The sequence below is a fragment of the Ziziphus jujuba genome, chromosome 11 (genome assembly GCF_031755915.1).
Source record: "Ziziphus jujuba cultivar Dongzao chromosome 11, ASM3175591v1".
Classification (NCBI taxonomy): Eukaryota; Viridiplantae; Streptophyta; class Magnoliopsida; order Rosales; family Rhamnaceae; genus Ziziphus; species Ziziphus jujuba.
In genome coordinates, this window is record NC_083389.1 from 8121025 (window position 1) to 8348728 (window position 227704).

General features: G+C 33.5%; 30 protein-coding genes, 1 long non-coding RNA gene, 2 other non-coding genes and 1 pseudogene across 52 annotated transcripts; 24 read left to right on the top strand and 10 right to left on the bottom strand.

The window, feature by feature from the left end:
• The first annotated feature begins 844 nt into the window (after positions 1 to 844).
• Positions 845 to 3051, top strand: LOC107432031 (iridoid oxidase). The gene is made up of 2 exons (XM_016043084.4): positions 845 to 2124; positions 2266 to 3051. Exons 1-2 carry the CDS (start codon positions 1201 to 1203, stop codon positions 2863 to 2865), a joined length of 1524 nt encoding a protein of 507 aa, XP_015898570.3. The 5' UTR covers positions 845 to 1200; the 3' UTR covers positions 2866 to 3051.
• Positions 3052 to 5647: 2596 nt separating this feature from the next.
• On the top strand, positions 5648 to 7620 carry LOC107432140 (iridoid oxidase). Its single transcript, XM_016043210.4, has 2 exons — positions 5648 to 6660; positions 6880 to 7620. The coding sequence occupies exons 1-2, from the start codon at positions 5686 to 5688 to the stop codon at positions 7477 to 7479; spliced, it is 1575 nt and encodes a 524-aa protein (XP_015898696.3). The 5' UTR covers positions 5648 to 5685; the 3' UTR covers positions 7480 to 7620.
• A 1299-nt stretch (positions 7621 to 8919) lies between these two features.
• On the top strand, positions 8920 to 10991 carry LOC107432143 (iridoid oxidase). The gene is made up of 2 exons (XM_016043212.4): positions 8920 to 9993; positions 10292 to 10991. Exons 1-2 carry the CDS (start codon positions 9067 to 9069, stop codon positions 10895 to 10897), a joined length of 1533 nt encoding a protein of 510 aa, XP_015898698.3. The 5' UTR covers positions 8920 to 9066; the 3' UTR covers positions 10898 to 10991.
• Positions 10992 to 13229: 2238 nt separating this feature from the next.
• On the top strand, positions 13230 to 15183 carry LOC107432020 (iridoid oxidase). The gene is made up of 2 exons (XM_016043073.3): positions 13230 to 14205; positions 14342 to 15183. Exons 1-2 carry the CDS (start codon positions 13261 to 13263, stop codon positions 14942 to 14944), a joined length of 1548 nt encoding a protein of 515 aa, XP_015898559.3. The 5' UTR covers positions 13230 to 13260; the 3' UTR covers positions 14945 to 15183.
• A 10766-nt stretch (positions 15184 to 25949) lies between these two features.
• Positions 25950 to 28000, top strand: LOC107432117 (iridoid oxidase). Its single transcript, XM_016043184.4, has 2 exons — positions 25950 to 27037; positions 27182 to 28000. Exons 1-2 carry the CDS (start codon positions 26099 to 26101, stop codon positions 27794 to 27796), a joined length of 1554 nt encoding a protein of 517 aa, XP_015898670.3. The 5' UTR covers positions 25950 to 26098; the 3' UTR covers positions 27797 to 28000.
• Positions 28001 to 35894: 7894 nt separating this feature from the next.
• On the top strand, positions 35895 to 38718 carry LOC107432118 (iridoid oxidase-like; the record flags this gene model as incomplete). The annotated part of the gene is given in 2 exon segments (XM_025066877.3): positions 35895 to 36722; positions 37201 to 38718. Coding segments are annotated over 2 exon segments (1425 nt in total), but the record flags the coding sequence as incomplete, so codon positions are not given.
• On the bottom strand, positions 38596 to 41433 carry LOC107432128 (protein PSK SIMULATOR 1). Of its 2 annotated transcripts, none has more exons than XM_016043196.4 (2): positions 41090 to 41433; positions 38596 to 40564 (listed from the first exon to the last, which is right to left on the bottom strand). In XM_016043196.4, exon 2 carries the CDS (start codon positions 40510 to 40512, stop codon positions 38809 to 38811), a length of 1704 nt encoding a protein of 567 aa, XP_015898682.3. In that variant the 5' UTR covers positions 40513 to 40564; positions 41090 to 41433; the 3' UTR covers positions 38596 to 38808. The 2 variants fall into 2 exon arrangements, with proteins under 2 accessions (XP_015898682.3, XP_015898681.3); XM_016043195.4 differs by having other exon boundaries at positions 38596 to 40572; positions 41090 to 41432.
• Positions 41434 to 49822: 8389 nt separating this feature from the next.
• Positions 49823 to 53487, top strand: LOC107432136 (AT-hook motif nuclear-localized protein 7). The gene is made up of 6 exons (XM_016043206.4): positions 49823 to 50579; positions 51186 to 51253; positions 51423 to 51554; positions 52035 to 52196; positions 52769 to 53112; positions 53253 to 53487. Exons 1-5 carry the CDS (start codon positions 50180 to 50182, stop codon positions 53102 to 53104), a joined length of 1098 nt encoding a protein of 365 aa, XP_015898692.2. The 5' UTR covers positions 49823 to 50179; the 3' UTR covers positions 53105 to 53112; positions 53253 to 53487.
• A 2926-nt stretch (positions 53488 to 56413) lies between these two features.
• Positions 56414 to 57879, bottom strand: LOC107432119 (uncharacterized; annotated as a pseudogene).
• Positions 57880 to 59294: 1415 nt separating this feature from the next.
• Positions 59295 to 61600, bottom strand: LOC107432129 (uncharacterized). The gene is made up of 7 exons (XM_048465365.2): positions 61323 to 61600; positions 60959 to 61218; positions 60589 to 60670; positions 60364 to 60427; positions 59960 to 60142; positions 59807 to 59867; positions 59295 to 59694 (listed from the first exon to the last, which is right to left on the bottom strand). The coding sequence occupies exons 2-7, from the start codon at positions 61191 to 61193 to the stop codon at positions 59510 to 59512; spliced, it is 810 nt and encodes a 269-aa protein (XP_048321322.1). The 5' UTR covers positions 61194 to 61218; positions 61323 to 61600; the 3' UTR covers positions 59295 to 59509.
• An 826-nt stretch (positions 61601 to 62426) lies between these two features.
• On the top strand, positions 62427 to 63216 carry LOC107432130 (uncharacterized). The gene has a single exon (XM_016043198.4). The coding sequence runs from the start codon at positions 62590 to 62592 to the stop codon at positions 63049 to 63051; it is 462 nt and encodes a 153-aa protein (XP_015898684.3). The 5' UTR covers positions 62427 to 62589; the 3' UTR covers positions 63052 to 63216.
• An 8058-nt stretch (positions 63217 to 71274) lies between these two features.
• Positions 71275 to 76697, top strand: LOC107432151 (glucomannan 4-beta-mannosyltransferase 9). 2 transcript variants are annotated; one of them, XM_025066738.3, is made up of 10 exons: positions 71276 to 71793; positions 71994 to 72277; positions 72392 to 72490; positions 72639 to 72891; positions 74324 to 74434; positions 74581 to 74717; positions 74894 to 75007; positions 75151 to 75350; positions 75789 to 75983; positions 76100 to 76697. In XM_025066738.3, the coding sequence occupies exons 2-10, from the start codon at positions 72014 to 72016 to the stop codon at positions 76260 to 76262; spliced, it is 1536 nt and encodes a 511-aa protein (XP_024922506.1). In that variant the 5' UTR covers positions 71276 to 71793; positions 71994 to 72013; the 3' UTR covers positions 76263 to 76697. The 2 variants fall into 2 exon arrangements, with proteins under 2 accessions (XP_015898711.1, XP_024922506.1); XM_016043225.4 differs by having other exon boundaries at positions 71275 to 72277.
• Positions 76698 to 77784: 1087 nt separating this feature from the next.
• On the top strand, positions 77785 to 80440 carry LOC107432127 (pentatricopeptide repeat-containing protein At5g12100, mitochondrial). Its single transcript, XM_016043194.4, has one exon. The coding sequence runs from the start codon at positions 77826 to 77828 to the stop codon at positions 80307 to 80309; it is 2484 nt and encodes an 827-aa protein (XP_015898680.1). The 5' UTR covers positions 77785 to 77825; the 3' UTR covers positions 80310 to 80440.
• A 623-nt stretch (positions 80441 to 81063) lies between these two features.
• Positions 81064 to 82121, bottom strand: LOC107432131 (peroxiredoxin-2E-2, chloroplastic). The gene has a single exon (XM_016043199.4). The coding sequence runs from the start codon at positions 81907 to 81909 to the stop codon at positions 81223 to 81225; it is 687 nt and encodes a 228-aa protein (XP_015898685.1). The 5' UTR covers positions 81910 to 82121; the 3' UTR covers positions 81064 to 81222.
• A 5175-nt stretch (positions 82122 to 87296) lies between these two features.
• On the top strand, positions 87297 to 91798 carry LOC107432150 (enolase). The gene is made up of 17 exons (XM_016043224.4): positions 87297 to 87477; positions 87915 to 87978; positions 88123 to 88187; positions 88308 to 88355; positions 88527 to 88613; positions 88712 to 88792; positions 89133 to 89234; positions 89314 to 89394; positions 89527 to 89601; positions 89715 to 89777; positions 89907 to 89987; positions 90454 to 90648; positions 90798 to 90848; positions 90944 to 91032; positions 91118 to 91169; positions 91269 to 91325; positions 91458 to 91798. The coding sequence occupies exons 1-17, from the start codon at positions 87412 to 87414 to the stop codon at positions 91536 to 91538; spliced, it is 1338 nt and encodes a 445-aa protein (XP_015898710.1). The 5' UTR covers positions 87297 to 87411; the 3' UTR covers positions 91539 to 91798.
• An 870-nt stretch (positions 91799 to 92668) lies between these two features.
• Positions 92669 to 92751, bottom strand: TRNAL-UAA (transfer RNA leucine (anticodon UAA)). The gene has a single exon. It is a non-coding gene; the product is annotated as a tRNA-Leu (tRNA).
• Positions 92752 to 92828: 77 nt separating this feature from the next.
• LOC107432153 (splicing factor U2af small subunit B) lies at positions 92829 to 95882 on the top strand. The gene is made up of 6 exons (XM_048465362.2): positions 92829 to 93192; positions 93333 to 93419; positions 93552 to 93633; positions 94490 to 94616; positions 94706 to 95154; positions 95554 to 95882. The coding sequence occupies exons 1-5, from the start codon at positions 92953 to 92955 to the stop codon at positions 95115 to 95117; spliced, it is 948 nt and encodes a 315-aa protein (XP_048321319.1). The 5' UTR covers positions 92829 to 92952; the 3' UTR covers positions 95118 to 95154; positions 95554 to 95882.
• Positions 95883 to 96750: 868 nt separating this feature from the next.
• On the bottom strand, positions 96751 to 99611 carry LOC107432134 (histone deacetylase HDT1). Of its 2 annotated transcripts, none has more exons than XM_016043202.4 (8): positions 99472 to 99611; positions 98732 to 98802; positions 98418 to 98637; positions 98158 to 98318; positions 97782 to 97862; positions 97474 to 97576; positions 97153 to 97288; positions 96751 to 97073 (listed from the first exon to the last, which is right to left on the bottom strand). In XM_016043202.4, the coding sequence occupies exons 1-8, from the start codon at positions 99482 to 99484 to the stop codon at positions 97019 to 97021; spliced, it is 840 nt and encodes a 279-aa protein (XP_015898688.1). In that variant the 5' UTR covers positions 99485 to 99611; the 3' UTR covers positions 96751 to 97018. The 2 variants fall into 2 exon arrangements, with proteins under 2 accessions (XP_015898688.1, XP_015898687.1); XM_016043201.4 differs by having other exon boundaries at positions 98158 to 98330.
• On the top strand, positions 99491 to 106022 carry LOC107432135 (delta(14)-sterol reductase). Of its 3 annotated transcripts, none has more exons than XM_016043203.4 (14): positions 99491 to 99679; positions 100493 to 100657; positions 100767 to 100884; positions 101070 to 101140; positions 101713 to 101769; positions 102436 to 102527; positions 102679 to 102726; positions 102966 to 103086; positions 103180 to 103226; positions 103493 to 103574; positions 104365 to 104441; positions 104535 to 104654; positions 105483 to 105557; positions 105657 to 106022. In XM_016043203.4, the coding sequence occupies exons 1-14, from the start codon at positions 99491 to 99493 to the stop codon at positions 105808 to 105810; spliced, it is 1416 nt and encodes a 471-aa protein (XP_015898689.4). In that variant the 3' UTR covers positions 105811 to 106022. The 3 variants fall into 3 exon arrangements, 2 of the variants coding, with proteins under 2 accessions (XP_015898689.4, XP_015898691.4); XM_016043205.4 differs by having other exon boundaries at positions 102981 to 103086; XR_007238392.2 differs by lacking the exon at positions 105657 to 106022 and having other exon boundaries at positions 103493 to 103578.
• A 14473-nt stretch (positions 106023 to 120495) lies between these two features.
• LOC107432145 (DNA glycosylase/AP lyase ROS1) lies at positions 120496 to 131619 on the top strand. Of its 3 annotated transcripts, none has more exons than XM_025079554.3 (21): positions 120496 to 120692; positions 121192 to 121296; positions 121409 to 121879; positions 122261 to 123886; positions 123993 to 124388; positions 125062 to 125152; positions 125254 to 126481; positions 126580 to 126659; positions 126846 to 126930; positions 127075 to 127166; positions 127251 to 127319; positions 127441 to 127477; positions 127563 to 127645; positions 128032 to 128496; positions 128753 to 128789; positions 128873 to 128936; positions 129056 to 129195; positions 129384 to 129449; positions 129737 to 129851; positions 129942 to 129980; positions 131212 to 131619. In XM_025079554.3, exons 3-21 carry the CDS (start codon positions 121432 to 121434, stop codon positions 131325 to 131327), a joined length of 5277 nt encoding a protein of 1758 aa, XP_024935322.3. In that variant the 5' UTR covers positions 120496 to 120692; positions 121192 to 121296; positions 121409 to 121431; the 3' UTR covers positions 131328 to 131619. The 3 variants fall into 3 exon arrangements, with proteins under 3 accessions (XP_024935322.3, XP_015898699.3, XP_024935323.3); XM_016043213.4 differs by having other exon boundaries at positions 120496 to 120681; XM_025079555.3 differs by lacking the exon at positions 121192 to 121296 and having other exon boundaries at positions 120496 to 120681.
• LOC125419440 (uncharacterized) lies at positions 131294 to 133403 on the bottom strand. The gene is made up of 2 exons (XR_007238395.2): positions 132623 to 133403; positions 131294 to 132505 (listed from the first exon to the last, which is right to left on the bottom strand). It is a non-coding gene; the product is annotated as an uncharacterized LOC125419440 (long non-coding RNA).
• A 4671-nt stretch (positions 133404 to 138074) lies between these two features.
• On the top strand, positions 138075 to 147006 carry LOC107432147 (serine/threonine-protein kinase CTR1). Of its 7 annotated transcripts, none has more exons than XM_048465344.2 (17): positions 138075 to 138851; positions 140191 to 140492; positions 140583 to 140727; positions 141088 to 141191; positions 141423 to 141631; positions 141703 to 141822; positions 141922 to 142092; positions 142234 to 142274; positions 143041 to 143109; positions 143229 to 143329; positions 144185 to 144269; positions 144397 to 144495; positions 144763 to 144831; positions 145061 to 145192; positions 145830 to 145924; positions 146027 to 146233; positions 146666 to 147006. In XM_048465344.2, the coding sequence occupies exons 1-16, from the start codon at positions 138234 to 138236 to the stop codon at positions 146121 to 146123; spliced, it is 2457 nt and encodes an 818-aa protein (XP_048321301.1). In that variant the 5' UTR covers positions 138075 to 138233; the 3' UTR covers positions 146124 to 146233; positions 146666 to 147006. The 7 variants fall into 7 exon arrangements, with proteins under 7 accessions (XP_048321301.1, XP_048321302.1, XP_048321304.1 ...); XM_048465345.2 differs by having other exon boundaries at positions 141928 to 142092; XM_048465347.2 differs by having other exon boundaries at positions 141796 to 141822.
• A 683-nt stretch (positions 147007 to 147689) lies between these two features.
• LOC107432152 (heat stress transcription factor A-3) lies at positions 147690 to 151898 on the top strand. Of its 4 annotated transcripts, none has more exons than XR_009634961.1 (3): positions 147690 to 149102; positions 150152 to 151690; positions 151818 to 151898. XR_009634961.1 is itself a non-coding variant. In XM_060812978.1 (3 exons), exons 1-3 carry the CDS (start codon positions 148554 to 148556, stop codon positions 151283 to 151285), a joined length of 1587 nt encoding a protein of 528 aa, XP_060668961.1. In that variant the 5' UTR covers positions 147690 to 148553; the 3' UTR covers positions 151286 to 151898. The 4 variants fall into 4 exon arrangements, 2 of the variants coding, with proteins under 2 accessions (XP_060668961.1, XP_060668960.1); XR_009634962.1 differs by having other exon boundaries at positions 151871 to 151898; XM_060812978.1 differs by having other exon boundaries at positions 150152 to 150722; positions 150819 to 151898.
• A 290-nt stretch (positions 151899 to 152188) lies between these two features.
• LOC107432132 (ribosome production factor 2 homolog) lies at positions 152189 to 154867 on the bottom strand. Its single transcript, XM_016043200.4, has 6 exons — positions 154696 to 154867; positions 154240 to 154443; positions 153447 to 153692; positions 153125 to 153364; positions 152973 to 153038; positions 152189 to 152745 (listed from the first exon to the last, which is right to left on the bottom strand). Exons 1-6 carry the CDS (start codon positions 154762 to 154764, stop codon positions 152629 to 152631), a joined length of 942 nt encoding a protein of 313 aa, XP_015898686.1. The 5' UTR covers positions 154765 to 154867; the 3' UTR covers positions 152189 to 152628.
• A 230-nt stretch (positions 154868 to 155097) lies between these two features.
• Positions 155098 to 163193, top strand: LOC107432146 (uncharacterized). 3 transcript variants are annotated; one of them, XM_060812976.1, is made up of 7 exons: positions 155098 to 155889; positions 158107 to 158208; positions 158506 to 158763; positions 159589 to 159711; positions 159803 to 160240; positions 160593 to 162632; positions 162787 to 162994. In XM_060812976.1, exons 1-7 carry the CDS (start codon positions 155515 to 155517, stop codon positions 162823 to 162825), a joined length of 3375 nt encoding a protein of 1124 aa, XP_060668959.1. In that variant the 5' UTR covers positions 155098 to 155514; the 3' UTR covers positions 162826 to 162994. The 3 variants fall into 3 exon arrangements, with proteins under 3 accessions (XP_060668959.1, XP_015898701.2, XP_060668958.1); XM_016043215.4 differs by lacking the exon at positions 162787 to 162994 and adding an exon at positions 163022 to 163193 and having other exon boundaries at positions 155099 to 155889; positions 159794 to 160240; XM_060812975.1 differs by having other exon boundaries at positions 155099 to 155889; positions 159794 to 160240; positions 162787 to 162993.
• A 1341-nt stretch (positions 163194 to 164534) lies between these two features.
• Positions 164535 to 165340, bottom strand: LOC107432154 (putative phytosulfokines 6). The gene is made up of 3 exons (XM_016043229.4): positions 165169 to 165340; positions 164981 to 165054; positions 164535 to 164895 (listed from the first exon to the last, which is right to left on the bottom strand). The coding sequence occupies exons 1-3, from the start codon at positions 165263 to 165265 to the stop codon at positions 164788 to 164790; spliced, it is 279 nt and encodes a 92-aa protein (XP_015898715.1). The 5' UTR covers positions 165266 to 165340; the 3' UTR covers positions 164535 to 164787.
• A 3431-nt stretch (positions 165341 to 168771) lies between these two features.
• TRNAL-AAG (transfer RNA leucine (anticodon AAG)) lies at positions 168772 to 168852 on the top strand. The gene has a single exon. It is a non-coding gene; the product is annotated as a tRNA-Leu (tRNA).
• A 2361-nt stretch (positions 168853 to 171213) lies between these two features.
• On the top strand, positions 171214 to 176097 carry LOC107432144 (PAN domain-containing protein At5g03700). The gene has a single exon (XM_060813006.1). The coding sequence runs from the start codon at positions 173781 to 173783 to the stop codon at positions 175302 to 175304; it is 1524 nt and encodes a 507-aa protein (XP_060668989.1). The 5' UTR covers positions 171214 to 173780; the 3' UTR covers positions 175305 to 176097.
• Positions 176098 to 176622: 525 nt separating this feature from the next.
• On the top strand, positions 176623 to 178504 carry LOC125419439 (probable ribosome biogenesis protein RLP24). Of its 2 annotated transcripts, XM_060813008.1 has the most exons (5): positions 176623 to 176663; positions 176883 to 176976; positions 177639 to 177752; positions 177856 to 177992; positions 178085 to 178504. In XM_060813008.1, the coding sequence occupies exons 2-5, from the start codon at positions 176896 to 176898 to the stop codon at positions 178251 to 178253; spliced, it is 501 nt and encodes a 166-aa protein (XP_060668991.1). In that variant the 5' UTR covers positions 176623 to 176663; positions 176883 to 176895; the 3' UTR covers positions 178254 to 178504. The 2 variants fall into 2 exon arrangements, with proteins under 2 accessions (XP_060668991.1, XP_060668990.1); XM_060813007.1 differs by lacking the exon at positions 176623 to 176663 and having other exon boundaries at positions 176821 to 176976.
• Positions 178505 to 181239: 2735 nt separating this feature from the next.
• LOC107432139 (uncharacterized) lies at positions 181240 to 183250 on the top strand. The gene has a single exon (XM_016043209.4). The coding sequence runs from the start codon at positions 181946 to 181948 to the stop codon at positions 182858 to 182860; it is 915 nt and encodes a 304-aa protein (XP_015898695.3). The 5' UTR covers positions 181240 to 181945; the 3' UTR covers positions 182861 to 183250.
• Positions 183251 to 189889: 6639 nt separating this feature from the next.
• On the top strand, positions 189890 to 192446 carry LOC107432148 (fructose-bisphosphate aldolase 6, cytosolic). Its single transcript, XM_016043223.4, has 3 exons — positions 189890 to 190081; positions 191032 to 191259; positions 191363 to 192446. The coding sequence occupies exons 1-3, from the start codon at positions 190054 to 190056 to the stop codon at positions 192181 to 192183; spliced, it is 1077 nt and encodes a 358-aa protein (XP_015898709.1). The 5' UTR covers positions 189890 to 190053; the 3' UTR covers positions 192184 to 192446.
• A 3010-nt stretch (positions 192447 to 195456) lies between these two features.
• LOC125419437 (fructose-bisphosphate aldolase 6, cytosolic) lies at positions 195457 to 198257 on the top strand. The gene is made up of 3 exons (XM_048465360.2): positions 195457 to 195780; positions 196829 to 197056; positions 197175 to 198257. The coding sequence occupies exons 1-3, from the start codon at positions 195753 to 195755 to the stop codon at positions 197993 to 197995; spliced, it is 1077 nt and encodes a 358-aa protein (XP_048321317.1). The 5' UTR covers positions 195457 to 195752; the 3' UTR covers positions 197996 to 198257.
• A 4552-nt stretch (positions 198258 to 202809) lies between these two features.
• LOC107434964 (trihelix transcription factor PTL) lies at positions 202810 to 206659 on the bottom strand. Its single transcript, XM_025067730.3, has 3 exons — positions 206432 to 206659; positions 205789 to 206305; positions 202810 to 204840 (listed from the first exon to the last, which is right to left on the bottom strand). Coding segments are annotated over exons 1-3 (1809 nt in total). The 5' UTR covers positions 206433 to 206659; the 3' UTR covers positions 202810 to 203549.
• Positions 206660 to 219720: 13061 nt separating this feature from the next.
• On the top strand, positions 219721 to 220670 carry LOC107434946 (ethylene-responsive transcription factor ERF024). Its single transcript, XM_016046467.4, has one exon. It carries the CDS (start codon positions 220020 to 220022, stop codon positions 220668 to 220670), a length of 651 nt encoding a protein of 216 aa, XP_015901953.2. The 5' UTR covers positions 219721 to 220019.
• The last annotated feature ends 7034 nt before the right edge of the window (positions 220671 to 227704 follow it).

Consider the following 227704-nt stretch of genomic DNA (forward strand, 5'->3'; position numbering starts at 1 on the left):
GGCTCAATACATATATACACGTATATATATATATATATATGTATATATATATGTATTTTTATTTTCTCTTTTTCTTTTTCCCTTAAGCCTCTTCACTCTACAATGATACCAATACGTGATGAATATTGTTTATACTCTTAAAGAGGTGTATTTAATTTATAATTTAAAAGATTTTAAAAGTATTTAGAAATTTAAAAGTATTCGATTTAAATTTTAAAAGAGTTCATACAAGTTTAATAATATTCAATTCATATTTTAATGGATTTTATAAAATTTTATTAAAATCTAGATATACTCAACTATGACTTTGTAGAATTCTTTAAAATATATATGTATTCAAAAAGTTATTGATTTTAAAAAATTTTAAAAAATAATATATTTAAAAAATAAAATTGTAAAAAAAATTATCAATATAAAATTTAATATTCATTTCAAAAATTTTGTTAGATTCTTATAAATTCTTTATAGAGTTTATTGAATTTCATAACAATTTATCAAATACATTAAAATCTATAAATTATTTTAAATTTATTAAATTTTATATTTAATACACCCAAGAAGGTGTATTATAGTTTGTCTTAAAAAATTTTAATTAATCGAATTAGTATTTTTGTTTGAGAATAATTATTTTTATAAACTCTTGAATTAATCATAATCATAAAAACTTTTTTTTAATTGAGAAAAAGTTAAAAATGCTGATTTATGGGAGGGAAGGGTTGGAAACAAATTGCATTAAGAAATATTGGAAGGCAGCTAAATTGAATTTAAAAAACGATTCGTCACGGTTAAATATTGAATTTAAACAATTGATTTATCTTGATGTATCCGTTATTCCTTTTAATACAACTTTTGATTACTGACCCAAAAAAAAAAATAATAATAGTAATTTGAATTTAAAAGTTGACCTTAAAATTATGACGAATCAAGACATCAGCGACTACTTAATTTCCTCAACCGCCGCCGCCGCCGCCGCCGCCACCATACGCAATCCGGCCCCAACACCGAAGTTTGTTTTAAATTTTATATTTGACTGAAAATAAATCTATTCGTCAACTTCTACTTCTCTGTACGTGTGCAATGAGATTTTGTGTTCTATATATTTGACTTCCCAAAAATCATAGCACAAATTATTGCCCAAGTTGGGAGACTTGCGTTTTAACCAAAGGGAGCCCAAAATCAAAACAAAAAGAAAAAGGAGAAATGGGATTAACTTTGAGTTCGCTATTTTCGTGTAGTGTTTTCTTATTAGCAGCTCTGTTCCTTTCGTTGAAATGGATAAAATCAGAGAAAGAAACCAAACAGAGTCAGAGCCCACCAGGCCCGCGAGGATTGCCAGTAATCGGCAACATGTTGGATCTTGGAACGATGCCACACCGGACCCTTTTCAACCTCCGAACCAAATATGGTCCTCTTCTTCGGTTAAAGCTTGGATCAATCAACACCGTTGTCGTTCAGTCAGCACAAGTAGCAGAACAGCTCTTCAAGAATCACGACCATTCTTTCTGTGACCGCAAGTGTCCTGCAGCATTAACAGCCCACGATTACAACCAGGGATCAATCATCGTTGGTCAATATGGCTCCTACTGGCGCTTGCTCCGCAGATTTTGCACCATGGAGCTTCTCGTCACCAAGAGGGTCAACGAAACGGCACCGCTTCGCCACAAATGCGTCGATACCATGTTAAGCAAGATCGAAGAGGAGTCTGCTGCTGGAGTCGCCAGTGGAGAAGCAGGTATGGTGAATTTGGCACACTGTCTCTTTCTCATGGGTTTCAATTTGGTTGGCAATCTTATGCTTTCCAGGGATCTATTGGACTCGGAGGAAGGGAAAGAATTCTTCGAAGCCACAAATGGGATATCAAAGTGGGTGGGAAAGCCGAATCTGGCTGATTTTCTACCTTTCTTGAACTGGTTGGATCCGCAGGGAGTGAAGAGAAACACAGCCAAGCACTTGGAAAAGGCATTAAAGATTGTGGGAAGGTTTGTGAAGGACAGGGCTGAAGAGCACAAGCTAGGGAAACAGAGGACGACAAAGGACTTCTTAGATGCGTTGTTAGAGTATGAAATCCATGGAAAAGAAGGACCTGATAAGATCTCAGAACATCATATCAACATAGTTTTACTGGTAATCTAACAACAACAACATGTAGTTCTAGAAATCATATAATATTGTTCTATATATATGCATATATTTTTTTTGGCTAAAAATAATACTGTTCTATATGTGTGTACGAATTTGGGAATTGAATATGCTAAATGAATACAGGAAATGTTTATGGCTGGATCGGAGACAACAAGCAGCACAATTGAATGGGCAATGGCAGAGCTTCTCCGGAATCCAAAATCAATGCAAAGGGCTAAAGAAGAGCTTAATCGAGTTGTTGGACCAAACAGGAAGGTTGAAGAAAGTGACATGGATAATCTTCCATACTTGGAAGCAGTGGTGAAGGAAACACTAAGGCTGCATCCTCCAATTCCTTTGCTAATTCCTCGGAATGCAATGGAAGATACAAAGTTCATTGGTTATATGATACCCAAAGATAGTCAAATTTTTGTGAATGTTTGGGGAATTGGCAGAGACCCAGAATCATGGGATGAACCTTTATCTTTCAAGCCCGAGAGGTTTATTGGGTCAAAAATTGAGTACAAGGGACAGAACTATGAGTTGCTTCCATTCGGATCTGGAAGAAGAATTTGTGTGGGACTTTCGCTTGCTCACCGTATGGTTCATCTTGCTCTGTCATCCCTCCTTCATACTTTTGAGTGGAATTCTGTTCCCGAAACTTTAGACATGAATGAGAGGCTGGGGATATCAGTAAGAAAGCTGGTGCCTCTTGAAGCAATACCCAAGAAGATTTCAATTTAAGATTGAATCTGTTTTTAGTGTTTAATTATGTTAATTGGATTCGTCTTAGTTTCCTGTTTTTGGACAAGACAGCTTTGCCCAATTAACCCATTTTATCTGGGGTTCATCTATGTATGAGTGGGGATGTTGTAGTCTATTATGGACGATTATAGCTGAGAAATATAATGTTTGAGACAATTTGATTTATAGCCATGAACGGTGAACCATTGTCCTTTATTGCTTTAAAAGACCAAACATATTAGTGACAGAGCTATAATAGATGACCTAATAACTGCAAACAAATCATCTGACTATATATTTTAGCCTTTAGCGGCGGAAGATATTATTTTAATTAGTGTAACAGCTCAATTGGATTTTATTTATTTATTTATTTATTTATTTTTTTGGGGGTGGAGAACTTTGAGATTGTAGAATTTGTAAATCCTAGAGAAAATTTATTTTCACAGTTATTCTAAAAAAAATGTCATTATGAAATTCTATATGAAACTTGTTTCATTTATGTTTTTAAATACGAATTTACTTTCATTTTTGAAATACAAATTTATGCAATGCATATTTGTAAATCCCAATCTATCATTATTAACCAAATACCAACAAGTAATTCTTAAAAACTGATTTCCAAAAAATTGATATCCGCATAATTTTGAAAACAGAGCCATAGGATCTATGGATTGGAAAGTGACTCCTGTAAAGTTCTGCAAACATGGACGGACCGAAGTGGGGTAACGTACCAACCTCAATTTATTTATTTTTTATTATTTTTTTACTTTTAATATTTTTAAATTTTTTAAATTTTTAAATTTTTATTTATTTTTTATGCTGTTGACAGATTTAATCCTCAGCGCTCCTCGTCAGCTCTACCATACGTTAACTTATTTGTCTTTTTATTTTCTATTATTTTCTTACCTTACCTTGAACATACTCTTTTACAATATTAAGTATTTAATATATGATGGAAATAGTTTTTGAAATAAATATAATTGAAATATATATAACTTTTTAGCAAAATAATTATTACTTAACCATTATACTATATATTTAATAACAAAAGAAATATATAATTAAAACAAAATTATGATTATCCAATGCTTATTTATCTATTAACTTTTGTTGATAAATACTTTTTGTTTTAATTTCACAAAAATTGAGTTGCCAAATTTATGAATTTAATTATATATTTCTTTCAGTCATCTTTTTCTTTATACAAATATTTAATTTACTTTAGTTAGTTAATTAGTGTCAAAATCAACTTTGTTCATCTTCAAAGAGTATAAATGATATTTTATTTTATAAATTTATAATAAATTTAGTGTGAAAGGCAAACCAATTTTGTCAAAATCATTGAAATTATATATATATATATATATTTTTTTTTTAAATATTGGATAAAATAAAAAGGAATTATAAATTTGAAAACAATGTTTTTTTTTTTTTAAAAAAAAATCCAACACTATTATATATTTTTAAAAATATATATCTTATCACATGCCCGTACAAAGATTTCCTGTCTGCAAAATTATTGTGGATGCCTAGAAATTTGTAGAAGATGAGAAAAAGGTGGTGATGTGAATAAGTATTTTCTTTTTTTTGGGAAGAGTGAAATAAAGCTGCCTGTGTGGGGGGGTCGTGATAGAAAATACTTAAATAAAATATTATGTACGGTTTATTCATAGAGAAGGAAATTGGCCAATTAAATTCCTATAGCCTTATTCACCACAAAAAAAAAAGAAAAAAAAGAAAAAAAAAGGGAATTGCCCATAGCCTTGCCTGATATTTAATGAATTTTGACGATCAGCAAGTATGATTGTGGCTCTCATGTCTTCTTGTAAAGGATGCTGTTCAGAGCTCTAAGTTCTTAATAAAATTTCTCTAATCTTTCATTAAAATAAAAACAATAACAATAATAATAAAGTTTCTTAAAATAATTTTCCCATAAAAAAAAAAAAAATCTAAATATGTGTAACCTATGAAGTGTATATCTTGGGGATGAGTGATTGAGAAAGACCACCAAAGTGTCAGGCCCAGCAGTTCAATTTCACGGAACCAACAGCAGCCTATGGAGCCATAGGTGTCATGTGAAGTCTGGACAGTTCTGTAGTAAGATTAGGATTCATTTTTGAAAGTCCAAAACAAAATAAAATCTTCTGTAAAAGCTAATTGGATGTAAACTTCAATTTATATGGTCCTTAGCGGACCCTTCAAGAATGTTTTACAGAAATCCTCCTTGATTTTTTCATCTTTTATTTTCATTCACTTTCTTCTACAGTAATTTATTTCTCAATTGGGAGACACAATAAAGAGAACAATGGGTTCCGATTAATTCGTAAAGAATATTGACCAACATTTGTTTAAAGGAAACAGAAAACACATGTCACATTTAAATTCCAAAATTTATACCATAATAATTTCACAGTTGTCGTTATTGTTTGTTTGCTTTTCATTTGTTTTGTTTTTTAACGTTGTTATTATTATTATTATTATTTTTGGTGAAATAATAATTCATTGCTAAAAGCATAAAAAATCTCCAAAAAGGGAAGAGATTACAGAGAAAGGCCACTATTAAGCATCTCAGCAGCCAAATTATTCAAAATATCTCCTTGAAGAGAGTCTAAATTACAATTATTTAAATCAAACAACAAGTATCCAAGGCTGTTAGCGTAATTTGACAATAGATCAATTCCCATAACCAATACTACCTGAAAAGATAGGATCTCGTGGATAGAAACCTTCAAAAATAATTGAATGTCCCACAACAAGAAAATAATTGAATAGAGACAGAACATAGTTATGTAATAGGTGGTTAGATTTTAGATATAAGATATGCTACATACTTCAAGCGCATTCAACCAAAAGAGCTCAAACTCGCAGAAAATGGAGTTCACTTTCAGTTTGCTATTTTGGTGTAGTGCTCTCTTATTAGCAACACTACTTCAGCTAAGCAAGAGACAGTCTCAAAAAACGAAGCAGCAGCAACCTCCAGGCCCGCGAGGATGGCCGATAATAGGCAACATATTGGACTTGGGAGCCATGCCTCACCAGACACTTTACAAGCTCCGACCCAAATACGGGCCCATTCTCTGGTTGAAGCTCGGCTCCATGAACACCATAGCCGTCCAATCTGCCAAAGCCGCCGAGCAGCTCTTCAAGAATCACGACCTCTCTTTCTGCGACCGCAAGTGTCTCATCGCATTGACATCTCAAAACTATAACCAGGGATCCGTCGCCGTGAACCAGTACGGACCTTATTGGCGCGTGATGCGACGCCTTTGCAACATGGAGCTTCTGGTCAACAAGCGAATCGTCGACACGGCTCCTATCAGGGGCAGATGTGTGGACGCCATGATTCAGTTCATCCAAGACGACTCGGCTGCTAAACGTTCGAGAGGAGAAGCGGGGGCGGTCAACTTGGCTCACTATCTTTTCCTCACCTCATTCAATGTGGTTGGGAACCTTGTGTTTTCGAGGGATCTATTGGATCCGCAGTGCAGAGAAGGGAACGAGTTTTTTCACGCCATGGATAATATCATGAACTTGGCCGGAAAGCCTAATGTAGCTGACTTTTTACCTCTCTTGAAATGGTTGGACCCTCAAGGAGTTAAGAGAAACATGACGAAACACATGAAAAAGGCCATGGAGATTGCAGGTAAGTTTGTGAAAGAGAGAGTTGAGGAGAAAAAGTCAGGGAGGCTGAAGAGCTCCACAAAGGAGTTCTTAGATGTGTTGTTGGAGTATGAAAGCGATGGTAAGGAGGGACCTGATAAGATTTCAAATCACAATATCAACATAATTGTACTCGTAAGTACAGTCACTTTCTTCCCTTTCTGTGTAACCTAGATTACTCTTAATGGTATGATCCTAAAAAAAAAAAAAAAAAAAAAAAAAAGTTATATATATATATATATATCATAGACTCCTTATGTCTATAGACTCCTTATATCTTGCTGCACGTGTTATTTTATTTTATTGATGAATTATATATATATATATATATATATATGATAATTAATGGCATAGGAAATGTTTCTGGCTGGATCGGAGACAACAAGCAGCACAATTGAATGGGCAATGGCAGAGCTTCTTCGTAGACCCGAGTTGATGCAGAAGGCTAAAGAAGAGCTTAATCGAGTAGTTGGACCTAAGAGGAAGGTTGAAGAAAGAGACATGGATAATCTGCCATATTTGCAAGCTGTGGTGAAGGAAACTCTTAGATTGCATCCTCCAATTCCTCTACTGCTTCCTCGGAATGCACTAGAAGATACCAAGTTTATGGGGTATTTGATACCCAAAGATACTCAAATTTTTGTGAACGTGTGGGGAATTGGAAGAGATCCAGAATCATGGGATGAGCCTTTGTGTTTCAAGCCTGAAAGGTTTATAGGGTCAAATATTGAGTACAAGGGGCAGAACTATGAACTTCTTCCATTTGGATCTGGCAGAAGAATTTGCGTGGGCATGTCACTGGGTCAACGTATGGTTCATCTTGCTCTGGCCTCTCTACTTCATAGTTTTGATTGGAAAATTGTTCCTGAAGCTTTAGACATGAGTGAGAGGATGGGAATAACTCTCAGAAAACTAGCACCCCTTGAAGCTATACCCTTGAATCCTTCCCTGTGACAATGACTATTACTATTTAGATTATTAATAAATCCACATTGTATGGACCTAGCTGTTTGTGTATTTTATTAGTATTATTTTAGATTATTAATAATTAATCTTAAGGATCAATAGCTCATTTGTTATCCCTCTGAATCTATTTTTCAATTCTTTTGGAAAAATAAATATTAAGTTCTATATATTTGGGAAAAAGAAAATTGATAATGCTGTAACCACCTTCTTTTTTCTCAAAATTTTTTTCAATATTAAAGATTAGGGAATTCAAACTTGCTCAAGGTTTTGATTGAATAAAATTTAACATTCAAAATAAATTGCCTTAAGAAAGAGGGGATATATGTGATTATCAATTGTCTGCCTTTAAATTTTTAACTTTATAAATCTAAAAACCTAGATGGAAAATATGATCCTTTAAATAAAGAGTTCATGCTTTTCTAGGCAGCTTTTTCGGTTCTCACAAATTACTTTCGGACGTCTAATCACCAGTTTGTCCTACAAGTTTTTTTTTTTTTTTCTTTTTTTCTTTTTTTCCACATCTGATTAGATTAAATTTGTAATAATTCAAGGAACAATTCGTCCAAGTTGATTGGGCCGGACATGGACAGGGTTGCAGCAAATAGAACCGCCTCCAAAAGATTCTCCATGCACGGGTGGACGGGTGTCTCCAGCCTGTCTAAACTCTCCACCATATTATCAACTGGTTTTTTTTCATAGTTGCTTTTAATTAGGCTAATTATTTGATTTTAAAAAAGTGTTAATTCAAATGTCTAAGACCCACCTCCTTCCCCAAAAAAAAAAAAAAAATATTTGTATCGATCCTCGACGTCTAAAAACATAAAGATATAATATGAAACTTTTTTTTTTTCCTTGCCGAAAATATAATATAAAACTAAGTAATTGCTCTTTTCTGTTTGTTTAATATTAATTATTAGCATATGGAAATGTGCCTCATGTGATAACAAATTAAAACCAAAAAAGGAAAAAAAATTAAAGTATGCGCCGTCCTTGTTCGATAAGAACAACAGACTTTATATTTTATAAGTATTTTTTTTTCAAATGATAGAGCTACAGGGAGATAGAGAATATAATCATTAGTTGAACGATTGGATCAGATTCATTAAGATATAATTCAGATTTGTTTAATAGAAGCAGGAGAAAAGCCAGTCAAATAATTCAAAAAATATATATATTATATATGTATCATACATTTCACAATTAGTTCTAACGTGATTCACGCTTTTGTAAATAAAATGATCGGATCAAAATTTGGACAGAAACCTTTTATTATTTGCAAATTTGGACAAAAAGGTTATTAGAATGAAAATTAATGGACTGTCGTATAATTTTAAATATATTTTTTTCGTCTGAATCTCTTTGCTTTTAAAATGGGGTTGAAATGGTAATCATATAATTTAATGATTACAAAAAAATAGACTTAACTGCTAATAAAGTATACTACATAATCTCAGCACGTCAACCAGGAGATATGTAATGATTAGAAAAAATAGACTTAACCGCTAATAAAGTATACTATATAATCTCATCATTTCAACCACAAGACCACTAACTCACAAAAAAAAAAAAGATCAAATGGAGTTGGCTTATGGTATGCTATGTTCATGTAGTGTTTTCTCAGTAACAGTTCTAATCATTTTGTTAAGCTGGAGAAAATTTGGGAAAGATACCAAACAGAAAGTACCCCCAGGGCCGCAAGGATGGCCAGTAATTGGCAACATATTGGATCTTGGAACCATGCCCCACCAGACCCTATACAAGCTTCGATCCAAATATGGAACACTTCTTTGGTTAAAATTGGGTTCGATGAACACCATGGTACTCCAGTCTTCCATGGCGGCAGAGCAACTCTTCAAGAACCACGACCTTTCTTTTTGTGACCCCAAGTGTCCCGATGCATTAATACCCCACAACTATTATCAGGGATCACTTGCCTTCGGTCGCTATGGCTCCTATTGGCGCATCCTTCGAAGACTTTGCACAATGGAGCTTCTAGTCAATAAACGGGTCAACGACACGGCTGCGCTCCGGCGAAAATGCGTCGACGCCATGTTACGGCACATAGAACGAGATTCGGCTGCTGGACTTGCAAGAGGAGAATCTGGCGAGGTGAACTTGGCTCACTCTCTTTTTCTCATGGCATTCAATCTGATTGGCAACCTTATGGTTTCGAAAGATCTGTTGGAGTCGGAATCCAGGGAAGGGAAAGAGTTCTTTGATGCCATGGACAAGATCATGGAGTTTGTAGGTAAGCCGAATCTGGCTGACTTTCTACCTTTCCTGAAATGGTTGGATCCTGAAGGGGTGAACAGGAACATGAAGGAACATATGGGAAAGGCCATGAATATTGCAGGAAGGTTTGTGAAAGAGAGAGTTGAGGAAAGGAAGATAGGTAAGCAAGGGATGGCAAAGGACTTTTTAGATGCATTATTGGAGTACGGAAGCGATGGAAAAGAAGGACCTGATAGGATTTCAGACCACAATATCAACGTTATTGTACTGGTAACCATCTTCATCGCCTTTTCACTATGCAATTATGTATATATCTTATTTAACAATATATTGTTTGATAGTATCACCATCCATTTAGTGTTTGATACGTAGCTTAGTTAATACTAAAATTCTATATTAAAAGGTTAGCCAGTCCCACATATTGATAACTAAATGGAAAAAAATGCCACCTGGTCATGTACATAAGAAGCATATGACATAAAATAGTTATTTTCCAACATATAACATGGTTCTTGGTTCACACTTAGAGGAAGTTGATTTTGGTAAACTGTATGTGTTAATGGCTCAGGAAATGTTTCTGGCTGGATCGGAGACAACAAGCAGCACGGTTGAATGGGCGATGACTGAGCTTCTTCGCAATCCCAAGTCAATGCAAAAGGCTAGAGAAGAGCTTAATCAAGCCGTTGGACCAAACAGGAAGGTTGAAGAAAGTGACATGGACAATCTGCCATATTTGCAAGCAGTAGTGAAGGAAACACTGAGGTTACATCCACCGCTTCCTTTGTTGGTTCCTCGGAATGCAATGGAAGATACCGAGTTCATGGGGTATCTAATACCCAAAGATACTCAAATTTTTGTGAATGTATGGGGAATTGGAAGAGATCCAGAAACATGGGATGAGCCTTTATGTTTCAAGCCTGAGAGATTTACAGGGTCAAATATTGAGTACAGGGGCCAGAACTTCGAGTTGATTCCATTCGGATCTGGTAGAAGAATATGCGTGGGTCTTTCACTAGCTCATCGTGTGGTTCATCTAGCTCTTGCCTCTCTCCTTCATACTTTTAACTGGAATTTGAATCCTAAATTTTTAGACACGAACGAGAGGGTGGGGATAACACTTCGAAAGCTCGTATCCCTTAAAGCAATACCCAGGAAACGTTCATTAGGTGAATGACTGTTAGAAAAAAGCATCAGTGAAAATAATATTACTCAATATTTAAGTGTATGTATTCGCAATTTTAATTATCTCAATTAAATTTGTTTTTCCAGCTGCCTTGTTGAAGTCTGTTTGTGAAAAATCTATATGCAACTATTGTACTGATGCTTTCGTTTAACAAATAATTTATATTATATTCGAATATTTATCAATTATTTATATTATTTAAAAAATTATTTTATAGGATCTATATATTTTGTAATTATTGTATTTTTTTGATAAATATATATTTTGTAATGTCGTAGCAACTAGATTATCACTTAAACAAGTAACCAGCAAGCACAAGAAAATCCAGATTCTCTGAAGAAAGTAAGATGAAACACTAAAAAGAAGAAATACAACTAGTTTATGTGATTCAACTGCCAAGGTAACATATTATTTTCAGAGGCAAACAAAGAGAAAATACAGATTCAAGCTTAAAACAGTTTATCAATGCCATTTCACTACAAAAGCTAAATGAAGGCTCAACTCTCACAAGAAAGAATCCTCAGCTTACCCTAGCTTTCACACACATACATACGTATATATGGGTATATAGTCTAGACACATGCCAAATCAATTATTACACATAAGCACCAAATTTGTCTTGGACTCAACAATTCTAATTAAAAAACTCCAGTACCGAATACAATGAAATAACTATCACATCGGCACACATTATATAGGTGATGTATGTAATTTTGATGTTGCTCTAAGCACAATTCATTAGATTTTGGTGGAAATAATATGGTATAATTTGTATAGACTAATATACATCTTTTTTTTATATTGACTGACAAAGCCCTCAAATAATATATCATTTTACATAAGTAATAATTGTTTTTTGTCAATAACAACTTCTTTTCTTGATTATAATTTAGAAAGAGGATTTTCACAAAGTTTAAATGAATAAGTGTATTGTTAATGGTTTTGTATACAATAACAACTCTTTCATTTCTCATTTAGAATTTGTTATTTATTTATGGTCTATGCCGAAGCAAGAGCCGTGTTATGTTACTAAGCCTTGGCAGAGTGGCAGCACAAGAAAAACATCTTTCTAATCAATCAGGTGCTGCTATATCAGCTGTGAATTTTCACAACACGTGAGGGCAATCATTTAAAAAAAAAAGCTATATATAATCCTTAAAAAACCGGAGTTCGAATTTCCCATATGTGAAAGAAAATTGAATAAAAAAAAAAAAAAAAAAAAAAAAAAAAAAACCCAATAAACTTAAATGAATACTATATTTGGTACAACTGCACACTAAACAGTAAAAAAATAAAAAAATGAAACGCGTGGAATTTGAGGCAATTTAAAGCATATCTTAGAAAGAATTAAAGCGTATCTTAAAAAAATAATAGTTTATAAAATTGAAATGTACTCGTGATCAGAGGTGCCATCCCTATCTTACTTTTTTTTTTTTTTTTAATAAAAAAAAAATCTTTTCTTCTTTTCCCTTTTTTTTTTAATTAGTACTTTAATAATTTTCAAAGAGAAAACGACAAAATATATAAAACATATATATTTATACAAATGACCATAAAATTTATCAAACTGCAATACTGTATATATTCACCATCCGCCATTGAATTTTAACAATATGTATATGCAGACAAGAATTAAGATCTTCTGTCCTCACATGTTTGTCCCGTTGCCTGTTCACAAATGAATGCTTGGTCCATATTATATTCAATTTTCTTTTCTATTTCTCTACCTTGTTAGCTGTTTCTACAGCAAAACAACTACAGTGGAAGACGATCACGACAAAACGTGCAACAGTCCAAAATACATTTCACCACTATATTTCATAAGCCTAAAGTAAGATATTGGCAAAAAAGGAAAAAAAAAAAAAAAAGAATTGGGGGAGGCACGCATGTGTAAGAGTAGAGAAACTCCAAAGCTTTTCTATTTCTTATATATTGTTTTTATTTCATTTATTTATTTATTTTCCCTAAAACGTCCAACACAACTTACGGAATGGGTTTTTGCACACCAGCAAAAGGGATTTTTCTAGATTTAAAATCAAGCTTTACGTGTGCCAATATCTTGGCCATACAATAATACATAATTAACTCTGGTTTTACTTTTACATAACCATGGTTCAATCATTTATCAAAAAAGAAAAGAACATGATTAAATTAAATAACACAATTAACACATGTGCACATTAACCTCCAACGTTCCTAAACCAATATATCACATATAGACTCCAAAACTTATTTCATATTTTATTTTTGGTAAAGTTAATTGAAGAAAATCATAAAAACGTGATAGATATTGCTACCGTAAGTGGCTACATATATGCATCAACCACGAGAGACCTGATCAATCTCAAAATATTATGGAGTTAAGTTTCAGTTTCCCATTTTCGTCTGTCCTTTTATTGTTACCAGTTCTTCTACTCCTTTCGTTGAGGTTGGTTATTATACAATCTTCACGAAAAGAAACCAAACAGCGACCCCCTGGTCCCAAAGGATGGCCAGTAATCGGAAACATGCTGGACCTTGGAGCCAAGCCTCACCAGACCCTCTTCAACCTCCGAGCCAGGTACGGTCCTGATCTTCTCTGGCTAAAGCTCGGCTCCATGAACACGATGGTGGTCCAGTCGGCTAAAGCAGCAGAGCAACTCTTGAAGAACCAGGACGCTTCTTTCTGTGACCGAAAGTGTCCCCATGCATTAACATCCCACAACTACAAAAACGGCACAATCGCCTTCGGTCGCTACGGCTCATATTGGCGCGTTCTTCGTCGCATTTGCACCATGGAGTTCCTCGTCAACAAGCGCGTCAACGACATGGCTCCAGTGAGGCGCAAATGCGTGGATGCTATGATTCAGTTCATGGAAGAGGATTCGGCCGCCGCTCGTGCAAGAGGAGAATCGGGCGCTGTCAACTTGACTCGCTATGTGTTCGTGATGGGATTCAACGTGGTTGGGAACTTTGTGTTTTCAAAGGATCTATTGGATCCCAACTGCAGAGAAGGGAAAGAATTCTTCGTTGCGGTGGACAAGATCATAGAGTTAATGGGAAAGCCAAATGTGGCTGATTTTCTACCTTTCTTGAAATGGCTGGACCCTCAGGGGGTTAAGAGAAACATGACCAAACACATGGCTAAGGCTCTGGAAATTGCTGGAAGGTTTTTGAAAGAAAGAGTTGAGGAGCGCAGGTTAGGGAAACGAAGAGACATAAAGGACTTCATGGAGGTGTTGTTGGAGTATGAAAGCGATGGAAAAGTAGGTGCGCCCGATAAGATCTCCATTGATAAAAATATCAGCATAATTTTACTGGTATGTACGTTCTCTATTATTATTATTTTTTTTCTTGGTATGTGACATGGCATATATATATATATATATATATATAGAGTATTAGTTATCTAATTAGTTCAAATTTGTGATTTGTACTTGTTGATGGCATATATAGGAAATGTTTATGGCTGGATCGGAAACAACAAGCAGCACAATTGAATGGGCAATGACAGAGCTTTTCCGCAGTCCGGAATCAATGCGAAAAGCTAAACAAGAGCTTGATCAGGTCGTTGGACCTAACAGGAAGGTGGAAGAAAGTGACATACACAATCTGCCATATCTACAAGCTGTGGTGAAGGAGTCCATGAGGTTACATCCTGCAGTTCCCTTACTGATTCCTCGAAATGCAATAGAAGATACCAACTTCATGGGGTATGTGATACCCAAAGATACTCAAATTTTTGTGAATGTATGGGGAATTGCAAGAGATCCAGAATCATGGGATGAGCCATTGTGTTTCAAGCCTGAAAGATTTATAGGGTCAAATATTGAATACAAGGGACAAAACTTTGAGTTTCTTCCATTCGGATCTGGGAGAAGAATTTGCATGGGAATTCCACTAGCTCAACGCGTGGTTCATTTTGCTCTGGCCTCCCTCCTCCATACTTTTGAATGGGATTTAGATTCTGATCAAGCTAATTTAAACAGGGGTGAGAGGGTTGGGATCAGTCTGAGAAAGCTAATACCCCTTCAAGCAATACCCAAGAAGCGAAATTAACAGAATGAATGACTAGTAGAGAAATTAAGTATGAATATGAATATCATAATAATAATAACGTGTATCCGTGTGGTGCATTATTTGTTAGTTAAATGTATGCATGCCTTAAGGAAATGCAACTTGGTCGGAAAATTCATTGGTTTTGAGAACAACTAATGAAGTAATTACTTGTCTATTTGGACTACTGTAATTTGGCTTAGAGCCTAAGATACATAAATATATAATTTTTAAATTAGTAACGATAATGACTCAAATGTTTTATTTATTATTATTTGCTTCACTTTATTTTGATTATTCCTTCTTTATGCAAATGCTGATTTTATAAACTTAAAGATGTTCAAATCTGATAAAAATCGATTATTTTTATTTTTATTTGATTTTTTTATACTGTATCATAATTTTATAAAATTAAAATATTATAATTGGATAATTATTTTACATATATATATTGGGTAGAATTCTTCATGTAAACATGTTCACTTTTATAAAAAATAAAAAGCGCATTCATGTTGTAGAAAGTATTGTATATATCCATAAGGTAATTATGAATATCCATTAATTATCAATTATTGTGAAAACAACCGCATTGGTCCGCATATGTTATATATAATATTATATGTATATATAAAATATCTGTATATGTTATGTTGGGAAACAAAAGCTCGACCGAATGAGCACTGCTGTCTGCACAAGAAAGAAGAACTTATAATTTTATTTATAACCAATCAGGTGGTGCCATATCAGTTGTGAATTTTCACATGTAAGATTTTTTTTTTTTTTTTTTTTTTTGGGAGCAAAAACATAAACCAAAAAAAAGTTTCGCCTGTGTGAATTGGTACATTAATGTAACGTTGGAAACTTTTTATTTTATTTTTGAATGATTTGAAAAAGTGGGCTTAACGGGCTTTAATGACATTAAATGAATATAATTCTTTTTCCGTTTTGGATTTTTGGAGAAGGAAAGGGAAAAAGAATAAGGAGATTTTTGTGAATTAAGATTTGATGATGCTCTCACCCTCACGTTAATTTTCTGGAAAATAGAAGAAAATTTGTTTTTTTTTTCATTTTGCATAGTAAAGTGATAAAGTAAATGCATACTAAGAGTTGGAGGAAAAACTTTGGTGGTACCGTGACTAAAAATTTAAAAATTCCATTGTATCCTGGGATATAATCATCGGAAAACGCCTGCACCAGTGAGACAATAATAGTTTTAAGAATACTGTGGTACCACACAGATTTCGGACCAAATTATTCAACCAGCATATCATCAAATCTAAGAAATTACAGGTTCTTATTTTATATTGTTAATTTCGTATATTTTATTTACAATTATTTTGGATCCACATATATATATATATATATATATATATATATATTATTCCCATAATATTTATCAACAATTAATTCACCAAAAAATAAAAAGAATACTATATTTGGTGGTACAAATAATGTCTTAGAAACAGCGAAAAATGGAGTGCATTAGTTAATGTCTTCTTGAGAAACAATTATTAAAAAAAAATAATAATATTTTATCAAAAAATTAAGGGAAATAAAATGCATCTTAATAATGTTATATTAACTAATATCTGTTCAAATTTTCAAATATATATATATATATATATATATATATGCCTGTTGAAAAGTCACCTATCTAGGAGATATATATTCAAGGAACGATTCGTCCAATTTGATTGGGCTGGACATTGACTGGGTTGCAGCAAAAAGAAAAGTCTCCAAAAGCTCCTCCACGGGTGTCTTTTGTATGTATTAATTCTCCATCATGTTATTAACTGGTTTTTTTAAGAACTCGTGCTTGCTTTTAATCTTGGCTAATTGTTTGATTTAAAAAGTGTCAATTCGAATGTCTAGATCATGGAAGAAAAAGTCGATGATATCATCGAAATTTCGGTAATATTATTGGATATTTGCGACCATCGACACCGACAGAGGAGGAAAAAATATCTGTCGGAGGTATTGTGAAAATGTCGGTAGAACAGCAAAATGTCGATGTTGTCGACTGAAATCGATAGAAATCTCGGATTTCCAATGAAAATATTTGTGGAGATCCAGTGGAAATTTTGGTTGCAAGTGGAAGTCTGATTAAAATCTCGGCTTTTTCTCTTTCTCATCTCTTATGGTCTTTCCCAAAATTTGGTAAAAGCTGGACATAAAAGTCCTTCCTTAGCCCAGCTGAAAACCATCCCATTTTCTTCATTCCTTAACAACAACAACCACCACGGCACCAACAACAACCACCACCATGGCACCACCATAATTTCATGATTGCTTTGAGTCTTTGATCTGTTAGAATTTGTGGATCTAGACATACATAATAAATTTCATAAATTATAAATTATTAACCTCCAAACGCAGCCATTGATAAATTGAATCTTTAATCCTGCAAAATAGAAAACAACGTAAAGTAGTGATTATGGACACACTACTTTCAAACCATTCTCAGATATCTAAAAATCCTAATCTCAAAATACCATATGGCATATGTTTTATTTGCTTGCCCTAAACCTTTTTATAGGCTCTGCAAGTCAGACTTACCCATTAATTTTTAACACACATAAAATAATAATAATTTTAATAATATAATAGTAATAGAAAAAATATGGGTAAGTCATTGGGCTTATAAAAAGAGTTGGTCCTCCAATCCAATGGGCCAACTGGAGTCTTATAGAGAGCGTGTGACCAAGGACTCTACTGCAAAATAATATAATAAGTCAGTGTCATTAATGGCATAAATAGGCTCTGTAAGTGAGTAATTGATTATGCTAGGTCCACAATTATTAATTTATTTAACATTCTCCTACTTAGACTACATAATCATCATCATATATAATCCAAACTCGCTTACTATAGAATATTCCGAACCATAATACCATTTCATCTAAATATATAGCACACCGACAGGGTATAACAATATACTAGACTAGGCAGTAGAGATTCCCCCACTAGATCTTCCAAAACATGATACCATTTCAACTGAGCACTTTACATGCCATAAACTCAATCTAGGTAGTAGAGATTTACCTAATCATGTGCAATCTCCCAACACATAATACCATTTCATTTGAGCACATTGTGTATTGACAGGATACAACAATATATCCAAACTAGGTAGTAGGGACTCACCATAGCACCTGTGGATCAACATACACATATAAATAGACTAATAGTCTCAACAGGCCTGTAAATGTAAGGAGCAATAATATGTGTAATAAAACATCTTATAAATATATAATGATCCACATACATGTATCAAAATAATAAATAATACTTAACATGGATATTACTGCCGAAAATATAACGAACTCCCACTGACCCACAGCAGTCTCAGCTGCCTAACAATCCCATACGGGATACATACTCCTCAAATATGCCTACAGGTAAGACCTTGGTCAGTGGATCTACCACCATGCTGTAAGTAGGCATGTGAACTATAGTAATGAGGTCTTCTTCAACTTTCTCCTTAACCACAAAATACTTGACATCAATGTACCTCACATCAGGGGTACCTTTTAAATTATTGGAAAAAGACACTGCTGCAGTATTATCACAATACATTATAATAGGCCTCTTAATGGAGTCAACCACTCGCAAATCATAAATAAAATTTGGAAATCAGACTACATGACGAGTAGCCTCATAACACGCCACATACTCTGCCTCCATAATCGAGGATGCTGTCACTGATTGCTTAGCACTCCACCAAAATACAGCACCTCCTGCCATGATAAATATATACCCAGTGGTAGATTTCTTATCATCTACACAACATTTATAATCTGCATCACTATAATCAACTACATCAAGAGAGTTGATGCGACGATATGTCAACATATGATCTTTAGTACCCTGAAGATACGTAAAGACCTTCTTAACTGCTTGGTAATGAATAGGACCAGGATTGCACATAATCTACCAAGCACACCCACAGCAAAAGCTATATCAGGTTGTGTACAAACTTGTGCATACATCAAACTACCCACTGCTGAAAAATAACGAACATTTTTCATCGCCATCCTCTCTTTATCATTCTTGGGACATTGATCCTTAGAAAATCTTTCACCCTTTGTGACCGGTACATTTGCAGGAAAACAATTATGCATATCAAATCTCTTAAAGATTCTATCAATATAGGCTCTCTAAGACAACTGCAACACACTATTAGTCTATTTCGAACAATCTTAATGCCCAAAAGAAAAGAAGCCTCACCAAGATCTTTCATGTCAAAATAGTTGCACAACATCTGCTTTGTTTCAGCCAATAGGTCAGTGTCATTAGTAGCTAAAAGTATGTTATCAACATACAACACCAGAAATATAAAAATGATCCCACTGACCTTCATATATATGCCCCTATCAACAACATTCTCCTTAAAGCTATTTTCTATGAAAACCTCATCAAACTTGAGGTACTATTGCTTTGAATCCTACTTAAGACCATAAATAGATTTCTTAAGCTTAGAAACCAAATAACCATTCCTTGTTTGCTGTAAGCCAACTGATTGATATACATCCTCATACAAATCACTATTCACAAATCAGTTCTGACATCCATCTAATACAACTCCAGGTCATAATGTGCCACAATGGCCATAATGATTCTAAAAGAATCCTTTGTGGATACAGAAGAGAATGTCTCTGTGTAATCAATTCCTTCCTTCTGGCTAAATCATTTGGCTACAAGTCTAGCCTTATATCTCTCCACTTGACCATTAGAGTCTCTCTTAATCTTAAATACCCATTCGCACCCAATAGGCTTGCTACTCTTTAGTAACTCAATCAAATCCCAAACTCCATTTGATGCCATGGATTTTATTTCATCTTCCATTGCATCTAATCACAAATTTGATTGCGAACTGCTTATAGCCTCCTCATAAATGATTGGATCAAATCATCACTTATGTTAAACCCATGCTTCTGCAAGTAAACCTTATAGTTATCAGGTATAGTTGACCTCCTAGTCCTTTGTAACCTTCTCAAAGGCACATTAGCATCTACAATGGCTGGGATATTCTGCTCCTTAATGATGGGTTCATCCTAATCAACTACTGGTTCATCAACTACTGAATTAATAATATCTCTATCAAGAACAACAACACTGGAAATGAATACATTTTCTTCTCTAAATTGAGGCTCTCTTGGACCATTATTATCATCAAACCCAAAATCAGTGGTTTTAGGATCCAACTTCTTAATTTGGGGATTATAAATCCTTACTTCAGCTTTGCAACCCCATACTCGAAAATGATGCAAATTACGCTTTCTTCTTGACTACAACTCAAAAGGAGTCTTAGAAACAGATTTACTTGGAACTTGATTTAAAATATAAGCCGTCGTCCTTAAAGCCTTTCCCCACAAGTAATCTGGTAAACTAGAATTTGCTAACATAGAACGCACCATATCCAACAAAGTGCGATTTCTCCTCTTAGCTATACCATTCTGTTGAGGCGTACCAGGCATTGTATATTGCGCATCAAAACAACACTCACATAAATAAATTGCGAATGGCCCTGGGTTCCGTCTAGTCTCATCATATCTGCCATAAAATTCACCACCTCTGTCAGACCTCACAGTCTTTATCTTCTTATTCTTTTGAAGCTCTATTTTTACCTTAAACTCCTTAAAAACAACTATAGAATCTAACTTCTCACGGATAAGCTTCACAGGTCCATAACAAGAAAAGTCATCAATGAAGATAATAAAATACCTATAACCATCCAAAGCAGTTAGAGTGAAAGATCCACATATATCAGTATGGATTAATTCCAAAACATCTCCACACCTTATTATCTTATCCTTTCTAACCTTGAAAGTTAGCTTCTCTTTTACACATTCTACACAAGTCGACAGATCGGAGAAATCAAGATTATGAAGTATTCCATCATTCACTAACCATTCTATCCTATGCCTAGAAATATGTCCCAAACGCTTATGTCACAATATTGAGGAACTATAATTAACTCTTGGACATTTAGAAGCGATAATAGGAGCAACAACAGAATTAATAGAAGAATTAAGACCATTACTAAATAAATAAAGTCTATATAAATTGCCATATAAAGTTCCCAAACCAATAACTTTGCCATCCTTATATACTTCAACTTTGTTATGTCCAAACTAAACCCTTGACTATCCAAAAATGAGACAGATAATAAGTTCCTTCCAATGGAGGGTACATAGGATATTTCTTGTAATTCTAAAACATATCTAGTGGCAAGTTTCAACTTGACTGTTTCCATGATATCCACTTTCACACTTGAGCTATCTCCCATATAAACATGCTGCTCAAGATTGGTTGGTCCCTTTTGTCTTATCATCCCCTGCAATAAATTAGTAACATGAATTGTTGCTCCAGTATCTAACCACCAAAAATTCATAGACACATCAATAATATTGGTCTAAATCATTAAAATATTATCTTTCTTCTCTTGCTTTTCCTTTAAATTCCAACACTTTATCTTCTTATATCCAACTTTATTACAATAGCCACACCTTCCATTGAAGTACCCTTTCCTTGCTCCTATCTGATAAGCATCATCATACTTAGTATTATTTAAAAGGTCCAAATAATAATATTTCTCATTCATATCAAACTTAATAAATTTCTTTTCTATATCCTCAAGAAGTTCCTTTGCAATATCAACTTTAGGAATACTAGTATATATAGCTTCATTCATGTTATTCTCCATCATCATGCAGCACTTATTAGAATGTTTTCAATCCTCATAAAGTTTCTTATCTGCTGTATTACTCTCATCAGTTGGTATCTCTGGTGGATCTATCTCCAAAACCAAATCCAATTTCATAAAGGTCAAATTCATAACCAAAGTCTTTTTCCACTTATGATAATTTGTCCCATCCAATTTCATCATAGCAATCATAGGTAGAACATTTGGGGTGCTACTAACTGTGAAAATAGTAAACACAACAAAGTATTTAATATATAAAACAATAACTATTTTCCAGCCCCTCAAAACAAAATATAAAATCAATATCGCAAGTGTCTTTGTAGCATTAAAGATTCCCTTTCATGGGCCAGCGACAGTTAATTAAATAACCACAATTAAATGCATTGAACTGAAACACCAACAGAATAACTCAAAACCTGTGATTCATGGCATTTAATCAACTTCCACTGCCATTCCAAGCGTCATACAAAGCAACTAAGACCACCGACAGGATAGCCTAGTTATCCGTATAGATCCTGGTTAATAAGTGGGAGATAACAACATATTGGCAATTTCATGAAATAGGTAAATATCAAACATCCCATCCACTATGACAATATATATTACATTGGTACACATAATGCAGATAAAATAAATCTCACGACAGGTGAATACCTAAAATTCCACACTACTATACCAACTAGGCACAAAGTCTCTTTAGAGCAAGCTAACACGATCCAAATTTTTATGCATAGATATTTAAATTTAATTTAAGAAATTTAGAATAGATTAATTAATCAAATAAATCAATAAATAACATTTTTTATCAATATTATTAGACAATATATAAATAAATAAACAAATAAATAATCAACATATAAATAAACCAAAAAAAAAAAAAGGTTTTTTTGTTTTTTTTTTTTAATATTTCGGCTGCTGACATCATCATAATACGTCAGCAACTGCACAACCAAACATCACACGACTTGTCATGTGATTCTTCTTCTCCACATAACCGGGTCGCGGTTCGACCCATTTTGCAGGGTAACGGGTCACGCGACCCGCTCCTCCAACCCGTCGATAATTGATTTTTCTGGCCGTTGTTTTCTTCAATTTTGGTTCTGTTCGATTCCTCTTTTCTTTGGAAACGATTCCAGAAGACAATTTGGTTCAAAATTAGCCCAAACCAAAAACCCAATCAAGAAAACATTCGGCCACGGCTTTCTCAAACAGCTCCTTTTTTTTTCACAAGGTTTTAGACCCAATTAAAGAGCCTAAATCACTCCCTTCAAATCGAGAAACACAATAAAACATAGCCCAGGTCTCAATATCATTAATAACAAAAAAAAAAAAAATTGCATTATTTGGATTTAAGGTTTTTTTTTTTTTTTTAAACGATTTTCAGATCCAAATAGAAATAATAAACAATATAAAGCACAATAAGGAAGAATTTTTCACCATATCCAGGTCGTAATTCGAACTAAAACAAAAATCACATAATTTGCGCAAACTCAATATGAACTCGTTATTGCACAAGAGAAGAGAAATTAATCAATGAAATTCAAAGTCAAAATTTGGATCTGCAGACAATCAATAGCCATAAACACAGATGAATATCACATATTGGATTCCAGGAAACAAGCATGTAAAAGCAGATTCACAAAGACGAAAGAATAATTATAAAATGAATATTATGCCATCAATATACACGATCAAAGTTCAATGGCCGAATATCAATATAACAATAAATTTCAAAATAATTTATTATGCATGTTAACCATAGATTTTGATATCAATTGTTAGAATTTGTTGATCTAAACATACATAATAAATTTCATAAATAATAAATTACTAACTTTTAAATGCAGCTATTGATAAATTGAATTTTTAATCCTGTAAAATAGAAAATAACATAAAATACTGCTTATGGACACATTATTCTCAAACTATTCTCATATCTCTGAAAATCTTAATTTCAAAATACTATATGGCATATGTTTTATTTGCTTGTCCTAGATCTTTTTATAGGCTCTGCAAGTTAGATTTATTTATTAATTTTTAACACATATAAAATAATAATAATTTAATAATATAATAGTAATAGTAAAAATATGAGTAAGTCATTGGATTTATAAAAAAAATTAATCTTCCAGTCTAATGGACCAACTGGAATCTGATAGAGAATGTATGATCAAAGATCCTACTATAAAATAATAAAATAAATTATTCTATTAATGGCAAAAATAAATTCTATAAATGAGTAATTGGTTATGCTAAGTTTACAATTATTAAGTTATTTAACATAATCAACAAAGAGAAAGAAAAGGATTTCATTACCTTTTTAAAGGATCTAAATTGCCTCCGAGACCTACCTTCTCTGATTATTTCCTAGAAGAGAGCAATCGGCCTCCTTTGATATCCTCCTCATTTTTTTAATTAATTTTTTTAACAAAATTCTTTATTATTTAAATTATTTTGTTTTGTCACATCTCATTCAGGTGAAATAAACTTTATTTTTTTCATTTTTCTAATTTTTTTCCTTGTTTTTGTCTTTCTAATTATTTTATTTCTTACAATAAAAACATTTTTTTTCGTTCTTAAACTTAACTTCCAGTTTCTTACCCTTGCCATCCTTCCAAACATACCAAATCTAATTTCGTCTGTCCTTAGGAATATTGTTTAATATTATTTCCTTTTTCGAACTATTTGAAGAGAGATTCAATTTGATTATCTCTTTCCAATTAAAATATTCTATTTTTCACATTGTCATTCATTCACGTGTCATTCCTTTAACGTTTCTTTCCCCACACTAAAATAATGTTTGCATATTTATTATTCTCTATCTACTCTAAAGCTTAAAAATAATATTTTATTCAAAATATGTCTACGGTTTCACAGCTGATTGGAAATGTGAAGCAAGATGAACCATCGGATAAAAATCATTAGGATCAGCAACATTGACCACAATAAGTTGGGCGGTAGGTGGCAGCAGGTGATAGAGGGGATGAGAAGGGACTTCAGATAGGGTTTGGGGAGAAAATCTTGTGTACCACCGTGGTACCATATCAGATTATGCCACTTCCATTCGTTTTTTGCCACATGTTAAGACTATTTGATATCTGTTTTTCTATTTGGCTCGTCATTTAAAATTTTTCAAACTCATCATTTTTTATTTTTTTAAAAAAGTAAAATAATTATATATATATATATATTTTTTTTTCGATTGGCTCTTTTTTCTTTCGAAGCGACACCATATGCAGTTTCACAAGTAACTACGATTGTAGTCGAAGAAAATAATAGCAAACATGTTAGCCAGATTTCACATGCATAAACCTCCCACGGAGAAACCAAAGTGTGGCTCTCCCATTTGCTTCTCATTTTCTTAAGCTTTTGGGTTTTTTTTTTTGTTTTGTTTTATATATGTTTTTCAATCTATAGGTGGTGAATGAAATATGGGAGCAGATTTAGGATACTGGCGCTTTGTTATGGCTGTACTTCGCCATTTTTTTCCAAACTTTGAAGGTTTTTTTTTTTTTGTGTCATTATTATTATTATTTTATCTGCAAAGGTGAATGAAATGTTGCTTCATGTTTGAGATCTCTACAGGATAAATTTTATTTTATTACTTTTGTAAAAATTATCAATTAAACTTGAAATTAGACAAATGGAATATTGGATATGATGCTCGTTCGGTTTTTTCCTTTTATCGGTAAAAAATTTCATCAAACTTTCTGGGAAAAAAAAAAATCCTTCATCAAACTTAGATCAAACTTAGATGAAGACTTTTTGTGTTTGGATCTGGCCATCTATCAATAGATGAAGAACCTCTAAAATAACTAACTTGAACATACCTATTTGATACATTTTGTGATCTGCTTCATAATATAGAGCAGGTTTAGTAGTGTATCTAGCATAATATTCAAGCTCTAGCACTTAACGATTGAGAAACTATGGAGGAAAGCCAGATTTGGAATATGAAAGATCGTCTTCAAAACTTACGAGTAATTTTTTTAAAAATTTTTAAAACTTTATTTTTTTCTTTATTAAAAAAATGGTGAGCTGGGTATTTTTTCAATAACAAAATAAATGAAGAAAGAGATGTCAAAAATTTTAACACATGGTAATAAACTAATGGAAGTGGCATAATCTGATATGGTACCACGGTGGTACGCAAGATTTTCTCGGGTTGAGATTTTGGGGGGGAGAAACCGGGAATAGCCAGTAGGAAAGTCATAAATCATAAGGAAGGGTAGAGAGAGAACATATGTCCCGCTGATATTCTATTCAATTTTCTTTTCTATTTCTCTACCTAAACCAATAATCATATATAGACTCCAAAACTTATTTCATATTTTATTTTTGGTAAAGTTAATTGAAGAAGAAAACATAAAAAAGTGATAGTGCTACAATGAGTAAGTGAGCTGCATATATGTACAATAACCACGAGAGACCTCATCAATCTCAAAAATATTATGGAGTTCAGTTTCAGTTTCCTATTTTCGTCTGTCCTTTTATTGTTACCACTTCTTCTACTCCTTCCGTTGAGGTCAGTTATTATACATTCACGAAAAGAAACCAAACAGCGACCTCCTGGTCCCAAAGGATGGCCAGTAATCGGAAACATACTGGACCTTGGAGCCATGCCTCACCAGACTCTCTTCAACCTCCGAACCAGGTACGGTCCTGATCTTCTTTGGCTAAAGCTCGGATCTATGAACACCATGGTGGTCCAGTCGGCTAAAGCAGCCGAGCAACTCTTGAAGAACCAGGACACTTCTTTCTGTGACCGAAAGTGTCCTCATGCATTAACATCCCACAACTACAAAGACGGCACAATCGCCTTCGGTCGCTACGGCTCGTACTGGCGGGTGCTTCGTCGCCTTTGCACCATGGAGTTCCTCGTCAACAAGCGCATCAACGACATGGCTCCCGTAAGACGCAAATGCGTGGATGCCATGATTCAGTTCATGGAAGAGGATTCGGCCGCCGCACTTGCGAGAGGAGAATCGGGCGCTGTCAACTTGGCTCACTATCTGTTCCTGATGGGATTCAACGTGGTTGGGAACCTTGTGTTTTCAAAGGATCTATTGGATCCCAACTGTGAAGAAGGGAAAGAGTTATTTGATGCGGTAGACAAGATCATGGAGTTCATGGGAAAGCCAAACTTGGCTGATTTTCTACCTTTCTTGAAATGGTTGGACCCTCAGGGGGTTAAGAGAAACATGACGAAACATATGGCGAAGGCTTTGGAAATTGCTGGAAGGTTTTTGAAAGAAAGAGTTGAGGAGCACAGGTTAGGGAAACGAAGAGCCACAAAGGACTTCTTGGAGGTGTTGTTGGAGTATGAAAGCGATGGAAAAGACGGTCAGCCTGATAAGATCTCCAATCAAAATATCAGCATAATTTTACTGGTATGTGCGTTCCTATTACTATTACTATTATTTTTCTAATTTTACTGCAATTTTTTTTTTCTTGGTGTGACATGGCATTTATAGTATTAATTACTATCTAATTATTTCAAATTTGTGATTGGTACATGTTGATGGCATGCTTAGGAAATGTTTATGGCTGGATCGGAAACAACAAGCAGCACAATTGAATGGGCAATGACAGAGCTTTCCCGCAGTCCGGAATCAATGCGAAAAGCGAAACAAGAGCTTAATCAGGTCATTGGACCTAACAGGGTGGTGGAAGAAAGTGACATAGACGATCTGCCATATCTACAAGCTGTGGTGAAGGAGTCCATGAGGTTACATCCTGCAGTTCCATTACTGATTCCTCGAAATGCAATAGAAGATACCAACTTCATGGGGTATGTGATACCCAAAGATACTCAAATTTTTGTGAATGTGTGGGGAATTGGAAGAGATCCAGGATCATGGGATGAGCCATTGTGTTTCAAGCCTGAGAGATTTATAGGGTCAAATATTGAATACAAGGGGCAAAACTTTGAGCTTCTTCCATTCGGATCTGGGAGAAGAATTTGCGTGGGAATTTCACTAGCTCACCGTGTGGTTCATCTTGCTCTGGCCTCCCTCCTCCATACTTTTGATTGGGATTTCGATTCTGATCAAGCTAATTTAGACACGAGCGAGAGGGTTGGGATCACTCTGAGAAAGTTAATACCCCTTCAAGCAATACCCAGGAAGCGAAATCGAGGGAATGACTAATGGAGAAATTAAGTATGAATATGAATATCGTGATTATAATAATGTGTATGTCCATGTGGTGCATAATTTGTTAGTTAAATTGTATGCACGCCTTTCAGGAAAGGCAACTTGGTCCGAAAATCCATTGGTTTTGGGAACAACTTATTCATGCATAATGAAGTAATTACTAGTCTTTTTGAACTACTGTATTTTGGCTTAGAGCCTATGATATATAAATATATAATTTTTAAATTAGTATCAGTAATTACTCAAATGTTTTATATTTTAATTTTTGCTGGTAGTAACTTACTTCATTTCGATTATTCCTTCTATGCAAGCATATATATATATATATATATATGTAAGTATTCTTGGTAGAATTATTTATGTAAGCATATTCATTTCTTTTAAATAAAAAGCATGTTATTTCATGCTGTAGATAAAGTATCGTATATATCCAGCTGGTAATTATGATTAAGTATTAATTATCAATTATTGTGAAAACAGTCGTATTGGTCCGCATGTGTTATGTTATATATAATATCTGTATATGGTAAGTTGGGAAACAAAAGCTCGACTGCATAAGCACTGCTGGCAGCACAGGAAAGACAGAACTTATTTTATTTCTAACCAATCTCACGTGCTGCCATGTCGGTTGTGAATTTTCACATGTCAGGGCTTTTTTTTTTTTTTTTTTTGGGTCAAAAACATAAACCAAAAAATTCACCTGTGTGAATGCTGTATTTGGCACATTAATTCACCAAAAAATGAAAAGAATAGGTACAAGTAGTGCATTACAAACACCTAAAAATGGAGTGCACGCAAACTAGAATACATCGTGTACTTCAGTTAATGTCTTCTTAAGAAACAATTATAAAATATATAATATTTTATTAAAAAAATTAAGGGAAATAAAATGCATCTTTAATAATGATATATTCATTAATATCTGTTCAAATTTTCAAATATATATATATATATATATGCACGTTGAAAAGAAAGTTGAAAAAGTACATCAGATCATGAAAAGTCACCCTTTTTTTTGGGTTTTTTTATTTTTATTTTTTTTGGGTAATAAAAAGTCACCCAACTAGGAGATATATATTCCATACCACCACGTGATTTTGTGTGAATAATGTCAGCCCCCCACCTTACTTTAAAAAAATAATAATCTTCCCTCATATTTAATAAGTTACAAAGACAAACGAGTAGAGATAAAAAAAAAAAAAAAAAGGAGAGATAGGACCAGTATGATCCCTTGAAAGACCCCAACGTGAGGCTATAATCAGTTTGGGAATCTTTTGCACCAGGAATCTGGGTTGTCATCCACATCCTGCTGTGGTAGCTTCTGTCTTTGTATGGTTGCCTTTTTTGGTTTATAAAACTTCTATTTTTCAGCCAAAAAAAAAAAATAGAGACAAACGAGTATATAGAAAGTATATATATGTGATTCTAAAGTATATATTTTTGGATGTATTTTATTGGTCCATGTGTATTCGATTCATTTTTTTTTTTTTTTCCTAATTTCTTTCTCCACCAAAACCACTACATGACCATCCAATAATTCTATCATCTCAATAAACTAATCGCCAATAGTTATCAATTCGTATAGAGAAGCCTGTCACATAATTTCCTAAACCCCTATATCATATTTGTATTTCGTAGAGCGAGCCACTTTTTTTGTTCGGAGCATCTAAACGTATTTAATTAGCACATAAGTTCCAAAAACAAAAGGTTAAAGTATGCCTTTAAAATAATGCTTAATTTTCTGGCGGACGCTATTCACATTGCTAATGTTGTGTTTCATTTCTTTCTTTATGGTAGTGTATGATTAAAACCTGAAGAGAACCGATCTCATTAGAATAAATTTTTTTGAATAACGGAGTGCTAGCTAGTGTTAATTATAATTAATTGAAAACCCAAAAAAAAAAAAAAAAAAAAAACATAAAACTCATCACAGATTAGCAAGAGCAAGTGGGCTATAAATTCAGCACACATCGACCAATAGAGTTGAAGCTCAAAAGTAATAATGGAGTCCACTTTCACTCTGAGTTCCAGCTTCCTAGTTTCTTCTATTCTTTTCTTGCTACCAGTGCTTGTAGTACTCCTTTGGTCGAGATGGAGGCAATCAGCTGAGAAAGAAACCAAACAGAGACGACCTCTGAAAAGGAAGAAAAACAGCAAGAAAAAGAAAGAAAGTGCAAGAGAAAATTCAAGAAAGAAAGAAATCAGAAAATCAGAAAACTTCTTGAGAAAACTTCCAGAGAGTTCTTTTCGAGTTCTTTTTTGTAAAACTTACTAACTAACAAGAAACTAATACATCAAGTATTTATATTAGTACTCTAAAACAGAAACAACAAACTTATAACTAAAAATACAAGCACGTGGTGGGTCACATGACATTTAACTAACTGGTGTGATAATCTGGCACCAAGGCTGTGCTAAAGCTATGCTGAGCTGGTACCATTCCACAATACGCCCCCTTTCAAGTTAAAGACACCTTTCATCTTAATGAAAAAAAAAAAAAAAAAAAAAACCTGAACTTGACAGTATTCCACAATGCTTCCAGAACTGAACTTGACAGTATTCCACAATGCTTCCAGAACTGAACTTGACAGTACTTCACGACAATACTTCCTTTCATCCACTAAAAAAAAAAAAACTGGCAGCACTCCATAATGCTTTCTTTTCAAGTTGAAGACACCTTTTAATCAACATCAAATGCTATAACAATGCAGATTTCATAACTATAGGAACTTTACTCACTCTTAACTTGTTTCTCAGAAATAAAAAACGTGAAGTACCCAATGATTTAGTAAAAATATCAGCAATCTGCTCCTTTGAAGGCACATAACGAATCTCAAGCTCTTTATCTAAAATCTTGTCTCTAACAAAGTGCAAATCAATTTCAATGTGCTTGACTCAGGCATGATGTACAGGATTAGAAGCTAATAGTGCTGCACCGATATTATCACTCCATATTATTGGTTTGTCAAACAAAAACTGCAGTTCTTGACTAAGGTTCCTCAACCAACACAACTCAGCTGTGACATGTGCCAAAGCCCTGTACTCAGCTTATGTACTAGACCTTGCAACCACATGTTGCTTTTTAGAGCTCCATGAAATTAAGCTTGCCCCCAGAAAAATACAATAACCACTTGTAGATTTTCTATCATTGGGATTACTAGTCTGAATCTGCAAAAGCATGGAGAACTAACTGGTTTTGAGCTTGTAGTTGAAGACCATATTGAATTGTACCTTTTAGATATCTCAGTAATCTCTTGCAAGCCTCCCAATGATCTGTGGTAGGAGCATGAAGAAACTAACTTAATTTGTTGACTGAAAAGGAGATTTCTGGTCTAGTTATTGTGAGATACTGAAGTGCTCCAACGGTGCTTCTATATAGCTCAGGATTATCAAACATGTCACCATCATATAGGGATAGCTGTCTGCCAGTTAACATAGGAGAAGAAACTTCTTTGGCACCATCCATTTTGGTTTTCTGCAATAGATCTCTAATATATTTACTCTGAGTTAGATGCATAACACCTTCAGATCTATGAACTTCAATTCCAAGAAAGAAGTGTAAATCACCAAGATCCTTAAGAGAAAATTGTTGGTTCAAATCGCCAATAAGCTGATTAACAAAAATAGCATTGTTACCTGTGATTATGATATCATCAACATACACCAATATCATAGCACAGGTTGTACCAGAATTATACATGAACAAGGATGTATCAGCTTGTGAGTTCTTGAATCCTTTGTGAAGCAAAGCTTGTTTGAGTTTATCAAACCAAGCTCGTGGAGCTTGTCTCAAACCATATAAAGCCTTTTGCAGCTTGCAAACATACGCTGGATGTGTTGAAGAAACAAAACCCTCAGGTTGTGACATATACACTGTTTCATTGAGATCCCCATTCAAAAATGCATTATTAAAGTCCAACTGCCGTACCACCCAATTTTTAGAAATAGCTACTGTTAAGATCAACCGAATTGTAGCAGGTTTAATAACTGGACTAAAGGTTTCAAAATAGTCCAACCCTGGTGTTTGTAGAAAACCCTTAGCAATTAATCTAGCTTTACACCTTTGAATAGTACCATCTGCATTATACTTTACTCTAAAAACCATTTATTGCCAACAATATTCATATCAGAAGTGCAAGGAACTAGTTGCCAAGTGTTATTTTTCATCAAAGCAGAATATTCAAGTTCCATAGCAGATTTCCATTGAGGATCAAGAAGAGCTGCTTTGACTGTTTTTGGGACAACCATTTGACTAAGAGAAGGATGGGGTAAAGGATGTTTAGTAGTTAAAAGAATTTTTGAAGTATTGGGTTTGAAAATACCATTCTTTGATCTAGTTATCATAGGATGAACTGATTGAGTATTGGGTTTCAACACTGTTCTTGAACTGGACAAAACTGGTTGAGGAACAATAGAAGAAGTATTTAGCCTAATAGGAGATTGAAGACTAGAAGATGAATTTGAAGTATTAGGAGCAGAAGTGGAAGTATCAGACTGGGGAGAACAATTATGTGGAGACAAATTAACTGGAGGAACAAGAGCAGAAACATTAGGTAAAGGAGAATTATTTGCCAGAGAAGAAATTGATTCAGTAAATGAAGTATTTTGAGGAAAAGAACTTGGTAAATTGTTATTAGGAAGAGAAGATATATCTGGGGTGGAGTCAGTCAAAGGAGTAGAGGAGACATTTTTATGCAGGACAAACAAAGGTGCATCAGAAGATGAATAAGAAGAGGAAAGTTCATCATTCTTAGCAGAACCTGAAGAAAAACCAGTCATAAAAGGAAATTCAGTTTCATGAAAAATAGCACTATTTGTAATATAAACCATTCCCGATGGATGTAAGCAACGATAACCCTTATGATCAGGGTTATATCCCAAAAAGACACACTTGGTTGTATGAAAATTCAGCTTAACCTTGCTATAAGGTCTCAAATACGGAAAACAAGCACACCCAAAAACTTTAAGAAAAGTGTAATCAGGTTTTTTATGAAACAACATCTCATAGGGAGAAAGTTGATTAAGAACCTGAGTTGGTAGCCGATTGATCAAGAAAGAAGCACAATGAAAGGCTTCCCACCCATAAACCAGCGACATGTGAGCTTGAGCCAAGAGACACAATCCCAATTCAACAAGATGTCTATGCTTCCTTTCCACTTTTCCATTTTGTGTGTGAATATAAGGACAAGGATGCCTAAAGACAATACCAAACTTTGAGAGATAAGGAAGAAAAGATCTGAATTCACCTTCCCAATCAGCTTGAAGAACTTTGATTTTTTTATCAAACTGCCTTTCAACCATAACATGAAAACTTGAAAAGATTGCCAGAGCTTCTGACTTGGTTCTTAAAGGATATATCCAAACATATCTTGAGTAATCATCTAAGAACTGTATGTAATACTTGTATCCTTCCTTGGAACTAACTGAAGCAGGTCCCCATAAATCTGTATAAATGATTTCCAAAGGTGCTGATGCTCTAGAAGTAGAGACAGGAAAATTGATCAAATGATTTTTACCAAGTTGGCAGGCATCACAAAAGAACTCATCTTTATTAAGAAATTTCTTATTACAACTTTTGAGGACTTCCAATGTAACTTTAGTATTTGGATGTCCAAGTCTATTATGAAACAATGTAAACTCTGAAACATTGATTCTACGACAACTATCACTTTTTACATCTGGTAAACTCTGAGAGGAAGTAGTACATTGAGAAGAAGTAGTACATGCTAAAGGAAAGCAAAACGATTCACCAACAACACCAGAAACACCAGCAGCAGATTTAGTAGCACAATTTGAGAAATAGGGACCCTTGTCACGATCTGAACCAAAATCAGCAGCATAAGAACTGGTGAACACCTTATTTGGATGTAGTCTTTGTCTTCTAAGAACAGGAGCTTGCAATTTGTACAATCCATCTTCCAATACTCCTCTAAGTTGAGTTCTGCCTAACTTGTCCTTGATAAAACAATAGCTATCAGTAAACTCAGCAACTAATCCATTGTCTCTAGTTAATTGAGAAATACTTAACAGGTTTTTTGCTATGCAAGGAACAACCAAAACATTGTTAAGTCTTACTACCATAGAGATGGAAGGTATGAATGAGTTACCAATATGAGTAATATCCACATTCTGCCCATTGCCAACAGTAAGTTTGTTATTTCCTTGAAACTCAATATGTTCAAGCAAGCTATCACCATCTGCAGCTACATGATTAGTAGCTCCACTGTCTAAGAACCAGGAAGGGTTTGGGTCAACTGTTGCAGACACAACATTAGCACTAGAATATGGAGAAAGAGACAAATTACTCATATTAGCTGACATTTGAGGCACTGAAGCATGACCAACAACATTTGATCCAATGGAAGCTGAAATTGGAGGCATGAAAGGATAACCAACAGAATTCATGCCAATTGAAGCAGAAAGAGGTGCACCGAAATGAGGTACACCATTATGAACACAAAAACCAGTAGACTGTTGTGGCACTTGACCAGAGATGTTGTTAGAACTACCAAGTGGTGTTGAGACACCATAAGAAAAAGGATTAGACAAACCAGACATGGAACCATATGACTGCAAATTTGGAGCAACCATCCCAATAGTTGATTGAGGCATAACTGGCGATCTCATATTGTAATTATACAAAAAGTTATTAGAAAAACCAGATTGTAGAGTGTGTGGTAGAGTGTGTGGAACTCCAGCAAAGAAAGTCCTAGGATTAGCACTGCCAACAGTAAAGCTTGGCTGTGGAACACTCTGCTGAAATGGTTGAGCATACCTATAATAACAAACATCACCAGTATGTCCAACCATTTTACAGACTTGACAAATTGGTCGATTAGTACCCCTGCCACGACCAAAGAAACCTCGACCTCGAGTATTGTAATTCTCATTTCGATAATTGTAGTTGCCAACAAATCCTCTGTCAAACCGAGCTCGTGGAGAGAAACCACGACCAACATTGCTATTGGAACCAGAAAACTGAAAATTACGTCCAGAGGTCTCAACATGCCCATGAGTTGGAGGTTGAACCAAGTTTACAGAATTCAAATCAGTATGAGAAACTGAACTTATCATATTTGCTGAATGAGAATGACCAAGATTCATAGAAAGAGCAGAATTATAGTCTTCCAACTTGCTTTCATACGCAAGTAACCGAGATTGAACCTCTGTCAAGCCGATTGAGTCTAGTCGAGAATTAAGATTTTCAGAGACAGGATCAAACTCAGGTCCTAAACCACCAAGAATATAATACGCAAAATCTGTCTCATGCACAAATTCACCAGCAGCCTCAAGATCATCAGCAATTATCTTCATTTTGAGCCAATATTCATTAATGCTTAAACCTCCTTTTTTGGTGGATTGCAACTGTGTTCGAAGACGTAAAATATGAGATCTGGAGTGAGATGCATACCTAGATTCAAGAGTCTGCCAAACATCAAATGTTGTTTGTAGCCCAACCAGATGCCGTAGAACTTCCCGTGAAATTGTAGCTCGAATCCATCCTAATAGCAATTGATCCTGTTTCACCCAATAGTCAAGTTCTTCGTCAACATCAGCAACACTGCCAGATCTATCGTCTGCAAGAACTGAAACTTTTTCTGACGCTGTTCTTCGGATTAGAATGAATTTTTCCAGATTGTGTCCTTTGAGAGTAGGAAGAATTTGTGACCTCCACAGAACAAAATTATCTTCCTCAAGTTTCATAACATTGCTTGAGAAAGGTGAAACAACAACCAACGCATATTTCTGAGTAGCCATGAAGCTTGGCTCTGATACCATGAAAAGGAAGAAAAACAGCAAGAAAAAGCAAGAAAGTGCAAGAGAAAATTCAAGAAAGAAAGAAATTAGAAAATCAGAAAACTTCCTGAGAAAACTTCCAGAGAGTTCTTTTCGAGTTCTTTTTTGTAAAACTTACTAACTAACAAGAAACTAATACATCAAGTATTTATATTAGTACTCTAAAACAGAAACAACAAACTTATAACTAAAAATACAAGCACGTGGTGGGTCACATGACATTTAACTACTGGTGTGATAATTTGGCACCAAGGCTGTGCTAAAGCTATGCTGAGCTGGTACCATTCCACAATAACCTCCAGGTCCGAAAGGATGGCCTGTAATAGGAAACATGTTGGACCTGGGGCCCATGCCTCACCAGACGCTTCACAACCTCCGAACCAAGTACGGGCCAATTGTTTGGTTGAAGCTGGGCTCCATGAACACAATGGTAGTGCAGTCGGCCAAGACTGCCGAGCAACTCTTCAAGAATCACGATGCTAGTTCTTGTGACCGAAAGTGTCCACATGCATTAACGGCCCACAACTACGACGAAGGCACGATTGCCTTCGGCCAGCACGGTAGCCACTATTGGCGGGTGCTTTGGCGCCTTTGCAGCATGGAGATTTTCTCCAACAAGCGGATTGACGACACGGCTCTCATCAGGCACAAATGTGTAGATGACATGATTCGGTATATGGAAGAGGATTCGGCCGCCGCACGTGGGAGAGGAGAACCGGGTGCAGTGAACTTAGCGCACTATCTATTTCTGATGGGGTTCAATGTGATTGGGAACCTTGTGTTTTCGAAGGATCTATTGGATCCCAACTGCGGAGAAGGGAAAGAGTTCTTTGATGCGGTGGACAAGATCATGGAGTTCATGGGAAAGCCAAATGTGGCCGATTTTCTACCTTTCTTGAAATGGTTGGACCTTCAGGGGATTAAGAGAAACATGACCAAACATATGGCGAAAGCTTTGAAAATTGGAGAACGGTTTGTGGAAGAAAGAGTTGAGGAGTACAAGTTAGGGAGCCAGAGGCTGAGGCTGACTAAGGACTTCTTGGATGTGATGCTGGAATACGAGAGCGATGGAAAAGAAGGTCCTCTCAAGATCTCACACCAAAATATCAACATTGTTGTGCTGGTGCGTATTATCTCTTATTCTTAACTCTAAGTACTCCATTAAGCTTTTCCTTCAATTTTGTGTCACATGTCGCTTGCATTCTGTCAATAATGTGATTCAGGAGTGAAAACTTTGACCGTATTTTACAATTATTTGATGGACATGAATCGTAGTTTTTTAAAAAATAGTTATCATCTTAATTAAATTTTGGTTCCTTTTTTTTCTTTTTTTGTTTTTTTGGCCAACAAAGAATGTTGTTTTAGCAAAGCTTGGGTACAAAGCTAGACAATCATGATTTAGAAGGGCTACAAATCGAACTATGTATTTTTTTTTTTTTTTTTTCACGTTTGAAATGTACACACCATTTAATGGTGTAGTAAGAAAATATAGTAGAAAAAGTCCTCTTTTTATTTTTATTTTTATTTTTAAAATTTGATGGATATATGTTTATCCATTCCTTAATAACAATTTTGTGATGTTGTACATGTTAATGGCACAGGAAATGTTTATGGCTGGATCGGAGTCAACAAGCACCACTGTTGAATGGGCAATGACAGAGCTTTTCCGCAATCCGGAGTCAATGCAAAAGGTTAAAGAAGAGCTTAATCGGGTGATTGGACGTAAAAGGAAGGTGGAAGAAAGTGACATGGACAATATGCCATATCTACAAGCTGTGGTGAAAGAAACGATGAGGTTACATCCTGCAATTCCTTTACTGGTTCCCCGAAATTCATTAGAAGATTTCAACTTCGTGGGGTATTTCATACCCAAAGACACTTAAATTTTTGTGAATGTTTGGGCAATTGGAAGAGATCCTGAATCATGGGATGACCCTTTGTTCTTCAAGCCTGAAAGGTATATTGGCTCAAATGTTGACTACAAGGGGCAGAACTTTGAGCTGCTTCCATTCGGATCTGGAAGAAGAATTTGTCTTGGCATCCCACTAGCTCACCGTGTAATTCATCTTGCTCTGGCCGCTCTCCTCCATACTTTTGATTGGGAGTTCGACGCTCAAGCTTTAGACATGAGTGAGAGGGTGGGGATCACACTGAGAAGGTCAATACCACTCCAAGCAATACCAAAGAAGCGAAATTGAGGGAATGACACTGCTGAGGGAAAAAAAATAATAATAAAAATGTCGATTATGAATCTCATAATAATTTGTATCTCTGTTACTTAAAGACGTTTATTTGTTAAACTGTCCGCACGCCTTTTTTAATACTTTAAAATATATATATATATATATATATTTGTATGCTAGCCTTTTAGGAAAATCAACTCAGTTGTTCGTATATGGGGACAATTAATTGATGTATGATGAGGCATCTAGTACATAGTCTATATGGACTATTGTAATCAGGCTTAGAGCCTAAGACAGTAACAATGCTAGTAATAACCGATTTCCCATTTATTTACCATATTCATGAAAGTTGGTCTAAGATTGAACTAGTACTGTTATATTTGTGATAATTTATCTAATTAGAATTCGATGCTTCTTCTTTGGATAGAATTCATCTTGGCAAAACCATCTGCTGTTCCCCGTCAAACACTCTAGTCTGCCTTGCTTTGCCATGCCAGTGAAAGCTGTGATGGCTAACATACAAGCCGAAGTCCGAACAAAGTACTAATTGAAAGCAACTATCTCGCAAGCAATATTGCCAGTGGCCTCAAATATTCATTTGGTCTGGGGTCCATTGATGCATGATGGATGAGGAATATGTATATGTTTGTGTACGTATATGGATATATATATATATATATATATATATATATATAGACCAAAAAATAATTGCATGGTACAAGGCAAAGTATATGCTTCACAAGAAAACGGCTATTGGACCCGAATTCATCCACCAGATCAACAAATAAAAGAATTTTTCAAAAGACGTGAAAGTAACTCAATTAACATAGCTTTGCCTTTGAAAAAGGAAAATTTAAAATGTTAAACTAGATGCTCAAAGCAGCTTTCATGGAATGGTGGAAATTTATAGCTTTAATTCTTTTTTTTTTTTTTTTTTTTTTAAACAATAACTAGCCTCGCGGAAGACTTGGCTCACAACCAATTCAAAAGAGGCTTATGATTTGAGCATCTTTTATCATTTAAGGCTTACGAAAATATTTGGTTTGGTTCCTTTCTAAGCACATAATCATAAGTTTCCCTGCCATTGATCTGCAGCATAACTCTGTCTTTTATGTCATCAATCCTGCACTTGTAGTTCAAACCCATGAGAAGCTCTGTGATTGCAGCTTCAGTTTTTGCTTGGTTTGCGAAGTAGAGCGTTTGTACAAGAAGGACATTTGTACTGGAAACCTCTTGCTGCTTCTCAATATTTCGTTCAGAATGCCACTTTGTTGTGTTATGAGCAAGTGGACCAAGCCATTCCAATATTCGCACTACCGCCAGATTCCACTCTGTTGCAAGTGCTGGATCATAGACAGATGAAGCCGTATTTTTGGGATAGGACCTAAGCCTAGCTCTCAAAGCAGCTCTTATAGTTGTAGGTAACATGTTGTACAGGTCATCTCTTGCGTCAGGGGAAATCAAATGAGGTGATAAAGCCAGTTTCTCAATCAAGATGATCATTTTTGCATAGTGGAGAGCCAGAGCAGCATCACCTAGAGTAGAAGGACGGACCTTCAACAGTTTATTCTTGGAATTGAACAACAACAATTTATAATATATCTTGTTGCTAGAAGAAAGAAGTCCCATATTAGCATTTTCCATGGTATTCATGGTTTTAATACTAACATCTCTCAACCGCATTGAACCACCAACAGTTGGCTTGCACATCTTTTCAATGGGAGAATCAATTCCACCCACCATGCATCCTTTAAAAGGTCCAACATGACTCATCCGCTTGGTCTTTGAATGTTGAAGCTTCCCTTGTTGTACAGATGACTTGTGTTGCTGCATGTTTTTCATTCTAATCTTGTCAGTTTTAATCCCTGACTTCTTCAAAGGTCCTGAATAGAAGCCACATAGATTACTCTCAGATGGATAAACAGAAGAGTGCATATGAGCAGAAAAGGAGTGACTGCGAGGAAGACAATCAGAACTCTTATATTCCCAATCACCATTTTCCTCAGTAGAAACCAATTGATTAGTTCCAAAGACATGTTTGATCCTTGCAAGTATTGTAAAAAGTGATCTTGCCAAAATGCGGACGATGTAATCATAAGTTCTATTCCATGGACACAAATCTTTTAAATTTCTCACTTCTTGACGCTGGCACATCACCCGCTGCTGGAATTCAAGCAATTTCACACGATCTAACTGAGCAGTAACCTGCATTCTCCTCAGAGTTTGCTCAAGCTCCACCAGCACTTCCTGCTCTTGGGATAATTGTGTCGTAGCAGCAACAAAGCTTTCCATTTTCTTCACTTTCCTCTCCATTTTCTTCAATCTATACTCCCAGCCAAACCACTGAAAACCATTCTGAATAGGATCATTAAAAAATTGTTCAAGACGGTGATAAACAGGATTGGCACACCTCTTTCCAAGCCTGATAACAGACCTTGAGAGTTGTCCCAAATCCTCAATTATCTCGTCCAGTGCCAGTTCCATCAGATAATCATCATCCTCGGATACAAGCCTCTTCGCACCAACCAAATCTACAATCTGCTCCCTCAACCTAAAAATCTCCTTATCACTCAAAAAATGCCACAAATTAACCACCTTAAACATCAATCCTGAGACTTCAAACGCCAGAATTCCTATTAGTGGCTTCTCAGGCTTCTCAGTCTCCGCCCCGCTCTTCCACATTGACAGCAAACTACTAAACCACGAATCCGACACCATATCTCCCCACATTTAAATGCATAACCCCAAAGGCCAAACCTAAACAGCAATCTCAAATAGAGCCCTGAACTCCTGGATCAAAATTCGATGAACAACATAAATTAATTAGATAGTAAACCATCCATGATAGCCCTAAAAAGGAAATCTTTTTATCTCTTTTTTCTAAATCCATCACTAATTATCAAGCATTTTCCACTCGGATTCAAAGCAGATTATGGAAACGACAGTAAATCGAGTCTAAATCTAGCTAATACTCAATAAATTGGAAACTTACATTAGACCTAAACCTTCCTTTTTGGTTGCCCATGAAGCAAAAAAGGAAATGAAATTAACCAAGTATATATGATATTGAGCTCTACAGCCTCTACTCTAATCTAACCCAAACCGGTAAAATGACCTAAGTTGACCACTGGGTGTAGTTCCCAAGACCCAGAACAAGAAATTTTGAGCTAAATTTCTCTAATTTTCGGACATTTTCTCACCAACCAAAAAACACACATTTCGCTTCTTAGAACCTCATCAAAGAAGTAAAACGAGAATGAATACATCACATCAGAAATTCAACCAGCAGAGACAAAAACAGGCTTACCGTTGACAAAGAAAACGGCCGAAGCAGCAACACCAACAATGAGCTCAACGAGAAGAAGATGAGATGGCATTTGGAGGTTGGGAAGGGGGCGGGTGCCGGCATCAAATAGCTGCGAAGAAACGAGAACGATGAGATGGGCATATAGACCAAAAACGGTTTAACCGAGGTAGAAACCGGAATATTGTTCGGGTTTATGCTTCGCACATTTCGGGAAAATCAAATTATTTATCAGATAATTTTTAATGATATTGCCAAGGCGATGGAGGGTCTTTTGCCTTTTGTTTAGAGTCTAGAGAGGGAGTGGACCAGACCACTTTGATTGGACCTGTAATTAGAAAGGAGTTGTGGCATTGGAAGTTTCACTCTTTCGGAGTTTGAACAAACTTTTGGTAATTATTTTCAAAATAAAAATTTGGGTTTTTTTGTTTTTCTTCAATGAAAGTGAAGGGAATTTAGTGAGAAATTATTCTTGGCACGTGAGCATATTCAATGTACAACTGTCCAACCGTCCTCATCACCAAGGTGTGAAAATTATAAAAGATTTTCATAATGATTAGAAGGGGTTGGATGAGAAATTAATTGGGTTGATAAATTGAGAATTTTTCTTCCTAAGCTTTTGAGCCATTGGTTTGGATAGGGATGTACCCCTATTCATTGGTATCGTAGTCATTCAAAAAGGGTCAATAAATGGAGTTTAGGCTGGTGCCTGCTTGTCGGGGTTTTGGTTGTTGGCTTGTTGCTCATCGAACTGTGCATTGGATTTATTCTATATGTTTACAATTTATTAAAAATAAATATATATCTATATAAGAATATAAAAACTTGATGTATTACTTTATATATAATATATAAATATGTATACGAGAAGAAGCTTAAACAACTCAGGACTACACGTCCCAGCGATAACAACCATTAGTCAGAACTTTAATATAAGACTCTATACAAATACCACCAAAAAAAAATAGAGAGAGAGAGTATACAAATACATAAATGGCTATCAAAAACTTGGGCCCTGCTCATGAACCAAACCCACAGTCAATAGCCCATATGTTAACATCCAATGCTTGGGCTCTGATTTGGGTTTGATCAAGTCAAGACTTCAAGTCCATCCCTCCAGGAAGCCTACACAGTTGGCCTTTTCTTTGTTGTTCTGAAACAACAGGCCCCAAATTTTATCCCAAGCCACATTACAACTTTCTTTTTCAACAAAAATTGTATAACATCTTCAATCTATTTGTATGCTGTATTTTTGGATTTAAATATTACCTACTACCTTCATTAGTAATTATGTTACTAAAGCAACCATTTCCTTTTTACCAACTTTTGGATTCTAAAGTAATGTATGAAAGTCTTATTTGTTATAAGGCGGGACATAAAATCAACTCTTATATAAGTTAGTATTCAGGAGTTAATATATTTGTTGGTACTTCTAATATTGTTCTACGTGTCTTCCCTGCCTTTTTCCCAATAATATCCAAAGCATAATCTGTGTGCGTTATTAACCAAGCCTCGTATTTGGTTTTATTGGATATAATTAGAACCTAAATTAATCTCACTTCGATGATGAGAGAATCTCTTAAGTTGGACTACAATCTAGCAAAGGAATTGCTTTCCTTCGATGTTTTCTATATTCATTTACTGTTTATATTTACTTAAAACAAAAATAAGAAAGCTTGACCCAAAGAAAATGCTTTACGGAAACACAAATTACTTATAGAAACTTGGTTTTGCTAAAGCCCAAAAAGCAAGAAACTAACACCAAAAATGATAACCCGGTGGCGGATTTACCTTAAAATAATTACAATCAATTAATAATTTGGGGCTTGAGGATGAGAATTACAAAGATCGACCCACATGGCAGAGAAGCCGAAAAGGGCTTTTATTCTGTGTATTTTAATCTACTTTAATAATAACTTTGCAGCTTTATTTTCCATGCTTAATTTATTTAAATTGTTTTCACATTTATAATATATTTCTTGGGTGGTCCCTCCCTCTTTCCCCTACTTCTCAAGACACTAAAAACAATGCTTACCTTCAATCTGAAGGGAGATTAATTTCTTCTTATTCTTCTTCCTCTTTTTTTTTTTTTTTTAATTTAATTTTTTTTGTTTTCCTTCCTTTTTCTTTTTCTCTTTTAGTTGAATGCATTTGTTGGGAGTCTTGCACGGTTTAAAAGTCATATATTTGAGAAGTTCCTCTTATCAAGGCACTTATCGGAACACCCAGTTTGTTTAATTTTAAAAAATAAATTGGTTAATAATTAAAAGTCGTCCACTTTAAACGATCAAGTAAAGGGGAAAAATAAATAAATAAATAGATAATTATAATAGTGTCCTTGAAAAAATCCTTATTCTCACATGGTCATCACTAGGGAATCTCCCTTTTTTGATTTGCTTTTTCTCTTTATATTTAAAATTCATTGTTAAAATATGACCGCCATTATGTTTCTTAAGAAAAATGTATATATGACCGCCAGTTTTTTTTTTAATATTTTTTTATTACTATGGAGGAAGAAAAACAATTTTATCCAAATAAAAGATTGAAGATTATTAGAAATGTATTTTCAATAGCATAACCACTAAACTAAGCCTATGAATTTTTTTTTTTTTACATATAAATACTTTTTTTTATGATAATATATGACCTCCAGTTAGTAAAAAGTAAATTGAAAGAAAAAATAATAGCCCGGTAACTTCTCTAATTAACAAAAAGAAATGAATTTTTTCTCTCTTTTTTTTTTTCATTTTTTGAAACATATATATAAGAATCAAATTTATTATCTTACCATTATCAATAATTATCATCTGTAACGATAAATCCACCAGAGTTTTTTTTTTTTTATAACTTCTTGGATACCAAAATATTTGTTTTAATTTGATTTATTTCTTTGGGTCTCGTTTAATAAGCAAAATTTTTATAGTTATAGACGCATATACTAAACAAGGGCAGGTTATGTTTTGGGTTTAAGTGAGCAGTTGAAATGAAAGCAACTTTTTCCTACATTACCTAGACCTCTGTGATGTACCATTAATGTTTAGAGATTTGGATTATTTCTATACATAGTCAATGAACTATATACATTAAAGAGGGTCCATTTGTTAAAGTAAAAAAAAAATTTCAGGGTCCATTTGCATTTGGATTCACGTTGCAGCCTCTGTTCATCATACTATAAATATTTTTGCCGATAACTTAAATTTGGATGTATCAAAAAATTGACACTTTTTTTTTTAGTTCTTTTTTATATTTTTTATGATGGATCCGAGTAGAATAAAAATAAATAAATAAATAATTGTTGCTGCAAATTTCCAATAACATGAGGTTGAGTCAGACCTAGTCTTAAATAGCCATAGATCAAGTCATAAACTGCCTCACCCTATCCTAATTTTTTACGTTTCAGTTTTTCCAAATTTCTTAATTAATGTTGGTGTGTTAGGTGAATTTGGTTCCTAAGCTCAAGTAGAGCTATCAATTCAAACCAGTTGAACAACCACAATTTTTATTTTATTTTATTATTATTTATTTTTTTCCGTTTTCCCCTTACTTTCTAGAAACAAACTGACATTTCTCGTATAAATTAATTGAAAATTAGGGTTTAAATCTTCCAAAAATGTCAAACAAGCATACTGTAATTTTTTGGACATAGTAAGCATTCCTAATTTAATGGTTTAGGTATAAATTTAAATTTTATTATAATAATGATATTTATCATATTATTATTATTACTACTATTATCGTTATTTATTTTTTTCTTATTTTAAAATGTCAGTATGCTATTTAAGATGTGTATATATATATATATAAATATAAATAGCAATCAAAGTAGGCCTCTATACCAAGCTAGTACTAATCCATAGGATAAAATATTAGGTATATATAATGTTATTAATATAATTCCCGTAATCTATATTTAATGCAATGTCAAAATAAATACATTGGTTTTACCAAACAATTGTTTACCATTCAATTATAAGTGACTTATTGTGATATGTCGTATCCGTAATTCTATATAACAGTTACATTCGTCACTATTCCAGTTCACAGAGCGAAAGCGCATGCTTGTTTAATTTTTTTTGTCCTTCCTAAGAGTTACTCCGTCACCAACTTCAACTTAAAAGATGTTAATTTTCTTTTTTTTGGTAAATACGTTAAAACAAGTATTGAGTTGAAATGAAAATAAGTGTCACTTTTTTTTTTTAATTAAAGAAATCAATGAAATAAGTATCACTTTATAACCACAGATATTGAAATATAATCCCTAACGAAAAATGTATTTTGTTTGACCAATTTCTTAATTAAACAACATAAGAGTGCCCAGCTATAACCAGTTTCTTTAATTTGAAAGCATAGTTAAAAATCGACTTCCATTAGAAAATAGTTAGCAGCAACAATAATATCATTTTAAGATCCAATTTGGATATAAACTCAAAGTTACTTTATTCAAATAATTTTTTTGGTAAATACTTTATTCAAATATTTTAAAAACAAACAAAAAGATTAACAACATATTAAGAACAATTATTTCAGTCTATTCTCCTTGTATTAATTAAATCATAAATATGCGGGATTAGAGGTAAAACTACTACTTATAATGTCAACTTTTATTGACATTTTTATGTGTAAAAATTGAATCCAGGCCAGCTAATTTCCGTATTTGACACACAGCGGTAACATGAAAGTTGAATGGCCTAGTTAAAAATTAATAAATAATATAAGTTGAAGCATTTATTAATAAAAAATAAAAATGAAAAATGAAAAAAAGAAGAATTTTTGTTTTCCTTTGTTTGTTAATATTGATTTTAATTTTCTGTTTTTATTTTATTATTTTTTATTGTGTACAATTTACTTCAAATACATGTTAGTGTTAATTGTTTTATTAAATATCCCAAATAATTGAAAGAGAAAAAGAAAAAAACAAAAAAAACAAAATTATAATCAATTTGGTGTCTATATTTTTTAGTTTTTTCATTAACTTTATAATTAATTGAGAGATTTTTTGCAACGGTGCTGTTTTCGCAAATTGTATTTTAAACTTCATATTCATCACTATACGGTTATGGCTTCCAAATATATAAGTTTTTTGCACCAATATCTCCAAGTGTAATTTATCTATTTTGTTGTATTAAATATCACGTAAATGATACATACTTTATTAGGACAAAAGTATATCCAAAAAAGCAAGTCATTCGAAGCCATAACAGATTTAGAAATTTATTAATGCCCTCCAAACGTTAAAATTGTTGAAACAATACCTCCTTAAATATTACAACAAAACAACGTAACTTGATTTTTCGAAAATATTCTTATTCTAATGAAGTATGTATAATTCAAGTGACATTTAACATAACAAAATAGAAAGAATCAAATTTGAAATTTGATGTAAAAAATCTACAAATTTAAAAGAAAATGATGAACATAACAAAATAGAAAGAATCACATTTGAAATTTGATGTAAAAAATCTACAAATTTAAAAGAAAATGATGAATGTAAAATTTAAAATGCAATTTGCAAAAAAATTAAAAAATCAAAGGACACTACTAAAAAAATCATTAATTAAAATATTTAATAAATTTTAATTAATTATTAACATTTAAATAAACGAATTATATAAAATAATTAAAATATAGACAAAAACTAAAAACCAAACCATTATACCGAAAGCTCCTCGATCAAATATACTTTATTTTTGTTTATTTTTATAATAAAAATCCATGCCAAAATGGATTGCAAATAAGATATGATGTAACATTACTTTAGCAAAACACAACGACGTGGCACGTCTCTGACCCAGTTCTAGACTTTTAAGTTGTGTTCTTGATGGCAGAGAAGCGAGTAATCTTTAATCTAGACCGTCGATGAGCGTCGAAGATCATATCAAACGAAAGCGAATTAGCGAACTGAGTAGAGTATAGGGGCAGAGTATCACAGCCACCTTTTTTTTTTTCCATGTAAATTCAATGGATTCAATTGCGTGTTTGGGCCGGACCGTCAACGGTCTTACCGACAGCTTTTATATCACTGTTTGCTTTTTGCAGGGTGGTAGAATTGGATTTTTCCGCCTTTCTTTTATTTATTCTATTTAATTAATTTATAATCTTTTGACGATAAAATAAAATGAAACGTTTTGGGTTCTCGTTATTTTATCTTCAATCTTTTTTTCTTTTTTCTTTTTTTTTTTCGGTAGGCAAGAGGGAGGCCTAAGTTACTTAAGAAAGAAAAAAAAAAAAAAAAACAATACAGCGAAAAATGTTTTTGTTCGTAGAGAAAAATGGCAATATATGTGAAGTAATGTTAATTAAGTTTTTTTTTTTTTTTTTTTTTGGGAAAAATTTAATTGCAATCCGAACAAAAGCTGATAGAAAATCCCAATAATGCTAATATAAAACAATGTATAATAATTATGATAAATATCATTTGAATCTAATGAATTATATTTATAACTAGTGTAATATTGACATAAACCATAATTTTTATTTTTTAAAGTAATAAATTTTGAATTTATAAATTAAAAAAATAAAAAAGTAAAAGTACTGTAAACAATGTTAAAAGAAACATAATATTGTTTTAGAATCATAAATAACCAATGTAATTTATCAAACATAAAAACAAAAGGAAAAAGAAGAAAAACATGGTCAGATTATTTTCAACTTATTGGATATAGAAGATATTTATGAAAAATTAGCAATCGATGTTATAGAGGAATGCATTACTAGACAAACTAGAATAATAAAATTTAGAGAAAGTTTTATTTATATTTTTTCAATTTTACTATAATTATATTTATATTACTATTTAAAAACAATCACCATTAATCTCATTTTTATTTTTTTATTAAAATATACCTACATGTCAGTTTTTACTAATTATTTTTCACATCTAACGAAAAAGAAAGGTTAAATATAATATTTTATAATTGAATAATATCATGCAAATATAATTTGATTTTTAACTGTTGAAAGTAATAAGTAAAAGCTAACAGATAAGAAACTAATATTGATTTTTCAAAAATTTAAATCTAATTATAATTATGTAAAATTAAAAGAGTTTCAAATGAAATATCCTCTAAAATTTAAAATCCTTCGTATTCGATTATTTTAATCAGAAAAAAAGGAAAAAACATTAAAAAAATTAAAAGAGAAATAAAAATTCAGATATTGATTTTGAAGGACTTAAATGCCTCTTTAACTAAGTGGGTTGCCCCATTTATCAAAAATGGAGGCGCCCAAATCGAAGAACTTTTTGGAAATAACAAATACGTAGAGAAAACAAATTAGACTTCGGACTCCAATTTAAATCCGGAAACGTAAGTTTGGGATTTCAACTTTATTTTTTTTGAAGCATAATAAAATATGATGTTTAAAAAGCATTATTTTCATATAAAAAAAAGCATTATTTTATACAAGGCTTATAACTTTAACAGCACAGCACCAGTTTGACTGGATTTTTAATCCGAATCAAGTTGGTTGTTTTAGACTTCCAAAACCATCTTATAATTACTTCCCGACTTTTATATAATTGGAAAACCGAAAGGATAATCTACATACACTTTCACCATATTACCCTTCCATTTTTTTTTAATGAAAATATTACCCTTCCTGATGTGCTTTGCTTAATTTTGTCGTTAATTTCGGTTGCTTTAATGTACTTTTATTCGGATTTTTTTCTGTGTAATTAGAAATATATTTTTTTAATCATTGTTTGAAAATAAAAACATATTTTATCCTATATAATACGTGTATCCATTTTAACTATTACACTATGTAACAAATAAATCAATTAAAATGTATATAAAATTTAATGCGATAATATTTTATTTATTTTTATTTACTTATTTTTGGGTAAATTAGTTGCTTTGATTGAGAAGGGGTCTTCAAATTTGGGGGGGATTAAAGCACCCTTTGATGAAAGAACTGAAAATAAAGAAAGAGGCATAGCCTTGGTTATTAGTTTATGTTTACATGTATTTATGCCTTTAGAAATTTACTCGGGTATGCCTATATTATATTAATATATTAAGTAATAAAATAATATATGATATTTATGTAAACTTTAATAGATTTATTTGGTACGATACCACTTTTCTTTTCTTTTTGTTTTTTTTTCTTTTTTTAACAATGGTATCATAGCGTTACTATTTAAAAATCTATTTTATATTTTAATTTATATGCTGGTTGCTTTGAAATAAAAACTCCATTTTGTGATAACGTTGCGTTGTCTACAGTTTGAGCATTGTAGAAATCCTTTCCGTGGGACAGAGACCACAGATACTTTCTAAAGGAATTGTTTTTTTCCTTAAATAGAAAAAAATAAAAAAACAGTATGCTCGGAAGACTTTCTCAAAAGTTTACAAAGATTAATTCCATACCATTACTTGATAAATTAGCAAAATGATTGACTAATTGCATTTATAAAATTATTTTAAAATATATTAGAGAACTCATAATTTCAACCCTTTTACACAATACCTAAAACGCTATTTTATCATTTTCTTTGCTTAATTCATTTTTCTATTGATTTTGTACAAGCAATGAACTTAACTGTAGTATACAATTATAAATGCAAGTCAAACTGGTCCAACTTTAATCATTCATTAAAAACCACCCTCTTTTTCGAGCGTGCCAATCATATCACAACACGTTTGCAATTAATTAGTTTATAATTTATTTTATTTGAGAATATCTCGAAAATTTATCCAAGAAATTAACAAAGGGGAAAGGAAGGAAAACAAAAAAAAAAAAAAATGAAAACTGGTCCGGTAGACTAACACCATTAAAAAAATGAGGAGTAAATTCAGGGAACTAGAGGATAAATTTGTAATTTCACTTGTCTAAAGAGAGACTGTGGAGTCCAGACAAGAAAATCTGAAAATAGGAGTTTCCTACAGTCTCTTTTTGTCCTCCATTAATGGAGGGAAGTTTGTAAAATCTCTCACATCAAAGTTTAAAAAAAAAAAAAAAAAAGCTATAACCTTCTACTTCTGGCGCCATTTGCAGCTTTCCTTTCGTTCAAACTTCCTCTATTCCATTTCTCAATCCCACACCACACTCTTTCTCTCTCTCTTTCTGTGTAATATTTTTCTTCCATAGTCTGGTATGGAAGAAAAGGAAAGCACGGTTTCCGGGTCAGCAGGAAACTCGGAGACGGCGTCACCACCAGCTCCGACGAACATGGCACTGACCATGAGCTCGGAGGGAGGTTTGGGCTTGACAGCGACAGCGACGGCCACAATAACACCAAGCAGTGGTGGCGGTGTTAGTGGTGGAGGAGGAGGAACACAAGGTAGCGTTGACTTGTCAGGGAGGAAGAAGCGAGGGAGGCCAAGAAAGTACGACGCCGATGGGAACCTGAGGTTGGCGGCGTATACGGCGGGAGTGACGGTGACACCTCCACCACCGGGCTTCTCTTTGTCTCCTTCTCCTTCCGAGTTTTCTTCCAAAAGGGGAAGAGGTAGGCCTCCTGGCTCCGGAAACTGGCAGCTTCTTGCTTCTTTAGGTAATTACTACTCTCCCGACTCGGTGACGTGCTTTCTTGTTTTTCTTTTTCCCTTCGGTTGTACGGGACTGCTTGTTTGCCTAGAAAATGTAGGAAAATAAGAAAGATTTTAGGATTTCGTGGTGGGTGGTCTGTCCTAATTATCAGGCCATTTTATTGTCTTTTTTTTTTTTTTTTTTTTGGTGTACAAACCTCAATTTACCCACCAAGAAAAAAAACGTTCCTTTTTCTTTTTCTTTTTCTTTCACTTTTTAACAATTTAGACCCCAAAATTTTCTCTCTTTCTTCCACAGTCTCACCAACCAAACAAACTGATCATTTCATAATCCAAGTTTCTTGTTCAGTCAATTGGAAAATCATTATAACTCACAGTGGGTTTGGGATCTAAAATTTCCACTTAGATAAACGGAACTGGTATGTTGGAGTTAAAAATAAAATTTGGGGAATAAACAAAAAAACAAAAAAAAACAAAAAGGTTAGAAATTTAGGGTTCAATATATTATGTGTTGCATGGTTTGGTTTTGAGTGTGTGAAGCATATGAAATTAGACTTGTTGGGATTACAACAGATGCTGTAAATCTAACATTTGGAATGTGATCTGCGAAGGTGAGCTGTTTGCAAACACTGCTGGTGGGGACTTCACGCCGCATGTGGTTACTGTTAATACTGGCGAGGTAATGTGAAAAAAAAGTAAAATCAGCTATAGTAAGTACATCATTGTCCACCTCATGTTGTAATAGATAAGTTGACTAGTCCGTAATCTGTACTAGTGAGATTTTTGCCCCCAGATCCGGAGTGTCTTTTCTTTTTTACATGGCAAAATTTCATATTTTTCACATGCAGGATGTTGCAGGGAAAATTCTTTCATTTGCTCAAAAGGGTCCCAGAGGAATTTGCATTCTCTCTGCCAATGGAGCTGTTTCTAACGTCACTATTCGCCAACCCGGTTCTTCTGGTGGTATTTTGACATACGAGGCAAGTTATCTAATTAATGTTCTTTCTTTGTATATACCATTTGCAATTTTTTTTTTTTTTAATTCCTTTTGAACTGCATGTAGTCTAATAAAAAACCAATCGAAGAATATGTTCATGCCCTTTAGCACATCCTAGACAATGTTGTTTAATCAGTTAGTTCGCTTTTTGGCTTACTAGAAAGCAGATTGTTCTCCTCCTGTCTCTCGCCCATGTGTTCTCCCCGGAAAGCTGTCCTTTCTCTCTGTCCTTTTACTGCTTATTCCAATTTCTTTCTCTAAGAGTGATGAAGATAATTTATAGGTTCTTTTAGGAGTATTTACTGCTGGATTTTTGAGGACCTAGTAGCCTATAAGAAAGTTGATCTTAAAAAATAAGGCATTTGAAGGTTGTTTAGCGGCCAGAGAAGTTATTTTGATTCCTATCTCAATATTACAGAAAGTTATCAAATTAGTGAAGTAGATATGGCTAAATTTCTTGCAGGGCCGCTTTGAGATATTATCATTATCTGGGTCTTTTACAGTCAATGACAATGGTGGTGTTAGAAGTCGAACCGGTGGCCTCAGTGTCTCATTGGCTGGTCCTGATGGACGTGTAGTAGGTGGTGGCATTGCTGGTTTGCTAACAGCTGCAAGTCCTATCCAAGTAAGAGTTTTTCCTATTCAAATTTTGAATTGCTACGGAAAACCTGCAACTCTTATTTGGCTCAACTCTACTCGAAGTTTCATTCAATAATTTCTGGTAGAAGCTTTGTCTCGAATTACTGTTACTAAACAAAAACTCTCGCTGCTAACAAGACCATAATTATGGTATTTACTAAAAAGACAGTTAATATGGTGAAAGTGTTACTGTATATTCACGGAGATCATTCTATTCAAAATACACAGTTGAACTTCTCACCAAAAAAAATAAAAAATAAAAAATAAAAAATACATAGTTGGACTGCAAAGCAACTATAAAGATGTCTTCTTTTGGTCTTGTGAGAAATGCTAGCTAGAAAAGTTCCTGTTTTTTTAGATTCAAACCTTGAATTTGTCTCTTTGAAGATACCATTATCAAAGTCATTTTGAATTATTTGAATCACAATACCATCTAGCCACTTTGTTAAAAAAAGACAAACCGTGGAGTCTTTTAAGAAATAAATAAAACACAAAATAATAATTTAGGTACTATTCAAACCCCCTTGTAAGCTATGTTTATGTTGCTTGTTTTGGCAGATTGTGGTTGGAAGCTTCATGCCAAATGGTTACAAGGTACATAAAAGGAAGCACCACCGTGAACATACTGTGGCTTCTCCGACCTCAGGTGTCCGAGAAACAGTGACAGCAGCAAGACCAATCTCCCAAGCAAAACCTGATGGTGAGCCGGGAGGTTTCACCACTACTACACCTGCATTACCAGCACAAAGCCAGGGAGAAGCAGAAAACAGCACAAGTACTGATAAAGACAACCCGGTTGCTTCTGCATCAATTAGTTCAGGTTGGAATGGCTCAGATTCCAAATTAGAGCACGGACCATCCCCTGACATCAATATATCTGTGCCTGGTGAATAAATAATAAGGTATGTTGTTGAATGACCCCTTATATGCACATGTTATTATTATTATTATTTAATGAGGATTAGACCTATAAATTGATTTTGTCACTTGTGTTGTGTCGGAAATCTAAAGCATGTTCTTACTTGGTGAATAATTTTCTCAGGTTGATTGGAGGCTGACATGACCTTGATAACTCGGAGCTAAAACAAAAGTAAAGTTAATTTGGAAGTACGGTTGCAATACTGATATTTATTGACAAACTCTTTTTTTTTTTTTTTTTAAAACAATTTTCTCTGATTGTACGGAATCATCAACAGTTGCAGCCTCAAATTTTAGTTGGTGGACATGCTATGGATTATTTTAATTGATATCAATACAATTCTCATTTTGACTTACCATTCATTTTCTTTATCTTTGCCATTAATAACTGTTCCAATGTTGCTTTTCTCTATATATATGACCATATCTTAGTTCTTACAAAAAATAAGAAAGCACTCTACATCAATTAAGAGGAGTATTAGGGTTTTTTTTTTTTTTTTTTTTTTTGGGGGGGGGTAAAAATGACTAGAATATTACTGACAATTCAGCAACCAACCAGCAAAATTACATATCATTAGAAAACTCATAACTACAGAATTGAACATGCTTATGAAAACCATATGTTATTTGAGATAACATTAAAATGCCTTGAATTAACATAATTCGAAGAAGACATGGAAATTCCTAAACTTAAATTATCAACCAGTTTCATCTCCACATATTTTCTGCTTTTGAAAAGATGGCGAAGAACTTTCGAATAAAAAGCGTCAATCAGGATGATTGGGACTTGTTGCAGGCTGCCCAGATGGGTGTTCTTTTAATATATGTTCGAACACCATCAGCAGCCGCTAACCCATCAAGTATAAGACCAGCTCTCCTTTAGGATCTAATTAAAATATCAAGGCGCTTATAAATTGACAACAATTAAAATTAGATGAATGATCAGTACAAATTGGAGGTAATTGGTTCTTATCTAAGACCTTATCACTATGATCTCCTGCATTGTATGTCTCTGGGAAAGTGGCAGTGTTTGGCTGTAAAGATTCAATACTTTCAAAACTAAGAAAAGTTCAAACAGGATTCAACTTATGATACTATATATTATTCAAACAGGATTCAACTTATAATACTATATATTATTATCACTTTGTTATTATTAGAAGGAGAATAAGAGGTTAGTATTTCAGGATTGAGTAGGAACTGAGATGGTTTATCATCAATAACAACGGTATGGATGCTGAATAATGCATTTCTCTCTTTTAAAATGTATTAAAAAGATCCTTATCAATGCATTTTCTTTGGTCCTATGAATTATATATACAGCCAACTGCAAAAAAAGAAGTTAAATAAGAGAGTAATCAATTTTCCTTGCATTCTGATATTTTAAGCCGCATAGATATATAAAAATGTGAATGGACTACGTCCTTTTGTCTTTACATATATACCCAAATCAACAGTAGTTTACTTCTCATTTCGCCGAGTGCTGAATCCAAAACACCATCCACGTTGCGCCTAATGACCATCGAACCAAACAAATTATGAGCAAAAGGATGAAAATTTTCAAATGATTGATGAAAACAACGACCGGGAGATTTTCTTGAAGAAAAAACATAATTTCGAAGATATATAATATTATATAATGCATAAGCATGCATATTTTAATTAATTATATATGTATATATATATAAATATATATTGACTCCATCGAAGTAGACCATCTTGCCACTTCAAATCTTTCGAAGCAGAACTGCATAAACTGATCAATGAAGGACCTCTTGTAAACTGCCAAATCAAAATAACAGACAAATGATATGTATATATGAATATAAAGAATTATTGTGGTAACCTTAAAAAAATTCAACAACAGAAAACTCTTACAAATCGTAGTGTGAAAGTTTGAACCTAAATGCTTCCTATATCTAAGATGGCGACCGCGATTAATTGGGATTTCATCCTTGTTGGCGGTGTGAAATCTCATTACTAGTAAACCATCTTTACCTTGGTCCAAGGTTAAGTTTCTCCAAGAAAATACCAGAGTCAGTTTCTGAGTCTCTATGATTACTATCACCATTTTCTGAGTCTCTATGATTACTATCACTATCACTTTTATCGCTACAAGTAAGTTTAACTTTAAGCTTAAGGCTCTTCCTATTCCTAGCCATATTTTGCAAAGATAATGAAATTGCTTGTTATTCAACAATCACACGGATTGTAAGTTTACACACCACATACGGGCCTGAAGTTTTTTGTAATTTGCTAGCCATTTCAAATTCTGAAATTAAATGAAAGAGGGTTGAGTTCCACAAGTTCCTATCCCAGAAAACGAACCATTTTATGCTCCATTTGTGTCATTTATGCTTTTTGCCACACGTACTTAACTTACTTACGTAGGTGGTTTTGTCAACAAACTATTATTCTGAAAATGGAACTAGAATTCATGTTTCCCAATACTTGGTCTTGCTTGTCAACCTGGTTGAGTAATAAAAATCATATGTTTCTCTTTCCTCTGCGTAGCATTCAATGCGACATTGTACCTCTTTTATTTTTTAGTACGTAATAGTAGCTTATAAGAAAGTTAATCCCAATAAACCAGTAGCTACTTTTATTCCTTCAGTGACAGAAATGTCACAAAACAGAAAAGGTTTCGAGGAAAAGAGAATAATTATTGATTACCACTGGTAGTTCATTGAATTTCTTTTAATATCACTATAATCAAAGCTTTAAAATTTTCTTGCCAGGCCACTTCAATGTCCCACTTTGCAGTCAGCCTGACACTAGCGGTTTAGAAAATTGGAATGGTGGATCAGGATCTGTTACATTATTTGATGCTTATGGTCGTATAATAGGCTAAGGAAATTGGAATAGCAGATTCACTAACAGTCACAATGTTCACACTTGCAAGACATGTGGTCGTATAATAGGCTAAGGAAATTGGAAGAGCAGATTCACTAACAATTACAATGTTCACACTTGCAAGACAGGTTTTATATTGCTTGTTGCAAAATGAAACGGAAAGAAAACTTATCAAGCCAAAAAATTAGACAACATAATAAACATCAAAATTTTTTACCCAAATAAGAGAAACAACCATCAACTTAAGCATTTGTAACATTTAACAGTTAAGGATGCATACATTTTTTTCATTTGAATGCTAACGCTGAGAACAAAATAAATTCTGAAGACAAAAACCATACTATACTAAATGCTGAAGACAAAAACCACACTAAATCATAATTTATTAACATGTGTTCTGCATAATTCAACTTTCCCAATCAATCAAACATTTTAATCATCAAAATTCCTTCCTCTTCCAAAACGTCGAAGAACATTGGAATAAAATTCCCAATCAGGATGTTGAGGAGTGATAGCAGGCTGTCCAAAATTGTTTTCCTTAACATAAGCTTGAACATCATCAGCAACCGATAGGCGATCCAAGTATGAACACAGCTCTCCTTTCGGATCTATAGCCAAGTAACAGTTCCAGCTACATTAATAAATAACAAGAAGATAAACTGCCAAGTACAAAATAACTCAAAAGCATTAATGATCTTATTACCTAAGGCATCATGATTCCCATCTTCTGCATTGTATGACAATGGGAAAATTGAAGTGTCAGGCTGCAACCAAGAATCAAATAAATAACCAATCAAAAAATTTTTACCAAATTATTTTGTTAAATAACTATTGGAAGAAATATCAATAATAGGGGGTGTTATAATTACAGTATTGAGCAGTGCTCTGTAAGGTTCTTCATCTATTAAGAGGGTATCTGAAGCAGAATAATGGGCACCCCTCCTTTGATTAATTTTCTTCAAGTAGTTCCAAACTTCATTCAATTCTTTAAGAAACAAAGGCTTTCTTTTATTATCCAAACACTTAATCCCAGTATCAGTGCAGTGGGTTTGGTCCTGAGTAATAACATAAAAAATAAAGAATTATAAGAAACCATATCATAACAAAAAAATAAAGAAAAAATTACATAGAAAACAACTATGTATGTGATTTGTCATTTCATTGATGTTCTATGTAACTTGTTACTAAAATACTTACCCCAACAAATAGCTGCTTGCTTCTCATAATTCTACCCGATCCGAATGCACAATCCATGACTCCATCAACATTGTGCCTATTTAATAAATAATTCAAAAGCAGATGAATGGAAAAATATTTAAGTAAAACATCAACATAACCAAAGAAAAAACACGTAACAATATTGTATCAGATTCAAAAGACTAAAACATCAACATAACCAAAGAAAAAACACGTAACAATATTGTATCAGATTCAAAGGACTCATTTTTTTTTTTATACTTACTCCATTGCAGAAGACCATATTCCTACTTCAAATCTTTCCAAACAGAAAGTCATAAATTGATCAAGATAGGGTCTCTTGTAAACTACACAATCAAATGCAAAAAAGACCAATCTTTCTCAAAAAGGTAAATATCAATTTACCCCAAAAAAAAAAAAAAAAAAAAAAAAAACTAGAGCAAAATATATCTACCCAACTGATTTCCAAATCTTCCATCAGGAAGGCGAGACTTTGGCAGTTTACTCTTGTTAGCTTTGTGAGTACTGTGTATTAAAAAGCCATGCAGACTGAGAATTAGAAGTTTCTTTTTAGGTCCAAGGTTTAGTCTCTCCAATGACAGATCGAAGTCAATCTCTGGGTCTCCATGATCATAATCAGTGTCGTCATCACTTTGGCTGGAAGCAAATTTAATGCTCTTCTCAAAACTAGTCCCGGCCATACTATCAAAAGTAATGCAAAAGCGGAAAATTGCATATTCTCTATAACCATGACTTATTTGCATACACGTATATACAGAAATAAGATTTCATTGCTAGCCTTTTCCACTTCTGAAATTATATGAAAAAGCGGATTGAATTCCAAGGTTCATATCCGGGAAAATGAACCACTCTATTAGGCTACATTTGGTCATTAATTAATTATGCTTTGGAACAAGAATCGTCCCTCCCTTCTCTGTTGAATTAAACATACCTCTAGTTTTTTAAATAAACCACTGCTACATTACTATCGGAACTATAGAATCGCCATCAAATTCTCTGTTGTATTAAATATATGAATAATAGCCCTTTTAAAAGAAACAAAGTTTATGTTTCGCAACATGTCGGCATACAGTGGACCCGCTTAAGCTCAATCCGAGTAGAAGTCGAGCTGATATGTAGCCCAAATATTCTGGGCTGAGAGACCCAGGTTCTCTACCTGAGCCAAGAGACCCACAAATGAACAAAAGGGTTATCTCTAAGCCCATCTGCGATGCGTATTTAAAAAAAATAAAAAAAAATAAAAAAAATAACTAAAATCACTTAAGACAGTTAAATTAAAACTTGTAGGCTGTGTTCATATATTGGCTGTTATGGTGGATCGTGGTGCCACAGCAGTTAATAGATACAGATACAATTCTCAAACTTTAACCTTTTCTGTCGTAATTTTTTATTTCTTAATTTGCCATTAGCTGTTCTAATTTGGATACAAAATTTCTAAGAAATTGTCTAAAGCAAATAAAAAAAAAAATTTTGAAATTCCCATAAAAACATAGGAGTTAAAGTCTTCAATATCTACATTACTTACGTACTTAAAATCTAAAATAGAAAATATAGTAAATGGTAGTGAACCCAGTGTTTTTTTTTTTTTTTTTTTTTTTTTTTTTTTTGTGGGGGGGGGGAGTCAAATGTAGTAAATCCAGATTGCCAGTAAAATTTAAATTAAATACTATATTAGTAAAGTCCCTCGCTCAATTGAGGATCTGTAAAAGACTAACTCTACACAAATATTCATTAAAAAAAAAAAAAACTCCCCATAAATTTTTAAAAAATAGATATTTCCCCAAAATAAAAAATAAAAAAAAATTGTGACGTTCATAAAATACAAACATGATAACATAAATTCTTTACTTATCAAAATATTCAAAGAATTCAAGAAAATTTGGGCAAAGCATCAAACTAGCTCCAAGCTTTAAAATATAAAAAGGATAACTTTGGCTTTGCAGAAACAACAAACACATAATTGAATTTGGATACAATTTGAATGCTTAGATAGTTGAAATACCACTTTAAAATATAAAAAGGATAACTTTGGGTCTCTCGCTTTGTAGACACAACAAACAAATGATTGACTTTGGATACAATTCGAATGCTAAGATAGTCGAAATACCGCTTCATAATCAAAATCATGGTCAATAATTCACAACCAAAACAAAAGTCAAAAGAAATGAGTCCAACATGTCGACGTAGAAGTTAAAAAGGCAAAATATAACAGCTTAAGCATTCAAATAGGTAAACTTAAATACTGAAAAACATTTGATGAGAACAAATGCTAATTTGATAACATTTGCTTTCATAACTCAATTCGCTTAATCAACCAATGACATCTTCATATAACTTTTCCTTTCCAAGACGACGAAGAACACCAGAATAAAAGCCCCAATCGGGATGGTTTCTTGAGATTGCTGGTCGTCCAAAAGGGTGTTCCTTAACATATGTTGGAACATCATCTGAAGCAGCCAGTTCCTCCAAGTACGAGGCTAGAACTCCTTCCGGATCTATTGCAAAGTCACAGAACCAGTTTAATATTTTTTTTTTTTTTTTAAAAAAAACATAGATAAAATAATATGTTCGAAATGAAAACATGCATATATTAGTTCATGTTCCTACCCAATGCATCATCATTAATATCTTCCGGATCGTAAAATTCCGGGAAAATTGATGTGTTAGGCTGCAACAAAAACTAGTACTTGATGAGGAAATTAATTTATTTATAAAAATATAAAATTAGCATAAAAAAGAGCAACCATAGAAAATATTTACAGGATTAAGTATCGCTTTGCATGGTTCATTATCAATAAAGAGGGTATTTGAAGCTGAATAATTGCCACCTCTCTTTGGAAACTTCTCCAAGTAATCCCAGACTTTATTCAGGTCTTTGATAAAAAGTGGCCTTTCTTTGTTATCCAAACACTTAAACCCAGTATCAGTACATTGGCTTTGGTCCTAATAAGCACATAGTAAATTACATAACAAAAGGTTAATATATAACGAGCAAATAATAAAAACGTACAAAACCAATGTTGATCTACAACGTAGGCTTCAATATAGTTTAGTAAACATATCATTAACTATTTCATTTTCATTTTCCTTTACCAAAAAAGGAAAAACTAATTCATTTTCGTTACAATTTTATGGAAGATGTTTTCAGGAGATCGATCACGTACCCACACAAAGAGCAGTTTACTTCTTATTCCACCCATCACACTATCCAATACTCCAACATTGCGCCTAAAAAATTTCAAAATTAAATAGTACAGACATGAAACATTTTATATATTACTAACTTAAAGCTGTTAAAATCAAAAGGAAAAGTTTTGAAAAGCACAAACAGTATTAGAATGCATCATATACAGACAGCTTTAGAACGCATTATATTAAATACTACTTACTCCATGGCAGAAGACCATATTCCCACTTCAAATCTCTCTAAGCAGAACTTCATAAACTCGTCACAAAATGGCCTCTCATAAACTGTCAAATCAAAAACAAAAATGATCATATATATATATATATATATATATAGATATATACAATCCGTCTATGATGCGAACAGTTTTCATACGGATTACAGTATTAATGACCGTTTTTCATAGTTTAACTATTTTCTAAAAAATCATCGTTAATACTATAAAAAATCACCAATAATATTGCAATATTTATACAGCTCGTCATCATATAATTTCTATATATATATAAATATATATATTTCAATTAAAAAAAAAAAAAAACTTCACAAATAGCAATATAAGATGTATCTACCCAAATGGGATCCGTACGTTCTGTCGGGTGTTCGAGACTTTGGGATTTTAGCCTTGTCGAGAATGTAACGCCTTGCCACTAAAACCCCATTCAAATCGAGAACAAGCAGTTTCTTCTTTGATCCAAGGTTAAGTTTCTCTAGTGAATGCCCAAATTCATTTCCTGAGTCTTCTTCATCATTTCCAAAATCTTCAGTGTTGCTTAAAGCCATTTTGATGCTTTTCTTCTCAGCCATACTTCTAAAATATTTCCCTTACAATCTTCTCCAAATCAAATGAAACATATTATACCTTAAAACTTCATTAACAAACTAAATATAACAAAGTTTAGATAAAGAGCTGGATAGAAATCTAGGGCACAATACCGTTTGGTGAAGAATAACAAGGTTAAAGCGTGTTTTCTTCCAAGGTCTTCTTCCTAAAAACTCGAATAAGCAGAGTATAACCCTCTTCTTCAGTGCGATTTTGCGTTAAGTGAGACCGGGAGCAAGAGTTATGGCAAGAAAAAAGTGAGTTTCAGAACCAGCAAAATGATTAAAAAAAAAAAACAAACAAAAAACAAAAAAAGTCGTTCAGATTTTTGGGAAAGTAAAGAAACCAATTTTTTTTTTTTTTTTTGGCTTAACGGGAAAGTAAAGAAACCTTGTGTGAATAGATGTGGAACAAAAGGACAGGTCAAAAAGACCAAAAGACCTTGATGACCTTCTTTTAAAATTTATGAACTCATGTATGATGTTTAGCTTGGTTAGAATATTTATAATGACAAATACTAATTTTAAAATTTGGTATTGATTTGAACTTTTAATAGTAGATACTAGTATGAATGTCAAATTTTGTTATTTATACTTCAATTATAACTGTTAAGAAGACATCAATGTCAAGTTTTAAATTTTATTAAATAGATATGAGATTTATTTTTAGATTATTTTTTACCAATTAAATATATAAAATAATATTGCTTAATTCATTAGATGATACGAGGCTTACATATTTTATGAAAATGGAATCCGGTAGCAAATTGATAAATTTTTCAATCTCCCATTAAAAAAGCTAAATGTCAAAAAAAAAAAAAAATTTGACTATAGCATGCCCAATTGTCATGGCACTAAAAATGCTCTTACGAAGATAAGTTACCGGATGGAGCTCATTGGAGCGGGCCTATCTTGTATTGTGAAAGATAATGAAGCAAAAAAATTCGAGTTTCCAATCTTTTGCGAAGGCCTATAAACCAGCCCAAATATTCTAGTCTAGAAGTCCAATGCCTTCAACCCAGGCCGTGGTAAACATCAGAGGATCCATTTACAATTTAGCAATCCTACGATCCCATTGGGTGGGGTCCAAGCATAATTTACGTGTAAACATGCAGAACAGCACGTGGCAGAATAATCTAGCAACGTCTCGCTCTTTCCCATCCCCATCCATTTTCGATATTTCCAGCAACTTCTACCTTTAGCATACGAGAAAACAATTCCAAAAACCCATCTATATAATAAAACCATCTCCTGTGTCTTTCTTCTTCGTATCAACATCATCTCTAAGTCACATACACAAAAGTCACTGAGAAAAGAATAATACCAAATTCCCACCGACTTAAAAAAGACTAGCAGCAGAATCCAAAGCAAAAAACAAAGAATGAAGCCCATCGACAGCAAGAAAGACACGGTGACCATCAGAGCAGTGAGCCACGACGAAGAAGGTCGGAAGAGAATGGAGAAGACGGAGCTCGAAACCCACAACATCGACACCATCAAGTACGTCGAGAAGAAGCTCATCGACAAGGGCGTGCAGCGATTGGAACGCCACCCTGCCGATGGAATCGGGATCGGCCGTCCACCGCCCAAATCCGGCCACGGTGGAAAGTACACGTGGGAGGGTCCCGGCGAACTGGCGGAGAGCGAGCTGTCACCGGTTCCTCCGGCGATCGATAAGGGAGACCCGAATTATGTGGATGAAGAAGCAGAGGAAAGGGTGGTGAGCGGTGAAGATGATGCGGTGGCAGGGTATGTGGTTGGGGAGGTTGAGGTGCCAAAGGCTGCTGAGAGCAGAGATGGGGTTGCTAGGGTTGAGGTTGATCCTCACCTCAAGGTTAATTAGTTGTCACTTCATACAACGAAGTTGACAGGCATTTATGGTTTCTATGTAATTTCCTTTTTTTTTTTTTTTTAACTCAAAACAAAAACGCTTGGAATAATCAGTTGTGAAATTGTATTTCTATGTGTTTTGCGCGTGTTTTTTAATGCATTTCACTGTTTTGTTTGACCTTTTAACGTAAGAAAAGGAATTTACGCCACCAAGCCAAGAACTGTGTAGCTGGTGGTTCTTGTTCTTTGCTGTCATTCATATCCGACTAGTAGGATGTAACTAATAACTAATAAGAATGAAAAAAAAAATAACTGAGAAATAACATTATGTGCTAAACAGGACAATGGTTTTGTGTTTTGGACCTCAAGTATCCCAGTGTCAAATTCTATCAAATTTCCACGAACCATGTGTATGCTTGGGCTTGACGAAGTTGAAACTGCATCTATTTCTCTCGTCCACGGCAACGTTGCTGTTTTTAAAAAGATTTAGATATGCTTTTGATTGTTGGCTGCCATTATGTTATATATGATTACTCTCTCTCGTTGTGGGTGTGTGTGTGTGTATATATATATATATATGTATATGTATATATATTTGGTAAAGGTCTCTCTATTATAGTTTTTAGTCCCAGCGTAGGTATCCATATGTTTCAACAACAATGCCCGACATGATTCACAAATTCAAAGCAAGTGTGATCCTTACTTTTGGGCCTTGAGAGTTTGTGGTCCACAATATACACATACAAATGCTCGATCAGGAGTATAAGCCCAATCTATTTTAACGTTTCGGGAAATTTAGCGAATTAAAACTCGGAGCCCAAAACTTTTGGGGACGGTCATTATTGAGTTCAGATCTTTTCATTTCTAGATGTATACAAAACCAAAAAAATAAACTAAAATAAAATAAGAAATAGAAATTAAAAAAAGGAAAAGAAAAAAAAGATAGAGCTCGGTTTGAATGAGATCATAACCAAAATTGATCAAGTGTTATATTCGATGCATCACCCAAGGAAATTGGATGCTCCAATTTTCATTAAGATATGTCTGTTTTTTTATGCATAGGACATGAGTGTGGATGTGGTTGTTTATGGATTAGAAACACTACTTCTACAGTTTTATTCTTATTGTTTGGTATTTTTTAGCTCAGTTCTCTTTCAGTATGCTAATATTTTCATCTTTCAAGGTACGTAAGGAAAAATAAAAAATAAAAAAAAAAAGTGTTAAAAATAAAAAATAAAAAAAAGTGTTATTTACACTTCCTGTCTTCTTCTTGAACATTTCTTCAGTAGGAATTTCATATCTCAAGCGCATAATCGACATGAGAAGATTCATTCCAAACCCAAAATTGATTGAAGTGGATCACGTTGATGTTATGTAAAAAGAAAATTTGAAATATTTTATCAAATTCTACCAATTTAAAGATAATCATTACTTATATACCATTTATATATCTTTCGTTTGCATATCCTAGTTTTCGTCTGCGTTGTAAGCCTCGTAATACCCACTGTAGGTATATTTGAAGCAATGTTTGATGGATAATGAAAAAGTCTAAGTACTCTACCAACAACTGAAACATGACCTTCCAACTTATACATAAAATTTGAGTTGGATAAAGCCTCACTAAAATTCAGATTTGGTTTTAATTAAATTTAAACTTTGGTTTAACAACCCTGCTCAAATATATATATCTAACCTTATCCTTCACATGACATGCACGTCCTTTGGCTTCTTAGAGATTGACCATGGACAATGACTATGCTTCTTTCTGATCAAAGCTTATACGATTCATGGGCAGTCTCTTAAAGTGTCATTGACCCATAAATTGCACGACACGTGTTGGCTACCTTTTGATCCCTTTCCAAAGCTTAATAATCATATGAACTTATTGTTGACGATCAAGAAGAGGTTCAATTAGAGCCATCGATAATTTATTTAGTGGATGACAGCACACAGGATTGGAAAAGAAAGGACTGATTTGATTTTGTTGGTGGCCTAAAATGAACCATGGGTTTGTTCGTCTAGAAGGACATATATATAATTTTGTGTGCAGTTTCTTATATTGCCAGCAAAAAGAAAGTCTCTACGTTTTTAATGGAGACAAATTTGAAGCTTACTTGCATGTTGTGTTGTCTATGGGTTTGACTTTGTGGGTTAATTAAGGTGGCTCAGATACTCTGTTTACCAATTTACTCTTTCGAGTATTAGTAAATATCGTAATCCGTCAAGCCTATAACACAGGTAGATTTCTGGTGCTCGTGGAAGTTGTACTCCCCCTTCTAATACACGTGTATTGGAGGGGGTAGAAGCTCCAAAAATAAGGTGGATTTTTTCCTATACGACCTCTTATATTAGCTTCGTGAATAATTCCAAGCACCGACAAAAAAATCGGATCTTTGCTGAGATTTAGCTTTTAACGCCCTTTAAAACTTACGAAAACAAAAGAAACTACGTGTTCTAAATTCTAATATGCGGTCATATATTGTAAGATTGGGACAACTTAATGAGTTAGGTGCTATATGGTTCTATAAAGGTTGTGAACAGCCATACATATTAATAGTCCATATCCTAAATCTTCTGGACCGATGATACCCATCAATGGCTCATGTTTTTATTCACCAAAAAAGAAAAAAACGAAGGTTAACTAACATGACATTTCATGCCTAGTGAGCAGTAGAGATGACAAAGAAAAAAGGGACAGTGTCAGATTCCATTGAACTGGCGCCCAAAAATAACCTGGTATAAAAATGTTGTCCAAAGAAGAAAGTCATATCAGGAAACGAAATCATACAGGTTTACAAGATTTGGTTCAAAACCCTTTTCCCCATCTTCCTGCAAGGGGATTATGTTAATCAGATGATATTATCTTTTTTTACTTGTTAATTGAAGTGTAATTATGTTAGTCAAGTACTGGGAATATTTGGTAAAGACATGTGCTTTGGGAAACTGGAAGCAGTACCAAGACACTGAATGAACTTTATACTACAATCTTGATGATGGAATGAAATTAAGTCCAAAAAAGCATAATCCAATTTTAAGAGAGTTTCATGAAATGGATTACATAAATCTTGTTTACAGGAACAGTAGATCTCTATTATCCACTTGTTTGTGGGTTTGAGCCACTCTTTCTCTCTCTTCTCCTTTCCTTATTATGGTGAGAATGATTAGGCATAAAAAGTAAGCATAAAGGCGTTCAAAGAATCCAATGCGAAGACCTCAAACTTCAATTCGAAAAGGTTTACATATAAGTCACTCTTACCAAACTCATTTCCATTTCCAGCTATTTTTGACATTTTTTAATAATTTAAGATGCATCATTGTTAACTTTGCAAAGTAATTTTTTTTTTTTTTTAAATTATAGATCTAGACCATTGAATTAAATATGCCTGTCTGTTTATATTATCTTTTTAAAAGTTTGATGGGAAGCTTCGGTTGTAATTCCAAAGGGTTCTTTGGGGCCAAAACTAGCCAGTAAAACTTTAGTTAAAGCTCCATAAATCATTCAATAAAACATAGAATAAACTTACTTCATATATGCATTGTGTCTCCTGGTGCTTCTATGCAATACTGGCCCATTATTATTGTTCTGAATCAGAGCATACCTGAATACTGTTTTTTCCAATTAAGAAAACGTAAACGTTGAATGTTGGATTGGTTTCAACATCTAGTTAGTGTCAAGTTGTGGTTGGCTAAATCATGATCATTGGAATGGAATAGAACATAAGAGAAACAACAACTGAAAAGTATATAGACAGGGTCACAAGAAGTGGGACATACCGTCCACGCTTTTTTCTTTATAGTGCAACGAGTTTGTTGTGAACAAAAGGCTTATTAAAGCTGACTGAACAACTTCAATGTATAGGAGGGGAAGAGAGAGAGAGAGAGAGCGTGTTGATCTGGTGTTTGATTACTAGGAAAATTTGGAAACAAACTTAGGAGTCAAGTCCAAAATGGGTGTGGGAAATGGGTGGAATAAGGTATAGTGTCTTGTTCAAAATAGACAGATTACGAATATCGAATACTTTTTCAAGGGATAAAAGCTTCATGATTACAGCATCTAACACCTCCCAAAATCTTCTATTTTCAGAGAATTGGTAGATGGGATATCATTGCAATCTCTGTTATCAGCCTCCAAGCCCACCAACCTACTTTTGCTGTAAATCATGCCTGCTAATTGACTTAGATTAAATATACTTCACCAGCTATAAGGAAAGAAGGGAAAGGAAACATATGATTAAATATTAAAAAAAAAAAATTTGATTTACCCAAATGAAATTGATAAACACACATTCAGATCAAGAATAAAAAAATTGAGAGTTCTGGATCAACCATATGGATGTTTGTATGATTGGGTGAGCAAGGATGGATTTAAAAATTTTGTCGATGGGGACCGATTTAAGGAGAGTTGGCTTTTATAAACTTCATTACTGATGGATGGGTTTGGACCATATTAATTTTGGAATGAAAAAAAATTGTCTATAATAGAATAAGATCATGCTCCATACATCATTTTTTACTTTATTTTATTTATTTTTATGTTGAAAGTAAGAGTTTTTAACTCTAAGATCTTCGTCCAAGAAAACCTTAAATCCTTAAATTATAAACTAATTACATATAATAAGTTAGAAGCATTCATATTTTCTTTTTGGAATAAAACAAAAGTAAAAATGACATGTTACAAATTTAATTAACAAAATTAAACAATATAAATAAATAAAATAAAAAGAACAACTTAAAATTCGAGATCATCAACAATTTGAAAATGGAAGTAATATTATTGAAATACTAATCATTTTGATTATAATTAATGCTATTGATTATAAATTGATATGCCTTGACTAACATGGAGGTATTAGGTGATGATTAAGAAAGATAATAGAATGTTGAGAGGTTTTTTCTTTAATTAGGTACCATATAAAATTTTTCCCTTTATTTATTTTCTATTAGTTATTTTCTCACCCTATATGAATTAAAAATGTATGTGCCTATATATATATATATATATATATATTTTTTATAACCCAAAGAAAAGAGCAGAATATAAATCATAACCCGATTCACAGTGCAGATTGGACTTGAGAGTCCATGACATAGACGTGGAAAATGTTTTATATAACAAAAACGGCAAGTACCATCAGAACCGCTATAAGTTATTTTTTTGGTGAAACATCGATTTTTTTTTTTTTTTTTTCTTTGGTGGTTAATAAACGTCTAGTGTCTTTTAGTTCATCTTTTGTCCTTCTTTTCTGATTTTTGCGATACACCAAGCAAGTCTAATATGACTTCCCTCATTTCTTATAAAGAGAAAAGTCATTTCAGGAGCTTCTGGCTTTTGAATTGATTTCAATTTTGGTTTCCTCTTGTTATGTTTTAATTTTCTGCCAGTTGCTATATACATAACTTATCCTTTTAGAACAATTTTTAAATTTTCTAATAATTTTGGATCCTATGCTAACAAGGCTGGATTCTTGAACTGCAAGAATGGCTTGTTAGTCCATCAAAATACTGGTGAATCAGTTTATTAGTCTAAACTATGAAAACAACAAATTGTCATCTACCTTTTATCACCAAAAACAAAAAAAATAAAAATAAAAACAATAAAACAAAAACAAAAACAAAAACAAACAAACAAACTAATTGTCATCTAGCCGAATGCTAACCCACACTTTTCTTTGTCCAGTCTCCAAAAAGAAAATTGCCCATTTTCTCCAAGTACATGTAATTATAATTATTTTCAATAATTTTTAATTTACAGACAAAAATGATAGAGGTATTTATGTAGTTTTGTGGAATAAAGGGTTGGCTTTTGTAAAATACAAAAAGCAAAAGCCCCTGCCGACTCAAATGCGGTGAGTACACATTGGCTGGTAGTGTGGTATGAAAGGGACGGCTCAAAATCTTAGATTAATATGTCCTTCCGAGATTTTGAGTGATCAAATTTTGTAATAAGAAAGTAAACTGGTTTCGTTTATGTTTAATTAAAATATTTTGGCTACGTATCTTTGAAAACTTTTTATATACCATCCACTAATTACACTGCTAAATTATATTAATCTAACATTTTGTACATATACACATGTAATACTTTGAATAAATAAAATACATATTTGTGTGTATTATTTTATATGAAAAATTATGTCCATCCGGGAATTTCCCTGCACTTCCTTTGAAAATATTTTCCTCAAGAACACTAGTGGTAGCAATAGTTTGATACTGGTCCATAAGGGATATTATTATCTGTACACGTGAAATGAAAGCATCGCTAAAGAGATACCAGCAACAAATTTATACCCCAGATACTTGCCTTTTTTTTTTCCAATTAAATTATTAATCATGCTTTTCGTCAACATTAATATTGCTCTGGTTAGTTTTAGTTAGTATTTCTTATATTCATTCACAATCTTTTTTAGCCTCAGATTTAAACGTTATAAATCCGTTTCGCAATTCTCATTTCTGTCACTGAACAAAAGAATTAACCTCTACAAATTGTCTCACATTTTTCCAACGAATCCAAAGGATATTAATATTTTTAATAACAAATCCAAAGGATATTAATATTTTTAATAATTAGTATTGTGGTTCATCTATATCAGAGTAGCTCTTGGTTAGCATATTTGGATACTATTTGTTGGATCTAATTTTACATTAAGAGATTTCCATCAGAATTAAATTAATCCAGAACGGTAATAGTATTCAAATATTCTTGTCAAATGACTGCCGCTTACATATCCTTAATAGACTTTTGGGCCTACCAAATGATTTCCTACCATTCTCAATTAAGTATTTCCAAGTTACCAACCACTAATTTTTACCATGAAGTTCAAGTTTTAAATAATTAAGCTCTCACTTTCAGCGTCCAATTAAGTTTATCCACGTAATCATGCTTGTTATCCTAATTAGTAATTATCATGTCCAAGTAAATAGGTTTAAAATTGATGGAGGCCTAGCTTTTCCCTTGAAGAATCATTCACTATTATCTATTTTCCAAGGCAAACTTAAACTTCTATTTACCATGAAATATGAATAAGAACTCTGGCACACTACATTAAAAAATGATAATAATGATAATAATACTTAAAGAAAAAAAAAATGAAAAACCATCAATATCAAATGTCAAAACTTTGCTTGAAGAGTTCACATGCAACCAACTAGCAAAGATACTTGCACGTTTCCTGTTTATGGTAGTAATTAATAGATTTCACAAGCAAAACTTGTTTAATTTATTCGTTTAGTGCTACTTCTACATCCACATTCTCTTAATACGCATTAATCTAGTTTGATCTAAATTTTGCATGGGGATATATGGATTTTAAATTTTGATAAAGCCCAAGTTCACACTTTAGTACTTCATGTGTGACTGACTCTGTTGCACATTAGAGCATCTGACTTTCGATAGAAAGTCCCGGATGCCAGAATTGCATAGCAAGGCAATTGTCCTTCACTTTTTACATTAACAAAGAAACACATACACTAAATAGACCATATTATCCTTTAATATAATCTCTTCAGCATTTCCTTAGCTTTATTTGTTGACACCCATTTTACCCAGATGCAAGCCTTTGACATTGTTATTATTATTTATGACCCCAAAACAAAAAAAGGCCTTTGACATTGATTAACACCATACAGCTAAAGCTCCAAAAAGAATACTAAAACACCATAAAGTAAATGTGTCATTTCACCAAAAGGCATACAGCACACTACCACCAGAGGCACCTGCGTCTTCCCCTTAAGGCCATTCTAAACACACAGAGACAGGCTTCAAGGGTATTTCTGTCATTATAGAAAACTTTGGGAGCAGCATCACTAGGTTCTTGTCGTTTTCTTTTTCTTCTCTCGTTTTTTACTTACTTTTTCCCCTTAATATCTGCAAGTTATTTGCTTTGCTACATTAGTACAGTATAATAAATATTTTTAATAAATTTTTCATTAGTCTTCTTGACCGTTGCTTTATGGATGATTAATTGGTGGATAACAAGCTTTGAAAATATTGATGATGATTAATATTAATTAGGTGCCAAAATTGGGAAAAAAAAAAAGGTAGTAGGTCCCACATCACCGGGACATTATGTAAGCCTTTCTATTTCCGAGGTGTAAGTGCCGGCGACTGACTTAATTTTTAACTTTGTTTTTACTTGTTTTACAGAAACCGTATACGTGTAGTTGGAATAGTTGGGGCTTTAAAGGCTTTTTGGAAGGGGTAAGACACTATAAAAGGGGAAATAACAAAGAGGTAACAGAGAATAAAAACAGACCAAAACCAAAGAGACAGCTCAAAACTACCCTCTTCAACTTCTCTCTTTTTTCTTTTTTTTCTTTTTCTTTTTCTCTTGCTCCTTCATTTATCATTTTCTTTTTCTTTTTCTTTTTTTTTTCTCTTTGTCTCCACATTTTTGTATATTAGCTTCTTCTTTTTTTCTGCTTTTGTTTTAGAAGCACAAAGTTGTTATTTTTGGCAATAAGGAGGGAAGGGAGCTTCGCTTCCTTTGAGGCATTTGGTATCAATCCCGGTTTGTTTCTACAGTGCTTGTATATGTGAGTTTGATAGGTTGAGATCTGAACTGGGTTTGCTTAAGTTTTCCTTTTTCGGTGTCTGAAATAGACTGGGGTTTCAGCTAGTGTGACTGACATACCAGCTCTGCTATCTTCATTGTTTTTGCGTACCCAAGAAGCAAAAACACAGAAGGAAAAAAATAAAAAAGATATTCGTGCTCTTTTTTCCCAAGAAGATTCTTTCAAATCTATGCAGATCTACCGGGTTCTTCTTAGAATATGAATACAATAATTTAATAGTCTCTCTCTTTTTTTTTTTTTTTTTTGTTCGCCCATTAGCCACCCTTTGCTTTGTCTTCTCTGTTTTTGCTCTGTTTTCTTTTTTCACGAAAGAAATACAGAGAAAAAAAATCCATAAAATGGAGCGTCTGACCAAAACGGCTATACTTCCGGATACATTTCAAGGTGCAAGAGATGACATTTCAATGCAAATTGGATTGATTTGGGGTCAGATCAAAGCGCCATTGATCGTTCCTCTGCTACAAGTTGCAGTTCTTCTATGCTTGGTCATGTCGTTGATGCTATTCATAGAGCGGGTTTATATGGGCATGGTCATTGTTCTACTAAAGCTTTTTGGCCGAAAACCAGAGAAAAGGTACAAATGGGAGGCGATGAAAGACGACGTTGAGTTGGGAAACTCAGCTTATCCCATGGTTCTGGTGCAAATCCCAATGTACAATGAAAGAGAGGTCCTTTTCTTTCCCTCTCTATTAATACAAACACTGCGAATTTTACCTTCTTTTTATTTGGAGTTTGTGTACTCTAGCTTTCAATTTGTCATTATTTGTATATTTTCAATGCAGGTTTATCAGCTTTCAATTGGAGCCGCATGTGGGCTTTCGTGGCCTTCCGATAGAATTATTATACAAGTCCTTGACGATTCAACTGACCCAACGATCAAGGTATAACAAAAAATCCATTTTACAGAACAATCAAAACCATATTTATTTATTCATTTATTATTTAAAAAAAAACTATATTAAAATAAAAGTTTATAATCCAAGAGAAACATACCCATTTTACCCATTACAATTTCGATTCAAAAAATAGGACCTGGTGGAGTTAGAATGCCAAAGATGGGCCAGCAAAGGTATAAACATCAAGTATGAAATAAGAGACAACAGAAATGGTTACAAAGCAGGGGCTCTCAAAGAGGGCATGAAACGCAGCTACGTGAAGCACTGCGACTATGTAGCAATTTTCGACGCTGATTTTCAACCCGAACCAGATTTTCTCTGGCGAACCATTCCTTTCCTCGTCCACAACCCTGAACTTGCTCTTGTTCAAGCCCGATGGAAATTCGGTAATTAGATTTTTTTTTTTTATTCTAATTTACAGTGGTTTTTTACTTTGATTTTAATTTTTAGTATTTTCCATGTTTCAAAAAAAATTGTCGGTGGGTCTGTTTTGTGTTAGAAGATTGGTAGGAAAAAGATAGGAACCACCTCGTGCCTGGAAATCACGGTGTAATCCCTGTTGGCTGCACTTGGATCTTCCATGTGTGTCCTTTTATCCTCTTTATTAGGTTTGGACCCCGCAAATTTCCCTACTTTTATTAAGTCTAAACTACCCACATGCGAAGTTGATAAATAATTTAAATATCCAAAAAAAAAAAAAAGAGAAATAAATAAATAATTTAAATATAAAAAAAGGCCTGTTTTCTAAGTGTAATTTTCATGGCTTTGTCTGATCTTCCTGAAAATGGTTTAAGGTACTAATTGAGGTTGAGGCTGATGATGAAGATCTTTGGTTTTATTGTTTTTGTTTTTTTGGGGCTGAAAGTGAAAAGTCATATAGGACTAGTTAATTATGGTGGATGGGATGGAACTCTTGTTTTATATTCTCCATAAGCCTTAATATTAGTTTAGCAAAAAAAAAAAAAAAAAAAAAACCAATATTTTTAAATGATATAGATGGTACTATATTGATTATAGAGCAACTAATAACAGAGCTCATTTATTATACTTTAATTGAATTTCAGTTTTTTGGCCGAAAAATTGGATGCACATGGACCACCTACTAAAAACTGTTGGGAAGAAGTTATTAAAGGACTGGAGCCTTGCAAAAACTTCTCGAAATAGAAAAACGTTTTCTTTTCTTTTTTCTTTTTTATTGAAGTTGAAAAACATATATATATATAAAAAACCGATTCCGATTGAAAAACAACGCAATATTGACCAGAAATAATAGAAAAATACTAATAAAAAAAAGATGTATAATATACTATAATATTAAAAAGGAATAAATATATGATTTTGGGAGAATAAATTATTAAGAAAACGCATTAGGGGTCAAGTGTGGAAAAGCTGTCTAAGTGGGTCGAAGTTTTTGATTAGGAGACACAGGAAGTAATAGATTTTAGGGGTCGTAAACCAAAGCCAGGTTCTATCTGTCGAAGGTTAAAGCACGTGGATAATAAGGGTATGTTTGGGTAACGAAGAATAATGGAAGGGGCATATGTGTCTCTCAAATGGAAGTCTCTCATCCCATATCCGGCAGGAGCATGTGCAGTCTTAATGGTGGACCTCATTCCCTAGTCACTCTCTAACTCTTTACGAACCGACACAAGAATTTGTTTGCTCTGAGTTACCATTATATATATAAAAAAAAAAGAATTTAAATTAAATTTAAAAAACTAGCTGAGCCCAGCTAACTTTTAGTGACGTGGTTTGTTTGCTTTTCTCGGGTTGTGTGTGTGTGTGTGTGTTTTTTTTTTTTTTTTTTTCCTTTTCCAGTGAACTCCGATGAGTGCTTGATGACAAGAATGCAAGAAATGTCACTGGACTATCATTTCACTGTGGAACAAGAAGTGGGCTCCTCCACCTATGCTTTTTTTGGATTCAATGGTGAATCACCACTAATTTTTACTTTTTTTTTTATTATTATTTTGTGACAAATTATAGAAATAAATAAAGCCTCAAATTAATACCTTAAGTAGTTCAAAAGGTTTGGTTATTAACTTAGCTGGGCTTTTGTTAATGTAACAATACAGGGACAGCTGGTGTATGGAGAATTGCTGCACTTAATGAGGCAGGTGGATGGAAGGACAGAACCACTGTGGAGGATATGGATTTGGCCGTTCGAGCTAGTCTTAAAGGGTGGAAATTTGTCTACCTTGGTTCTCTTCAGGTCCAAAATTACCACTGAGCCTATCCTCTGTGATTGCCTATTGTTATGCACCAAAAGCATTAATGCCTCTTTAGCCTAAGCCAATCCATATGGTTGGATTGTTATAATGAGTTGGTATAGATTATAGAAGTAGAACATTTTCCATCCATGTTTGCTAATTTCACTTTGCGCTGCAGGTGAAGAATGAATTGCCTAGCACTTTCAAGGCCTATAGGTACCAACAGCACAGGTGGTCCTGTGGTCCTGCTAATCTTTTTAGAAAGATGGTTATGGAGATTGTAAGAAACAAGGTCTGATTGATATCTACTATTTAGTCTGATTGATATCTACTATTTAAAGTAATGTAATAATTATAGAAATAAGTTTATGACTCATCCTTTTTATTTGTTATTTTAATTTTAATTTTAATTTTTTTTTTTGGGGTTGAATGCAGAAAGTAACATTGTGGAAGAAGCTCCATGTGATTTACAGCTTCTTCTTTGTAAGAAAAGTCATAGCACATATCAACACGTTTATCTTTTACTGCATTGTTTTACCAGCAACTGTTGTGGTTCCTGAAGTTGTGGTTCCAAAGTGGGGAGCTGTATATATTCCTTCTATCATTACCCTTCTCAATGCTGTTGGAACTCCAAGGTTTGCTTGCATTTACATTTTGATTGTTCTGAATATGGGTTTATAGTTTTTCTTAGTTATCAATTTAGGAAGCATTTAATTTTGCAATGTGGTACGGGCAATTTTGAAACTGAACCAATTTCAAATAAAGTATTCTAGCCTCTTTTTGTAGTTTATCGTGCAGCAAATTCATCCACTTTTTCTCTCCAAAGATGCCTAAAAATGCAGGAACCCCTGCTTGTTCTAAGATATAAATGACAACCATATCCAAAGCCTTGAGTATTTGCTATTGGATTTAATAGCTAGTCCATATATTAAATCCTTCTTATTTTAAGTATGAAATTTTCTATTGGGTCAGGTAGAGATTGCTTTAGGACAAGGGTTAACCGTATCATTTCTTCCTTTTGACATTGCTTCAATAAAGACTCAAGGGCTTCTTTATGGTATATAATTTTGCAGATCACTCCACTTAATGGTTTTCTGGATTCTCTTCGAGAATGTCATGTCATTACACCGTACAAAGGCTACGATCATTGGTCTGTTAGAGGCCAGTCGAGTGAATGAATGGATTGTCACTGAGAAATTAGGAGAAGCTCTCAAGGGCAAAGCAGCCAGTAAAACACCCAAGAAACCTCGATTCAGGATAGGAGAAAGGTATGCATTCTTCATTACATTCACTTTGCAATCAAGCAATGTCTGTATCTTAAATTAGTAAAGTTTGATAACATCTTAATCTCATTTGTGAAGTTTGTATTTGGAAAAATTGACAGGCTTCATTTACTAGAGATTGGAGTTGGGGCTTACCTCTTCTTCTGTGGTTGTTACGATATTTTCTTCGGGAAAAACCACTTTTTCATATTCCTTTACATGCAAGCAATAGCCTTTTTCATAATGGGGTTCGGATATGTTGGCACATTTGTTCCCAATTCTTAGTGGGACTCAAGAAAGAACTTAATTAAGCTCTTTTAGACATCATTAAGAGTGATGTGCCTGCATCAGCCTCTCTTCTGCAGCAACATAATATGTACTTTTCATTGCGGTTGTCTTTGACGTATAGCTTGTTAAAACGAGAAAAAAAAAAAAAAGAAAAAAAGAATGGTCATTCTTTTCGTGTTGAGCATAAGATTTCGAGTTAGTTACTCGAATTACAGTTACTTCTCCTGTGAATATTCAAGAATTAAGATACAGAAGATTGTTGTATGGAAATGCAGCAGAATGTAGAAAAGGAGCAAGTCGAAAGCAGGTTTTGGGTATTAATGGATTGATTTGATTGTACTTGTGAAATTTTGTAGATTTTCTTGGAAAATTTGGTTGTAATTGTTTGAAAAGTTGAATAAAGTGTTAAAAGTGGGATAGAGTTGACAGTAATTACATCTCTCCCTCCCTCTTTGTTTGCTAGTTGAATGTTACTCAAAAATTAGTAGAAAATTTCACCATGCAATTAGTTAATAACAGTAAATTAAAATGCAGAACAATAATGGTGCTAAATTGGACACGTACCCCACCCCAATCTGAATTTGGACAGGAAAAGTTGAATAAGGTGTTAAAAGTGGGATAAAGTTGACAATAATTATCTCTCTCTCTCTCCCTTTTTGTTTGCCAGTTGAATGTTACTCAAAAATTAGTAGAAAATTTCACCATGCATTTAGTTTATAACAGTAAATTCAAATGCAGAACAATAATGGTGCTAAATTGGACACGTACCCTACTCCAACAACAATCTGAATTTGGACAGGAAAATACAACAGCAAATCGAATAGCCTTAGCAGTACCTGTCACAGTACTAACACACTAATGTATGCAGCAGAAGACATTATGTTTTTTTTATGTAGCCTAAGAAGAGGGAGAGGAGGCAGGCAAGCCCATTGCTTGAAATCAAACGTATAAATGCCTGATGAAAATTGTATATAAGAGAAAAGGAAGGGAGAAATACCATGTTCCATTGCTTGTGAATGAAAAAAGTTGAATAAAAAACAATAGAATAGAAAAAGGCAAAATTACACAAACACCTCGTTTGTGTAGCCGGTTTGTAAAAATGCTTCACATCCCAATTTATATTTTATTGAATTTTTTAAACCTCTACATTGTTAAATTTTCCTATAAATACAATTAATTAAATAATAATTGATATTTGTATATTTTAATAGTCGATTTACATGTGAAAATTTTGTTTTTTTTTTAAAATAATGGTGTGGAAAAGAGTGACTTGATCACAAAAATGAAATGGAAGTGGTTCCTGTAGAATCAACAAGTACATACAAAATAAGCAAACAGTCTTACTGTAATTTTACCCCTCGGAGGATAAATTTTTTTTTAAAAAATAAAAAAATAAAAAATTGTAATTTTAACCCTCAAACGATGACGTACAATTCAGTTTGGGCCACAATTTGTTAATTGGGCTTGGTCCCAAAAAAAAAAAAAAAACAAAAAAAAAACTCGTTTAGGGTCTATAATTGTTAGTCTCGTTTGAACATTGTAGCAGCAGAATAATCAGCAATGGCAAGGCGCGCAATTCTTCTTCCCAAAATTATCTCCACTGCCCCGATCGTACTCCAAAATCGCAGCGCCATCAATCTTTCCCAATTATTCTGCTCGGACTCTGCACCCGATATCCTCCATCAAGATGACAGCGTTCACCACCACCAGCACTCTGAAGACCAAAACCCCACCAACCTCCAACAACAAGAACGCCTTGAACAGGTTCGGAAACTTCGAATTCTTCTTCAACAGGGCCGTACCGACACAGCCCAGAGGCTCATCAAGTCTCTCGTTCTCTCTGAATCGCCCTTCTCTTCACCCTCTGATCTATTCACTCTCTTTTCTCTGTCCGCTCCCTCTGTAAAACCCACTTTCTCAAACATGCTTTTAGCTGTTTGTTCAAACTCCAAAATGCCCGCCCAAGCCATCGAATTGTACGCTTTGATGAAGAAAGATGGTATTTTTCCTTCTTTAGCTTCTCTTAATATGTTGCTTGAGTCCTTGGTGTCTGCGAAACAGTTTGCTAAGGCCCTTGAGTTGTTCTCGGATATTATTAACTTCGGCATTGGGCCCGATAAGTTCACGTTTGGGAAGGCAGTTGAGGCCGCGGTCAAGTTGGGAGACTTGGAAAGAGCTACAGATTTTATGAAGGACATGAAGAAGAGGCGGGTCGGTCCCAGTGTATTTGTTTACAATGTTATGATCAGCGCGTTATGCAAGGAGAAGAGAATAAGGGATGCAGAGAAGCTGTTTGTCGAAATGGGTAACAGAAGGACGTTGCCAAACTTGGTTACCTATAATACGCTTATTGACGGGTATTGCAAGGCTGGTGAACTAGAGGCAGCTTTTAATTTGAGAGAAAGGATGGAGGCTGAAAATGTGGAGCTGAATCTTGTCACTTACAATTCACTGCTCGCTGGGCTTTGTCGGGCAGGGAAAATGGAAGAAGCAAAGCGAGTGTTGGAAGAGATGGAAGCACGGGGTTTTTTGTTGGATGGTTTTACGTACAGTATACTTTTTGACGGTCATTTCAGGTGTGGCAATGGTGAGGCTTCATTGGCTTTATTTGAGGAAGCGGCCAGGAAAGGAGTGAAGATCAATAACCATACGTTTAGCACCTTGTTGAATGGCTTATGCAAAGAAGGAAATGTTGAAATGGCGGAGAAGGTTCTGAAAAAACTAAAGGACCATGGGCTTGCTCCGGATAAGATAACATATAACATTTTTGTGAATGGGTATTGTAAAAGAGGTGATGTGAAAAGAGCCATTCAGACCATTGAAGAAATGGAAATTGATGGAGTTAGACCCTGTAACATCACGTTCAATTCCTTGATAAACAAGTTCTGTGAAATGAGAGAGATGGATGAGGCAGAGAAATGGGTAAAGAAGATGATAGAGAAAGAAGTTTTCCCAAATGTGGAGACTTATAACTCCCTTATTAAGGGTTATGGACAGATGTGCCTTTTCGATAAGTGTTTGCAAATTCTTGAACAAATGGAGAATAATGGGATTAAGCCAAATGCTGTGAGCTATGGCACTCTCATAAATTGTTTATGTAAGGAGAATAAGATCCTCGAGGCAGAAATAATCCTCATGGATATGATTGGCAGAGGGGTTTCACCAAATGTACAAATATATAATATGCTCATTCATGGTAATTGTGCAGTTGGGAAACTGAAAGATGCTTTCAGGTTCTTTGATGAGATGGTCAAAAAAGGGGTAACTCCAACGCTTGTAACCTACAATGTACTCATCCATGGGCTTTGCAAACAGGGGAAGCTAACGGAAGCTGAAGACTTGGTTTCTCAAATTACAAATGGTGGCTATACTCCTGATGTCATCACATACAACTCTCTAATTTCAGGCTATTCTAACGCAGGAAATACCCAAAAGTGTCTGGATTTGTATGAAACTATGAAGAAATTGGGAATGAAACCTACTTTGATGACATTTTACCCTCTAATTAGTGTATGTAGCAAGGAAGATATAGTGATTGCCGAGAGATTGCTTGATGAGATGTTGCAGATGGCTTTGGCTCCTGACCAACTTTTATATAATACACTTATACACGGCTATGCAGAGCGGGGAGATACTGAAAAGGCAATTGCTCTACAGAAAAAGATGGTTGAACAGGGAATTATTGTTGACAGGACGACCTATAATGGCTTGATTCTGGGGCACTTTAGAGGAGGAAAGTTATCTGAGATAAGCAATATCGTTAATGATATGAAGGCTAAAGGGTTGGTTCCTAACGCTGATACCTATAACCTACTCGTTGAGGGACATTGCAAACAAGAGGACTTTAGTGGGGCATATTTTTGGTATAGAGAAATGTTTGAGAAGGGTTTCGAAATTAACGATTTCATAGGCAATGAGCTTACCTGTGGCCTACGACAGGAGGGTAGGTTGCTAGAAGCTCAGACTGTATGCTCAGAAATGAGTGTGAAAGGAATGGATGATTGGAGCTCTAATGAGGATTTGTCTGCTGTTGCCAAAATGTAGGAAACAAATGTATGTGAAGCTTTCACCCCAGTAGTTCACGAACTCATATTTGCGTTTGTATTTAAAGAAAAAGTTCACATTATTTAAATTTTTCTATCCAATAAAAAAAAAAATCATAAATTACAATGTTACATTGTTTATGTCTATTTCATGTTTAAATTTTCAACCAAAAAAAAAAAAAAAAAAAAGAGTTCTTTTAGTCTTATTGTACTTGTTCACATTCATTGGATACTTTCTATTTCCATATAAACAGCAAATCTCAGTTTGGCTCAGTTACTTATGTCACACACCAATACATATACAACAATGGTCTTTTAGATTGGAAAATACACTTTACATACTAATAGCATTAAAATCGATAAAATCTTAAAATATTACAACGCTTCGGACAGATTGTATTGCATTAAAGAGTGCTCAATTTAAGTAAAACAGAGACCCATTCCGGCGTTTACTTACATATAATCAAAATTTCCGAATTCATTTGTCCTGCTCTAGAAAGTTTATAATTTCTAACCTGTCATTCCATTTTTCACTTTCATCTCAAACAGAGACCAATTTAATTCAGTCTATACGTTTTTGTTTTTCTTTTTTTTCCAATCCATTCAATCTATGCAGAGTATAAAAAAATTAGCATCCCCGGCATCACCGCCTCAAGGAGGACAGCTCTGACTCGATAAGGCAGTCAGAAAATAGACTCTACAAAAGCAAGCAAACCAGATTGCAAACTACTCTTTGCAAAATAGAGAAAGCGAACTTGATAACATCCCATCCATTTTTATTGAAAATAATAACAGGCCATCTAATGAGCTATAACAGAACACCGATCCTCTAACTCATAAAACAGAACGAGTAAACATTGCGGAAAAACAAATTAAAAAAAAAAAAACAAACAAAAGCAAAAACAAAAAGCTTATCACAGCACTTTGAGGATATCCTCAGCGCCACTGAACGTAAAGGCACCGCCTTCTTCCAAATTCAACAGCTTGACAACCCCATCTTCGGCTAGAAGCGCGTAGCGCCTGGATCTCACTCCCAGACCCACGGGCTTATCCCTCAAATCGAGCTCGCACCCAATAGCCCTCGTGAAGTCCCCGTTCCCATCGGACAACAACAGCACCTCGTCGTTGATCTTCAGGTTCTCCTTCCACGCCTTCATGACGAAGGCGTCGTTCACCGAAATGCAAGCTATGGTGTCGACTCCTTTGGATTTAAGCTCCGCTGACTTCTCCACGAATCCCGGAAGATGCTTCTGCGAGCAGGTCGGGGTAAAAGCGCCGGGAACAGCGAATAAGACGGCCTTCTTCGACTTGGTAAGTTCGGAAACCGTGACGGTCTGGACCTCACCATCGGCGTCGAGGTAGGATAGAGTGGAATCCGGGAGCTTATCGCCCACGGCGATGGTAGCGGAGATGGTGGACCTGGCGGTTGAGAGTCTGAGGGGTTTGGGGAGATGGCGACGAGTGAGCGGGAGGGAAGTGAAGGAGATCCTCCTCGAAGAGAAGGCCTTTGGAAGGAGGAGAGAGGAGGTGGCGGCGGCTGAGGAAATACAAAGAGAGGATGGGGATGGGAGCAGCCTGGAGATTGTGAGAGAAGCTGCCATTGCTGTGTCACAGAGAGAGTGGAGTGAGGGAATGTGAGAGAAGGGACAGATTATGGAGGGAATTTGGGTTGGATGGCGAGGCTAACTGGCTATGGGTGAAGAATTTGGGCGGAGAGAACAATGAGCGGCTGGAACTGACTGGGCCTGCGGGTCGGAGATTGGCACGTCACGTGAGTTGGGTGAGGTGTTGGGGCCTGATTTTTTACTTTGTTGGTTCTGGACTCCCGACGCAATCAATCTCTACTATGCGGATGAAGTGACGTTTGCCCTTTTCACTCTTTCTTTTGTTTCTAATAAAATAACAAAATTGACAATTCACCCCCCCAAAAAAACAAAATAATAAAAAAAAAATTCCACGAACAAAAAAAGAAAAACTGTTTATTGCCTTCGAATTTTTTGTTTCCTTAAAAATGACCCACACAGAAAGTTGCCTCATCAGACACGCTGTTTTCTTTCATTACGAGCAAGATCCACGATTGTTATATTTCCCTGGATATGATTTATTGATTAGTTATGGATGTTGTATTGTTTCGCAATCGGTAATGACACAATAATTCGGGTTTTTCTAAATCTGTCCCAATATTCGTTGCTTTCTCGCATTTGATTTTTTATTTTTTTCTCCTTTTTCGAGTTGAAAAAATAATATTATTGTATTAATTAATTATTTTATTTTTAAGAATACATCCATGACTTTATAAATCAAAAACTTAGTTTAAAAAAATAAAAATCAAAACACTTGCTTTGAAATAAGTACTATGGATACGTGTTTGAAAGCTACTTCTACTTTTAAAAATCAAAATTATCCTTTTAAAAAAAAAATAATATACAAAAATTTTAAAAATAATTTATTCCTTGGTGATTTACCATCATATCCTTGTATTTATATGGTAAATTCAAGTTATAGTGGGAAAGGTGAGTGAATAATATTAAAGGTTGCAACTAATTTATTAAAAATTTTATAGGTTATAAGTATCATTATATTATTTACTTACATATAGTTATACTTATTTTTTAAAATAATATACGCTAACTTAGACATAAAAAATTTATGGTATAAAAGTTACAATAACATTTATTCATATTTAAAATATATCAAAATTTTAATCAATAAAATAAAAATATATCAAAGTCTATGATAACTGATGATGGTATAAAATTTACAACAATGCTAACCAAGGAACAAAGGCTTGAGGAATTCTCCCAACAAAAAAAAAAAAAAAAAAAAAAAAAAACAAAGGCTTGAGGCGTACAATCAAGCCACCATGAAATCCAACAGTCAAGGAAAGCCCACCATATACCCAGCACTAATGCTGGCTAACCTGAAAGCGAGAGAGAGTTTTGATTTGTGCATCGTAAACCTCCATTCCCGACCGCTAAATCGCAATCGTCAAACTTTGTTTAGCGTTATCGATTAAAATTAATATACGATTTTTAAAATACAATTTTATATATTGGTATTTTACCATCATATCCTTGTATTTACAAGTCAAATTCAAGATATAGTGGAAAGGTAGGAATGCAGAGTATATGGTAAATTGAGTATTGAAAAAAAAAATGGAAGACATTTTTACTGCAATAACCCCTTAAATTGAACGATAATGTATCTTATATCATGTTATTCTAATAATTTTTTTATTTATTACAAGCAATATAAATTAATAATCCACAGACATGTATGACATTAAAATAAAGCACGTAGTCTGTACAAAAGATAAAAAGTTATTAAATGTTCCAACATTAATGATTTGAGATACCACATTTTACATTTACCCCAAAAAAACAAAAAAAAAAAAAACGACATTTTGCACGTAAGAATTAGCATTAAAAAAAAAAAAATACTAATAATAACCCCTGGTACCTGACCATACAAAAAGGGGAAGATGGCCACATAACCCTACCTATCTACCTTTCAGCAGAGGAAAAAAAAAAAAAAAGAAAGCCTACCTATCTACCTGCCTACCTACCACCCTTGGAATTAGCTTAAAAAAATAAATAAATAAATAAAATACAACCCTTGGGTATTTTTATTTTTATTTTATTTTAAATATAGTGACTTAGGAAATTTAAGACGTTGTATGATCAATATTGATCTATATCATCTAATAGGTACAAGTTGATCTATATGATAGTTACAAAAATTTTGAACTTATTTAAAAAATAAATAAAATTTAGCAATCGAATGAGCATTTAATATATTTATTTTATTTATAATTAAACATCCTATTAGATTAAAACTCTATTTTTAATAACTACACCAAAAAAAAGTTAAATAGAACTATTAATTAGTCCCCACAACTAAGAAGTAGCATCATATCAAATGTCAGACTTACAACCTATAGCAAGATAGTTGAGATGAGATGAATTATTATGTAAGCAGCAATAGGAAATAAACTAGTTGAGTGCACCAGCTTGTTCCACATTTGAATTGTACGTAATCCGATCAAATAATTTCAAGATTTAATAGAACTGGGAAGAATATTTTGATCCTGATTTTTATTTTGTACAATTTAATATTTGATTGATTCTTAGTTTAGTATGTTCCAACTTTTGCTTGTTAATGATATCATTCAACGGTAAACAGGATGCTTTGATGAATGGTATAATTAATGGAGCTTGCGATTATTCGATAAAGCCTAATCAAAGATGCACTTAGACTTATTGGCTTGGTTAAGCGAAAATGTGATTGGGCGTGTGTGCACTCCATGTGATAGGTTGGGTATGTTAACATTTCTAATTTGCTTATGAAATCAAATGGAAAGAGAGATAGGCATGCATTGCACATGGATTTTACATCCTGATATAAACAGTGTTAACATTTTAAGATATAACAATATTTCTTATAAAGAGGTTGTGTGGTAGCTCTGATGATTAGAAACACCAATATCCCAACCTATGAACTGGATTTGAACTTTACCAGCAAAAAAAATAGTGTTACGTATAAAAATCAAAAAGCAAATTGCAAAAATGGTGAAAAGTTAGAGGGCAATGGTGCACCCTCTTTTTATTTGTTTTACATATTTATATGAACTCATGAAACACAATTGATTAAATCCACTCACTTCTTGACTTCTAAAAACTGTATTTTGTATATAAAACCTCTGACTTATGATCAATTGCAAGAATTTTTAGCTAGTTTAACAAACAAAATTATTTTTAGGAGTTATTATTCCTTTTTTTTTTTTTGGGGGGGGGGGGGGGGATATTATAAGTGAGATGGTTCACGATATTACTATTTGTTTAGGGTTGTCTATTTGCGGTTTTGAATATTTACAATCGTTTTTAATTCTACATTGATTCTATTTTTTTAATTTTATTTTAATTAATACCAGCTAGCATCATTTGTTTTTCCATGCGATTACTTCATTGTCTGTCAAATAAAAATAACCAATATATACTATCAACTACCAAAGTATATATCCGGCTTTTGTACACTTTATTTCCAATGAAGCTTTTTGACTTTTTTTTTTTTTTTTTCTTTCTTTTTCCGGTGAGCTGTTCTTTTGACTTGTAGGGTATGATATATTATTGAAAAAGAAAGTATGAAGTAGAAGCATTTTGATTGTCCAAATTCGTAGTGCAAGCACGAAGGGTGTGACTAATAAAGCACGCCCATGCTCAAAAGCCATCATCCACCACGCCTACCTTAATCTAAACCAAAATTTCCTTTCACGAGCACGAGGCAAGTTTCATACCTACCCATCACAATACCATTGACCGTTTTCTAAACTCTCTTTATTATTATTATTTTTTAAAAGAACAAATGCCTCTGCATTGATATTATTATTATTATTATTTTTTATTTGCCTTCATGCATCTTTTCATTCTTTTGTTTCCTTATAGATTCAAGTTCATCATACAAAACATAAACAGTATTTTTTATACCAAGTGAACTATCACACTCATTTTCTTTATATTGATATATATGTAGAGAAAATACAATTTTTTATTTAGTTTTTTTTCCTTTACTCAAAACTAAAAGAAAATAGGTACTATATTAAATTTTAATTTACACGTTAAAACATCATAGGATAAAATAAATTGCCTTACAATCACTGTAATTATAGAATTCTTAGGTGATGTAAGTTTTTTTTTTTTTTTTTTTTAAGGTTTAAGATGCATTGATTTCCGAATGCAACAAAATAGATATTTTTTTTACCCCAAAAATGTCTTATGCAACGATATAACCAAAAGATAAAGAATAGCAAGAAGTTGCTAGTCCTTAGGAAAAGAATACATATAAATAATTCAACAAATTAAAATTGTATATGACGACAATTCTAAGAATTGACTCTATCGGATGGCAATAAACAAAATTTATCGATCACTATTATTTTGATATTTAAGATCGGTATAAGAAGATATTGAAAAAAAAAAAAAACGCAATTTAAACTGTATTTGTCTAATTCAAATGCCGATTGTGGTCCTGAACAAATTGATTCGGTTCTTGCACACTCCATGTGAACTAAATAAATAATTAGCGAAACTGTAAATCCCGTGGTCATGTGTATCAGTCTGAGTCAACATTTAACATGCCGCTAGAGAAGCTATATAGCCTATATAGCCCACCCCAATTTTCCCAATAAATAATTAGTAAAACAAAACACCTGTGTTTGCAAAAACATTTCATAACGTTTTTAAATATAGAGATTCCACTTGGTTTGTTTATCCCAAAAAAAAAAGAAAAAAAAAAAGAGATTCCTCTTGGCTTTAGCTAGTACAAGCAGAATCCATTTTATTCTTTTTTGCTTTATTGCAATTATATTTAAAAAAAAAAAGAAAAAAGAAGAGTCCGTTTTACTAAAATGACTTGTTTTGGAAGCAAAAATGAGAAAAAAATGACTCTGCCATTATTTTATTAAAACGCCAAGATAAATTTCTGGTGGTTAATAGGTTTACTACAGTATGAACGAGACTATTTATGCTGAAAAGATAAACTTTTTTTTTTTTTTTTCTTTTCTGAATTTTTTTTAAAAGAAAATGTTGAAAACAGCAAATATGCAAATCGTATCCCAAGTCATAGCCCACAGATAAATGACCGGCGACTCCACCAAACTCCGAGCCTTGAAGCTCCCACCAGTTCGAAAAAGCCTGTCAATTTTATTTTTTTTGAAAAAGAGGTTTATGATTTACAGAATGCAAAATAATGATTTTTTGTTTTTTTTTTTTTGTTTTTTGGTAATGGAAAAATAGTGAGATTTTTTGTTTCTTTTTAAATAAAAAACAGTGAGTAGCTGGAGGGTTATTTTATTTTATTTCTGGAAAAAAGGGAGAGGGAATGGTAATTAACAAAGTTATTCGTCTGGTTTAATTTAATACATGGGGCTAAACCTAATATTTAATCCAACGGCTAAAAAAACAGGCTAAGCTCATCTACAAATACGACGTGGACCGTCTCTTGTGCTTGGTCTCGTCAGTAACGCCCCTTCGCAGCTCTTTCGGTGCTCTCAACAAACTCTTTCCCTACACTCTCTTCTTCGCCGATCTAAAGCTTAATCTTCAGCCATGGCCACCATCAAATCCATCAAGGCTAGACAGATCTTCGACAGCCGTGGTAATCCCACAGTTGAGGTTCGAATTTCAACTCTCTCTCTCTCTCGTCACATCATCTGTCTGTCTCTGTGTTTGTTCATCCTCTGTAAAACACTCATTTGAATATGTTTTGAACCATCTATGGCATTGGTTTTGAAGTATATGTTATTTTTTCAAGTTTAAATCGGTTTATTCGGTGTGATTGCTCGAAGATCCAGTGGTAGTAGTAGTGGTTTCTGTCTTGCTTTGTTAGATCGGTGTTTCGGTGCTTGAAATGATTAGCCTCGGATTGATTATCTATCGGCTGCGAAAGATATTTTGATGTATTTGTATAGCTAATCCGTTTTTTCCGAAGTTATTGCTGTGATTTTCGTCTTTTTTAGTCTTATTTGTTCTTCCGTTGATTCTTGATATAGTTGTTAATAAAGTCTATGATTGAATATTTCAATTAAATAAATGTATGTGGGTTGCTGCAGGTCGATGTGACATTATCAGATGGTAGTTTTGCTAGAGCAGCCGTTCCTAGTGGTGCATCGACTGGTATGCCACTTAGTTTCCCAGATCCAATATTCAACCAATATGTTATTCTCTATTTTTTCTCATATATACAGAGGAACCTAAGACTGCGTCTAGAAAACTCTTACATGTATGTTTGTCTAAAGCTTCGCTTTTATTTGATTTTAGGAATTTACGAGGCTCTCGAGCTAAGAGATGGAGGTTCGGATTACCTTGGAAAAGGTGTATCAAAGGTAGGTTCTGAGTTAAAAGATTTATCAACTGGTATATAGATAATACATTTAATTTGTATGTGTTAATTTTTGGTTAATATGAGTATCTTATAGTCGTTACACTTACCATTTTTCGTATAGGCTGTTGACAATGTCAATTCTATCATTGCCCCTGCTTTGATCGGAAAGGTTGGTTGAACTTACTTCACTACGTAATCAATTACATTAACCTTTGGAGTTTTGAAATCTAGCATTTCTCGAATGGACTGTGTTTAAGTTAGCTAAGTAATATTCGAGTTAAATATCATATGGGATTTTTACCTGCATGTGAATGGAGTTTTTCTTTTCTTGCTATTTTAGGACCCAACTGAGCAGGTCGCTATCGACAACTACATGGTTCAACAGCTTGATGGAACTGTTAATGAATGGGGTTGGTGCAAACAAAAGGTAAGATGTCCATATTGCTTCGCTGTATTGTTTGTGAGGATTATATACTCTATTGTATAATTATGTATTAATTAGAAATTTACCTTGTGGCTTTTCAGCTAGGTGCAAATGCAATATTAGCAGTGTCTCTTGCTGTCTGCAAAGCAGGAGCTAGTGTCAAGAAAATCCCTCTCTACAAGGTATGAATCGTCAATTGCATTTTGAAGTCACTTTCTATCATTTTCCTTCATTATTTCCCTTTTCGAATCTTTTTAGGATTTTTGTTTCACTTCTGTTGACTATAATTAATGAGGAATACCATGCTAGGATGTAGAGTCGTGCAAAAAGATATTGTATTTATTAGTTGATGCATTAATATTTTCCCCACAAAGTTACTAAAATTTCTGATTGATTGAGTGACCATAGATGTCTGACATAAGTCCTTATAGACCAGTTGAATTTAATTTGTAAATTTTCTCTGCGTGCTTTCGTTCTTATTCATGGATCTGATATCAATGTTCTTGTGTCCTTTCTCTGCAGCATATTGCAAACCTTGCTGGCAACAAGAAGTTGGTGTTGCCTGTTCCTGCTTTCAATGTCATTAATGGTGGTTCCCATGCAGGAAACAAACTTGCAATGCAGGCAGGCTCCCTAATAGTTACTTTGGAATGCTCTATTAGTTACCTCTTTGATTTTGAGTGTGATCCATTTGTTCTTGCAGGAGTTCATGATTCTTCCTGTTGGAGCTTCCTCATTTAAAGAGGCCATGAAGATGGGTGTGGAAGTATATCACCATTTGAAGGTGGTTACATTTTCTTTTTAAAAGGATTGACATGTTATGTTGTGTATGATAAAATTCTTAAATTCTCTCATATCTGGCTTTTTGTTTCCTAACAGCTCCTTTTTTTTTTTTTCTCTTTATCTTATTCTTCAGTCGGTGATTAAGAAAAAATATGGTCAAGATGCAACTAACGTTGGTGATGAAGGTGGTTTTGCTCCTAATATTCAGGTAAAAAACAGTTTGAAGAAATTCTTGTCATTCGCTTAATGTTTACCATATGTATGCTGAACTGTTTTTCCTGTCTTCCTTTAATTCACTCCATCTTTCTTGTGTGAATATAGGAGAACAAGGAGGGTCTTGAATTGCTCAAGACAGCCATTGCTAAGGCTGGATACACAGGCAAAGTTAGTTTCTCTCAATCCTACATGTCTTTTCTTTTTTGAACGGAAAATTAATAGTTTGTTTTCCTCCAATTAAAGGTTCTAAAATATGGGTGGATTTAGAACAGTTAATGATTTCCTCCGTTCTCTTAGGTTGTTATTGGAATGGATGTTGCTGCCTCTGAGTTTTATGGATCAGATAGCAAGACCTATGACCTGAACTTCAAGGAAGAGGTGAGTAGTTTGTAACTACAAAAATCTTAGTGGACGGAATTTCTACCTTTTGGTCTAAACTAGGCTATCAGTTGATTAAATGGTCAATTGTAACATTTGCATTCAAGCCTCAGTCACAAACTCCCTAGACCCTTGTAATGTAGATAACAAAATTACCCTGTCAACTTTTGCACTGGGGATATTTTCAATTACCTTTTTCATGTTGTTGTATACCCTATGGTTTACCATCTAGAAAAGTTTAGATGTTTTACCTTTTTCATGTTGTTGTATACCCTATGGTTTACGATCTAGAAAAGTTTAGATGTTTTACAAGAAAATTCCCCCCCAAAAAAAAAAACTTAAACATGGTATGAATTATCTCCGGTCTGGGCAACCCTTAGTCTGATTGTGTCTTTTGTGGATAAGTATTTTTATTAATTCATATGAAATATGTTTAACTTGTTTATATTTACTATTGTCTGTACAGAATAATGATGGTTCACAGAAGATCTCTGGAGATGCTCTCAAAGATGTCTACAAGTCATTTGTGGCTGAGTACCCTATTGTGTCAATCGAGGACCCATTTGACCAAGATGACTGGGAGCACTACGCCAAGCTAACCAGTGAAATAGGGAAAGAAGTGCAAATTGTGGGAGATGATCTCTTGGTCACCAACCCCAAGGTCTGCGTTTATGGGTTCATTATCTTATAAATTCTATTGAACCATGTTTTAAGTGGGCTCTAATGTAGGAGAAAGAACTTGCGTTTTACAAGTTAATATCTTCCTTCCATTGTTAACATTATCGCTGCAATTGTAATTCATTTTTGTAGAGGGTAGACAAGGCAATCAAGGAGAAAACTTGCAATGCTCTTCTTCTCAAGGTACAATTCAGAAGTCAGTTTGAAATGGGATGTTGGAGATTTTTTCGATCACCGTTGTGAATGCAAATCACTCTTTTAACTTTTTTTGGTTGCAGGTGAACCAAATTGGATCTGTAACAGAGAGCATTGAGGCTGTTAAGATGTCCAAACGAGCTGGGTGGGGTGTCATGGCAAGCCACCGCAGGTTTGAAAATCAAACTTCAAAATAGCAACTGTTATTTTCAATTGGATTCTCGGGTCACTGATGTAGTTTTAATATTTGGTTTCAGCGGAGAAACTGAGGACACTTTCATTGCTGATCTCTCTGTTGGTTTGGCCACGGTAATTAACTGATCAATTTCAGCATTTGCACCATGTATTATTTAGATGCATCAAAACTGATATCTGACTTTTTCTCCTGAAATTTTCTCATTTGATCAGGGTCAAATTAAGACAGGAGCTCCTTGTAGGTCAGAGCGTCTTGCAAAATACAACCAGGTTGATCTTCTGTTCTCTGAACTGTCTTTTTGTTTGTTAATAATGGTGTACGACTTTTGCTGCTAGTCTTGTCTAAAATTTGGTATTAAACCTCTTTTCCCTAACCTTCTCTTGATTGTTGGGAAAATGTAGCTTCTGCGAATCGAGGAGGAGCTTGGTTCAGAGGCAGTCTACGCTGGAGCACAGTTCCGTGCACCTGTTGAACCATACTAAATTACAAAAAGTGTCGACTTCTTTGCGGGATTTAAGCAGCGGAATTTCAGTAGCGGTGAATAAGTTCCATCTGTAGAATGGCTTCAGTCTTATGAAACTTCAAATGGTTTTGGCAATAATTTTCACAGTTTTGTTTGGTGAGCTTGAAACAGTGCTTTGTACTGACTGTTCTGGAGAACTGCATGTTCGAAAATATGTAGAATTTGAGTTGCATCTCGATGCTATCAAAAAGTTTATGGGATGGTTTTATCTCTTTTTGACGGCTTACCTTTTTCCCTTTACGTTATTGTATTTGTTAATTATTATTTAATTATCTTCTAGAATAAATGAGTAAGTGAATAAATTTTAATTAAATTATTTGTATGGTGAGACGGTTGCATCGCTGCGTTAGTAAACTTGTTAGGTGTCTTTTAACAATTTGAGTGATATTTTTTTAACCGAGGATGAATGCTCAGTCGTGCATTACCTTGAAATCTTGTGATTCAAAGAGCGTCGAAGCGTTCTTAATCGGAAAATTCTCATTTATTGGTACAAGTTCATGTAAAAACGAAATGCTTAAGGATGTTTGCCTGATGTTGACTCGCTACGGGAAGTGGCGGCAGTATATCTAACGGCACGGGGACTGAACAATTGCTCTATTATAATAATAATCAAATATGTTGGACTGGAGCTGGGATTTTATTTTATATTCCAAGACAAATTTTGTTGGGTCAAAGTTTATTGTAATCCTGATAAACCAGCAGTTTATATATATATATATATATATATAATTTTGATTGGTTCCTGGCTGGGGCATAGCCATTGCCCTTGCAAAATTATATATATAATTTGTCATTATTCTATTAGTGGATGAATTATTTTTGTTTTAAAAACTCATGTTAAAATGTTAGATCAAGAAAAGATCCAATATATATATATGGATCCAAAATTTGTTCAATTGTTTGTAACTATTCGGCATTAGTGTGTAAATTAGATTGATGACACTGCAATCTCAAAATCTACTCTGTTAAGCATCAAAAGTGCATCGAATAGAAGATCAATGGGCAAGTTTCGAATGACTAATAAAACCCTAAAACATATTTGCAGTAAATAAAAAAAAAACCGTTTTATTTGGAAAGAAAAAAAAAAATTGCAGGCTGTGGGGTTCGAACCCACGCGCACTTCTGTGCAGTAGATCTTAAGTCTACCCCCTTAACCTCTCGGGCAAACCTGCAGATGTAAAAGCCTCTAAACTTTTTCTTTATAAATAAAAACCATTCGTGCAATTATTATTTAACACATCACTCTACCCTGTGATAAAACCCTAGATTTCTAAAAGTACGAAGAGCGAAAATGGAGAGGTAGTTAATTGATCGCGACCATTAGCATCATCTGCTTCAGGTTCTCGACGGTGATTTACGGCGACTAAGCAGTAATGGCGGAACACTTGGCATCGATATTCGGAACAGAGAAAGACAGAGTTAACTGCCCCTTCTACTTCAAGATCGGAGCTTGCAGACATGGTGACCGCTGTTCCAGGCTTCACACCAAGCCCAGTATCAGCCCAACCCTCCTCCTCTCCAACATGTACCAGAGGCCCGACATGCTCACCGCCCCTGGCGTTGATCCTCAGGGCCAGTCTCTCGACCCCCGCAAGATCCAAGACAACTTCGAGGTCTCTCTCCTGGCCGCTGGCCGCCCAACTGATATTTGATTTCCTTTTTTTTTTTTTTTTTTTGTTGGTTTCCTTGTTTATTGAATCTGCAAATTGATTTTTTTTTTTTTTTATACACTTTTCCATGTTTATGAATGCAGGATTTTTATGAGGATCTGTTTGAGGAGCTAAGCAAATACGGGCAGATTGAGAGCTTGAATATTTGTGACAATTTGGCCGACCACATGGTGCGTTCTTGTTAAATTCTCTTTGGCAGATAGCGTTTATGGGGATTTTGTTAATCCAATAAATTAATCAGTTGATTAATTTTTATTTTTGGGGACTGATTTATCCTGGCTTGATTTGTTGCTTGTGAGCAGGTGGGCAATGTATATGTTCAGTTCAGAGAGGAAGAGCATGCTGCAGCTGCGCTTCAGAATCTAAGTGGAAGATTTTATGCAGGTGAATTCTTTGTGTTCTATGTTGTTTCTCTTTTTTCTGTCTTAGTACGATATTACAGAAATCTATTATTCAAGGTATGGTCATGATGGTTTAAGATTTTGGGTACCTCAATGTTTATATCTTTCATTATACCAGAGACTTACTATTTTTCAATGACTATCTTTAGGTGACCCTCATTAGTCTTTTTATTTTGTTTTATATATATATATATATATATATAGTCATTAGTGTCTTCTTATTCTGGAGACACTGTTATCCAACCATTAGAGATGAGAACATGATCAAAGAATGCAGCTGTAACTTTCAATAATTAAATATCAATAATTCATATGCTTTCAGGTTGTGGGAAATTGAGATTCCGACCAGATCCAGTCTGGTCCCGATGGGTTAGCACTGTTAAGTTTAAAATTTTCCAGCTTTAACCATTGTAATTTAGTCTTTTTATACATGTGAAGTGCATTTCAATCAGGTAACTCATAATTATTCAACATTATTTGTATTCAGTTATTCTCTTCTTGTTTTTTTTTTTTTTTGGGAAAATATTTTCTATTTTCTCACCCAGGTTTTTATTCTGATTCTAAATGCTAGAGAGTTACAAATTATGGATTCTCTTTTTGTGCTTGTATATATATCCTGTTTATTTGTTGTTTTTTGTTGATTGCTGGTTATTCCCATATTTAATATTGAAATAATTGGGCCGCATGGTGTTTGCGGATACATAATTAATTAATTTTGGCATTACGTTTGGTTTTATATTTCTTCACGTAACACCGGTAATGGTAGTTATAGAGAAGTTACTTAGATCATGAATTCAATAATTTTTTGGCATTTTCATGGATGTTTTGGTGTTTTCCAGGGCGCCCTATTATTGTTGACTTCTCTCCAGTGACGGATTTTCGTGAAGCTACCTGTAGGCAATATGAGGAGAATGTATGCAATCGAGGTGGATACTGCAACTTCATGCATTTGAAGAAGATTAGTAGGTGGGACTTATTCTTCTTCTTTTCAGGAGGATCCTTGGTACCATGACTTTTCTTAGTTTTTTTAATGGTTTACCGCTTATATAACTCAGGGAGTTGAGGAGGCGACTATTTGGGAGAAGCAGACGGAGGCGTAGCCGTAGTCGAAGCAGAAGCCATAGTCCTCATAGGAACCGTGGATATGAGGAACGTCCACATGGCGGCCGTGGTTTTGGTAGAAGAGATGATGATAGAGATCACCGTTCCCATGACAGGGGCAGGAGACCTAGAAGCCGTAGTCCTGGACGTAGGTTTGGAGCGCGAAGTAGAAGCCCCCCTGGCTCTGGGGGAAGGAGGAATAAGAGTCCAGTCAGAGAAAGTAGTGTTGAAAGAAGGGCTAAGATAGAGCAGTGGAACAAAGAAAGGGAGCAGGCAGAATCTGGTAGTAAAAATGATAATGGTAATACTGAGATTGATGGAAATGGCTTTGCAAATAGCAGTCCATACGATGACCGTCAGCAGTAGTATGGTGGACTGAATCACTGGCCCAATGGAATTTCTGGTTTGTCTCTCTTTATCAAAATTATTATTTTGGGACAAGAAACTTTTTATCTGTGATAGACAATTTACGTATAGTGTACTGCAACTAGAGCTTTGTGGAAAGATTGAAAACTGGAGCCATTAAAATCTTAGTAGTAGGCTATCTCTAACGGATTCCACAACTATTAAAAAAAGGTTTTCTTATTTACTGATTTCTGCATTGCTTGCCGTTTTCTGTTAGTAATTAACAAATTAAAAATAATTGTCAAAAGATGAAGTGCCTTCTTTACTTTACCAGTCCCAAGTTGAAACCTCTCCCCTACCCTGAGAGAGAGTAAGAAAGGCTTTTGATGGGTAGTTTGAGATATGTATGTTTTGACTTTTGTAGTAAAAGTTTTCATCCTTAACCTAACTTTTGCAGGTTGGTCTGTTACTACATCCCCAGCATGAAACCTCAATTCTTTCAGGCAGCTGACCATGATAAAATACAGGTTTGCTTTCAACCACAGAATAGATTTTGATGTGATATGCAGTTGAAGCACTGAGGTTTCTTTTAGACCATAATACAGGTGGACACCGTGTGTGCCGGTGAGATCTTCCTATTTTATAGTGGGCATTTTAATGTTTGGATACTAAGAACAGCAAGAGTATTGCTTCAACTATTAGATATTTGCCTAAGCAGGCGTTTTATAGTGTTTGAACTAGTCATTTGGAATTTTTAGGATAATATATTGTGATTTAGAGTGAGAATTCGCTACCTTTTTTTTTTTTTTTTCACTATTATATTTCTTCGGCCATTCCATTTCTAGAATTCTTTCAAGGGGATGGTGTAGTTGATTATCAAATCTACTTTGGCAATTCAGATATTTGTGAAAACACTTCCAGTACGTTAATGCCAGAAAAGCATTATTTAACCCCCCCCCCCCCCCCCTCCCTCTTCCAAAAAAAAAAAAAAAAGGCCCATCTAGTTTTTCGATTAGGATATTTAATTTTGTCTTTCTTTCAATGCGACTAAAACCTTATGAAAATTTTACTCAAAATAAAAGCCTTATTATAAATTCAAAAAAAAAAATTAATTTAAAATATTTAAAACTAAGTAATGGTTTAATATGGATATTTAAGTATACGATATTAAAATTGAAATATTTTTAATTTAAAATATTAAAAACTAAGTAATGGTTAAATGTGGATATTTAAATATACGATATTGAAATTGAAATAACACTAGAATTAAAGATTTGAATTGGAAAAAAAAAATGAAAATGGAGGTTTAAATTGAAACTAAATGAAAATAGGAGCATTCAATTGACAACAAGTATGGTTAATCCTAAAAAGGAAATTGACAACAACTCATTAACTAATCAATTGGGCAATATGAGTGTAAGTCAAACAGCATAGAATGTGTAAAATTATTTTAGAGCACGCACAAAGTTTCTTAGAGCTCGAGATTTTAATTATTGTTTTTCTCCTGCTTTGAAATACTTGGTTAGGAGTTATTTGAGCTTTGTGAAATTGATTTGATCATAAATTCCAGCAAATTTGGTTTAATTAACATTTACTTTCTCATCGTCGAAATTCCAAATTTGGTTTTAGTTGGGGTACAACAGAAAGAACCATATCATTTAAACTGTGTAAAACAACTATTTAGTACCAAAAGTAGAATTCGTAACACGAACAAAATTATGAAGTACCATAACTAAAGGGCAGATGAGGAGAAATGCATCTCCTATAAACCATGAAAAAGGCCACCAATCCATCTATCTCCAACAAAAAGTCGTCGATTCTACGCTAAACTCTCTTTGAAATTTTTACTAAATCTAATTTTCTTTAGGTAGTTTCATCCCAAAAACTATTGACAGACAGATAATTAGCTCCTTCACTTCGAATCACTGGTGCTTGGCCTTTGTATGAGATTGCAATGCAATTTCTGAATTAAAAGACCTGCAACAAGAATATCAAGAAATTACTAACTCAACAAATGAAAATAACAAGTAAACTAGCATTCTAGACAAACAAGTACCTGTTGCACGGCTTGCAATGGAAAGTTCCACCCGATTTTGAAGTCTGCTGTTTTCCCCGGTCACTGTTGGCTGCTTTTTTCCCAGCCTGTTTTGAAGGGTAAGGAGTTGCTGTATGGCCACCTCCCTTCTGGCCATCTGCACCAATAATCGAAAGCTCTCACAAACATAAACTTCAACATTCAATCATTTGATATAATTTATCTAACAAGTGACAATAACTAATATTCTAAACTGCAATAAAGACAACCTACTCCACCAAAGGCATGACACTTGATGAACCAAGAGAGCAAAGGATGATGACAAGGAACTAGAATACTCACCAGTTTTTATACCACTCTTTTCTGGAGTTACCAATCTTGCCTTCTTCTCAGCGACTGGAGTTTTCTTAGAGGACTCTGCAGCTCTCTTCTTGCCATTAGTAGCCTTGGATAAACAATAAACAAGTGGCTTCAATTAGCATCAATAAAACAAATATAACAAAATACAAGCTCAAGCAGCAATCTGCAACTCCCTGATTTAAAATAAATGACATCAAGAACAAAAGAAGTTGCAAGCTAAAGCAGCAATTCGAACTCCCTCACATTAAAGAGAAAGAATAAAACAATTTACAAGTTATTAGTTTGTTTACCTTCTCAGGAGTTTCCTCATCCTCTTCTTCACTGTCACTTTCATCTTCATCTTCACTTTCCTCATCATTTTTTATTTTGGCCTAAACAGGATGTTACCAGACAGCACCACCAATACATAAAATAGGGTATGCGCTAGTACCAAAAACTCAAAGTGAAAATATATGACTTATGCAATTAGTTAATCATCTGAAAGTGCATCTGCATTTTCAGAAAAGTAAAATGAATGCACAATTTGCTATAACATCTTAGAATATCAAACTTCTGGTAGAAATAACAGTCGAATTTCCACGTGGAAGTATGCAAATTAAATGATGTACCACTAATCCAGTAATTCATGTAGAAACTCGTAAAAGAAGATGATGAAGAAAAGCATACCTGCTGCTCATCATCAGATTCCTCATCATCAGATGACGAATTCTCTTCATCACTGTCACCACCGTCCAACATCTGATCAGATTTAACATCTTTATTTGTCTCCACAATCTTAATCTCTTGTTTAGCTGGTGCAGGAATAAGAGGCTGGTCATCTTCAGAATCTGAATCATCATCTTTAATTAAAGTCAAGAGATCAGCAAAGTAGAACAAAATATAGTTATAAGTAAAATGAAATTATAAATCCACAGCCAGTGACTCACCAGATTCAGATGGGATAAGAGCTTTATATCCAGTGAAATGTACACTCCCATTCTTCCAGTTATGGGAAAGCTCAAATTCAGCATCGAAAATAAGATCAACAGAAATCTGGGGGAATTTATCATGAGAAAGTATTCCAATAACAAGCTTCTGATCACCAATCTTTGCGTAAAGATGCACAGGTTCAGTTCCTTTATCTTTATTGACCTCTGCTAGACAAGCCTGCAATATGAAATAAAATTTACACCATACTGCAATTACAACGCAAATAGAATATAGAATTGAACACGATAGAGTTATGCAAATCATTAATTACCTGTGAAAGATGCAAGACCATATCATCTTCAGGTTCAACAACAAGTGGCTCTCCAGCTTTGACCTCGACACCTAGAGGTTGGATTAAATTCCAGAGTTAATAATTGAAACTTTTGAATAGACATAGTACAACATAGTGGCATGCCCGTTAAATTAAGTTTCACTCAAAACAATATTATAATAGGATATGCTATTGTAATTACAGCAACCTCTTACAATTGAGCATTAGCATTAGACAAATTACAAGACCTTTTATTAACATTCGGCCAAATCTGACACTACGATATAATAGTACCAGGGAAGTAAATATAAACAGAATTCAGAAATTTTCCTTCCATTCTTTTTATTTTCAAAGAAGCCAATCACAGTATCAGTAAATTAAAATAACTAATCCGCAAGATGAAGCCAGTTAAGTACATACATCTTCAAGGAGAATCAAAGCCATTTCGAGAAAGCAAAGTAAATATGAAACAGAAACTAAATTTCCAATGACCTTTTCTTCGTCGCATTTGCTTCGTCAAAGAGTGGTAAAGCTAAAAACTCTACCGGACTGACAATGGTATTTACCAAGTCTAAAGCATTCCTAACTTTTGAAACACTAAAATTCATATTAACTATCCATTTCCCCCCCTCATTTTCTCGGCAACCAAACGGATAAAAGAGTTACGGAGAAAAGGCAAGGCAACAGACGTAAAAACGCAACGATCGATCGATCGAGAGAGAGAGAGAGAAAGAGATTACCCCAAAACTCCATTGTTGAATGCGAAAGGTTGCAGTACGGACAGTAGGGCAATTAAAAAGCCACTTCGAATATTTTATTATATTTAATATTTCTCTGCCCTCTCTGCGAGGCAGTCAAATATTTGTTTTAGGGTTGAAAACGAAGGGACCTTTTATAGGGAATAGACTGAGAGATGGGATTAAGCGGAGCAGCAGAGATGAAGCGCAGGTAAAATTTGGCCCATTAACTTTCGTTTTTAAAATTTTTCATTAAAAAAAAAAAAAAAAACTTATTATTATAGTCATTTTTTCGTGGACCTTGTAAATTCAGAAAATGTATGCATTTTTCGTTAAATGGAAAAATATATAGTTAAACAAAAATATATTGACATTTTTTTTTTCAACAAATGAAAATTGTTAAGGCATAAAATACAAAATTAGATTATGTAGAAATATAGATTCATTAAAAATATATATATTTTATTGGGCCGAGCTCGCAGCATTTAATTGGGTCGGAGTTTTCAAATTCCCAAATTTTGGGTGTAATTGAATTTTAAATGGAGTTTTTTTTTTTTCTTTTTTGCTAATCATATTTGATTGAACCAAAATAATCATATAAATATATAATCCTTGATTGTCCAACAAATATAATAATGTAATAAATAATATATATTTTAAAAGAAAATTGGTTATTTCTTTTCAATTTGTTTTTTTCTTCTCTTTTTTAGAACTTTGATCAATTTATTATAACTACATATAATACTTTAAAGTATTTTTTTTATTATTAAAAAATTATATAAAATGTCTAGGGGTGTATATTCTATAAATATTTTTTGCATTGCAAGTTTATTGTTTCTATTTTCTCTTAAAAACAAAAACAAAAAATACTAATAATAATGATGGGTAATTAAATAAAACAAGATAAATCTGTTGTGGAAAATTTTTAAAATTTAAACATATACTGAAAGTCATTTATGGATTTAACCTTACATCATGGTGATTGTTCCGTACTTAAAAACAATAATATATTTGTATATCATAGGACATAAATAGTGTCAAAATAAACCAGTTTAAAATACGGAGAAACTCAGGCGGGTGGCGTCCAAGAGAGTGGCAGCTACAGACTGTAGTAGTGAGTGAGCGAGTGAGTCTGATGGAGATGGATCTGGGTTTTATCCTTCAAGGCCTAATTCCTTCATGGAACTCTGTGAGTAAATGTTTTTTTCCGCAAATCAATGACCATTTTTTACCATATGTTTATATATATTAATTTTAATGGGGTCATTTTCTGTTTTCTTTGGTTCTTGGGGCAATAGGTTGCTATGCTATGTGGATTCTTTTTATACTTGGCAATTGTAGGATCTATACTTCCGGGCCAAGTTGTTCCCGGTGTCATTTTACCAGATGGAACCCGTCTTCACTATCGCTGCAATGGTCAGTTTGTTTTCACTAACTCACACGCTTTCTTGCTACTGATAAATATTCGTTTATTGAGTATGTATGTGTATTTATATATATTTGTCATTAATATCTTTTTAAACTATTTGTTTGGGAAGCTGAGCTTTGAGATGGTTGCTTCATTTTATTTATTTACTCTTGTATGTGATTCAACTTGAAAGGTTTGGTATTACTTATTCTGCTGGTGGCGCTTCTTGGGATTGCTGCTAAGATGGATATGATATCGCTGACTGTATGTGCTTCACCACTTTCCACCAGTTATTACTTCGTTGCTGAAGTGTATTAAATCCCATTTAATTGCTTCATTTTGATATTGAAATGCATACTAGTAAAATCATGCTCAACAGATCGGATGATTAGGGAAATAGTTCATTTCAGATGAGGAATTAATTTGGATATCAAAATGGGATTGCCATTGTTTTATGAGGATAAGAATAAGAAATTATTTTCACTGACCCCAGCTCGTAACACATTTTCGAAATTTGCCTTGCCCAACATGCATATTGGAAACTAAGAGGCTGTGCCATACATATAGGGGATGCGGCTTTCTTCCAACATCCCCATGAGGTGGTTTAATATTCATTCATCCTGGTCTGAGGGTGTTTGTACATGCCTGGATCAGTGTTTGGCTCTGTGTGGCTCAACTGCTTTGATTTGTCGTATTTTGAAGTTCTTAACAGCTTGCAGTGCTTCCTCTCTAGTTACATACATACATTTACATGTGTATGAGTTTATATAATGCAATATGTGAATCAGTTCTATCTATGCTTGTGCGCCTGATTTGCATGTTAATAATTTTTGCAGGCAATATCAGATAGAGGGCTTGAGCTGCTATCAACAACTTTTTTGTTTAGTTTTCTGGTAAATTACAATTAAAACATCTGTTCTCAGAAGCAATTAGATGATAACTGTTGGTTTGCTGCCCACACTCAAAACTATGCAGCAGGAAACTATAAGTCTTGAATTATTATTTTTATTTTTAAAAGGATTTTTTTTGTTGGGGGGGGGGGGTGGGAGGAGTTGTTATGAGTTATATAACATGCATTTTACTACTTTGTTTTTCTTTACAACCACAGATGACTATGTTTTGTCTGAAATGTATGGCCCTTTCCAGTTTGAAATCCACTGAGGAAAAGAAAAATTAATAGGAATTGAAATTCTTGTATTTTGTCATGGAAATATAAAATCTCTAGAATAGATACATTTTATAATAATTTTTCTATTATGTTTCTCTTTTCTTTTGGATATTCTTTTAATCGAACAATGAAATCTATAAGCCTTTATATATGTTCACCAACCCCACTTTTTTCCTCATAGTTATCATACTCCAAACATAGCCTAAGTAGTTCAGGTGAAAATGTTTTGATTCTAAGATAAATTTCTCATCATGTGGGTGTAGCCTGAGAGACGAATAGATGTATTTTCTAGTTCATATTGTGGTTCATAAGGTTACAATTTTTTATTAGTTTCTATTTTTTCAAATCAGCTTATTTGTTTGACTATTATCATTATGTTTCTTAATGTTAGGCCACATTGGTACTTTTTGCTGCTGGCTGTAAGTCAAACAATCGTGGTTCCTCCTTGAAGCCTCATGTGACAGGGAACCTAATACATGACTGGTACTATAGACAAATCTACCTTACTTATCTGGGACGGTGTACAATTATGTGAAATTTGCATCCAGATTCGGTGTCAATATTATATGCTTTGCTCCCATGGTAACACCTTGTCGGTTTGGTTGAACTTGTTATCCTGGATGTTGTTTAACAGGTGGTTTGGAATACAGCTGAATCCTCAGTTTCTGGGCATTGACCTCAAGTATGTAATCAAGTCTTTTTTTCTTTCGGGCATACTTCCTGTAGGCCTATCAATATATATTCTCTACCCGTATGAGTAATTTAATGTAATAATTTTGGTCCTCAATTATTCTTGCTTGAACTTGATGACGTAAAAGTTTCCACAATCATAATAAGTTTTTATGCTAGTCCATTTGTATTCATAATAAGTGGTTATATCATCTTTTCCAGTTCACTCTGACATAATGCAATCTTTTGTAGATTTTTCTTTGTTAGAGCTGGAATGATGGGCTGGCTACTTATCAATCTATCAGTTCTGGCTAGAAGTGTTCAAGATGCTACCATTAATAGATCAATGATCTTATATCAGTTATTTTGTGTGGTAATCTGGTACCTTATGTTTGCAATTTAGAAGTGATTTCTTTTGTACTTGTTTTTAGCGAGTACTGATATTCTTTCGACATCTTTCTTTCAGTTGTACATACTTGACTATTTTGTTCATGAGGAGTACATGACCTCCACGTAAGTGCATCATCACTTTTTCTTAGAACTTGTTCCACTGTATTTTCTCTCATGTGATGTGACAAATTATTCATATTTTTGCACTATATCTTTTGTATTTTGCATCTAGAGTCACATCTTTGTTTTACTTCATGCAAGATCAATGCATTCTCCATTCTTCTTTTACTTGTCTATATACTGATTTATTTTGAAACATCAATTTGCTCATTCATTTATTTTGATGCCTTAAACATCTGATCCATGATTTCATGGTTGACCTTCTACAGGTGGGACATAATTGCTGAGAGATTAGGCTTCATGCTGGTATTTGGAGACCTAGTCTGGATTCCTTTCACTTTTAGCATCCAGGCATGCATTCTTCAACTAGTTTTTAGATTTTTTCTTCGACTCTCTATACCCCATATGTATGCTGGCTATATGGATTTTGGGTTAGATTGTATATATGTTCTTAGAGAGTCAATTTGGCAGTTATCAAATAATAGTTATAACAAAATTAAAGGCAGATAACCAAAAATTCTATGATTTTGATGCAAGCAGTTCAGCTCTTCTATAGGCATTACATTCTCCATGTGGTCTTTTTCATTTTGGATCACCAAAAGGATAGTTTTCTGGTCTTTTTATTACTACAGCTAGAGTAGTTGTATTTGATCTCTCTGCTATTCAAGAACCATGCTCATTCTGACTCTTGTAGCTTCTAATTCAATTGAATTCAGCAACACTAAATGAACCTTCAAATAAAATAAGTTTTCAAACAGAGATACTTAGCTAGACCCACATATCTTTATTATCTTTGCATTTGTGATCAACTGGATTTTATTGTTTCTTTACACAGTTCCTTTCGTTTTGATATGTTTGACATCCTTTGTTGTAATTATTATGTTAATTAAAGCCCCAGTCTTGTAATTTTCAAAATGCAGTATATTTTTTATTCAAGATCATAAATGATGATATTCTGTAATCCTCGAGTAAAATGATATATTTTTTTTTTTTCTTTCAACTTCTCTATATGCATTGACTTCACTGCAACCTTTTTCAGTACTTGGCAAAATTGAATTGGATACATCTATGGTTACAAAACCACAAGTAATTACTGATTAGTCTCTTAGAAGTTAGTCCATTTTCCTTTTTTTTTTCATAGGGTTGGTGGCTTTTGAGCAACAAGGTGGAATTGACAACAGCTGCTGTCATAGCAAATTGCTTTGTTTTTATGATTGGGTAACTTCCTATCTTTGTTGTCATTTTGAAGCTTCATGACCACATGTATTGAGAAAATTTTTCCATTGCTTGTTTTGTATATTGAAATTGCAGATATCTTGTATTTAGAGGAGCTAACAAGCAAAAGCATGTGTTTAAAAAGAATCCAAAAGCACCAATATGGGGTAAGCCTCCCAAGGTCGTTGGTGGAAAGTTGCTTGCTTCTGGTTACTGGTAAGATTTTTCTCCCTCAGATTTCTCATGATTTATCTTGCGATCCTATATGCATGTTTTGAATCCTCAAATTTAAAATTGGCAGAAAATAATTGTAGTCATTTTGACCAGGTTGGTATGAGTAGTTCTTACTGGTTGGCCAACAAAATTTGCAAGTGAGGAATCTTAGGAGTACTTACAGAATTAAGTTACCAAAAAGAGGAATGAAAAGGATATTAACGTAGTTGCCAGTTGATGAAATAGTGTTTCAGAAGCTCTAACATAACTGACTGTCCCCTGAATATTTTAAATATGTGGGTAATGATAGCACATGAATTTGAAACATCTTTCCGTGAGTGACCTCTGATGATGAGCTTTAAACCAACACATGTAAATTAATGATTTAATCTGTTAAAGTCTTTTTCTTAAAATTTCTTAAAATTCATCCTGATCAGCCAAACCTTTTTGTGAAATATCATTTTTAAAATATTAAAAGGTTCAATCTTTCTATTTAAAGATTATTTCCCATCTTAATTTCTTATAGGGATTGGGGATCAGCAATAATATAGTTTTTCCTCCCACTATAATTGTTAATTGTTTTTTATTTTTAGTTTGATTTTTAAGACGATGTATTGCAGGGATAGAATTCTGGAAGTGGTGTATCTATTGTCTTCGGATAGTTTATGTAATTTATCAGAAGCTCATTCAGCTGTATCTGTCCTAATACAATACCATTGAAAATACTACTGCTACTAAAAATGCTTGTCTACATTGACTGAAATCTAGCAATCTTTGTCAGAGTCACTTTTCATCAGGAACATGTTGACATTGTTTTTCTTTTGTGTTAAGGGGAATTGCGAGGCACTGTAATTACCTCGGAGACTTGTTGCTTGCATTGTCGTTTAGTTTGCCTTGTGGAATAAGGTAATTTTCCTGTTCTTTTCACTCTACATGTTGATATAGCTTCACAATTTTCTTTTAGGGAATCATCATATTCACTTGAGAATTCATTCATTTTTGCAGTTCCCCAGTTCCATACTTCTACCCACTTTACCTTCTAATCCTACTTATATGGAGAGAAAGAAGAGATGAAGCTCGCTGCGCAGAGAAATACAAAGACATTTGGGCAGAATACCGTAGACTAGTCCCATGGAGAATATTACCTTATGTTTATTAGCAAAACCCAGCTTTGAATCTTATCTTTTATTTAAAAAAAAAAAAAAAAAAAAAAAAAAAAAAGAAGAAGAAAACCTAGGCTTTACTGTTTTGGTAAATTATATAGCCAACTATGGCTACTGAGGCAACTCAAATGGTCATTTTTGTACAATACATGTATTTTGAATGCACATTTTGCTATTTTCTCAAGGAGTTAATGTACGTTCTTAGCTATCTGCGTGCATTTTGTGTACCTCTAGTTACTGAATTCATGAGCTATTTACTTGATCTTGTTTCTCAAACATAATGGGTTTCTATCATTTGTTATTTATAACAAGGCTTTCACAATTTTTCTTCCTCAAATCTCTTGGACCAAACAGCAACGCGACATCGCATGCTTTATGTGGTATCCTCGTAGCTAAGAGCCTAAGAGCCAGTACCATCCTAAAAAGATTTCTGCTTGTTTATTTATTGATGATTTCGGCTTGTTTATTTATTTATTTATTTTACTTTTACTATTTTTTTGGTAAAGAACAATGTTTGCTTGTTAAACTGGACAAATAAGGTCTTCGTATATTTTCCATGAAGGTATTGAAGCTTTGGACCACAAGGAAGAATGTCTAACACTTGGCAGACATGCAGATTTTAAAGTTTTTTTTTTTTTTTTTTTTTTGTTCGCACATTGGTTTCTGGAATTATGGCTTTGGCCCATTGTAATAGTAAATGAGAAAGTGGTTTGACAGGATATTTGATGATTCTCCTGCGAATGCAATGAATGGGAACTAAAAAAATCAAATCTACTCGTTGTTGGATTAATTAATATAATATATATATGTATATATATGTAACAAACCCAGCTAATTTTTATCATTTTCTTTTTCCTAGTAGTTGGAGTTTGCTTGGTAGTTGAGAAATCTTTTTCAATTACTTTGTTTTGCGGAATTCGTGAAATGAAGAGACAAAATGAGTAAAAAAGGAGGTGGTGGGAGAGCAACTTTTGTCATCCTTTGTCTCTTTAACCTATGCTAATAGGTCTGCCTCTATGTTTTCTCGTCTTTATCATTCATGAAAAAGAGGAACACTTACTTCTCTCTCTGCTTAGCATTTTGGCAAGAAATGTACATTAATTATATATATTATACCGTAAAGTAACGGAGTTAGAGAGAGAGAGAGAAAATAGAGGATTTCTTTCTTTCTTTATTTTTTAGGTAAGAAAAAGAGACTTGATAACTCCATTGACCAGTTCAATCAACGAGTGGTCCCCAACCTTTCAATGTATACACTAAGGATAAGAGGGATGGCTTGCGTGCAGCTCCATGGTCCTCCACCAATAATGAGTTTGAGGCGAGAGCTTTATTCACTTTATTAGTTTTTTTTTTTTTTTTTTCTCCCATATATATATATATATATTTATTCTAGGCCCTTGAATAAAATGTACCTGTAATTTCATTCCTATTCCTTAATCCTATTTGATGTAATTATTATAGCACCATCATGAATTTTCGAAGATAAACTGACGATTTATGGATTTTAGTAGGGATATCAACAGGACGGAACGGGGTCAGTTTTTAAAATCTCATCCCCGTCCCCATCTTCGTCCTCGCTAGGAATTTTACATCTCATCCCGACAATTTTTTTTCTTTTTTTAGGTGCGGGACAGGATCGAGGATTTTGCAGGGCGGGGATGGGATGGGACGGTTTTACCTATTTTGTTTTTTAATTGATATTTTTTTTAGAAATTTATATAAAAAATTATTTTATGATTAAAATATAAAAAAAATGACTACAATGCAATAAAAATATAATAAAATACATCAAAGAAAAAATTTACAATTATAATAAAATACATATTTAAAAAAAATAAATAAAAAAAAAAGAAAAAAATGATTTTACATAAATAAAATTTTGTAAAAAATAATAATAAATAAATATATATATATATATATATCGGGGCGGGTTCGGGGAGGGGTTATTATTCCCCGTCCCCGATCCGTCCCCAACTCGATTTTTAAGCATTTGCCCCAAGTCCGCCCCGCATCTCCGAATTTTCAGAAAAAAACCGCCCCGTTAGAAGCGGTGCACCGCGGATATCGGGCCGTGCGGGGCAAATTGCCATCCCTAGATTTTAGTGAGGTTGAGCAACAATTTCTTTGCGTTTCACAACACCGACAGTGTTAGAGCTTCAAATCCTTATTGTAAAAAAAAAAAAAAAAAAAAAAAAAAAAGATGAAGCTCTATTATTTTCCTAGGTATGGTTGAATAATGAAAAAGGGCGAATTAAGACCATAGTGGAACACATTATTAGAAGATGCTTGCACAAGTTAATAATGATCAGTTCAAGCGTCCAAGATAACCAAGACTACAGAATTATTTTCTTACTTTGTATAACCTACAACTACAGTGAACTAGTTTCTTCTTCTTCTTTTTTTCTTTTCTTTTCTTCTTTGTTAAATTCTATTCTCGATTATTTTCTGACCCAATCAGATAAATTTATTTCCTTTTGTTTATTTTTTCAAGAAGATCTCAGTTAGATGAATCCTTGATTTATTGAAAATCATGAGTGGTCTCCTCTCTCACATTTTTTCTGGATTTTTTTTATTATTTATAATAATTTTTCTATTTATTCAATATTTTAAATTTACAATCTCTTATATTTGAATGATTTACCAAATAGTTTGGTATTTCTCATTGCTCACATCCAATATCCATTGCTTAGCGCCATGAGGATGCAGCCAATACGTTGGCCCACTTTGTCCGTAAATGGGCGGCAGACCAGTGTTTCTTGGATTCGGTGGATCCGAATAGGTGGCTAGCCTCGTGTCGAAGGAGAATGTATTTCTGAAAGCCTTTCAATCTAATTTTATTTTTTAATTTAAAAAAATCTCAATTTCAAAAAAGATAGTTCGTTATGTTATTGGTATTGGAATCTATTGCTAATTCGATAATATTTAATTAATTTTATTTAATTTTTTGTATTTTTTAAATATAATATTTTATTAAAAAAAATAGTAAATTTAAAGAGTTAAAGCATTAGCCAATTCAATTATATATTGCACGCACGATACAAAACTACAATTGTATGTCGTTTTGTTGAATGGACCTTGAAGAAAATTTACATGCAGGGCTAATATTGTCCTCTGACAATTTTCGAAGGGATGTAGACGTGTAGTATATGTTATAGGAATGGCGATCACCCTTGGTGCCTCGTCCTAGATGGCGAAGGGTTTTCCCGATTAATCGGAATAGCGCGGTAGGAGCAGGACAAATTTGTTTGCTCCGGGACTAAGACGTGGAATGTAGTTAGTGTCCTAGCTCTCTCCCCGTTGCCAACTTTTTGATTGAATTCCAAAACTGAATTACCAAATACCACTACTTATTATTAAAACTAACGAAAATTAAAATTTTCATAATTTCTATGCTAAATATACTTGGTGATGTTTGGATCTACTTATTTGGTCGAAATTCTAACAGGAAGCTTGGATGGTCATGTAAGGTCTCGTATTCGAGTAACCTTAATGATTTAAATAAAAAATAAATAAAGAAAAACTTGAATAGTCATGTGTTTGTGTGAAGGGAAAGTGAACCAAGAGTCGAAGATTTAGATTTTTCATAAACAGTTTAATAACAAAATCGCTATTTATAAAAATAACTAATTTGAATCCGTCAACTTTCACAAATATATCAACGGCTATTTTCAGAACCATGCAAAACCATGCTAGCTTATGGCCCAATGGACCTCCATTCACATGTAACTTAACAATTAAAATAATTTCTTAATGTTGATTCACCGCTTTCTAAAATTATTTTTTGTACAAAGATTTAGGATCATTTGGGAGTGATTTGTGAATGTCCAAGAGAGTAGTATAGAAAGTAAAAGTACTTCTAGTGCTTGGCCAAAAAAAAAATAAATCTAATTATCCTCAGGTTCATTTTAGCATAGCTTTTTAGTTTTTCTTTCAACTTCTCTAAAAATATTTTTTAAAAAAAGTCAATTCTTGTTAATTTTTATTAAAAGCTTATTTTAGAGTTTTGAAATACTTTTTAAAACCTGGTCAAACACTTTCAAAAGGAGTTTTTAAGCTTTAAAAGTTGTTTTTAACTTCTCAAAAATATGCCACACAATTACAAACCTCTAAAAATCATATATTTGACAATTTAAAAAAACACACCAATCAAAATCATTTGCAAATAGGTATTTAATTTTTGTTATATAGTGCAAACATAAACATGAGAAATTATTTTTTTTTATTTTTTTAATATCAGACAGATGCCAGATCCATTGAACACATTAAAAAAAAAAAAAATTAATTGTCATTAAAATTTAAAAAAATAAACATTCTTAACTAATGAATATACATCAATGTATTAAAATAGTATGTTTTTTAATCTATTAAAATGAAATAGCCTTTCAACCTAAGATGCCAAAATTCATAATGGGCTGGAGATTATTTTAACCCAGTATGGCACTGGTATAAAAATGTAAGTAAAGACTTTGCATCTCGATATTTTTCGAGAGTGATTTTTCTAAAGTACAATCATTGAAAATCACTTTTAAAAATTTTTTGATAAATATTGTAAAAAGTTTTTAGTCTTTTTGCAATGCTTTGAAAGCTTTATAAATCACTACAAAATTCATTCTTATATTCCAATTTTTTTGTTTTGATAGGAATTAAATTCATTGTGTTATTGCTCTATATTTGAATTATAATAAACTATGTTAAGTTTGATCCAAATTATTTTAAATAAGTAAACTAGCTCAGTTAGTATGTCCTTTACGTCCATATTCATGAAGCTATTTCTTTTAGATAATAAATTATTGTAATGATTAAAAACTAGATTAATTTAAATTTAGTTAAATTTGATTGAAGTGAAATTAAAGTATAATCCAGTTTTGCATTCCGAACGACACAGTCTTACCATATTGTGCCTTTTAAAAACTTGGTCTCTTTTGTTATATATTATTCTATATTGCTTTTTCTACCTGCACACCTTCTATCCGTGTGCTATTTTTCTCACATCTTTTTTATTTATTTTTTATTTCAGCTTTGAACCCATTTCTCACACCCTAAGTATGTTCAACTCTAATAATAATAATAATGTTATTCAAAAAAAAAAAAAAAGTGAAAATGATGGCATATACTCCATACCATGCTTTAAAATTTTGGGAAACTATATATAATATATTGGAAATATGTATCTATTTAATTACAATTATACCACATCATTCGAAAAAATAATGAGAATAATAAACAATTAGACTGTTGATATGTTATCTTTACATGTGGCAGATATACGAAACTAAACATTTAATTTTTTTAAAATATCTTTGAAACATTATAGGGTAATAAGTCTCATAAAAAGCCAAATTTCATTAAGAATTGTGCCTTCTTTTGTGCACAACCAAAAAAAAAAAAAGAGTTAACTAACAATTCAGTTTGTTGTTGTGCATACTCAAATTTTGTTCGGTAAACCAAAAAAAAAAAAAAAAAAAAAACGTGATGGACCAAATGCCATTGTATAAAATATTTTTTCATTAAATCTATAAGAGTGATGGACCCAAAGCTCCCAAACACAATGCCATTACGGGTTATTCCCGAGTTTACATCTGTCACAAATCATAACAAAGTTAAAGCAAAAGCCTAGGCCAGCTGTGGCTCTAAATATGTAGTAGTAAACTTTATTTAAGCCCTTTCGTTTTTCGAAAAAGCAGTTGAAATATGAAAGAAGAATACAAAAGGAATAGTGAAGGAAATTTTCTTAAATTTTTTACCATATATTATAATTTATTTTCAAATCCAAATTCCTGATTAATTTATTATATGAAAATTAGAGTTCAATAACAAAAATATAAAATTTTATTGTTAATTTATTTTTTTAAATAATTTTCAATTAATAAGAAAATTTAAAAATGAAATACATTTGAAATCTTGTTAAACTTCTCAAATATGAAACATAGTTCGAAATGTATGTCTATAAAAATATATATATATATATATAGAATGAGTCCGTTTGTGGTGCGAACGTCCGTACATTATTATCATGTGAATTTTAATATTGACAAACAGTTATCAATATTATCACACAAAGATGAATATTGAGATGATTTTTAAAAAAACATCATCTTTAAAATAGTCCGTACCATCAAATTTCACTATATAGTATATTTTAAAATTGTGGTTTTGATGTTCTTTTAGCAAAATATAGTAACCAAAATATTAATTTCTTTTGAATTAACAATTACTTAACTTCTAGTTATCACTTTCCATTGAAAAAAAAAAATTGTAATTATTACTAATTATCACATTATTTACTAAGCCCATTATCCATAAAAATGATATTAAATTTAAAATTTATATATTATTTCACTTTTATTATAGGTGTTATAAGAAGACTATCCTACTACAAGCTTATGTGATAATATTTCTATGGTGATAAATTTCAGGCAAATTTTCTATTTCAGGATGAGAGGAATTTGAGAGCCCCAAACCATACGGACATGGAAGCTTTTGATACGCTCTGTTCCTCTGTTCCTCTCATAATTGTCCATCAATCATTGTTTCATATAGGGCAGTGAAGTTCGTTGGGTCCTCCTTACCTAGATTTAGCAAAAGTACATACAATCCAGTAACAAGGAATTATCTGTATTTGGATTTATATATAATGGATCGGATCCTTAGCAGGTGAATCAATTAAAAGTTCACCTATTACATGTGTTTCACCCATTAAAAAAATGGTATTTGGTATTTTATTATGTGTTAAGGAAAAAATATTGTATTTTCTACACTAGATTTATATGATTAAGAAAGTTTTGGAGTGCAAAAAAATATTATTTTGTTCAATATTCATAAATTTTTCAGTAATTACTTTTTTCCTCTCTTTTTTTTCATTTTTTTATTTATCCCAAAAAATAATTTGTATTAGACTTATGTTTTCTGTTTTTATGTCCAATTTTGAACAATTTTAAAATTAATTAATATATATATATATATTAAATATTATTTATTTATTTTAATTACATTTTTCAATAACATATTAAGCGAATTAATGGATAATGCGATATTCCATAACCAATTTAGATTTTAATATGTCAATCACTAACTTAATGAATCAGTTTGTAAAAGTGATGATTCAGAAAAGGTGAAAGGTGGTAATATGCCTTCTCTTGTGTGTTGTCTCTTTTTAGTTAATATAACATCCATTTTGAGTAAAAATAAAAATAAAAATAATAAATCGGATTTTAATAAATAGGGGAGGTGTATTAAATTTAAAATTCGAAGAATTTTAAAAATTTTTAAAAATTTAGAGGTATTCGATTTAGATTTTAAAAGAGTTCATGCAAGTCTAATGATATTCAATTCAGATTTTGATGGATCTTATAAAAGTCCATTAAAATCCAGATGTATTCAATTAGGACTTTGTAGAATTCTTTTAAAATCTGATACTATTCAAAAAGTTATTGATTTTAAAAAATTTTAAAAAATGATGGATTTTAATAGATTTAAAAGGATTTTAACAGTGAAATTGTGAAGAAAATTGTCAATATGAAATTTAGTCTTAAACTCAAAGGTTTCGTTGGATTTTTATAAAATCTGTATGAAGTCTATAGAATTACATAAAAATCCATCAAATCTTTTAAAGTTTATAACTCATTTTAAATCTATTAAATTTTAAATTGAAAATATTCTCTAAATTTGAAATACAAACACCATATGACCAGTATATGAACACGTTCGAGTACACCTCTTGTAAGTATAACCCATCAAAGTGAAAATAAAATTTTAAAAGAATTTAATTTTTTCATAGCCAAAAATCCTTACGTCATGTCACATCTGTACAAAAAAGAAAAATTAATATATATCTAAGTCAGCTAAACTTTTATAAAGATTAAGCTATGCCGCTAAAACTTAAACCGTAAAAACTTTATGAATGATATGACAGTATATAATTAATTATCATTTTGAGTCTCTAACCATACACTGTCATATCACTAGTGAATTTCTGAGTGCTACACAAAATCATTTTCTAATAATCAATGCATTATAACATCAGTTTTTAACTTACGGGAAGCAGATATTTTCACTTTTCCGATGCAGCTTCAGAGTTATATGGTTTGCACTTTTTTTAGTAATACATTTATATTTTTTTTATAAAATATTAATTTTTTTTCCTTGTATATCACTTTTTAAGAAAACAATTATTTCATGATTATATCGTTTCAACCTAACAAAATCATAGTTCACACGTGTAATTTACAAATTTATGTAAATCATAATTCATACATGTGTAATTAACTAATTTATGTATAAAAACTATCTTACATATAAATTAATTTTGATTATTAGATGAAAACAAAATTTAGATTGATATATATATATATATATATCTATATATATTGGATGAGGTAATTTAGATGTGCACATTTTTTATTTTTGTTTTATATATCGTTAATAGTGCGTTATGTTATATATTATATTAGAAGAAGCAAATTTCATATATTATTAGATTTTCACACCAAATTTTAATTTTGTAGTAAAATTATTGAGAATATATGTCTGTATCTAATATTCAAACTCAATCTAAAGTTAAAAGTCCCCTTCCCCCAGTTAGTATTCAAAAAAAAAAAAAAAAAAAACGAATTAGGACTTGAGGATTATTTTCGGAGATCATTGTCAATTAGACCGTTCCAAAAGGAACAAATACCATATCTTTATTCATCATAAATTATAAATATAATGTGATATTACTCATAATTGAATTCAATAATTATTTAACAGATTTTTATGTTTTATCTTGATACTTATATAATTTTAAATGATTTGATTTATATAAATATTTTTTATAGAAAAAGTTTGATATATATTACATATAATTATTAACTATTATATAAATGATATGAAATAACCGGCATACATTTAAATAACAATAAGGTGTAGGACCCAGGAATAAAATCTATTATCTAACTAAAACAGTCTATTATTATTATTATTATGATCATCATCATCATCATTTTTTACCTCACCTGGTAGTAATACAAAGTGGCCCATGCTTTTAATATGCACTTTCAAAAACCTCGTACCTCGGTACATGAAAAAACAAATAATAATATTAGAGTCAACAAATTTGATCAAGGTTAATTTTAATTGATATATTATTTATATCCATATATAAAATATGATAGGTTTAAGATATCATAAAGGTAAAAAACCTATAGTAAATAATTCAAATAAGAATATTAAAAGCTATAGAATTTGTTTATCAAATTTTAAATATTAAATAACGTACTGGCATAATTTTATTAGACAAATTTTTTTCAATCATTTTAAATTATATTATTTTATAAATTAATAACAAACTAAAACATAGTTTGATATTAAAATTATGTGAACAGAACTAGTAGCCCTAACACTACTACAAAACCAAATACGAAACACGATTTGTGTTGATTTCCAACCATAATAATTTTAAAGCTATTGATTGACTTTGTTGTTGTTTTGGTATTTATCAACCGATTTGGTTATTGCTGCGTTAAATTATTTATAGTTTATGAAATTACACAATTTAAGTTAACCATATAAAAAATTAATATATAAATTTAAAAAATAGTAACATATTTCACATCTACATATAGAAGATTGTATATTTAAAATATTAAAATAAAAAACACCAAAATAAAGAAAAAATACCGCAAATGATAATAATAATAATAATAAATGTATTGAATATATTAAAAAAATCTAAACAAATCGTTTAAATTGAAATTGTCCAACCAAATGAAAGGTGGAAAAAAAAAAATTCCAGGGATGTTTTCCTGTATTAAAATGTGCTGAAGTAGCTAGATAATATTACAATTTTATCAAAAAAAAAAAAAAAAGCTAGATAATATTACAAAATAGACAATAGCTAGACTGATAATATTTTTTATTTTTTGGTGAGTAACAGCAACACTAGTAACAAGCAATACCTCCGCCCTCCACCCCAAAAAAAAAAAAAAAAAAAAAAAAAGTCTGAAATATTTTTAACATCAAAATTTCTTGATTAAAAATAGTAAAAATGATAAAATAATATCCATGAGCCAGCAAAAGTCATGTCCATCCAAAACTGAAAAGATTCTTCGATTAAAAAGCTAACTTGACACGAGTTTCACGCATACTTAAAAAGAAGCACTGTAAAGACCGATGACGATACAGTGTGCCGTTTCAGAATTATGCGCAAAACGACGGAGTGCGGTGGAGCAACAAAAGCGGTGAGCTGGTCTTTTTTGCCACCTGTCAAAGCTGAAACCATGCAACACAAACAATTTATTAATCCCTCAGTGATTGTACCAAACCCGCGGTTACAGCCAAATAGAGAATGTTAAAAGATTCCTTTCAGGCTTGACAGTCACGCGATTCACGAGCAACTGGTGGTGGTGGTGGTGATGACAATAATACCAGTAAATCATTATATAGTTAAATAAATAACAATAATAATAATAATAATAATAAGACATAGTCATAAAAACTTACTAATTAAGAAAAACAAAAAAATTTGTATCACCACTAATACAGAAACAATTAGAGTCCTACAACAAGAAAAATGTTGGCGATAATATCGGATTTCGACGGGTATCAATACCGACAGAGGAATGAAATTTCGATCTCTCTCTTTTCCTGATTCCAGCTGCCAATTTTCAGCCACTGACACTTTTGGAAAATGCTTGCCTCCGACGACGAGGAGGAGAAAACTTCATTGACGATGCACTACTTTTTTTTTTTTTTTTAATTATGTATATATTTTTTTCAAAAATATATATAAAAAAAGGGATTTCTAGGAGGCTGTAATCCCCAAAATTAATTATAAAATTTAAATAAAAAAGAAAAATTATTTTTTATAAGAAATTAAAATAAAAATACTGAAACAAATTTTAAAAGAAATGAAAATAAGAGAAAAAAAATTTCTTTGTGTTTTTATCAACATCCAAACAAGATAAAAACTTTGATTAGGAAAATCATTTTTCTTTCCTCATACTTATTTCCCTTTATTTTTTTAACCTGGTTTTTGTTCTAGAAAAAAGCAGGGAATATTTCTCTAATATAATTGAAAAATATACACTTTTTTGTTTCAATTAAAAAAGATACACTAGTTGGATAATCCAATTAGCATAATTATGATAAAATATTTATATAGTTGGCATTTATTGTCTATATTTGAATTTATTAAAGAATTTTTTATATTTTGATACTAATAAAACTGTATTTTTTTTATTTACAATAATTTTTAATATTTATGAACTATTTTATTATTATTGTATTCTAATTATTATATTTTTTGATATTATTTTTTTATATTAATTATCTCATATATAAAAATCTATATTTTAAATTAAATATTTACAATTTCTGTAATTTTATCTATATTTTTGTTGATATCGATATTTCCAAAAAATCATATCATCAATATTTCTATCGATATCGATATTTTCATCACTGCATATAAGTTTGTAAATAAAATAATTACCTTTTTTTTTTATTAGTGGATCAAAATAATTATCTTAACATTTAGGTTAATTATTGTATGTTGATACTTGATGTAGTTTCAGATGGAGAAAAAGTTACTATTTTTGTAATTAGTGCTTGAAAGATCTTGCTTAGTAAGATTAAAGCAGTTTTTTTTTTTTTCAAAGAAAAAAGAAAAGAAAAGAAATTTGATATTTGCACCATCTTTTTTCGCATTAGATCCGTTCATGGAGTATTGATACTTTGCTGGGAAAACTACCAAATCTGCATCTTTGCCGACCTCGTGTCATCACCCAATTTTAGTAATCACTTCACATGTGGAGCTATTAATGTGTCTACTAAGCCATGTATTGATGCTTTATTTTTGTCTTTCTTTATATTAATTTTATTTATTTATTATTTTAAATCCATAAAATAATGTTAAAGGTATTAGCAACTCCATAAAAAAATGGTTATGTTGTCGTTTTATTGACTTATCAAAAATGTATTATTCACATTAATATATAATAAATAGAATTCAATTTCTTCTCATTTTTTTATGTCCTCAACATTATCTACTATTAATACGATATTATATATATTTTTTTAGTTTTTGCTTAATAGAAGACCTGTGCATCATTCTGAAATCCTGGGAATCATGGAAAACACCTCCGAGAGGGAAAATAAAGGTTAATGTGGATGGTTCTTTCAATGGGCAAATGTAATGAAGCTGCTCTACATTTTGTGGTTCTTGATTCACAAGGAATGATTGTTCAATGTATGCACAAGGTATCCCCATATGGCTCCAGTCTTAAGGCTTAATGTTTGGCATTTCTTTGCGCATGTATCTAGGCAAGACTTATGATGAAAATATATAATCTTTTGAAGGTGATTCAAAAAAGTTTATAAATGTTATAAGTTTGCAAGACACTGCTATCAATTGGACAATTGCTACATATGTTGAAGATATCCGTATTTTTTGCAAAGGCTAGATTATTGGAGGGCAATTTATATCTCTAAAAAGATGAATAAAGTTGTTGATTGGGTTGAAAAGCAACCAGCGAACAACAAAGATCATTTTCCTGGATGGGATATTTTGTATCCTAATGGTTTTTTAGTCATTTGGAACAGTGACTTGATCTAGCATGGCTTTATCTGTATTCTTTTTGGCCTTGCTTCAATAATAAGGATCTTTTTTAAAATTAAATTTTATAACTATATTTATAATTTAATGGTTCATACCAAATTTATTTAATTTTTAATATGTTACGAAATCTATATTAAATAATTAATTAATTTTTAAAATTTAAAAATTAAATAACCAAAAAGCTAATAAAATAAAATCTCGTAGTAAACTTACTATGAAACCATTAGTTGTAAAAGAATGAAAACCCAATATCTCTGTCCTATCATAACATTAAAAAAAATATAAATTAAAGCTTCTATTATAACAAGTTTATAAAAAACTCAAAAGTCAACTCATGTGGAACTTTTATCATCTTTATCAATGGTTAAAAAAAAGTATGAAAAACTAAAATTTTGCAATTGCTACATAAGTTGTAAGAACCAATAACTTGTGATGAGTAACATAAACTGCTTTTTTGGTTTTTTTTTTTTTTTTTTTAATTGTAAACATGCGCACAAATGTAAATGGCAGATGAAATTTATATTCATATTCAATAAATTAGGATAAAGGAAACATAGTGAATAACCCATATTTAAAATTTATTACAATGTTATAGAAATTTGATCATTAGTATAAGCCACAAAAATATTTTAAAGAAAGAAAAACTAATATTGAAAAAGCCAATAGTCATTTTAATTAATAGAATTAGGATGATAGGAAAAGAAGCTATTCACAAGCATAAAAGCAAGACATTCAAAAAAAAAAAATGCATAAAAGTAAGAGATAATAATTGTTGGAACGTTTCCGACACAACAATAAAAAGCGTTAAAAAAATACACATTTTTAATCATAATATTATTTATTTTTAATTTAAAAATTTATATAAAATTATCTAATGAGTTAGAAATAAAATCTTCCAAAAATATTGGAGCGGTCAAATTTTTGCACAAATAAAAATAATAAAAATATTAATCATATTAAAATTAAATAGAAAATAAATATCATTAGAAATATTTTATTCCGAACGAAAGATGGTATTATAGATATATTTTATTTCATACTGCGATGAAAAGGTATGTGGTCCCGTTAGGGTTGAGCATTCGTTGATAGACAAAGAACAGCCCCGCCATCGTCTGATGAGAATCATAAATTGCTGACGCCGTACGCACCATATCCAATTAACTTCCAATTAGAAAAGCGTGCAACTTTGTACCGCCTGAGAGGGGACCACTAACGCCATAACTGATGCTTCCTCAAATATGTTTACTTTTATTTCTTAACGATAATGCAGCTCCGTCAAAGACTTGGAACTTAACGATGGACAAACAACGACTAAATAAATGAAACACCAACGTCTCGAGCGGATCGCCAACCCTAACGAACTAGACGTCGCCGTTTACAAGTCAATTTGACTTTTTGACAGGCTCTCACGTGCCAAACGTCAAGGTGGAATCGCCACGTAAGCATCCTTGAATTTCAGTTGGATCACGTGTATGAATCCTGCTTCGACGCTTGACACGGCGTGGTCTTCAGGGATTGCACTTTTACGGATATAGCCCTGCACACAAATTTCACTACCCAGACAGTACCTGTGCCTGCATTGTGCCTTTCTTTTTTTTTTTTTGGGTCGTTGCTCTTGAACGACTATTATTGTTTTTCATCGTGGATAAATATTAAATATTATCAATAAATTTTTATTTATGTATTAATAATTAGTTATATTTAAATTGGTTTTAATTTTTTAAAAAATTAACTTTTATAGTAAAATATAAAAATGTTAGTTAATAATTAATATATAAATATCGATTACAGTATGATAAATATTTTTCTATATATAAATTAGGATAAATAAATAGAATAAAAAAGAAAAATAATTCATTTAAAGAAATGAAAACAGTATTTAGTGTTAACGTTTCTCCTCCATAAAATATATACATGGATGTAAAAATTAAAAAAATAAAAAATAAATATTTAACATAAGATAAAATATAAATTTTATTTTATTTTAATATTTGATGTTAAACGCTCACGGTAAAATATTAATTTGGCGCGTTTTTTGCAAAACTATATATGTTTAATATTAAATGAGTTGTTCACCGGAAAATAAGTTACCGGCTCAAAGAGCTATTAGAATATTAATAAATAGCACTCTTTTTATGTTTTGGCTTCTTTTTCAATTTCTTCTCATTTTCTGCGAAAAAGACTGTTTTTATGTTCTCCGTCTTCTCCTACCCACCTTCTCAACCTCAAGAGTGACTGAATGAGATCTCCGGCATTGACTTGTACTTATCCGGTAAACTTTCGGTACTGTATTACCTAAGAATTTTTCTAATTATTATATGTGAAATTCTATATTCCAGCATTTGGAATTTATTTGTACAGCAAAAGTAGAAAAATTAAGTGGCATTACCAGAGAAAATTACTGAGTATCTCTAGGACTTTCTGTTTTTGCTGTTTTCGCCATGATTTTCACCGATAAAACCGAAACTTCAGGGATCCTTAAATGAATGAAATTAAACCGTAGTCCTATCTGTTTGATCCTTCTATTCACAGAGCTTTTCACTGTTTACCATATGAGTGCAGCTACGTTCTTGTTTGAGCGATCTATCTGTTTCAAAAGATGCCTTTTTTGTTCATGATATTCTTGAACGTGGATGAACTGGTTTCATTAATGTCCCCTTCTGCTCATAGCTTTTTCCACGCTGTCTGTGTTTTTAGCCTCTTTTGCTGCTCTGCTGTTCCTTCAGTTACTTTGTTACCTCTAAATTTCTCTCAGCGCTCTTCACGTTTCTCTTTTCGGCAGGACAATTTCCTGAAATGGGTCTTCAGAGTGATGAAGAACTGCCAATGGGTAGCCGATAAACACGCAAAAACCTATTTTCCATGAGAAAAGCCCATCATAGTGAAAGTAAAGCCAGACAGATTTATTTATTTATTATTATTATTATTATTTATTTTTTTTGCATGAAAGGGGTTGGAGACCAAGGGGCCAAAATATTTTGACAAATCTTTCTTTACAGTTCTCTCACAAAAGGGCTGAGAAATGGATATGGAACAGCCGAGGAAAAATAAGTCAGAAATGGAGAGTTCCTGGATTCCGATGACCCCTTTAAAGCCCTTCCCCCAAATACCAGAGCCGATCTGTTCAAATGGTCCAAGACTCCAAACACAAGAAGAAATTGCTACTCTGTCAGAGAAGGGAGAGCATTTTCACTCCCAAAATCCTACGGTCTACAACACGAATGTCAACAACTGGGGGACCGGAAACAATGTGGAAATTTGCAGAGAAATTTCCTTTGATGGCATGACCAGAATGTCTTTCACTGGCCTATTGGCTCTTGCAAACGCCGCGACCGTTACTTTGGGTAATAATACAGCGCAAATGGCAAACGACGGCGCAGCAGAAACTCGCCGTTTATTTTCTTCTGCAAATTCACAGATCGAGAGTCACGAGACCCAGTCGCTCAAAAGCCACGATATTCCTCTTGAACGTAAGTCTGACAATTACAAAGCTTGCTTTATAATTGACATACACACCATTCACTAGAGAAAAGTTCAGAACAGTCGATGGGATGGAAAGCTACAATTATAAACAGCTGAAGTTGTGTAGATATTCATTCTCTTAATTCCCATGCAATTCATGAATGATCAAAGTATTTGTCTCTACTTTTCAGTTCTTGGAAATGATTTTGATTAAACTCGCTCAATTTATTAATAACAAATTAGAAAATTAAAGATGAATGAAAACCTGTTTCTTCACAAACTATTGTTTTACTCTAGGGAAGAACTAGCTTTCTTGCAATTTCTATGCAAAGTTTTGAAAAATGTTTCAATTCGATGTTGCTGATCTGTATAAACTAAATGTTTTACAGCTCAATTCTCATTTGGTCATCAGCATTCCTATGATCTTAATTTGCCGCCTGGAACTACATATGGTGGAGGCATTAGCAATAGCATCCCACAGTTTGCACCTGTAACACCGGATAAGCCCAAACGAGCAGATAACAAACAGGCTTCTGAACCTGTAGCTGAAAGAGGTGACCAGGGAAGAGAGAAGCAGCAGAATGAAGCTGCTAGTACAATGGTGGACATTATTGTGATTGATAGTGATAAAGAAATCCCAAAGCCTGCTTCAGATTCCTTTCTAGCTGCTGTTTCCACACCACTAAAAGAGAATAACGGGATTGACCTGAACAAAACACCACAGAAGAAACAAAGAAGAAAAAAGCATAGGCCCAAGGTGGTTAGAGAAGGTAAACCAAAAAGAACTCCAAAGCCAGTGACCCCAAAGCCTGCTGGTTCTAAGGAAAATCCAACGGAGAAGAGGAAATACGTGAGAAAGAAAGGTGTAAACAAAGCTCCAGAAACTTCACCACCAGCTGTAGCAGGACAAACTTCTGATTTCAGAACGGACCAGACTACCAAGAAATCATGCAGAAGGACCTTAAATTTTGAAACAGAAGAACCGAAAGAAGTAAATTCCTCCAATAAATCTCCAAGCTTAGATTCAGAATCATACGTACATCAGTTTAGCAGCAATGGAGTTCAATCAAAATCAACTGTGCCGTTTGGCAATGGATTAGAAGTGACGGTAGGAAACACACAAGCTGGCATTGCCTGTGATCTCAGCTGTTCTACACATCAAATGCTGAAAAGTTTCATGTCATTTTCTACCAAAACTGACTCTACGCAGGCAAAACTGAATGTTGATTTCCGAAAAGAAGATGCAGATGTCCAGGTAACTGACCATACCCAACAAGAAAACACAGTAGAAGTTATGCTGGACTGTGGTACTCAATCACACCCAAGAAGTTCAAATGACTCAAACTGCAGCACCACCATAAATCTGAGAGAAGAAAAAGAAAAAGCAAATAGAGCCAAGCGAAAATATTATCTTGCTGTCAAGCAAGCAGATACCAGCAGCAGAAATTTAGCAGGGGTTCACTATAATACTTTACAAGCATACCAAATGTCTTGGATGCACTTTCCGAATATTTACAAGAAAAAAAGAAGTGAGAAGGGGCAGATTTACAGCACATCAAGCATAACATGTTGCATAACAGCAACAAAAGATAGAGAAAATTCTCAAAAGGATGCCGAAGCTAATCCTAATAAATCAGAAACCAGATACCAGACTTCCGGCCCGCATTGTGACAGCAATAAAGTTTCAGCTGCATTTGGAGAATCGAGAGAAGGCCTTCAGGATAAGCTGCATACTTTGGAATGTATTGTGGCTTTAAGTCAGAAGGAGAGGACAACAAAGAAAAGGTCTAGAGGTGCTAAAAGGGTCCGTGACTTGGCTTCACTATCCATGAAAGCAGATCACAGTGATGAACAAAGAGCTGGGAACGTTCATAGGCCTCACACATGCATTGATACCCTAGTTTCAGACGTGTGTTCAACACTCACAAGAAAAAAAGGGTCAAAGAAGAGAAACTCTCTTGCAGTCCAAAATCTTGCATTCTATGGGGACCAGCAATCCTTTTCCAAATCATCAGGTACGTCAACCAAGAGTTGTCTGCTATCTGCAACACCAATTATTAATACTTTCAGTGTACCAAATTTGCCAAGCAGTTTTGTGATTTCCTTGCCTATTTACTGCAGGCACTCCTATAGAAACAACAATGAAACCATTGACTATTGGTGCAATTATTGAGCAACTAAAATGTTTAGACATCAACAGAGAAAGCAGCGAATTTGCATATCAAGAGCAGAATACAGTTACCCCTTGTACTGCAAAAAATGAAGAACAAAATGCACTTGTTCTTTACAGAAGAGATGGCCCTCTTGTTTCATTTGATCCTACAAAGAAACGCCGCCCACGACCTAAAGTAGACCTTGATGAAGAAACTAATAGAGTATGGAAACTTCTGCTGGAAAATATAAACAGCGAAGGCATTGATGGAACTGATGAAGATAAGGTAAAATGGTGGGAAGAAGAGCGAAGAGTGTTTCGTGGACGAGCTGACTCTTTTATTGCAAGAATGCATCTTGTGCAAGGTACAAGAATTTCTACTCATCATCATTAGAATATGTTTGGAAAGAAAAGTAAATACAAAATTTTTCAGGATATTTTGGTCAACTAACTACAGGATGCTACTTTTAATAAAATTAAGAATTTCTACATTTCATGATTTTTGATAAACAAACCAAGAATTTCAATAATCCTGCCAACATCCTCATTGCATAGAGAGGTTGGGGAGAGAGAATTTTGAGCACCTGAAAGCTCAAAAAGTGTTGCATATTCGTGCCTATCCAGTATCAACAATTCTTCAAAATTGATCAATACTGAATCAGGCCCAGTAAATAACCTAGAAACCAAACCTAAAAAATATTAAGAATCTCTTGAAAGATAAAACTAACAAATGAAAGTATAAGAGCTGCTCCACAAATTGAACTGATGACAAAAAGCAGGGCAAGGTACTTATAAAATTCCAATACCCTGGCAATAGAAAGCAATCAAACTAGGTTTACATTTCCCCTCATGTAATTTAACAGTAAACAAGCAAGCAAAGCAATTGAAAAGGTAAACTAATAGCATTTTGATCCAAATTTAGTAAAAAACACTCCAATAATGCTTCAGGCCAGGGGTACTTGTGTTACGTTATAGAAATACATCTATCTTTATATTAAGTTGTATTTTTTATCGCCTAACAGTATGCACTTTCCACAGGAGATAGGCGTTTCTCTCAATGGAAGGGATCTGTTGTGGATTCAGTGGTTGGAGTTTTCCTCACACAAAATGTCTCCGACCATCTTTCAAGGTGAAATATATTTACTAAGATAATCATTAGAACAATTAATGTCAATTAGACAGTTCAAACGAGAATTTTTCAAATATCAAATCTCTGTACATTTTTTGCAGCTCTGCATTTATGTCACTTGCTGCACATTTTCCCGTCAAGCCAAGGAATAATGACAAAGCATGCGTGGCAGTAGATCAAGATGAACCAGTAGAGTTTATAAATGAGATTCCAAACCTCCAAGACACTGAGCATAATGAAGTAAAAGGAGCCAACAGCATAGAATATTTTGGAAGCAACAAAGGGGCTTTTAGCTCAACAAATGAATCAGAATGCAAATTATCCAATTCATCTGCAAGTGTTCTAGAGGTGTACCATAATCAATCAGTGAAAACGTCAACCAATCAAATTTTCAGAACAGTGGCAGAATGTTACATGGGTAGAGATGCTGCAAAAAATGATGCAGTTTCACCTCAAAATTCTGTGGATTCTTCTATCTCTCAAACCAGTGATAAAGGAGGATTTTGCTCAGAAAGCAACTCAGAAACAGAGGATCTGCCAAACAAATCTAAACATGAAAGATTGGATAACTCCATTTCATTTATGGAACTTCTACGGAATGCTGAATCTACCATGCTACATGAAGTTTATGTTCATGCAGGGTATGAATATCACCAACCCAAAGGTATAAAGCATGAGAATCAAAAGCAAAGTAAGGATAAAGATGGTCTTCAAACTTCTTTAGAAGCATCCACGAATGCTTCTAGTAACTACTGTTTGCCTCTGACCACCAATTCAGGAGTATCAGCAGTTGATTGCTTTGAGATATTTGAAGAAACCCAATCTTCTAATGTTTACAAGAATAAAGATGAAACAAGTATGAGCGGACAAAGTACACTAACAGTGGAATCTGCTAGTCCAAATGATATAAATAAGCCAACCATGCATGCTCAGGAAGCACCAATATGTTCCGGTGAATCATTCAAAAACACTCAAGGAGACAATACTATAACTGCTCAAACGGAAAGCAGGCATGAAGAAATTACAGACATTACACTAAATAATGCAGAACAAGATTCAAATGAGCATGGCCATTCATCAAGTAAGGAGTTCACTGAGATGAATGCTTTAACTTCAAAATCAAAGAATAAAAGGGTTCAAAAGGAGAAAAAGAATGAGATCAATTGGGACAAATTAAGAGAAAAGGCAGAATCTAATGGAAGAAGAGAAAGAACACCAAACACAATGGACTCCTTGGATTGGGAAGCTGTAAGATGTGCAGATGTTCATGAAATTGCCGACACTATCAAAGAACGCGGGATGAATAACATGCTTGGTCAGCGTATCAAGGTAAATATATAACATTCACATAATGCTTGAGTTAGTTTGTCCACTTACTAGACAGAGATCCCTTTAAATTGGTTAATCATGATTATAAACTCATACAGGATTTTCTTAATCGGCTGGTTAGAGAACATGGAAGCATTGATCTTGAATGGTTGAGGAACGTGCCACCCGACCAAGCAAAGTAAGCACCCAGAACAGATCCAACTCAATTAACAATAATAGGAACCTAAAATAAATTGGAAACTATGATTCTAACATTTTGTATAAACATGGCATGCTAGCATTGCTAGAATATAATGTATTGAATATGCATTATGCTTCACTTCTTTGGTTTGCATACCAAACTTTGGCTCCATTGCACTTCTAGGGAGTATCTGCTCAGCATAAGAGGATTGGGGTTGAAAAGCGTAGAATGTGTGCGACTTCTAACACTTCACCATCTTGCTTTTCCAGTAAGTTGATAATATTAGTATTCATCAAAAAAAAAAAAAAAAAAAAAAAAAAAAAAAAGAAAGAAAAAAAAGGTTGACAAGTAGAAGTATGATTATCCTGGATAATGGAAAAAATCTCATCCTTTATAGCTGCATCTTTGATAGGTGGACACAAATGTTGGACGAATAGCGGTACGACTAGGATGGGTACCCCTTCAACCACTGCCAGAGTCACTACAGTTGCATCTTCTTGAACTGTGAGTATCATGAACATCAATACTTTGGCTTCTCAAATGTTTATACACCTAAAACAAGTGCAATTTATTTTGATTGTCTCATAGGTATCCAGTGTTGGAATCCATTCAAAAGTATCTTTGGCCTCGATTATGCAAGCTTGATCAAAGAACATTGTAAGGGCAACATTTCACTTTAACTTGGAACATTAATAGAAGCTTGTATCCATGCATGATTTAAGCAAACAAAGCAAAATAGTAAACTGATGGATGAAACCATTTAAATTTCTTCTAACAGGTATGAGCTGCATTACCAGATGATAACATTTGGAAAGGTATGTTGTACTAGTTTATATGAGAAGTGGATTTTTCTTCAATGTCATGAACTAAGAATGAATGAAATAATATTCTTCAATGCAGGTGTTTTGCACCAAAAGCAAGCCGAATTGCAATGCATGTCCAATGAGAGGAGAATGTAGACACTTCGCCAGTGCATTTGCAAGGTTTGCATGCCATTTTGTCTGATACTGTTGTTTCCATGCATTGATTGTTTCTGTAAGTGTGCTTCTAATAAAGAAAAGGGACAAATTCATGCATTATCCATTATTTATTTTTATAGAAGCCCTTTAAATGTTCAGCCTAATTTATACGAGAATGATCCTACAGTCAGCTTAATTATCAAAATGTGGTGGGCTTGTAAAATTAATAACATTCAGAAAGGTTCTTGAAATCAGTCTAAGTAATCTAAAGGCCAATTTTTAACTGAAAACTTTGCATTTGAAAACCGTAAACAGCCTACTATTCAAACTTTCAATTAACTATCCTCATGGTACCCAGGTACATGATACATTCTTCAAATTGAGTTCTTAACAAAACATTTTCCATGCAGTGCAAGACTTGCTCTGCCAGGGCCAGAGGAGAAAAGCATAATAAGTGCAACTGAGAAAGGAAGCCATGTAAACCCTACAGTGAACAATGGAACATCGTTGCCCCTCCTTCAGGAAAACAACCAATTGGAAGAAAACCAGCAACTAGATGCTTGCCAGAAAGTACAAGTAATAGCTGGAAACCGGAACTGTGAACCTATAATTGAAGAACCAGCAACTCCAGAGCCAGAGTGCACACAAATGTCAGAGGATATTGAGGATGCTTTCTATGAAGATCCTGATGCAATTCCGACAATCAAACTTAATATTGAAGAGTTCACTCAGAATTTACAGAATTATATGCAAGAAAATATGGAACTTCAAGAAGGTGATATGTCAAAGGCCTTGGTTGCTCTAACAACAGAAGCTGCATCGATTCCTATGCCTAAGCTTAAGAATGTGAGCCGCCTACGTACAGAGCACCTAGTGTAAGTGATACACCCTTCCCTTTGATTAATCAAGAAACTATTCTAACTCTTGCATGTCTGTATTATTCCTGATTTTTGTTCAAGTAAGCCGAGGGAAAATTAGATTCTACTAATCAAAATATGGATCTTATAAGCCAAGCACAACTGGAAACCAAAATTCAAACTCATGAAAGTAGTATAAAGAAAGTATCAACAGATCATATTGAACAATGAACCAAAATTGCATATTTTTCTAATATTGTTCTTCATTATGCAGCTATGAACTTCCAGACTCACACCCCCTTCTGGAAATGGTTAGTTATACACCCATACTTACCAAGGAAATACTTTTTTTTCCATCCAATTTGATTTCTCATGAGGTTGGCTTCCTTAACAGTTAAAGATGGAGAAGAGAGAACTTGATGATCCATCCTCATACCTTTTGGCTATATGGACACCAGGTTAGCAGATAATAATAATATCTCTACTTTGGACAGCAACAAAAGAATTTTAATAAGCTTCCTAATTCAGTGTGTTCGCTAATCAATTTCCCTAAGTTCTGGATTTGTGTCCATGTCAGGTGAAACGGTAAACTCAATTCAACCACCTGAGAAAACATGTTGTTCACAAGATTTTGGGAGATTGTGTAATGAGAAGGAATGTTTCTCATGCAACAGTGTACGGGAAGCAAATTCCCAAACGGTCAGAGGGACACTTTTGGTATGGTTATTTATGCTTCAAAAGTTTTTAAACGCCCATCCATTACTATTTTACTACTTCTACTGGATAATAAAAGCAAGAGCTATCAGACAGAAATGACCATAGTGACTGAATTTTATATGAACATTATATATACCAAACCAAGTAATTGTGTATGTTAACCAATTTCCAAAACATGTTATGAACAGATACCATGTAGAACAGCAATGAGGGGAAGCTTCCCACTTAATGGTACCTACTTCCAAGTTAATGAGGTGAGATAAAGGTGGCACTTAGAATGTAAATCATGCAAAAATATGATTCTAAAGCCCAACCAACCCAACTTCACCTAGATTATGCCAAATCAAATATTGGGATTAATAATTTGATTTCCCTTTCCTTTTATAGGCGTTTATGGGCTTTAGAATCTATTTCTCTCCTGTTGTAGGCTTTTATGGCCTATTCCTACTTTCCTAGATCTAATTAGCTGGATATGAGCCTCTCCGTCAGGGCATATGTTTTAATTTCAGGTGGTACTGATTACAAATATTATTCCATGCAGGTATTTGCAGACCATGCTTCCAGTCTTAACCCAATTGATGTGCCTAGGGCTTGGATATGGAACCTCCACAGGCGAACTGTGTACTTTGGAACCTCTATACCAACAATATTTAAGGGTAAAGCTGCTAATATATAATGGTTTTATAAATTTTAATGACAGGATAAGAAATTGCATTCTTGATACTTGATATGCTTCTTCTTGCTAGGGTTGTCAACACAAGGGATTCAACATTGCTTTTGGAAAGGCAAGTATAAATATCAATTCTTTATCTCCCATCATTTTGCTGTTTTAATATGATTATTTTCCACTGTTCTACTTTTCAGCTAGGGATAAGTACAGTATATCCATAAACTTCTTGTCAGCTATCCTTAAGAAAATTAGAGAAACAGAATTTCATCCATCCCAAGAAGTGATATCAGCCAGAGAGCTTTGTTTAGCATTTAGGATAGCCATCCCAAACTACAGAGACAAACAAGGATAAAGAAGAAATAATAATAAAATAAAAAATTTAAAAAAAAAAAAAAAGAACAGAAGTTAAGCAATACTTAAGATAATATAAGATAGTTTATAAATTCAAGATTAATTACATCTCATCGAATAAACTTTTTCTAATTCAATAAGCCTCAAAAATATTGTGACTCAAACAAAACAAAAACAAAGAAAGGGGCATATATAACATAACATGATTTTCACCTAACCAATTATTTTCTCAGATCACTCATGTTGGATTGAGTAACTAATTAGTTATTTTACCCATGGGTAGACTGAAACATGATAATTGCTCCAGCAAGTTAATAACTTAAATATACCAAACCCATAATTGAACGGCATTTGTAATGCCAGGGCAAACACTTTCAATAACCAAACATGGCTGTAGTACAAGATCCCACAACTGTGTAAGCATCCCTATATATTTGGAACAGTTAACCAAAAATTAAAAATGGTATAGCCAAAAGTTTGTTAATGACATGAACCACACTGAACGATCATATAACTGCACAAGACAATGTACTTATACACTCCTCAACCTCAGAATATATTCCACTAAATCTATCACCATCCCATCATTAAGAGATTGACAAAAGTGTGAGAATAACTTTTAAGTAATAACTGACAGCTCATGCAAGCAGGTGTACAAAAACATTTCCTAAATTTCCTTGAGTGCCCCAAAAAAAAAAAAAAAAAAAAAAAAGGGAAAGGTTCTAGTAAATAATATTCTTTCTATCATTTAGGAGCACCAAGCACCCGTTCACTAGGACAATAATCTTCTTAGAAAGGAGAAACCATAAACAGAAGGATAACTTTCACACATTACACTTCTCAAACATGGTTGGAGTTGGGTCAGTAAAGGTTCCCAAATAGCTAAACCATTGAAACGTGCATCAAATTATTATTATTTTTTTTTCCACCTCGGCTCATGGCATAAACTATCTTGAGAAACACACTGATTAAAATTTTCTGAAAACTATTTGCAGGGTTTGTCTGTGTGAGGGGATTTGATCAAAAAACAAGGGCACCACGTCCTTTAATAGCCCGACTACATTTTCCAGCCAGCAAGTTGACAAGAAATAAGGAAAGGAAAGATGAGTAGAAGATTGTGCACTCACAGTGATGACACCAGAACACAAATTTTACCAAACATGTGCAAAGAGCAAGCGTAGGACATGCATTAAGAGGTGGGTATTCAGCTGTTGTAACCTGGTCCAATCAAAAGAGGAAAAACAATAATAGCAGAAAAGCCCAAAAAAAAAAAAAAGATCCAGTTGAGTTGTAGGTTCCCATGATCTGAGTGGGCATGTATATTTTACATGATTAACAAGTTCGCAGTAGTTCCATGCTCAAATTTGAGCAATTCAATCAAAAATCAGCTAATTTGACCAAGATATATCTTCCAACTGCAAAGAGTTACTAGTTTCTCTAGCAGATACACAAATCCACAAAGCATGTAGAAAGAGATCCAAGAACAAACAGGAGCAAAGACAATGTGTTCAAACCAATCATGCATTCTTCTGACAATACCATATTATCTAGAAAGCGCATCATTCAGTTAATCTAATGGCATATACACCTCTATCCAAGCATGTGTAGTGCTAACGCAGCATGACTGATATAAAAAATAAAAAAAAATAAAAAGCGTGGACAAAGACAGGAGTTTTGAACCGATCCAAACAGAGTGAGAACTACTTAGAAATCACTTGCATCGATGCCTGCATCTCAAAATCAGTTCCAATCCTTTTCTATTTTGACAACATCCAAACTGACAATTCCTAAAATAAATGACAGTCGAATAGAATGTAGAACCGAGGAAACACAAAGAGCTGTGATTATAAGTCTAGCTAAATGCAAGAGCAAGCAGCACAATTATACTATTTTCCAATATTCTCAGGCTAATAACGTGAAACAACAGTAAACTCCTACGGTCCTACTCTTTTTCTATATGACTTTGAGATAAGAGACGGAAGCATAAATAGTTGCGATGGAAATGAACTAAATGTAAGAGCAACAACACATCTACTCTTTCTATATGATTCAAACTAAGGAACATCAACCAAAAACCTGCAGTAACTCCGATTGCCTCGTCAAGTTGAAAAATCAATGGCGAAAAAGTAAATTACAAACTGAATATTGAACCATGGAAGCAGAAATAGCTGCGATTAAAAGTGAGATAGATGAAAGAGGAATACACTTTCTATACGACTCAAGCTAAGAACCATCAACAAAATAACCTGCATACAGATTCCGACAATCTACGCGAATATTTCACTAGAACTGCAAAGTAAACCACGGAATCAGAAATAGATACGATCGAAGTGAGCCGAATTCGAGAACAGCACCATTTATACTCATTCTGTACGACTAAAGTGAAAGAATTATCAACCAACGAACCTGCAGTAACTCCGATTGCCTCGCCAAAGAGACCAAAAAAATAAAAAATAAAAAAAGCAAATTCAATCATTCTGCTTGAATATTCCATTGGATCTGAATCGAATCTCGGAAGCACAAGTTTGCTGCGATTACAAGTCGAGCTAAATTTAAGAGAAATTCACTCATCCTCAACGATACATATAAAAATCTATATGACTTCTGCTAAGAATCCTCAAGCTACAAAACTGCACTAAATCAAATTTCCTCGACAATGAGAAAGATCAGAAACCAAAAAGAGATACTATAAAAACTCTGTCATATTGAAACTTGCCTGGGAAGCATACCTTTAGATCCTCTGCTGCTCAATCAGAATAGAACGATTAAGAGGAACGAAAAAGGGAAAAAAAAAAAATATATATATATATATATATATTTTTTGATTTCTTCGATATTGCGAAGCATGGAACGCGGATATGGTATAGATAGAAAGAGTTTGGGGAAAATTTTCAGCTTTTGCGGCTTACCGCCACTTTCTTATGTTTTTCCCTCCTTATTTCATCTTCCATTTGATATATAAACGAGGTTTAAAATGACACAGCACGTGGCAGGCTTTGGGCCTTTGGTGGATTTGGCGGGTTGTAACTCGTGCCGAATGACTCAATCTGCAAGTAAGTGAAAATCGTCTTCCTGGTTCAGTGTTTGCAAAGACTTGAAGCGATCACGGCCCGTGTATCTTCGACTTTCTCGTTTGGACCGATGGGTTATGGATAAGTATCGAATACAAAAGCCAAAATTACATCAACATCCATGCATTTATAGAATTTATAGATAACATTTCTATATTTTAATAAAATATTCAAAATATATACATAAACAAAATTTAGTTTTAATATAGGTTAATTACATTTTAATATTTTTAATTTTAAAATTTTAATTATTTAAATTTTTTATTTTTCAACACGCTATTTTAAATCATTAATTTTAAAATTTATTACAATTTAAATTATTTTTTATTTTTAACTAATAAAATTTAATAGTTTTAATTTATATTAAATTATATCAAATTTTATATTAAAAAATATTATATAAAATTTAAGTTTTTATTTCTAAAATTCTACATTTTTAATATATTTTGAAAATGTTAATGCAATTTGATTCAAATCAAATGACTGGTACCAACCTTTTTTTAAAAAAATAAATATATGAAAATGATTAAAAATAATTTTATTATTTTACAGTGTGGTAAAACTATTAACTTTAGTAGCCAAAGATCAATTATCCAAATTATAACAAATTACAAAACAAAATGTTTAAATTAATGAGACCAAAATGTTAAAAACTTAAATTATATAATTTTTGAATTTTGAAAATATTAAAATATAACCATCTTTGTTGTAATTTTATGTGTAATAAAATAAATTGTATATAGTTGGAATTAGTAGTCATATTGACTAGATAATAAGTACAAATTTGATGCAGAACTCGCAAAATATGTTAGTTGTTAGTATAATACTTCTTTACAATATAAATTTTACGTATTCTGAATTTAATTTTTAAATATTTGAGTGGTTCTTGAATTTTTAGAATGCTATTGTCCATTTTCTTTATAATATTTTTTTATGATAAAAATGTTATTGTCCTTGAATATATAACATAATATTGATTTAATTTATCTTATATTTTTGTTTGCCGTAATTTGATAAATTAACCGCATAATATTAATGGTATGTGGTAACAATAATCAATCATAATCGTCGTGTTAATTTTTCCTCCGTGACAAATCAAGTTGGCAGCCAATGGTTACCATGCCACTTTGTCGGGCAAATGGATCGAATCCATATGACAAACAGCTTTAGATTCATAAAAGTTGGATGCCGCCTAATATTTAATAATGTTTCAATTTGTTCCAGTCGCATCATGGCCACTTTGAAAATAGGAAATAGTAATAGCCGTGACTTTTTCCTCAATCAAGTGTACAATTTTGGTTTTATAAAATCACCACTTGCGCAAATCTAAATCATGCTCGTGGTTTCATGAAAAAAATAAATAAAAATTGAATGGCCTACTCCTAGATTTATTTATTATTATTATTCTTTTTACCTTTTTTTTTTTTTTTTGCTTTAGTATTATTATTTTTTACCTTGTGTACCTTAAAGCTTAATCAAACGCCAATATAAAAATTATTACCAATATATATAAAATATAATCCTTTTGCTGATATTTCTTGTTCTTTAGGTGCATGGAGAACACTGAATATCATCGATTTGGTTAGGTAGCTAATCCTTTTTTATAAACAAAAAAAAAAAAAAAAAATGTTGCAAAATGAAAGGATGGTCCCGTGTTGAGTTTGTCGCACTTTACAATGAGATGCCACATTTTTTTATTTTTTTTGAAAGCCAGAAGACATATTATTAATAACAGACAAAAGAGTACATATCAGCCTGGATGAAAGGGTCAAGCCACACAGGGCCAACTTCAAACCAGGATTCGACGAAGTCAGATTAACAGTATATTTGGCAATCTTATTATACTTGGTAATTGGGGTTGGTGGGTCGTATTCGTGTCAATCCGTTTAATAATCGTGTCAAAAATACCTAATCCGAACACGACCCATTTATTAATCGTGTCAGGTACCTAAAACACTAACCCGACCTGTTTATAAACAGGTCAACACGACACGACCCGTTTAACACGATTATTTTAACGGGTCGTGTTGACCTATTAACCCGTTAATCTGAAATTGACCTATTAACCCGAAAACTAACCTATTAACCCGTTAATTCAAAAATTAACCTATTAACCTGATTTTTTTTTTATTTTTATGTTTTTGTTTTATTAAAGATGTATTTTTTGTTTTTAAAAAATTAGTAATAGAAAATTATTTTTATAAAATTTTTAATTTATAATATTTTTTAGTTATTAAATATTATATTAGTGATAAAATATTAATTTAAAATTAAATTTAAATGGATTGTAATAGGTATATAATCGTGTCGAGTTGAAACTAACACGTTTAATAAATGGATCGTAACGGGTCAATTTCGAGTTAAACAGGTCAACCCGAAAATGACACGATTAATAATCGTGTTAAACGGGTTGACCCGATTATGACCCGAACCCATTTATAATAAATTCAAACCCATTTATTTTGTGTCGTTTTCGAATCGTGTCGCCGTGTCATGATCCAAATTGCCAGATCTAAATCTTATGCGCTACCATGTTAAAATTTGTCCCCTTTGTTGAGAAATACAATACAAAATAATAATAATAATAATAATAGGTTGTCTCTCATACAAAATAATAATAATAATAATAACAACAACAACAACAACAACAACAACAACGACAACCATAGAGATTTTCCTTTGTAAAGGATTTAATACAGATTTCCCTTTGTAAAGGATTTATATAACTGAGAAGGAAAACGTAGCACAGATATTATCCTATTTTATAAAATTTAAGTTAATGCAAGAGTTGTTGGGTTGTTGGAGCTTGCCTTGACCGAGGGCAAATGCAGACTGCCACGAAATGTAAACATTTTTCCTTGTATATAACATCTAGTGTAATTGATAAATTATTACCAAAAAAAAAAAAAAGTACATAATTGATAAATTTCCATTGGACTATGACATCGTCATACTCATACGGTACGTCAAATGGAACATTTTCAATTGCTCTATCGTTGTCATTTAACTTCTTCCGGGGACTCTCCGAAATGTAACAGAATTATTGGCCATTTTCTTTTTTATATTGAATTGTTGGCCATTAAATGTATCGTTGATTAAATATTATAAAAAACAATTTATTATTATTATTTTTTCAAATGGACAATTCTGAATAAGTTAATTTATATTAACGAGGAATGTCACTGTATATCGTTTAAAAAGGAAAAAGATCTTCGTTTTATCATGCAGAGTAGGAAAATCTCACATCTTCAACAGTAAATTTGACCATGTATAAAAAAATAATAAAAAAATAATAGATATTTATATATATAGAGAGAGAAATATGCCATAGATATTTCTGAGTTACGTGGTTATAATATAATTTTTGTAATTTTTAATTGATCCTTTGAATAAATAGTATAGCTATTTGTCACAATAAAAATAATTACTAACTTATGGTAAAATTTAATTAAAATATTTATTTTTGTTATTTTATATTAAATTTTAAAAATATATATTTTAATAATAATTATTTAAATAATTATTTAATCAATAAATTTATGATCATTTATTAATGATAATAAATAATATAATTTTTAATAATTTTGTTAAACAATAATTTCAAACTTTTTAAATTGTTATATATGGAAAAGTAATAATTTCAATTTCCTTGTAACCGATAGAGATCATCATTAACAACTATTTAAGTGGTAAGCGCTACAATACTGAATTGTTTTATAACTTTGTATTCTATTGTTTTCTTTTTCTTTTTTTTTTTTTTGATAATGATATTTTACTGTTTTCTTGATAACGATTATAAATCGAATTTCCCCATCCACAGCAAATATATATATATACAAATATATATATACGTATGTATATTTTAATTGACATTATTGTTTTATAAGCACATATTTTATAAGAGCGCTCTTCATTTTTTAAGATTATTCAAAATGCTTTTCACTTTACCAGAGCATCATTTATTTGTATTGTTTTCTTAAATGATAATTACAAATTGGAATCCATTCATAAAAAAAGAAAATGGCATTTGCAGCATAAAAAAATATTGAAGATCTAAATTATTGCTTCATAAACACATATTTTATAAGGGCACCGTTTATTTTTTTAAGATCGTTCAAAATGATTTTTCTTTACAAGAGCATCGTTTATTTGTATTATATTATTTTCTCAAAATAATAATCATAAAGTGGAATCGCATTTACAGCATAGAAAAAATACTTAAGAATGAAATTGTTGTTTTATAAACACACATTTTACAAGAGCACCATTACTTTTTTTAAGATTATCCAAAATGCTTTTTACTTTAAAAATTATGTTTTTCTCTATCATTTAAAATCCAATATGGTCGTTATCATTTAAGTGGTTCTTAAAAAACATGCTATGAAAGGTACTTATAAATGAAAAATGAAAACACAAAAGAAAAAAAACTTATTTTAATAATAAATGTTATTATTTTATTTTTGGTGATAATAAATGTTATTATTTTTTAAACGAATGGAGGAGAGATGCATGAACCTCAAGAATTCCTGTCAGAAAGTATCTGAGGGACTTGACGGATTGACGCGCAGATAGGTGGAATTACCAATCACTCCAAACTATTCAGTATCCAGAATGTGTTGGTTAACCTTGGAAAAAGCAAGAAAAGGCGCAGGCCACTAGGCATGGGACAAAAGGCAACCCAACGTGCGAACGAAATTTCTGGTATTTAGGCACGTACCGAAATAGTAGAAACACTTTTACTTAAAAAAATTAATAAATAAAAATAAAAAATTCAAAGAATATTACGATTACGCCATCGAATAAAATCTCACCGTTTTCTCCTCTTTTTTCTCTCTCTCCGACAATCGAATTCTAGAGAGAGAACTGCCAAAAAGTTTCTGAGAGAGAAACCTCTTTGACAATGGCGGTTTTTAGGGTTTTGTGATAAACGAATTCCGAGAATCTAGATGGAAATGCCCGGTAGGAGATCGAACTACACGCTTCTGAGCCAAGTTCCTGACGACCAGTTCGGCGGTGGGTCCGCCGCCATGGCTGGAACCGGAGCTACGACTTCTTATTATGAATCGGTATCGGGTGAGGGTAAGAACAACAAAGGGAAGGTGGAGAGAGGGTTCGATTGGGACGCCGTTGGTGATCACAGGGCGAACCAGCAAGGGAATCGGATGTTCTCGTCGATCGGGTTGCAGAGGCAGTCAAGTGGGAGCAGTTTCGGTGAGAGCTCGCTCTCAGGTGAGTACTACGCGCCGACGTTATCGACCACGGCGGCGAATGATATGGATGCCTATGGGTATTTGCACGAGGATGTATTCAAGATTGGCGGTGGCGGAGGGGATTTGAGAGCCAAGGGGGTTGATGGGGCTGTTGGGACGGGAGGTTCGTCCTGGGGGAAGAGCTGGGCTCAGCAGACGGAGGAGAGTTATCAGTTACAGTTGGCTTTGGCACTTCGACTTTCATCCGAGGCAACCTGTGCTGATGATCCCAATTTCTTGGATCCAGTGCCCGATGAATCCGCGTTAAGGTCGTCATCGTCGAGCTCGGCCGAGGCCGTTTCTCATCGATTCTGGGTAAGGATTTCAACGCTCTTCTCCTCATTGGCTTTGTTTTCGTTTTTTCGGCAACCTGTACACTCTTGCTGTCAATTGCGTTTTACATGTTTAGGTTATGGTTTGGATTTACTTCATCCATTGCAAGCAAAAAGGCAGGACAAGACTATCCGTTCGTCTTAAATATTATGTTAAAAGACAATGGCTTTGGTTCTCTCTGAGCTGTTTATGCTTGGGACGTGCAAATGTTAATACCACTTAGTACTTGATGGATAGTTAGCGCCGCTAGAATTTTTACTAAATTTGAGCTCATAAGTCATGCATATAAACTCTTATCGTTGAACAAGCAGAACTTAAGGACCAAAGAAACAAAAGAACAAGCTGAAACTTTAGTAACAACTACGGACTTTTAAAATGAGCCCCAAGCCTCAGACAGCAGCGACAATGACGAACTATTCGCTTTGTGTAGTCTTAACAACTAGTATTAAATTTCGCCATTTTAATGTTGCATTCTAGACCAAACAAACTTTGTCGAGAATACCTATGTCAGGAAGTAGGCGTGCTTAAAGTTTTAACCAAACTCATCAAACTTACCCATCCGATTGAATAGAGCCGACTTATTTGGATTAGGTCGGATTTTATTTTTATTTTTATTTATTTATTTATTTCTTTTTAAAATTTCATTGGATTTTATTTGTAATTGGTTTTTGTACTTTTTAACGATCATAAACAAGATCAATCTGATGCATATAAATATATTTTGCAAATGACAAATTTTGATAGTCTTATTTATTTTTCTGTTTTTTATTATGTCTGTTTTATCTTATAGTTTGATCTGTGTTATTGTTTGAGTGGTAATATATTTACTTTACGTATAGGTATCATTTGTAGTCCAAAAACTATAATTAGAAGTCCAAAATCCATGTTTACCCTTGTTTGTAGTTTTATTTATGTAAACTTGGTGTTTTTTTAATTTTAATCTTTTGGTTAAGACAAATTCAAAAAAGTCAAGAAAGCCTGACTTCAGCCTTTACCTAAACTAAATTGAAATTGTCAAATAAGAAAGCTACCGCAATTGAATTGGATAGATTTCTAATGTAAATTGGCTTTTGAATTGTTATTTCAAAATTCAAAATTGTCAGCAGTAGAATGCTTAGAATGTTCTGTACAATAATTGAATTCAAGCAATGAACTCCTGAACAATTTTAATTTGGGTTTTCCTCCAATTTATCTGCAGCAAATACTGGGCTAGAAAATTCTATGGAATTATTTATATCTAATGTTTTTTAACACACTTTTATTTTTGTGAACATTATTATATATAGATTTAATCCTGCATTATCACTATAAAATGCATCAGGTAAATGGCTGCCTCTCATACTTTGACAAAGTTCCTGACGGCTTTTACCTAATTCATGGAATGAACCCATATATATGGACTGTGTGCACTGATCTGCAAGAGAATGGTCGTATACCATCACTTGAATCACTAAAGTCTGTTGACCCTAGTATTGAATCCTCAATTGAAGCAATTCTGGTTGATCGACGTAGTGATCCCAGCTTAAAGGAGCTTCAGAATAGGGTCCATGGCATTTCTAGTGGCTGCATTAACACAAAAGAGGTTGTAGATCAGCTGGCAAAGCTTGTGTGTAACCGCATGGGGTGGGTTCTCAACACTTTCTATATACCTTCTTTTATAACATTTCTCTTTTTTTGGACATTTCTAATTAATTTTTTCATTGTAAATACAAGGGGTTCAGCTACCATTGGAGAAGATGACTTTGTTTCCTTATGGAGGGAGAGTAGTGATGATCTGAAAGAATGCTTAGGATCTGTAGTTGTTCCATTAGGCAGTCTATCCATTGGCCTATGCAGACATCGTGCTTTGTTATTCAAAGTAAGATGCCAAATTTGTGTAATGTATTATTTTCCTCCTAGAATATCTTTAGCTTGAAATGTTTTTGGTTGCCAAAACATTTTTATATTGTTATTTATCGTAAATTGACTTTTATTTGGTATTCCTGCTAGTTGAATGATATGAGCTCACATGTCCTATCTCTCTGTTGTTTCTTAAGATACTTATTTCTTGTTATATCTTACAAACACTTTTGTATTTTTGTTCTTGTTTTTTTTTTTTTTTTTTTTTTTAATTTTTTTTAATTTTTTTTTAATCTCTAATTACTTCAATTGGTGCTAGTTTATCTATGTTTTACACAGTTGATGATGGGCTTGCAAATATTTAAAATGATTTCTGCAGGTGCTAGCTGATACAATTGATTTGCCATGTCGAATTGCAAAGGGCTGTAAATATTGTACTAGATATGATGCATCCTCTTGCCTTGTCCGGTTTGGGATTGATAGGTATATCGTTGTTAACTATAAGATCTATCAATTTTTTTCACCTGGTAGTGTTGTTTACTTGATTGAGTTGCATGTGTGCATCACTTGCACAGAATTGGGAACTGTAAGTGAGTTTCATTTTGGCATGCATGGTTGGACTTGCATCCGTTATCTAATATTTTAAGTTTTTTTGGGATTAATGGTAACTTAATCAACAAACATCTCACATTTTTTTTGACATTATAATTTCAGGGAGTATTTAGTTGATTTGATTGGGAAGCCAGGTTGCTTATGCGAGCCCGATTCATTGCTCAATGGTCCATCATCCATCTTAATTTCTTCACCACTGCGGTTTCCAAGATTAAAACCAGTTGAACCTATCATTGATTTCAGGTCACTGGCCAAACAATATTTCTCAGATTGTCAATCACTTAATCTTGTGTTTGATGAAGCTTCAACAGGTAATTTCTTAATTCTAAGAGCAATGTTGTTCTGATCTTGGGATAAAAATTTTTAAAATTTATCGTCACAGGACCTGCCACTGATGGAGATGACTCTAAAGTTTCCATGTATCCTAAGCAAATTGACCGAAAGTGTTCAGAAGAAAGCTTTTTGCTGGTTACAGGTCAAAGTGATGATTCTTCTCTTATTGGTAAAGTTTCTCATCCAGGTGCTAAAGATAGAGATTCCCAACTGTTTAAAACATGTAATCCTGCTCAAAACATCTTACACTCAACAACCATGGCCAAAGATCCAGCTATCGGGCGTAGAGAGGCTATGAGGGTGGATTCTTCCAAGAGCTCAAGGTTATTCGAGGGAAGTCAACTGATTCCTAGTAAGCCAACTAAAGAGTTTACCCTTGATATAGAAGATTTAAACATTCCATGGTGTGATCTTGTATTAAAAGAGCGAATTGGAGCAGGTATTCCCCTACTTTCCCTCCTCTTTGACAAATGAATGGGGTGTTGTCTAATAGTTAAAGAGGGCACATGCTCCTATGGATGCAAAACAATTCACAACAATTATAGAGGGTGGTACTAAGAACATGCATTCTGCATTGCAGGTTCTTTTGGAACTGTCCATCGGGCTGATTGGCATGGCTCAGTAAGCATCTTTTCTATTTATACTGTTTAGATGCAAAACCTATTGTCTTATATATATTTATGCCAAACAAAGAGAATAAGATTATTTCACTATTGGTTTCAATATCTATTGTACAATATTAATATAAGTGTTCAAATGCTGGTCTTGGTGATTTAGGATTTATCTGTGAATTGAGAATAAATTACTTCATTTGACGGTGAGTGCCATTCATGTGAATATGAAGGTGAAAGCTTTGGGATACGTGCAGTGTTAATCATTTAGTGAAGTCCAAACAAATGTGATAGGAAATTCTAGGGTGTAAATGCCTAAGCCTTAAGGTTGCAGATATTAGTTCTCTGTTGCCAATGCTGTTTTTGTGATGTCTTTATATGTTGTGAATTTGATGCTGCTAAATGGGCAGTTGAAGGAACACTTTGTTTTTGTATGCTAGCATGTTGGTGCAATGTAAAAACTTCTAGTGCTCCAGTTGTGCTTTATGCTTTAAAATGTAATTGGTAATGTATTGAATCTGCAATCAACTCAAATATATGTATGTGATTTGTTGAATATTCTTTATGCATTTGCTATTGTTATGATGCATATTGTCAGTCTTCTTTTTCAACCATGTCTTATTTGAAGTTCATTATTTGTGTTTAGTAAGATATTTTAGTTCTGTTCTGTTAGTTGGTGCCTTATGTTTTATTTTCTCTTTGGGAGGTTAGTTGTAGAAGTAATATTTCCAAAATACCTTTGCTTATAGCATTTTGTTAAAAATTTTAAATTTCAGGATGTTGCAGTGAAGATTCTTATGGAACAAGACTTTCATGCAGAACGCTTCAAAGAATTTTTGAGGGAGGTATGTACCAGCACTTTTTTAAACATATTTGTGAGTTAAAATAAATATTTGATGTGGATTTCTTGATCTTGATTAGGCATATAGTTACAACTCCTTTTTTTTTTTTTTTTGTTGGCTAGGTTGCAATAATGAAACGCCTACGACATCCAAATATTGTTCTCTTCATGGGTGCAGTCACAGAGCCACCAAACTTGTCCATTGTCACAGAGTATTTATCAAGGTTTTTGTTTTGTCCTCCTATATCTAACCCATTCCCAATCATTATATAGAGAAAACAAGATCCCAAATCAGAAATTGCATGTTTCTGTTAGACATTTGGTGGGCTGGGCTGCTGTTTGGATTGGACTCCAAGATTGGAGAGGCTGTATGGTGCAGTCCTATATTTGGTTCAAGTCTAGATTGTATTGAACTTATTTTAATGATATATGAAAGATTTCATAACATAAAACTTGAATATGCTGTTATTTACTTTTAAGTATATATTGAACTTTTTAGATATGAAAATGCATATATAGAAACTGCATGAATAAGTAGCAAAACTAACATGAGTATATACATCCAAGTAACAATCATACGCTAGAATATGTAATTTTATATATATATAACCCATTTTGCTTCTGGAATTCTGCAACTAGGTCCGTGTATTTCTTGAAATACTACCATATATTCCCAAACTATAGCAGTATAAACAGGATTTCATGCCATCAACTGGTCTTGATGCAGGAGATGGATGTGTAAGATGGGGGGGGAGGGGGGGGGGGGGGGGAGTGACAGAGGGCGGTGTGAGAGGAGATGGAGGGGCTGCTGTGTCAGCTTCGTGTTTTTATTTTTCACTTTTTTTACATATATCTTTTTGGGGGTAATAGTGTCAGCTTCATTTAGTCTTATGCCTCTGCCCATGACTAGAGAGTTGGACTAGGCAATGTCTGTCCTGCTCATGTTTGATGTCAAATGCAAAACTAGAACCATTTAGTCCAGCACTGTGTCAATCTTGTCCGGTTTGGCTAACACTTTAAATTTCTTTTAAGGGGTTTAAACTTACCTAATGAATGCTACTGCTTTCTTCATACTGCAGAGGTAGCTTGTATAGGCTTTTGCATAAAAGCGGTGCAAGGGAGATGTTGGATGAAAGGCGTCGCTTGAGTATGGCTTATGATGTGGTATGCTTCCGAAGATTTTACAATTATTTATGTAGTTTCTTTATAATTCTCCTGTTCAACACAGCACCACCAAAATTATATTTGTGTTTTTTTTCTTCTGTATTAAATGTTGTTCATTTTGGCACAGGCAAAGGGAATGAATTACCTTCATAGAAGGAATCCCCCAATTGTTCATCGAGATTTAAAATCTCCAAATCTTCTGGTTGACAAAAAGTATACAGTTAAGGTAGGAGATGAGGATTTCCTGAGTGCATTATACTCTTTCTTTGTTGGTTGATTCATGATTGCATGGGGTAAAATGTCGGTCAACAATTTATAGCTGTCAACTTAATATACTTGAAGTGGAACTGACGCTTTATATGTTCTAGAAACAAATCTTAGTCGGTTACTCCCTACATTATTATTATTTGTTTATGTTTAATGCATCTAAGTCTGCATGTTTGCCATATGTTCGTTTTGTGACCTCACATATCTTTTCTGTCTGTTCATTTAGGTTTGCGATTTTGGACTCTCTCGTTTAAAGGCGAACACATTTCTATCATCGAAGTCAGCTGCTGGGACTGTAAGTTCATAAGTACCATACAACAAGATTTTAATAAGGGGATCTTTTTTTATTTTTTTATTTTTATTTTTATTTTTTGTGTGTGTGTGTGTGTGGGGGGGGGGGGGGGGGGGGGGGGGGTCTGTACACACATTTGTGTGTTTTTGTGGTATATATGTATATATTTTTGAATGCATGCATGCATGTTTATTCATAACTGAGAGTTAAAGATTTTTGTTCTACCTTATAGCCTGAGTGGATGGCACCAGAAGTTCTTCGTGATGAGCCCTCAAATGAGAAGTCAGATGTTTACAGCTTTGGTGTAATACTGTGGGAACTTGCCACATTGCAACAGCCATGGAGTAACCTAAATCCAGCGCAGGTCTAATTTATGATGGTTTTAAAATTGTTTTTACATCTTAGAATATGAATATATCTATTGATGCTTTTGCTTAGCAATCTCAAAAAGAGATGAAGAGAACTTATTGGAATTGGTGATTGCAAAAACTTGGTACCTGGTAGGCTCGGAAAACTGTTGAATATAGGAAGCATATGTGAAAGTATTGGTATTTCAAACATTGTAGGCTGAGGTGGACGTTAGCCATAGATTGCATGCTAGACAGTTGATTGAAATGAATACGTCTTTAGAAACACTTAGTTAAGTCCCAGACTCATCAATCTTTGGTTTAGTCCTGCTAGAAAAGGAGGATGATAAATGTTATATCTCTGCAAAGTGTTTTCCAACTGCGTTAGGATGATAAATGTTATGTCAATGCAAAGTATTTTCAACTCCTTTCTCTAATTCCTAACAAAAACTTCAATGTGTAAAAGCTGATCACATGCGTGGCAGTTGTCAGTATGAAATGGCACCTAAATTGACGGTTTATGCTAATGTGTGTAAATGCTTTTATTTTTCTAGTTAAGAGTCCAATTGTTATTCTGAAGTCTTTTGTTATGCATGCTAGGATGAAAAGGTACTTCCTTGTGCTCATTCATTATGATTATCTGTACTTTTATAGGTTGTGGCAGCTGTTGGCTTTAAGGGGAAAAGACCTGAGATTCCACGTGACTTGAATTCTCATGTTGCTTCTATAATTGAAGCATGCTGGGCAAAGTGAGTTTGAATCTTGAATTTCAAATACTAATCTCTGGAATAAAAAAAAAAAAAAAAATTACTCTTAAAGTATCTTTTAATTTATAAATTATCATACTGCAGTGAACCCTGGAAACGGCCCTCATTTGCCAGTATCATGGAATCTTTAAGGCCATTGATTAAAGCACCCACAGCTCAACCTGGTCGTCCAGACATGTAAATACTTATCTGAAGGGTGGAATATTGGAGAAGTCTTACTCATGCACATAATACAGCAGTTTTGTTAGATTTGATATCTGGCAGCCACATATGCTGTTCATATAGTCTCAGGTGCGCCTAAAAGTTCCCTCGTCTTTGCTAATATATGGTAGTGACCTGTTCTACAATTTCTATAGCATTGACATGTGTGGATGTATTTAGAACATATGGCAAACCTTGTAATGTTTTGCTGAATTTTATTGTGCTGTAAGATTTGACAATTGTAGTCACATTTCTGCCCGCCCCATAAAACTTTTTCAATGAAGCTCATCAGGTTGATAAGAACAGCCTAAAACTTTTTTCATTTTTTGTGAAAATTTTCTTCTCTTTTTGAAACCCTTTCGAAAGAAATTGACTTGAATTTAGGTTTACATATAAGTCTGTAGTGGTAGGACAATCCAAGTACCAATAGCTATTACATTTTATCTAAGTTACCTTTTTCCTGTAAAATTTAACTTTGGTGTTTGAAGTTACTGATGGCTTGTTCTGCATAACTGGTTGCAGAATCATGATTGTACATGTCTGTTGTAGTTGCTGATTTGAGAATACTGATTCTTATACACAAATTAAGGAACTGCTGCAAGTGCCAGCAAGGTCTGCATTTCTATCTTCAGGGCCGGCTAAAAGGCCATTAAGGCCTTTTCCTTAGGGCCCTACAAACAAAGGGCTCGTAATATAAATCTTATGTTAAATATATAGAATTATAAATATCTATTTGTCTTCAAAATTTTTTTTTTTTTAATTTGTATTATTCTATAACTCAAAAGGCGGAATGCCGATTCCCTTTTAAATTCTCTTTTGGCCATTTTGAAGGCTATTTTTTTCAAGTAAGATTTTGTCTCTAATTTTTGCACATCAATAACTTTTTAGGCAAAGGCAAGGAAGAAGGAAATGGCGCCCCTTTTTTTTTTTTTTTTTTTTTTTTTTTTTGGCCCTTCTTCTGAATGGCTATTTTTGTCATTGCATTTTAATTTTTCCACGACAGGTATTGCCTGAGAAGCAATCTTTTTGCCTAAAATATACGTACCTACCAATTGATCTATTTTTCCATTGGTATAAGTGAAAAAAATCTTTTCAGAATATTTAATTTATACGCCATATGTAGTGTCAAACTGACCTCGTTCTATTTGCAAATGCATTTTTATGGAAATGGAGCGAAGCTTAAAAAGTCGCATACGTAATAAGAGCTGGTAGTGTTTTGAGCCCCAATGATAAGGGCCGTTAGAATTGTGTCACACGAGTTATTTAAATTATTTCATGCCAAAAAAAAAAAAAAAGAAGGTTATTTAAATGATAATAAGTTTTTTATTCCATTCATAATATATATATACATATATACATATATATATATATATATATAATGCAATATTTTATTAAACAATAAAAACTGAATACTTAAATCTTAATTTAGGTTTCTATACTTCCAAACTCAAAAAGATGATTTTTTTTCTTTTTTTGAAAAAAAAAAAAACGACACTTGGATTCAAATGCTTGGTAATAGTTTATATATATATTTTAAAATAATAGTATTTTTTGGAACAATGCTTAATAATAATATTGCTAAGAGAATAACAATTTTGGAACTTTAAAATCTATATTCCTCTTTTACGTGTGTGTGTGTTTTTTTATTTATTATTTATTTATCTTTTAACTCCAATCTTCCCTGGTTGCTATATTATTATTATTATTAAATTTTTTTTTTCTGGTAGTGCCCCCTTGTTTGTTTGTAGGTTGGTTGCACGATGGCGGTCTCAAATAAGTATCACATTCAATTCCTGCTGAATCCTGATTGGCTAGCCCAGTTATCTTCGTCTCCAAGTATTACGACCGGCCCTGGGCCCACGAAATCATTTCTTAAAATTCAAAACGAATAAAAAAGCGGTCAAAAAACAAATAGCGGTCTGGGGACAAAACCCAGCATCGAAAAAAATATCTGGCGCCAAGCGTGGGACCTACGCGTCGCCGGTGCGCGTGAACCACAATCTGCAAGGATCCGTTTTCAAACGTGCGTAGCTGCCAGGAAACATCATAATCTCTCTCTCTCTCTCTCTAGAAGGTCCGTGCTAGTCTCTATTTGTCTCAACTTGCAGCACATCGGCGAGCGATCCCCACCTCTCTCTCTCTCTCTCTCTCTCTCTCTGAACCCATGGCCCGGAAACTCCAAGGGCTCTACTACTGTAACAGTGGCGAACTCCCACCGCCTCTCGAGTCTCTTAAGATTTTTATGGAAAACTATGTCGGCAAAACTCTCGAACCCCGTTATATACCGAGCGACTTTTCCATTTTTGAATTTTCAGCATCCACCACTATCCTTTTCCTTTTCCTTTACTGCCAAATCCTATTTCAATCTAAATCGGATCCTCATTGAGATTTGGACCTCGAATCCCATCCCATGAATCCCAAAGACGAATGTTATACAAACACTCTTCCTACGTCTCCTTCCGCTCCTCAATCCAAGTCCTGCTCAATTGGTTTGTCAATGGAATCTCAGCCATTTGCTTCTGAGTCTTTGTTCATGGATACTAATCCTGGATTCTCCATGGGGGGAAGTGCTGCTGGCCTAGCTGGGTCTCATTCTTCGTCTTCCTTAGCTTTTAATCCGATGGAGTTCCAGGCATTTTCGACCATGATGAACCTATCACCCTCCATTGGAGGAGAGACTGATGCTGCTGGTGGAGCTTTGGTTACAGGTAGTGATACAGGAGGAGGATATATTGGAGTGCCTCAACCTCTTGATTGTTTACAGGGCAATCCGATTCCGCCGTTTCTTTCGAAGACTTTTGATCTTGTGGATGATCCAGGCCTCGACCACATAATATCGTGGGGGTCCACGGGCGAGAGCTTTGTGGTTTGGGACCATGTGGAGTTTGCGAGGCTCATCCTGCCCAGGAATTTCAAGCACAATAATTTCTCCAGTTTTGTTCGGCAGCTTAATACTTATGTGGGTATTGCAATAATGTAGCCTCTAATGGCTGCTGTGATCTATATGTAAATTTTGTTGTTGCATGTCTTTGCTATTTCTGCTGTAATTTTCTCTATTTTTTGTTGTATTATTCCATTTTTCGTTTTACTTTGTAATTTTTTTTTTTTGAAAATTTCTTTTGTATTTTGTCTTACTTTTGTAATTGGATTTGACAAAGACCGTTCATAGTAGATGTAATTAAGGTCAATTTGATATTGAGCTTATGTATATTGCTGACTTTAGAGGAACAAGTGGTGTATCCTTAAATCCCAATTTGTTGTAAACGACTTTGGATTGAAGGGATTTATATCTATACTGTTTCCTGATGTGAGACAATCTTCTTGTCTTTTATGGTTGATAAAGGTAGACCATGCAAACAGTGCGTTGCTCTTATTAATGCCCTGCTGCTTTTGTATCTGTAGTTATTGTTTCTGTTGTAAGCGATATCTCTCTTCCTTTGTCAAGCTTCGTCATTGTATGCAATTTGTCTGTATAATTGTAAGGATTATATTTTATTCTAAAACTTGGTAGTGAATTTAAAGAAATGGTAGAAATTCTTCATTCTCTGTTGTAAGCGATATCTCTCTTCCTTTGTCAAGCTTCGTCTTTGTATGCAATTTGTCCGTATAATTGTAAGGATTGTTTTTTATTCTAAAACTTGGTAGTGAATTTTAAGGAAATGGTAGAAATTCTTCATTCCTAAGGGGCTGGATGTTCATTCTTCATACAGCCAAGATATAACATATTCTCCTCTGTGTACAGAAAAGAGGAGTACATCATGTGCAGGTAGAATTTCAGGTTCTTGTGGAACTCAACCTTGATGCAGTTTCCCGTTTCTTTATGATTTGAGAATTTTCTTTTATGGTTTTCAGATATGATGCAGTTCAGGTCATGTGTAGATGAAAGTTGTTGGCTTCATATCTTCCATCCTCATCTAATTATTCATTATGTGATTTACCACATTTATCTTTTGGTTTCTGTTCTATACTCTTTCATTCGTTTTGAATTGTTTTGGATACTTCATTCAGGGTTTTCGCAAGATTGATACAGATAAATGGGAGTTTGCAAATGAAGCTTTCCAGCGAGGGAAGAGACATCTTTTAAAGAACATCCAGAGGCGCAAATCACCTCAATATCAGCAGATTACAAGCTATACTGGGCCTTCCACAGAAGCAGGGAAGTTTGGACTGGACGGTGAGCTAGAGGGGTTGAGGAAGGAGAAAAGCATGTTGATGCAAGAGGTTGTTGAATTACAGCGGCAGCAGCAGGGGACAATTCACCATATGAAAATGGTGAACAATAGGCTTCGTTCTGCTGAGCAAAGACAGAAGCAAATGGTTTCTTTCTTGGCAAAGTTGATTCAGAGCCCATCATTTGTAGCTAGACTTAAGCAAAAAACAGAACAAGGAGAAATAAGCTCTTCAAGGGTGCCGAGGAAATTTGTCAAGCAACACCAATATGAGCTGGGTAAATCAGATTCTTCCATGGAAGAACAGATGGTGAAGTACTACAGTGCAGATAGAAACCTTTTCACGTCTTCTGGAGGCCCTGATTTCAATCCATTGCATACTGAACAATCTCCCGATTATCATTCACAAGGTATGTCAGGGAAACTCAGTATAGATGAAGAAAGTATGCAATTCCAATTTGACAAAGCTGCATCAGATGAGTTAATTGTGTCAGATGAATTAGCAGTATTACAGGGACTTGGTAAAAAAACAGTTCAAGCAGAAGGGGCATCAAACATGCAAATCCAAGATCCCGCTTTCAAAGGAAAGAGTGTTCTGAGCCCTCAACAAGTGGTCAATCCCGAGTATTATGTCTCTTTCCCAGAGGATTTGGTAAAGGAGAAGAGTTTTCCAGAACTCTCATCCCCGGGATTTGAAAGCATGATTAAACAGGAGGATATATGGAGCATGGGTTTTGCTGCCAACGCTGGTATGTCTAGTTGTGGCAATGAGTTGTGGGGTAATCCAGTCAGCTTTGATGAGCCAGAGTTGGGAGTGACAGAAGGATTGCTTGATGTCTGGGATTTAGGGTCACTGCAAGCAGCAGGAGGTTCAGTCATTGATAAGTGGCCAGCTGATGAATCCCCATTCAATGAGTCTGAGAATCAAGCTGGTCAGCTTAAAGATAGTATACCAAAAAATATGGATCCATAGACATAGGATTGCATGTACTCGTGCATTTAAGGCCCTTGTGGGTCTTGGTTATTAATGAATATGTTTAATTGATTGCCGTTTTCCATTCTCTTTATTATCAGCTTCCGTTTTATTCTTTCAATATAAGATAGTTCATATGAATTCTACTCATCTTATTAAGCGTGATTGAGGTATTTAGAAATCGCAATTTTATCACAATGTTTTCTTGCTAACACGTACTTTGAGTTGTGGAAACTGCAGGTCTGCATTCATTCGGTAAGGAATATGATGCTCCAGCTGACACTTGCTTCGCTAGTTCCCTAAACTAGATTTGTCCTTTTCCAGCTGGTTCGGAAGGAGCAGCTGAAACTTACTTCGCCAGGTCGCTTGAATTATAATTGTCTTATTCTGGCAGGTGTTATTCCGGTAAGAACTCAAAACTTAGGTTATGATTGATTCTGATCTTGTTATAGTATAGCTTCTGGCAATGTACATATCATCTCGGACTCAGATCGGTCCATGTATATAGCGGCTCTTCTTTGTTTATTTTCAGGGCTGGAAGTTGTGCACAAACGCTAATATTTCTTTCCTTGAACATCTAAATAGTTGAATTCTCTGTGATGAAAATGAAGAATATCCCACTTTCGATTGAGGACAGAAACCAGAATTGGAACCATCGACTGTACATCTGAATTTTCAAAAGAGGTTTTCACAACTGTGAAAGTGTGGTGTCATTGGATTTCTTAGCGCTGTTATAAACTAAATACGTACATAAGCAACATAGAGATGGTGTTAATTTTTCTTAGTAACATAAATAATTCTCCTCTACGCTTTTTCATTGCCTTGAATCAACAGAATAAGAGATGAGCTTGTTAATCCAATCTCAAATACGAATTAGTTGTTTCTAGTAATTAACAATAAAAAGAACCAAATAGCTGTTTAATTATACTTTATTTAACTTTCAAAATTACACTAAATCACTGCAACTGCATCAGAACATCGGTCACACATCATATACCGTTTCTCTTCGCCCAAACAAAAACTCCAAAAAAAGTGAATCTCAAATGTTTCTCATACTGTTGACCCATATTCAGACAAAAAGGAAGTTTCTATTAAAATAATTTCCAATTAAAAAACATACTTGACAAACTACAATATATCATTGTGATCCATACTCGACAGGAAATATTTTAGATATTTCATTGTCAAAGTAATTCACGTAAGATAGGAGCTCCCATGCCGCCTCTTATCTACTCACCATTTTGGCTCTTATCCAACTAAACATGTTGGCCAAAAAGAAAACCAACAGTCGCAAGATTAAAGAATTATAATCTACGCACCAACAGCCAAGTCAGAAACAATTACTATGAATCTTCCTTCTGTCTTTTCGATGCATGTTCATTGCCCTCATTTTTCCTTTTCGCTTCACGCCGCTCCCGCTTTACTCCCTTTGCTTTATTGGGCAAATTCATCTCTCGAACCTAAACACCAAAATGGGGCAAAGAAACGAAGTAAATGAAAAAATTACATGAACAATACTCAAAAACCTCCAGTTATTCTTCTTCATTATGCAAAGAACAATAAGCAGGTGATAAAACTTTAAGATCCATGCTACCACTACTCATACACCCAATAGAGCAGAATCAATGTAATTACTTTCAGTTTAGCAAAATATGTATATATATTATATATAGTTTCCTTCTCTTACCTTTTGATCTGGCATGTATACTTTCGCTATCTTTCCCGTTACAGGATCCTGGCTAACATTTTTCACCTGCAAAAACAAACATCAACCATGTTATGGACGTGTCAACAGGCCATATAGACAAGTGGATATAAAGGAAAGTTTAGTAAGTTGACCTTCTTAGGCTGATCCCTGACAATTTTCATAGCTTCTTTTCTTAGGCTTTCATTAGGAGGACGATGTCGACGAACAACAAAATCCATGGAGGGGCCAACTTCTACCAGCTCCATCCTTGGTACTATTGTGCCAGATTTTTTCAGCCGCAGTGCACAGTGAGTAAAGAACACTCTATTTGATGATACAGCTGTACATACATATGTACGATCTATTCCTGAAAGATTTAAATTTTCCACGACCTGAACATACAGACATGTTTTGTAAGCATATATTTGTGAAAAAACAAAATTCTAAACGTGGAGACAAGCTGCAGAGAACCACCTCTCCTCGCAACAGATCAAGCAGAACTTCTTTCAAATGCTTAAGCTCTTCTACGTTCTCAAATCCTTCTCCAATAAAAGCAATGAAAGGCTTTGACCCTGCCTGTGGAGCTAGTTTTTTATCATACGTAAATGTTTCCATTGGCTTAAAATTTTCAACTCCAACTTCTACAAGATCATATATATGATGATCATAAGTTCTCCCAATTACAAGATTATCAGGCCTTTTCTTTGAGTGAGAACCAAACTGCAAAGATACAAGCAGCAAAAGACATCAAAACAGAACATTTCAGTGCAGAACCATTAACAGATACAAAACGAACACTACAGTTTGTTTCACCTTCAACACCCTATTTAACGTCATGGAGTCAGTGTTACATATCATACAGGGAGATGATAAAGAATTGAAATTATTAAAATACAAGAATGTTATCTGTTAGTGTTATCGCTAGTTCCTGCACAATTTCGAACTATGGTAAGAAAAGTTCCAAAACTAATGACTACAAAATTGGGAGTTCATGATTCATATTACACAATAAGAAAAATTTTAAGGAACTACCGGCAAACTGCAAAAATTGAAAAACAATACACAGAAAAAAATGGGAAAAAAAAATACCCACTAATGTAGAGAAGATCAACAGGATCTATGCAACTTCATCTACACATATTTTCAATTAAGCTCGTAAAAAACAAATTGATTTGTGTAAGGATAGCAAATCAGTAGTTGTGCTGTAAACAGATCCATATTAAACATTAGCATAAAAATGGGCATGAAAACGTAGCTTTGTACTTACCACGAATATGCTGCAGTCTGTTTTGAGAGAGAAAAACTCCAAGGAAGTTTCGCCACCGCTTTCAAAAGGCCTAATATCTGCATTCTTCCGGCTGTATTTCACCGCAGAATCCTTCTTTAGGTGGTAAATTTGCGTCAATACAGAGTTCAACACGTTGCTCGTCTTTGTGCCGTGAAGAATCAGCGTCTTCTTCCCGTTCTCTTCCTGCAAAGATGCATAAAAAAGATGAAACCCAAAAGTTGAATTCCCAAAAAGAATAAAAACGGTAACAAACAGATAAGCTTTTTGAACAAGTGGTTTCGTTTCCATAGGCCTCAGCGTGCTCGAAAATAGTATAGATAAGCATATCATCTCGAAAAAAAAAAGATTTCGATTCTCGGGGTTGTTTTTCCAGCAATAACTTTCTCTGTAAACAAACAATGATCCTGTACGAAAATACAGAATTTGGGAACTCACAAGCTTAGGCGCGCGTTTCTTAAGCTCTCGCCTAGCCTTTCCTGTCTTGGGAGTTTTTACTTTCAACATGATTGGCTTCAACCACAGCTAACAGCAAAGGGAAGAAGGAGAGTGAGAACCAAATAAATTCCAAGCAAAGCAAAACGTAACTCAGCTTTAACTCTTATACCAAATAAATTCCAAGTCTAGGGTTTTTCTGCTCTATGCTGGGGAGATGACTAGGGTTTTTGGGCCCATTTAATCATCAACATTGGATATGGGCCTCAGGCTATTATCAGGTCAATGGGCCCATGGAACCAGGCCCCAAATTTTTCCCCTTGTTGCCCGCCATGTCTCTGCTTGGTCCCTCCTTTTTTTTGTTTTGACGGTCTAAAGCTAATATACAATCATTCTATATAATATTTAAAAAATAAAAATAAAAATAAAAAGAAATAAAAAAACCATGTTTTCTTTATCGATTCATGAAAGCTCGTTGTTATAAGAACGAGCTTCGCTGATATATCACTTCTCTTTCTGCTCATTCGTAAATTGCTAATTTCTTCATTATCAGACCTAAAGTTCAGAACCGGTTCTCAATTTTATTTTATTTTCTTTTGGGGGGTTTTATGTCATGTAATTGGATTAGGGTTTTGTTCCTGATTATCGATGTACAATTTAGAGTTGGATTTTTTTTTTTTTTAAATTTGTTTTGTGAATTTGTAAACCATTGTTGATGAACTTCTGGTTTATTGTTGATTGAATTTTTCGGTTCGGGGAGGGTGGTTATCGTAATGGGAAATTAGATTAGGGTTAGGGTTTTTGATCTTTGTTGTGACGGTGATGGAAATGGAGAGCTCGCGTAGGCCTTTCGACAGATCGAGAGAACCGGGATTAAAGAAACCCCGATTAACTGAAGAGCCCGAGCGCGTTGCGAACCCGAACGGCCGGCCTTTCGGTAATGATAATCCTGTGTCGTCGTCGTCGTCGACAAGGTTTCGGATGAATGAGAGAGACTCGGAGAGCAGTGATTCGGCACGTGGGGGCTATCACCCGCAGCCACCTCCTCATCAGGAGCTTGTGAGCCAGTACAAGACGGCGTTGGCCGAGCTGACTTTCAATTCCAAGCCGATTATTACAAATTTGACTATAATCGCCGGAGAGAACGTCCATGCCGCGAAAGCCATTAGCGCCGCCATATGCTCCAACATTCTCGAGGTGAACCCAGCTTTTTACACTTTTGGTTATGGCGCCAATTGTTATTTTGAATTGAATTGTAAAATAAAAAAAAAAATGATATAGAAGTGGGAGGAAAAAAAAAAAAAAAAAGGGTTAAATCTAATTTCCGTTGGTAGTGTTGCGAGGATTTGCTTTATGATAAGTGTCTCACATCCATGATTAGTGCAACAAAACAAAAACATAGATATGTTGTAAGTGCTATGTTCAAATTAATGGAATGTTTTTGGTTTTGCAGTAATTCCGCGAGTCTATGTGGAGAAAGTGCTTGTATTTGATATGAAATGACTATGTTTCGATTAAAGTTGTGATTTTGGTTTAAAATCCACTTAGTCTACGATGAAGTTTAGTATTGTATTGACGCAAATATCAAAGCTTTGCCTTACATTGCCATCATGATAAGTTGACTGAATGAAAGTAATGGTTGTATTTATTGGTGAGATGTGAGAATGATGTAACGCAGTTTCGATTTGATTCCTTTCGCATTATGTTGTTAGTTGAGGTTTTAGTTGTGGAGAGTGTGAATTATTATCTATATATCATTCCCTGCTTGTCCCAGTTTGGTTAAACCACTGTAATGGTCCCTATTTCCTGTTCAAGGGTAGATATGCAACAAGTTTTCAGCAGTCTTAAAGATATCATTTTTCTTGCAATTCTATGTGAAGAGGATCAGCAGGCTGTATGGATTTGTAAAATGAGGGTATAGCAGGTTTGAAAGTGAAGAAACCTTCTACATCATCATGGTTATGGCATTGAACATGATCGCTCAATGTACATTCTTCTTTCTTCCTCACTCTCTCTTCATGTACTATGTACATCTCCCTTCCCATGTAAGCAATAATAGAGGAGTGCTTCATCAGAAGCTTGAACTGTTATCACTGTCATAGCCAAAAGCAGACATCATTCTAGTAAAATTGTGGCAATTTAGATGCTCATTCAAATGCTGTTTCTGGAAACTTTTTGCCATTAGATTTGATTTTTGTTGGACATTGATGGTAAGTTCACCGCAAGAGACAACTTTGGATGGTTGAGCTCTAGCTGTGTATTTATTTTCATATCATATTTACTGTAAGTTGATATGTATTATTAAATATTACATGTAATTGAAAAAAGACTGAAGCTTATCTGTATCATATCTGCTGCTTGGTGAAAGTTTATTGTTAGGAAAATTTCACTTCCAAGTTTATTTGTATCAGAATAACACGCTTTCTTTAAAATGCTGGGGGTTGTTTCTCTCATGCTGATAAAAGCATTTAGGTTAAAAACAGTTTTTTTTGCTTTTAGCATTGCAAATGCTTTTTAGTGCTTCTGGGGAAGCAGAATGTTTTCTCCAATGTGTTATGGACCAAAAAAGCACTTGGATATAAAAACGGTGTTTGTCAATCCTTCATTATTGAAATTATTTTCTTGCGGTTTTCTTAAGGATGGGTGTTAAATTGCCAAGTTGTAAAGTCTTGAGGTGGTCAAGGAAGTTACTTCAGATGTTACACAATGTGGGTTATAGGAGTGGCAAAGACAGGTTTCTGGTCTTGTTATGGAAATATTGAGTTCAAAAGCAACTCTTAATGGATATGAAAGGAGATTTTCTATATGATATGTACCCTATACTTGGTGCAGGTGGGAAAATGGTTTGCTAGAGATGGACTAGGTCTTAGCTTAATTCGTACAATAGAATAAGAAAAAGCTAGGTTTTAGCTTAATTCGTATTATAGAATAAGAAAAAGTAAGTGTTTACATGCAGTGTTAGCATTGCTAAATAATATTTGGGATGCTTCATAAGATTAGATTTGCTATAATTATTCTTCTTACCTGACTTTCAATTTTTGCATGCAGTGGGTCACCCTGATTACAAATAAGGCTTGTTTATAGTCCCATAGTCACAGACGTTTGGAGGTTTAGATAGTTTCTTTTCTTGTCAAGCCAATTTGTAAGCGACATAAATGGGACTGTTGGTCCCAATTAGGTTTTGTGCCACAATGGATTACTTAAGAAGTGGTGATACTTTTGTTTTGTGAAATTTTGTGGATTGCTGTTGTTTTAAATGGATTTGAAGATTTCTTTGCTATGGGCTTTCCTTTTTGTTTTTCTCTCATTTTCCTATAGAATTTTTGGTGTTAGACACTTAATTTATCGATGTTTGTTTTAAGAAATATTACTGGCAGTGGCCTACAATCTCTAATTGTGAAAAGTAATTTGCAGGTTCCTAGTGATCAAAAGCTCCCTTCACTTTATCTTTTAGACAGTATTGTAAAGAATATTGGGAGAGAGTACATAAAAAATTTTGCTGCAAAGCTACCTGAGGTTAGATTTCTATTCTGTATTTAGTTCCTTGTTTTTCTACAAATCTTGACAAGGACACATTTTTCCTGTTGATTACAAAGAATACTTGAAAACATTTTCTTTATGAACTTTAATGAAATTATTAATCTCTATTAGTTGTCATCAGAAATATTTTTTTCTATCTTCCTTTTGTCTGTTTCCTATAAGTAAAAGAACTTTCCCTGTTAAATGCATTGATAGTAAGCATGATTGTCATCATGAGCTTGATTTTCCATCACTTATGGTAGTTCACTATTTCCACCTCTTTCCCGGCACTAGGTGTTTTGCAAGGCATATAGGCAGGTTGACCCTTCTGTACATTCCAGCATGAGGCATCTTTTTGGAACATGGAAAGGTGTTTTTCCTCCTCAGTCACTGCAGATGATTGAGAAAGAACTTGGCTTTACTTCTACTGTAAATGGTTCATCTACTGGAGCTGCAACATCTAGGCCTGATTCTCAGTCAAACCGTCCCCTTCATAGGATTCATGTGAATCCCAAGTATTTGGAAAGGCAGCCCCTTCAACAACCAAGCAAGGTAAGTTGCGTCCTGAAACCAATAATACAGGTGGAATCACAGTTACAACTTGTATATATCTTACTATATTAGGTAAAATTTCATGGTGGTTGTAATTTACCCATCTTCATTTTACACCAGTGGCAGTGTTGTGAAGGTCTTGTTCCCATTTAGCGTGCTACAGGTACCATGTTATGCACACGAACCATCATATCAAATTTCATGCTAACAAAGGACCATTTATAGGACTAGATATGATCATTGTATTTGCAATATTTGGAGTCTACTTGTAAAGAACTGAGCATTGAATGCTTACAAAAATATTTCTGAATCGCATGCTGAAAATTTTGGGTACTGGCTTGATGCCATTGGGTAACATAATGCTTCAGTGTATCTGTGATACCATGAAAATTAGGGGTAAAATATCCTGTTTCCCTGCAAACAGTGTTTGCATTACATCTGATGATCTTGTGCTGAGCTTTTTAGTTAGTCTGTTTTGATACTGAGATTTAAGGGCACGCTATGCTACCCTGTAAAACTTATCAAAAAGAGAAAAAAGTGGCAAGTTTGTAGTTTATAAAATGCCTCTTTAGATCATTGCTGTAATTTCTTCTCCTACAAAAGTCTAGAATTTCATTACCCAATAATGGATTGTTTTATCCTTTGTAGGAGCGATCATATATGATTCTTTAGAATTTCATCACCCAATACTGGATTTTTTTATCCTTTGTAGGAGCGATCATATATGATTCTCTGGATTTTCTTTTACTATCTAGTGGATATTGATTCCAGGGGACATATGTAGATTTATTTTTTTCTGGTTGGTTCTTTTTCTTTTTGATGAAGGCAAAAGGCTTGTCAAATGACATATCTGGGCCTATGGCAAACTCTGTTGAGGATGCAGAGAGATTGGACAGAACAAGTATTGGTACTGGACGTTCATGGGTTGATTCTTCCATTAAAATGCATGTATGTGAAGCAATTATCTGCACTTTTTCTTTTTTAAAATTCCTTCCATTCTTCTGTGTTTTTATCATGTGAACATTTGCAGAAAATGCAGCGTTCATATGGTGATGCAGTAAGTGAGCGTATTCATGAGAAGAACATTGGTGCTGAGTATGGGGACTATGACTATAGTTCTGATCTTTCAAGGAATTCAGGCCTGGGAATCGGAAGAACTGGTGGGAGGACTACCGAGCAAGGGCAGGAAAAATCCTGGTATGCAGGTGGTAGTAATGTTGCAGAACCAATATCTGGCCAAAGAAATGGTTTCAGTAGCAAGCATGGGTATCCAAATTATTCAGCACCTAAACCTGCAAATGTTGCACAAAGCATTGCAAGTAGAAGCAGCAGTGGGATTTCTAATAGCTGGAAGAATTCCGAGGAAGAAGAGTTCATGTGGGATGATATGAACTCTAGATTAACAAATCGTGGTGTGTCTAGTATTACCAGTAATACAAAAAGAGATCATTGGACTTCTGATGATTCAGAGAAATCAGTAAGCTTTCTTGAATAGAACTTGACATAAGCTTTTATTACTTTAGTGACAGAGTTTTATCATAATTTGGTTCCTAGAATGCTTCATAATATGCTTTCACCAGAATGTCAATCATTCTTGGTAACTGTATTATGCTCTCAAGGAAAGAAAATTGGAGCAAGAAAAGCTGTGGTTTAATGGGCAATTGCTGCAGGGGCAGACACAAGTTCCTGTTTGGTAGTCTTAGCTACTGAAATAATCTGCTTCTGTCATTTCAGTTTTTTCTTGTTTTCCCCTAATAGATTGCAGTGCGCTGGACCTTTTTTTATTAATATGGATGTTTTGTTTTCTAATATGCATTTTCCATGTGCAGGGTTTTGAAGACCATATCCAAAAACCACAAAGTATTCATGAGTATGTAACAAGAGTTGATAGAGAAATTTCCACTGATTCACTGCCTATTGAGCAGAAAGATGTGCACCGGATGTCACCATGGTCATTGCAGGAGTCACACTCAATGGATGGAATGACTCGTTCAGGAACTCCTATAGTTAAATCAGATCAATCTGATGGCTATGCTGCAACATTCAGTGGATTGTCCACAAGTGGAAGTTCCTCTGTGGGCAGGATGGTTGGTCGACCACAGTTGGCAACTTCTCATGTTGGAGCCTCAAGCTTTGGGTTCCTGACAAATGCTGTATCGGGGTCTATTGGAGCTGTAGCTCAGCAGCGATTTCAGTCTTTGGGAGCTGGATCACCATCTAGACAGTCATTGATGAGCCAGCGTCCACCCTCACCTACAATAAATTTACACCAATCCCATTTAACAGAGCAAGATCATGCAAAAACCCAATCCCTTACCCGTCCTGATTCGAAAGTATCTCAATATTCAGGACAGTTGAATGTGGGGTTACATAACCAATACTCTAAGGAATCTTTGCCTATACGACCTACCAATATTCATCTGGGTAACAGGGCAAAATCACAGTCCCATGATGTACAGGTGTCCTCCTCCAATATTCATCTGGGTAACAGGGCAAAATCACAGTCCCATGATGTACAGATGTCCTCCCTTTCAATGCCCACGTTCCAATCAAGGCATCATCATCCATTTGCATCACAACTAGAAGTTTCTACAGAGTCTGAACCTTTGGGTCATCAGAAGCTTCCTCAGGCACAGGTTTCTAAGTTTGGATCTCCCTCTGCATTGAGTAATTCTGCATCAGAGGCTGCAAGTGCTCTAGCCGCAGAAAGTTCAGGACAGTCAAGCACAAGTAGTTTGTTGGCTGCTGTTATGAAGTCTGGAATCCTCTCTAGCAATTCAATACCTAACCTGAATTTTCAAAACTCAGGGCAGTTGCCATTGCAGTCGGTTCTTCGACCCCCTCTTCCAAGTGGACCTCCTCCTACTCAGTTGACATCCTCAGTTTCTGAGGTTGTATCTGCATCTTCATTAGATCATACTTCTCATGATAAATTGTCCACTCACTCAAAAACCTCTCAAAAGAAAGTAGGACAGCCTTCACTCCCGCCAAGTGTGCCACCTCCTCTTTTGGATGATGAATCAGAAGATGCTTCAAATGTGGTGAATAATGTCTCTAATCCAATTTCAAACCTTCTGAGCTCTTTAGTTGCAAAGGGTTTGATCTCAGCCTCTAAGACAGAGTCACAAACCATTGTCGCATCCCAGGTTCCCAGTGAACTGCAAAATAAGAGCCCAGGAGTTGCTAGCACCAGCTCCATGCCTGTTTCTTTAGTTTCAGATTCCACCGTTTCTTCAATCATGGATGATGTATCATTTTCAGAACCTATAGCCAAAAGTTCCATTGCCGTGCCTCAATCAACCAACTCGGAGATACAGAACCTTATAGGATTTGAATTTAAGCCTGATGTAATCCGAGAATTTCATCCATCTGTGGTCAGTGAACTCTTTGATGACTTTACACATCGGTGTAATGTATGTGGTCTTCAACTTAAACTTAAAGAACGGCTTAGTAGACACTTGGAGTGGCATGACTTGAAGAAGCCCAAAGCTAATGGTTCGAGTAAGGCCTCAAGAAGATGGTATGCAGACTCATGGGACTGGGTTGCTGGAAAAATTGGACTTCCATTGGGATTCGAGTCTGCTAGAACAGTGGGCAAACCCTGCAAAACAATGGACAAGGGTGAGCCAATGGTTCCTGCAGATGAAAGTCAATGTGCTTGTGTTTTATGCTGTGAGATTTTTGAAGATTTCTATTGTCAAGAAAGAGATGAATGGATGTTCAATGGAGCAGTGCACATGGTTATTCCATCTGGGGCTGGTGAAGAAGGAAGCAAAGGTGAGATTGTTGCTAAGGGTCCTATTGTACATGCAAAGTGTTTATCGGAAAGTTCACTTCATGACTTGGGACTGGCTAGCAGTATTAAAACGGTAAGGCTCTTTATCTGAGAAAAAGAAAATGATTTTGCCAGTCTGTTTTGTGGAGGTGATTCTTGTATTTTATTGAATGATGGAACTTGCATTCCTGTTTAAAGAGTTTTCATTTTAAAATATTTTGACGCATATTTTTCGGAAAGTGACTCAGGTTTTCTCGAACACAATTTTGTGTTTTCCACTGCTTTAACAATCACCAGCCCAACTTCACCATTGCTAATGTGGGTGTACTGTTGCTTTCTTTGCTGCATCAATGCTAATGAAATTATTAAAATTCTAGTATTTGCGTATCTATTTCTTTTATTTTACCTGTCCCCCCTCTCGTAGAAAATTTAATTTCGTATCTAACCTCCAAAGGATGATGATTAATACTATTTCATTGACAGGAAGAGGATGTATGATGCTCCAAGGTTGAAGAGCAGGGTGTTGACCCAGACCCAATTTTATTTGTAGCCTTAGACGAGAAACAAAAAGTGAGGCGTTTTAATTAAATAGTATCTTTATATAAACAATGTTAGATAATGTATGTTTTCAATAAATTTTATTAAATTTTTGTCCCTTTTTTTTTTTTTTTTTTTTGGTTTTTTGTTTTTTGTTTTTTGTTTTTTGTTTTTTTTTAATTTTTCTTCATGTTTTGCATTTGAATATAGTGAGCATGTTTGGCTTGAATAAGTCATACCTTTAAACTTTCTTTAAATGAATGTTGATTATAATTTTTTTTTTCTTCTTATATAAATGGATGTTGATGTTAGTTTTATTTTTTTTTTGGTTATGATAATTTACAATTTTATAAAAACAATCGAAGAATGTAATGCAAGAAGCATTCAATTTCTTAAATTGAGCAAATTGTAAGAAGTTTACAGCTTGTTTGCAAGAGTTTTGAGAGATGAACAGAATAAACATAGATAGATCATGGCAATCTAAAAAGTTATGGCCTGACCAGTTGACTTTGTTCAAGTGACTGTGCTCGATATCAGCTTCTGCAGTAGCAAAACAAAAGCAGATATAATGAATCTGAGCAAAGTCTTCTTTTGTTCTTTGATGAATTGAGCAAAGCCTTTCATTTTCATGTAAAGTTGGTAATTTGCTGTTGCGATGCCATTTTATCATTGCAAAGGGAGCTTTTTTTTATTATTTATTTAATTTTCTTAAGAATCTAATCATGCTTTCTTGTCTCTTTAATGTTCTGTACCTATTCAATTACATTTCAATTTTCATATAATTTTAAGTGAAACATAGAGAAATACCGAATCATATTTAGTTGTGACTGACTGACCATTTATCACAAACAGGAAGTACAATTGTTTCATGACAAATTTGGACGGAGGATAGAAGCATGACAAATCTAAGGATATGAACAGAAAATTAAAGAATAATTTTAAAAATTAGATGCTAAATGGTAAAAGCAAAAAATAGCGATATACCCTTAAGAAATTTGTCGCATGCAACCCTCTTATAGTGTGACACGTCCCAAAAGAATTGCTGGCAGAATTTACCATCCCCCGTGACCTTGTCTATTGCTTTTTCCTTTTCTTTTTCTTTTATAATTATTATTATTTTGTGAATGGCTTGTCTATTGCGCATGTATATATATATATATATTTGGTACAGCGCTTGTGGGTAATCTTTCGACAAAGAGAGACTGTTTCTTTCAAATGAATTGTACGTAATTGGCAGTTTTTTTTTTATGTGAAATATAACTCCATATATTTATCTTTCTTTCCCTTGTGCATTATTTCTTTAAGATTAATATTAATTATAGGTTCAAAAAAGATTCGATAACCCTCATCCTTGTGTGATATATTATAATGAAGCTTCTTTTTTTTTTTTTTTTTTTCTTTACAATTTTATTCCAATCCGCAACCGCGTAGAAAAAACTGAAAAATAGAAATGGAAATATGCATTAAATATAGCTTGTTGCCATCTGATCATATTTTCATACCATGATGATGTAGTAATATTAATTACATTAGTTTTCTAATTACAAACTAGGCTTTTCCTAGTCAGACCCACCTCCACTTCCACACCAAAATAAAAATTGAAATTTCTTATGCAGACACAACTTGAGTCTCTCCTTACATGTAAAGCCCTCATGGTACTAGTAAATATTACGAATGGGAATATCTAAGGTTTATATTACGAATGGGAATATCTAAGGTTTATGGTGTTGAGTGTAAATATAGTCCAAGTGAGCCTCTGCAATCATCCTTCTGTTAAGACACTCTTCTTCTTTGTCATGGCATCCCTCTGACCCCATTAGCTGTAAAAATAGCCCCCAAAAAAAAAAGAAGTCACAAATAATCGGTAACTAATTAAAGGGAACAGACAGAGAGATTGGTTCTTACATCTAAGAGATCATTCATCCCTGTTAGTGAACCTTCTTCATGGCTGATCTCATTCTCTGTCACCTTTTCTTCAACTGTGTCAACAAAATTTAACAAAATAATAAAATAAAATAAAATAAATTAAGTTTTAAAGTTACATGAAAGAAAAGAAAGAAAAGAAGTTTATTTAAGTAAGATAGGTTGGTTACCTTGTTTTGGTTGCAGGAGGCGAGCGAACGAGTACTGATGGAAGATGAGAAAAGCAAAGAGGAAGAGGAAAAGAAATCTAACCGAACTCTGTTTCATTGTGTCTTTTAGCTTTTGGCTTTTGTGAAAATTATGAGAAAGAGAAGAGAGGAGAATATGTGTATAAATAAGTAGAGAGATCCAAACACGGCTGCCGAATGCTGATGTCCTTTTTCAGTCACATGGAGACCTCCAAAGCAAAAATAAGTTACAAAAACTCACAATTTACAGAAAAAACAATTTGTGGACCCTACATCCACTTACCGAACACGGTTCATTCATTACTGTATATACAGTGTATTAATTAATTAATAAACCCCTTTTTTATTTATTATTTTTTTTTTTATAAAAATCTTTTTTGAACTGATGCTTGTTTAATCAAGCACACACACATAAAAATGGCCATATGGGGCTATGCTAGCTATCTCATTGGTTTTTTTTTTTTTTTTTTTTAAAAAAAAATGCATTTCATTATAAAAATAAAAATAAAAATAAAAAAAAGAAAAAAAGAAAGAAAGAAGAAGCTTGAGAGGAAAAGTTCTTGGGGTTGATCTCTTAAGCCAGTAACCGCACATTAAATAAATTAATGTAATTGATGCTCATGAGTCATGTGATAAAAAGCACCAGAGCCAAATGGAGGTTTTATAAACAAAAAGAAAAACATGTTAAAAAATAAGAAAGAAAGAAAGAAGCTTCACGGCTTCTTCATTTCTTTGAGAGAATATATGCTAAAATGCTACTATCTATGCAAGATTCAGTGGAATAGACTGGTGGGAATGAAGTTTCTCTTTCTTTTTTTTCTTACAAACCGTACGTCAACAAGTCAACCCTGTGGACTGCCATATTGCCCACAGCTGTTTCCCATTTGATAATCTCTTTAGTCTTTGCCTTTGCTTTTCCAATATTAATCTTGCAAATTCCAAGCACGTGATTACGTATTTCTGTACGTCTAGAGTATACTGAATTTTCTCATCAAAATAACTTCTTCTTTTTTTTTTCAGTTTTGACTTCTCTCTGAACAATCTTCATAATTGTTCTGTGCTGGTTTACCTGCATTTCTGTTCCTCTCCGTACCAACTATATGTATAAATGAATCTTACCTATGCAACCTCGGCAACTTCAATTGCCCTTCTTGATCTTCATGAGCCTAACTGAAAAAAACCCAATAATATTGGGTTTTCTCCATAACGAACAAAATGGTAGCAAAATGTTCTAGTATAGAGTTATTGATTTTATTAATGGCTAGTTTGCCCAAGATTACTTCTGTGGGAAATTAAATTGTTATTACAAATTAAAGACTCGTTTGTATCATACTTGAAAGCAAAAAAATTGATCTAAAAACAAAAATGATAACCAATCCCGTGATCCTATTCTTTCTTTATCTCTATCTTCTGCTTTGGGCCATTGTTTTGTCAATCCTATACCATTTAACCAGACGACCTATAATTTAACTTTCTATGAGTTCTGAAGCATTAAAGAGACTAACGACAAAGAAGGAATAAGAGTTTCTCTCTCTTTTTTTTCTTTTTTTTTTTTAATTTTTAAATAAAAAATAAAAAAATATTTTTTTTTTCTCCCTGTTAGAAACAACTCTAGTGTCCTGAATCACTGCATATGCTCCAAAATTGTGACGATGCCTCATCTTCTATATATATAAAATTATAAGTAACCGTTCCATTAATACAATTGAGTAATAATTAATTCAGCATCATCGGATTTGGATCGTGATAAAATGAACTTAAGTTGGACTTTGGTGTCTTTGAGTAATCTCATTATATGGTGTCAGCTTTACTTTTTGAATGAGTTATCTGTTAAACCTTTAACCAAAAAAAAAAAAAGAGTTATCTGTTTAACCACCAACAAATAATTAAAAAATTCAGAACAATTAAGTTTGTAATTTAATAGCCTAGCTATTGGAAACTTTATTAGTATACTGTTTAATCTCAGTGATCTTTCAGAAAAGTAGGACGAAGAGGTCAAGTTTTTGTCATGTACGTACTTTAATTTCTTTTGATACCAAATCATGTCCTTCAATTGGAAATATGTTACAAACAGGATTTGACATTTTGTTTGTGTGTGAAAACTGTACAATCCCACTTCCCAAATTCGCTTTGCTTTACGCCTTGTCACTTTGTACTGCATCGATTTAAATAATTGCATGGGATTTCTCTAACTCCAATGCAGTACTGCATGGTTATCTGTATGCCATTCTTCCATTCAGTTGAATGCAATAATCAAATATTTTTTTCTCCTCTTAATTTGTTTCCATGATACTATTTTTTTGACCCTTTGGTAATATAAACATGTGGATACCTAATTTGGCTTCCATAAATACTCCTTTGATTTTCCAAAGATATCGATGCTTCTAATTAAGTAATTGTGTTCAAACTCATTCAAAAAAAAACGAGTCAATGTAATTAATATAAAAAAACAATATAATACAATTTAATATTCTTCAGTTTGTCCAATATCACATATCCGTCGACGTCAAAAATGTAATTTTAGATAGTTAAAAGGGTTGACTGAATGTTTCTGTGTGTCTTCATATCAATTTGTGAAATTTCAATTTACCAAAAAACAATTTTCTGAAATTTCAAAGTTAATGATCAAAGTACATATATATATATATGTAGTTAAAAGCTTATAATTTATTAGAAGAAAATTGAAAGGATACGAAATAAGTAGGCTCGTAATATAGAATCTAATTGAATGCGTGAGAAAGAGGCAAATGTAGGACGGCCGTCCATTTATAGCTTCCTCTTCTCCTAAACCATAACCAGAGGACAATTTTATAGCCCTGTCTCCTCTTACTTTATTAAAACATGGCTTTCACATGTAATATTTGGTAAAAAGCCAATTTAAATGAAAACTGTGTGCCTACTAAGAGTTGTCCGGAAAATTAAACTAAGTAAACATGGTTGTTTTATGTCATTTTCATAATTTCAAAGTATAGTTAAGACTTATAATATATATTAAATACGAATAAGTAAATTCTTTAGAAGATTAATGTAATTAAATATAATTTATAAAAAAATATAATTAAATATAAATGATTAATATAATGACACTTATCACTTGGTAAAATAATGGGTAACTCTAATATTATTCATTGAAAAAAAAAAAAAAAGAATTGGTAGAGGCTGGCATATACCAACCCATCTAATAGTATATGGGTTTCATAACTCAATTTCTTACTAATTAGCTCAAATTGTTGGTAGCTTTTATAGGTGTTTTTCATTTATAATTTGAATTGGAGCTTCTAGGGTGTACTGAAATTGAAAGGTATACGCAATATGAAGTGTCTGGTAATTTATGGTATGAATGCCCCACTTCAAGAAATGTGTTTTGCGTATGTTTGGCATCTTGTGGATAATTCCAAAGCCACATTTCTTTTTCTTTAGGTCATCTTTAACTTATAACTAGCCAGGGGCGGAGCTAAGTTGGGCCTCGGTCCCATCCCTCTGAATTTAATTTAATTTTATACTTTTTATAAATAGTATATTTCTTTAATGAAACTTTATTACTATTGGTTATTAACTTAATGTTTTAGGAAACATAAACCATACGTTGAGATGGCCGAGTTGGTCTAAGGCGCCAGATTAAGGTTCTGGTCCGAAAGGGCGTGGGTTCAAATCCCACTCTCAACATTACTGATTTTCTTCCTTTTTAAAACCAAAATAGTAATAATAGAACTTTTGAAGGCGAAAATTATGAAGTAGGAATTCTGTTTTTCTCTTTTTGATTGATGTCCATCCTTTTTTTTTTTTTTTTTTTTTTGGGGGGGGGGGGGGGGTGTTTAACTGATTGGTATCGATCTTTTGGTGATTGACATGCTCCACAACCACAAAGAAGATATTGCCAATGTTCCTTCTATTTCTCCATCAAATAATTCTATTTATTTTTGCAGATAACAAAAAAGATATGACTTTTTGGGTTATCATATATCCCCCTCCTGTAGTTACCAAAAAATATACCCTCTTCCTTTCTTTTTTATTTAGTTTTTGCCTTCTTTTTTTGCGTCGGATGAAAGGGACATTTTAATTTATCTGTTTCAGAAACAGTAAAATTTGTTGTTTATTTGATTTGATTTGACATTCATAAAATCAAAGGAATAATAACCTCCTTTCAGGATAATCACAAGATTTATTATCAAAAAAGAAAAAAAAAATCACAAGGTTTATGGAGGAACAGATTTTCTTTATATATATATATATATATATTTTTTTTTTCTCTCGAATAAATTATTGTTGTGAAATGTATAAACTTCTTATTTTGAGTTTAGTTTTTCAATGGATTTTTCCCTCCATCAAAATGAAATAAAGCTCCAACTATATTGCAAAAAAGAAAAATCAAAATTAACATTCAAAACTAACAAAAATCTCTCTGCATGAGCGTTTTCCCTGCATAAACGTTCTTTTGATATGAGAGTTTCTTCTCGTGGCATTGATGCCTGAGGTTTTCCTCTCCTTCTAGTTTTGTGAGGAGTGTTTCGTTTTTCATTTCTGTTCACAATGGAAGAAGTTACTACCGGCTTTCAAAAACGATTAATATTAACTTCAAATGAAAATACTATGTTGACTGTTAATCAAAATTATCATTTGGATAAAGGAAGATTACAGCAATGTTTGTTAGTGCAGATTTTCACCAAATCACGTTTCAATAAACGTGCTTTTGTGGATATGATGCATTCGCTATGGGGGAATTCTTGTTCTGTTCATTTTAAGGAACTCAATGACACAACTTTTTTGTGTCATTTTGTTCATATTCAAGATAAGGAACGAGTTATTCTTGGGGCTCCATGGCACTTTGAACGTGCTTTAGTGTTAACTGAAGAAGTTTCCGATTCTGCCATTCCTCGTTACATTTCATTACATAGAGCACTCTTTTGGGTTCAAATTCATAATGTGCCACTGCCTTATATGACAAAATTATTTGGTGAAACGATTGGCTCCCATTTGGGTGACTGTATTATGGTGGACTCTGATGAGGAAGGCTTATGTTTAGGCAAGTTTTTGCGAGTACGAGTGCGACTGGATGTTCGGAAGCCTCTACGACGAGGACTGAGACTTTCTTTGCCTGACCATGACCAGGTATGGGTGGAATTTCAATATGAAAAACTACCTGATTTTTGTTTCCAGTATGGACTTTTGGGACACACCCAAAAAGATTGTGATATGGGTTTACTAGAAGCTAGTTTGGATGAGAACTGTTTTTTGGTTGAAAGACTACAAAAGTTATTAACATTATGTCCAAATCTTACACTTTCTTTTGAGTCCAGGGAAAAAAATAATGTAGCCCACTGTATTGGAAAATATGCTACGGGGATCTCTAATTTAGAAACATGGCTTCAGTTGGGCCCACAGTGGCTTCTCAATTTGCTTTGTGCTGATATGTATAATGATTTAATGTGATATATGGATATTTTACTCCTTTTTCAAAAAAAAATAATTAACATTCAAAAAACATTGGCTTTTCTTTATTATTTTATTTTATTTTATTTATTTATTTATTTACTTTGATAAAGCGTTTCTTTAATATGATTGTACAAAATTCTGAAATTTCAGAAATTTCATGTTGCAAATAGGTGGGCCTCTAGGAGAGTCCATGGGCTTTACCTAATAACACTGGATTAATAAATGGGCCTTTATGTTCTTCGAAAGTGGGAATGCTATCAGAAAGTCAAAAGGATGGGGAATTAATATACAAGGTGACAAGAACAAGTGGCCATTTAAATAGAGAAACATGCTCATGCTAAATAACGAGTTTTATTAAAATATATATACATATATATATATATATATATATATAAAGTATATTCACGGGTTTTGTGAACTTTATGCAGTTGCGTGTAGAATTTAATCACATATATTTGTATTAAAGAAAAAGATATTACCATCTAGAAGAAAGCAACTTTCTTATAGAAAAAATTGAATTCAACTATTTGGAGAAATTATCAATATGAAATTTTTTATGTTTTTGTACTTTCTTTAAACTCTATTCCTTTGTTTGCTATCCTTGATACCTGTGATTCTGGAACTGGAACACAAGCAGGTCCATATATTATAGGCCATCGCATGGTTTCCAATACAGATAAGTCTCTCTCTCTTTCTCTCTCTCTCTCTCTCTCTCTCTTTTTGTTTTTTTGGGGAGCAAACAGACAAGTGTTTCATGCGCTCGTCACTTTTTCTTTCTTTTTTTTTTTTTTTTGGTGACTTTTAGTTAGGAAATGAAAGGACTTTTTATGATTTATCCTTTAAATTATTTAAATTTTTTAAGCTACTAGAAGAATTCTGGGCATGTGGGTTAGAATACTAAAAAATTAAAAAAATAAAAATGAATAAGAATTGAATGAGTATTTAAATTCAGGAGAAGAAGCCAATGGGACCCAATTATTGTATTATGATTAATTGTCACTAGAATTGGTTATATTTGCACTAAAAATTCTATTTACTTATCTAGAAGCAATGACCGTATAACAGCCATATATTTGTTCTATATAATAGCTTTAATTTTCTTGTATCCTGTATCCACACATGAGGTGCACCTAAGAGCAGTCCAACCCACAATATTTATTCGGGTGTGGCAACTAGTCAAATGAGGCTGACAGAGAAAGAGTAAGCATTACAATATGAGTAAAGGTCAAAATCCTAAAAGTAGAAATAAACAGATGAGAGAAATGCATGTGATCTCAATAGGTGAAGGTCAAACTCAAATATCAGGGAACAAAAACAGAGTTCGGAATTTAAAAAAGGAAGTATGGTATGGTTTGGTTGAATTAAACTCTTCCAAAGTCAAAACAACAAAGAGGTTGTCTATAAAGGGTAATGAATCCAATTGCCCCCATCTTCCTCTCAGCCTCTCACTTATGCCTATAGTCAACTCCTCACTTAAATGTGTTGCCCTAAATGTCAATCCCCCACTTTATATTTCTCAAATTCTAATTCCTACTTTTTTGTCCTCCATTTATCATCAAGGTTAATTGAATTCAAATATCTCTTTTCCCCATAAATGTAACTTCTTTTCTTTTTTTTCTTTTTTTTTCTTTTTTTCCCTCAATAACATTTATATTCAAAATGGAAATACTTGTCAATTTTTAAATAATTTTTTTTGGGGGGTTTCACTGGAAATTTGAGCATCTTAAATTCTAGTTCAATAGCTCATCAAGGAAAATGTAAAGGGGTTGTTGATGAAAATAGCGTAATTCTTTGACTTGTAATTGAGCTTTGTTGGATTGACTTGTGCATGCAGATCGTATATAGATCTTTTATTCAAAGCGCTAGCCTAACCCCAACAACAACTCTACAATTCTCTACCCTTTTTTTGTAAGTGCACCTTCCCCAATCCCTACTTGCCCAATTTTCGTCCATCTATTAATAATTAAAGAAAAAGTAAAAGTGGAAATTAACATACAAAGGGAATTCAACTATAATTCAATTTGTCATTTTCACAAAGGAAAATTCACGTTTAAATCTATTTAATCAATAAACACTTAATCAATCCATTAAAAGATGTTAAAATCGTTCCATTCTAACGCCAAGGCGAAAATGGTAAGGGCTTGAAACTCGAAGTCATGTGTAGTACATAGTCAGTTAATTATATGGCCTACTTTGGATGGTATCCACCTTATTTTTCATAATTATTTATTTGTGGTTCACTTAAAATTATAATTTTCTTTTCTTTCTTAACGATGGACTTTAGGGAGACCATCGGCTCCAAAAAATGGTCCAAAAACATTGATGATATTTAAGTGAATTGTGGACGGGTTGACGTTGCTTAAATTACTTGTTGAAGTGCTAATTCCCTATTTTCTATTTAAACTGATTAAACTTCTGTACTGTACTATTATTTTGCATTACTTTTGAAACTTGTGCGTATTATTAACTTGCATCTATTTTGAGATCTTAATTCGTGAAGTCATAATATAATCTAGTAAGATACAAGAATATGATAGGACAGGACAAAAGCGGGAGGCCTAGATTATTAGTTAATGACATTAATTACTTGAATCCACAAAATTAACGTTAATCATGCATATTATAAAACTAGAAGTTGATTTTGAGACAAACACAATAATATATATATATATATATATATATAAGGTCGATCGAGAGCAACCTAATCAATATCTATATATAGTTTTAGTTTTCCACTTGTTCATCAAATACAATAAGTTTTTTTCTGCCGTCTACATATAGATTTCACAACGACAATATAACAGAAGCAATTCCAAAACATTCAAACTAGTAAATAAATCTCTTTTAAGTCTAACACGAATTAAAGAAAAGCACTATTTGAAAGCAAAGTTTTGCGTTGAGAAAGTAGATAGGTAGTTGGCAACTTGTTTGCAGATTGCACAAGATTACTTTATCTTTCCTTTTTTTTGATTATTTATTTACTTTCGGCGATCTCACATGCTATTTCATTTTAAAATTTCTTATTATTGTCTTAAACAATCAGATAAAATCTCCATTGGATTATATAATAATAATAATAAATTTTTTGCTTCTTTCTGTCTGTGTCTCGGATGGGAAAAAATGGTTATATATAAAGAGATGCTGGCTCTCTGTATTACTTTATGGCTACCCTGAAACTCTCTTCCATTTTCTTCTTATCTTTCCCGGGTTTATGCATGGAAAGGTGTCTCAACTCGGTGACTGGGCGATTTTTGACTCAGTTCGTCCTTGTCTCAATCATTCTTCTATATGCACCCATTTTGTCATGTAGTAAATCCACCAACCAACAGGAGCTTCTCAAAGGTTTCAAAGCCACAGTGGATACTTCAGTCCCATCGTTTCAAGCTCTGCTTCGCGATCCAACAGGAAATTTATCACTGGGTTTCCTCAAAACCGACCGAACCTATCTCTCTCTCGCTGTACTTCATCTGCCTTCCTCTGAACCAATTTGGGTTGCAAATCCGACTCGTTTAACTCATTGGTCCGACCGCACTCGGCTCATTTTCGATGGCAATCTTGTGATTTCAGATCCTCACGGTAAAGTAGTCTGGTCAACGGGGACTCAAGGTGATCGAGTTGTGCTCCTCAACTCCTCCAATCTGCAAGTTCAAAAGCTCGATGACTCTGTTTTATGGCAAAGTTTTGACTTTCCCACGAATAGCATCGTCGAGAACCAGAATTTCACGACCAACATGACACTGGTTTCATCAAATGGGCGTTACTCGATGCGTTTAGGGAATGATTTTATGGGTTTGTACGCAAATTTCAAACAGGACTTTGAGCAAATATATTGGAGGCATAAAGCAATGGAAGCCAGAGCACGTATAATTGAAGGACAAGGGCCTATTTACGCGCGAATAAACCCTGATGGATATCTGGGTATGTACCAAACCGGAAATCAACCCGTGGATGTGCAACCCTTTAATAATTTTCAAAGACCCATCAACGGGCTCGTCCGGATCCGGTTAGAACCCGACGGAAACCTTAAAGGATACTACTGGGACGGGTCGAACTGGGTGTTGAACTACCAGGCGATTGACGATCCTTGCGAGCTCCCGAGTCAATGCGGTTCGTACGGTTTGTGTAGAGCCGGGGAAGGTTGTTCTTGTTTGGATAACCAGACGGAGTTTCATCCCGGCGAGTGTTCGCCGCCGGAGACCGGTGACCTGTGCGGAGGAGTAGCTAAAAACAACTTCCGGGTCCAGAGAAGGAAAGGTGTTGAGGTTCCATTCAAGGAGCTAATGGCATACGATACGATGTCGTCTTTGGAGGAATGCGAGAGCTCCTGCGAAAGGAACTGTAGCTGTTGGGGGGTGGTGTACAACAACGCTACCGGGTTTTGTTACACGGTGGACTACCCGATCCAAACCATGGTGGACGTTGGGGATGAGACCAAGGTTGGGTATTTTAAGGTGCGGAAAGGTGCAGATAAAGGGAAAAAGAAGGTGGGACTTGGTCTTGGGATTGGTGTAGTAGGCGGGGCCCTTGTGATATTGATGGTGATGATTGGGTTTGGAAGTTACAGGATATGGAAGAGAAGGAGAGGAGTCAAACGGTTCCTGGAGGAAGAAGGTGGAGTTTCACCCGGCCCGTATAGGGATCTCGGATCTGCAAGCTTTAAGTCCATCGAGATGTGCAATAGGTAGATTATTAGATAATGACGCAAGGGATGACATTTTTTGGGAGGCCTAGTGGGGAATAAGAGTTTGACCGACAACGATGTGAATTGTTAATCAGTAATCTCGGTTGTTTAGCTGATGTCTGTGGGGGCCACACTAATCTTTGTTATATGCTTGGTTGCACGAAGTGGGGCAAGCCTTAGTCTAATGGGGCTGATCTTTTGTATGTTGAACTTCGTGCAGATTCTTGATTACTGCGGTCTCGGCCCCACCAAACCCAACTTGGATGCCCCACTTGAACCACTCTGTAGCATCATTTCTAATTTTATCAATGAAATTCTTCAACAAAACCATTTTCATTCCATGCAATAGGTCTAACGAGAGTTCGTAAATCTCACTGGATATTTTTTATTTTGGTGCACTTAAAAAATTTATCTCCAAATCATCTTGATTGTGAGATTCACATTCCACTTACCAATATTTGTTGAAATATATAATAAGCTTTTAGCCAGTAGCAACATTGATTGGAGAGCCTCTGAAAATAACAAGTTAACCATCTAATTTAGGTGGCAATGGATAATTTGCCAAAAATTGAGTATAATATTTCTGGAGCTGTTTTGGTTCTTCGATGGGGTAATCAATTGATTAATAAAAAATAATTTAAAATGGATTGGGGTGCAATGGGTGGCATAAGCTGGGGAATCAAAATATGTTGTTGAGTGGATTTTGTGGAGAAAGCAGTAGATGTGGTTGGGGAAGACTGATGCCAAGGATCTTTGGTAGCTAAGATATGACGCAAGGCATGACATTCTCGATTTTGGAATCCTACAGGTTGGAAGCCAACCTAACTTGGAATATAGAGAGTGGTTGTTATTTTTATTTTTTTTATCAGGTTATAATAAATTCTGATCTACAAAAGACTCGGGTATTTAAGGCATGCATGAGCCAAACAAACTCTATACTTGTTTTTCGGTTTGGTTTTTTAAATTTTATACATTATTTTATAGATTCCGTTTATAAGGTTCATAACGTGGTTGGAGTACATGCGTCTCAAATTCAATGTTATTTGGTCAGCCCAAGCCCAACAAATCGAAACCTCCTCGGTCCAATTGAAGACAAGGATCCAGCCCAATTTTTGAGTTTCAATCTAGTGACTATCCATCTCACTTGGTTCCTTCTTTAGTTTGGGCTAATCTCGGGTCAAACCCAAAGAATGACCATTCAGCAAAATATTTGTCTTCGTCGTGGCGGGCGAATCTTTCTCTACGCTTCGTGGTCTTATTACCTAAAACCTTCGCCATAGAGGAGGGTTTAAGGCAACGGCCGTGAGACGCAGAAAAACACCTACCATTACGGAGGCTCCGTACTTGTCTTCAGCTCATCCTCGTAAGTAGCTTTAGCTTCCCATTCCTTAATACTTTTCCAGATGTTCTATTTTCATCTCAGATTAAAAAAAAGAAGAAAGTTTCTGGGGTTCACGTGAATCATTAGTTGCTGTAGCGTTGCCAATATGGGATTTTCTGAAGCCGCCTAGCAGGAATAAATGTTCGGGTTTTCTTGTGAATCAAATTTAGTTTTATTTTCATTTTGTCTGCGTTTCTCCAGAGAATCAAGTGAGATGAGGTTAGATAAGTGTTGGTTCTGTTCATCCACTCTATATCCAGGGCATGGCACTCAATTTGTCCGCAATGATGCAAAGGTACTATTCTTGTTTTTTTGTTTTTTTTGAATCCTGTATCCTTATATTTATATCAATGCTATTGTTAGGCTTTAATTGTCTCAGTTAGTTGTTTGTTGGTTCCGGTGTGCCTTATTTTTTTATTTTTTTTTTGTTTAATTTAAATTTATGGTGCCCTTTTGAACCATTTATATTATTTTGATATCTTATGTGTTTATGTGTTGGGGGTGGGTGGGGAATATAGTTGCTATAGCCTATGGGTATTGTCTAATTCATTTGCTGATTGTTGAGAATGTTCTCAGTTTCCCTCCCCCAACATTTTGGCTGTTTTGCTGGTGGGGAATTATGCATTGGTGCTAACTAATATGGTTTAGATATATTTATGGATCTTTAAATGTTGTGATTTTATCACTTACAAGTGGTAAGCACCCCATACCCACCACGAAGTTGTGGGTTGAAGATTAAGTAAGAATTATTGTGACCAATAAATAAAAAAACAATTTATAAGCCAATTCAAGGCTTCACATGATCTTTCATTTGGGATAATTTAATTTGTCATTGAAGCTGGGTTGCTTGCCTGTCAAAATTAGATTGGTCAATTCATTTGGTGGCGCTTCATCTGTTGTGATGTGTAATTTTCTTCATTAGCTTTTGTTCCTGAATACTAGAACTTTCCTTTGCAGATTTTCCGCTTTTGTAGATCTAAATGCCACAAGAACTTCAAGATGAAGAGGAATCCTCGTAAAGTAAAATGGACTAAAGCATACAGAAGGTTACATGGAAAGGATATGACACAGGTCCTTGTCCTCTCTTTTATTTATGTTGTTGTACAATTATTCTTGGACAATAGTTGTAACGTGAAAAGATTTGAATGGTCGTTTCCCTTTTCCTGTTTTATAGGATTTTGCCTTTGAGTTTGAAAGGAAGCATAATAGGCCGGAGAGGTATGACAGGAATGTAACAGAAAACACTCTGAAGGCCATTAGGACGATCGATAAAGTCAGAGTCACGAGGGAGATCAAGCACATTGAGCGCAGGTACTTATTTTGGTTTTGCCTCTTCTATGTTGTAAAAAAGCATAATTTTGGTCTTGATTATATTTTATTTGTAAATGGGAAAATCCTCGCAGGATGACAGGAAAGAAAGCCAAGGAACTCCGTGAGGCACAGAAGGAATTGGAGCAGAATATCAGTCTGGTTAAAGCCCCAGCTGTTCTCAGAGAAGACCCATCTCTCACACTTCCAATCAAACTCAAGGTCTCCCAAAAGCAGGCGGAGGCCCACCTCATGGAAGAATGAGTCAATACATTACTCTAAGAGATCCATTTTGTTATTCCTATCAATGGTAGAAAGTGAAGTAGTAGAAGATACACCAGCCCTTTATGTATATGGTATGGTTTTGGAGTGTTGAATACTAGATAACATATTTTGAAGCTTGTAATTAAAATATTTGAAAAGAAGCATTTCGTTTGATTTTACCTGAAAGGTTCAGCAGGGATTGGCATTGTTGTTATTCAGTGTTGAGAATGAAATTCATGGATTCATTGGCACTGTGTTTTTTTTCCCCAAAATGGAATGGCACAATGCAAATGTTATTTACTTTTTTCTTTTTCTTGTTCTTTTCTTTTTTCTTTTTAATGCTATACATGATGTTACTTAACCCATGGAGCCAAGGGGAAACCCTAAACTAGGAATATTAGCAAAATCCTTAATTCCGCCCCTGCTGAAGGACCATGTGCTTGAAACTACCATCCATTTGGAAGCCCAAAGCTTCTTTAATGTCGTACGACATCTTATAAATGCATAAATAAAATCCTTTCATGTTCAGTGAGCTGGAGCTTGAGGACCCCATGTATAAATAAAAGAATTTAAAATAAACGAAGAATTGAGTGATTTTAAGTTTAGTTGAGCTTAAGCCACCATGCATCTGTCCAGTGGACCTTCAGCTTTAGTGGACTTGCCTAAGTGGAAGCCAACACGCACTGCGCGTGGTAGTAGACAAATTGTTGATGGGTGCCCAGAAGTGGCGGACATGGAGTGTTGTTGTTGGTTTCGTCATATGGAGAGGAACTAGCAAGAGGATTTTTGTGGCTTCTTCTTGATTCTTCTATCCCTCCATTACAAGCTTTTTGCTTAGCCTTGGAGCTTACTGTTAATGCATTCATGTCCGAGGCAAAACCTATTATTTTTCAAGCAGGGAAAAGAGCTCAGGACTTTCAAATATGGTCAATGATTTTACCAGCACTTCTTAAGCCAATCTTGAGCATTTTCACTGGCAGAGGCAAGTTGCATCTTGCTTGCTTATGTCAGAAACATAAGAGAGGCACTATGCTTTTTGTTATTAATGAGTGAGATGTCATTGACGGTACATGTTGTGTGACAGCCTAATAACAGGTAGGTTTTACTAATTACCTCACACGACCTAATGATTCAGAGGATGTTTTCTTGTCTGTAAATGGAGGTCCAAGGCAGGCCAGAGAATCAGCCTTCTTATCAGTTCACCATTTGTGGAAGAATTCTCACTCTCTAAGTAAAGTTCACAATCTTGGAAGATAGACTTAATCATCAATGGAAATGATTATTACTGATATGGTATAATTGGTTATCTCACCGAAGTAGCTACCCACATTTTGCCTGCATTGTTTCATTATTCTGTCCTCTTTAGCCTGCTTTTAGGAGTATATCCAAAGAAAGAAGCAGTAATATCTAAATCGTCACTCTTAGAAATAATTTTTTTTTTTTTTCCTGGCTCATATTAATATAGAAATCTTAAAAAATGAAAGTTGCTAGCATATGCTCTCTGTGGTGCTGGTTAAAATGGATTCCATCATCAAAATATCCAAGTAAGCTGCAGTTGAGAAAAGAATAAATGCTTCATGTTCTTTTGACACCGTTAGGAACGCGTTTTACGTAAAGAAAAGGACTTTTTTTTTCTTTTTTTTTTTTTTCTTTTTTTTTTTTTTGTTGGGTAAAATACGTAAAGGAAAGGATATTCTTACTTGGCTTGCCTAAATGAATTTGGGACCATCCAAGCATATTTTGGTTTGTCCATAAAAAGATTTCGTGCAATATTTGTATTAAACCCTCTATATATATATATATATATATTTTTTTTTTTTTCTCCCATTATCCATGAATTAATCTAAAGAAATTATGAAAATGTCTTACTGCATGTATATAATTGACACCACGTGTTCTCTGTTTCTGTTTTGAAGAACATGACACTGAGTAAAAGCCTGATTTGTTCTGTAAAGTTCCTAACCTCTTTTTTTTTTTTTTTTTTTTAAATAATTTATGTAGAAGATTTACTCAATAATGTATGATAAAGTACAAACGAGATCAGTTTCGAACATAAAAACGTAATTGTGAAGAAAAAGTATATAAAAAAAAAAAAAAAAAACTTTTTGGATTTGGTTGAATTATTTGGAAGGATGATGTGTCTTTGTAAACGTTAACATCATTAGTAGTAGCTAATGGTAAGCTTTAACCATAAAAATAACTATTCCGGTTTCAAATTTAAATCAGAATGACCCCCATCCTATATTAATTTTATGGATTATTAGTGACCGAGGGGGTTATGAACACAGCAACTAAGTTTATCAAATTTTCTTCTTTGGTTGTCTAATAGTTCTCTCCGAACTCTTTTGGCTGTCCTTATTCCACTTGTTGCTTTCCAAATTTGGGTTGCCAAAAAATCCCTGGTTCATTTACTGGCAGTTATTATCAGATATATCCCCGGACTGGCTTAAAAAATTATATTTCATATCGGATAAGTCTCTCTGTCCTCTGTTTCTGTTCAGTCTAAGATTTTTTTTTTTTTTTTTTTTTTGGGACTAGTCGTTTGGGGTGCACAGGGGATGAGGGTCAGGGTGACCCTTTTACCCCATAACTAAACCAAGAAAGTTATCTTTAATGCCATTACCAAGAAATAAAAAGGTTAGCTTTTTGGTGAATAAATAAAAAAGTTAGCTTTAATGCGTTCTCTTTGTAACTGTTTATAATTTAATGTCTTATAAATTCAAATGTATTATGTGAAAGAAAAGCTTACAATTGGCTATTTTTTGATTGTCCTTTCTGTTCTGTAACGGAAAGACCAACTTTTTGTATCCCAAAACTGATCATGTATACCCAAATAACATTAAAAATAAAGAAATTTATCATATATATTATTTGTCTTGATGAAGCGGAGCCACAGTTATCTATGAATCGCAGTAGGTGAATCTCAAGCCTGTTTTAAATCGCTGGGTCCATCAATCACTATCATCCATTTATCATCATCACCATCAGCTCAACCCCATGTTACCTGATAGCATCTCCCAAGTCAGCCCCCTTAGCCATGTCCATGTGTGAGTAGTTATCAGTCAAAGTTTCCGATCCGAATCTAATTGTTTCTTAAGTTTCGCCCACTAATCTAATCCAACATTAATTTTTCCTATTATTATTTACTTCTTATATTCTTGATTAATAATACTATCTTTTTTTCTTTTGGTGGAACGTGTTTAATATTACCACACCATATAATTTATGTCAATTTAATAATTTACTTTAATTTCCATGAACTGGCACTCGATTCAAGGAGAAGAGTTTTGGTGATCTGCTTCAATTTTCATTAAAAGAAACTTTTAAGGTTAAAGGGGAATCGTAATTAATGTTAGATAGGCTGGCCAAGAACATGGATTTTTATTATCTTCCTTAATTTGTCTTTTGCTCGTTTTTCATTCACACTTTCAGAATTGTGAAATAGGAAGGACACCCCCACATGGAAGAAAACCAGAGTGAGTGCAAAGTACCCCATCCTTTGTCCTCTTCAATCTCTCAATTTCTTCTTGCATAGGCAAAGTAAAAGAAAAACACCCTTCTTTCTTCCCTCCCTCATAACCTTCTTTTATATATAGATTTTCATTTTTCACCTCCCTATTTGGCTTTTTTCTGTAGTTTCTTTTTTTTTTTTCCCCCTTTTTTTTTCCTTTTTTTTTTCTTTTTTCTCTGCGATGAGGAGTTTAGCGACTTGTTACAGCGAGCATGCCGTTAAGGTATCGGATTCGTATTGTTCAGGGCCTTCAAACCAGTCTTATCGGTCACCAAAACACAATTCTTCAATCCCAAATGAAGTTACATGCATATACAATGCAGAGCTCTCCATCCAAAAACAGCTTCTAATCACTCTTACATGGAGGACCAACCTTATAGGCCAAGGTTTCAATATTAATATAGGTGACAATGCCTCCTCCTCTGCCTCCAAATTGGATTCCAGTTTTAAGCGAATCCAAAAGAACAGAGGCTCAAAAACGCTCCAGTTTTGCAATACGAAAATTGAAGTCTTGTGGGATATTTCTACTGCAAAGTATGGTAAAGGACCAGAGCCAATTAATGGGTTTTATGTCATGGTTTTGGCCGACTCAGAGATTGGTCTACTTCTAGGAGACAAGGATGATGAAATATTAAAAACTAAGAAGGGAATTCAGGAGGCAAAATTTTCACTGGTTTGTCGGAGTGAGCGGTTTTATGGTAACGCTGTTTATTCGACAAAAGCGCAGTTCTGTGATTCAGGAATACAACATGAAATCGTGATCAAGTGCGAGAGGGAAGAAGAAGAAGAATTAGAAGGACCAAAGAGCCCTGTATTGTGTGTCTACATCGATAAGAAGATTGTATTTCAAGTAAAGAGATTGAGGTGGAATTTTCGAGGGAACCAAGCAATATTTTTGGACGGTTTGTTGGTGGATATGATGTGGGATGTTCATGGCTGGTTTTTCAATCCAACATCTGGGTCCGCCATTTTCATGTTTAGGACACGAAGTGGGTTGAATAGCAGGTTGTGGTTGGAAGAGAAGGTTTTGGCGCAGAAAGGGAAAGACAAGGCTGAGTTTTCACTGCTCATCTTTGCCTGTAAGAATCCTGACTGAATTCCCTTGTTTGTTTATTTGTTCTCCTCCACCTTCCTCGCTTCTTTTCTTTTCTTTTCTTATTTTTTTATTGTTTTTTTTTTTTTTTTTCACATGGTGTACAAAGAAGAAAACTATATTAACATTGACTTCAATCCTCATTTATTTTCAATGCCTTCTTTTTTTTCAGAAGAAAAAAAAAAAATAGAAAACATAGAAGGTCAGTCTTGTCTGGTTACAGAAAAAATGTATACTTTACTTGATGGTAGGGAAAGTTGAGTTGTCACTTGTGAGCTTCGATTTGTCAAAATTATCTGTAAATGGACTCTCTTTCTTCCCGTGTCTCCCTACCTTTCTCTTGCGCTTCCAAGAAGAAACTTTATTTATTTATTTATTTATTTATTTATTTCTGAGAAGGATTATTGTTATTTAAGAGTAAGAACTAAATGTATTACCGGGAAAAAAAAAAAAAAAAAAAGGGTAAGAGCTAAACTGGTTTGCATTTGACGTATTGAAGGAATGCCGTTTATAATTCTTTCTTTTAATTTAGCAAAAACCACCACGATTAGGGTCAAGCTACCTGATTGGCCATCATAATTAGCTTTACTGTTTGTAGTTGTCAATTAGCACAGTTGTAGGCAATTCTCGCTAATTCTCTTGCAAGGCATGCTTTAATTCTTATAATATAAATAATTACAATTTTGTTTTACAGTCGAATTTGAGAAAAAATAAATATTGTGATTGCATTCGCACTTTACATAAGAAAGTCCAGCATACTCACTGGTTTTGATGTTCACTGACATTAAAAGTCATCTAGAATGACAGAGAGCATTTAAATAACTACCTAAGGAAGCATGATTTAGGATGATCCTATTTTATATAGAACTATAGAAACTGGATATTGTATTGCACTGAGGTTGAGGTCATATTTTAAGCAGATTATTCTGAATTAATCTTGTTAGCATATACGACAATCCGATAATTAAGATCATTGTTTTATAAACCAAATTAAAATTATATGATAGATTCGAATTGAGTACTATCCGTATGCGAACCATATCAAAACTGATATTTTATCGAAAAAAAAATATATTTTATTGTGTATATATATAGTATATACAATAAAAGCAAAATTAATATTTTTTTTCAAAAAGCATCTATTTTGATATAGTGGAACTATTATCTATATAGATATATATATACATATATATTCATATATATTGTTTCCCCAATAAAAGAGATACAGTACCAATCTAAACCTGTGATTAAATTGTTTTGTTTTATAGTGGTGATTTGGAAGTTGCAACCACCATTTTATTGAATGAATGATTGAAAACGGAATATGAAAAATGTTCAAACGAAAATCTTTTAGGCTTGTAAATATCTTCATTGTGCTGGAAAAAAAAAGGTAACATAAATATGATTAATATGACCATGAAAAGTAGTAAATTGAAGAATGAAGACGCAGTATCTATCCTCTTGGATGGCAACCTCTTGGATGGCAAAGCTGAAATTTATGTTTAATTAGGTGCATGATTCAGTACATAACAGAACGGAACTGGGCGTGGGCAAGGCTGCCCTGACTGGTGGTTTCACGGATTTTTCATGGCACGTGGTTAGGTCCATGCCACACATGTGACAATAAATCTGAGTCATTGTCTCATTCATGACTGTAACTGTTGATTTTTGTGTCCTTCCTATATACGTTTTTTCTTTTTTCTCTTGCTATGCTCCCAGGCCTCCCCATCCCCTCCCCCACGACTCGAACCAGCGTTCACTGGCCGGGCTGTGGTGCTCTGACCACTCAGCTCCCACGCGAGTCTATCCTTCCTATAAAAGTTACAAAGTTTGAAGAAAGCATAAAACATAATAATAATTAAAAAAAAAAAATAATATTTGTATTGTCGTTTCATTTCGTATGTCATGTGTTGCCACTCCTGATACCATGTTTCATGGGATGCTTCATGTCAATGAAGATTTAATAGGATCTAATTAATATAAAATACAGCCAAAAAAAAATATAATAATAATAATAATAATATAAAATAGATATCTACACTTGTCAGTAATTAATTGTTTGGAAAAATGCAATAAATAAAAAAAATTGTTTGGATAATCAAAATGGACTTTCCCAATGTATCTCTCTCGATTTGGATTTTGGTCCACTTTGAATTTGGATTTTCTACGTCATAGGTTGAGATTGTCCTGTGTTTACAATAGTGAGCATTTTCAGCACATGCATGGTGGCGGATGGTGATTTATGTAGAAAGTACAAGGGAAAGAAAAAATACAGAAAAAAATAAAAGCTTGCTATTCTTTCAAAAAAAAAAAAAAAAAAAGAAGAAGAAGAAAAGAAGGCGTTACTACGAAGATCTTGAAATACGTTTTTTTTTTTTTTAAAATAAATCATCTCATTTACAAATTGTTTAAAATTTTATTTTTATTTTATTTTGTATATTAGAATCTGTGCTTTGATGGACACAGATAAAAATATTTAATAATTAAAATTATCTGTTTTATCAATAAAAACAACTTCTGGTTAAGTTTTTGAAATATATATATATTTCTCAAGTCTTTTATTTAACTTTTAAAAATATTTTAAAATGATGTGGTATAAAAAAATTTTAAAAAAAATTAATATTATAGTGGTAAGTGCCGCATCAAGAATTTAGGACAGACGAAAAAGTTTGTGAACATGATCCAAAAAAAAAGTTTGTGAACTGAATCATTTCCCTTTTTTTTTTATTATTATTATTTTTTTTTTCCCATGGGAAGTTGAAATTTTCAAAAATTTTGCACCTAAATTATCTTGTTTTAGTACAAAATTGGCACGGCCCAGGCTAAGCGGACTTGAAATCACTTAGGGGGCCCGAAGCCCATTAAAACTCAAAAGCATGAGTTGGGTGGATTTTGGGTAAGGTTTTCTCATTCGGATCTTGCAACTGCCCCGTTTTTTAAAGAAGGTCGTTGATTTTTAATTAAAAAAACAAAAAAAAAAAAAAATCAACAACAAAAATAGAAAGTTAGAAAACACAACTATGGCAATATATGATACTCTCAATCTTTTATTTATTTATTTTTTGACTGAAAAACCAACATATGTTTTTCTGATATTGGTTCAAAGTTCATCCCTTGCATGAGGAAACGGTTGCTTGCTTTGTACCACAATATCACAGTGAACAAGAAACAATGTATATATGTCAGAATCCACAATTTGTTACTTACTTTTTTCTTTTTTTTGGGAAAATGGTGTTTTTGTAGGTGTCCTCCTTTGTGATTGAACTGCTTTTAATCTGCAACTTTTTTTTTTAATCCTTTTCACTCTGTTACTTCAGGAGAAAATTAAAATCGCAATGATTATTGGATAATCTAGGTAACATAATATAATTTTTTTTTTCTTCAGATTTTTGTTTGTTAAAGAAAAGATCATAAATTTCAATACCAAGCTCAAACAGAATAAAAAATAATAATTGAGTTGATTAAGCTAACAAAATAATAATAATAATAATAATAATAATATAAATCTTAATCACTAGTTTATCTATATTCAAATAGATAAAAAAAAAAAAAATAGCAAATAAATTGTATATCCATTTTTCTCTTCAAAAAAAATATATATTTATACAATCCGTCTATGGTACGGACGATCCTCATGCGGATCACAGTATTGGTGACGATTTTTTATAGTATTGGTGACGATTTTCTAAGAAACCGTCGTTAATACTATGAAATACCGTCACTAATACTACGGTTCTCATGCGGACCGTCTTCACCATAGAATTTCCATGTATATATATATATATATATATATTTATTTAGTGAGTGGTTTGCGTGGTACCCGATCCGCCTTATGAATTTTATTTTAATAAAAACAAATTGCGTGGTACCCTGTCGGCCTTATGAATTTTATTTTAATAAAAACTATCAGAGATTTGGAATGAAAAATATATATATATATATATATATATCATGATAAAAAAGTTATTTGCACTTTTAGTCCTTTAACTTAGAATGTTTGGAACTTCTACCTCTATTTTTTTCTTGATAGTTTTGTCCCTTCACTTATCTTATGTTTGCAATTCGTTAGGCTTTTTTTTTGGGCAATTCTCTTTCCCTTATGCAGTGGATTTTAAAACACATTTGTACGATGAACTACACATTTAAAAATATTATTAATTATCAAAAAATATCAAAATAGGAGGAATGCAATAAAGAACTAAATTGAGAAGAAAAAAATATTATAAGTAGAAATATCAAAATATTTTTAAATTAATAGACTAAAGCTTAATTTGGCATCGTTTAGATTTTTAAATAAGCCATCTGTTGAATAAGAATTAACTGTAACTGTGCTGAAGAAATAACTAATTAAGTGTTTTGTAATTTATATTAATAAAAATGCAGTAAAATATAAAAGTCACTAATAATGTTTGATAACTTGACGAAGTAGGTAGCTCAAGTGTTAGAGCATTTTTATTTATGCCTATAAAAATACGAGTTTGAGTCATAAAAAATGAAGATTTTGGATAGTTTGTAAATTAGATGAATTATTCAAAAAAAAAATGTTTGATAACTTATTAAATAAAATTGATTTTAAAAATTAAAATTACAAAAATGAACATAATATATAAATTACTTTTTAAAATAATAATTTATATGTAATTATATTATGATATTTTTATACGAAAATTGAAAATAAAAAATATTGTTAAGAATATATAATAAATCATCAATAATTATATTAAATTTTTATTTGAGTTTATATTTAGAAGAGATTTTAATTTAAATATGATTGTTTGATAAAATAAAAAATAAATATAAGATAATACCTTATTGATTAATTAAGGGTATTTCAGAAATTCAAATTTATTTGTCTTGATTATGAAAGAATAAGAATTTTTAAAAATACACTTCCATCTAATTTTCAAAACAACTCTGTAATTATCAAAGATTGTAAAATAATAAAAAAATATTATTTTATCTAACATATTAATGCTCCAAAATTTTGAGAGAATTGATTTTAGCCCTTCTAAAAACAATCCCAAACCAAATCTAAAAATGTAAATAAGCTTCAAAAAAAAAAAAAAAATTGCCCATCCCGAACTTATATAGCAGTGAGAGAAAAAAAAAAATATATATATATATATATATATATATTCTGTCCCATTTATCTTACCATAAAAATGAAAAGACAAAAAAATAAAAAATAAAAAAAAAAAATAAAAACCCCGTATTGATACTAAACAAACTAGTTAATTTCTCTACCTTGCAGAAAATCAGAACTGAAAGAAAAAAGATAAATTAGGTGGCACATAAATACTAATTCCCACGATACAATTCAAAAAGAGAAATAATGAATAAATAAATTGAAGTGGAATGTGATAAACAAAAAGAAAAGTCATTCCCAAAAAAACGGTGCCGCAAAATTAATTTTTTTCTAAAAAATTATGTCGAAATTAGGATGTTTGAGAGATAGATTCACTATTTCAGATAAATAAACTAGGATTAGTTATTATATATATTATACATTCTCGTCGTTCTTTGATTTTTCATGTATTTAAATGAGTATTTATTTTTTTTTATGAAAAATATGACAAAAACAATACTAATAAAAGAATAAAAACAAAAACATATACAAATAAAAATCTTTGATGGAAAAAAATAAAAACCGTAGTAAAACTGTTATTGAAAATATTGGTACAAAAAATGAGCGGATAGCGGCTAAAAATTTAATACAACTGAAAAATCCAAAAAATATAAATATATATTGTATGAAACAAACCTAAAAATTGAACCGGTTCGAGACCTCCACTATCATCACATAGATAAAAAAATTTTACAAAATAAATTTCACTAAATGAATCGCATCACGAGCTTTTCGGATTGGACCAATAAAAATTCGGACCACCAACTCTAACAAAATTTTTTTTTTTTCCAACCCAAAATCAAAACCACTTACCCAATGTGAAGGCAAAAACAACCAAAATCCTTCATAGTCAAACTTCCAACCAACAACATAAACTAATAAAAAAATTAGAGGGAGACGATAGAGATTAAAAAAAAAAAATGATGATGAAGAAGAGATGGTGCAAGGCTTCGTTGCGAATAGTGATAGTAGTGTAGAAGGAAGATTGAGGGAGGCGATATAGACGGGGAAAATAAAAAAATATAGAAACTTATAAAAGGAAAAATATAAAAAGATTGACGATTTTGGGAAGATTTTTGAAGATAAAGCGTATATTTTTATTACATACCATACAAAATACATATTTTCATTTTTTTAAAACAGATTGGCTATTCCTTTAATATAGAGAATGGCTATTTTTTAGAAAAAGATAAACCTTATTGAAAAATTAAAAAAAAGACTAACCAAACATAAGTATAAAAAATTTGTATTCCTTTCCATAATTTAAACTGGTCTACCAAACATAACTTTGGAGTTTTAACTATTTATTTAGGTGGCACATAAATTATACTAATTACTATAACACAATTAAAAAAGGGAAAAAACGAATAAACAAATTAAAGTGGAATCTGATAAATAAAAATAAAAGCCATTAAAAAAAAACTGTGTGCCAAAATTATTTTTGAAAAAAAAAAATTGTGTCGAAACTGTAATAAAAAACCAGGACCTAACCCGGTTTTGGTGTTGCTCTCGGTTTTCCCACCAAACTTGATGACTCACCCTCCACGCCACATGTTTTGACGCTTCCTAATTCCTACCCACCTCTTTTCGCCTGTTGGTTTTGTGCTTTTCTTTTGGCTAACTTTTATATGCCTTTCCTCTAGTTCCATTTACCAATATATCCTTCCCTTTTTACGTATTCAATCCCAATTCGAGTATATCAATCCTTTCCTTTTCGTCGTAATTATTCCAATATTTTCATCTCATATACTCCAAAAAATTATAATAATGATAATAATAAAGGGAAAAAGAAACCGCATAATATCATCTATTTTATCTTTATTTTGTTATTCCGTTTTTAGATAATGGGTCGCATGGCTCAGGACTACGACCATAAACAAAGCCGCCAAAATAGCGTTAGCACGATTTCGGAAGAAGGGGCAAAAGCGTAAAATTTTTTGAGGACCGACTTCTAGCCTGTGATATTAAAACCCTAACCCCTCTCGCCTCTGTCTCACTTATTAGCTTTCTCTACTGTTTTTCTACCCAGTCTCAAAGTCTCTCAGATTTCTTCTCTAAGCCGTTCAGAAAAATGTCTGCCTACAAGGGAAAATACCATGGTAATCACCTTCCATCTCCCCAATATCTATCGCTTCCTTCTGTAAGATTGACTTTCTTTCTATGGCGGTTTTGCTTTTGTTCTCCTTCATCGTTCTGTGTTTCTCTGGCTTTGACTTGCTTAGATCTATTTCTACTAGATTATTTATCATACTTGTGTTTGAATCGGAGTCCGTTATTGCTCCGGTTGAGCGAATAAGACTGTTTTGGTTTTTTTATACTTATGGATCTGTAGTTTTGTCGTTACTGAAGCTTGTGAGATGTTGATGCTCTGCTTTTGCTGCATCGTTCGCAAGTGCTTCATACCTTACAGATCCTTTAAGCCCGCTCAATTTTTTATTTATTTATTTTTTCTGTTATATTACTTTGATAGATGTAAAAGATTCAGTGATTTTCTTGAATATGGCTCATCTTTTGAATGATCTAGATATATAACTGTGTTCGTATACATGATTTCTTAATTTTAGATTCTTTCTTGTAAAAAATATAAAATAGATGATTATTTTTCGTTAGAGGGGGGGAAAAAAACTGTTGTGTTGGAGTCTTCATATGCAATTTTCTTCTTATGTTAGAGAAGTTAAATCACCATGTTTATTGTCCGTGCTTTCCGTAGGAATCCAGACTGTGTTTGATATGAGATAATGTTTTCCAGTCTCGAATTGCTAGTATTTGGTTGTATACCCGATTATTTGTGATGGTAGTCTAATGTTTGGTTACAATCCTATATTACTGATTAGTGATATCTTATTGTATCTTATGGTAGAATGTATTGATAATGAACAATTCTTGCCTGCGGCGGTTGTGCTCATTTTTATTAGTAGTGATCAAAGGTTTTGGTCCATTTGAATATCTTATAGTCTTCTTTATGGTCGGTTATTAGATCTGATCCCTACCTTTTTTATAGTAACATTATGATTCTGATTAAAATCTTCTGGGTTTTATAACACTGCAGATGAGCTCATTGCTAATGCTGCATACATTGGCACCCCTGGCAAGGGTATCCTTGCTGCTGATGAATCAACTGGAACAATTGGCAAGCGTCTTTCCAGCATCAATGTTGAGAACAACGAGCCAAACAGGCGTGCTCTTCGTGAGCTTCTCTTCACGACTCCCGGTGCTCTCCAATACCTGAGTGGAGTGATTCTCTTCGAGGAAACCCTCTATCAATCCACAGCTGCAGGTATAGTGTTTGCTTGAAATTCTGGAAGGGTTGGCCTGTATTCATTCTTGTATTGTTGGATGGATTCTTAATAACATCAATTATTTTTATGAATAATGTACAGGTAAGCCTTTTGTTGATGTCTTGAAGGAAGGTGGAGTCCTCCCTGGCATTAAGGTTGACAAGGGTACCGTAGAGCTTGCCGGAACCAATGGTGAGACAACCACCCAGGGTCTGGATGGCCTAGCCCAGCGTTGCCAGAAGTACTATGAGGCTGGTGCTCGTTTTGCCAAATGGCGTGCTGTGCTCAAGATTGGTCCAAATGAGCCTTCTCAGCTGGCCATCAATGAAAATGCTAATGGGTTAGCTCGTTATGCCATTATATGTCAGGAGAACGGACTTGTACCCATTGTTGAGCCTGAGATCTTGGTTGATGGACCACATGACATTAACAAGTGTGCTGACGTGACCGAGCGTGTTCTTGCTGCATGTTACAAGGCTCTAAATGACCACCATGTCTTGCTTGAGGGAAGTCTCTTGAAACCTAACATGGTCACCCCTGGATCACAATCTGCAAAGGTTGCTCCTGAGGTGGTTGCTGAGCACACGGTCCGAGCCCTGCAACGTACAATGCCTGCAGCTGTTCCCGCTGTGGTGTTCCTGTCTGGTGGACAGAGTGAGGAGGAGGCAACCCGCAACCTTAATGCCATCAACCAGTATAAGGGTAAGAAGCCATGGACTCTTTCCTTTTCATTTGGCCGTGCTCTTCAGCAGAGTACTTTGAAAGCATGGGCAGGAAAGGAGGAAAATGTTAAGAAGGCCCAGGCTGCTTTCCTCACCAGGGCCAAGGCCAACTCAGAAGCAACACTTGGAACTTACAAGGGTGATGCCAATATCGCTGAGGGTGCTGCTGAGAGTCTTCACGTCGAGAACTACAAGTACTAGAGATGCTTCAGCAGTCGTGTGCTCAATTTCAATTTTCTTTTGAAGAGTTAATACTTGTTAGGTTATTGATAAAAAGCTGAAGTAGCACTGTATGCGGAGCTTGGACTTGTTTTTATTTTTTTCCCCTTCCCCTATGTTGATTTGAGAACTGCTCGTATTGTCTTTATATATGGCGGGTTATCAGTGAATTGAGCTGTTTGATAATTGATACTGTAGTGCATCAACTGTGCATGCTTGAATAACATTTTCGTGTGTTACAATTATTTGATCTTTGATTTTAGTGTGTGCCAAAGTTGAAAAAGCACATGTTCATGCTTGAATAACATTTTCATTTATTACAATTATTTGAGCTTTAATTTTAGAGTGTGGCAGCGAGCACAGGTAACATATTGTTCTGATAATGAACTACTGTGTGCGTAGAGGATTTTGGTTTGTTTAGCGGGCAGGTAAAATCTATTCTGAAAAAACGTAACTGCTATATGTTTAGGGATGGATGAATGGTTATAAGTTGTAACAATCGACGTGTAACTTTCGTATCAATTATCTTGCATCTTTAATTGTATCTATTATAACCTGCAAGTAGATTCAGATGCAAGTTTAATTTTGTGTTGGAAGTGGAAAATAAAAGACTTTATATACCAAATAATATTATTATATTACAATCCATCATCATTTTCCTCTCTCGTACTCCGATAGTAGATTCAAAAATCAAGAGCACTATTTTATTAAAAGAATTCTAGTATATATGTTTTTGTTTTTTATTTTTTATTTTTTGATATTTTATTAAGTTATAAGATTGCAGACAATTTACAAACAGGAAGCACGTCCCATGTGGATTTATATTGAATATTGAACATCACTGCAGTTGGGACTAGGGTGGACCGTTGTCATAATAATATTTCACGTGGTAGAGGGGGTGTGGTTAAACTAATATATTTTTAACACGCAGAAAAAAAAAATAATAAAAAAAATAATTTACTCGAGTTATTTTAATATATTAAAAAGTAATATTCAGTAAAATAAAACGAATAAACCGAGAATATACCAAAGGAGTAGTAGGAGTAAAGGGGACAATCAATCTTTATCAGCGTCAAGTGGAGTTGATAATCATATGCAATCAGAAATTACTCAATTATGTGATGTTACATTTTTTCTGCGTCGGATCCACGCTTCGTTTTGGCGGTTGGTAGTGGGCGATGCGATTCTCTCGGCAAAACTTGGACTCCCGAATGGGGAAAGAGAAAAAGAGCGACTGAGGTTGGTGTAACTCCTCACTAATATTTACCCCAAAAAAAAAAAAAAAAAAAAAACTCGTTACTAGTTTTAATTAATTTATTTTTTTAATTATTTGTTCGTTTGCCTTTTTAAATGCTTTCATGTTTGATTGTTGTACACTCAATTGTGAACTAATTGAATTAAATAACATAACTAAAGGAGCTAATAGAATTTAGATTAACATCTCTTTCAATTTATATTTCTTTTTATATTTTAAAAAAAAATTTGTCGATGGAAATAATATTTTAGATTGTTGGTGCATTTTTTCAATATATATATATATATATATATATATTTATATTTATAAATTGAAAAATATAAATTTGAACACCAGATCTTAAACCTATAATGTAGAAGTGATTTTTTTTTTTTAATATTTTTTTTAATTTTTTTTTTATGTATATCAAAATAAATTTACTACTATATGAAAAATAATTTTATAGATAATCATCGTGTACAGATATATTTATTATTTAAAATTTAATGATATGAAATTATAATATTGATATAAAAATAAATCAACAAGTTGCAAGATGGAAATTTTCTTTATGATTTTTTCACTAAATAATAATCAAGGGAAAATATCAAATACAATTTCTTTATGACATTTGTTAATAAAATTCCTATGGCATGTTGAATGCAACCTAAAATGACTAATAAAATGCGTGTATTTTCTTTAATTTATTTTTCTTCAATACTGTATTCTCTATATAAGAAAATTAGCATGATTCAATTTATAAAGAAAGTAAATAAAATATGTTGCGCATGATTAAATGACGTTAACATGAAGTTTGGTGATGCTATTCTTGTTATAAAAATTGTAAAAGTTGGTTGAATGTGAAGCATAACTTGTATTATTACTATTATATAATTATTATAAAAGAATATTAGCAAAAAGAATAGTTAGATTATTATGTTTGACTTATATAGTAAATGGGATTGGTGGATGGAAAAATACCCATCATGGAGCATGAACTATGGCTTCATTACCAAAACATACTTAATACAAAATAAATATAAACTATACAGCCAGATTCAAGAATGGTGGCATTTTCAATTGAATTTATTGCATCACCCCGGATTTTATTAAGCACTTTTAACGTGGGGTGGCCCTTCCTAAGTGATTTTGGTTAGATGTGCTTCCAAATATTAAACAAAAACAAAGGGTCTTTGGAAATGTCATTCCATTTTCATACCTCACAACAATTATGTGCCTAAAAAGTCAAACCCACTTGAATTAGACAAATGCTGGATCCAATTTTCTTCAAAATATGCTGCATTATATATTGGGTATGTTTTTTCAATTATTTCTCTCTAATAAACTAGATCAGAAGGATTTGCATACTTAAAAAATGTATAGGACGTATTGCAGAGAGTTGTAGAAAATAAAAAGATACAGTAATTGGATATAAGAGAGGAATGTTAAAAATGAGTCCTGAGCCATTGGACCTGAAAACTAGAACCTAGTTCGCCGGCGTTGGTGGTAAGTGGTAACCATTTGGCCTTTTGCCTGCCAACCAAAACCCCTCAGTCACTCTCATCCCCACAGCAATATCAAAAATAAAAAAATAAAAAAATAAAAAAATAAATAAAAAATCTCAGCCCCACAGGATTTGTTTGGCTGGTTTTCGCTTCTTTTTTTTTTTTTTATTTGGTTAAGGTTTGACCCTTCCCAACCATCTATTCACGGTGCTTCGTTTTAAGCAGATTTTTGGAGGTCCCCACTTTGCCCTTTTTAATTGTATTACCGCTTTTAGCCTTCCCAAACTACAGTATCCCCTAGCTATACCTTGACCAATTGATAAAAAAAAATACACTGTTTCATTTAAAGTGAAAATTAAGTTGACAAATTATAAAATTATAACATAATTTCGTCTATTATCGTATTTGATATATTAATCATAAATCTTTATTTTGTTGAAACTTGAAATCGACTTGGAAATTGGGCATAAAGGCGTGGACTGCCAGAAACATGACAAGGCCAAAAACCATGGACGCGAATAAAAGGAGTTGGGTAGGTGGGGGGGCAAAAGGGTAATAATGGAGGAAACCGCTGATGATCTCCGACGGCACTGGTGATTAAAGTGAGCAAAAAGGAAAGCAAGATGCGCAAAATCCATGCTTCATCACGCACTCATATGCCTTTTATAGTTGCATTTAGTTTTTGACAAAATAAGCTTTTTCATATATTTTGATTATATAAACCAAGCCTTCCCAGTTTCCATCCCATTCTCTCTGCTTTAACCTCTCTCAATTATACTCTTTTCTCTCTACAAATCTTTCACTAATCAAACATGTCTTGCTATAAGGGGAAATACCATGGTAATTATCTTTTCTCACATCTACATTTTGGATTTTTCTTTTTAATTTTTTGGTGTTAGATCTGATTAATTATTATTAGTATTATTATTTTAGATTGAATTGGATAGATTTATTATTGTTTGCTCTCAATTATTGTCCATTTTTTGTTGTAAACGCATTTTCTTTTTGAATACAAGAGGACGGACTCTTTGATCTCTGGTTTTTTCCAAACTGCTTTAATTGGAAAAACCGATTTCCATTATTTAATTAAGAGCGTGGTTCCGTACTGTTTGATTTCATATTCCTTTTTTAAAACCCACCTACCCTCATTGTACCCTACAAATAATAATTAAAAAAGGTATTTGCTTTTATGACTGCACGTTCTTTGTTAGGTGTGGATCTGAGTAATGTTCATTTTTGGTCGACCAAATATGAATTTCTAGATATGGAGATCTAATCCCATATTACTTATATGCACCTTCAAATCTCATGCACTTATAAGCCTGAGTTTTGAGGTGAAAAATTGCATGTCAAGGCTAAAGCATGAAATATTATCCAGACTATACTGTTATTTATATTGCTTATTAAAATGTAGATGTGTTACTAGCGAAGAAAGAAAGCAAAAAAAAAAAAAAATGTAGATTTATATGCTGTTAGAATGGCTTAGAGAGTTTAACACAATTTTATGCCAATTTGTCATCCTTCGATGCAACATTATCATTTTCTTTCCTGGACTTCCACAATGTAGGAGATATATTATTCTGTTCGCTATAATAATAAATAGTTTGATAGCAGAGAGATCGAAATCTTTTTGTTACTTGATTTCAGTACTTACTGCTGGAATTGAAATCAAACATTGAAAACCAACTCTGATTTACCCTAAAATTATATTTGAAGAAACAATTTTGCATTTTTAACCCAGTGTGAATTTGAATTACAATAAACAGGATTTTATATTTTATTCGTCCTCTTGTTTATACTTGTAATTTCTTGCATTACATTTCTAAAAGGAATTAATGCCTGTAATTTTCTTGATAAAAAAAGTGACGGAATTATGGATGAGATGCAGATGAGCTGATTGCTAATGCTACATACATTGGGACACCTGGTAAGGGTATTCTTGCTGCGGATGAGTCAACTGGTACAATTGGAAAACGTCTTGCAAGCATCAACACTGAGAACAATGAGAGCAATAGACGTGCTCTTCGTGAACTCCTTTTCACCACTCCTGGTGCTATGGAATGCCTCAGTGGAGTCATTCTCTATGAGGAAACTCTCTATCAATCCACAGCCGATGGTATTCTAATTGACCGAAACAACATCCACTTATGAATTTTAATTACTTAGTGTTTCAAGTTTGTTAATTTAATCACTTTGCAATCCTTTATGTTTCTCTTATAATGTACTCCATGCAGGTAAGCCATTTGTTCAAGTTTTGAAAGAAGGTGGAGCCCTCCCAGGCATTAAGGTTGACAAAGGCACTGTTGAGCTAGCAGGAACAAACGGCGAGACAACCACACAAGGTCTCGATGGCCTAGGCCAGCGTTGCCAAAAGTACTACGAAGCTGGTGCTAGATTTGCCAAATGGCGTGCTGTGCTCAAAATTGGGCCTAATGAGCCATCTCAGCTAGCCATCAATGAAAATGCAAATGGGTTAGCCCGATATGCAATTATATGCCAGGAGAATGGGCTAGTTCCAATTGTTGAGCCAGAGATCTTGGTTGATGGACCTCATAACATTGACAAATGTGCGGAAGTAACAGAGCGTGTTCTTGCCGCATGTTACAAGGCTCTAAACGACCACCATGTCCTCCTTGAAGGAACACTTTTGAAACCTAACATGGTCACCCCTGGATCAGATGCCAAAAAGGTTTCCCCTGAAGTGGTCGCTGAGTACACGGTTCGAGCTCTGCAGCGTACAATGCCGGCGGCAGTTCCTGCTGTGGTGTTCCTCTCTGGTGGGCAGAGTGAGGAGGAAGCAACTGTGAATCTCAATGCAATGAACAAGCTCAAGGGTAAGAAGCCCTGGTCGCTAACTTTCTCATTTGGACGTGCTCTTCAGCAGAGTACTCTGAAAGCATGGGGAGGAAAAGCCGAAAATATTCAAAAAGCTCAGGCTGCTTTCCTTACCAGGTGCAAGGCTAATTCAGAAGCAACACTTGGAACTTATAAAGGGAATGCTAATCTTGCAGATGGTGCTGCTGAGAGTCTTCATGTTAAGGACTACAAGTACTGATTATGAAGAAATGTTTTAGTGTTTCTATTTAGCTTCTTTTTTTTGTGGTTCTGTTTTTTGGTGATTACATTGAGGCATGGTTATAAGGATGTCATGCTCACTCAGGCATAGGTTTAGTGAATCTTTTATTTTTGGCTTTCTTTTTTGCATCTTCCCCATCTTGGTTATTGGGGTTAGTTTGTAGCAATAAGCTTGAGGATGTGCATGTTGCAACGATTTTCCTTCTTTATTGAGTTTCTGATACTATTTTGTTTTTCTGTTACTTGCAAAACTATTATTTATCATTTAAACAAGTATTTTGACATAATTAATAATAATCTTACATGTTCTTTTGTTTCCTATATTTCAAATTTACGTTTCTCCTTATTTATTTATTTTTGGTGAATTTCAAATTTACATTCTTGGCTGATATACCAAATGTTTCTTTTTATGAATACAAAATGCAAGAAATGTTTGATAACTGTATAGAATTGGGCTGGGATTCATAATGAAGCACTAGAGCCCATTCTGTGCAATTGGGCCGACAAGTAAAATTGGTTTGGGTGGATTAAGCAAACTTTGTTGCAAACCATAAAGTCCAATTGGGTAATACTGTAGCCTATGGCTGTACTGTCATATTTATAAATAAATACTTTTAAATAATCTGATATTGGAAAAGATTCTATGTCTGAACTTTTCATTGTTTTATAGTAATTTATCTTTTCTTGGAGAAAGAAAGGGCTTTATGTTTCTTTCACACCAATTAAATTTTAATTATTTATTGACTCCGACTCCAAGGAACAAGGGTGTACTGGCAGCTTACTATTTACGGCCAAAAATACCAAAAGCAGGTAACACACCCAGTTTTTCCAATTTCGTTCTTCTTTATTTTTTTATGGGGGTCATCAGTAAGTCGTCACATCGATCAGTGAGGAAGTCCATAAAGCTTGGCATGAGTTAGATTTCGATATTTTCCATAATTGCAAATATAATTTGACTGCTAATGATGTAAAACTTTACTCATATCCTTGGACAAGCAAGAAAGATTCAAGATTTCATGAAATAGGAAAAAAGGAAAAGAGAAAGTGGGAGAGAAAAAAATAAAAATAGAAAGAGAAAAATGGAGGTCCAGTACTTGCAGAGAGTGACAATGACTGTAAATTATATGTCTCTGACTCTCTCCCCATTGCTTTGGTTCCGTCTGATAGTGGTGGGAAGCTTCTTCACTCTTTCCTCAGTACGGGCAAAGAGTCTAAATATGTGACAGATCTTGCGTGGATCGTTATATTTATATATATGGACGACTTTATATGCATGTATTTTTGTACCATTTTGCATTTACAAAGAGATGGAAGAAGCAGAACTTGCATAGCTTCTTGTCCTCAATCTTTCTTTTCTTCCTTTTTTTCTCTCTTTTAAAGGGATAAGATACCCAAAGTTCCTTTTTTCTACCTATTCTCTATTCTCTAAAGTAACCCTTTATTTAATACGAGATGGTCCACTTTAGATGTATTTAATGGAGAAAAAGATCTATGAGGACGTACCTCTTTTGCCCTATGCAACTTCTTAACTAAAAGCTCTAGGTTTTGTTGGGATTTTAGAAACTATTTATGAAGGCAGACGGAAAGAGTATTTTAATACTGATATCTGACGTACAATTTTTCTATTATTTGCTTTAAGTACTCTTCTTGCTTTTTATTTATATATTTATTTTCTCTGCTTAGCTTTCAATTTTTTTTCCTAGAAAAAGAAAATAATAATAATAATAAAGAGAATGATATGGTCAATTAACATCATTACTATATATTATTCTTTCAAATGAATCATGCTAGAGGTTTCAAGAAACGTATCTAATATTTATAGCTTCAATGATTAACTTATTTATATTTAGCCCTCATTTTTTTTTTTTGAAAATTAATTACTTGTCACCTTGCCAATTACTTCATTTTTTTTATTTACTTATTTTTTTTGTGTTCTTAATGAGTTTCCAATATTGAAGAGCCTATAAATACAAATATTACTCTTTTCAAATTCATTTTAACAAGTATAACTTTTATCTAATTTATTTAATTAAAATGTAAAGTTCATTCTTTGTTGCTACTACGCCCACACAGCACTAGAATCAAGTCGTAGGATATCTTAAAATCTACTATTATTTTAATTTTTTACTTTATTATTATTATTTTTTAAATTTTAAAATAGTAGACATTTCTTACTTTTCTTTTGAATTTTAAATCATATGAATCGGTCATGAAACCATGATATTTGGACGACCTTTAAATATTCTCCTCAAACATAGCCAAACGAAATATTAAAAATAAAATAACTTGTAGACTAGGGCTGTAAATAGGTTTGAGTAATTCACGATCGATTTGTGATCAACTTGGTTAAAGCTTGCTTAAACTAGGCTATTTGAAAAATAAGTGAATCTTAATTAGTAAGTAAAGCTCATATCATATACGAATCAATTTTGAGTAACTTGTAAGTAGCTCATGAATAGTTTAAATTTGCATTTTTTTTTATATATACATATAAATATTTATTATTAATTTAAATATATAGAAAATTTATAATACATAAATATTATATTTATATCCAATTTTATAAAAAAAATAAAAATGTAAATAAAATGCATAATTTAGTAGCTAGTGAAAACAAATTTAAAAAAATTTATGTTCAAAATTTTTTAGACTTTGATCTTATAAGATCCTAGTCAATTTTATGAGATTGAATCAAGCTTGATCACTCTAAAATTATGCAAGCCAAGCTTGAGCATCCTAATACTTGGCTTGGATTGAATCATTTGCACCTCTAATATAGATAGAGTTGCAAAGTATCTTGGTTCTATATATTTATGCTAGAAAATGAGTTTATTTTCGTTTTCCCTTTTTTAGCAACAAGAAACGTTCTTTAAACTTGCCATGTTTCAAATGGTCATGATTTCATTCATAGACACTAGTTTGCAACACTTGTGTACATTTATTTTATTTTTGGTAAATACGGTACTTGTATACCTGCTTCTTCTTGATCATGCATTAAGATTGTAGGTGTAGTGCTTTGTTTTTATGCAAAACTGACCCTTTCTATATGATAAAAATTTATCTGATGTATACATATTATGTTTTAAATTGCTAATGTATAAATATGTATAATGATATGTTGGAAATATATTTCCAAAGGAATATTTAATTAGTCATCTTAATTGATGAATTAAAATTTTAATTGAACAAATGACAATTTTTAGCATTTGCTACATTACTAGCGGTCCAACATGATGAGAAGTTCCCGACAAATCAAAGAGCTTTATTTATATATCGAAACGAAATTTGTACTTTTCCCCTTCCATTTCCTATACGAATACAAATCATAATTGCATAAAAATTGATGGGCCATCGTTTCACTTTTGTTTCTCATTTCGCGATTTTATTAATTAGTACTTAAATATGCATTAAATAATTTGAAAAAAAAAGAGTAAAATTTGTTTTTAAAAAAACCTTCAATATTGTAACCAAAAAACTTTAAACTTTAAACTATATACATATACATATATATATATATATATGATCTTTCTTTTAAAGAAAGGTACATATAAAAATTCACTAGTGAGAGAATTTCTAACTTAATTAAATCAAAATATATTTGTGCTAAATATTAAGAATTATCACATTTTATTTTAGATTTTTAAATTTAAATTCAAATAAATTAGATAAGACAGCCAACCAATAAAATGCATTTGATATATAAGCATGTTGAATTTAATTAAAGAAGGGATTCCTGATAAGACATGCACTCTAAATATATATACATAAATAAAATATAAAATATATATATATATATATATATATATATATATTATATTATGGTTGAGTTGCAGAATGGTATGGCATGCTTGGTACTCTTTTGTTGCTGCACTGCGCATGCTTGTTTACAATATTGCCAAAAGATACTAGTGGCTACGAATGCACAGAATGGCAATTACATATCCTATTCCTTTTTGTTTAAAAAAAAAATGAAAAAAAAAAAACTTAATTCATTTCCTTTTGCACGGACATATAATTAAACTCACATTATTATAGACTAAGTGAATTTAATCCTCAAATTTATATTATTCCTCTCAATAGCAGACGCCATTTCATAACAAAATTAAGGCATTTTTTGTTGACTCACTATACTATCACGATACATATGCTCCTGTACTTTTCAAGTGATTGGTTTTTTCTAACCGGAAAATTGTGATATAAAGAAAGTAAACGAACAAAACATATTTTTCTTTTGTTAAAGTCAAAAAAACATAATTACTGGTTTGAATAATGCTGAAGTCTTAACCAATGCATATTTTCTAGCATCATGGATACTGCGCGTGTGCCTTATGTTCTAATCGGGTGTGTTAAATGTATAATAAAAAAGCAAGATTTAAACCACAAAAAAAAAAAAAGAAAAAAAAAAAAAGAAAAGAAAACGAGTAATAGAAAAGAAGCCGATGAATTTTTGAAAAATTGTAAGAATTAAGAGTGAAAACAGTTAATATAATTATAAACTGGATGTCTTTCAAGAAATTGGTAATAGAGTTCTTTCATATTCACTACTTACAAAATAAATAATATATAGCTCTTTCATTTTGTAACATTATGCATCGTCTTTAGTTTCTAAAAACGCATTCCGAGTAATATTTGCCCTTTAATACAATAAATCAGTGTGCGAATAAAGTTAAATAAAAATTTTATAAATCTAAATGATAAAATCCTTGGAGCATGTCATTTCACATGCTAATAGTATATGAATATATATATATATATATATAAAAGGATGTTGAAATTTAAAATATGATTCTAGAATATAAATATGCAGTATCTATTTCAATAATTTATAATATGCAATTATTGATACTACACAGATTCCATCAATATTTTCTCCCACTCTCCGAAGGGCAAGAATATCTTCTTCTTATTGCCTCCCAAACACACACGCGTCTCAGTCATTAATTAATTATGATCATTTCCTCGGGATTCAGATCAGTTACCAACAATACTCCACCAAAAAAACCGGGAAAAAAAAAATCAGTCACCAAAAAAGAGAAAATTACCAACAAAACATGTGAAATGAAGGTTGAAATAAATGAACTACAACAGTAGAAACCATCTGCATGCAAGAAGTAAAAAATCCCCCCAAAAAAGAAAAAAAAAAAAAAAGTTCATAAAGGTTTAGGGATGATGATGATGATGATCACCACATACTAGAAAACATTTTCAACCTCCATTGCCCATTAAGCTTCAGCAACAAAGCAAGATATAGACCCCCATTATTGTTCCCTCTAAAATGTCCATGTCCCATGTCCCAGGTTCCAAGTCCCCTATACATGAATCTTCTTCGGTTAGCTCAGCTTGCTTACATTTTGTAAACCAAACCCCCCAATCCCATCTCCCACGATAAAGATATTGTCAAATTACCTTTTTTTTACCTCATAAAAAAGTCAACCTCCTCCTCCCAAGCACTAGATTTGCTCCTACTTCTTATAGAACAAAAAAAAAAAAAAAACAAACCTTCCATGTGCTATAGCTCTACCAAACTCTTAACTTCACTGGTTTTGACCTCCTTTGCTAAGCTTCAACCCATAATTGTCCCACAAATTTTCCCCTTCGCTCATCAAGAAAGGAAAACAACTATCATGAACTGCATTGCTTAAATTAGGATGAGAAGGAGAAGAACCATCATTATTAGCATGCCCTTGTTCATTCATTTCACAATAGCTTCCTCCTCCTCCTCCATGGTTGTACAAAGAGGAGCTTGCTGATTCATTGTTCTGAAAGTAACCACCACCACAGCTGCTTCTCGAGTTTTCCTTGCGTTTCTTGCTGAATTCCTTCGCTGCCGCGGTCTTCCTGGTGTAATTGTTGATGTTCTCCCACTTGTCTTTGCACATCAAAGCGCTCCTCTCGTATCCCATACGGGCCATCTTGTTAGCTATGTCCTCCCACAAAACCGCCTCATCTGAAAACCCACCGCCTTGTTGAAACCTCGATTCCATACCGGCTCTCAATTGAATTAGTCTAGAGATCTCTAATTCCGGCCAGGTTTCGTCGTCTTTTGGAGTTTTGCTAAGCATTTCGCTTCCATCATCATGATTCTGGTCATCTTGGAGTTGATCAGACATAAGACCACCCTGATCAGCCTCAGGCGATGGAACTCTTATTTCTTTTCCCGTTAATTTGTGCAAAGCTTCCATTAAAGCCGAATCCCTCGCTTCGATCCAAGCTCTTTCTTTGGCCCAGAATTTATGTTCTCTGTCAATTCGAGCAGCTTCTTCTTTCCTCCATTCTTCTTCTCTTAAACTCCTCTCTTTCTCTTTCTGTTCCAGTGTTCCCATTAGCTTCTCCAACCATGCCTCTTGTTTCTCCATCAGCTTCCTCATCTGCCAGTCGATGAAGTCTTTTATCTTGGTCTTCCAATTCTTTCCACCGCCTCTCCTTTTCCTATTCCTCTTCTCCGACGAATCATTGTCCATTAGATCGTTGTCGTCTGAGGATGTCGTGTCGAATTCGGAGGAATTAGAGAGGCTTAGGCTATCACAAGGCTTGTGCAACTGGTATGAAGCTTCTTGATTTGGTTGATGAGCGGGATTGGTGTTGTTGGTTGTGGTATGAAATCGAAGACCACCACTGGTACCGACAAAATGGGTTTCGGGGACTGAGACTGCATTGCTGGTTTCTCCATAGAGAGCTTCTAGCTGACGAAAGAATCTGTAGTGCTTACCGTCTTGTCTTCCAGCTTTCCCTTCTTTGGTTTTCTTGTAGTATTTGTACAAGTTCTCGAATTTTTCCCTGCACTTTTTCCCACTCCTTTGGTATCCATGTTCCTCAGACATAATCCTATAAAAAATAAAAAAATAATTAAAAACACACACACAAATTGACGAGTAGATATGCTAAAATACAAAAGTGTAATTTTTGAACCCTAGATATTGAATTGGGAAAAAAAATAAAGAAATAAAAAGGCCCAAAGTAATTAACGATGAATGTTAGGAAGCATGATGTAAATCCCATGTCATGTGGTTTCCTAGATGAGAAATAACAGTCTATGTAAGCATGTATGTAAGTTTTAATTTTGCTAAACAGAGATATTGGGTCATCGGCTGAAGCTTATCTTCGTAGATGATGGTCTTTTTGTCAGGATAAGAATCAGTAGTCGATGAGTAGTAGTAGTAGTACACTTAAGCAACAGAAAAGGTCAACTATTATTTCGGCGAAAAACCAGTAAACCTTGCACTTAAAAGAGGGTACATATTTTCAACATGGAAGACGAGTCAGTAGTAAGAGCCACAGGAAGAGAGAGAGCCATCTATTCTGTGTTAATTTACCAACTACTGAATAATAATTAAATAATAAAGAACAATACCCAGATCTTTAAAACGAAGCGAAGAAGGAAGTTACACTGTGTTTCCAATTACTATACCTTCAATAAGTGTTAGTTATTTCCTAGCTAACTCGACAAAGAAATATTGGGGGCAAAAAAAAAAAAAAAAAAAAAAAGTAATAAGATATGTGATTTTGCTTCAAGAATTAATTTGAAGCATCAAGTTTTGTTTGAAACAAAATGAGCGAGAGAAAGAGAAAGATAGCTTTCTTGTACTCCATAGGAAAAAAAAAATAGTCATATATACTGTTTTGCTTAAAATCTCCAACCCAAAACATCAACAAGAAAAGTGAAGAAGAAGAAGACGTTGAAGTAGAATAAAAAGATGGAAAAAAAAAATGAATTAGGGTGTATGATTAAATAATATTAATAAAAATAAAAAATAAAAAAAGAAAGGGACATACCTGGAGACTTCGTCCCAGAGAGGACCTTTTTGATTAGCCTCTTTGAACTTAAAATCAAGACGGGATCTGATCTCCAAGAGAGTGAGAGTCTCTTGCCTTGGCCATCTCCCAGTACCGCCATCGCCGCCGAGACAACCAGCAGTCTCAGCCTCTAACCCACCACTAAACGAAGGACCGGAAGTAGCTGTCACAGTGATGGAGGCTGTAGAAGTAGCAGCGGAATCAGCAGAGCGAAAGTCATGATGATGATGATGATGATGAGGGGGAGGAGGAGGAGGATTGAGGCCACGAGGCAAAATCTCAGGAACCTGACGACCAATCATCATCATCTCGTAAGGCTGAGGAGGAGGCTGTCCAGCACCCAAACCCCGGTGGCCGGAGAATAGGTCAGCCGCTCCACCACCACCCTGTGGGATGGCCGGAAAATGAGGCCTGCCGCCGTTCATCAGCCGCCTGAGATCGGCCATGCCATATTGATCCTCCATTTCCATATGTGTAGTAGTAGTAGTACCACCCACTAGAAAATAATAAGCAGAAAAATTAAGCTAAGCTGAAAGATAAAGGTGCTGAGAGAGAGAGAGAGAGAGAGAGAGAGAGAGAGAGAGAAAGTGAGATAGAGCGATAGAGAGAGAGAGCGGCAGACTCGGATCGTGTCGTCCACGAAAAAGCTCGAATTTAAGCACAGGACAATGGTCCCATGGTCTGTGTCAAAGTGTGTGTATGTATGCGAGTGTGTGAGAGAGAGAGAGAGAGGCTTTTTTTTTTTTTCTCCTTCGTTTCTCTTTTAAAACTCCATCTATTCTAACTTCGTTTGCCACTTTTTGTTTTTGTTTCAGTACAAGGGGGTTTGGGGAGTGTTTGGACAAAGCGGGGGGAACGCCACCCAAACGGATGACCCCAACCCTATGGCAGCTATTTAGGGTGTGAGAGAGAGTACTGCCAGTGTGATAGACCAGACCAATGAACATGAGACACGTGGATGCAGCTGTTGGAGGACGAGTGGAGTACAGAGGAGTCGTGCCTCGCTGACGCGTGTACAGTGCCTAGGATCCTGCCTTTTTGACCACACTCTCTCCCCACCCTCTGCGCCCAACACGCTCTCAGTCTTAGTCTCAGTCTCTCTCTCACCCTGCCTGGGGCTGCCTCTTTCCAGTGTACAAAACTGCCTTAACCAACCATTCTCTCCCACGTCACCCTCTTTATTATTATTATTATTATTAATTTGCTGATGCTGTTTTTAAAACTCTCATACGTTCTTCCCTCCTTCCTTCTTTTAGAATTAGCCCCCTTCACTAAACGGCGTGGCGTTCTCTTAATTTCTTTTTGTTATCAGTTTTCTCTTCAATATGCTGCCTGTAGCTGTAAGTTTAAATCAAATAAAATAAAAATAAATAAAAATCGATGCAGGTTATGAACGAACTGCCAACTACGAAACCATCATAAAAGCATATGGATAACAAGAATTCGTACTTGGCACGGCAATATGCAAATTTCACATATTCCTTTCCTCCTGTTTATCTCTTTAATGACACCATGTCCTTTAATATTTTTTTTTAATTTATATATATATATATATATTATATTTATGTAAAATTATATATATATATATATATACACTTAATAACTTTTATATATATATATATATAGAGTTATTTATAAACTGCCATTTGCAGGATAATTATGGAGATAAAGATAAAGATTTTAAAAAAAAAAAAAAAGATGAAAACAAAAGCCTGACCTCATGTAATGTTGCTCATTAAATTCATTACTTCAGGAAGACTGTTGCTTTTTAATTTCATTTATTCTTAAAAAAAAAAAAAAGAATTAATTTTGTCTGCCCCTTTTTAATTTTTTTGACCCCTGAATAAATGAAACCTCCAGATAGGAAAGAATTAGAAATATATAAGTAAGCATTTTTTCTGTACTTTTTGTATTAATTTTTTACTCTGTCTTTGCATATATTTACTTTCTTTTATTTATTTTTGTTCAACATTCTAATTGTCTACATCCTTTATCTAAGACTCTTCTGTGTTATTAATTTGACTTTTAAGGTTAATATGAACACATTTCTTTCCCCTATTTCAAATCGAGCACTAGAAAATTGTGAATTAATTTGCATATGATTTCAAACAGTTTTAGCAATCCCAGCTAGTTAGTATTGTCACACAGCTTCATGGATACATGGGTTCATTATCTTTACTCTATGCTATACTGTACCGAATTTTAGCCCAAGATGTTGAAAGATTCCATTAAATAAATACCTGACAATTATAATTCGCAAATTCTTAATTGCTTCCCCCCCCCACCCCCCCCCCCCCCCCCCCTAAATTAGATTATAATAAATGCTTGTAAATAAATCTTTTATCCTCTGTGCACTTATGCATCATAAAACAAAATATTGCATTATCCTTGTTTGCACACTAAGGGTCATGTCCAAAGTGGTAAGCAAATCAATTAGAAAACTATATTTCCCTTTGAAAATTTTGTCATAAATACCTATTTTTATTTATTTATCTGCAAGAACCAATTTTTCATCTACTGTCCAGGAAATAAATTAACAGTATATAAAATTTAATACAAAAATACAGCGAGGTTTCTTAGAGACATCGAGGGTTTTGTTTGCTGGGTAGCTAAACATACAAAGATTATGTCTTTCCGGCAACAGATTTGTTATTGTCTTTTGACAAGGGTTAGGTGTATTAGTTGGAAATTTGGAATATATATGTTTGCATCATATAAATGTGACTGAATTAATCATGTTTAATAAAAATGTTTGATCTTTGTTCAGGTTTTACATTAACTAATCAATTCCAATCCAACTTTTCAATTCAAAGAGATTCAGGAAAAAAATAATTGCCAAATATACATGTATAAAATTTAATGATCAAAAGTTATGTATTAAAAATTTGATTAATATGTACACACAGCTCAAAGAGAGTGATGTTCATGCACCTAACGATATATGTTATCGCTTTATCGTACACCTAGAGACAAATAAGAATTTGCTTTTTTATTATCACATTATACCTGTAATTCTTTCATATTATTTGTCAATTAACTCCTTTATGTGTGTGTGTGTGTGTGTGTGTATCTTGGCCACCTATATATATCCCCAGCCGCACTGCAAACATCTTCGCTAAATCCTATTTATTTGAGCTTCCCTATGGTGCTTGTACTATTTCATACATCAAATTTTCTACAGATTGACGTGAATGTTGATGTTTTAATAGACATCACCTAGTTATATCCTTATGTAATCAAGCTATTTATTAATCATATTCAGTTGCAATTAAACAACATTCATTATAATTCCAGGATTCACCTGATTGTATAGCATAGCCTATTCAATTATTATATCAAAACAAAAGGAAAAAATAAAATAAATAAATAAAAATTATAAATAGATATTCAAGAAAGCTGGTTTATGTAGCACTTGCAGCATCATATGGCATTCATACTTTGAAGGTAGTTTCATTTCATAATCAAGTGATAGCAAAGGCAGTTTTATTTCATGATCAAGTGATTGCAAAGGCAGTTTTATTTCAATTAAGAACAATATGAATTGGGGAAAAAAAATGATCATTATAAACTTCTCTCTTATTTAAAAAAAAAAAAAAAAAATCTTTCTCTAATTTAATACTTATCCTGTACTAAATCATAAACTGAAAAATAAAGAATAACAGGAATAGGAAATGAAAATGATAGAATTGAATATGTAACAATTTGCATAGAAACTTGTTAAATAATGGACTCGTTTGGAACAGAATTAGAGACTCCAAATTATATGCAGGAAAAAAAAAAAAAAGGGAAAAAAAAAAAAAAGGAAAGAAAGGTATGAAGAGAAGCAAACTGTGCAGAGGCAGAAGCATTATGAAAGCCAATAATCGAAGAACCGACTGATACTGGGCATGCTGCAATAGCTCTTAGCTGAGCGTTGGCTGCAAAAGGTGGGCCCCTCTTAATCTTCGTCCATTAGTTCTTACTTGAACATAAACATCAATGGCCATGTGCTTACCAAGCTGTTGTCGAAATTGGTGATGCACGTTGCGTAGTAGTATTTCTGACATTTGTGTACTACATACCTCCTTTTTCATTTAATACGGCTGCACTGCACTCCTCCACCAAGCCCTTTTGGTTCTGGGGTCGCTCTCCCTTATTTCACACTCACTCACTCACTCACTCACTCTCTTAATCAATTCTGGTACCTCTTCTCATAATTCACTCTTAATCCTTTCTTAATTTTCTCTTTTAGCATAATTATAAATGTGGAACGATACCGATATTATTCTAGATGTCCAAGATTAGTTCCGGAGAAGGCAAGCGAAAGCAAAAAATTAATTAAACCATGACCCTGTAGTTTAATTGATTCTGCAATATCTCTTTAATTTCATGTCCGTGAGCAAAATTAATTAATGGGGTGTTTGTAATTTTAAATTGTTTTTTTTTCTTTTTTTATTAAAGGAAAAAGAAAAATTAAAAGAAAGAAGAGGGGGGGGGGGGGGGGGGGGGGGGGGAAGAAAGAAAGAAAGAAAGAAAAATCCAGTTGGGATGATGTTGTAATTTCAAAGAGAAAAAAATTGGAAGAGAGGAAGACAGAGGCACGTAGTCTACAGAAGAATCTCAGTGGGTCTGAGAGTTATCTGAAGGAGGGGTCAGAGGGGGCTCAGATCTGATAGCTTGCTTTTGAAGGAGCAGAACGTTCCATCCATGCATTTGCATAATAACAACAACAATATATCGAAAGGTGCACGAATGGCCCATGAACCACGCTGATCAGGTGCTGCAGGCTCCTTTTCTTTTTCCTAAACCCACCCTCCCCTCTCTCTTTGTTCTGACGTGGCATCTCAAGATTTGAATCATTGACTGCACCTTGCTTCATTGGGGGTCGTGTGGGTCCTACCCATTTTTTGGGGCAATTTAATTACACATTGATGATCATGCTTTTGGATCAATGATGGACGGATCAGATTGAAAGATGGTATGATGACAATTCGTAGAGAGAGGGGAGAGAGAGAGAGAGAGGGGGAAAAGAGAGACAAGGGCAAAGATGAAAAGGGGACCCCTTACTTTTTTATGATTCTTTCATGCATCGGATCATCCAAATTTGTGAGTGTATGTATCTCCAAGAAAAAAATGAAAAGAAAGAAAGAGAAGGAAGATGAGGAGCTAAATCAGCTCTCTGGCATATGGATGAAAGTCATCCTACTTTTTTTTTTTTTTTTCCTTCTTTCTTTTTAACTTTTGTAGAGATTTGATGACTCAGAATTTGAATATGAAAAAGCATGTCAACTATCTTCTGTTCTCTCTCTCTCTCTCTCTCTCTATATATATATATATATATATGAATTAGAGCAGATGATTTGAATGAGGACCATATGAAAAAGTGTATTGTATATAGGTCCAGTTTTTGAACCATATATGCCTGCCACCTAATTTTTTTTTTTTCTTTTCTTTAATCCTTAGTTTTCTTCTCGGCCAATATACTGCTTAACGGGTTTTCTATTAGATTCCAAATCTCTATTTGAATGGGGGGTAAATATGCTTTGCAATATTGCTAGACAATTGTCACTGACATGGCCACTAATGAAGAAATATAATGATTTACCTAATCATTGCTAATCAAATCTCCTTCAGAAAACATAAACTATATTCAAAAATATTATCAAAATCATTCTGTTCCCCCCTTAAGTACTCTGTGGGTGGTAAATAACCTGAGATAACCGTACACTTGGTTTCATTTATTGCATTTTCAACAAAATATTCATCAGAGAGGTTCAGAACTAGCTAGTACTGATTAAATTGAAAATTGAAGAGGACCAAAAACATTTTGAAGGTTTCAGCTTTGTTTCTGAACAACAATTTGATGACACTATGACATCTAAGCTTGCAGTTAATGAAAAAAAAAAAATCACTGAATTTGATTGAGAATTAAAAGAAAACACCCTTCTGACAATTTAATCTTATTTTAAATGTTTAAATCATAATAATAAAATTATCAAGTTCTTACAAATTTAAACTTTTAGGGAAAAATGATTTCTTAGCAAATCGAAGTAGTGTGCTTTACAAGGAAGGGGAGAGTTTTTGGTTTGCTGAAATTGAATTTGATAAAAGTTCTTAAGCATAATAATTGCAGATGACATGGTGGGCATTTGTAATTTCATCTAATTGTATATCAAGGTTTGAAGATTATCTACCATCCTAGGTTAGATGTCAGCATTTGATTGGTGAAACGCTCACACAAAGAATCCACCTTAGAAAATTGTTAGAACCCCAAAATTTTGTTATCCAATAAGAGTATCTTTCCACAATCAGAATATAGCAGCCGATCATAAATGGCTGTCTCAATCTAAAATGAGAAATTCCGATTCATCAAAATCCGATGTGGGGCCCACAAGTGAATGATAGCTTGCGACCCAAATTGCATGATAATGAAAGGCCTTGATAGAGATTGGTTAACAATAATAATTACACCATGAAACAAGGATTTTTAATGTGAGATGGACAAGGAAAAAAAAAAAAAAAAAAAAAAGGTGAGAGAGAGTGGGAGAAGAGTGAGTAGTCAAAGGGAGTTTCAATTGCTGGCCGGAAAACATCCGGCAGTGAGAGCAAATTAGAAAGAAAGGGAGTTGCCAACCAGGCGATGGAAGCTTTTTGGTTGATTGTGGTTAAAAGGTGTCTTATCGATATATGGGAGTGAGTTGTCACCCTAACAAAGCTTAATCATGATTTCTAAGAAAGTTGGAGCTTTGGTTTAAGTAATTAATTAAAGGGAGTATCTTTTTTCATTGCCTAAAGTATCTTTGTCTTGAATTATCAAAATCCCATCAAATGGCTTTGTGAGAGCTTGCTAGCTAAATTCAATTTCTCTAACCTCTCTCTGTTCACTCCACTCGCAAGTCCCAAGGGCACTATGATGGGCCAAGGTCATATTTGATTTGGGCCTCAAGTCCAGTTTCGTTAAGAGTTTAGATTAGCCTAATACATTTAAAATAACTTTTTTGTTTTTTGTTTTTTAATTTTTTTAATTTCTGGGGGTGGGGTGGGTTTTTTTATGTTAAGGTTATCGACAAAACTTCAGTATATATATATATTGTTAGAGTTAGTGATCCGAATTCTTGTTGATCCGATCCGAAAAGCTCGCGGTGCGACCTATTTGGTAAAATTAAATTTTGGAGAAAAATTTGGGGTTCTGTGGTGGAAGCGGAGGTCTCGGGCCGATAGGCCCGAGACCGTAGCCCACCACTGAGCCCGACGGGGGTGCGGGGGCAGCGCCCTCGCGGTATGGACCTGTTCAATTTTAGGGTTTCTTATGTATTATATATTTTTGGTTTTCGGCTGAAATTAGGGTTTAGAAGGTATCGCGTAGTCAGGCTCACCTTTTGTACCAATCTTTCGATATTGGATTTGCTTCTCCCTGCCCGTGGTTTTTCCCGTCAAGGATTTTCACGTTAATTGTGTGTTTGTTCTTCGCTTTCTTTGTTTCCATTGCTATTTGTTTTTCTCCCAATTCCGTAACATATATATATATATATATTATGCATAAACCTATGAGCCTGAGCTAAGCTGAATGAATGAATATAGAATGAGGAACATCTTGTAAAATGTGCAAAGGGCCTGTTTTTTGGCTCTACTGGTTTGTAGGATAAATAAGATTGATAGGGTTCATAGGAACATGCCTAGACATTCAAGTCGGGTCTGGGATTTTCCTGTTCATTGCATTGTCTTCTGGAATGTTGTCCTCAGACTTAGAAAAGAGAAAAGAAAAAAAAGTGACTAGGATTAAAAATATATTAAATATTGGCTTTACAGGTTATTAATGATGAGGATGGATTAGCAAGCCAAGTTCACGTAACCATCGTTGGCCAACATGAATTCCATTTATCAGAATCCTGAGAAGGAGGAAAATTTGCAGAAACAATACTTCAGGAGCATTAACAAAGAAAATATAAAATGATGCAGAAATGAAATTAAGAACAAAATGAGAAATTATTATTTTTATTTATTTGTAAATCAAGCAAAATTGCATATTTCAGATTTTTCTTTTCAGTGATTGGGTTTAGGAAAAAAAAAAAATTGCCAATCGCTATCTGTTTGTCTTAATTTGATATTATATATGTATATATATATATATATATATATTTATATATAACAATTAAAAACCTTAAATTTTAAAAATTTGATGGCGATTTAACATAATAGAACGTAGTTGTCTACCAATTTCCAATCAGTCCTATTTATGATAATGTATTTTTCTAATGTGCAAGATTCCTTTAATTATTTTTTAAGTTTGATGATGAGTTAATATGCTTAATCATTATGTAGGAGAATAATTGTTCAAAAATGGTTTTAAAGTTAACATCAAATTCATTAGTACAATTATATAAAGGAGCTGATAAGACCCCTAGGACCATATATGTAGCCAGAAGTTATTCATCAGTTAGGATTACTGGCAAGGTTGAAGCTGTCCGATTCCTAAAAGCTTGTAAAAATATGAGTACAAGGGGCCATAACCATTTAATACAATTGCTTTTTTGCTTCCTTTTATTTTGTGTTGTATTATCATGATTGAGATGTTGTATTGTTGGAGTTTTTTTTGGGTCTTAGACCTTCAGTATCTTGTGGATTCCATCTTTTTCGAGATCATTAAGTCATAAAATTCCATCTTTCCATTGGTCATTGGCCCGACTAATCCGAATCGAATCGTGTTGGACCACAAAAGTGTAAAGCTCTTCCAGCGCTAATTTTCTCCATTCATAATATTTGAATCCGAAACCTTACTTAAGGGAAACAAGTACCAAATCATCTGAACCAACTGGCGTTGGTTTATTGTTGGAGTTTAATCAAATTAGAAATCAACTATTTCACCAAAAAAAAAAAAAAAAAATTTGCAATCAACTTCATTTTGTTTCTAAAAATTATGTATATTCTTCAGTTAATTCAAAGTCTTAATAATTATTTTTATAATATAATAAAAGAATTACGATTTTTTTTCGTTGGAATTACAAGACCAAGACCACATGCCCTTCTTCCCACAGGTATCTACCCAATTTCTGTTGCCAATTCTGTCGGTATAAGAGAGTGTGTGTGTGTATATATATATATATATATATATATGTATGTATGTTTAGCAGCCCATGGAATAGTACAACTTAATATGCCTTGGAAGGTTCGTTGTTCATATAGCTTCATATAAAATTGAATTTCAAAGTCAGCTCAAAACTTACAAGTAGCTCATTCAAACTAAAGTAATGTCGACCAAATGAAAATTAAGAGTTTAATCATAAATTAAGCAGAATCATGGCCGACGAAGAATTAAAATGAAATTACTCTATTATTTTTAATTCAAAATTTAGAAGGATATATCACGTATGAATTAATAGCACAAAAACAACGGCTGCTTCTGTTCATATCTCAATTAACAATGCATCCAGACAATACCTGTAACTATAGCCGAGATAGAGAAAGAGAAATAATTTCCTTACGCGGCCACAAAATTCTATCACACAACCCAGGCATGCAACACGGTAATGTATTACATAATTTCAAAGCTCATAATTAGTTACTTTTAATTTGCAATTATAAGAGATATAAGATAACATTTATGCGTAATGGGCCTAAGGGTAACCACTTTACAGATCAAGTCCTGGAAGAATTCCAAAGTAAGAATATTGTCTATCTAGGACTAGTTATATGGTATAGTTTGTGAGCAGCAATGTCTCTTTCAAAGCATGATGGTCATGTTGATAATGGTGGGTGGGAGTGGGGGGGCATAGCCCACAAATACCTCTCTAATCGCTAAAACTTGAGCGCATTTAGATTCCTTTTTTGAAAATCCCATTTTTAGTCCCCAAACAATCACAATCCTATTTTACTGTTTTGCTAAGCCAATGTAAGTACGACCAATTCCATTTTTTTTTTTTGGTAAGTATGACCAATTCCTTGGTTAGGCCCACACTGGTACTATTCATTTATCGCTTCTTTCACTCGGTATATTAGATGTACGGACTGACTCAAGGTTTTTCCCCTTTTTTTTTTTTTTTTTGCTATCAAATTTAAATTTCGCAATATTTGACTAGAGTCAGAAACTCCTTTTTGCCTTACAATTACCTAAATAGAACTGGCCAACCAACCATTATGTATTCATTTGTTTGTTTATTTATTTTTTAGTTAGACTTATGATCTTTTATTTATTTATTTGTCTTTGTTTTGTTGTTCCCTTATAAAGATAAAGCTTTCCGTACTAGGTCATTTTTAATTAATTAATGACATAATGTAATGTGTCGCTGATTATCAATTTTGGAAATTAATTGACAGGAAAAAAAGTTGTACACTGCTTTTGGTATAAGCTAGCGGTTATGTAGTTTTAAAGGAGGTCATTTATTTTGTTGGCCCACTTCCCTAATTAGAAGGATTCACAAATGTCTGCACATATTATAGAGGAAAAAAAAATAAAAAATGAAAGTGCAAGTGATGCTGCAATTATTGATTAGAAATAATCTATATTTCAGCACATAAAAAAAAAAATATATATATATATATATATATATATAGAGGTCGATCGGAAAGGTTGGTTGAGTGCAAGTTGGTGAGAAATCCGGAGGTGGTTGGTCAAAAAAATGATGATACCAAATTCATGCACTTAATTTCATGTCATGGCAGGGCAGCGCGAGGCACCTAGAAACTTGCTTCGATGAGGGCTAAGTCGGTAGGTACAGGATGATGACTTCTAAGCTCGTATGCTATTTTGATTCCCACAAAGTCTCTACCTGCTTGAGCCACGCAACTTCATTTTGGAATCTAAATAATACTAATACTATTACTAATAATAATATCATTAATAATCATACATAGTAATAATAATACTAATAATAACACACTTTTCATCATCAATCCTAACTTCTCTCATGGACTTCACCGGAATCGTATGGCAGGAGAGGGGAGGGGTTGGGTAATAGGAAGTATTGTGAATAAAGTAAAATATAAGTCCCCATTTTTACTTCTGAATAATTTTAATTACTATAATAAAGATTCAAATTTTCCGTTATTATTATTATTATATTATTATTATTTCAATAGATATTTTTCATCTTCATTCATGTAATGCCATATTATTTAAAAAGATAACAAAGAAAAAAAAAACAATGAGCATATAAATGGTAAAGAGTTATGCTATCAAGAATCATATATTAATATTTTATCGGTTAATATATTATTATAACTAAATTATAGATAAGTGAACTTTTAACTGTATAAATATAATAAAAAATAAATCAATCAAATATTAACAAATAATTTTTGTACATTTATTTGATATCTCTATTAAAGTAATAATTATTGTTAGACTTTCATCCATATGAAATAATGCTATATCATTTAACAAAAATAGCAAAGAAAAAAAATAATGAGCATATAGACAGTAACTGCTGTCGGACAAGGGTGCATCTCTAATATTATAAATACATGACTTAATTTAATCTTATCTCTGGTCCAACATATCCATTTTTCCAATTGATAATAATGACAAGGAAGAATGAGCAAAGAATATAATTGTCCTTGTATATATATAAAAACAGTGGTGTTAATAAATTAATTCCAGTTTTATTTTGTGAATTCACCACATATGAACTGGGATGCGAGATTCTGATTAAAAAATTACAAGTTCATATAAACTTTTATGAGTGGTATAAGGGGTAGAACCCTAATTAGACGAAGAACGTAGATTTATACTGTTATAATATAAATGTAACGATTTTTAACGCATACTAACAAAAAGATAATATAATTTATCAGAAAAAATAATAATAAGACAATATAAAAAAGAAAGAAGGAGAAAAGAAGAGAAAATTAAGATACCCAGTGAACTATTATTTAGGCATTGAGACAATGATGCGATTAAGTTGAAATGAAAGTTTAGACATGGTCATCATCATGATATATATGTTTTTCTTTAACTCTAGCTTGCCATTTCTTCCAAGAGAAAGACTCTAGCATATAAATATTTTCTTTGCTCTTCCATATACAAAAGTACAATTTTGCTATAATGAACTCTCACGGCTATATTATTTTAGATATGGATCCATGATTATATATAATCTATATGAAAATTTCAATATCTTAGAAATTTATTATGTCCATTTTTTATGTAGTATGTACACAAAATCTATTATAACAAACTTATACTAAAGTTATTACCGTATAGGATAGATTTCTATCCAGTTAGTAATAGAATAAAAACAATTAATTTTCTTTTAGCTTGGTTTATTTTATTTTATATTAATATTTTAAATTAAAGACAACATAATGTGAATAGAAAAAAGGGTTAAAAGATTGGATTCAAAATCCTTTAAGATAGTTAACAGTTCAGGTGTGTAAATATGGCGGATTGTAGGAAAACACTTAATTATATTCATTAAAACATGATAATTATTTACGACCATTTTTCTTTTCTTTTCTTTTTTTTCTTTTTTTTTTTTTGGGAAGAGACATATGAAAAATGAGAGTGCGTTATACTTAATTTATTTCTTTCGGTAATTTCCTATTTTTCCTTTTAAGGAAAAAAAAAAAAAAAAAAGAAGGAGACAGAAAAATAGTAAAGTAACAGAGTGACCAGTAAGAACCGTCATGCAGGCGGATGTTATATATGACAGTGATTTCCTATCCATTGTGGAACATCCAACTCCATTATTAACGGCGTTGTCGGAAAGGACTGAAAACTCCACATTTTAGTAGTGATATTCTCAAATATTGTCAATCAGATGTAATGTCTAGTGGAATCCATGGATGATGAGTAGGGTTGTCCTAATCCACAACCGAGTAGACTAATATCCCTTCTCTAGATCAATAATATTCATAAAGGGAACTATATACGCGGCCTCAAGGCGTATTCACCATTAAATAGCTAGCTAGGCTTATATAATTTTGTATGATTTCCTTTGGTCAACTCTTTGCAAATAATTCACCAAAAAAAAAAAAACTCTTTACAAATAATTAATTACCAAATGAGAAAAAAATAAAAAAAAAACTCTTTACAAATAATTAATGAGTCTGTTTTTCGAATTATATAATTAAGAATTAAGAATTATGACTTAAACTCACACATTCAATATATCAACTTTAATATTGTTGCCACATTACTTTGTAATTATTAGGGAGATTTCATCACTTCTTATAAATTAGTTGAAAATTATTCTAATCTAATTCATAGCTATTAAAATTGGAGGGTGTTTTAGTAGGTTTTGAATTAAAACATAAAGATTATTATTAATGGTTATTACCAATTGATCCGTTCTAAAAAATATATAACTTTATACTTTATTCTGAGCAATATTTGAGCAATATTTTGTATACATATTTATTTATATATATATATATATATAATGTACACACATAGTTACTTACACGAAGTTTGTAAATTAGACCTACGAATAAAACTATTCAAGCTGAAGCTCAAAAATTAATATGATGATCGACATGTATATTTGTGTCTTGTAATTTTTTTTTTTTTTTGTTTGAGATGATTTGTGTCATGTAATGTGAAAATTAATTTGTTAGTAAAATAATGACTTATTATAACCTAATACTCTATAATTTATTTCATCTATGAATGTAGGGGTATGGGTTTGATATCTATATATCTAACGGTTTTACAAGGTTCATATAAATGGGGGTGACATGTATCCATTTGAATATTGGGTATGAGGGTAGAAACAGACATAGAAAATGTCAGAGAAATTGGAAGACTAAAATGAAAACCGAACAACCCACGTCTCGCACAAAAAGAAATAAATAAATAAATAAATAGAAATTTTCTTTGTTTGGGTTATTGGATGAGAATTATCTGCTCGAAAACATGCACTCCCTCATTATTATAATCAAATCTTTGTTAGAAAGATAAGTGATGCATATGATATAATGCCCCTCTTAAAAAAAAAAAAAAAAAAATCACTGTTCTTGACGTTAAGGCAGGTATTTTTACTGCAATATAAGCAGTCCAACCCAGATGTCCAACACTTAAAGCTGGCTTACACCCCAACGCTTCACACGCCGCAGTTCATCAACAACTGGTTTGCACTTTCTTCTTCCAAAAACACACTCTTGCCTCTCTTACGCTGCTATACAGATTCTGATTCTTCCCCTAACGATCCCCAATCCCCATAAATGGCTTCTCGCAACCTCCGACGGCCATCGCTTCCAATTCCTCACCATTCCTCTAATTTACTCTACCGGAAACCATGCATTACTCAACCCCTAATACTACCTCCAACTCCACTGGCAGTACTATTACCACTAGTAGCAGCAGCACCAGTAGAAACAATGCCTCTCCGCCTCCCTTTTCCACTTCTGCTGGGCGTAACAATCGAACCTATCGCGGTGTTAGGCGCCGAAGTAGTGGGAAATGGGTGTCCGAAATTAGGGAGCCTCGGAAGCCTAATAGAATTTGGTTAGGCACATTCTCTACTCCTGAAATGGCTGCTGTTGCTTATGATGTTGCAGCTCTTGCTCTCAAGGGTAAAGACGCTGAGCTCAACTTCCCTGACTCGGCTTCTTCTTTGCCCGTTCCTGCTTCTACTTCTCCGCGTGATATCCAGGCCGCTGCTGGCTCTGCTGCTGCAGCCATTGGGGCCGCTGCGGCCGCCATGGGAGAAGCAAAAAAGGATATTGTTGGTTCTTCTGCGAATTGGGGTAATCAAGCTGAGGAAGACACAGGAGAGGCTGTAGGGCGTCCTGATTTTCTGGATGAGGATCTGATCTTTGATATGCCAAATGTTCTAGTCAATATGGCTGAAGGAATGCTTCTTAGCCCTCCTCGTTTGGACTTATCCGGTGACTATACTCATGACTACGAAAGTACTGGGGATCAAAACCTTTGGAAATTTCCCTAATCCGGCTCTTTTATCAGCATATAACATCCATAAAACAAAATAAAAAAATTTAAAAAATAAAATAAAATTTGAAGAGACGGTAACCCTTGATATATATATATATATATATATATATATATATATATATAATATATGTATGTAAAGAAAGTCTCGCACCTGAAGCTTTAAACGCAAAAATGACCACATCAATGCGAGTGTGAGTGGCTTGTTTTTTTGTTTTTTTTCTCTTTTTTGTTACTTTGTTCCTTCGTTTTTTCTTTTGTTTTTTCTAAATAATATGTACAGGAGTCTTCTTCTTTGAAAATTGCTGTCCTATATTGCACCTTTCCATTCTCGTCATGCTTGTCGAGTGGACACAAATAATGTGCTGCGACGCAAAGCAACATTCATCTCTTAAATGTTCTTTCTTCTGTTTTTGGTAGATGAATTTTATCAGACAACAAAGGAATACATCTCAAATTCTGTGATCATTGGAAATTTACAAAATCTAAGCAATCTTTTATACGGGTCTCTATTTCCACTTTAATCGAACTCAATGCCTTGTGAATAATATTCAAGGTGTTTTCCATATCCTTCCAAGGGAAAAGAGACTTAAAAGAAGAGCACACAGATAGCTTCTCTGTAACAAATTTGGGGTATTGAATCGACAGCTCTCCATTACACAACCTTTAGCGCAAACGAACAGAATTCCAAGTGTCTCTCAATTCAAAAATCAGACTAACGGAAAAAGGTTTATAGGATTGCGCAGCGGAAATATCCTCCACATACACAAATATTATCAACATGAATCATGCATCCATTATCTACTTTTACCGCTTAATCAAGATAAAGCTGCACAATCTTTTTCCCCCTTAGTATGCCTCTGCCTAGAAGTAGAATATTACCTTGAGAAAATCAGAGGCTGGAAACCATCATTTAAATTGAGGAAGCAGAAGATTCTAGATTTGCCCAGATGCTCAATATGCTTGTTAATTCAGGGGTTGATGTTAATTTTAATTTTGTTTTATTTATTTATTTTTATTTCATATGGTTTACAAGCAAATAGCGCAGTTTGGTGAAAGAAAAGCTAGCAAGTTGGAAGGTTTAGTCAATATAATAATCAAACACGTTGATATTATAAGGTTTTTATTCTATATTTTTCTAACCAAAATAATTTATTACCTTTTAAAATTAGTTTCTGGTTATAAACTATATATTCAACCTTTGGTGATTGTTGATATGGAACCGTGGCCCACCTCAGACTTTGTTGACGTGTCATTCTCAATCCACGTGTCACTATAAGAGTGGTAAAAAATACTACGGAATTTCAAATATGGATGCTGACCGTTCACCGTCCTCTTTGTTTGGGGCGCCCCCACGAGTCAATGCAACGGTCGTAGGCTCGTAGCTTTAGGCTTATGTGCTACAAGGGATGTCAAAGTCTAATCGTCGTCGTACAGCGTAGCATGTGCAAAGAGTAGGCACACTATATATGTGTGTGTATATATATATATATATATTAGTAATCTAAAAACCCAAAATTGATTACACTTTTAATACACATTATTCAGAAGCTTTTTTTTTTTTTTTTTGGAGGTCAAATATTACAATACATTCTATATTAAAAAGAGAACATGTCAGTTAAATTTAGAATTTAAAAATGTATTTTCAATGCACCGTGTCTACAATACATTTACAACTAAAATTTATTTAAAAAAAAAAAAAAGGCTTGGAAACATAAATCTTTTCCCCATAATGGAATTAATATCTATTACATCTTTTTTATAAAAAAAAATTGTTTATTATGAACTATGATTAAATTCATGTTTCGACATATACGAATTTTGTACCATAGTGTGTCAAATTACCGAAATGATAGTTGTAAATTTCACATGAAGATCAACAAATTAAAATTTCAGTTGAGAAATAAAAGATTAAGTTGGCAGAGTTAACGACATTTTGTAGAAAAGAAAATGATGCGAAACCTTAAAATGTAACTGTATTTTCCACATTGAGCCGCCATTAGAGAGTTGTACGTACGAGTGCTGCGGAGGGAGCATGATTACACTAAGAGTAAGCAGTGTATAATGCAATGTGAGATTTGCATGTCAGCTGCAGTGGAACGTAGACCAAGCATAATATATATCTTAGATATATATATAGGAAAAGAAAGAGAGAGGGAGAATGGTGCATCTAAGTATCGGTAGCTACTAAATGCCTTGAAATTCCATTTTTGTTGGTTGGATGGAGAGTAGGCACAACTCCATTAATGGCCAAAGTCAAGAAAAGTGATAATTATGTATTAAGCAATGGTTTAAGCACCACAACAGGCCTAATTATCACCTTTATTGACTGTGCATAACACATTTGCTATGCTTTTGCTATTCAAGCCTACGGATGACATGAGCACATCTATCTTAAATTAGTGCCTCTATCTATTTGGCTTAGCCGTCGGGCAGTGTTTTATTAATACAAAATATTAAGACAACCATAACACAACTGTCTCACTAATTTACGAATATATATAGTCTTCTCCTTTTTTCTTACAAGAGGGGAAAAAATTATAGGAAATTCATTAATTAAATTCTTTGTGAGTTGAATTTTACATATATTCTTCTCCGCAATAAATTAAGGGGGAAGAAAGCTAGAAATTGTTTCTTCATGAGTATAAACATTACGATATTAAAGAAAGAAATACAAGGTAAGAAAGATTTATAGCCAACTACATTTCAATTATCATTAAAAAGCAAATAAATTTGGAAAAATCTTGGTCATTGTCGGATGGCTTCTATATGTAAATCTTACAACAAAATCATAAACAGTCGGAGGATTTGAAATTAGATGCATTTGATTTTATATATCGAGATAGAATTCATTTCTAAAAGCTAGCCCATTCATTTTTTTTTTCCCCCTGAAAAAAATGCTAAGCCGTTCAATCATTCTACTATAAATGACGCCCGAAAAAAAAAAAAAAAAAAAAAAAAAAAACAAAAGAACTTCAGTACTTTAATAAACTTTTTGGGCCTTGGATTTATGGGCCTATTGGGCTTTCTGTAGTATGGTCCACAGAAGGCCATCCTCAGTCCATGGGATACTGCTTCCCTAGTCGTATGCTTGTTCACCATCCTTACATACTCCACTGACTACTAAAAAAACCAAAAACGTTCGTACTATTTACACACCCTTGTATTTGTATATGTATAAATATATATAAATATACATGTAATGTACATAAATCTCCTAGTTAAGCTTCTTTGAATTTTACCCAAAAAAAAAAAAAAAAAAAAAAAAAAGGGAGACTCAAGCTTCTTTAATAGTGACCAGATGGTCAAATACATTATACATGCCTGTAAATGGATGAGAGATGAGAGCAGATTGTACTGACTAAATTAGCTATTAATGGTAGGATATAGTAGGATTATATATGGTAGTGACTAAATGCTTCTTGATAAAGCCCTTTTGATTCTTGTTGAATGAATCAATTGTTTAGCACTTATAGCGAAACAAAACTAATCTTTATTCGGTTTTCCCCCTTGGATTATGTTTGAATTATAATCAGGTGCCAAAATTCTTTTGCCTTTTTAACATATACAATTAAAGATAAGAGGCTGTCACTCAAAATGTCTAATCATAATTGAAATTCATACCGTAATTACAAATATTCAATATAAAAATGATTGTAAATCTTATTGTTACCGTTAATACAACCATCATCAAAAATATAATCCCCTCCCCTTTTTCTTTCACTGATGGTTGATTGAATTGTTACTGTAATATTAGGTTAATTAAGGTTGTATAGGGATGCCCATTTAACAATCATTTGCTTCCAATTCCTTTTTAATTTTTACGTCAAAAATATTTCAAGATAATTAATATTAACTTAACCATTAACGGTAAGTAGTCAGACTTGTATAGTTTCTAATATCCTAATTAATAACTGAAAATTATTTGATTGGGGGCTTTGTTATCACCCTTATACACAATTTTCTTTCTGTATTTTTCTTTTTTTTTTTTTATTTTTTATCGTCCCTTACATAGAATTTTCGAATAATAAAGGAATTGCTTTCATAAGCATAGTACAGTTGCAGTATCGGAAAAACAATTATACATCCAAAGAATAATACTGTTTATGTTTATTTTGTTTCATGGTAACATTTCAATAAATTCAAAAAAAAAAAATGTAATCAGTTTACTGTTTGGAGATATAAATTAAATTCTAAATTATTTTCATTGAATTTAAAGATAAAGCTCCATGGAAATTTATAGAATTTAAACGATGTTCCTATGGAATTTGGAAAAAAAAAAAAAAAAAAAAAAAAAACACCTCAAACTCAACACACACGTATGTAAACATATATATACATGAATCTAACTTTTATTGGAAGAGGAGATACTTATTAATATTTTAATTTCGATCAAAAATTAAGCCCATATTTAATTGGATAATAGAGACATCTTGTGATCAAAGATCAAATATATATATAAATATATATACATGAAAAAAAAAATTAATTGTATTTTATTGCAAAAAGTAATAATAATTTAGAAGAAAGAAAATTTATTTAGTTACATTCCTTTGGAAAAAAAAGTTACAAATAAAAAATGTTAGATCAATCTTTAAACAAAACAAGAACGGCTGAGTAGAATTTCACGCCGTTAACAAAGAATAAAAGAATGACATATTTTTGTTTACAAAAAATACAATTAATATTGGAAATGATTTTTCCTTCTCCCTTTGGGTGAAAGAAACGCAGCTCAAGATGTACATTGGGCCGAACTAACAGTGGCCCAAACCTTATAGAATGGGGTTAACTTGGCCCCGACTAAACACATATGAAGCATGGCGTATCGTCGCTGTGTTTTCCTCGGCGACAACCTCTGCAGCTGGAAACGGCAAGTTTCTCCTTTTGTTGTCGGTGTGCAAAGTCTGTTTCCATATTTTTAAATCTGCTTGTTTTCTTTTTCTTTTGCCTCTGGAACAAGAAATTACCCTTTGCTTTAAATGGAGATGACAATTTACGTAGCATATGATCATTATTTTGAAACTCCATTTTTGAGCCTTATATTTGCGTATGTATCTCACTTGTGGTTGTTCTCGACAACAATCTCTTCCCCAATCAACAGTGTCCGTATTTTGAAACGCTGAAGAATAAGACTGTCTTTTGAACAATTACGCATCACGAGTATATGCCAGATGAAATCGCAGCGACTGGAATTGAAGCGAACTGGTTTCTTTGTAAGAACTCACGTTGAAGCGGTTAAAATATGGTAGAATATTGTTTTTATGGTCAGGTGCTTTGGAACCACAAAGTCTTTGGTATTTTATAGGAAGGGCTTTTGGCCCTGTGGTTGACTAATCAAAATTTTCAAATTTCGGCCAATTACCAAAAAAAAAACAAAACAAAACAAAACAAAACTTTGGCAGTACGACTTACTATTCATTTCCTCGGAAGCGCAGACCAAGTCATGGTGGATTTGAATTACCAAAATAAGGAAAAAAAAAATGTCATGGTGGATTTTCTACTTACATGTTGCTTTTCTTTAACAGCTCTAGTATGGAAATTATTCGTTTTCATATTGAAACCATTCATTTATTTATTCTTCAATATTTTATAGTATCATTATGCATGAATTGATGTTTGTGTTACATATTTTTATGGACTATCTATAACAATGTAAATCATTTATTTGTATTAATAATGTAATTGGGACTGATTTGTTTCTTAACTTATGTAATCTCATCTTTGGGTGTACATTCGCTCCAATTTTTCAGTTAGCCTATTAAATTAAAGTATCAATATTTTCTACAGGCATAATTAATTTACCATATTTTTTATCATTATTATTATTAATTATATTTCATGTTATTTCAAAATTATGGATAAATCATGTAATTTGCACATGACATTAATCTTTTAAATGTTACATTAAATAGAATTCTATGATCATTTTTTATCTGTTTAGAAAATTAAAAAAATAAAATCTGAAAGCAATGTGTTTATTAGACACTGCTATTCTGATATATTTATTTGTTTTTCATTTTGCTAGAATAAAAAATTCAAAATTTTTATTTGACTGTTTTTTAAAATTAGTTATTCTGATTAATCTTGTTTATAAAATACAACTTAATATTGTATATTAGATCTATGGATATTTCAAAACACTAAATATGTTGATTAATAATATGATTAGTTGAGCATGTTTAGATTAAAATATGTTGGCACTCACAGCTTGCCCTAATTACCTTTCTTTTTCTTCTTTTTTTTTCCCTTCTTACTTTAGTTTTACGTAAAAAAAAAAACAGAAATGGCAAATCTCAAGTTTATAGAAATCTTTTCCACAGAATTATATTTACCATATTGTTGTGGCCTGGTCATAAATTTAAGGATAAGACCGGTGGTTGCTGTATGGCATATATAGGTAGTTGGATAACTATATTTGGCTGCGATTAATACTGGTAGTTGGTATAATGGCTGCATAGTAAACTCGTGGTCTAGACCAACTTGCACTTCCTGTTTTTTATTTTCTTATATATATATATATTTTTTTTTCATTTTGCTAATTTGACCAAATTTTCTTTGAGTAACTCTCCAACTTTTAATTTAAACCACGACCCTAAAAAATATTAATTGCAATAAACAAAATATTAAAAAATAATAGAAAGAAAATACCCCACTTGGAAGAAGTATATACGTAAAGGTATCAGTATCTGACGTACAAGGTGCCTAATCACCTTTAAATTTTTAAATTAAGTTTGATAAAGTCAAATCATGGATGTGTTTGATACATAATATGCATTTATAACATGTATGGCAGATTAATAATATCAGCTTATTTCTAATCTCAATCTTACTCCTTTTTAAGGTAAGCTTTTATATTATATATATATATATATATATTACACCTCTATCAAAACTATAACTCTTAACGCTTATAAATTAAATTTTCCCCCAAAAAAAAATTATAAATTAAAAATATATGTTTAAAAACAACATTGAATTAACCCTATCTATATATAGTTTTTAACAAACTATTTCTTATAAGCTATTAAAAAA

What these genes read in the sequence shown, in the direction of transcription:
- LOC107432146 (XM_060812975.1), top strand. Translation starts at nt 155,515, where the DNA reads ATGGAAATGGAGAGCTCGCGTAGGCCTTTCGACAGATCGAGAGAACCG. An exon ending in TTGCTGCAAAGCTACCTGAG is followed by an intron (nt 158,209 to 158,505) that starts GTTAGATTTCTA and finishes TCCCGGCACTAG; the next exon opens with GTGTTTTGCAAGGCATATAG. An exon ending in TGGCTAGCAGTATTAAAACG is followed by an intron (nt 162,633 to 162,786) that starts GTAAGGCTCTTT and finishes AAAGTGACTCAG; the next exon opens with GTTTTCTCGAACACAATTTT.
- LOC107432132 (XM_016043200.4), bottom strand. Translation starts at nt 154,764, where the DNA reads ATGTTGAAAGTAAAAACTCCCAAGACAGGAAAGGCTAGGCGAGAGCTT. An exon ending in TTGATCTGTTGCGAGGAGAG is followed by an intron (nt 153,365 to 153,446) that starts GTGGTTCTCTGC and finishes CTGTATGTTCAG; the next exon opens with GTCGTGGAAAATTTAAATCT. An exon ending in TATACATGCCAGATCAAAAG is followed by an intron (nt 152,746 to 152,972) that starts GTAAGAGAAGGA and finishes TTTGGTGTTTAG; the next exon opens with GTTCGAGAGATGAATTTGCC.
- LOC107432020 (XM_016043073.3), top strand. Translation starts at nt 13,261, where the DNA reads ATGGAGTTAAGTTTCAGTTTCCCATTTTCGTCTGTCCTTTTATTGTTA. An exon ending in ATATCAGCATAATTTTACTG is followed by an intron (nt 14,206 to 14,341) that starts GTATGTACGTTC and finishes TGGCATATATAG; the next exon opens with GAAATGTTTATGGCTGGATC.
- LOC107432151 (XM_016043225.4), top strand. Translation starts at nt 71,948, where the DNA reads ATGGAGCGTCTGACCAAAACGGCTATACTTCCGGATACATTTCAAGGT. An exon ending in CAATGTACAATGAAAGAGAG is followed by an intron (nt 72,278 to 72,391) that starts GTCCTTTTCTTT and finishes TTTTCAATGCAG; the next exon opens with GTTTATCAGCTTTCAATTGG. An exon ending in CAACTGACCCAACGATCAAG is followed by an intron (nt 72,491 to 72,638) that starts GTATAACAAAAA and finishes TTCAAAAAATAG; the next exon opens with GACCTGGTGGAGTTAGAATG.
- LOC107432117 (XM_016043184.4), top strand. Translation starts at nt 26,099, where the DNA reads ATGGAGTTCAGTTTCAGTTTCCTATTTTCGTCTGTCCTTTTATTGTTA. An exon ending in ATATCAGCATAATTTTACTG is followed by an intron (nt 27,038 to 27,181) that starts GTATGTGCGTTC and finishes TGGCATGCTTAG; the next exon opens with GAAATGTTTATGGCTGGATC.
- LOC107432128 (XM_016043196.4), bottom strand. Translation starts at nt 40,512, where the DNA reads ATGTGGGGAGATATGGTGTCGGATTCGTGGTTTAGTAGTTTGCTGTCA.
- LOC125419437 (XM_048465360.2), top strand. Translation starts at nt 195,753, where the DNA reads ATGTCTTGCTATAAGGGGAAATACCATG. An exon ending in CTATAAGGGGAAATACCATG is followed by an intron (nt 195,781 to 196,828) that starts GTAATTATCTTT and finishes GATGAGATGCAG; the next exon opens with ATGAGCTGATTGCTAATGCT. An exon ending in CTATCAATCCACAGCCGATG is followed by an intron (nt 197,057 to 197,174) that starts GTATTCTAATTG and finishes TACTCCATGCAG; the next exon opens with GTAAGCCATTTGTTCAAGTT.
- LOC107432140 (XM_016043210.4), top strand. Translation starts at nt 5,686, where the DNA reads ATGCTACATACTTCAAGCGCATTCAACCAAAAGAGCTCAAACTCGCAG. An exon ending in ATATCAACATAATTGTACTC is followed by an intron (nt 6,661 to 6,879) that starts GTAAGTACAGTC and finishes TTAATGGCATAG; the next exon opens with GAAATGTTTCTGGCTGGATC.
- LOC107432148 (XM_016043223.4), top strand. Translation starts at nt 190,054, where the DNA reads ATGTCTGCCTACAAGGGAAAATACCATG. An exon ending in CTACAAGGGAAAATACCATG is followed by an intron (nt 190,082 to 191,031) that starts GTAATCACCTTC and finishes ATAACACTGCAG; the next exon opens with ATGAGCTCATTGCTAATGCT. An exon ending in CTATCAATCCACAGCTGCAG is followed by an intron (nt 191,260 to 191,362) that starts GTATAGTGTTTG and finishes AATAATGTACAG; the next exon opens with GTAAGCCTTTTGTTGATGTC.
- LOC107432144 (XM_060813006.1), top strand. Translation starts at nt 173,781, where the DNA reads ATGGCTACCCTGAAACTCTCTTCCATTTTCTTCTTATCTTTCCCGGGT.
- LOC107432154 (XM_016043229.4), bottom strand. Translation starts at nt 165,265, where the DNA reads ATGAAACAGAGTTCGGTTAGATTTCTTTTCCTCTTCCTCTTTGCTTTT. An exon ending in CCTCCTGCAACCAAAACAAG is followed by an intron (nt 165,055 to 165,168) that starts GTAACCAACCTA and finishes TTGTTGACACAG; the next exon opens with TTGAAGAAAAGGTGACAGAG. An exon ending in GGATGAATGATCTCTTAGAT is followed by an intron (nt 164,896 to 164,980) that starts GTAAGAACCAAT and finishes CTATTTTTACAG; the next exon opens with CTAATGGGGTCAGAGGGATG.
- LOC107432153 (XM_048465362.2), top strand. Translation starts at nt 92,953, where the DNA reads ATGGCGGAACACTTGGCATCGATATTCGGAACAGAGAAAGACAGAGTT. An exon ending in ACAATTTGGCCGACCACATG is followed by an intron (nt 93,420 to 93,551) that starts GTGCGTTCTTGT and finishes GCTTGTGAGCAG; the next exon opens with GTGGGCAATGTATATGTTCA. An exon ending in AAGTGGAAGATTTTATGCAG is followed by an intron (nt 93,634 to 94,489) that starts GTGAATTCTTTG and finishes GGTGTTTTCCAG; the next exon opens with GGCGCCCTATTATTGTTGAC.
- LOC107432130 (XM_016043198.4), top strand. Translation starts at nt 62,590, where the DNA reads ATGAAGCCCATCGACAGCAAGAAAGACACGGTGACCATCAGAGCAGTG.
- LOC107432134 (XM_016043201.4), bottom strand. An exon ending in TCTTATCCCATCTGAATCTG is followed by an intron (nt 98,331 to 98,417) that starts GTGAGTCACTGG and finishes CTTTAATTAAAG; the next exon opens with ATGATGATTCAGATTCTGAA. An exon ending in AAAGAGTGGTATAAAAACTG is followed by an intron (nt 97,289 to 97,473) that starts GTGAGTATTCTA and finishes TTATTGGTGCAG; the next exon opens with ATGGCCAGAAGGGAGGTGGC.
- LOC107432152 (XM_060812977.1), top strand. Translation starts at nt 148,554, where the DNA reads ATGAATCCCAAAGACGAATGTTATACAAACACTCTTCCTACGTCTCCT. An exon ending in TTCGGCAGCTTAATACTTAT is followed by an intron (nt 149,103 to 150,151) that starts GTGGGTATTGCA and finishes TACTTCATTCAG; the next exon opens with GGTTTTCGCAAGATTGATAC.
- LOC107432147 (XM_048465342.2), top strand. Translation starts at nt 138,234, where the DNA reads ATGGAAATGCCCGGTAGGAGATCGAACTACACGCTTCTGAGCCAAGTT. An exon ending in GGGCTGATTGGCATGGCTCA is followed by an intron (nt 142,275 to 143,040) that starts GTAAGCATCTTT and finishes TTTAAATTTCAG; the next exon opens with GATGTTGCAGTGAAGATTCT. An exon ending in CGAAGTCAGCTGCTGGGACT is followed by an intron (nt 144,832 to 145,060) that starts GTAAGTTCATAA and finishes TCTACCTTATAG; the next exon opens with CCTGAGTGGATGGCACCAGA.
- LOC107434964 (XM_025067730.3), bottom strand. An exon ending in CTCTGGGACGAAGTCTCCAG is followed by an intron (nt 204,841 to 205,788) that starts GTATGTCCCTTT and finishes TATTTTTTATAG; the next exon opens with GATTATGTCTGAGGAACATG.
- LOC107432150 (XM_016043224.4), top strand. Translation starts at nt 87,412, where the DNA reads ATGGCCACCATCAAATCCATCAAGGCTAGACAGATCTTCGACAGCCGT. An exon ending in GCAATGCTCTTCTTCTCAAG is followed by an intron (nt 90,849 to 90,943) that starts GTACAATTCAGA and finishes TTTTGGTTGCAG; the next exon opens with GTGAACCAAATTGGATCTGT. An exon ending in GTCATGGCAAGCCACCGCAG is followed by an intron (nt 91,033 to 91,117) that starts GTTTGAAAATCA and finishes ATTTGGTTTCAG; the next exon opens with CGGAGAAACTGAGGACACTT.
- LOC125419439 (XM_060813007.1), top strand. Translation starts at nt 176,821, where the DNA reads ATGTTCGGGTTTTCTTGTGAATCAAATTTAGTTTTATTTTCATTTTGT. An exon ending in TTGTCCGCAATGATGCAAAG is followed by an intron (nt 176,977 to 177,638) that starts GTACTATTCTTG and finishes TTTCCTTTGCAG; the next exon opens with ATTTTCCGCTTTTGTAGATC. An exon ending in ATCAAGCACATTGAGCGCAG is followed by an intron (nt 177,993 to 178,084) that starts GTACTTATTTTG and finishes AAATCCTCGCAG; the next exon opens with GATGACAGGAAAGAAAGCCA.
- LOC107432131 (XM_016043199.4), bottom strand. Translation starts at nt 81,909, where the DNA reads ATGGCAGCTTCTCTCACAATCTCCAGGCTGCTCCCATCCCCATCCTCT.
- LOC107432145 (XM_025079554.3), top strand. Translation starts at nt 121,432, where the DNA reads ATGGATATGGAACAGCCGAGGAAAAATAAGTCAGAAATGGAGAGTTCC. An exon ending in CCACGATATTCCTCTTGAAC is followed by an intron (nt 121,880 to 122,260) that starts GTAAGTCTGACA and finishes AATGTTTTACAG; the next exon opens with CTCAATTCTCATTTGGTCAT. An exon ending in ATCCTTTTCCAAATCATCAG is followed by an intron (nt 123,887 to 123,992) that starts GTACGTCAACCA and finishes TATTTACTGCAG; the next exon opens with GCACTCCTATAGAAACAACA.
- LOC107432139 (XM_016043209.4), top strand. Translation starts at nt 181,946, where the DNA reads ATGAGGAGTTTAGCGACTTGTTACAGCGAGCATGCCGTTAAGGTATCG.
- LOC107432136 (XM_016043206.4), top strand. Translation starts at nt 50,180, where the DNA reads ATGGAAGAAAAGGAAAGCACGGTTTCCGGGTCAGCAGGAAACTCGGAG. An exon ending in GCAGCTTCTTGCTTCTTTAG is followed by an intron (nt 50,580 to 51,185) that starts GTAATTACTACT and finishes TGATCTGCGAAG; the next exon opens with GTGAGCTGTTTGCAAACACT. An exon ending in GTGGTATTTTGACATACGAG is followed by an intron (nt 51,555 to 52,034) that starts GCAAGTTATCTA and finishes AATTTCTTGCAG; the next exon opens with GGCCGCTTTGAGATATTATC.
- LOC107432127 (XM_016043194.4), top strand. Translation starts at nt 77,826, where the DNA reads ATGGCAAGGCGCGCAATTCTTCTTCCCAAAATTATCTCCACTGCCCCG.
- LOC107432031 (XM_016043084.4), top strand. Translation starts at nt 1,201, where the DNA reads ATGGGATTAACTTTGAGTTCGCTATTTTCGTGTAGTGTTTTCTTATTA. An exon ending in ATATCAACATAGTTTTACTG is followed by an intron (nt 2,125 to 2,265) that starts GTAATCTAACAA and finishes AAATGAATACAG; the next exon opens with GAAATGTTTATGGCTGGATC.
- LOC107432129 (XM_048465365.2), bottom strand. Translation starts at nt 61,193, where the DNA reads ATGGCTGAGAAGAAAAGCATCAAAATGGCTTTAAGCAACACTGAAGAT. An exon ending in GCAAAGCGATACTTAATCCT is followed by an intron (nt 59,868 to 59,959) that starts GTAAATATTTTC and finishes TTTTTGTTGCAG; the next exon opens with CCTAACACATCAATTTTCCC. An exon ending in TATTAATGATGATGCATTGG is followed by an intron (nt 59,695 to 59,806) that starts GTAGGAACATGA and finishes ACTTTGCAATAG; the next exon opens with ATCCGGAAGGAGTTCTAGCC.
- LOC107434946 (XM_016046467.4), top strand. Translation starts at nt 220,020, where the DNA reads ATGCATTACTCAACCCCTAATACTACCTCCAACTCCACTGGCAGTACT.
- LOC107432143 (XM_016043212.4), top strand. Translation starts at nt 9,067, where the DNA reads ATGGAGTTGGCTTATGGTATGCTATGTTCATGTAGTGTTTTCTCAGTA. An exon ending in ATATCAACGTTATTGTACTG is followed by an intron (nt 9,994 to 10,291) that starts GTAACCATCTTC and finishes TTAATGGCTCAG; the next exon opens with GAAATGTTTCTGGCTGGATC.
- LOC107432135 (XM_016043203.4), top strand. Translation starts at nt 99,491, where the DNA reads ATGCGAAAGGTTGCAGTACGGACAGTAGGGCAATTAAAAAGCCACTTC. An exon ending in GAGGAGTACATGACCTCCAC is followed by an intron (nt 103,227 to 103,492) that starts GTAAGTGCATCA and finishes GACCTTCTACAG; the next exon opens with GTGGGACATAATTGCTGAGA. An exon ending in TGCTTTGTTTTTATGATTGG is followed by an intron (nt 104,442 to 104,534) that starts GTAACTTCCTAT and finishes TTGAAATTGCAG; the next exon opens with ATATCTTGTATTTAGAGGAG.